Raw genomic sequence first — 288,358 nt, forward strand, 5'->3', positions numbered from 1 at the left:
GGAAAATACAAGCATTTAGTTGATAGAGAAAGCAACTATATCTAGTTTAAAATACGTATTTTGAAGTTTGTGGAGCATAGTCACGCAAATCTAAGAATACTTCCCTTTCCATCTGTATCTGACAGCTAGAGGTCTCACACACATGTAAGCAGGGTGAGCAGCTAGTCAACAAACCTCTAATAAAACCCTCTTTCCCTTCAGTTTTAACAAAAATAGAAAGGCCATTGAAATGCAGACTAAAGAAAAAACAAGACTATAAACTTCAAGTCTGACTCACTAAGGACTTTTTATGTCTTCCTTGGTGCTGCATTTCAACTGTTTACGTACTTTTGCTGCATTTCTGTGGGTTCTCTTCCTGTTCTCCCAAAATAATTTTGTATTGAGGAGGAGGCCGGAATGGAGGTCTTTGTTCTGAAGCTAAAAGACTAGATTCCTACATATTTACCTTCATTTTGCTACTGATTTGTACTGTACAATTAACATCTGCATAGCATTCTATTCTTTGTATTTCCCATAAATCATCACCGGATACAGGTTAATTCTGAGTAAAAGAACCTTAAATCTTATTTCATGTCATTACACCCACCAAAATTATATTTGTATGTGCATATAAATATACAGATTTATGTGTATTGTTCTAAAAGAAAAGTGTAATGATTCTAGAAACCACTAATTGTGCAACATGATGTCATTGAAAAATATAAGATACATTTTTCGAAGTTATATATACACACATACACATAGGCATGTGGGGGTGTGCTTACTGGATATGGAAAAGTGGAAAACATGAAGGTTTAGTTGAGAGTGACATTTGCCCACATGTTTTGGATGAGTAGTAAAGATATAGGCATGAGGAAATGTCTCAATATATATATTTTAACCCCCTTCCCACAATGGAGGTTAATCAGTTACCTATAAATTAGGTTGTTGAACTAGAGATTTCTTATTTCTATAAATTTTCAGATTCCATGAATGAGATTTTTTTTAAGCAATGCATATGCCCACCAAATTTTTCTTCTTATGGTGAAAGCCGGAATCACCATCTTTCTGATATTCCAAGCACATTCAGATTTTTTAAAACAGAAATTGGTACCTCATCCATCTATTTCATTTTTTTCTGATCACTTGACAGCTTTTTCTTCAGATTCTCTATGACTCATCCTCTCGAAGTTGTGTTTAGAGGTTTAGTAATGGAAGGGAATTACAGGGAATATTTCACAAAGAATTCGAAAATCTTGGTGATTACTGCTCTCTTTCAAGGGGCAGTACCAACATTTTCTTCCAGTTTTCTAATTTGCAACAAATCAGCTTACTTTAAAACATTTCTTGAGTTACAATTATTTCAGATATGTATATGCTGCATGAGGAGAATGACTTGCCCAATTATTTTAACAGTTTCCTCTAATATGTAATGCAGCCTGGCTACACAGTAGCGGTCAAGCAGAAGTGTTAGGAGGAAGTCTCCAGTATATGTTTTTTTTTTTTTCTGTAAAATGAAACATTAGCTACTAGATGTGCTACTTGAAATTATGATTCTCTATTCTATATATTATGCATATTCATATATGCATGGTTGGAGATAACAGAATCTATTCTAGTTAGTTTAAGTGGAAAGGGGAGTATTAAGAAACACTAGAAATGTAACAGAACTTTTGGACGGACTGAGGGAATAGATTCTAGGTTCAGCTTACAGTAATAATTCCAATTATCACACTGCAGAACTGCCACTGCTCACATTAGGGCCTCAGTGCTCTTATTGAAGTAAGGCTTTTCCTTTGCGGAGCCCAGAACCACGCTTGGTTCTATGACAGAAAACTGCCATGGCCAACGACAATCTCAGATACTCTCCATCTTTGCCACTCCACACCAAGCCCTCTCCTCGCATCTCTTGCTTCCATATTAAACCTCATACAAGTACATCTGAGTAGTGAACAATGCACTTTATATATATACATATATAAAAATAACGTACATAATATCTAAATATATACAAGTAAACAAATATAAGTAATAACATAAGAATACGGTTTAAAGTACTGGATCTAAAGTAATTTATTTTTACACTTCACAAATGAAAAATACCATCTATATATCTGCATTTCAGAGTATGAAAGCGTTATAATGGAATATTTGAGGACATAACCCAATTTTTTTTTAAAGATGTAATTATTTACGGTGGAGGAAGGGCAGAGGGAGAGAGAGAATCTCAGGCAGACTCCATGTTGAGCAGAAAACCTGACTCAGAGCTCAATCTTGCAACTCTGAGACCATGATCTGAGTTGAAATCAAGAGTTGGACGCTTAACTGACTGAGACACCCACACACCCCAGGATCTAACTTGATTTTAACGGCTTTCTTTCCTTTGGACCAAGCATGTGTGGTAAACATTTCGTATAAATAACAGCATGTGCTCAAGGTTCAGGCAAGCACATAATTGCTTAATGAAAACAATTAGTAGCATTAGAAAACACTTATCTTGATGTTTTCTTTCTCCATGCCCATGAATGGATCTATGTGAGAAACAGTCACATGCATTTACAGTTATTTTAATAATCCTTTCACAGTTTATGTCCCTCAAAATATTTTCTGGTGCTTAGTCATTCTTTATTCCAAGGAAAATCTTCTCTATATTAAATGTGTTTACTTCCATATCAATCTCTCCCCTTTTCATGTTCCCCAGGACTATAACCACTTTTTTTCTTTTGTTCTTTGTCGTTGCTTCTGCCTGATCGCTCCCTGTACTGCTCTCTGATTCTTGGTTTCACTCTATTTGTTTATGTCCTTTGAAATAACTTCTACAAGGGTTTTCCTGTGTAGCCCATATAAACACAACAGGTTGTCACCAATGGGTTGGTAAGGAGCAGTGACAGCTGAGAAAGTATTATCCAGACAATGCTAGGATGTTGGTTCCTACATGGCTACAATGGCATGTTTCCATGGGCTGGGATATTTGACTTGATGAGTCATTAAAAAAGTAAGTTTTTAAGCCTAAATTTTAGGCTATCATCTAATAACACTGAGCAGAAAAAAAGGAAGAAAACTATGATATTTAAAAACTTTTCCAGGGCAGGGAAATGATAAGACCTTTACTAAACTAAATACATACAGTCTCATACTCAGACACTTTAAAGGAAAGAGTAGAGCTGAAGGATGAAAGCATAGCCAAGTATTTAGGAGGTAGTAGAATGCAATACATAGTGTGACGCTTTTCAGCTAGGAAAATAATGTTCATGCTCTCTAAGGACAATTTCATGATTTTTTAAATCATTTATATTTCCTTATTTACAAGACTAGGTGCTTAGTGAACAAAATGGTGTTTCTTGATTGGTTGATCTTTGTTAGGATTGGTCTGGCTGTTTAGCTCATCTGGCAAAGAACATGGTATTACTATTAACTCCAGATGGTTTTCCCAAAAGTTTCATAAGCAAGAGAGAGCAAGAGGAAAAAAAGAGAGAGTGAGACAGAGAGACAAGGGCAGTGTGTGTTTTTGTGTGCGGCGGGCGGGGGGGGGAACACTTACACACGAATTTAGCTAGGTGTTTGAGTTTGCAAAGGCAAATATGGCATGGCTGTTTTTAAGGCTTTTGTTTTAGCAGGGAATCAATCCCATGGAAGGGAGTGATCTACTCTGACTGAAGGATCAAGGACTTCTTCACAGAAGCATTGTTTTCTGAACATGGTTTTGTTTTTTTTTTTTTGTTTTGTTTTTTTTTTTTTTTTTTTTTTTTTTTTTTTTTTTTTTTTTCCCTTACAATAGATTCTTTATTCAATATCAGTAACAAGGTGTTGCCTACTTCTGGTGCTTTTTTTTTTTTAATATAATTTTTTATTTTTTATAAATGTATATTTTTATCCCCAGGGGTACAGGTCTGTGAATCACCAGGTTTACACACTTCACAGCACTCACCAAAACACATACCCTCCCCAATGTCCATAATACCACCCCCTTCTCCCAAACCCCCTCCCCCCCCAGCAACCCTCAGTTTGTTTTGTGAGATTAAGAGTCATTTATGGTTTGTCTCCCCCCCAATCCCATCTTCTTTCATTTATTCTTCTCGTACCCACTTAAGCCCCCATGGTTTTAAAGCAATGTTTTCAAAGTTCAGTGCTTTTCAGTGGTTTCTGGAGGAACATTAGAAGAAGTCCTGTTGGCACTATTTAAACCACACTATTGTCCAGACATCTCTTGAGTGCTTCCGCACTTTCTTCCGGACCCTGGGTTATTCTAATGTGCAGTCTGAGTTGAAAATCACTGGTGCAGGGCTCATTACTTATGTCAGAAATACCTAGATTCTTGGGGTCATTTGGAAAAAGTACCCTAGGTGATACTTGTACACCTGGAAGCTTGAAGACTTTAAATTTTAAAACTGACAACCTTTTACTAGAATGATTGCAAGGGATGGAAGAAAAAAAAGGTCATCCTAGGGAAGAGTGGCAAACTATGCAAACCCACAGAGGTGTGAAGCAGGATGGAAGATGATGAGTCTGGAGGGTAGAAGAAGGGAGTGTAATATGGCAGCTAAGGAGCTTGACTTATGCCAGGCAGATGGGGAGAGCCACGGAAGGTCTTAAAGTCCAAGTGATATCCTCAGGGATGAATTTAAAAGGACCATTCTGGTGGGGGTGTATTGGAAGGTCTGAAGAAAGGAAAGCCAACATGGAAGCTATTGAAAAAGTCCAGGTAATGAACAGAAAGGATGAAAAAATGAAAGATCCTCCATCCTTTAAAAGAACAATGTGTAGAATTTGAAGATGTCCTGGGAAGAAGAAGAGTCTAGAAGGATTTCTGCGTTGGTTTGCCTATTTTTGCTTGAGTGGTAGCAGTGCCATCTGTGTTTTCTATTTGACATGGAATTAAAGGGAATGACACCCAATACATGTTTTCTAGGAATGTTAAATAAATATACATAAAAATGCAGAGAAAGGCACCATGGTGGCAGGTAAAAAATGGAAACACTATCTATCAATGAATGTACCTCCTTTAGGTGCTCACGAGAAATCTAGCTCCCTTCATGAATTTTAGAATTCATGATTGCATTCACTATCAACTAAATACAGTTTTGTAAATTCAGACAGAGTGTGGTAAGACTCAAAGGTAAAATCAATCATTCTTCTGACCATTTCAGGCTTTCCTAAGTTGACTTAGAACTTGTAGATACAGCTCTGATCTGGAACAGGACCTCCCATGACTCCACCTGTTCCATCAGCTTCTTTCTGGATTTTGAACTAGAGACAACCTTATTTTTGAGCATTTTTGTTTAGTTGGATTATATTCCATAATTTAATGACAGTATGTGAGAAATAACTAATAAGATTATTTTGATGAGTGCTGTGAATGTAAAATATGAGAATGCACATTATAATGTGCTTAATGAACTATAAAAATAAAAGGGTAGATTAATGTCTTGTGAAACTTCAGCAAGTTAATTACAATATAGTGAGAGGCAAAAGCAGATGTATTATACTTAGCTACTTAGCACTGTGTGGGAAGAAAATTCTACAGATCCTTGGTTCATAGGTGATCACTGGTGTGCAGTATCACAGAAAGAAACAAGGCACGATGTTCATTAAGGACAGAGTGGGAAATTAAAAAATGAAGCAATTATGGCAAATGCATGTATTATTTCCAAATTCTAATCATTTATTTAAATATTTTAATGGCTTGCAAGTTATATGTATGGTTTGAAATAAAGTTTCTTGGAAATGAATAAAGCCATTTTTTTAAAGAGATTTATAAGTAAAATGATAAAGTCATAGGAAATTGGAAAACTTCCATGGCTCCAACAAAGTAAATCGTGCATAAAGGTAAATCAATACATGAAAGAATTAGATCATTCATTACTTAATTAAATAAGACTCTTTTAAGGAAAATAAATCTTTTTTAATTTTAAGAAAAAATTATCTAATTATAAAATCTTTTCTTATTATAAGAAAAAATCATACTCATGGAAAGCTTTTCAGAAAATTGTGAAGAAAATAAATATCTCCTACCCAGAGATAACTGCTACTAATGTTTCCAGTTATGCATCCTTAGAAAATAGACTTCGAGGTTATCTGCCCTGAGCTGTTTGCATAACCTGTTCTTTTTCTCTTAATAATGTGTTGTGCACACTTTTTAATGTCAGCCATTTTAAATGGTCGTAAACCCCCTATCATTGGACATTATGTTCTTAACATTTTAAGAAATATAAACAAAACTACAATAAACACCCTTTTACATATACCCTCACACACTTATCTAATTACTTTCTTAGGATAACTATCTAACTTAATAACCCCAAGTTATATTACTAAATTGATGTCTAGAAAGGTATCAGTGTGCAATTCACACTCATATTGATACTAAAAATGTTAATGCTTAAGCCCTAACCAATTTCATACCTGAAAAATATCTGCCTAAACAATTTTTCCTATTTTTTTGGACACATATATTCTTTTATGCATATTCTTTTATGCATTTACCCTGATCTTTACTACATTTTCCATTGGTTTATTGTTCATTTTAAATTTATATGTAATTCAAACTATTAGTCTTTTCCTTAGAAAGTTGTTCCTACCTTAAAATTACAAAAATAACTTTCTAAATATTCTTTTTATTTTGTGATTATTTTCATCCTGTTAAATCATTAATTCATTTCAGATTTTTGACATTAATTCTTTTGAGGGTTTTGGTATGAGCCATTTTAAAAAAATGGCTTTTAATCAAAATCAAATTGTTCCAATGTCATTTATTCTTTATTTTATTTTTTAAAGATTTTATTTACTTATTTGAGAGAAACAGACTGAGTGAGTGAGTGAGAGAGAGAGCACAAGCCAGGGAGAGAGGCAGAGGGAGAAGCAGACTCCCCACAGAATAGGGAGCCCAATGTCCCTGGGATCATGACCTGAGCAGAAGGCAGATGCTTAATGGACTGAGACATCCAGGTGCCCCTCAATGCCATTTATTCTTTAATCCATCCTCCCCACTCTACCTGTGGCCCCATATGAAATACACCAATTTTATTATATGTTAAATCCTCATATATATGTTAATCTGTTTCTGGAATCTTTAGTGTATTCCATTTTTTTTTTTTCCAGGAACGATTTGATTATATTTTTATAATATGCTTCTAATGTCAAAGCAAATTTTTCTTACCTTTATTTTAAAATATTTTTCTGGTTACATTCACACATTTATTATTTTAATGAACTTTAAAGTAATTGGAAGTTTTTCCTCCAGTTCAATTGGGGTATTAATTAGTATTCATTATATTGATAAGTTAATTTTTAGAAAATTTATATCTGTATGACACAGAGGGTTACCATCCAAGAATATTGCGTGTGACTCTGTACTTTAAGGCAGTTTTTAACTCTTTAGTTGAGCTTTTCAAGTTTTCTTTACATAATTACTGCCTATTTCTTGTTAAGCTTATTCCCCCGATAGGCTTACTCCTGTTTTATGGTTTCTTTGTCTGTTTTTTCATATTTGCTATTGTAAATGACTCTCTTTTCCTAATATATTTATGTAATAATTTTGTATATTTATTTGGATTTAATTCTTCTACTGAATTCATATTGTTTCTGAAGATTTTCCTTGTATTTATATTACTCGCAAATTACACTATTTTCACCATATCCTTCCCATATTTATAGTCTATTATGGGATAGATCTTCTGAAGCAACATTCAAAATAGTAGCAAGAAGAGAAGTGGCGGGACTCAATCAGGAACATACTACTCTTAATCTCAGGGTTGTGACTTCAAGCCCCACACTGGCTGTAGCACTTACTTAAAAAAAAAAAAAAAAGAGTGATTGCATATAAACCTATTTGGTTTTAACTTATATAGGACTATCTGTTGTATTTTGTTGTTAGGCATAAAACTTGCCACAGGTATATATACACACAGAGACGAATTTTAATAAATACTTTATTTGTAGTCAGTTGAGATGATTATATGATTTTATTTTCTTTTATTAACCTTTAAAATGGTGAGATCCATACATATTCATTTGGCACAAATAGATAATTATGAAATTCCTGTTCATTCTGCAGAACAATTTTGTTTGTTTGTGGGTTGGTTGTTTATTGAAGTATGGTTGACACACAATGCTACATAAGTTTCAGGTGCACAACATAGTGATTCCATAACTCTCTGTTATGCTATCCTCACCCCAAGTATAGCTACCATTACTTTAGAAAAATTATAATTATTTTTTATGTAACCTACTGGTCTCCAAATTGTGGTGGTACATTCAGGTAATAGAGAAAAAATGTTAAAATTTCCTTTTCAATAATCTGTGTCTTTTAAAGCAACTGCATAGTATATTAGTAGAATATTATATCTATGCAAATTTTTAATAAACACATAATGGTTTCATACTACTCCAAGTTTTACCCTGCACTGGTCTCCTAAATAAGTGATATGATATGTTGGACTTTCATTTTTTTTCCCTGAACAAAGGAGAAATTATCTTCCTTTGTGAAGTTATGTTACTTTTTTTTTTTTTTTTAAGATAGGCTCAATACTCAGTGTGGAGCCCAATGTGGACTTGAACTCACAATCCTGAGATCAAGACCTGAGCTAACATGAAGAGTCTGATGCCCAACACACAGAGCCACCCAGGTGCCCCTGGTTATGCTACCTTCTGAAGTCAATCATCTCAAACTGTAATTGATTTTTAGTTAGAATTTTCTCTTTCCTTCTTTCTTCTTTTCTTTGAGAGAGATCACATGCACAAGTTGGGGGGACGCAGAAAGGGAGATGGAGAATCTTAAGCAGGCTCTTTGCCCAGCAAAGAGCCCGAGATAGGGTTTGATCTCCTGGCCCTGAGATCATGACCTAAGCAGAAATCAAGAGTCAGTTGCTTAACTGACGCCACCCAGATGCCCCAGAACTTCTTTTTTTTCAATCACATCGATGCTGTAGTATTTGGTTCATGAACGTCTGTTCATAAAATTCCACATGGCCTATTATGAATAAAAAATGCTCAATGTTGAGAGGGGGACAAGATGGCGGGGAAGTAGGAGGGGGCGCCTTTTCAACTTGTACCCCAAAGTGAGCTGATTACCTACCAAAGAACTCCAATCACCCATGAAATCAGCCTGAGATCAGAATTATACACGTCTGGATCTCTACAGGGAGAGAAGAGTCCTTTAACAAAGATATCAAAATACATCCAGGAAGAATCAAAACAACCTTCCTCACACACACTGAGAATTTATAACCACTCTCCCATCTTTTTCTTCCACAAGTGTTTCTGTGTTTTTGTGTTTGTCCTGATAGTATATAAATCTTACACTTGGGATTCTTTTTGACAAGGTTCTTCCTTTATTTGCATATATAGTTTTTTTTCTCTCTTGTCATATACTTTTATCAGTCTTTTTGTTTGTTTACTTCATATATCTTACCTTGGGGCCCATTTGGGCTGAAACTTCTCTTTCATCTTCCCTTTCTTTCCTGTCTCTCTCTCTATCTCTTTTTTTCTTTTTCTTTTTCCTTTTCTTTTCTTTTGTCTCTCATTTGGGTGGGGAATCCTGATTGCTCAGAAGTGTTCCAGGGTGCACCTTGACTGCACCACGGTTAATACATCCAGCTACATCTGTTCAGTCATCTCCCACCAAAATGACTAGGAGGAGGAATGCCCAACAGAAGAAAAATACAGAGGATGGATCTTCTGCAACAGAGCTAACGGATATCAACATAGACAATATGTCAGAAAGAGAATTCAGGCTAACAATTATCCAGGCAATAGCTAGGTTGGAGAAAGCCATGGATGACCAAACAGAATTGATTAGGGCTGAGCTGAAAGCGACCACACAGGATGTTCACAATGTTAGGGCGGAGCTTAAAGCTACCAGGGAGGAGGTTCACAATGCTCTCAATGAGTTCCAATCTAATCTAAGCCCTCTCAAAGCTAGGGTAACTGAGACAGAAGATAGAATTAGTGATCTAGAGATAGAGAGAAAGGATCAGATAGAGAGAAAGGATCCAGAGGAAGCCTGGAACAAACAGCTTAGAAACCACTAAAACAGAATCAGGGAAATAAATGATGCCATGAAATGTTCCAACATCAGAATTATTGGAATCCCTGAAGGGGAGGAGAAAGAAAGAAGTCTAGAAGATATAGTGGAACAAGTCCTTCATGAAAATTTTCCCAATCTCGCGAATGGAACTAGGGTTCATGTACTAGAGGCTGAACGGTCTCCACCCAAGATCATACATTCCAAAAAAAATCATGACACCTGATAGTCAAATTGAGGAATTATAATTGTAGGTATAATCTCTTGAAAGCCCCTAGGGCAAAGAGGCTTTTTACTTACAGAGGAAAGCCCATCAGAATAACATCAGACCTGTCCACAGAGACCTGGCAAGCCAGAAAAGGCTGGCAAGATATATTCAGGGCACTAAATGAGAAGAACATGCAGCCAAGAATACTTTATCCAGCAAGACTGGCATTCAAAATGGATGGAGAGATAAAGAGTTTCCAAGACCGGCAAGGCTTAAAAGACTATGCAGCCATCAAGCCGACACTGCAAGAAATATTAAGGGGGATTCTATAAAAGAGGAAAATCCCAAGAATAGCATTGAACAGAAATATAGAGACAATCTACAGAAAGAAAGACTTCAAAGGTAACTCGATGTCAATAAAAACATATCTATCAATAATCACTCTCAATGTGAATGGCCTAAATGCGCCCATAAAATGGCACAAGGTTGCAGATTGGATAAAATGACAGGACCCATCCATATGTTGTCTACAAGAGACCCATTTTGAACCTAAAGATACACCCAGACTGAAAGTGAAGGGATGGAGAAGCATTTTTCATGCCAATGGGCCTCAAAAGAAGGCTGGGGTAGCGATTCTCATATCAGACAAATTAGATTTTAAACTAAAGACTGTAGTTAGAGATACAGAAGGACACTACATAATCCTTAAAGGGACTATCCACCAAGATGATCTAACAATTGTAAATATCTATGCCCCCAATATGGGAGCAACCAATTACATAAGAGAACTGTTAATCAAGATAAAGAGTCATATTGATATGAATACACCAATCGTAGGAGATCTTAACACGCCTCTCTCAGAAACAGACAGATCATCGAAGCAGAAAATGAATAAAGAAACAAGAGCATTGAATGACACATTGGAACAGATGGACCTCATAGATATATACAGAACATTCCACCCTAAAACAACAGAATACTCATTCTTCTCAAGTGCACATGGAACCTTCTCAAGAATAGACCACATACTGGGTCACAAATCAGGACTCAACCAATACCAAAAGACTGAGATTATTCCCTGCATATTCTCAGATCACAATGCTTTGAAACTGGAGCTTAATCACAAGGAAAAGTTCAGAAGGAGCTCAAACACCTGGAAGCTAAAGGCCACCTTGCTTAAGAATGCTTGGATCAACCAGGAGATCAAAGAAGAACTGAAACAATTCATGGAAACCAATGAGAATGAAGACACTTTGGTCCAAAACCTATGGGATACAGCAAAGGCGGTCCTAAGGGGGGAATACATAGCCATCCAAGCCTCCCTCAAAAAAATTGAAAAATCCAGAACACAGCAGCTTTCTCTACACCTTAAAGAACTGGAGAATCAACAACAAATCAAGCCAACTCCACACATAAGAAGGGAAATCCTCAAGATTAGAGCTGAGATCAATGAGGTAGAAACCAAAGATACAGTAGAACGTATCAATGAAACTAGAAGTTGGTTTTTTGAAAGAATCAATAAGATCGATAAACCACTAGCCACACTAATCCAGAAGAAAAGAGAGAAAGCCCAAATTCATAAAATTATGAATGAAAAGGGAGAGATCACAACTAACACCAAGGAAGTAGAAACAATCATCAGAAGTTATTATCAACAGTTATATGCCAATAAGCTTAGCAAACTTGATGAAATGGATGCATTCCTGGAAAACTATAAACTCCCAAAATTGAACCAGGAAGAAATCAACAACCTGAATAGACCGATATCTAGTAACGAGATTGAAGCAGTGATTAAAAACCTCCCCCAAAACAAGAGCCCAGGACCTGATGGGTTCCCTGGGGAATTCTACCAAACTTTCAAAGAAGAAATAACACCTATTCTCCTGAAGCTGTTTCAAAAAATTGAAGCAGAAGGAAAACTTCCAGACTCTTTCTATGAAGCCATCATTACCTTGATCCCCAAACCAGGCAAAGACCCTACCAAAAAGGAGAATTTCAGACCAATATCACTGATGAATATGGATGCTAAGATTCTAAAATAAGATCCTAGCAAACAGGATCCAACAGCACATTAAAAAGATTATCCACCATGACCAGGTGGGATTCATCCCTGGGCTACAAAGATGGTTCAACATTCGCAAATCAATCAATGTGATAGAACAAATTAATATGAGAAGAGAGAAGAACCACATGGTCCTCTCAATTGATGCAGAAAAAGCATTTGACAAAATCCAGCATCTGTTTCTGATTAAAACACTTCAAAGTATAGGGATAGAGGGAACATTTCTGAACTTCATCAAATCTATCTATGAAAGACCCACAGCAAATATTATCCTCAATGGGAAATAAAAAGTATCCAAATTGGCAATGAAGAAGTCAAACTCTCTCTCTCTTCACAGATGACATGATTCTTTATATGGAAAACCCAAAAGACTCCACCCCCAAACTACTAGAACTCATACAGCAATTCAGCAACGTGGCAGGATAAAAAGTCAATGTGCAGAAATCAGTGGCTTTCTTATACACTAATAATGAAAATACAGAAAGGGAAATTAGGGAATCGATTCCATTTACTATAGCACCAAGAACCATAAGATACCTGGGAATAGCCCTAACCAAAGAGGTAAAGGATCTGTAATTGAGGAACTACAGAACACTCATGAAGGAAACTGAAGAAGACACAAAAAGATGGAAGACCATTCCATGCTCTTGGATCGGAAAAATAAACATTGTTAAAATGTCTATACTGCCTAGAGAAATCTGTACTTTTAATGCCATTCCAATCAAAATTCCACCAGTATTCTTCAAAGAGCTGGAGCAAATAATCCAGAAATTTTTAAGGAATCAGAAGAGACCCCAAATCGCTAAGGAAATGTTGAAAAACAAAAATAAAACGGGGGGCATCACGTTACCTGATTTCAAGCTTTATTACAAAGATGTGGTCACCAAGACAGCATGGTACTGGCATAAAAACAGACACATAGACCAGTGGAACAGAGTAGAGAGCCCAGATATTATTTGACTATGGTCAAATAATCTTTGACAAAACAGGAAAAAAAGTGGAAAAAAGGCAGTCTCTTCAATAAATGGTGCTGGGAAAACTGGACAGCTATATGTAGAAGACTGAAACTCGACCATTCTCTTACACCATACACAAAGATAAACTCAAAATGGATGAAAGACCTCAATGTGAGACAGGAATCCATCAGGATCCTAGAGGAGAACATAGGCAGTAATCTCTTCGATATCAGCCACAGCAACTTCTTTCAAGATATGTCTCCAATGGCAAAGGAAACAAAAGCAAAAATAAATTTTTGGGACTTCATCAAAATCAAAAGCTTCTGCACAGCAAAGGAAACAGTCAATAAAAAACCAAAAAGGCAATCCATGGAATGGGAGAAGATATTTGCAAATGACAGTACAGACATAAGGTTGATATCCAGGATCTATAATGAACTCCTCAAACTCAACACACACAAAACGGGCAGAAGATATGAACAGAGACTTCTCCAATGAAGATATACAAATGGCTATCAGACACATGAAAAAATCATGTCATCTGTGAAGAGAGAGAGAGTTTGACTTCTTCATTGCCAATTTGGATACTTTTTATTTCCCATTGAGGATAAACATCACTAGCCATCAGGGAGATTCAAATTAAAACCACATTGAGATATCACCTTACAAAAGTTAGAATGGCCAAAATTAACAAGACAGAAAACAACATGTGTTGGAGAAGATGTGGAGAAAGGGGAGCCCTCTTACACTGTTGGTGGGAATGCAGGTTGGTGCAGCCTCTTTGGAGAACAGTGTGGGGATTCCTCAAGAAATTAAAAATAGAACTTCCCTATGACCCTGCAATTGCACTCCTGGGTACTTACCCCAAAGATACAGATGTAGTGAAAAGAAGGGCCATCTGTACCCCAATGTTTATAGCAGCAATGGCCATGGTCTCCAAACTGTGGAAAGAACCAAGATGTCCTTCAACGGACAAATGTATAAGGAAGATGTGGTCCATATACACTATGGAGTATTATGCCTCCATCAGAAAGGATGAATACCCAACTTTTGTAGCAACATGGACGGGACTGGAAGAGATTATGCTGAGTGAAATAAGTCAAGCAGAGAGAGTCAATTATCATATGGTTTCACTTATTTGTGGAGCATAACAAATAGCATGGAGGACATGGGGAGTTAGAGAGGAGAAGGAGTTGGGGGAAATTGGAAGGGGAGGTGAATCATGAGAGACTATGGACTCTGAAAAACAGTCTGAGGGGTTTGAAGTGGCAGGGGGGTGGGAGGTTGGGGTACCAGGTGGTGGGTATTATAGAGGGCACTGATGGCATGGAGCACTGGGTGTGGGGAAAAATAATGAATACTGTTATGCTTAAAATAAATAAATTTAATTAAAAAAAGAAATTGGAAAATAAAAAAATGCTCAATGATTCCATTTGGTGTTTTATCATTGAATATTTTATAATATTTATACTGTACACATTGTCTTTAGTTTTCATATTTTCCTATTGCATTTTTACCCATCCATATTTGACATACTTTTATCTGTGCTCTATATAATGCTTAACAGAAGAACACTGAAGATGAATTAATATACTACCACTAATGTTTTAAATACTGTTTCAGAAGAGTAATTCAAGAATAGAGCCTATATGTCTGGAGAGGATAAGGCATAAACAGTAGTATATACAGATTTTATTATATGCAGAGTCTGTCTTTTCAAATTCTCTTAAGGTCCAGAGGCACATTTTATAAACGTGCATTCTGTTTTTTTGTAGTAAGTGTTCCAAAATGTCTTCTTGACTTTTCTTTCTTCTATTATATGGTTTTTCTTCCCTTGAGTGATGTTTTGCATTGGCTGTCAGTGTTTTGTTTTTTGCTTCTTATGGCTGTGGAGGAGCTCAGCATTAGGCTAGGATCCCTGTGAGTGGACCTTCCATGAACTCTTTCCCCATTAATCCAGTTGACAGACCTTTTGCTGGAAGGCTGGACACAGTGTATTGCTTCTGTTTAGTTGTTCAACTGTCCCATTTGCTGAAGGACATTGAGGCAGGGTGTGAGACAATTTGAGTCTACAGCAGCAATATGTCATGGGTTCTCTTATCACTTTCCCTTTGTCCTTGGGCATGGATACCTCTGCCAGCATGTTCCTGATCTCAGTAATTTCTAAACCTAGTGTGATCAGTAGCGATCACTCTCTGTAGAGATCAAATGTTAGTAAATATTTTTTAAAATAAAGCTACTCAAGGGCCACCTGGGTGGGTCAGTTGGTTAAGAGGCTGACTCTTGATTTCAGCCCAGGTCACGATCTCCCAGTCAAGATTCTCTCCCCATACCTTGCGCTTCCCCTCTCTCTCTCTCAAATAAATGAATATATATTTTTTTAAATAAAGCTACTGATAATCCTAGTGTTCAATTTTCATGTAGCTACCAATGCCAGGGATCTGTATTTAGCCTGTTATATCACACTTTCACTTGTATACATATAAGAAGAATGTAAATTGTTTAACATTATTGTGAAATAGCCCTCAGCCTCTGTGTGCAACTATTACCAATACTGCAACTATTTGTAAGTACCGCAAGAGCTAGGCATTAGAACAAGAAGAGCAAGAAAATAGTTGGTACTATTGGGAAACAAATCTTTATTGTACAAATTACATTATATTCATACTATCTGAAATGAAAGATTTTGTAAGTTAATTTCTTTGTCTCTTTTCCTTCCCCATTTGTTTTGGCTACAAAAATCCCCCTTCAACTCAATACTGTACCCATCCCTATTGCTCAACCTGCAGTTCACAAAGACTTACAGATGCACTCAGCAAGAGCTGTGAACAGGAGTTCTGGGGAGCCTGGGTGGCTGAGGTGGTGAACTCTTGATTTTGGCTCAAGTCGTGATTTCATTATCCTGAGACTGAGCCCCATGTAAGGCTCTGTGCTCAGCAAGGAGTCTGCTTAAGATTCTCTCTCTCCCTCTGCCTACCACCACCATGGTGTTCTTTCTCATATGTGTGTGTGTGTGTGTGTGTGTGTAAATTATTTCAGTCAGTTGCATTTATGTCAGTTGCAATTATGTCAGTTTAATTGCATGGTGCCCATACTGAGCACTGATCTCTTTGTGACAGAGGGGCCTATGTGTGTAGTAATAAATTTGCTTTTGCACGTTTCTGATAGGCAAGACATATGAGACTCTCTGAAGTGTCTGTGTAGGGCAGGGATTCCTCTTTCTGAATCTCTACTGCTCATTATTGAAGGGCAGTGCTAGGTATAGGCACCAGAGAGCCTCTCTGCTTTCCGCATGTGTCACTTCTGTCTCCTTGCCAGTCCCTGTTCTTAACCTAGCACCACTAAGAATTGTCTCACTTATTAGTCTCCAGAGATTAAAAACAAAACAACTACATATTGAAACTCTATGTCTATATCTGACACATATGCTTCAGAGGTTGTGTGTTGTGTGTGTGTGGTTATTGCCATCTTTGACTTTTATTAAAGATAGAATATACTCTATTTTTAGTTCTTTTCATTCATCCTGGTATGTTTTTGAGAGAAGAAAGAGAAAAACATGCAGTCTCTGCTGCCTGTCTTAAACATTCCTGTTTTCTTTTTAAATCTAGAAATATTTATGGCTGAGTTCATGGAATTCATTGTATTCAACATGAAGAGGCAGATTCAAGCACTTTAATTGGATTGTAAAGTCACATAATAAAATTTAATAACAACATATTTAGACCTTTCAGATAATGTAAACTATTTAGGACTCCTATGTCTGTTTGTATTTTGGATTATATTGGAATCAGCTAGAAAGATTAGCTGGAAATGAAAGTGCACACTTTTTGTCTGACAGCTGCAAAGTCTTGCTTAGACTCTGTTCAGATGTATTAATAGCACTATTCTGACTGAACACAATGATGCCATCAGATACAGTACATTTCTTTAGGCTGGAGAGCAATAGTATAACAAGTGACATTGGTTTCATTTTGATAATGTTAATTAGTTGCTTTCTATGATTATTCTCATCTGATCTGATCAGTTTTCACTTCCCCTTCTTTTGCTGATAAATCCACTCTTCCTTTGGACAAGGTTAGCAAGGTGGACCTCAACATAAAAAACTGTATAGATGAGAAAAAAAATGGGCTTTGAGTTTAGTATCAAAACCTGTTGATAGTTAAAGAAACCAAGAAATGAGGAAAAGTAACCTTAGGAAAAATAATACATTTATATTTCTATCCAGTAGAGTCTTTGTAGACCATGAAAACAGAAGTTCAAACAAGATTCTGAAGACTGTATCTGTATATTCATTCCATTCCAATACAGAAAATATTATAACTTGCTTAATTGAAAGCAGGTAATTGAGTTCACAGAATTTTTACTCTAAAATTGATCCTTGTTTCAGTATCCTTGTTTCTTGGTTAGATAGCTCTCTAAAATACTTATTGGCAGTGACTTCTACCTTAGTAAATGGCAAGTAAATATATTGTGGAGATTGAAGATTATGCAATATCTTTGGATCATCTGCACACTTAACAATTTGGTCTGAACTAGCATGTAGATAAATTAAAAATTTATCTAGAGGACTATAGAGGATTTTGAAAAAAAATCCTGCCAGTTATATGTCATTTTTATTTTACTTTATTTTATTTTATTTTGTTTTGTTTCATTTTATTTAATTTCATTTCATTTTTGGTAAGATTGTGGTGTAGACACCTTGAATATGCATTTGTCTACTGAGCGGTTTTGCTGAGAACTCTATCTTCTTTCATGTACTTAAGAAAATCCCTGACATTTCTTCTCTCTCTCCTCCTTACAACCAATTTTTCTCTCTTTACTAGGTCATTCCCAGTAATATGCAAACATGCTATTATTTCTCTCACCTAAAATATTTTCTTAAACTAAATTCTCTGCCAACTGCTTCTCCAATTCTCTGAACTTTTCCTACAAAACTCCTTCAAATAATGATACATACGTGCTGCCTTTAATTCCTCTGCTACTTCCCTACTAGCCCTCTCCAGCTATGCTTTTGTGCCAATCACATCACCCAGACTTTGCATTTCAGGGTCAGCCTCATATTGTTCAGTTTACAGTCTTGTTGTCTGCCCTCTTCTTACTAGACCTTCCATGGACATTTGCTTATTCCATTGATCATTTGCCTCTCCTTGGTATGCTTTCTTCTCTTGGCTTTTAGCTCACCACACTTTTTTGGTTTCCATTCTACCTCAGTGCTCTTCCTTTTCAATCTTCTTGTGCCCAGTTCTCCTCTTCTCTGTTCCTCTGATCCTGGAATTTTTTCCCTACCTACACTTATTCTCTTAATGACCTTGCCTAAATTCAGGACTTTAAACATTATCTTTAAGTCAAAAACTCCCAGATGTGTATCACCAGGCCAGACCATTCTCTTGAACTCCAGATGTGTATATCCAACCACCTTCTCAGTGTCTCCACTCAGAAGTATAACAACTCAAACTTACCATGTCCAAAGCTGGACTCCTGTTTTTTCTACAAAAACCTATTCTACTTAGAGTTTCAGGGGACTGCAACACCTTTGTTTTGTTTGCAAAACAAAGGTTGCTAGGGTGAACCCCAATTCAAGTTTGCTGGGGACTGAAGGAATTCTCAGGATGAAGGACTTTCACTGCAACAACTGGGAGAGTCCCGAGCAAGCCAGAATAAGCAAATCCTGTCAGTTGCTAAAACCAAGAACTTGAGGGTCATCCTTGATTCTTTTTCTCATATTGCACCTCTAATATATTAGAAAATCCTGTTGGTTATATCTATAAACTAATGAGTTTATACCATACCCATTGCTATTACCTGGTCAAGCCACCACCCCTCACTTGCATTACTGAAACAGTAATGCAACGTTCAATATCTAATCAAATATATTTATTTAACTTCGCCTTCCCCCTAAACCCATAGTTCCATCCCAGATACCTAATAGAAGGTTCCAAAGGTGAATGAGACATTGTTTTTAAATTTGAGGTACTTACCATCTATTTGCAGCTTTGAGCTATAATGTAATTATTATGGAGGTGATTAAATATTACAATGCATGGTAATAGCTACAAGCCTGTGACCATGAGAAAATCTGAGGTCTTTTTAAATATGGAAAACTAGTTATTTACTGTAGGGGTTACCTAGAGACTCTTTCAACTCTAAAATTATAATGCTTTATGTTTTTACAAATTATTAATGTGAAAGAACTACAAAATACAAATGGATGTGGTTAAATCAAGAAAAAAACCTGCACAAAACAACAGATATATTGTGGGACAAGCTGAGTGTGAAAACGTGTTGTAGCATATACCACAAACCAAGGGGGAAAAGAACATTCATGGCAAATATTTCCAAGGGAAGAAAGGAGACTACCCTCTGCTGAAACCTGAGTGGATGAATCTGAGAACAACAGAATGCATGGGGCCAAGTTCTCACAGCCTCTGAGATGAAGGTCAGTGCAAGAAAATTTGTGTGTGAGCCTGAAAAAGTCTAGGCCTTAAGAATTAGTAAAGTATTCAGTAACCCTGTCCCCAACCTCCTCTGACTTCCAGAAAGACGGAACCCACTCTGGGAGGACAGGGAAAAACACATACACCTGATGCCAGAAACTGAATTGAGCAGAAATGACTGAGATAAACAGAGGTGAAAGTATCAGATGGTGGTATGGGATAGAAAGGAGGACACAGTTACCAAAAGGTACTTTAACAGCAAGATATAACATCTAAACATGAAAGCACTGTCCATGTTGGTGAAACTTGAAACATATGGGCTATATATAGCTCTAAGGGCTAAAAATCTTCCTGAGCAGACAAATGTAGAGAGAGACCATATTTTCAGTCCTTTTGTTTACAACAGAAGAATAAACCCTTAAACCATATGTCTCAGTCCATTCAGGCTACCATAATAAGATACTATAGACTGTGTAGTCTATGAGCAACATAAATTTATTTCTTAAAGTTCTGGAAGCTGAAAGTACAATATTGGGGTGTTAGAATGGTCAGGTGAGGGTTCTGGTACTGGTAGCTGGTACTTTATTGCTGTGTCCTCATATAGTTGAAGATGCTAAGGGTCTTTCTGGAGTTTCTCTTATAAGGCACTAATCCCATTCATGAGTGCAGCACCTCCCCAAAGCCTCACATCCCAATACCATTATCTGTAGCAGTTAAGGTTTCAATATATTAATTTAAGGGGGACACAAACATTTAGACCAAAGCACCACAATATTAGGAAAGCTACACTACTGCCTACTTCCCTTCTAAGGAGCCTCTTTCTAATAGCCTAGGGAAATCTATCTCTCTGAAAAATGTGGGGGAAATAATACAATCTAACTACAATAAAAGTTATTGGAGTAGTGATGTGAGAACACATCAGGAAAAAACATGTCCTCTAAAGAGATGGGAACTCTAATATAATATTCCAAAGTAGCATAATGAAAATGCTAGAAATTTTGGAAGAATAGTACAATTAATAAGTTTTAAATCTCAGACATTATGTGGCTAGATGATAGGAAGATATGAAGGAAGAATTGGCAAATATCAAAAATAAATTGGAAAATAAAAAGGAAAATATTTAGAAATAAAACTAAAGTATGGCATGTCTGGATGACTCGGTTAAGTGATTGACTCTTAGTTTTGGCCCAGTTCATGATCTATAGTTGTGAGATCAAGCCTGACATTGGGCTCCCAGCTGGGTGTGAAGCCTGCTTAAGATTCTCTCTCCCTCTTCCTCTACCCCTTCCCCTGCTCACAGGCATATGTGCACTCACTCTCTCTCTCTCTCTAAAGAAAGAAAGACAGACAGAAAGAAAGAAAGAAGAAAGATAGAAAAGAAAGGAAAAAAATAAAGAAAGAAAGAAAGAAAGGAAAAAAGAAAGAAAGAAAGAAAATTAAAGTAGCAGAACACAGAAGTGAATAGACACCAAGAAAAATGCAGAATACCATAAAGGAAGTAAGATAGATAGCTAACAAATGAAAAAAAAAAAAAAAAAAAAACAAATAAAGAAAGATAATTGAAGGATTTGAAAAACTAACGGAGAAAACCGGAGAAGTTAAATAAATGTTTAATGGTTGTTTGTGAAGATGGATGCTAAAGTAATAGAATAGAAAAAAAAATATTTAAAACCATAGTTCAACAAAATTTTTTCAGAAAATAAAGAAGACTCTGTGTACATGGAACCAGGCAGTCAAAATGAAGACATAGCCTAGTAAAACCACTAGACTTTAAAAATAAGAAAAAATTACTTCTGGAAATCTAGACCCACCCACCCACTCCCTGGCCCCCACCAAAACACACACATAGCAAATAAAGGAAAGAAAATGAAAGTAACATAAAATCCCTCAACAACAACATTTTAAACTACAAAACAATAACATTGGTCAATACTCAAGGAAAAAAAAGTGACCTGAGGTTTTTATACCCAGCCAAACATCCTTTTGATATCTAGGCTAAGAAGATTTATGAACATGCAATACTTGAAAGAATATTATTCTGATAAAACTTTCCTGAGTATTCTATTACAGAAAGAATTTCAGAAAAACAATATCTGGGTAAGTTTCTTCAGAAGGTCTAGGACTTGGCAGTAAGCAGTTACAGACTAAAAGCTGGAGACAAAGGTAACAAAATGCAATGTGAATACTACAGGCCCTGTTGTCAGAAAAATAATGCAACCAAATAAAAATGCAAAGAGGAGGCAAAGAGTAAATAGAAAGTGGAATAAACTTTCTAATTGACTCACTCATTTTAGGAGTGGAAATATATTATTTCAGAGTGTTAAGAACTTTGGGACACCTGGGTGGCTCAGTTGGTTAAGCGGCTGCCTTCCGCTCAGGTCATGATCCTGGTGTCCCAGGATTGAGTCGCACATTGGGCTCCATGCTCAGAAGGAAGCCTGCTTCTCCCTCTGCCTCTGCCTGCCACTCTGTCTGCCTGTGCTCTGTCTCTCTCTCTCTCTCTGACAAATAAAAATAAATTTAAAAATCTAAAAAAAAAAAAATGAGTGTTAAGAACTTGAAGCTCAAGCATATTTTGTTCAAAAAACATCAACACAAAGATTATGCTAATAAGGAAAAGAGGAAAACAAGCTGACATCAATATGATAATAAAAACAGAAGAGTTTTGGGAAAAAGTTGTGGTTAGAAGTGTTACAGAATGGTATTTGGATAAAACTAATCATTAAAAAAAAAGTCCAAACCTTCTCAAAATAGCAAAGGAACTAACAAAGAAAAAGAGAGCAAATCAGTTAATATAATGGCAATGGCATACCTACATGTATACACAGTTATAAAACACAATACTCTATTATAGAATTGAGACCAAACACATTAGTTGTATCAATGTATGTTAGTGGATTTAACTTACATAATATAAGAAAAAGATTTTCAGATTGACGAAGAGGGCAAACAAAATTCAACTTTATGTTGTATGCAAAAGACATACCTAAAATAAAGTGAATTGAAAAGGCTAAAGATAAAAGCATGAGCAAAAATATGTCAAATAAAGCCAAGTAAGAAGAAAGCAGAGGCCATGATCTTGATCTAAAACAAGGTAGAATTCAGGCCAAGAAGAATTAATACAAAGTAGGACACTCTATAATGCTAAAGGCTTCCATTCACAGTGAAGATATTAATATCTATTCACCAAATATCAGTACAGCTTTCATAGACCAGAAATGATAGGACATGAAAGGAGAAACAGACACATATTAAAAATAGGAAACTTTAGCACACTTTGCTCAGATCTAAATGCATCAAGGGGACAAAATGTTAGCAAGGACATAGAAGACCTGAAAATCATAAGACAGTCTACAGATATATAATAAGCACTTCTTCCTCATAATATAGAATATGCCTTGTTTTCAAGTATACATAAACATCTACTAAATTTAGCTATATATTAGGTTACAAATAACTCCAAAAATACAGGAGCAAACATTATCAGAGTACGATGCAATTAATCTGCAATTACTAGTAATAATAATAGAGGCTCTTCCACCAGGAAATTTAAATAAGTTATATCAAAGGAAAAACAACCTTCAATTTCTGCATTGCTAGAAAAGAATAATGAAGAAAGCATAATGTATTAGAATCTAAAAAAAAAGAATGTCATAAAAGAGCTAGTACAGCATTTTGTGTTTGAGAAAGCCTTTCAGCTGTAAGGGATTAGAGAGAAACGTACTTACAAATCACAATGACCACAGTGTGGAAAATGGGTAGAAGGGGAATAGAATCTCAGAGACCAGGTAGCTGATGTTAGAATGGTAGCCATGGACATGGAGAAAACTAGGCAGATGTTATTTTTATATTTTTTGAAGGCATAATCTGGAGAACTTGGGAAAGTACTGAAATAAATTAATAGAGAAGGAGGAGCAAGTAAGAGTCATGGGTTTGTTGGACAGGAACTTAGTGGATGGAAGTGCCATTTAATGGGATAGAAGATTTTGGGTGTTGTGGGGATGGAAAATAATTTACAAAACATGTTACCAAACAGATAATTTATCATAAAAGAAATTAAAATATCAATAAAATATGATTAAGCTTAACTTTAAAATATGGTTAAGTTTAACTTTATTCTTTATCAAAGAAATATATATTAAAATAAAGATATAATTTTGAACCTATCAAATTGACCATTTATGTATTTATTTGTTTCTTTGTTTGAGAGAGAGAGAGAGAGCATGAACAGAGGGAGGGGAGAGAGAATCCTCAAGCAGACTCCCAGAAGAGCATGGAGACCAGTGCAGGGCTCAATCCCAGGACCCTAAAACCATGACCTAAGTTGAAATTAAGTGTTGGCTGCTTAACAGACTGAGTGACTCAGGTGCGCCTCAAATTGGCAGATTATTGATGACAGTGATGAGACAAACACTTTGATACCTGTTAATGTTTTAAAAACTTTTAACATTTCTGATTATTAATAAGGAAGTATATGACCTATGACCTATAATTCAATTTCTAAGAATGTATTCTGAAGAACTAATTTGTTATTTGGACCAATATCTATGTAAAGGAATGCCAATCACAGCCTTATATATAATAGCAAAAATTGGAGTCAATCATAATTTTCATGAAGTAAATTAACAAATGTTAAATTATTATACCAACATAAAATAAGCATGTCTATAGTCATTATTAATTACGGTTTTGAAAGAATACTTCAAAAGGCATATTGGTTCACATCAATGGAGACTTCTTTGAAGTTAGGAAGCTCTCTATATCAAGCCTCATTCTAAAAATACAGATGAAGTAAGTTCGCATTAAACAAGCAATGGAAATACATGAAGGTAAAATACCATACAAAATTACAAAAAAAAAATAATAATCAGGAGTAGGATAACATTCCTAAAGACAGTGAAAACATGCTATAATGATACACTTAAAAAGTTAAAATTATTACATACTATTTCAAAATAAGTTAAAATTAGTTAAGAAAATTACTCAAGGGGCACCTGGGTGGCTCAGTGGGTTAAGCCTCTGTCTTCGGCTCGGGTTATGATCTCGGGGTCCTGGGATCGAGCCCCACATCGGGCTCTCTGCTCGGCAGGGAGCCTGCTTCCTCCTCTCTCTCTCTCTACCTGCTTCTCTGCCTACTTGTGATCTCTGGCTGTCAAATAAATAAATAAAATCTTAAAAAAAAAAGAAAATTACTCAAGACATGAAAGAACAAAAATAGGAATTAGAGAACTCAGAAATTAAATAATGCTAAGTAAGATTAGAAGAGCTTTGTAGAGAGGTTAGAATTGTGGGTTCTCATGTGAAGACAGAGAGCTTAGGCTATGAATATTACAAAATACACACATACATACACACAGGAGAAAAGACAAGGAAAACATTCCAATATGTTCCCAGTGGTTATCCCTAAGTGGTAGAATTAAAGTGATTCAAACATTATCTTTCTTAACCATTTTTTATACTGTAAACACACATTCTCTTCATAAACTCCTTTTGTCGTGGGAAGGATCTCAGGTGCAGAAGATGGAAATAATGATGCTCCCTGATTCATGATATTACCATCCTTTGTCCACATGAGGACAAAGGCTCTATTTTTCCTTTCTTCCATCTCTATCTCTATTCCTCTTCCCTCCATAAGCAACCATTCTCTTTTATTTAATGCATACCACTTTTTTATATGTTTTCTTTTTTTTATTTTATGAGCAATCATTTTAGTTTCTATCAGTAGGGAACTCTTTGAAGTTAACAATCTATTTGCACTAAGGTTTATTCTAAAAAATACAGATAAAGTAAATACACATAAAAATATGCAACAGAAATATATCAAGATAAAATACCACATAAAGTTACAATAGAAGAATGAAAAGGAGTAGCATAACATTTTTAAAGGCAACAAAAGCATGCTATAATAGCATACTTAAAAAAATCAAAACTATTACATACTATTCAAAATAAGTTAAAAGAAATTTTAAGAAGACTCAAGACATGAAAGGACAACAGAAACATGAATTTGAAAACCTCAGAAATCAGTGTCAGAAATTAAGAAAAAATCTAAATATAAGGAAAAATTTTAGAAATGAAGACCAAGCTCTTAGAAACTCAAGTAAATAAAACAATATCATGCCTAAGGAAAATTACAAAGGTAAAGAGGTTGAAAATTTTTGAAATCAGAGGGAAATGAAGATTAAAATATTTTTTCTTAATTAATTATTTTTTTATTTATTTCTTTATAGTGTGACAGAATTCATTGTTTATACACCACACCCAGTGCTCCATGCAATCAGCGCCCTCTATAATACCCACCACCTGGTACCCCAACCTCCCACCCCCCTCCACTTCAAACCCCTCAGACTGTTTTTCAGAGTCCATAGTCTCTCATGATTCACCTCCCCTTCCAATTTCCCCCAACTCCTTCTCCTCTCTGACTCCCCATGTCCTCCATGCTGTTTGTTGTGTTCCACAAATAAGTGAAACCATATGATAATTGACTCTGCTTGACTTATTTCACTCAGCATAATCTCTTCCAGTCCCGTCCATGTTGCTACAAAAGTTGGGTATTCATCCTTTCTGATGGAGGCATAATACTCCATAGTGTATATGGACCACATCTTTCTTACCCATTCGTCCATTGAAGTGCATCTTGATCTTGGTTCTTTCCACAGTTTGGCGACTGTGGCCATTGCTGCTATAAACATTGGGGTACAGATGGCCCTTCTTTTCACTACATCTGTATCTTTGGGGTAAATACCCAGTAGTGTAATTGCAGGGTCATAGGGAAACTCTATTTTTAATTTCTTAAGAAATCTCCACACTGTTTTCCAAAGTGGCTGCAACAGCTTGCATTCCCACCAACAGTGTAAGAGGGTTCCCCTTTTGCCACATCCTCTCCAACACAGGTTGTTTCCTGTCTTGCTAGTTTTGGCCATTCTAACTTGTGTAAGGTGATATCGCAATGTCGTTTTAATTTGAATTTCCCTGATAGCTAGTGATGATGAACATTTTTTCATGTGTCTGATAGCCATTTGTGTGTCTTCATTGGAGAAGTGTCTGTTCATGTCTTCTGCCCATTTTTTGACATGTTATCTGTCTTGTGTGTGTTGAGTTTAAGGAGTTCTTTGTAGATCCTGGATATCAACCTTTTGTCTGTACTGTCATTTGTGAATATCTTCTCCCATTCTGTGGGTTTCCTTTTTGTTTTGTTGACTATTTCCTTTGCTGTGCAGAAGCTTTTGATCTTGATGAAGTCCCAAAAGTTAATTTTTGCTTTTGTTTCCTTTGCCCTTGGAGACATATCTTGAAAGAAGTTGCTGTGGATGATATCGAAGAGGTTACTTACTACCTATGTTCTCCTCTAGGATTTTAATGGATTCCTTTCTCACATTGAGGTCTTTTATCCATTTTGAGTTTATCTTTGTGTACAATGTAAGAGAATGGTCGAGTTTCATTCTTCTACATATAGCTGTCCAATTTTCCCAGCACCATTTATTGAAGAGACTGTCTTTTTTCCACTGTTTATTTTTACTGCTTTGTCAAAGATTATTTGACCATAGAGTTGAGGGTCCATATCTGGGCTCTCTACTCTGTTACACTGGTCTATGTGTTTGTTTTTATGCCAGTACCATGCTGTCTTGGTGATCACAGCTTTGTAGTAAAAGCTTTAAATCAGGTAATGTGATGCCCCCAGTTTTGTTTTTCTTTTTTCAACATTTCCTTAGCAATTCGGGATCTCTTCTGATTCCATACAAATTTTAGGATTATTTGCTCCAGCTCTTTGAAAAATACCAGTGGAGTTTTGATTGGAATGGCATTAAAAATATAGATTTCTCTAGGCAGTATAGACATTTTAACAATGTTTATTCTCCCGATCCAAGAGCATGGAATGGTCTTCCATCTTTTTGTGTCTTCTTCAATTTCTTTCATGAGTGTTCTGTAGTTCCTCGAGTACAGATCCTTTACCTCTTTGGTTAGGTTTATTCCTAGGTATCTTTTGGTTCTTGGTGCTATAGTAAATGGAATTGATTCTCTAATTTCCCTTTCTGTATTTTCGTTGTTAGTGCTTAAGAAAGCAACTGATTTCTGTACATTGATTTTGTATCCTGCCACATTACTGAATTGTTGTATGAGTTCTAGTAGTTTGGGGGTGGAGTCTTTTGGATTTTCCATGTAAAGTATCATGTCATCTGCGAAGAGAGAGAGTTTGACTTCTTCATTGCCAATTTGGATACCTTTTATTTCTCTTTGTTGTCTGATTGGAAGATTAAAATATTTTTTAAAGAATGACAGGTCATGAAGTTGGACAAAGTAGGTGCAACATGTGAATATAGGATTCCTGAAAAACAAAAGCAAAGCAAGGGAACAGACACAATATGAAAACCTATAACCGAATACACTGTTCTTAAAATAAACACATAGATTTGAAAACGCATGTTGAAAGAATATACTTTGTACCTGAGAATATTAATCCAGAAAGGTCAACATCAAAATAAGTTGTAAAATTCCTAGACTTCAAGAAAAATAAAATATACCACAGATATTTAAGCAAATGATTCTATTTATAAGTGAAATAAAATTATATTATCATCAGAACTTTTTGACAGCAACCCTCAAATACCAAAGAAAATTAGTATTATATTTCATGTATTCAAGGAAAGAAAATGTAAACCAAAGACTTTAATGTAGCAAAAATTATCTTCAAATATAGAGGCAAATGGTTATCAAAATGGGAGAACTCAGGGAGTATTAGTACACTGATCTTTCCTGAAACATCTATAAAACCAACCTTAGACAATCAAAATTACTAGTGAGATATTTACATGAAAACTGGGATCAGCACTAAATACATAGTTCTTTATAAAGGTAGAAGTTTAAAAGGATTAAAGAAGAGAGGTTGTAGTATATAGTCAATATGATCTGACAATAAAGTTATATTACTAACCTAAAAAAAGGGGGGAGAATGAGGAGAGTAGGTGCAAAATTTGTCTTAACAGTTCCATGGTCATATTTTGTGGTGGTAATCCGTATTGTTATTCTGAGACTGTTGTATGTCTCAGAATTGTTAGAATGTTAGAATGCTGTATATATAAAGTGGTACAAAGTAAATGAATATAGGATATTCTTATACCCAGTATCCTTGTGAACCAGAATTCCTAGTGTGGAAGACAGGAGGTTTTGATGTTAGATAAAAGAGCTGAAGTAAAAGCTCTCAGGTCCTGAATTAGCACTGGTACTCTCAAGTATCTTATTGTTCAAAAGATGTGCATGTAATGTAAACATCCTCCCTATCGCTCCCAAAAAAGCCTAGAAAAAATTCCTGATGACTTATCTAATAGCAATATGTACCTAGGCCCCAGATATTTCTCTTAAAAGAGTGAAACATTTTCTTTATCAGTGTTTGTTATTGTTGACAAGAATTGGAATAATATGAACCTCAACTTCCTTCCTTTTATTTCCCTTTTTCCTCCCTCCCCTTCCCTCTCCTCTCTATCCCCTTCCCTTTTTCCTTTCCTTCCCTCTTTCCTTTCCTTCCTAACATGAAGAAAGCTTGACAGAGTTTAAACAGCTTAGATTGTAAAGAGATAAATTACCTTTCCTTCTCTTTATGCTAGACAACTTTTGAAAAAATATGTCTTAAAAAATTAACAAATAGAAAAAAAGTCTTCAAAAAATTAACCATTACTTTTTTAGCATAAAATATGGACCACCAAAATTAGCATGCTAGAAATAATATAAATAATATTCATTTTAAGACACAAAACAGGGGTGCCTAGATGGCTCATTAGGTTCAGTGTCTGCCTTTGGCTGAGGTCATGATCCCAGGGTCTGGAATGGAGTCCTGTATGGGAGTCCCTGCTCAGTAGGGAATTTTCTTCTTCCTCTGCCCTTCCATATTCCCCCATTTGTGTTCCCTCTCTGGCTCACCCTCTCTCTTTCTCAAGTAAGTAAATAAAATCTTTAAAAAATAAAATGACACAGAATAGCATTTGAAGTAAATTATTTGGTAAAAGGAAAGCTTATAGATAATCAAAATAATATTAACACAATAAAAATGAGAAACATGGCTTTGGAAGAATTTTTTCTTTAAAAAGTTATTCAAAAATGTGTTTTAAATCTATGAAATTCTGGTTTTAGCACTCCAAAAAAAATATTATTGTCTTATTCTAAGAGCTTTCTATAAGAATGAAAATGTTTTTCTGGCTTTTCAAGTGACCCCTTCACATGTGTTCAATTTTTCATTTTATTCTTTATCTCACATAGTTTCTAATTCTCTTCCCATATTCTTTTACTTATTAACTGAATCCAGCTTTCAGGCTTTGCAGGTCTACTAATTATTGTCCACTGCATTTAAAGGCCACCATGGAATTGTCAGAATTACTGGAAATGTTTTTATCTTGTATCATGCTATATTCATTCCCTAGGGGTCTAGAAATTGTGAAATTTCTCTTTTTCAATATCAGTATGCATAGCTGAAGGAATTAACTCATTTCCTAAATATATATATATATAATATTTATATATTATTCATATATATAATATGTATTTTATATATAGATTATATATATATGAGGAATTTAACTGTTTATTTTATGAAATAAGTCTTCAGGGGAGATTATCGCCTCTTTTTAAAATATATGTAAATATTTAAAACTACTACTACTACTACTAGGGTTTCAAAGCTATCCTCTGGGTCTTATGGGCGTATATTAATAATTCCCTATCTCCACTCTTTCATCTTTAGGACTGTTATTACCTATTGCATTCCACTGAAAAAAATAAGTTATCCTGTGTTCTGAATCCAGATATTTATTGTGGTCCCCTCAGCAATATTTTCTGAGAACACCAGAGGAAAGCTTGAATGTTCCAAAGTCCTCCTGGCTGTCCCTTTTCCAGTCAGCCAGTCACTGCACTTTGGATCCCTCTTGTAACCACTATTAGATAACCCTTCATTTCTTTACAACTGCTTCTCTGAGTTGTAAACAGGTGAAACTTCTTACTTCTCTAAAAACATAACTAATAACAGAATATAACCATTTTCTGATACTGCACTGAAGTCTCGGTGATTCAAAAGAAAAAAAAAAGGAAACTATAATGTGGAGGGGGAAAAACAACCCTTCAAATTAGCGATTGGAACCACAACTCCCAGAGACTGAGATGGAATCCTTCCTGAAAAGATCCCATCTCTTTCCTTGACATTGAGTCATCTGTCAACAGTCAGACTACCACTCACTGAGCAAACAGACTCTGCCCCTAAATAACTTCCCTGCAGTTTTCTCTAACTTAGTGAGATTGTATCAGTCATGAAATGAATTCTGCTGTAACAATAACCCCCCAGATGACAGTGTGAGAGAACCTAGGAGGGAGTTGTCTAGGACTGGGATGCGAGATCAAGACCCTACGGCTTCTTGGCCATAAAGTGTGGTGCCTTCCCAATGTTTCCAAGTTGGATATTTGAATTCCAGTGAGCATTTTCCTATTCCATGCAGAGGAAATCCACTCATATGCTTGGATGAAGATTTCCTCTGATAAGACTACGCAAAATGTCTGGTTACATCTCATCGGTCAGATCTTAGATGGCCCTTTTACCTGCAGGACCATGTTCCTCCCTGAGTAAACTCAAAGTTCAGTTCCTGAAGAGGGGAATGAGGACTGTTCAGGGACAACAAGAAATCTCTGAAAAGAAGGAACAAAATCAAAATCTGTGTCCTCTTTAGCTCAAGCCTCTGGACTACCTCAGCATTATATATCCTGAAATGCAACGAGCCACTGAAGAGAGATTCCTGTATCGTTTTGCAGAATTTTATAGCTTCTTATAATCTCAAGCTTTTCATGCCATAGTAAGATTTTTAGCTTTTAATAGCTAAGTTTATTGAGAGTTTTGCCAAACGAAAGATTTGTATGTCCCAAAGATAAAGTCTTCTGCCCTCTTCCAAATTGAAGAAAGTAAAAATGTTGGCAGCTTTCAAAATAGCATGTGGCTGTGTATATATACACAGGTGAATATGTGTGTGTGGGGGGGTATGCATTTTAAGGGTATCTATTTTAACTTATTTTATGAAATAAGTCTTCAGGAGAGACTACTGGGAGAGACTACTGGGAGACCCCAGTAAATATCTGGACTTCAGAACACAGGATAACTTATGGGGGTATCGATTTGAAGATACGAAGATATGCAAATGTTACAACTACTATTCTTTCTGGCTGGTGACATCATTTGCAAATTTTAAGATTTTTGTGTTTCTTAAATTTTCTGGGAAGGATTTTCTAAATTATAATAAGAAACTTAATATTTGCAAATCTATATATTGATGCTTAATAAATAAATGCCAGTGAAATATTTCTGGCTCAGAAGAAAAAAATTAACACATTTAAAATGCAATATCATCTAATGTATAAGTAGCAACTGTACATTGTAGGTTCCTGATAAACAAACGATCATAACTGTAAGTAACAGCAGGGTAGAATTCCTAAATTGTATTTAAAAGTAAAGATTTAGCCTCTTCGGTATGCTCATTTAATAAACTTGCAGTTTAGGAGCTTCTTAATTAAGTCTCTCTTGGGTGTACTGGGCTGTGTATGCTGACAAAATATGGAATTCTCCTTTTCTATATTACATGTTGTTAATGCTAATATATATGCATTGCTGTGTCTTTGCAATTTATTTTCAATTTCTCTACATTTATATTTGTACTTACTTTTGTCTTCTGTGAAAGCGACCATTTCCTTTAGAAGATAAGGTAAAAAAATACATGTATATGTATATGCCTATGTATGCATATTTATGTGCAGTATAATATACACAGCTTTGTACATAAAATATATAAAATTTTAATATTTACAGTATATGAATGTTTATGTGTGTGTGTATACTTTAATTTTCAGTGTTTTCTTTCCATGTGTGTTTAAATCCCAATTGAACATGTTAGGCATGGAACAACCATTGACATTTTCATGACAAACACTACTTAATAAATGTCTGAGAATATAACTTTATGGAAACCTGGTGTATATAGTTATTTGCCTTCAGTCAAGTGTGACATTGGAAGCATTTAACAATCAGTGTGTCATGACCACTGACCAATCAAAATAGACACCCATTCAATCAGAACAAATTCCCAACACTTGCACATCCTTGCTAAATTTCAAACTTTCTCCCAAAATGTTCTGTTTATGGTACAAACCTGACATAGTTTCTGAGAAGTTGGAAATAGTTTTTAGCAGGAAAACACATATATTGTAGAGGTTTTTTCCCATTCCATTAGTGGACGAACCAAGGAAGAATGAATACCCTGCCGTTCTCTTGACATTCACTCACAGACTGCTCCTAGACATCAAAAACAGCTCTGTAAGGAATGAAGAAAGAGAAAGACCAGAAAATTCATAGTTTCCAAGGCTACACAGCTGGCACATGGCCACACAATAATTAGAAAATGTTTTTTTTTTTTCCTCTTATAGTTTTCTTCACTGACATTGAAGAACCTCAAAGAAGTAGATTATAGAATCATTCCTGGGGACAAATGGAGACCAGACTAGCAACTATGATCATGGTGAGCTCTGAGCTGTCGCCTAAGGGGCCCTCGATTTTTGCCATCTCTTAGTTTTCTTTTGTTCCTATTTTAAGCTTTTTAGAACTGTGGCCATCCTAGGAGAGAAATCAATGCTATGGATCTCCGAATCAATATTAATAGATATGTTAACTATAGACTTCAATTTTTTCCTTCACTTAAAATTAACACATGTTCTTAAAGATACTATAAAATACATCAGCATGTAAATAATAACTTTAATATGTTTGTAGGTTTCTTCCAATTTCAAAAAATGAGAAAAGCAGGCAAACTGGTTTAATCAAAGAAGAAAATTTATTGGAGCACCTAGCTGAAAAGTCTGAGGGAGTATTTGTCTTTACAAATAGCTTGATCTAAGGGCACAAAGCAATGTTTCTTTCCATCCTAAACTCTGCTCTCTGGAGTGTTTGTTCCATTATCAGTTAGTTTTGATCCTCAAATAGCAGTTATCTTTGGTTTAAATTCCCCTAGGATGGATCTCTTTCAATAATCTCATCAAAAATATCAATGCATTTTTTGGGGCACTGATAGGAACCTTGCCTAATCAGGAAAATACAATGCTCTCTGGTTAGTCAGGCCTGAGTCACAAGAGTGGCTGAGGACAGAGAAAAATCACAGTATTGTCAAATACAAAAGTATGAGTGAATGGGTAACAATGCAATACATTTTCTGAGCCACATAGACTAAGAGACTCTATCACCCATAGGCTCTTACTCAAAGAGCCAAATCAGCAAGAGGAAAAGTAAACTCAGGAGCCAGGAACATAGAAATGGATAAATTATTTTAGCAAGTTCAAGAAATTACTCATGGTAGAATAATGCTCCCCACCCCCCAACCAAAATCTCCATGTCCTAAAAGCGAACTTGTAAATTTGTTACCTTACATTTAAAAGGAACTTTATAGATGATTAAATTAAAGCTCTTGAGATGGGAAGATTACATGGAATTATCTAGGGGGGGGTGGGCAGTGTTTAATGTTATCCCAAGAGTCCTTGTAAGATGGAGGCAGAAGTTTAGAGAAGGGAAAAGATTCTATGTGGCAGATTTTGAGGATGGAGACAGGAGCCATGAACCAAGGGAAGTGGACAATCTCTAGAAGCTATAAAGACAAGAAAATAGATTGTCCTCTGAAGCCTCTAGAAGGAACACAGCCTTGCCTACACCTTGATTTTAGACTTCTGACATCAAGAATTATAAGTTTTGCCTTAAGGCACTAAGTTTATGGTAACTTATTACTGCAGTGATAGGAAACTGGCTAAATGTAAAAGCTAAGTTTGCTATAATTTGCAAATCAAAACAAAACATCTAGTTAAATAATTTTTTTTTGGCTATCTGAAATTCAAATTTAATTGGGCATTCTCTACTTTTCCTGGTCACAGTAATAAAACAACATTTTTGTGATGTTGGGTATTTTGTTTGCTTTATTTTTTATGTTCCTAAGAAAATAATGAAACAAGAATTTAAAAAACATTAATGAAAAAAATGAGAGGAGGCATTTGATAGGTAACTTTTTTCGAGTTTTTATTTTAATTCCAGTTAGTTAACATACAATGCAATATTAAATTCGGGTGTACAATATAGTGATTCAAAACTTCTGCATGTCACTGGTGCTCATCACAAGTGTGCTCCTTATTTCCCAACACCTGTTACCCCATCACCCTGCCCACCTCCCCTCTGATAACCAACAGTTTGTTCTCTATAGTTAAGAGTCTATTTGCTCGTTTGTCTCTTTCTCCCTCTCCCTTTTTTTACACTTTGCTTTTTTGTTTGTCTGTTTTTTCCTTAAGTTCCCATTTGAGTGAAATCATATGGTATTTGTCTTTCTCTGACTGATTTATTTCACTTAACAGAATACCCACCAGCTCCACACATGTCATTGCAAATGGCAAGATTCTGTTCTTTTTCATGGCTGAGTAATATTTCACTTTCTATATATACAACACCTCCTTTATCTATCAACTGATGCACACTTTGGCTCCTTCTATAAGGTATTTGATGGTACTTTAAGTAATGACATTAATATTGATAGAACTCTGCCACTGCTTCTGGTAAACTGTTGGTAGCTTTGGCAAAAGTAAATTTTTATGGACTCAAGTAACTTTGTGTAGAAGAGATCTTTCCAACTTACAAGAGAAAGACAGGGAAGTATTCCCGAAAATAATGCATATTCTGAACAGTGAAGTGTGTAAAGGATTTAGATGTATCAGGAAGCAAGATAGTAAGCCTTTCTTAGTCTTGGTTTCTTCATTTGTAGAACAGAGAGAAAAACAGTACTTTAATTCTTCATTCAAGTGGTCTGGGAATTAATGACATAATGTGTGTAACTCATGTGTTTGAACTAGTATTGAGCAAATAATAATCAGTAAGCAGATGTTTAGCTATCATCATAACATCTACTAGCAGACAATGACACAATTATGTATATATACACACAGTACCTTCGCTATTTGGGATACTGATAATTTCTTCTATATTATAACCAATTATGTTTAATCGATTCATATGTAGACACCAGGCAACTCTTCTCCAACCTGACTTTTTCACACATTTCCCTTTGGATTTCCTTGTAAGTTCATGGTATATTTTAAAGCCACTTTCTTTTTTAAAATTATTAACATATAATGTACTATTTGCATAATTAACTATTATTAGCTAATTAAATATTATAATTATTAACATATAATGTATTATTAACATATAATGTATTATTTGCCCCAATGATGGTCTGTGAGTCATCAGGCTTACACATTACACAGCACTCACCACAACACATACCCTCCCCACTGTCCATAACCCAACCACCCTATACCTACCCCCCTACCCCCCAGCAACCCTCAGTTTGTTTCATGAGATTAAGAGACTCTTAAAGCCACTCTCTATACATCTAAAATTCACTTTTATTTCATTTTCCATTTCGCCAGTGAAAATAAGTTACCTATGCCCAGGACTGACTACAGTGCAGTCAGGTATGTATCTGAATTCTAATTTTCTTTGAGAGATATATTTTCTAACTTATTGATTAATAAGAATAAAAAGGTCTGGCCCAACTAATGTCAATGATCAGTGGTCATGTGTAATGAGCATTAATTTTGCAAACATTTTATTATATTTCTGACATATATGTAAGTTGTGTGACAATTACTTTAAAGGTAAAGTAATTTTGTGATTTTGCCAATATATTGCCAAAGGAAAAGATTAGTCTTTAGTCTTTTTTTTTAAGCTGGAATGATTAAGCTGATTAAGTATTGACATCATAAACTTAGCTTTTAGTGTTTGTTTCTCATAAAATTTTCAATATTTGTTTTGAAGATAAATTTATAAATTTAGTACAAGCAATATGGTATGCACTTCAAATCATATAATGTAATTTTTTATAACCTGATAGGTTACTTTACTTTAACATGTTCCTTGAAGATTATTTATGTTCTGCCCACCTATACTGACATCCAGCTTAGTGGAAACAAATTTACTTGTACGGAATGATCACAGAAACACAGCTTCTCATAATTTATTGTTATTTTAATAGCACTGTTAACTCTATTATCAAATTTATTTAATCCTAGGAAATTTGTTAATTGTTGTATCACTCTAAATTATCAAAAGTGTAAATATCTGGAATGCATTCTTCCATCAATAAAATGTAGGGATCTTTATCTATCTGAGATTGATGTTAAAATAAAAAGGGAATTAAGAGTTGCTCCATCTCCTTCACTTTGTAGGTAAAGAAACTGAGCCTCAGGGAGATGAGGAAGTTTTAATCATTTGAGAGATGATTTTTGGTGAGTAAGACTTAAAAAGACAGAACTTTGATCGACAATATTTCCCTGTAGAATTGGCTTTTCAGTTCTTTGGATGATCAATTTTACTTAGCTATTTAACAAATTTTGATGCGTGAAAATGGCTAAGTGTTGCTATTACTGTAATTTCTGACCTCTCCCATGTATCATTCACCTTCCATTCCTCCGAGGCAGATGTAAAGACGAAGAAGTAGTCTATAAGATACACAGTAATGCTGTTGTTCATAGCTTCCTTTTTCCTTGAGTGTCTATGATACTTTCTTCCTTTTAAAAATAACACAAATGTTTATTTTTAATAATATTTTATTTTTATTTTTAAAATATTTTATCTTAAAAATATATTTTTATTTTATATATATTGTAAAATATATTTTAATAATATTTTATCTTTAGTTTTTATTTTATATCATGTTATTTCAAAAATAACACAAAAATTAGCACACAAATTTCAAAGGAAAAAAATACAACAACTGTATAGATTTTAATAGAGATTTTACAGTCAAAAAGAATATTTCTACAACTCTGGCTTTAACAACTTTTTTGTATTTAAAACAAGGGCAGATTATAGAATCAGAAAGCTGTGTTTAATAAGAGTGAATATGGGCCTTTGACACGTTAGTAGTGATAAACTAGCATCTAAGACCCACAGGAAACATGTACACAACCGAGAAATGTAAAATGTGTATGTACACAACACACATGTATACAAATATACACATATACACACACACAATGTAATGGTCCTATAGAGCCAAGCCAAGAAAGCTAGACTTACTTAATACTAATCCATGTTTTCTATCTTCATGGGAGCTTAGATTATTTTCTATTGAGCTTTCTTGTCCACTGCATTAAAAGAGAAAACCAGGGACTAATTTGCTAAGCTACAAAGCCTAGCCCTACTCAACCCATTTTAATCTGTAGATGTGCTGAATATGAAAGAAAGACATGAATGAAAATGTGAACATGCTCTTTGGGTCATAAAATTCCAAATAAAATGTGCATTATTTTCTTGAAATGAATACTCTTATGTGTATAGGTGTGTGAACATTTACATGCATTAAAATATCTATATAATAGACTTGAATAGACCTTAATGTTTGCATTTTAAAATGCATTTTTGATATGGTCTGACAGTAATTCTTTTCATCATAAACTGTTATTATATTTGAAATCATTATGTGTCTTGAGCACCTGGTTAATCTTTTGCTTAAATTCTGTATCAGCCAGGTGTCCTCTTATGGATCACATAAAGATTGGACCTCTTTAAGTATGAAATAATCCTGTTGCTTCTATCTGAGAGTGAATGAGCCCAGGATTAGATCAGATAAAACACACTCAAGCTAAAGTGCGCAAGGTGGATTATGCAAGAAAAGAGGATTTAGTGAAGAACGGATCCACAACTTTTTGTTAACACAGAGAATGGTGGCTTTTGTAAGCAACATTTGTGGAAATGCAACTGGAGCTTTAAAAGCTATGTCTTTTGTTGTACATTTCTCTGCATACATTTGCTTTGTAGTTGGGAGTGCTAACTTTGGAAGCCATGCTGGGCCAGGACTCATGCTCATTTTGCCTAATGAAAGGCTAAGGATGTACTTTTACTCATACATTCTTGTTTTGTCTACTTTGAAGTTTATTAAGCTCTCCTGAAAGAAGTGAAGTTCATTAGTTATTATCATGACCACAAATTACATATCTGTTCCCTGGGGAGTGATAAGCTTCAAATATAAGTTATACTTGCTATAATATTTTACTTAATTACTAACATATGCTTCTTATTCTTAATAGTAAAAAGGTAACACACCTATAAACTTCTATTAGGATATATTCTGGATTTAATGTTATATTTATTTAGTTATTAATGTTCTACTGTATCATCTCGAAGTTACAAGTTACACATCCAGCTGACAAGTATATGGGCAAGAGATGTTTTAAGATTTCTACTGTAAGACTTTGTACTAGAACTTCTAAATATCCTAACTCTATGCAGCTCTCTGGGCATTCTTCCTGTTTTCTGGCATGTTCCTTCAGCTCTGAAGTTTCAGTATGTGAGTCTTTTAAATGGGAAGGGAAATTGACATTTCATTGCATCTATTGGTTTGAGTCTGTGATAGAACAAAGCAGTGGTACCTCTAACTTAGGTATTAAATGACTATCAAGTCCATTCCACTCAATTATTTCTACTCTATTATAATTATAATTTCTCTGATCAACCAAATTATTCACTATTGAATGTTAATGAATATTCCTCATGCCTGCTTTTACCAATAACACAGCATCATGGGTTACACTTTTCTTTCCTTTTTTTCTTTTTTTTTTTTAAAGATTCTATTTATTTGGGAGAGAGAGACACAGAGCGCACACAAGAGAGAGAAAGCACGAGTGATCATTCTATTAATTTATTTACTTATATTTACTCTTAACATTAACCTTTTTATTACAGCTTTCCTGTCTCTTTAGGATTTGAGTTTAGGGAGCTTATTTGTACCACCTGATGAAAAGAAGCTGCTTTGTGGTTGTTTGATGGGCCCAGGGTTGGGTTGGGGGGAGGTGTCAAGGCTGTCACATGTGAAGTAGCTTGGACAATTGCTGCAGGAGAAAGTTCCTCAGATTTTTCCAGGAGTGTTGATATTTGTGAATGTGCAGCAAAATGCCTTAGGGCTGAGACAGTGATCAAGCCATAAAGAGCTTCATTGTCACACCTTTGGGAGTACACAACACTTTCTAGGTGTATTCACCCTCTTTAGAAACAATGTTTCTGCTCTTAGTTCACCAGAAATAATGGAACTGTTGTCAGCTTTTGTGAGGTAACTGTGAAAAACAAATTACTGTAGTGGGCCTAGCATGAGAACTTTCTCTGTTTCTTACTGATGGCTACTGCACGCTGGCATTGTGGTAGTGACAGAGAAATAAGGAATCTCATGGTCATTGATTAAACATGGATCACATACCATGTGTTCAAGGGCATTTATTCTGCTCCAGCCACTGGGCTACTTTCTGTGTACCTTGAACATAGCCATCCCTGTCCTATCTCGGGGCCTTGTATTTGGCTGTTCCTTCTCATGGTGTCCTAATGGGGGCTTCTTTTCCTAGGTGAGATTCCTAACTGCCTTAACTAAAATGAAACTGAAAATTACATTCTGGAAGTAATTCTATTTTGCATTTAACAATGGGGGTTAAGATTGTAAGTATGTTTTAATATCAAGGATAAACAAAGATTTAATTTCATGTTGACATTTTAGTAGCATTTCCTCAAAAAAGTGCATAACAGGACAAGACAACATCCTCTGCTTCATCTGAAATTTTTGTAGCACAATCACAGAGGATTATTTTTGCAAGGATACTGGAAGGATTCATTCATTTTCCCAAGAACCTTTCTTAACTTAGGCCATGCCACCATCATCTCTAACTTGTCCTACTCTGCTGGCCTAACTGAAATGTATCCCAGCTTCCACCTTTACCAGCCTTAAGCAGTTTTTTCCCACTTCAGCAAGAGCATTCGTAAAAGAGAAATCAAGTCATTCAGTTGCCTCCAACCTTTTAAGCACTACAATTCAGTGATTTCCTATTGCTCTTAAAAGAAAATCCATTTCCTTGTCATCGTATACAGATTCGCCATGACCCATCAGCTTATTTGCCCCTTTTCCTATAGCCCTGTCACAAACCCCACCAAAGTTATATTCTAACAACACTTTTCTGTCGTTTCTTCTCCCACGTGCCCCACGTTCTTCCATGCCTCCAGGGCTCTGCACAGGAAACCCTCTGGCCCTGACCTCTTGCATATCCCGCTCCTTTCATTCTTGGGCTCTCAGCTTAAATGTCACTGGCTCCGAGTGCCCTTTCTGACCATTCATCGCCAGGATTATTTTCTTCAGAGTACTTATTACAATGTGAAATCATTTGATTTATCTGATTTGGTTTTTGTCTCTCTGAAGGAAATGTAAGATCTCAGAGGTCAGGAACCCTACCTGACTTGTTCCCTTTTATATCTTCAGGTTCTACCATAGTCCTTGGCAGGTAGGTAGGTAGGTAGGTATGCAAGATATTTGTTAGTTGAGAGTAAGAGGGAGAAATATCTCTCTAAAAGGTCCCTTAAAAACGCCAACCTCAAAGGAGGAAGGGAAAAAATACTGGGATCGCCTGAGAACCGGACACTGCTAGGTGCTCTCTTCTCTCTGTTCTGATTTCCTATTGAACTACTCCTAGCCTCTCTCACCTTGTTTCGTCCTATATATAGCTGTCTGTTTAATCCAGTCTTGGCCCTTTCTTGCTCACAACCTCGGTTTCTCCCTACAAATAACACCCAGCCTGCCTGGTCAGGCATTGAGGATCTGCCTGATATGTTTTCTTCGGTTTATCTCCTTGACTTCTAATTTCCTAATAGGTCCCTTATTTTCCTTCCTTGTTGCGTCTGCCCATGTGTTTCCTCTTGATGGGAATTTTAGCCATCTCTTAAAATCTAACCCATCCTTCAGGGAAAGGTATGTTCCTAGCAAATGAAATAACCAGTGTGAAAAGGAAAAAAAAAATTATATAATTAGTAGCAACATGAGGTGGGGGACAAATGTCCTCTCTTTCACTAATTTTCTTTAACATAAATCGCTGCATGTTAGCTTCTAGCCATACATGCCTGTTGTGTAGCTGAAATGTGGTTAGTCTAAACTCAGATGCTATATGTGCAAAACACACCCTAGATTACAAAAATGTAGAATGAAAAGAGAATGTCTAAGATCTCATTTTGCAATATTGATTACATATTGGAATCACAATATTGTAGATATTGGATTAAAATATTTTTGTTGAGGTGGGGCCTGGGTGGCTCAGTCAGTTAAGCATCACCCTTGATTTCAGCTCAGGTCCATGAACTCAGGGTAGGAAATAAAGCCCAGCGTGGTTCCATGCAGGGTATGCTGACCTGCTTAACATTCTCTCTCTCCCTCCTCCTCTGCCCCCCCAAAATAAATAAATAAAATATTTTATTGAAAGTTAATGATTATATTACCTTATGCAATCTGTATACACGTTCTCACTGAACTTTGAAATATATGGCAGTTTAGCCACGGAGTTGAATAAGCTTTTTTGTATAGCTCTTATATATTACTTAATATTAACCAAAAATTTATAACTTGGGGTCTCAAAGAATAGACAATTGATCAAGCAGTCTGCAGAGAGTTTGGAAGTTTGGATGTAAAAAACTACAATTTTTTTTCACATATAATTCAGTAGTTTGAAAAAGAAAGCTAATTAAGATTATCCTAAAAATCCAAACATTTGCTTAATAATAATATTTATAGTATTAAAGGTTGTGAGGGTACTGAAAAGAATGTATTTATCAGTTTATCTCAGCTGTGTTTCTTTTTTTTTAAAGATTTTATTTATATATTTGACAGACAGAGATCACAAGTAGGCAGAGAGGCAAGCAGAGAGAGAGAGGGGGAAGCAGGCTCCCTGCCAGACAGAGAGCCCGGTGTGGGGCTCGATCCCATGACCCTGAGATCCTGGGATGACCCGAGCCTAAGGCAGAGGCTTAACCCACTGGGCCACACAAATGTCCAGTCAGCTGTGTTTCTTTATCAGGAGACAGCTCACCTGGTCTTCTTTCTATTGTTATAGATTTCACATACACTAAATCTGTGTTTTTTATTTTAACTGATAGGCACTAAGTTCCTAATTTTGAAAATTATAAATGTTTCAAGAGTTGGTCATTGAGGAGCAACATTCTTAAAAATCAAATAGGAGTATTCAGAATAATGCTATAGTTTTAAATATTGAAAATGCTCCAGTGAAATTATAAAATATAAATCTATATGTGTAGGACTAAGGGAATGTATTACAATGTCTTAAAAGAATGTGAAAACTGGAAATACAAAATGTGATATGTAATATCTGAAAAGTGGGTTTTATTCAAATAACCAGAGACCATTCTAATCCTCAGGATGTTGTCTGTCATAAGACGTGGTTAAATAGTGACATAAAACTATAAATATTTTTATACCAATTTTAAAAGCAAAATGGCCTCACTGGTAAAACAATCAGATTTCTCTGGAACAATCCCCAAATCATGCTTTTTAGCATGAAATTGAGTTTTTCTGCTCAAATAGAAAATGGTCAAAATTTACTCTTTCCTTCATAATAAAACCATTTGCAAGTCACACATTGCCAAGAAACATATAAAACCATCTGTAAAGTGACAAGTATTAGGCTCAGAAGAAAGCAAGGCAAGCTGAAGGCCAAATTCCTTATCCGAGATACTATTTGGCTTTGGACATCAAGAGCACACAATCAGGAAGAGAATTACTATATTGAGTGGGTGTGAAAAGATTTTGACTTAGATTTGGATGATACTGCCAGAGTAGGAACTCATTCTTAATACATGGATAGGGAATATATAAACTAGATAACTTATATTATTTTCTGAACACCTAAACTACAGAAGAAGAATACTTATTTTATGAGCCGTGATATAGATCGGAGAAGGTGCTTCAGGCTCGTTTCTGAGGGAGCACAAGTAAGACGTGCATCGAGAAAGGCATTGCTGAATGAATAAAGCAGTGCTGCCAATCCACACATTGCTTTGCCCACATACTGCTTTATTCACAGAGACCAGTTGGTGGTTAACAAAATGCCTCCTGGTTTTGATTTAGTGCTGAAGGAAATCGTGAAAATCGTGGTCCAATGATGCTAAACATTTGAGAAACCCTGTTAAATGTCAGGCTCTTATAGTGCCTCATTAAAATTATTGCTAGAACATTTCTAATTAGTTTCTGAAATCATTCTTGACTCACTCTAATCCATGGGTCGGCAAACTTTTTCTGGGAAGTCTTCAATTGTGAATGCTTTGAGCTTTGCAGGACATATGGTCTCTGTTGTAACTACTCAACTCTATCATTGTAACACAACATGTAAACAAATAAGCATGGCTGTGTTCCAACAACATTTTATTCACAAAAAGCAAGTAGTGAGCTGGGAATTGACTCGTGGACTATAATTTTTGGATTCCTGCTAACCCAACTGATACTTCCTCCAGGGAGATTAATGTAATGTGAAACTTTGATCATAGCATACCTTTAGTTAGATTTCAAGAGTTTCCTTATCTGTCTGTAAGTAAAGATTGGATTATTTAAAATGACATTCAAGATCCTTCTTTATTTGATTTATCTCTCTCTTTTGAATCTTATGTTACATTTTCTTGAACAATGTTCCTTGTATAAAAGCAGTGGAATTTCCAGATCTTTGGTAATTCTTTTTAACTTTTTAAAGAACTGCAAAACTCACTTTGGTTTTGAAAGATAATTTCACTGGGCAATGATGCTAGGTTAATAGTTTTGTTTGCTGTAGTACTGAACACCAATGCTAGAAACAAGAAAAGACTTAAATCAATAACCTTAGTTTCTACCTTACAAAATAGAAAAAGAAGAACAAATGAAACCCAAAGAAAGCACAGGAAAGAAAATAATACAGTTCCAAGAAGAAATCAATGAAATAGATAACAGAAAATCAACAGAGAAAATGAATGAAACCAGAAGCTTCTTCTCTGAGGAGATCAATTAAATTTATAAATTTCTAGTCACCTGATGAGAAAAAATAACAGGCAGAACACAAATAGACAGTATCAGGAATGAAAAAGAATACCATCATCAAAGATTCTAAAAGGTACTAATAGGACAAGGGGATATCATAAACAACTTTTGGCAAAAAAAAAAAAAAAAGACAATTCAGATTAAATGAATATATTCCTTGAAATTGATAACCTACCAAAGATCACAAAGAAAGTAGATAACCTGGTAGCTTTATCTCTACTAAAGAAACTAAAGAAATTTAATTTAGGGTTAACTATCTTTCCACAAAGACAACTCCAGGCCCAGAGGGCTTCCCTGGAAAAGTCTACCAAGTACTTAATAGAAGAAATAACATCAATTTTACATAAACTCTTCTAGAAAATTGAAGATCAGGGAATATTTCCTAACTCATTTTATGAAGCCAACATTACTCTCACACTAAAACTAGAAAAAGACATTATAAGAAAACTACATACCAGTATCCTCCATGAATATAGATTTTTTAAAAATCTCAACACAATTTTAGCAAATGACATCCAACAATGTATAAAAATGTGTACTACATCATTAGCAAATGGGGTTTGCCTATGGAATAAGGTTTAGCGTTCAAAATTCAATCAACATAGGTAACCATATTAACAGACAAGTAAGAAAAACCATACATCATCTCAGTAGGAGCAGAGAAGTATTTGACATAATCCAACATCACTTTTTGGTTAAAAAATAATGACCATCAGCAAACCAAAACCAGAAGGAAACTTCCTCAACCTGATTGTTGAGGATAACTACAAAACCTATAGTCAGTGTCATGCTTACTGGTAAAACGCTAATACTTTTTCCTTAAAATCAAGAGCAAGGCATGGATGTCCATTTTTACCCATTCTATTCACCAATTGTACTGGATGTTGAACTTCATGCAGTAAGTCAAGAAAAGAAAAGGCATCCAAAATTGAAAGGAAGAAACACAAGTCTTTATTCAGATATTACATGACTGTATATGTAAAAAATCTGATGGAATCTATAAAAGCTACTAAAGCAATGAGTGAGTTTAGAAAGGTGTAAAGTATAAAATCAATATAAAGTTACATTGTATTTCTACATGATAAAAAAAACAAAAAATAAGAATAAAATTGAAGGAATAATGCTATTTATAACAGAAATGAAAATATAACATACTCAGGGATGAACCTGACATAAGGCATGCAAGACTTAATGTTCACTGAAAATTACAAAATATCACTGTGGATAATTAAAGAAGACCTAAATAAGTAAAAAGACATACTGTGCTCATGTAGAATACTTGATAGTTATTATAATGCCGATTTTTAAAAAGATTTTATTTATTTGACAGAGATCACAAATAGGCAGAGAAGCACACAGAGAGAGAGGAGGAAGCAGGCTCCCCGCCGAGCAGAGAGCCGGATGTGGGGCTCGCTCCCAGGACCCTGGGATCATGACCTGAGCCAAAGGCAGAGGCTTTAACCCACTGAGCCACCCAGGCACCCCTATAATGTCAATTCTTTCCAAATCAATTTTTAGATTTAATGCAGTCTCAATAAAAAATCCATGTATGGCTATTTTGTAGAACTTGACAAACAATTCTAAAATTCACATGGAAATGAAGAGAACTTAGAATAGATAAAACGACTTTGAAAAAGAAGAGCAAAGTTGTAATACTAATTCAACCTGATTTCAAGATTTGTTTTAGAGCTACAAAAATCAAGTTTCTATATTAACAACAAGATAGATACATTAATATATGAAACAAAAGAGAGTCCAGAAACAGCCCCATACATATGTAGCCAATTGATTTATTTTGTAGCGCAATTGATTTTTCTTTACATACCTTTTTTTTTTTTATAAATTATGTTTATTAACATGTAATGTATTATTTGCCCCAGGGTTACAGGTTTGTGAATCTTCGGGCTTCATAGGTTTTTTTTTTTTTTTAAGTTCAATTATCCAACATGTAGCACATCTTTAGTTTTTGATGTAGTGTTCAATGATTCATTAGTTGTATATAACACCCAGTGCTCTTCACCTCACGTGCCCTCCTTAATACCCATCCCTCCACCCCCTTCCTTACTGCAACCCTCAGTTTGTTTCCCAGAGTTCAGAGTCTCTCATGGTTTGTCTCCCTCTCTGATTTCTTCCCATTCAGTTCTCCCTCCCTTCTCCTGTGGTCCTCTGTGCTATTCCTTATGTTCCACATATGAGTGAAACCATAGGATAATTGTCTTTCTCTGCTTGACTTATTTCACTGAGCATAATCCCCTCCAGTTCCATTCATGTCGATGCAAATGGTGGGTATTCATCCTTTCTGATGGCTGAGTAATATTCTATTGCATATATGAACCACATCTTCTTTATCCATTCATTCTGCCTTTTGATGCTGATGCAAATGCAATCCCAGGAAAACAGAATAGTGTTTTGAAATAATTAAGCTGAGAACTAGACTTCCAAAAAAAAAGAGACTTGAATTCATATTTGATAACATATGAATATTCAACTCAAAATTAATAATAGACCTTAATGTATAACTTAAAATTATAAAACTTCTAGAAGAAAACTATAAAAAACAAAGGATAAAAAAAATCTTATCTAAAACAACAAAATCATCATTCAAAAAGAAAATATTAAAAGATTGAATTTATCAAAATTAAGAACATCTGTTTTTCAAAATACACTGCTAGGAGGATAAAACAAGATAAGTCATACACTGAGAGAAAATATTTGTAAATCTTATGTTTAATATGGACTTGGATCTGGATATATAAAGAAATCTAAAACCCGAAAAGAAGAAAGCAAACAACCCAACTATAAAATGGTCAAAATATTTTAATAGGCACTACGCCAAGCAAGACATACAGATAGTCAATAACCATATGAATACAAGCTCAACATCATTATTCCTTAGGAAATTCATATTAAAACCATAATGATATAACATAATACACCTAGTAGGATGGCTAAAATTTTTACAAAGTAATCACATCAAATGTTTGTATGAATGTGGAGAAACTGGAAGTCTCTTTCATTGTTAACAGGAGTATAAAATGGTGTAACCACTTTGGAAAACATCTTGGCAGTTTCTTAGAAGTTAAATATATACCTACCATAAGACTCAGCCATTCCATTCCTGGACACTTACTCAAGGGAAATGGAAACATATTCATGAAGCAAAATCTTGTATATGAATATACATATCAGTTTTATCTGGAGTAACCCCAAACTGGAAACAACCCAAATACCCATTGACAGGTAAATGGGTAAACAAATTGTGGTTTACCCATGCAATGAAGTAATATTCAGCAATAGAAAGGAATGAACATTGGTACACACAACAACATGGTTGAATCTAGAGATAATTAAAAGGAACACATACTGTATGATTCCATTTAAATGAAATTCTAGAAAATGCAAGCTAATTGATAGTGTTCAGCATTGGTCTGTCTATGGTGGAAGTATGGAAGGGCAGCATTGGCCTGTCTATGGTGGAAGTATGGAAGGGCAGGTAGTGACAAGGGGAAATTTGGGGGATAATAGACAAATTCACTGTCTTGACTGTAGTGCCAGATTCGTGGGTGTATAACATGTAAAATCTATAAAAGGGTGCTTTTAAAATGTGTACAGATGGGATGCCTGACTGATTCAGTCAGTAGAGCACGCAACTCTTGATTTCAGATCATGGGAGTTCAAAATCCATGTTGGATGTAGAGCCTACTTAAAAACTAAACAAATAAAAAATAAATAAAAATGGGTGAATGCTATCTTTAAAAATAAACAAATAATAAAATATGCACAGTTTTCTATGTCTTTTATATATTTTATAAGTTACAAGAAAAGCAAAGGGAAACACCAGTCTTTACTCTCAATGTGCTTTTAATCAATCTTGAATCTTTTGGGGACACATTATGTATTATGCATTTGGGGATGGTTTTTGAGCAAAGATAGTCAAATTTAAATGGTTTTCCTTTTTTTTTTAAGGGCAAGTAAAAGTATTTGTCAGTTTGAAAGATAAAGATCCCTTTTCATTTACTGAGGTACACAGTCTGCCAAAGCTTCTTATGTGTTTGGTGTTCCTAATGAAAACACGGTTGGCCTTCTAAGAAGATAAATATGTACAAACACGATGTCTATGAAATAATGCCCCAAGGCAGATTCTGACCTTTCTCCATAGCTTTACCTCATAGCTTTCTGTATTGCTCATCTCCTGTGAATTTCACAGCAGGTATAATAATTAGCCAGTTGAGAATTTACTACAGAATCAAATACAACATCATAGTGTGTTTAAATCAAGGAATAGTTTGTTTTTCAATGTTATAAGTCTTTCAATTTTTATTAGAGTGTTGTGGCAATTATATGCCATCTAGAAAGTCCAAAGTTAATCCCCTTAAGGATTGTAAGTTACTTACTTTACTTATTTTTTCCATTCACACTTTCACTCGTTTATTTCCTTAATAAACTCACCGGAAAGGTTGCTCTTCCTGTGCTCTCATTTTCCCTGACTGGATTTCCTGAACCTTCTTTTCTTGCCCATTATATGCTCTTTGTCATATCCTCTCTTCAATTTTTCTCCAATTTTGACCCAATCCCATTTCCCACCCCCCCCACCAACCTTATAACTACATTTTGGAGATTTGGGGGGAAAACCTATTCACACAAAGGATAGTTGTTATAATACATATGTTGAGCAAATATAATTTGTGATATAATCAAAGTACAACTTTATCTTCCTATCTCACCAATGGTTTAAAAATTTTTCATTGAGACAAATATTTCTCTCCCTGGATAGAAACATGGGCAAATTCCATAATCTTAGGCTCTCTTTAAGATACAGTCTTAGTTCAGTAATTAGAAAATGTCCAATGGAAGATAATCAATACTTCAAATTTTCTTCCCTTTCTTTCCCTTTCCACAAGCTAGTTAGTGGTCGCCTGCAACATCATAAAAGGATCACAGTTCAATTTCCTCCCTTTTTTCCTACTTACCTTCTACTTCAGTTGGTAGCTGTGTGTTAAGCCATTTCAAGTTCAAAAAGAGAAGGAGGAAAGGTGAGAGACAGGTCTTTTCTTATTAGGCTGAGTAGCTTTCTACTTTCTGGATTTGACAGATGATAAAAGTCAGTCCTCAGTGGAATTTAAAGGTTCTTGGGTATTCCTATCAATTTCCCTCTTGTGAAATTCTTCTGTCTCCCAGTGGACACTACTCCATACTGAGTGGTTCATTGCAATTTATTCCTCAAGTTCTAGGATCCAAATTTGCCTTTAGCTTCCTGCTGCAATCCTTAGGTTCTTCTTTTGAGCAGAATCCAGACAATACTGTGTATTTTTCTCCTTAGCAGTCCATTGAAAGGAAGAAGAATTCTCATGCTTCTCTTGCATTCACAAAGCAAGTGCTCCATTGTAAATCTTCACATCCACATTTTTTCCTCAGGTCCACCATAGAATTTAATAGGCCATATTGTTTTTTTGAGTTAAAACTTCAATTTTGAACCCTCTGACACTAATTATGCTTAAAGTCTTATATACATTATGATCATTTGTACCTTGAAAGCAATCACTCCTTAAGACATTCAAAGTAACATCTGGCTGTAGAATTCCAGGTCTTATTAAATGAGAATAAACATTTTATACATGCACACACTATATGTTTATCTTCAGAGAGACCAACGTTCTTCCCAGAAGTCTAGAAATCATTCCACAAAGGCAGCTACAGTGAGCTTTAGCTGTAATGCTTATAGTACAAAAAAAAAATATATATATATATAGGAAGTGTTCATTGCTTTACAGGATTTAAAAATCTATGTCCTTCTCTTTCTCCAGTGCATAATTCCCTGTAAGAACAATGCTTCAGCAACAAGCAAAATGGTGTCAATCTTCTTCAGTGGAAAGCTAGAGTAGAAGTGTCTCAAGTAGAAGCACAGCTCCAATGCACAAGCAAAAGATGAACTCTGCCTAATGGGATTATAATAGAGTTGTATTTACCAATTTAGCTATGATTTGAACTACCTAAGTAGCCTGGGCCAAGATAGAAGCCATATTTTAGCCATCTGGTAGGTACTGATCATGACTCTGGCTGGGCAGAACCCCAGTGTCTAGTAAGAAGTAGAAAAGTCATGGAGGACTTGCTCTAGATAGGGTGTCATGGCCTACTCACTGTTTCACTGTTCTTCAACATCGGCCACATCAGAGAACAGAGGCAGTAACCCCCACATGTAAGATGGGATGCAGCAACCGGGAAGGAATCTTTAAAAAGCAGGTGGTTCCAGGTGAAGGCAGATAGCTGGGAGTGTGATGGAGAAACATGACAGGAAATGGAGGATTATAGAAGTTACTCAATGTTGAAATTTTCTATTTAAACCAAAGAATATAGAAAATACATGTTGAAAGCAGTACTTTTAATGTGTGCTTTGTCCACATTCCTTCTAACAGAGCGAAAGCTCTCCAAGTTTCCATTGCTACTTTGGACCAGGAGATGAGTTTAATAATTTCTTAACAAAAAATTCAAGAAAGATGATTTTATCGTATTCTTTGCACGAATTTATCTTTTTAAACTTCCTTTCCATTTCTACTAATTAAAATTTACTTTTATCAAATATTGTTGAAAATGAGAAGGAGTTTTGCCTTGTGCAAAGCTGACAAGATATTGGCTCAAATCTACATTTCTAAATTGTAATGGTAAAGCAGTAATTATATTCAAATTCATACAAAGATTCAACTGTTGAACCTAAATCCTCAATATATCACTAAAAACAAGTGGGTAGACATTGCAAAAAAAAAAAAAAATCATGTCTTCATAGAAGTAATATGCTTATTTTGCTCTAATTACCTAATGGTTAATGCTATTTTGCAGAAATTGACTCTATCTTTTGGGAAAATGAAGATGGAGGAGAGTTATCAAGAAATAAGATTTTATCTTGCAATACTACAGACCCCACTTACTTAGAAAGCACTGATGGAATATCTTGCCAAAGGTTTACTTTGTTTTCTTCTGTTCTGGCTAAAATCTGACTGTCTTGGGCAACTGGTTAAGGCATTGTCTTTCCTTTGCTCTTTTCTTCTGTTTTTGTTTGTTTGTTTGTTTAAGATTTTATTTATTTATCAGAGAGAGAGAGAGAGCACAAGCAGGCAGAGTGTCAGGCAGAAGCAGACTCCCTGCTGAGCAAGGAGCTCGATGCGGGACTTGATCCCAGAACCCTGAGACCATGACCTGAGCCGAAGCAGCAGCCCAACCAACTGATCCACCCAGGTGTCCCCGTTTTCTACTTGTTTTTGAACCTAGGATCAGATGTATGCCAAAAATGTTATTGAGACAGAGTTTGCTAAGTGTTTTGAGAAGCTTCAGGACAAAAGGTCTTATACTACAAATATTATTACTACTAATAAATCTCGCTGATATCAGCTTCAGGTTTGTGCTTCCCTTTTTCTTCTGTCCCCCACTTCCACCATCTACTTCCTCACAGTATTTCAAACAAAGAATGGCCCTTCATTTTAGGGGAGTAACAGAAGTGTTTTGAGCCAAAGCTGGTTTCCTACACCCCTGTAATGCTATCCTTTTCCTCCAAAATATGTAACTCAGATCCTTTGGTGTACGTAATGCATATTTGATGTGATAGGTGAAAATATGAAGCTGGGCTGATATATTTAATAATGCAGGGCAAAATTACTTTAACGATTCCAAGCTACTGATTCGTATGTTCTGTACAGCATTAGAACTTCACTGGCCATCCTCTGATATGAACATCATATTTCTCCCATCCAAGTACTAACCAGGCCCGACCCTGCTTAGCTTCCGAGATCAGACGAGACCGGGCGCGTTCAGGGTGGTATGGCCATAGACTGAACATCATATTTCTAAATGTATGGCAAATACGAATCTGTGTATTTCTTTTCAGGGTTAAAACTTTTCGAAACCTTTTTCTGTCATGCCAGTTTTCAATCAGGTCTGACAGTATGCAATGATTGTAAATATTTCCATAAAATGAATATAATATTTAAAATGCACTTTTTACAGGTTAACATCAAGCCACTGGGTATTGAATAACATATTTGAAATGATCTTAAGAATACATATACTTAGGCACCACATTTTAATTTAAACTCCTGTTATTACAGTAACTAGTCACAAAATGGCTCCCTATTTATGCAATATGTTAGCTGTAATGTTACTTAAATTGAACAGATGAGTGCCTTCTAATAATGTATGTTTACTTCATGAACTTGTGGGCAATTACATTGTAATTATGTCTTTGTAGGTGCTTTTTACTGACATATAGAGCGCCAGTGCATTTTAAATGTAATTGCAGTTCTCTGTACCATTTAGCAAAGCTGAAAATTGTTAAAGGTTTGTAAATTACCTACATTTAGACCATAGGCAACTAGGCAAATTAAGTGACACTGTCAGTAATGTTACAACATAAATTGGTACCAAGTATAAATTCAAGGTAGACTTTCTTTTCTAAATCAGAGTGTTGTTTATTGAGTGCCTTCTAAAAAAAAGAGATTAGTAAAAAAGAAGAAGAACAAGAAGAGGAAGCAGAAAGAAAGAAGGAAAGCATGGCGTACTCCTCATTGACAGGATAGATCAGCTTTTAATGCACATGAAAAACAATGACTGGCCTGCAATAACATTTCAAATTGTAAGCCTGTTTAAAATTAGGAACCTGGATTGGTTTCACAGTACTCTGAGAAAATGAGTACATGATCGCTCCAGAGAAGACAGCCCTGTGTAGTTTCTGTGTAACTATGCAGCAGAGTGGGGGAAAACCTGGCATTCAGAGTTTAACAGAATTCTGTCACTTTTTATTTTTATGGCCTTATTTAAGTGACTTAATTCTTGAGCCTCACCTTCTTAATCTAAAAAAAAAATGAGAAGTATAATAGCCAGCTTCAAAGGGCTACTGTGAAGATTGAGATTTAGGTCCTCAAAAAATGGAAGTTATCTTAGTCTTGTCTCCTCCTTACAGGTGATTTGGCTACTATTTAATTAAAAAAATAAATAAAACATTTTTTAAAAGTCTTGTTTAGATTTAGTGAAGGATAGACTTCTCAGGCTGTGTTGAATCAGCCACAGAACTGCAAAACTTACACAGATTTACTTCACCCCATGGGATTAAAGAAACGTAGCAACAATTGTGTGCTGAAAAATGTTCGCTTTTCCTTCTGAAGCAATGTCCCATAGAGGAGACCAGTCTCCAAAGACCAGAAACGCCAGTTAAGGAAATTAATTGTGAAAGTATTACTCTGTCACTTCATGCCTTCAGGCCAGTCGCTTATTGATGGCAAGGGTTTAGGTTCGGATAAAACCATTTCACCCATGCAAGCCCTCTCCATTAAGCGGGAAACGAGCATCTGAGCTTGACAGCTCTGAGGGCTCTGCTGTGCAGAAAACCATTCTTACAGGGTCATTTTATTTAAGTGTAAGATTAGGGAGTGAGTTGGTGCAGGGCCATGTTCTTAAAGTACAAATAATGAATTAATTATATGATAAAATTACATGCATTTTTAAAAGCCCCATATTCCTATGATATACAAATTATTAAAATTAACGTTTTAACTGGGAAGTCCTAGAGCTGCCTAGGAAGGTTCTGAACAAGCATTAGACAATAGATGTCTAATAGAGAGTTATTTCTCACTTACCAGGTAACCTCAAGGATGTCACTTGCCACTTGGAGTCACAATTTCCTCTTTAAAAAAGTAACACTAACGAAGAGCTGTCCTTCCTTCTCCCTGGCAGTTTTAAATCTATAAATGAGACAATGCATGAGTAAAGACTTTCTCATATATTTATATAGGATAATACTTTAGGGTGTACTGGTGTATTGATTTGTAGGCATTTGGTCTGGAAACTTAAAACGTTGCTCTTTAGTTCCCTTTCCCATATTCTCATCATTGCCTGTTTCTCTTCTTGTCTAGAGATGTATTTGAATGTGGGTGTTTATAAGAGGCAGGTCAAAGACAAAGCCACCACCACATTTATAAAAGCAAACAAGTGGCATGTGAGCCTTCCTGTCATGTACTATTGTCCCCAAAATTGAAGCCAAGAGAATTCTATCCATAGGTAGAAGTAAACCAACCTCCGCTGTCCACTCACAAAGCAAGTCGGGGCAGAAGTGTGCTGTGGAGAGAAGCAAATCTGATGCAAGGTTGGAAATGAAGGGGATTTCTCAAGAAGGAGAGGCGCTGTTTACAGTGGATTTGGGATTTCACAGGGCTCAGAAGAAGGGGGCTATCAGGTCCAGGAGCGCACAGTAACACAGTGCTGGGAAAATGCCAGCAGAATGTTGACTTTAGAGCTAGGAGGCTAAGCATGACGGGGATTAACAACTCCAGGAAACTAACTGGCCTCCAGACAAAGAGCCAGCGAGAAGACCTCAGGCATTGTCAGAGGTCCAGTATATGTTCTGATCTGAAGTCTTTGATCTAGCTCAGAATGGAAGACTGGCACAACGTGTTTCAGAATCTCTGGAAATGCTCATCCAGTTACTTGAGGGAGGGATTTGATTTCTCTGAGAATCAAATGGAAAATTTTCTTGGGGGTCTGATTTTAACAGAAAGCCACTGATGCTGGAGAAGAAACACATGTGGAAGGATAGAGGCAGGCTACGAAGAAGTGGCATCAAGAGCAGATAAGACAGGGAATTCAGAGAGCAGGCTTTCCAGCACACACATCACTCATTTTCTATTGCCCCCCGGGGCTGGTGTTAGTACACAAACTCCCAAGAAGAAAGTGATTTAGTTGTCTGTTAACTGCTGGATGTGAAGCATAGACAATGAAGAATACAGTGTTACTGATGAAAATAAAGTCCGTTTGAACAGTGGTTCGTCTTTATAAAGCACTTTTCAATATATCTTTTCCTCCAAATTTCTTGAAAAAGTGGGATAGGTTCAGCACGTATTTGGGCCCACATTTTACAGAAGGGAAATCAAGATTGAGAAAAGACAGATAACTTGAAAACAGGTTGGGGGAACGTTGGAAGAAGTCCCCTCTCCACAGGTCCATGTTTCCAAGCTGAGTAACCTGAACATTGAACACTGGAGACAATGAGAACAGAAGAAAAGATACAGAGAGGATTCTGAAGGCCTGACACCCAGAAATTAGAAAAAAAAAAAAATGGAACTTTTGAAGGAAACAGCTGTATTAAAGACTAGGAGGTAGGATTTCTCTCCTTTTCCTTTTCTTATTACAAATAATTATTTCTCCCCAGTAGAGAGCATGTCATAAGAGCATTATTTAGTAAGTAATATCCATTGAACCAGATAGAAACTAACTAACCTCAAAATAATAGTAATAACAGTAACTTTTATGAACACTGTTGACCGGGGCATTCTAAATTCTTTTTCTGCATTAACGTAGACATTTAACCCTCGGATGAACAAAGTGTCATTCCCACTTTATATATGAAGAAACCATGGTATACAGAGAGCTTAAGCTTCCCCCAAGGTGATAGAATTGGAATTCAGAAAAGACAGGACTCAAAAACCCAAATGGTCCAATTCTGGAGTCCCCTCTTAACTATAGTGTGACAAAAACCAGAGCAACACAAAAATGACAGCATATTTAACAGGAAAATTATAATTTTATCTCAGCAAACTTATAAGATGTTATCAATGGGCCTAAAGAATATTTAAGTGGTATTAAGGAGGGCACGTGTTACATGGAGCACTGCGTGTGGTGCATAAACAATGAATCTTGGAACACTGAAAAACAGAAAAGAAAAGAAAGAGAAGAAGAGAGGAGAGGAGAGGAAAGCAAAGGAAAGGGAGGGAAAGAAAAACACTCCATTCTCCGGAAGGGTTTTCTCAGTGGTTGGAAGGCTTCCTCTATCCCCAAGGCCAGCGCAAAGTTACGACAGCCTTTCGCTCAGAGCAGTGATGTGAGTGTGTGCTACAATGTTTGTCACAACTGATTCCTGTCTTGTTTTTTTTTTGTAAGGACGATGGTAAAAGTTACCCACGAGTTGAAAGGTGGAACTATCTTTGAATCCATGCCTTTCCATTCTTTCTCACTGGCGCAATATGATTCACCCTCTTAGCCCTTGGCTTCCAGATAACTACTGGGTAGTTATCTCCTGGCTGATCTCTTCAGGTCCAGGCTTCTCTCAGATTCATTCCAGGCTGTACCCAGGCTCTTCAAAGTCCCTTGCCCTGCATTTACTTTCAGTGGCTCCCTACCTTCTTTCACATCAAATCCATCCTTCCCCACGGAACTTGCCAGCCTCTCACCATTCTCTGTTACTATATTAACCAACCTACCACATTTCTGATTCAATTCCATAAAGCATGCCTTGTCCACTGTGATGGTTTTAGGCAAAGCCCCCTGTCATCTTCTTTTCCTGTGCAGGTCTATCCATCCTTCATGGCTGAGTTCCTGCCTTCCCTTGAGAGCAAAGCCTTCCATGGTGACCAAGTTCCCACTAGTTTCCCTCTCCTTTCACCTCCTATATGATGTACCTTTTGTAGTATGACATTAAATAGGTGCTTCATTATCATTCTATATCATATTTATTATTCTTTCAAGGTAAAAGTCTTATCTATCTAACTCAATAGTAGCCCCTTTGAGGGCAAAGAGGGATAGAGAGAGATAAAGAGATAGAGAAATAGAGAGGTAAAGAGATGATACATAGACCAATAGATAATTTTTTAACTCTTTTTTTTTTTTTTAAGCTCTCTCCCACTGGCATAGGTTAATTTCAGACCCTGTTTATTGCCAAACTTTCGGTTATCTGTAGGAACTGTATTTAGCTGCAGGTATCAGAGACCCAACTATGGGGACTTAAACACACAAGCATTTTTTTTTTTCATGTAAGGAAAAATCTAGAAAGACAGCACAAATGGCATTAGTTCAGTGGCTCAAGAGTATGCAAGCAGAGGTCTTTGGAATTCTTCCTGGTTTTTTCCTCTAGGGTAAAGATGGCTTCTGGATCTCTAGCCAACATTTCTGAGCTTCAGTCAGGAAGGGGGGGATGGGGAGAGGTCAAGAGAGTCACATTTTAAGAGCTTTCCTCAAACCCTACCTGACTTACATCTCACTGATCACCTCTTCCTTCATGAGAGGCCTCCATGGGTAAAGGGGCTCAATTATTAAAGAAAAAGAAAACACAATACTGAAGAGGTTATTATCAATGTTGTCCATATCCTATTTGACTGAAGATTCTCTTTCCACTTAATTGACAACATACATTAGCAGATTTATTCTCTTTATGAATTTTCTTTTCCTTTCAAAATCAGGTAGAAGAGCCTCCTGTGTATTACTAGATTACATGGAAAAACTCACCCTGGCTTTTAATGCCCTTTCACAACTTGGTTCAACCATCCTTGCTCTAAGTACTATAAGCACCTCGCTTCGATGTAGGTTTTTCTATTCATTGTGCCATTCTTTCCTACTTTGGAGCCTGACCTCAGGTACTGTGCTTTCTACCTGAACTGTTTTAATACTTGTCCATCTCATTTTCCCTGTGATTCTCTTTGGGAATCTAGGACTTCTTCTCCTAGATCCTGTGAGTGTGGCTAGCAGATAGCCCTTAGATTTGAGCTCCCTTTGGGGTTGAACAGAGCTGAACAGAGAAAATTTACCCAAAGCCACGCCCCTTCTCAGGGCAACCCACATCCAATTATCAAGTGAGGTTACAAAGGCCTGGCCTCCTAGCCCCAAACTGGGAGAGTTCTAAAAGGCTGTCCTACCAGCAGGGCTCCTCAGGTAGGCGGAGGCTTCCACACTGAGACTGTGTTACTTCTCTGCATCTGCCCACTTCTCTTTGTGCCCACTCTCTCCCTTCCCTTCCCTTCTCTTCGTCCTGATTCCACAAGCATCCCTTGGAAAGCCTTTGGCACATGAATCTCCTTCTCAAATTCTGCTTCCTAGGGAGCCTGACTTGCATCTGCAGCCCTTTTTGTACCCCTCTTAAGAACTGCTGTTCTCACCGTTTCCATATCTACCCGCCCCCAAGAAACTCCCTGTAAGGGCTGAGGAAAGTACCATCTTTCCCACAAAGAATTTTCTGCCACTTCAGTTTACATAATCTCTTCCTACCCTGAAGTCTTGTTGTCTCTGCTGTGATGACGTTGAGAAGGATGAGAAGGAAAAAGAGGAGGTATTGGAAGTATCAGCACTATATAACTTAGAGGTTATTTCATTCATAATTATTAACCTTTGCAGCTTTATCTTCAAAAATATGTGTAAGTTGATTAATATGGTATACAGTAGGCACAGAAAAACAGAAAAGCAGGGACTATGACCTTTTTTTTTCGCTGTAGTAAATAATATGCTATCCACATAGTAAGAAAGGTACTTACTGATTAAGAGTTAAAACTCAAAAACATTTGCTTGTTTCATTACAAATCTGAAACATTCTATATATATCAGGCTTCTCTATAGGAGGAGCAGTGGTCCTTGAAACTTCATAGAGAAGAGATCCTCCACGCTTGGCGAACTACTCAATCCCATTGCTAGCCTCCTTTCTCCTTAACCCATCTGTCCCTTCTTGCGACCTTTCCCCCCCAGTTCTTCCAAATGTCATATAAGCTCAGTTCTCTCTACTACACCATTCCTTCAAAGAATTGCTAGAGTGGCTTCTGGTTTTTGGTTTGTTTTTTTATTTTTATTTTTGTTTTCGTTTTTTGGACTGCCCCTAACCAAAAACACAGCAGGTAAACTGCCAGTGTCCACTATAATCACCTTAGTGATTGCTTTGTCATCCCTTGTCTACTTTCTTTAAGTCTGTTACTCTTCCATTGTTGGCGAACAGTTCCAATCAACAACCAAAGAAAGAAAGAAAGAAAGAAAAGAAAAAGAAGAAGGAAAAGAATTGGGAATCCAGAGTTCAGAACACATTTGTCACAAAATATTATTTTTAAAAGTGTGTTTATGAATGCTACAAAACAGAATACGAAAGATAAAAAAAATGTAAATGTTGAGATCTACTTCTTCATGTAGATTCAGAACAAAGAATAACCTACATTATGACTGCTCATAAAAAAAAGTGCTGTGCAGCAACATGGGTTTCCAACAAATTTGATAACCTGTTTCTGTCTCCCCCTTTCTCCATTAAATTGAACTCTCTGAATTATTCATGAGGGCTATTTTAATGGGATAATTTTTTCTTGCAAACGCTGACACTAATACTAAGGAATACCTCCAGGTATTCATCTTGGATAAATAAGGCTCCTGGTAACTAGTTTTCTTGATGCTTCACCTTATTCAAATGAACATATATGGAAGTAACTAATGTAGACCATTTTTTAAACACTTAATGTTTTCAATATGTTCCTCTCCATATATGTATAGCCAAACATATGTTTACTCAAGAATTAGCCAGGATGTTGAATTAAATGAAAGTAGAGCCTAAAGTTAAGGAATTCTCAGGTGAACTCAGGCAGGGCATTAAGAGGAAATTTAAAGTCCACATTTTCCAGCTGTGATGACAGCTCAGAATGACTTTGGGAATTGCCCATCCCTCCATAGTGCTTTGACCACATTCAGAACCAATCATTCACTTCAATGTACACATTAGAGGTTCTTAACTCAAGATAGGAGGATTTTTAGGGGGTTGGTGAATTCCATAAAATTGTTACCAAATATTCTGTGTGTGATTTTTTTTTCCCCTGAAGAGAAAGCTCGTAGCACTCATCACATTCTCAGAGGGTTTCTTTTCTACTCCACTGCCAACCACCTCTAATGGTTAAGAATTTTCATTTTACAAAGAAGTAAGACTTCAAAAGTCAGGATTCTTTCGATTTCTGTGTGACATGAAGGGTGCGGGGAGGGACTGGATAGTTATTTATCTTTCATTAAATTTAGTATTATGAAGATTCACATGCAACATTCCCAGGAATTGGAGAAAATTATACTTTGGGGGTTAATTATATTTCATTACTTAATACAATTTAATTTTTACCACTCTGACCATTTCTCTCCAGATGTCTTTATAAAACTGTCATGTCTGTCCATAAATATTACCCCAAATCATTTTGTGTTTTTGCCACTGATACACATGAATAAAAAAACTAAGTTAAATATTGGAATGATCTTCTCTAACCTAGTTTATCAGATGGATGGTGCTAAGATACAGGGTAGTCAGATTGCTTGAAGCTTTAACAGTACATTGAAATGATGCTGTCACTTAATAATGTTGAAGATACTAAAGCTTCTAGGGTAATAAAGGTGTTTTTATTTTAGTCACAATGTCAAATTTACCTTCAAAGAAATAAAACTGTAAAGAAAATACTTACTCTTTTCTCCGTAATGCAGCTTTCTAACATTTCTAACAGTTCTGTGATAAATCTAACAAGATTTTTAAGACACTGAGGTGACTGTCACTGCTGGAATGTGTCCTAGAGGCTTTTTCTGTCAGAGGAGATGACAGTGAGTTCTCCCATGCAGATTAAGCTGGTGTTTACAGATTTGCCCTGGGTGTGCATTTTTATCCCCCTGTGATCAAGTAACACAGCCTGACTAGTGCCAGACAGATCACTTCACTAAGAAAGTCTTGAACGTGCCCTCACTTTGCACAGGGCGCAGCCCTAATCGGATGCCCTTGGCAAGGATCCTTTTCCTGTTCTCTTCTACAATGAACAGTTACGTACAATTTACCTTGTTCCCTTCCTCTATGTGCAAAAGATTCAACAGTGAGTTCTGTGCTGAAACTCAGATTGTTAAATGTAAGAAAAAGAAAAAAAACATCAATATTAGGATTCAATTTTTGAAGACATGATAGAAGGCCTGTGTGACCATATGAGACATCTAAAAATATTTGAGTCATTTATGGTAACTTAAAAAATTTTGTTAATTTTCACACTGCAGAGTTTTCACAGACAAAACCAGTGAGATAAGAAACCTTATTCTGGGCAAAAGCTAATCGGGCTCCAGAAGCTGTGAGTGTAAAACCAGGAGCTGCCTGGGAGGGCACATCACTGAACTCCCTCAGCCTTCCCACCTCCTGTCATTTCAGCCTAAAGCCGGCATTTTTAATATCCATGGACGAAAACTAGCCATTGTCATCAGATACTGAAAATCAGCTCTCCACATTTTGATTTCTTACTTCATTTCAGTCAGAATAGTCCGTAAAGAAATTTGTTAGGTTTTGAAAGGGATCACTCTTTTTTTTTTTTTTTGTAAGTATAGTCTGGTATGCTGAACTAAAAACTTTACAAAGTAGCATTGCTGAAGAAGAAAATGTATTAGATTGAAGACCCACGTTCTTAGTTCTGCCTCTGGTAAGCTTTGAGATCTCGGAAAAGTCACTCCCTGTCTATGAATCTGACTTGCCGGACCAACAAGACCTTTCTGTCCTGATATCCACCCCACCTTAGCCAAATTGTAGAGTAACCAACAAAGAACAAAGTAAATAATTTACTTTTAACCAACTTTTAATTTACTATTAACCAACAATTATTTGTTGGTTATTTTTAACCAACAAATAATTTTAACCAACAAAGAACAAAGTAAATTGTAGAGTAACCAACAAAGAACAGTAGTAAATAATAATAATAATAATGTAGTTCTCTAGAACATTTAGCACACATCTCTCATTCCTAAGATGCCATCAGTCAATATTTGCTGACTTAATTATTAATTTTAAAAAGTAAGTGATTTTAGAATTGTCAGGTCCTTATCCAGACTTTGGAATAGAGGGAAGATTTCTCATTATAACCAAATACTAGTAGTTAACACTTCTTCTCACTCCATGGTGCTGGAAAAGCAAAATATTTTTTATCACCTACCTTTTCAAATGAAGTTTTTGGTTTGCCTTTTAAAACTAATTAATTTGGAGAATAATGAATGTCACATGCATGGGAACTATAAGTATATGGAATCTTTAGAGAATATTTCATAATATTTTCCTCTAATCATTACTAGAGGTGACTAAAAGAGCCATTAAGGATATTTTCAAGTTCTGACAAATTTGAGAAATTACTATCACTTCCAACTATTCAGAAAAAGAAATCTAAAAAACTATGGTGCAATCCTAACCTTTCTGAAAATATCTTGAGTACAGTGTCATCTCTGAAGGGCTGCTAGTTTAGCCATTTAACCAGTTTTGGGTTTAGACTTAACAACTTCCCCAAAACTTAACAACTTCCCAAAAAAACCTAGTCCAGGACACAAATGTAACAAATTAGGCTGAGGGAAAAGGCAATGATGATGACTGCATGCTGTCAGTGTAGCCTAGCTGACGCTGCACTTCCGTTTCTTCACACTGTCTTCCTTTCATAGGTAAGCAGGCTTCGGAGGCAGGGATCCGCTGGGTTCTGAAACCTGTATACTTTCTTCATTACACTCCACTCCTGAAAGCACGAAAGGCCAAAAGATTACAATATTTCTCTTCATATGTGTTATTTTTTAAAGCAACATTTATTTCCATCATTTTGTCCAAAATGTGTGTGATGTGTGTGTGTGTGTGTGTGTGTGTGTGTAAGAATTAGGTTATTTGTTTTATTGACCTGAACATCTCCAAAATAAGTGATTGGTTAATGTGTTCTCTAAATTTCTCCTTCCTTTTCTTTATTTTTCTTTATATTTGGGCACTATCTTGCATTGGGCTCCTCCAGATGCTATCTTCATTGCAAGGATTCAAGTGTAAGCAGCTTGTTTGGAAGGTGATTCCAGAAAACACCTGCAAGGTGGTGGGGAGGTAAGACAGGGAAGGGAAGGGACCAATAACACGCTCCTTCTGTGAGTCCTTGGCAAAGCCTGGTAGACAGAATGGAACACATCCCTGAGCTGTTCTACCAGAATGTAAGAAAGCTGGGATATTACCTACCAGCTTCCAAACTCTAGCACTGAAAGCTGCTCCCGGAAGCTCTTAAGCCCCAGGAATTCTTCCTGATTTGAATACAGCTGCGCATGCTCCTGCCACTGGGGACAGCCCCAGGGGAGAGCTGCAAGTGCAGAGGCAGTGAAGAGGTAGGAAAGAGCGCAGGAAAGGTGAGAGTCCAGGGGATCTGGGCGTAGCACCTAAAGGTGACTGCTATGGACAGATTCCATTCTGTGGTGAGAGGATTCCATTATCTAGTCTATGCTATTTCGACGGATTTAGTTTAACAATTAAAATGAACACCAAACACACTGCAGTCGGAGAACATCTGACCTTTTTTTGTGGAGAAAAATAAATGCCAGTAGGCAGACAGAGAATAATGGGTCTAGCCTGACCTAGATTGGGAGGAATTTAGAAGTCTGTCCCCTGGGAAGGAAGGTTTTACAGTGCTCAGAGTAGCTAGGATGAGCTGAGAAGGCTTTTCAGCCCTTCACTTTAAAGAGCAGTATAAAATGGACGGTAGACTTTAAAAAGTACCTGTGAGGCCAGAGTTAGCAAGACTGCAAAAAAAGCCGTGTTATTAGCTAATGAGAGTTTATAACAGTTAAGTACTGAGAATAGGATTCAACTCGTCCTTGGATTTTTATTTTGCATTCAACTCTTGCTCTGTTGGGGGTTTTAAGCTATACAGAAAGCAAAACATAAGTTTAGACATGTTAAGGTAGAGAGAATTATTATATCAAGAGAACAGGGGAAAAGTCCCTTGATCTTAAAATTAGTTTCTCAACACTCTGAATTCTATTAAAATTTCTTGGAGAAAACTATTAGAGAATTTCAAATAATGATTTTTTTTTTCCTCTGAGGGGAATTGTGCCTATTCTTCAAAAAAAAAAAAAAACAAAAAAACAAAAAAGCAAAAAACCAGTATCAGGTTTTTGAAGTAAACATACTATGTTTTACACCACCGTCAATCACATTTAGTTAAGATGTAAGCCTTAGAGATTTGAAACTTCAAAAACAGACCATGCACTAATGAGAAAGAAGTTGAGTGCCTGATCCTCAAACAGCAAGGTAACACAATTTTCTCTGAGTTTGAGTTTTTTGATTAGTTTTTCAGAATATAATAGTATACCAAAAAATACTTGGCATATCAATTTATTGCTCACTGAAGAGATTTTAGGTTCCTTAGGGATCTTTGGTAAAGAAAAAAGTCTTAGTGAAAGTTTTGGAATTACAAGGAAATGAGACCAAGAGGGAAATTTAGTTGGCTGGAATTTTCAGAGGTCTGTCCTGATTATTTTTATGAAATACTTAGGAAAGAGAGTGGTTTTAAAGAAGACATGCATAAATAGGTGTGTGTATGTGTGTGTTCTAATTAAAATATGAATCCTTTCAAATTGAAAAACAACTTGTAAAATGCAGAAAATAAGTTACAAATTACAAATATGTAATTACAAATATGTAATTTGTCTCCTGCCTACTTCTTCGTTATGATTTTGTGCTTCTCCTCTCATTCACAGTGTTCCAGCCATACTTGTCTCCATTCAGTTCTAGAAGGGTCCTTATGGACACACTTCTGCTGGCTACGATGTTGCTCCCACCATTTCTCCCATGACTGACTTCAGGATTAAGAATAAAAGTCCTGCTTCTAGGCGGCCATTCATAAATACTTTAAATAAAGTAGTTCCACTGTCTACCCCTCTTTGCTTCTTTTACAGCGCTTAACACCTTTTGTGATTAAGTATTCTTATATATTTGTTTTTCTAGAGTGGAAGCTCCACAGAGGCAAAAATACTGTGTTTCATTGACCAGCCTCTGTGAGATATGCTGCTTGAATGAGTTCTTTCATTCTTTTTCCCCCGGAAAGAATAATTGGAGGGAAAAAAAAAAGTCCCTTCAGAGGGGATTCTACTCCTTCTACTACCCTGGTCATGTAGTCACTTTCGGACTTAACTGGTTTTTATGCCTTTGGTCCCCTTTTGCTCCCTATAAAGGGAAGCATCACATGTCGTAAGTGGCGGTAAATCTGTTGCAATACTTTATATGTAATACAACAATTCTAAAACCATCTCAAACAACATGGACACTACATGACTTAAGGTATCAAGCCATACGGCAGTTACAGGTTGGTGACTAGAGTGGCTTCACATTGGGACACACACGGATTTTTACCGTCTGGCTCAACCTCACCTCACAACACTTAGTCGACTAGACCCCGAGTTGCCACCAACATATTTTATTCTTTTGCACATTCTGTTCCCTCCCACAGGAGCAGTAATAATTTTAGCTATTTGCCGAACATTTACCATGCCAGGCATTACACCAGTTGCTTTCCCTTCATTATTGCATTTAACTCAGTCTGATGAGGTGGACGTGTTTGATTTGTTTTTATTGATGAGTCAACTAGCAATCCAAAGTCACACAGCTGGAATGTGGAGAAACCCGGAGGCAAAACTTGGTTCATCTGACCCAGCACCTCTGCTTCATAAACTCAGTGGGTGACCCACTCCTACGAAAATCACCTTCAACATTTCACCAAGAGCTCCCTGTTCCTGTCTCTTCCCAAACTCAAATCTTCCAAAAGCGCACTTTGTACTAAGCTCTATTAGCACTCAGGTCACTACAACGCAAATTCATTTTGCATTGATCATCTCAGAGATGTTCTCTGTAAGGCAGGAATCACAATTTTTGTTTTTATTTTTTAGTCCTAAGAACCTCTTGAGGTGCTTGGTTTGCAATACATGAACAGTAAAGGTCTGTTAAATGAAGGAGGGAATTACTGTTCTGATTTCAATGCTCATCCAAAATAAGTCAAAAGGATCCCTTTAAGATGGACTATTGAATGTGGTGATGAATCCCGGGCAAAAATTACTGTCCCTGTGATGAACAACCGGCATCTGATTAAATAAACAATCACTATATTCCATTTGAAAACAACTTTTTTATTTTTCATTAAAAAAAGTCACAGCATGTGGCACTGCTCTTAAGTAAAAGTTAAATAAAATAGTTAGTTCAGCTGGTTAGAAAATGTGCTTCAAGTTTAAAACCACATATCATTGTTTATACAGATGATTATTTGGGACAGACTTCAATAGAATCATACTTTGCTAGCAAAGAAGGCGGCTTTGGCAAGAGCCCACGGTGATCGGCCAGGGTGACTCATATTTTCCAGCTGAGATCAATGGACCTTAATCCATTAACACAGACCTAAATATCACCCGATAGCAAGAGATGACAGTGGAGGTATGAGTAAGAAAGGTATGGAGTATTTAGATTTAAGAGATTTTTTTCATGTTATAATCCCTTTTCATACTCTATAGGAAAGCAGCATAATTTTAGATTTTCAATTAGTTTGCCCTGGGTATGAAATGAAAAATGTCTTTCTGAGTAACGTAAATTATTTTTGTTCACCTACTTGAAGCTGCTCTTTGCAGAATTTGATTTTTAAAAGTCCTTGGAACATCTTAGTAATAAGCCATTTTAAAATGTCAACAAATAGTCTCATTTTGGGGAGAATGATAATCATCCCAGTCAATCAGATGCCTGCTAGATATTTAAATTTTAAAAGGTAAACCAGTGAACTAGCCAAAAAAAATCCACAACCACCTATGTTACACTAAAAATAAACAGTTCAGATACCTGAGAAAAAGGTATTGTGGCAAAACATGACAGTGTCCTTTAGTTTGAAAATAAGATTCAGAATTTGCTCTTCCTCAGTTTCCCACAGTATTTTTAAGAATATACTTGCTAACAGAATTATTTTATCTATATATTTCAATTATTGTGTAACTTTTAATGAATTACATAGTATATTGCATTGGTGTAGATTGAGGAAGGAATCTAATTCTTACCTTTGGATCCATAACATGTAGTCTGTGGTCTCCTTTTCTTTCTTTCTTTTTTTTTTTTCCATCTTATTCTCTTTCTTTCCTTCCTTGTGTATCTTTTTCTTATATTTTGTTTACTTTTTGAATCTACTAATTTCTTCTTTTCCTTATTCTAGAACTATAAGCCTCTTGAAGGTAAAAACCATAGTTTATGTTTCTTTACGTCCCTGGGCTCAGGGTGTGAATCATGTTCCAAACAAATATTAATTAGATGAGTAAATGAATGATAATGAACAGAAGACTAACTGTCATAAGGATATCTTCATAGTGTACCTACCTGAAAAAAGCTGGATAAGCCTATTCAGACCATTTTTAGTCAAAGCAACACAGTAAAGTAGATTGCCGTATTATACTTTTAACTATTAGCAACTTTTATATGAAATGCTCTTCTTCGAGAAAGCACAGTGATGATATGGAGACAATGACACAACTTTGTTGAGGATGTTAAAGTGGACCCAAATAAATGCAGAGGTATACTCTTCCTGTATGGAAAGAGTCAATGTTGTAGAAGATGTCAGTTCTCTACAAATTAATCTCTAAATTTAAGGCATTTCTCCAAGTTTATAACAAGTTTAATTTTTAGATCTGGAAGAGCATATTTTAGAGTTGCAAGGGAAAACCTTATTGATAAGAATATTTTGAAAGAAAAAACAAACAAACAGAGTAATGGGAACACTTTACCTCTCGGCTAGCTTAACACGCCATACAGAACAGTTAAGCGGAATAATATAACATTGCCACAAAGTAGTCAAGTGTAGAAGCAGAAACTGACCAGTTAGGGTTAATCTCAATAGCCCACATTAACAATCTTGAGTTTCCACTGCTTACGAGTTTGCTTGACCATCAGTTTCCACTAAATCTTCTAAAATAATCTATTATGAGTATAGATTATTCTATTTCTCTTTGTACTTGTCAGTTATTGCTTGATATATTTGGAAGCTATTTGCATATGTCTTTGATCATTATTTTTTCTTTCTTTTTGGAATTGTTATTTCTCTTAAAGTTCTTTTCCTTAAATTCCAATTGGTTGAGATTAATATTGCTATACTACTTTGCAGTTAATGATTTACAAGGCATATCTTTTCCCATCACTTTAGTCCCAGTCTTCCTGTGTGGTTTTGCTTGAGTTTTCCTTGTAAGTGCAACTTAGTTAATTTTACTTTCTTTTTTCTTTACAAAATGATAATCTCTTCAGGACAGTTTTACCAATTCAACTTAAACGTGATTACTACACATATACAGTTATCCCTGCCCTTTTATTTTGTGTCTTCTTGTCCTTCCTTTTATACACATTAAAATATACATAAATATTAAATATATAAATATGTCAGATATCATATACTATATAATATATATTTCTCTTTACCGATTGGGAAACTATAGATTTTTATTTCTATTCTTTTAGGGATGACTTTTAGATTATTAGAGATGCATATGTGTCTCTCTTGAATAGTTTTCTATCCATCCAACCACAATGAGACTTTCAACATGCTTTACATTGTCATTTAACCTCTATTTCCATCACGTTATTGCTGTCTGCAGTTGCAATTTTGCCATCTTTTTTTTTTTTTAAGATTTTATTTATTTATTTGACAGAGAGAGAAAGAGATCACAAGCAGGAAGAGCGGCAGGCAGGGGCGGGGGCGGGGGCGGGGGGAGCAGGCTCCCTGCTGAGCAGAGAGCCCGATGTGGGGCTCAACCCCAGGACCTTGAGATCATGACCCGAGCCAAAGGCAGAGGCTTTAACCAACTGAGCCACCCAGTGCTCCTTTTGCCATCTTTTAATGAAACAAAAAGTGATTTAATGTTTGTCTCAACTGTTAATATTTAATAAGTTTCAGCCACATTTTGTCAGTGTCAGTGCACACTATCACTTCATATGTCTAACACTTTCTTCCCTGTTCACTTTTATTTTACCAGAATTCTACCCTTTAATAAACACTTGAGTGGTAGCCTTTATTTATTTTTATATGTTTGCAATATCATTTTTCTTTTACCCTTGAAGAAGAATTTGGCTAGGAATAAAATTCAATGTTGACAGATATATTCCCTCTCTGTGAGATAAAATTCTACTCACTTCTGGCATGAATTGATGCCAAATAGTGCTGGCAAAAAAACTGTTGTTGTTAGTCTAAATGTCATTTATTTGTAAGAAAAATATATTTTTTCCCTGCCAGTTTTTTAGGTGATCTGTTTATAATTGATGATCTGGGGTGTAATTAAGTATCTAGCTGTGGATTTACGTTTTTTCCCCTTTATTTTGCTTGTATTTGGAGAATAATTTCAGTTCTGGAAAGTTGTCACTAATTACCTCTCCAAACACCCCTTTTTCTGCCATTTCCTCCAGTCTGTTCTGGAATTCTTACTAGACCAATATTGGAGCATTCTGAACTAACCCACAATGTTTCTTAACTGATCTTCATACCTTTATATCCTTAACTCTCTATGATACCACATTCCAGTTTATTAATTTCCATTATGACCAGATCCAGTCTTCAGTTTATCCCACCTATTACATTATTTTTCATTTTAAAAATCATACTTTTATTTTCAAGAATTTAAACCTATTTTTTGTTTCATTTTTCTTTTTCACTGTTTTGTTTCATAAATTGTCATTCTTTTTGAAAGGAAGCATGTATACCTGCATTTCTTTGGAAATCCACAGCATAATTATTAAAAAAAATATTTTATTTATTTATTTGAGAGAGAAAGAGGGTGAGAGAGAGCATGAGCAGGGGGAAGGCAGAAGGAGAGGGAGAGAGAGAGAAGCAGACTCCCCACTGAGCAGGGAGCCCCAACACAGGGCTTGATCCCAGGACCCTGGGGTTATGACTTGAGCCGAAGGCAGTCGTTTAACCAACTTAGCTACCCAGAAGCCCCTCCACAGCATATTTATTTTAAAGTTTTTGTCAAACTGTTCTACATGGAGTGAATGAATGAATTTCCAATTGTTTATTCTTCGTTATTTTTAGCATTAGTTTTTTTTCATATTCTGAAATTTGCATTTGCAGATTAATTTTAATTTAGATGGACCCTTCTATTCGTTTCTTTCTGCCAGTTTTCCTCTTTGCCCACCTCTCCCTGTGCTTGCAGGTCTTACCCTTCCCTCTACCCAGCACACTGGACCGCCAACCGAGGACAGCAGGTTTTTAAAGGCAGTTCAGAGTGCACAGTGACATTAAAGGTTTGCAGATCCAGCCTCTGATTCAGCAGCAGTCTGCCTTAGCTCCAGACTGGAAGCTGTGCCTGCTCCCTTTGCAGCCTTCAGCCTGCAGTACTCCTCAAACCGGAACCCCATACAATCAGTCATTGGTAGCAGAAATTTTCCGCTTCCCAGCGTTAAGTCCTTGGCAACAAGCAGTGAGCCTGAGTCCAGCCCCTGCTTACGGGGGGCCCTTGTTTCCTCTGCCCTGGAGGGGCCATCCTCACCACCCTTTTCGCTTCTGGACTCTGAGCTCAGAAAGCCTACCTTCAGTCTGGGGTGCTAGATTACCCTATTGTATTTATCTCCCATTTCTGGTCTGAAAGAGTGTTTACCTTTATTTGGAATGAACAAGTTTCCTTCTCTCTTTTTAAAAAGTTCACTCACCAATGCTCTATTTTTGAAAAAATAAAACTTTTGACCTAGAATTTGTCACTCTTTCTTTAAAATAACCCTGTGAGGTAGATAGGCAGGGCTGGGAAAGTCTGAAATTATTAAAGGTGCTGTATTTTATTAATTTTTCAAGTAAGATATTACAGAAATCTGAGTAGTTTCCCATTATTTCAAAGCAAGTTTGACGAAGAATGAGGGCCAGAGCTCAGGTCTTTGTGTCCGCCTTTCAAACCGTGTTTTTTCTGCTGCATCTTTTCCATTTGTTTTGTTTTTGTTTTGCTCTCACTTTCTGCTATTTATAAAAATAAAATGAGGTAAGTGTTTATTTGAAAATAAATCTAATGTTTCTACTTTGAGAATGTATTGAATTACCACAGGCTTAAGACAGCTTGTACTCGCGTCTGATGGCTTAAACGGCTACAGATCCGTTTTCTTCAGTCTCAAGGTCAGCCCTTAGAAAAAGCTGAAGCTCGTCACCCCAGTACTTCAGTTCACTGGATCACCACAGGAAACAGCCTGAATGACTCCCTGACCCTTTTCCACAGCAGCCCTCAGAACGAGTATACGACAGGCTATACTCTTGCTCATTCATTCATTCGATGAATAATTAATGAAAGCCCATTATGTGACTCTCTCCAGTTTGCCAGGGAGGACCCAGGGCTCTCTGTCCAGTTTGGCATTTTTCTCAGACAAAAACGTCCCAGTTGGGATAGTAGAGGATACAGTTCCCCTAAATAGTGTCTGTACTGGTCCTGGTGCAGTGACTGCCTGAGGGACTCAAAAAGGCAAAACCTCCTGCCTCTCTCTCCCATCTCCAGCCACTTTTGTGCCACCATGAAAACTCCCCCACTATAAACGGAGAGGTCAAGTGGTTCTTAGCCAAACGATGGTTGGTTACTGCTTTTTCTACTCAAAGAGTGTAATGGGCACTCAGAGACTAATAAATTGTGTGTGTGAGCAGAAACTAACCCCTGCCATGAAGATCAAGAAATCAAGAGTGCCCAGTGATGGGACTGCTGTCGTGAGCCGTGTCAACCCTCCAGCAGTGTCTCCAAGCCCTTTCCCTGCTTCAGCACTTGGTCTCTCATCTCTCTTTACTGGGTCCATGAAAGGGGAAAACCCTCAAAACAAACACATTGATCATTTCTCTAGTGGGTTTGGGGACTCTGGAAGAGAGATTATTTCTCAAAGTGTAGAAAATTCGGCATTCCATATTTAAGATGCAACAAATACACCCATATGTCAAGCCTTTCAGAGTAAGATAAGTACCAGGGCTCTTAGATTTTTCCAAGGTCCCCAGAAGGGTTAAAAAGTAAAGAAATGCCAACATAGTTTGAAATATCGTGATCTCTAAAATACAAAAATTGCAGGGTGAGCATCTTCCCTCCAACTTTTGAGTGTTAGGTCTTGGATTCCATATGTTTATATTTCTTTGAATATTTTGTTAATATCAGGAGTCTAAATGTGAAACACTTTTGGCACTTGGGCTTTCTATGCACGCATGCACATGCACATACACATGCACACACACACACATGCACACACACACACACACACACACACACTATGCACAAGACCTCAGTTTTTAATGGCACATTTTAGGATAAAAGCAATGAAGTATTTTTTTTTTCATTCGCTCCTCTTTTTGGAGCAAGAAATTATTTTTAGCAATTATTTACCCAAACATTAAGGTTGATTTAGAGCACAAAAGTATCCATACATGAATATTCATATGTAAAAAAAGGTATGTTACTTTATATACAAAATTTCCCATTGACCATTGGATTTTGGTATTCAAATTTCTAACCAAAGGGGGAGAAATGTGGATATCACTTTGGCTAGGGAAGATAAGGAAATCCTAGGAAAATAAGAAGCTAGGCAAGGCTAGTTGCAAAAGTGCAAAACCTTCAGAAACCAAGGCTCCCTCAAATGGGTGCAGACATAGGCAGAATGTGTGAACTCCCCTGACCCTTCTTTAAAGGACAATGTCAGGTTCATTGCCATGGGGAGACCTTTCCAATTACAAGTGCATCCATACCATCTCTCCCACTTAATTTCTCAGGACAGTATTTGTGAAGAAGTATTGCCTGAAATAGTCTGCATGTGTGCCTGCTGATTTTGTAACCTTCAACAGATTAAAAGGCTTTGGAAACAACTCAGAATTGCCTCTGGTAATAGTCATGACTCCTAGCATCAGTTTATTTCCTCTTATACTTGTTTGTTGATGATCCGTGTCAAAAATTTGGCAGAAAATATTGACCATACAGACAACTGCAAGCTGCCTTTTTTTTTTTTTTTAACAAACTACTTGAGTTGATTCTAATGAAATGGGTGGAGAAGAAATAATCCAAGAAATGTTGCATCTGTATTTACCTCTTGAGGTATGAACTGGTAAACAAGTAAAACAGCTTATGATGACATGCTGTCTTTCAGAGGCCACCAGGCCCACACCTGATTCATATCAAGGATGTCCAGGGATTTAGGATCTAGGCTGTTCACAACTTTAAAAGCATATAAGCAAAATCCAGTTTGGCTTTTTTTATTTTAAATGAAGCTTTGAAATGGCTGCATTAGCCAACATTACAATCAAGATCGATAGAAGGCAACTATTTTAGGGTAGTATGAAAAGTTTCATTGAAAGATGGCATGGGATAGAAACTCACATGGGAAGATCCTCGGGAACCCTGAAAGATACCTTTCATGATGATTCCACCTGGAAGAGATCTGTTCTTACGCTTAACCATGATTGCGCATTGTGTCTACCACTTGACTTGCACATATATCAATCATTATCTTCTCAAACATATTACTCATACATCATATTACTAATTAGATCATGAGCCTGGAGGCTATAACACATGGTCCTGAATATGAAATTTTTCTATGTATGAGTTTAATGTTTGTTACTATTTTACTTGCAAAATAAGAGCAACTCAGACCCTAGAATACCAAAGAAGGTTAGATCTTGTTGAGACCTTAGATATTGTGCAATCAAGTGTCCTTCAAACTCTTTAAGTACCTGAACTTGAAGAAATATAGCTCAGGTGTGTAATGTACAAAAGAGATGTAAAAATGAACTGGAAGGGCAGTGCCTAGTAGACTGGATTTCAGTGCACCTTCCATTGCCTATGTCTTCCTCATTCTGACCATTTTTAAAGAACCTCTAGGACCCCATGAAGTAGTGTCTAAAATGCACTGCTTTCTTTAATTGAAAGATAAAAAGAATTATAAGTCTGGTTGTCTTCAAAATTTTGAGATCACATATTCTTAACAGTAAAAACATTTGGGCATATGTCCCAGTGTGTATTTATATACTATTATGGTATGCTTATAAAACATATACCCAAAATAAAAATGTATAAATAATTGACTTGAAAATATGAAAGTTACATTTTCCCCTTCCTACCGAAGTAGATCATCTTGTTAGCCTTTATTTCCCATATGAAGAACACAGCCTACATCTGTCAGGGTTGACATTCCCAAAACTGCAATAAAACAAGTATTCATGGGTGCCTGGGTGGCTCAGTCTGTTAAGCATCTGACTCTTGATTTCTGCTCAGGTCAGGATCTTAGCATACTTGGATCGAGTCCTCCATGGGGCTCTGTGCTCAGCCAGAGTCTGCTTGGGATTCTCTCTCTCCTTCTTCTTCTGCCCCTGCCTCCAATTCTGTGCACATGCTCCCTCTCTCATCGCTCTCTAAAATAAATAAATAAAATCTTGAAAAAAAAAAAAAACCAAGGATTCAAAATCTGGTCATCGACTTAGTGGTCCAGTGTTCTATTCACTCTTCAAATGTTCCTCCAGTTCAGAGTTTGTCACTCTAGAACTGTGTTACTGAGTAATGTAAAATTTTCCTTAAAACAACAAAGTCCTTATCTTTCTAGTTATTGTGCAACAACAAAAAAACTAATTTACAAGCCAAATATGATCCAAACTACACAATAAATAAACACTGGAGATGCTGGCATGAATTGATTATGATGGATTTCGGTGCTTTGATACAACAGAATTATCAATTATATCAACTAGGAAAGATTTCGTATGTATATAACAGCAAACAAGATTTGTAAAGGTTTAGAAAAATAAGAGTTCATTTTTCTCACATAATCTACAGATAGGCAATTACTGCATTGATTTGGGGTTTCGACAATGTCAAGGATGCTGCATCTGGAAATCTTGTTGGTTTTTCCTTTATGGTTATAAGATACCTACTGTGGTTTTATGGGTAACATTATATAACATGTTAAATAATTTATTTTTATTTTTTATTAGTTTTAATAACATTATTTCAACCACTGACTGATTTATGAACTTCCTTGTTTTAATAGTGCTAGCAATATACAAAACAAAAAAAAAATTGTCTTGACAAAAAGTTATTTTCTGTGTATTTACAACTTTACCTTTTCTGCTAAATAATTGATTTGAGCTGATGCACACGAGACAGGCCCCACTGACACTTTTACTATTTCAAATGATTGATCAAATTTATTATTAACTCAAGACCGAACAGCCTGAGAAATGGCACTGTTGAGATAGGAGTGTTGAAGACATACTCCTCCTTGTTCACAATATGCTATTGGGAATACTCTCAGCATAGAATTTTTTTAAAAGTATTTTTAGGGTCTGATGCTCTCTTTTGATGTCAGTAAGAAACTAAATAAATGTTCCAGAACCAGTGCATGGCTGTATATAGATAGGTTGGATAGACATTGGAAAGAAGGGAAGGATGAAGAACATGGGAGTTCTCGGGAGCAACACCTCTGTAGGTAGGAAGTAAGAGGGGGAAGGTCATGGAGATAATTAGGGACCAGATCATGTGAAACCCACAAGCAATTTAAAAGACTTTGAATTTTATTTTCAGTGGAGTAAGGAGACTTTGAAGGGTTTTAAACATGTCAATAACATGACCTAAGATACATTTGGAGAAGTTAAGTAAATTGTCTAAGTTCACACAGCTTATGAGTTGGTGAAGTTGTGATTCAAACTCAGGTCTGTTCTACTCCAAAGTCTGAACTTTTAACAATCCATGCTCTAGAGTATTGCTTTACTTTTTTTTTTAATTTTTTTATTTTTTATAAACATATATTTGTATCCTCAGGGGTACAGGTCTGATGTTATTATCCAAATCAAATTCTAAACTCAAAGCTTGGGTTTGTGTCCAAGTTGATTTTTGCTTAAAGAGTCTGTTACACCGGCAACAACATATTTTGACTCCCTGAAGTATATTATGAAATATGAAGATACAGAAAAGAAAGATAAAATGGAAAACAATCCTCTATTGGAAAAAAGATATCAAAAACTTCACTACATTGGAGACATTTAAGCAAAATGTCATTCAAGAGGAATTCAGACAGTGATTTATGTTAGTTGAATCTATACACTATGAATTAGAATGTGAATTTTTACATCAAAATAATTCTGATTTTTCTTTCAAAATTTTGTCTGAAATAAAAATTAAGCTGAACATGCTGCATACCTAATTTCTTTATGAATTTTTCATATATCTCTCTTCTAGATTGCTTCAAGGCATGTGATTAGTTAGGTTGAAATCCATGTGAAAGGCTCCTGTTGTATTTTCCTCCTGATTGGGAAAAAAACTCATGAGATAAATTATCCCATGTTCATTCTACAGTTTGTAGTCTTAAGAAGACTAGATAGTTCAAAGCAAGCCTCATTCTGTTCTGAGATTCTTCCATTATTTATTTATTTATTCTGAGGTCATATTATTGCATTCTTCTTCTTTTCCTCTATCTTCTGAGGGAGCTAAGATAAAATAGTTTTATGGAGGAAAGTAACTATCTTGAAAAAAGTTACACATTTATTTATTCAGTCAAATGATTTCTTGTATTGATGATCCCCAATTTTCAGTGCCTCTTTATTTTTTCTGTGACATAAAGGAAATACCACTTCCTAAGTGGATAAGATAGTACATCAAGGTTATATAAGCCATTGTTTTATGTTTCCTTTAAAAAGTGACAAATTTGATTAATAACTGCTGAATTTATACTTCCTCCTATCCTGACCTGCATTTGGCCAATACTTTATGTCAGTATTTGTATTTTGCCTTGAGAACCATGCCAGTCTAGGAAAGAACAAAGATATTTTATTGTCATAAGAGTTTTCATTTAGTGTATTGGGGACAATTCTTCATGCCAGTAAAGACAATTCTACAGTATTGCAATTTTGAACAACTTCAAAATATCTCATTGTATGAATGTTTAAATTCACTTAAATAAATCCCTATTGTTATACATTTAAGCTGTTTTCTATTTTTCATTATGATTTAAAAATGTTGTAAAGAACACAATTGTAACTAACTTCATTAACAAATATTCAACAATTTATTTTCTCACACACAGTTGAAGCAATCTTTTCCAAAGACAAACTACTTATATTTAAAACTCCTTAAAGCTTTGGAAGGACACCTTAGCTGTTTGAGAGAAAGAGCAAAACCCTGAAAAAAGAGAGAACTTTGGTGCTTTTTGTCCCTTCTTGCTTCAGTGACCACAGTCCCCCTTCTCTTGCCATTCTAGTTACGATGATGTCCTGTCTGTTCCTTGTATTCATCATGTCTCTTCCTACCACAGGATCTTTGCACCTATTACTTCTCTGATTGAACCTTGCTTTCTTCCCTCTTCTGGTTAACATGGGTTCATCATTCAGCTTTCAGCTTAAATGGCCCTACCAGAGAAAATCCATTGTTGATATCTTAACATTAAATACCCCTGTTAACACATTCATACCTCCCTTACATAGCACTTGCTACAGTTGCCACACGTTTGTATAATTTTTGATATATCTCCACCACTAAACTACCTTTTTGAGGGCAGGGACTTACTGAAATCCAGCAGCTTGCAAATTGACTGACACAAGTGTATGTGTTGTGTGAGTGTGTGTGTTTGTGCATATAAAATATTTATCAAATATATATTATGTTCCAGGTCCTACATTAACTGATATATCTACATGAATTTTCTTAAGCGTGTTCTTATAATACATTTTTAGAAGTGGAAGCTATTTAGTCAAAGGCTGTGCACATTTTTATAGTTTTAATACACGTCAATTTGTTTTCAGGAAATGTGCCCAGTTGAAATCCTAAGACCAGTGTGTCAGGGTGATAACACTTTTCCTTGAGTGCCCAAAGTACTTATAATTGTCATCTGCTATGATTTTCATTTTTTTCTAGTAAGAAAGAGTATTTATATTTATTAATCATTTGTTCCTACTCTGTGATTTCTTAGATTTAAACCCTTAAACAACATCTTACAAATAGAAACATATATTCCTGTTCCACAATTTTCTTGGAGATCTTTCTTGGAGATCTGCAATACTTTTTCAAATTTTGTGTTTTCATCTGGATAAAACTATAAAAAAAGAAATGATACAGGTATATCCTAGCCACCTGTAGAACCACCTTAAAATCAAGTCTTACCAAGTAATTTTAGTACAAGTGCTTGTACTATGATTAAAAAAAAAAAGGAACCACTTAACACAACTTTACTTATAAATAGTGAGAAGAGAACAAAAGCAGACTTAATAATGAAGTGATGTTTTCATACCAAATGAAGGCCAAATGATGCCATGCTGTGCTTTATGAATACTAATGCCATAGTTATTTCAAAAGAGAACATTTCTGGAAGAACTCAAAAAACTTGCATAAGTACTATAGCATATTCTAAGAAGACATTTAGTTTCTGCAAAACAACATCAACTTTTATATTTAATTATTATGTTTGGCTTGAATTTTAGGTTTTTATAGGTATTTCATTGTCATTTAATTTAAAAATTCAGCTTTGTTAACATAGTATAAATAAGATTTCTATACTGAGTTTTATATTTGCTCTTATTTGCCAATATAGAATTAATTTTAATTAACATCAGGAGTCTTTTTATAAAAATGTTTTACTTTCTTTTCTTAAGGATTTATGTATTTATTAGTGAGAGAGCACACACATGTACGTGCCTGTGTGCGGGGCAGGGGGAGGAGCAGAGGAGGAGGGAGAGTGAAACTTAAGCAGACTCCCTACTGAAGGGGGAGTCCCATGTGTGGCTTGATCTCAGGACTCCGATTTCAGACCTGAGCCGAAACCAAGGGTCAGACACTTAACCAACTGTACTACCCAGGTACCTCTAAAAATGTTTTCCTTTTTAAAAAATGGCTTTATATTATTCAACAGTGTGACACACCATCATAGACCAATATGTTTTCAGTTGAAATCTTCAACTCGCACTCACCTAAAGAACTGTGAAGAAGAAATAACTGCTGTGGTTAAGATGACCATAAAATGTATCTCTCAAACCACCAGCACACTACAGGTATAGTTACTTATGGAGATGTTAAATTACTCTGATGTACAGCTGGAACTACTGTAACATTGTGTGTCAACTACACCCAAATTAAAAAATTAACTACAACAAAAGAATCACTAGCACACTTTAGAGAGTGAAAGGAAATGCTGTTAAACGTCATGCCAGGACAATACGTGTAAAACTCATCAGTCCTGTGCAGACTGTGTTGTTTGGTTACTCTAACTATATATTTGGCTTTGTAGTAACCTTTTGTCATATGATAAACTAAGGCAGGGAGAAATGTGAACTTAGCTAGTCCAGACCTCCAGGCACAATCATTACAGAATTTTGGCCTTGAGATTTGGCTCACTGAATTAAAGGAAGAGAAGCAACAGGAGCATCTTCTGGAATAGTTATATCTAGAAATAACTAGAAAGCATGAAATGAATCATTATGTGTAAAACCGAGTAAGCTGAGAAAAGAACAGGCAAAACTTGGTGTGAATTTTTTAAATGAATTAGACTCCAAGCACAGTTTACCAATCCCATTCCTTTCCCTATAAACAGGAATTGCTCAGATAGAACACACAGCAGACTAACTCATCTTCAGTTTGACTTTAAAATGTCAACTGTAAGTGATGGTAACTTCTAAATTCTTATCTCCGGACTCAACTCTCCCCTGAACTCTGGGATTGCATATACAACTTCCTACCTGTGTAGAAGACATCTCAAAATTAGTATATACTATTGTAGTCTGCTCGAACTTCATTAACACAGTATCATAGACTGAGTGGTTAAACAACAGAAAGTTATCCTCACAGTTCTGTGGGATGGGAAGCCCAAGAGCACGGTGTTGGCCAATTCAGTTCCTAGTGAGATCATTCTGGGCTTGCTACCTTCTTGTTGTTGTCTCCATGTGGTGGCATGAGAGTGAGAGAGACAGAGAGACAGAAAAAGGACAGAGAGAACAAGAATATGTGAGAGTTGGGGCACGTGGGTGGTTCAGTGGGTTAAAGCCTCTGCCTTCGGCTCAGGTCATAATCTCAGGGTCCTGGGATTGAGCCCCGCATCAGGCTCTCTGCTCGGCAGGGAGCCTTCTTCCTCCTCTCTCTGCCTGCCTCTCTGCCTACTTGTGATCTGTCTCTGCCAAAGAAATAAATAAAATCTTTAAAAAAAATTTTTTAAAAAAAATAAAGAATATGTGAGAGCAAACAGTCTGCTACCTCTTCTTAGAAGTATGCCTAGTCCTACCACACACAAGGTCCACATCCTTATAACCTCATCTAATCCTAATTCTATCCAAAAGGCCCATTTCCAAATACCATCATGTTGGGGGTTAGAGCTTAAAATATGAATTTAAGGGGTACACAAACACTTTGTACATAGCATAAGCCGAACTTTTTAGATACCCTCCAACTTAAACAGGCTTCTCTCTGAGGCTTCCTCGTTTCAATAAATGACACTTCATTTACAGATTGTTCAGATCAAACACTTGGAGTCCTTCTCGATCCCTCATTTTCTTCCACACACACCAATCTAAAATTGATTTTAGTGCTTACTACAAAAAATGCTTGTTCTGGATTATAATGTCCTCTGAGATCTGGGGTCTGGATAACTCTCTGATGTTCTCACCATTTCTAGCCATACTTTCTAGTTGCATTACATTTTATACTATATATATACATTTTATACTACATTAGTAGCATTACATTTTATACTATAACCAAAATTTCCATAATTGTTTCACTGTATTTAAGTGGATTTAATAGTCATATACAAATATTTTTCTGTGTTTTCTCTAGTCATCTATTGATTGGCCAAATTCCATCATCCTGACAGTATCATTATGCTGTGAGCTCTTGCATATTTAGAAATGTAGGCTTTTGCCCTTATTCTTTTTTTTTTTTTTTTTTAAGGCTTCATTTATTTGACAGAGAGAGAGTAGGCTGAGAGGCATGCAGAGAGAGAGGAGGAAGCAGGCTCCCGGCTGAGCAGAGAGTCTGATTCGGGGCTCGATCCCAGGACCCAGGGACCATGACCCGAGTTGAAGGCAGAGGCTTTAACCTACTGAGCCACCCAGGCACCCCTTTTGCCTTTGTTCTTAAGCAATGACTTGGCTCTACTTCATCTCTATCCGTGATGTATATCCCTGGACTCAGAGATACTCTTTCAAGCCATCCCTCCCCAGATCTTGCTGGCCACGTACAGGGAAATGATCAGGCCTGTTTACTTTAGCAGAATTCTGAAATTTGCACTAGCTCTCTAGAGGTATGTTTTCTACTTGGCATTCTCCTTTACATAGATCCAAATTTCAAATTGCAATCATTATCATTAGGTTTTGTGGCTGTCTCCTAGCTCACTGGAGATGGGTTAATAATTATTTTGTTCTTTGCAATGTTTGGCTGCTTTTAGAGAGAAGGAGGAATAGAAGTGCCTTTACTTTTTCATCTTTAACTGGAAGTTTGATTCAAAAGTTTTATAAATCAAAATATAAATCAAGACATCAAGACACTCATAGTGTAGTAAGAAGAAACCATTCTTTAAAAAAGCAATGCCTGCTTTGTATGCTACAGGGTGTAGTAGGCAATAGCTTACCTATTTAATGTCTTCACCAGCTCTGATAAAAATTGTTTTTTAAGCAAAAATATACATGTAAGCAAAAGTTATGTTATATTACATTTAAAAGCAGATGAGTTTGTTTTTATTTGCTAGGAATTTTTAAATTGAAATCAAAATAATTAAATGCTACTAAATACTCATAATAATGACAAAATTCTTAAGTTTGGCATTACCAGGCTTATGAGGATATAGAACACAGGAAACTCTCATGTCACCAGAGGCATCAATGCTACTCCCAGTATAGACACTAAAAAGTATTATTTTTATGTATAGAAAAAAACTAGTAAAAGGATTTTCATTATAACATTACTGGTAATCATTAAATTTTGGCAAACAACTAAATATACCTTAACCAAAAAATGGATAAATTGTAGTAGTAAATTAAACATTAGTGTATTAGATGTCAATAAAATGAACGAACTAAAACCACATGTATTAACATGGATTAATCTCAAAAATATAAATGAGTTAAATAGCAAGCTGAGGAAGGATAGGTATAGTGGGCTTTCATTTGCATAAAGTTTAAAAATGACATAAAACAATACTCAGTCTCTTATCAGGTATAGTTGGATCAGGAAATTAGAAGCCACATACATTGTAAGTATCAAGAATTTTGATACAAAAGCTTAGAGGCATACAAAAGAATTGAAAGGGTCAGGAGAATATAATTAGGAAATTCCCTGGTGACAATCTCAGTTGTAACAACAGAGCTGAGCTGGTAGTTTTCAAGAGGTTATTTACAAAGCATTGAAAGTCTCAGGAACCAAGGGAAGGTCCTGACTATCCCAGCAGGCACACCAATTCTCAAGAAGCCATTACTTGACGTTGCAATTGCCGACAACACTAAAGAAGGTGAGCTTGCCGGAAAGCTGTTGTAATCTTGTTTGCAATCTACCCAGTGTCTGTCTGAAAGCACCTCCAGAAAATCCTATCCCCCTTTCTTTTCTACCTTCCAAATATCACCAGAGTGCCACTCACTGGTAAACTATAACCCAAAGCCATGGGGAAAAGGGAACTCTAAAATATCTCTCTTTGTTTCTCCTCTGCATTGCAGAGTCCTCTAAAGACCTTGGAAGACCTTGGAAGGGATAGCAATGATGCCATATTGACAATGGTTCAGCCAAATATTTGTCCTGGATATGAATGATTATAATAACTTTAAGCTTGGGGATGATAAGCACTATATGCAGGAGATTGATTACTTGGGATCAGAAGATAGTCAAACCAAAAGCCAGGCAAGGTTAAGCGGAGAAGCTACCAGTCTTAACAAAGAATCTGATAGCAATAGCAGTTTCTAATGAATAGAGTTGTTAACTGAACAACCAGTTATTTCAAGCACATGTGTAAACACTGTAAATTGACTGGTTCACTTATCACCTAAGCCTAATTGGATTTGTTTTATGCTCTGAGTTGAGCCAAGTAAAAAAAAGTTTTTGAATTGACCAGATTCTCTGATAAAGAAAGGTACACAATCCTCTGTAGTCTGAACGGCTTTGCAACAATGACTCTATCCATAAGGTTTAAGATGATTTAACTGGCTTAAGAGGAGAGGGAGAGTAAACATGTAACTGAAAGGTCCAGTGTGTGCCCAGTGGGAGAACCACGTGGGGAACTTGCAGGCAGATATGCAGACTTTAGATTGTGTTTGAACAGGAAAGCCTGACACCTTCCAACTTCAAACTGATCAAAAGACTGAACTGATTTCACTTTTTCAAGTTTCTCGCGTATATACATATGCTTTTCTCAACTGAGGGGAAAGTTAAAAACAAGGAAATTTAAGGATCAGTGTAGTGCTGTCAGGCTGTGTAAAAATCCTATGAAGTCTTCCTTTCAATCACAAAAGAATATTTTTTACCTTTTTCTATCCTAGGTCAATTTCGTCCAAATTTCTTCCTCCCAACCTGTTCTTGCTTGCCATAATTATCTCTGCTGTCTCACAGTGGTTTTATCTTGGCCTCTGACATTGAATACTTTCTTTCAAAAAGATAATATCTAGTTTCCTACAACTATAAAAACATTTAAAATCATTTTATATTTTAAACTTTTAAAACATGGATGTGTTTAACATGCTTAAAAAGACATAGGTGCTTAAAATGTTTATGTTATAAATATGTACTGTTATTTATAAGTATATATCTATAAGATATTTAAGTATAAGTTTATAAGTATCTTCCAAAGATACTTCCAAGAGTATCTTTGTATTTCTAAGATCTAACTCATTAACATCTAAGAGCTACAAGTGACTAAATTATAGCATAAAAATGTTCAGAAGTGAAAATATAGCAATGCTGTAACTGTTGCACTAATGCGAATGTCAAATAGATAGCAATGCAAAAAAGAAAAAAAAATCTGTTCAAAAGCTAGAAGTCAGCCATGTAAGGTGGATTAAAAACTGGAAATCTTTAATAGAAGGCAAGAGGAGCGAATCATCGAAAGGAGATCACAGCTACAGATGCCAACAGAAGAGCCAGGAATGAGAAAACAAAAAGTGAGGGAGGAATTCCTATGGCTGTCCAACAGCAAACATATGCCCATTTTTCCTTGATCAGTTGAAAACAGTCACAGAAATTATGGAACTAGACAGTTGCCATGTTTTTTTTATTTTGTTTTTTGTTTTGTTTTGTTTTGTTTTCAAAAGAGTTTGTGATTGTAGTTTGCAGCAAATGAGAAACAGACAGGGAAAAAGATCTAGCCGTGGATTTTTCCTCAGAGTTGACAGTCAACATCTGGGGAGATTAAGAGATGTAAACCAGCTTATCTAATTAAAACCTTCAATAACTTGCACAGTTTACTTAATAATAACTAAGCTGGGATTTAAGTTTAAAAAGTGTTCTCACGTTAAAACCCTTCTAAACAAAGTACTTGAACATGGGCACTTGACTAGAATATCATAATGAACAATTAAAGTGCAATGTGTGTGTTTATTTATTAAAAAGCATGTTCTCTCTCTATTCCATTGAAAACCAACAGAGAAAGATGCTGTAGGCCCAGTTGAACTAAACAGATTGACATGAGACACAATATATATTAATAGTATAAGCTTAAATCCACTTTAAAATTGGACGTGCTCAACCTCACAAAACTTCCCAGCTGCCTCAGTGTCCCCATATACTTCGAGTATTCCCCAGCAATGACACAAGGAGATGGGAAGTAAATATTATCTTAATTAACAATAGCCATGTTCTATCTAAGGCAATTCAGAATGATTTTTTTTTTAATTTTTATTTAATTCTATTTAGTTAACATACAATGCAATATTAGTTTCAGGTGTAGAATTCAATGATTGATCACTTACGTGCTCGTCATAGCACGTGCCCTCCTTAATACCCATCCCCCCTCTAACCCATTCCCCACCTCCACCCATCAACCAGAATAAATTTTATTTAAGAAAAGAATAAACTTTATATTGCTTTTTGATATTCAAACAGATCTATCTGTTTTGAAGATAGAACTCAAAAGGTAAGCTCAGGTCATACATTTAATGTGGCTCTTTTGAACTGTGGTTCAAGAGTCAGATGTTCCAGGGACACTTTTTCTCTTATCATCTGTAGTCTGCGATGTTATAATAAAGGAAACAAGGGCGCCCCAAAGTTAGATGGCTCCTGTGATTCATTCCTTAGTCTGCAGCCTCCTCAGTGCCCGTGGTGTCAGATAAGCTGCAAGAAGGCTGGTTAGGTTCAGCTCTGAAGTAGGAACACAACGGCCAGAACACGAGTGGTTATTCTGAAAACAGTCTGACCCAGAGAGCATGTCAATCTCTCAGACAATCTACCTAATTTTTCAGTCAGAGAGGGGTGTTACAGAGTTGTGGGAGCTTTAAAGTTCATCTGTGCTAACTGAACTTCCAAGTTATTTTTTTCCATTTAGCTCTTGTTTTAAAAGTTGTACTTCATGGGGTGCCTGGGTGGCTCAGTTGGTTAAGTGACTGCCTTCAGCTCAGGTCATGATCCCAGGGTCCTGGGATCGAGCCCTGCATTGGGCTCCCTGCTCAATGAGAAACCTGCTTCTCCCTCTCCTGCTCCCCTCACTCATTGTGTTTCTTTCTCTGTCAAATAGATAAATAAAATCTTTAAAAAGAAAGAAAGAAAGAAAGAAAGAAAGAAAGAAAGAAAGAAAGAAAGAAAGAAAGAAAAAAGAAGAGCACCTGTGTGGCTCAGTGGGTTAAAGCCTCTGCCTTCTACTCAGGTCATGATCCCAGGGTCCTGAGATCCAGCCCCACATTGAGCTCTCTCCTTGACAGGGAGCCTGCTTCCTTCTCTCTCTCTGCCTGCCTCTCTGTCTACCTGTGATTTCTGTCAAATAAATAAATAAAATCTTTTAAAAAAGAAAAGAAAAGAAAGTTGTACTTTATGTCCCACGATTTTTCTCACAGTAAGTTGAATAATGCTTACTCACTCATTCTTTTGTAAATACTTAATGTGTGAATTCTATATATGCAGCACTGTTTTAGGCATAAAGGTACAGCACTGAACACATTTAATTTTTAATAGTCCTCTCATGTAGCTTTTATTCTAGTTGGAGAAGAAAAACAGTAAACAAACAAATGGTCTACATAATTTCAGGTAGCAGTAAGTGATTTTGAATCAATAATGGAATAGAGAGTACTTGAGGGTTGGAGGGGAACATAGGTAAGATATTCTAAGTCTAGGCTTTTGAGAGGTGATAGTGTTTGAATTAAATTCTGAGGAAGAGAAAGAGGGCAGCTATGCAAGGATTTGGGGCAAGAGTATTGCATGCAGAGAGAATGGCAGGTGCAAAGGCCTCAGGGCAGGAATAAGATTATGGTCTGCAGGAAAAGCAAGAAGGCCAGTGTTTCTGGAGCACAGTAAGCTTGGAAAGTGTAGTGTAAGATAAAATTAAAGATGTAGGCTAATAACGTAGAACCGTAAGACTATGCTATAAGAAAATGGAAGTCATTGAAGGATTTTTAAACAGGGGAACAGCAGAATTTCCTGCTGGATGCTGACAAAGAACAATCTGGGCAAGCAAGACTAGAATCAGGGAGACGGGCTGGGGGTAGTTGAGGTGAGAGAAGATGGTAGTCAATCAGAAGTTGGGAGAGGGATGCAGGGAAGGGGACAGATTTGTGAGACATGTATTTTGAAGGTAGGATTTTATAACTAGTGTATAAGATGTGATGGTATGTTGTGGAAAAAGGATTACATCAAACTCAGAACTTACAGACTGAGAGCTGAATGAATTACTCACAGGGAACTAAAAAATCAAATATGATTGGGAATACAGTGTGAGAACTGACAATTCTGTTCGGATATGTTAGGTTTGATATTTTTATTAGAACCCATAACGGGTAAATATGAGTCTGGAGTTTGAGGGTAGAATCAAGGCCTGGGGTGCAGGGGTAGTCATCAGCAGATAGGTGTTCTTTAAAACTGTCGAACCAAATGAGATCACCTAGGATGGGGACATAGATAGAAAACAGAATAAGAACAAAGACTGAAGCTTGAACATGTTGACATTTAGAGGCTGAAAAGAATATAGGCCAGCAAAGGAGAGTAAGAAGCAGCAGCCAGTGATGCAAAATAAAAAATCAGGATGTTTGAATATTAACAAATTATGTGCCTCTTTTTTTGAAATACATACAGACTCTCACTTCTCAATATATCAGCTGTTTCCACCTTTGTCCAAACCTCCTCCATCTCTTGCCTGAATTGCCAGAATAGCTTCCTGCTTCTTCTACTCTTTCTTCTTAAGAAGCCAGATGATTCTATAAATACAAGCAGTGATGTCATCCACGACTCTGTTCAAAACCTTGCTTTGGGTCCCATCTCATATGAAGGTTAAAGTTAACCTATTTCCATGCTCCCAAGGCCTTTGGCAATTTGCACCATTATTGTTCTGATCCTGTCTCTTTCCCTTACCCACTCTGCTTGTGTCACACTGGCCCCATCACCATGCCCCAGGCACACACACCTGGCCCTCCCCTGCTTCAGCCCTGCTTCAGTGCTTTGCAACGGCTGCTCCTCTGCCAGCAATGCTCTTGCCCCATAAATTATCATATTTTCTTTTTTTTTTTTTTAGCTTTTATTTACTTATTTTTCAGAGAGAGAGAACACAAGCAGGATGAATGACAGGCAGAGTGAGAGGGAGAAATAGACTTCCCGCTGAGCCAGGAGCCTGAGGCAGGACTCAATCCCAGGACCCTGGGATCCTGGCTTAAGCTGAAGGCGGCACTTTACCGAATGAGCTACGCAGGCATCCCAAGTTATTATATTTTCTTACCTCCTTCGGGTTCTTTGCTTGAATATCACCCTCGTAGTGAGATCTTCCCTGAACATCCTGTTTAAAATGGCAACCCCTGAGGTGCATGGGTGGCTCAGTCATTTAAACATCTGCCTCAAGCTCAGGTCATGATCCCAGGGTCCTGGGATCAAGTCCTGTGTCAGGATCCCTGCTCAGTGGGAAGCCTGCTTCTTCCCCTCCCTCTCCCATCGCCCCTCCCCCCACTTTGCTGTGTGAGCTCTCTCTCTCTCTCAAATAAATAAAATCTTTAAAAAATAAAATTAAAATGGCAACCACCTTCCCAATTCTTCTTAACTGCCTTCCTTGCTTCATTTTTCCATAGCATGTAGCAATATCTCCTGCACCATAAATTTTATTCATTTATTTACATTATTGTTGCCTGAGTTCTCCATGTGGGCAGGATTTTTTTTTTTTTTTTTTAATTTGGACTTGCAACAATTCCTGGTCCACCAGTAGTCAATAAATAATGGCTAAATAGGACCCCACAGATTAAAGAATTGTGAAAAGGAAAGATTCAACTTTACTGAATATGCTGAGAGATTGGTTGAGTTGCTGTTATTTGGCAAGACAGAGGCCACTGATGATCTTGACTAAAGTCATTTCATGGAGTGGTGTAGATAGAAGGCCACTGGAACTTGTTAAAGAAAACCTAGAGATGAAGAAGACCATAGTCTGGATATATTTACAACTTCGAAATAATTTCTCTTTAAAAGACAACAGAGAATGACGTGGTAGCTAGGAGGTATGAGACAAGGATGTGTGTTTTCTAGTAGGAAGGTCTAGAAGAGAGAACCAGCTGATGACGCAAAGAGCAGCAGAGTTTAATTCTGGGATTGAAATATTTGAAAGACAAATTTCATTAAGTTCATCAGAGCTAACATTTCAATGTTTTCCTAATATTACCATAATGTATCTTTCTACTCCATAATTAAGGAATTAATTCTCAGAGTTCTCACAGCTCTGTTTTTATTTGTATCTTTAGAGAAAGCCTTTTTCTGAATATAACTTCAAAGAGACAAGTAACAGTCAAGTATCAGTGGCTAATTAAAACAAAATGTGGAAAGTGCTTTAATGTTTATAATTTGAATTATCTCATTCTATGTACTCTTATACCTGCAATCCTTACAAAAGCCTTTGATCAAAAATTGGCAAAATTCTGAAGGTCTTATGATTCTTTCATTTACCTATTTCTTTCTCAAAAAAGTAACTTTTAGAACTTAGCTGTTTCTACCAATTCTATTTACTAAAAGTTAGTTTCAATATCTTCACCTGGATTCCTTGGAAAGAAAGACATTGATTTAATTCTTATTGTTATGGAGCTTAAAATTGTATTGAGGAGACATCATATCTTATATATAAAATTTTACACACAAAATACTAGTAGAGATGCAAGTTGCAAGTTATTATAGCCTATGCTAAAAGAAAATACACTTAGGTGATGACAAGAGTGACATGAGGATAATCCTTGAACCTATTCAGCATTCGTATATCAACAATACCCAAATCCAGATCTATAGTCTGTAGGGCGACCAACTCAGTTTTCCCAGGACTTTCCTGACTTTATCATGGAAACCTCGCTGGGGGAAAAAGAAACATAATCCAGGCAAATAGGAAGACTGGCCATATTTACAGCCTGCTCTATAACCTAATTTAACTGGGCATCTTCACAACACAGGCCATAGATATCTTGCTCTCAAGAGCACCAAAAACACATTTATCCTTACTTCCTACAAAACTGATCTTTTTTTTTTTTTTAAAGATTTTATTTATTTAACAGAGAGAGATCACAAGTAGGCACAGAAAGAGAGATAGAGAGAGAGTAGAGAGAGAGAGAGGAGGAAGCAGGCTCCCTGCCAAGCAGAGAGCCCAATGCGGGACTTAATCCCAGAACTCTCATGACCTGAGCTGAAGGCAGAGGCTTAACCCACTGAGCCACCCAGCTGCCCCAAAACTGATCTTCTGCTTGTATTCCTTACCTTAGTAAATTCTACCATCATTTACCCTGAAGATCATGCTAGACACTAGGTCTCTATTCTTTTTTATTTTTTTTAACATATTCTTTTTTTTTAAATTTTAAACTCAATTCATTAACATATAATGTATTATTAGTTTCAGAAATAGAAGTCAGTGATTCATCAGTCCTATATAATATCTAGTGCTCACTATGTCACGTGCGCTCCTTAATGTCCATCACCCAGTTACCCCATCTCCACACCTCTCTCCCCTCCAGCAGCCCTCAGTGTGTTTCCTATGATTAAGAGTCTTTTATGGTTTGTCTCTCTCTATGATTCTGTCTTGTTTTATTTTTTCCTCTCTTCCCCATGACCCTACGTTTTGTTACTTAAATTCCACATATGAGTGAGATCATATGATAATTGTCTTTCTCTGATTGATTTATTTTGCTTAGCATAATACCCTCTAGTTCCAGCCACATCATTGCAAATGGAAAGGTTTCTTTTTTTTCAATAGCTGAGTAGTATCCCATTTTATATATATATACTGCATCTTCTTTATCCATGCATCTGTAGATGGACATCTAGGCTCTTTCCATAGTTTGGCTATTGTGGACATTGCTGCTATAAACATTTGGGTGCAGGTGCCCCTTCGGATCACTACATTTGTATCTTTGAGGTATATACCCAGTAGTGCAATTGCTGGGTCATAGAGTAGCTCTATTTTCAACTTTTTTGAGGAAACTCCGTACTGTTTTCCAGAGTGGCTGTACCAGCTCATATTCCCACCAACAGCACTGGAGGGTTCCCCTTTCTCCACATCCTTGCCAACCTCTGTTGTTTCCTGACTTCTTAATTTTAGCCTTTCTGACTGGTGTGAGGTGGTATCTCGTGTGTGTGTGTGTGTGTTAAGATTTTATTTATTATTTGACAGAGAGATCACAAGTAGGCAGAGACAGACAGAGAGAGAGAGGAGGAAGCAGGCTCCCTGCTGAGCAGAGAGCCCGATGTGGGGCTCGATTCCAGGACCCTGGGATCATGACCTGAGCTAAAAGCAGAGGCTTTAACCCACTGAGCCACCCAGACACCCTTCATTGTGGTTTTGATTTATATTTCTCTGATGCCAAATGTTGGTGAGCATTTTTTTCATGTGTTTGTTGGTCATTTGTATGTCTTCTTTGGAGAAATGCCTTTTCATGTTTTCTGCCCATTTCTTGATCGGATGATTTGTTCTTTGGGTATTGAGTTTGATAAGTTCTTCACAGATTTTGGATACTAGCCCTTTATCTGGTAAGACATTTGCAATATCTTCTTCCATTATGTAGGTTGTCTTTTGGTTTTGCCAACTCTTTCCTTTGCTGTGCAAAACTTTTACCTGATAAAGTCCCAGTAGTTCATTTTTGCCTTTGGTTCCCTTGCCTTTAGAGATGGGTCTTGTAAGAATTTGCTGTGGCTGAGGTCAAAAAGGTTGCTGTCTGTGTTCTTCTCTAGGATTTTGATGGATTCCTGTCTCATGTTTAGGTCTTTTATCCATTTTGAGTCTATTTTTGTGTATGGTGTAAGGAAATGATCCAGTTTCATTCTTCTGCATGTGGCTGTCTGATCTTCCCAGCACCATTTGTTAAAAAGACTGTCCTCTTTCCATTGGATATTCTTTGCTGCTTTGTTGTCAATTAGTTGACCATAGAGTTGAAGGTCCATTTCTGGGCTCTCCATTCTGTTCCATTGACCAGGCCTTTATTCTTAAATTTCTTTCTCTATCTCATGTCTTATGCGACGTTAATTTAATCTCTGTTAATTTCATCTCTTCAGGACATGGATCCTTGTTCCAAATTCCTTTTCAGTCTACCTTTAACCTCTCTACACACTGTTATTGAAACATCTAACTGGATTCCTCTTTTCATTCTTGTCCAATTTAATCTATTTCTACACTAACCTCAGAACAGTTATTTTGTAAATTACTAATTTCATCATTTTGCCCCTTTAATATATACTTTTTGCTGCTTCTTCTCTTCATTAACAGTATGAATTCCACACTCTTCAACATGTGGCATATTATCCTTCTTTGCGGGTTTGTTCACACAGTCATTTTGTCTCTGGAACATTGTAAGCCAGTCAAAAATCAAACAAATAAAAACTAACAAAAATAAATAAATTAGCTCTCAAACTATGAATAGACATGGAGGAATCTCAAATGCATATTACTAAACAAAAGAATCTGAAAAGATTCCCACTATCTGACATTCTGGAAAAGGAAAAACTGTGCAGACAGTATAAAGATCAGTGATTGCCAGTGGGTGAGAGAGGATGGATGAATATACAGAGCACAGAGTATTTTTAGGACAGTGAAACTTCTCTTTATGATACTATAATGTTGGAGACGTGTCGTGATAAATTGTCCAAACCCAAAGAATGTACAATGAATCCAAATGTAAACTACAGACTTCGTGGATAATGATGTGTCAGTGTGCGTTCATCAACTGTAACAAAAGTTCCACACTAATAGGTTATGCTGATAGTGGTGGAAGCCTATGCATGTGTGATCATAGGGGATATATGTGAAATCTCTGGATGTTTTGGTCAATTTTCCTGTGAACCTTAAACTGCTCTAAAAATAAAGTCCACTAAAATAATTTCTATTTCTACCAATACAAAAGGAATTCATCTAACTACAAAAGTAATATGTAAACAGAATAATATAAAATATAATATAAATATAATATTTAGATATAATATAAAATAATATAAAAATTTTCCAAAAATTAACAAAGACTGTTTTTAATACTTTTTGCTTACTACCATAAACCTAATCTCAGTCATTGTGACCTAATTCTTATGACTGGGCTTGTTGTTTTTTTCCTTCTGCAATCCAATGTAAAATATAAACACCCAATCATACCAAAATCCCCTTTGGACTGGTACCCAGATTCACTATTGCCAAGCCCACATCACGCTCATGAACTAGGAAGATTCCTCATATACTCTGAGAAGGACATCTTTCAGAAAAGTCTGTGCATTTTTAGTAACTCTAGAAAAGATTAATAATTTTCCCCCAGTACTTTTATCTGCTTATTTCTCATTTCAAGAATCTCGGTACAGCAACTGCTAGAATGAAGACTCTATTTCCCAGCCTCTATGCAGCTGCATTTGGCTTTTTGACTAGGTTTTGGCCAATGGGAGTTAAGAGGGTGTGTAGTGTTCAGCTTCTGAGAAGTGTTCTCTTTCCCTTTTCTCCCTACTGTATTGGACTGTTGAAAGACTACAGCAACTGACTTTACTTGAGGTTGGTGAAACAAGCCAATAAAGATTGATGCTTGACAGTTATATCAGCAACATGGCTGAATAAGACATTCTTCATCCGTGTCCACACCCCCACCCGAACAACAATTTGGCATTCAACCATGAACAAAAATGCTTTTGAGAGCTGTGGGATATAGCACCATATGCTACAAAACACAGAAGTCTCACCCACATGAGCACTGGGTGATATATATACACACCTGTCCTGGTTATAAATCCTGCAATGGCTCATAAACCCACTTCAGCACCTCTTGGACATGGTGCAGAAGTCCCAAGAGAACACTGTCTCAGAAAATCACCTGTAGCTGAAAAGACCTTATGGAAGCCCAGGTTTCCTGCAACTAAGTTCCAGTGCATCATTGAAGCAAAAACAATACAACTCCCAATGCATTGGAGAGGGTGAGAATAGCTTGATATTACCTGTACCACTGCTCCCCTATGGCAGCATAGCTCAAGGCCAAGAGAGATCTTCTTGGCCCATGATTTCTCCTGTGAGAGTAAGTGAGGACTGCCTAGTCCCTGGCTTTTCCACCTGTGCAGGACAATGCCAAAGAGGCTCATTTCAATATTTCTCTAAACCAGAGTACATAATAGGGTATTACATGACTGGAGGGCAGGAAGAGTTGGGGCAAGGAAAGAAGATAGGATTCTCAGAAGACATTAAAGGGATGTAGATTCTCCTAACTGCATCTTTATCAAGAAGCCCACTCACAAGCCACTGGGATGGCTTACCCACAAATCTCCTTAGCTGGACCAATGGACACCCCCAACACTGAGTACACTTTACCCACACACCGCCCACCCTGTTGCTGGGTCCCTGTGCGCTTTCCTGACAGTGAAGGTGATGGCAAGTTTAGGCATACAGCTGGTAAGCAGGCACAAAAAGCCTGCCCAAATTTGTGGGACAAGGAAGAATTAACATTGTTAAAATGTCCATATCACTGAAAGCCATCTATAGATCTAATATTATTCCTATCAAAATTTGAATGACATTTTTCACAGCATTAGAAAAAAATCTTAAATTTGTATAAAACTATAAAAGATTCCAAATAACCAAAGCAATTCTGAGAAAAATGAACAAAACTGGAAACATTGCCCTTCATGATTTCAAACTATATTACAGGGGTATAGTAATTAAAACAGTATGGTACTGGCATAAACCTAGACATATAGACCAATGGAAAAGAATTGAGATACCAAAAGTAAACTCTCTCATGTATGGTAAATTAATATTTGACAAGGGGACCAAGAATAGTCTCTTGGTCTATTTCCACAGGGAAAGGATAGTCTCTTCAATACATGGTGTTAGTGAGACTGGTTAATTGCATGCAGAAGAATGAAATTGAACTCCCATCTTATGCCACTCAAGAAAATGAAAAAGAAAAGAAAGAAAGAAAAGAGAAATGAAAGAAAAGAAAATGAAAAAAGAAAAGAGGTAAGTAATGATGACGATGTGGAGAAAAGAGAACTCTGTGCACTGTTGGTTGAAATGTAAATTTCCCACTATGGGAAAACAGTCTGAAGAGTTCTCAAAAAAAAGAAAAATAGAAATAAAAATACCATTTGAGTTAGCAATCCCATTTCTGGGTATGTCTCCAATGGAAATAAAACCGGGATCTCAATGAGATGTCCGCATGCTCATGTCTTAGGGCAGTATTCACAACAGCCAAAATATGGAAACAACGTAAGTGTTTATCTACAGATGAATAGATAAAGAAGATAGGGTATAAATATATGCAATGGAGAATTTATCAGCCAAGAGAAAGAAAAAAATCCTGCTATCTCTGACAAGAGAGATGAATTTTGAGGATGTTACGTTAAGTGAAATAAGTGAGACAGACAAGGACAAATACTATGTGATCTCACTTGAATGTGGAATCTGAAAAAGCCAAACTCATTAAAACAGAGAGTAAAATGATGGTTACCAGGGGCTTGGGTGGGAGAAAGGAGATGTTGGTTAAAGGGTAGTAACTTCTAGTTATAAGACAAATACATTCTGGAGATGCATGGTGATTATAATTAATAATATTGTGTTATATACTTGAAAATTGTTTAGAGTGTATATTTTACATGTTCTCACCACAAAATATAAAGGGTATTTATGTGAGGGGTTGGAGGTGTTAAATAATCATATTCTAGTCACAAGTTATGTATATCAAATCTTCATATTGTATCTCTTAAACTGACACAAAGTTACATGCCAATTCCATCTCAACGAAACTGGCAAAAAAAGACTGATGATTGGTTAACAAAATGTGGTATATACATGCTATGCAGTATTTTTCAGTCTTGAAAAGGAAGGAGATTTTGGCATGTGCTACAACACGGATGAACCTTGATAACATAGTACTGAATGAAATAAGCCCATCAAAAAGGGACAAATTTGTATGATTCCACTTACAGAGATACTAGGGTAGTCAAAATCATAGTGACAGTAGCTAGAATGGTGGCTATTAGGGGTTTAGGAGTGGGGTAATGGAGAACTATTATTTAAGCACTACAGAATCTCAGTTTTATAAGATGAAAAGAATTACATGGATGGATGGTAGCAAAACAATACAGAGTATGAATGTACTCTGATTGGTACCCTTAAAAATGGTTAAGATGGTCAATTTTATGCTATATGTATTTTACCACAGTTTATAAAAAAATATTTAGAAGGAAGGAAACAAACAAAAGCCCCCGATGATTAATTACCATACCAAGTATGACCTGCCTATGTTTATGTGACATTGAGATAAATTTCTCTAATGTTTGATGCACTATTTGCCCCCCCCCACAGGGTCACTATACTTTTTTACCATTCCCAACTGATTTAGAAATTCTGGCCATTCATCTTCCTGCTTAAAATTTATAAGTAACCATTAACTCCAGTACATTATTAAGTGTTTATGATGAGACAAAATGACTCTAAGTTCAATTTCTCAGGAGTAGCTTCTCTCCAGAATGATCTAGAAATGAGAATGCATAATATAATAAAAACTTCAAAAATTCTAATTATGACATAAAAGTAGAAATATGACTCTGTAGCTCCCAATTTCTGCTTTCAATCTTATTAGCATTGTGGGGAACTTGAAGGAAACCCCTGCTCATCAGAAGCTTCATTTTTTTCATATCCACAGCCCACTGAAATGAATTTTGTCTTCAAGAATACTATGGACATATTGCTTATAAAGACAAACTGTTGTTGTTCAAATCATAAAGTTGGAAGTTATCTCTATAAAAAATACGTTCACTATGGTTTGTTTTTTTTTTTTTCTGTAGACCATCTAAGATGTGGGAAAGAGAGTGTGGAGATGAATTTGGGGGATTGAGAACATATGTTTCAAATTTATCTTCCACAGTAGGAACAAAAGGTCTTTCAAGCCAGGGACCAAGATGGGTGGAGTCCTATTCACAGAGAAGACTCCTCTTTGGTATGTATGTCTGAGAACTGTGACTTTTCCTGTCACACGGAAGCATCCCAAGACAGATAGCTTTTACTTTCTAGTTCTATGAGAAGTGACACTTTTATTTTTGGCTGATGATGCTCAACATTTCAGAATATCCTGAACCTGCTCTGTTTCTGTGTTCTCTGTACACCTACACATTCTACATACACTTTCCACCACAAAAACTTAGAACTTAGACAGAATCATCCAGCCAACTACATTCCTTTCCTTCCTCTGCTTCCTGTCTCCCACCTGCTTTCTAAGTGGAAAGGGACAGGAAGAATAGATAACAAAAAGTGGCTTAGAGATGCCTTGAATTTTCCTACCTCCCCTCAAATTAAAGCAGTTTGAAGGTAAGGAACCTAAATTATGGTTTCGAAATTCACATGGCATACCTGTATAAAATTGGTACATTTTCAGTGAGATGTGATGTCAGGATCTGACTCTTGCTCAAGAATAACCAAGTCCATGTGAATCCAGCCAAGACCAAATGAAAAATTTTATTAATACTCTGGGTTAAAATGTTAAAATACTCATAAAAAAGTTTCACAAAGAACGAAACAATTGAAGTAGGACACATATCCCCATGAGTTTTATAAAGGATATTCAGTGTCTCCTAATAGCTTGAAACACTGTGCCAGTTCACAAAACTCTTAAAAACCAGAGAAATAATATTTTACTTTTGGAGATCCCATGACAAGGGCTTTACCAAGTCCTCTGTGGTAATCAGGGAAATTTGCATGACTGAAATAACAAATGTGCTGGGCCTAAATAGATGATGTTTTAGGCAAAGAGATAAATAAAAGATACTTTAGAATGAAGGTATTCATTTCATAAAGTCACAGAAATGTGAATGCACATGTGATGAATAGTGAAGTTGTATTTCCCATAATTTCCAACCCTTCCCCAGGTTAATTTCTTTCCTATCTGTATAAGTTAAAAATGGATTGGGCTGCAAATAAGACAACTCTTACTTACAGTCAATTAAACAAATAAATATGTCTTTTATAGCATAATGTCTGGAGATCAATGGTTTTTAGATTTTGTTCTGTCCTGCTTTACCATTTTTTTTGTATACTGATTTTCTTTTAAAAGATGGCTGTTATATGTTCAGACATTGTCTATATCCAAGTCAGAAGGAAGATAGATAATGCTTTGCCAGTCAGTGTAGGGGAAGACTAAGTTGTCCTCAACCCCCTTAGAGTCCCTGGCTGGGTCTGAAAATCAAACCAACAAAGACAGATCGATGGAAGAAATGGATACAAATTAATTTATATGAGTTTTATGTGATATGGGAGCCTTCATAAGGAAATGAAGATAGGAAAAAGCAATGAAACTTGGGTGTTTTTTTTATCCTAGCTTTGATAGAGTGTGGACAGTCCTGTATAAATATGATAAATCAAAGAGTTTGAATTAGGTGTGGTAACCAGGGAAAAACTTAGCAAGGCCCATTTGTTCAGATTCTCCTGGCATCCTTTTGTCTTCAGAGATGAGGATGTTTCTTTTCTACGGGTTTAGGGTGGGCACCTCTCTTCTGAGGGTTTTATGACCTAATTTAGGGGAGACAGGTGAGTGGAAAATCAGAGTGATCCTCCTGCTTCTGCCATTCTTTCAATCCCCTTCAGCAGCCAAATCTGTAGCAATGTATCAGAACACAATATATTTTCCCAAATTCCCCCAGCAGATTTTACTTACTTATCATTGGTCAGAGCTGGGACCCACAGAATCCCCACTGCATAGAAGGCTGTGAAATTAGAGAATGAAATGTTTATATTTGGCTTGAGACGATGACTATTCGTCTTCTAAGCTTGGCAAGTAGCTGTCCTTAACCACATGACAAAAAAAAAAAAAAAATTCTGTTAGTAAAGAGGAGGAAGTAATATCTGCCATATTAGCCCATATCTGCTTATTCTTGTCTCTATATCTATATCTGTGTTACTTCTCTAGGATTAGATATCTTTTTTTTTTTTTAAATCTCCCTTACTCTTCAAAGGCAGATGACAGTACCACCTTCTCTGCAAGACTTTCCTATAAAGTCTATTCCTAATGGACCAGTACTCTTTTCCAAGCACATCACATAAAGCTGCCATTAATTACATCCTGTCTTCAATAGCTTGCTAAATTCTATGTATATAAAATTTCTCTCCTCAATACAAATGCAAATATTTTTAAAGGAGATAGTAACTGCAACTTATACTTTTCCCTTCAATGCCCAGAACAGTACTGGGCACATACAACATATAATAATTAATAAAAATTGTTGGTCCATTTCAGTTTTGTTTCATGAATATTTAGATTCTTAGAATGGGTTAACTCATCCTTCCTTCGTAACAAAATTCACTGAAAAAAGGAGGTTTAATCAGCATGGTGGGTATTTATTGTCCACTCCACGTTCTTAAGCACAGGAAAAGTCTTTTTTCTCCCACTTGGGTTTGGATGGTACTTTCTCCCACTATCTGATTCCTAGAAGGATCACAGATCCAAAGCATGAATAGTCATCCATTGGACTCATGTACTGATCCAGCAATGGGCATTTGATCCAAGCCCAGCCAATACAGATCAGTTAAGATATTTTAAAACAAACTATTAAGAAAGAGAAGCATTCTCTTACTTTGGAATTGAAACCGGAGGGATAGAGGGATAGCGGCCAAAAAAAATTCCTCCATGGAAGAATTTCTGTCTTCAGAAGAAGGATTTGTTGTATTTTGTTTTGTTTTGTTTCCCCCCCCCCCCATCTTTCTGCATTAGCATTCTCAGCAGATAAGAATAAGTTCAACTCAGAGGAGCGCAGAGCCAGAGGAAGAAAAGAAAAAGAATTGCATCCTGACAATACCATTTGTATTCCGGGACCTAGTCAAACCTGAAGTCTGACTATTTCTTTTTGACAACAAATTCTCATTTGACAGTAAATCCCCTTTTTTGATTTAACACCACTTCTGTCTGGATTTCTATCACTTGCAAATGATCATGACATTTAGCTTGATGCTTTTCCTATTTCACTAGGAAGTCTCTCATTGGTTCTGACAACTCTACACAGTCTGCCAGGATGGAAACAGCACTGTTCTCAGAGTCAAAAAACTTACTATAATTTGGGGTCTGCCACTTTCAAGCCATGTGACCTTAGACAAATGTGTTGGACTGGGGGTTGTCAAGTTGGCACTTCCACTCTCATATGAGGATGGGAATTACATTTTCCACAACTCCCTCTCCTGCTTGGTTTTGGGTTAAGAGTTAACCTGGAAAGGAATTTGCATGATATTGGAAGGTAAAAGTGGAGAAGAAGACATTACCTTTAGAAGGCTGTGAGGGGTCAGACATGGTGGGGGACAGATAAAAAGGTTCTCAGTGGGCCCCACCTTGGCCTGGCTGTCCCCTTGCTCTGTGTTCAGCTTGTCTCTTTGCCTGCTGGCCCGACCAACCCACCACTACATACTTGGCTGTGAGATTACAGAAGCAACATATTCCTTAGAGGGACCAATTTCCACAGACATGTCCAGAGGAACACGTCTCAAATTTTCCTGTAAGCTCTCCCGGGCCAATGCTTCATTTGGACCTGGTAATTAACTGAACCTCTGAACTCTGCACCCCTCCCTCCTTTACAGACCTGTGCTCAAAGACTGCCCCCCACATTTGGAAAAGATCTGATTTCTATACTCAATCCCTGATTCCCAAAGTATTTTTAGTGGTTCTGTTTTCTTTACCTATCTAATAGGGCCAGTTACTCTTTTAAGCCTTGGTTGCTTTGCCCGTAAGAAATGGGTTGTCCTGCCTGACTCGCACAGCTGTAGTGAGAATCCAGTGGTAATGAGGCTGCTATGCAAACTGTAACTAGGTGGCATTATTACAGCCAGATTGTTGGGAGCAAGTGCCTTGGCTCCTGCCTGCAGGACTTCACTACCCTTCTCTCTGGGACAAACAAACCCTCAAAAGACAAGAGAAAGAAAGCAGTTTCTAATGTCAAGCAAGTGTTTGCCTTCGAAAAATAAATAAATAAATAGGCAGTTGCCGTTAAATTCTCTTTCAAGAGTGTGTCTATTTCTTGATCCTTTCAATTTTTTTCTTCTTCTTTTTATTCCTAGAAAGAATATTAAGGTTTCCTTATTAGTCACTGATTAACATTAAAATATACGTTTCCCCCTATTATTCCGACTAGATCCTACAACTCCACCTCCTTCCATTTCAAACCTTTTTATTCTATGCCTATTTCTTTGCATGGAAGATACAGAAAGAATGAATTGTTGAAAACTTCAGTGAAACAAACAGCTATTTAAAATATTTTTTGAGATTGATCTGCAGACTCAATCTTGCTCTTTTTATCTATACAAAGCCCTTCTATATAGCTACTTGAAGATTACGCATTATATATATTTGTTCATGCCACATGTATATTTAAGCCACTTCCCTTTTTTGTTTAAAAATATATATTTATTCAAATGTAAATAACATTGTATATATTTAAAATAGATATATTTTTAGATTTAAGATATGCATAAGAGCTACTCCCCAGTTTTATTTCTTAACGAGGCTCTTTGATTAGTTGAGGAACCTTAGACTAACAGCAATGTTACAGAGAAAGATATATTTTAACTTGAGCTTTTGCTCAGGATTGAGAACTGCTCTTCTGAGGCAAGCACCCCTTTTCCCTTGTAAGAAAGTATAAAATGGGCATTCTACAGTGAATGCGCCCTTCCTACGCAGTGATTTCCATCAATGTATAATTAAAAGTGGATTTCCTTTTCCTTTTTGGTTGGTGGGAGGGAGGGGCTGGTAAACCTGGTTAAAGAAGGGAGAACAAAGAGAACTTTCATGAGTTCCCCTGCAAACAGTCTATCAGTTACAATTCCTAGTGTTCCAATAGCTGCACCATTCTAAAGAAGTTCTGGAATAAAAAAAGTCAAGCAGGGGGTCCAAGGAAAATTCCACCGGCATGCCAACTAAGGGAAAGAAAGAAAAAGGCAGGGGGAAAAACCCTATCTTTTGTTGTAAAAAGAACTAATGAAGCTGCTGTTAGAACTGTCCACAGCGACACAACAAGGCTATCCACCCACACGCACTGTGAAGGTGTCAGTCATCCGCGGTAATGGGAAAAGGAAACGCTGTGAAGCAGAGGAGGTGGTGGCACACACGGCTTTTAGGGCTGGACTTGGGAACTCGCAGTGAGGGCACGCTTTGGCCTGCGTTAGCTCCCAGAAGTTAGTGCATAGACGCCTAAGGTTGTCTACGTAGGTCTTAAGGAAGAGATGGACTGGTGGGGGGTAAAATCCCATTGTCATTATAAATTGCTAATTAAATAATTATCAATTAGTTGGCAGACAGAACTCATTCCAGTGTATTCCTCAGAGAGCCGTCAATAAAGGAAAACAGTAATTTGGGGGTTTTTCCCTCTACGATATTCTTGCCCAGAGGTGCTGAAGGGAGATAACATAGGATATATTCTATGTTAGATGTTTCACCTAAGCTATTATGCATTATTGATCAAAGATAAGCACTGATTATAGCAGGCAAACATGTATTTCCATTATTCTAGTTACATGGTATTAATTTCACCATATTAACTAATCGAACAAGACATTATACTATTTATTTTCCAGTAAAGAAAAAAACCCCAACACTGAATTTTCTAAGCTATCACACAGAAAGTATTTTGTAAAACAAAATGTCGACCGATATTATTTCTTAAATCACAGACTGTGTCTCTGCATTTTTAACTGTGAAACTTTTATTTTAAAACTTCCTATCTATCTAATCTATCTGCTCTAGATGGATCTATCTAATCTATCTATATCCCTTGTTATGAATTTAGGACTTCAGGATAAGTATTGTACCATCCTCAAATTTTGCAAATGAAAAATCATGTTTGGTTTTCAGGGAATGAGATTTTTTTCCCTCTACCTTTGTAGAGAAATATGAAGCTCCGAGCCTCCCCACTTGTCTTCTCTGTTAACTGTGAAGTTGAGAAGATTTTGGAGTGTTTAAAAACCTTAGTAAAGTCAGTAGCATGTTGTGGAAATCAACTAATAAGTAAAATAAATTCATTTTTGTGGCCACTGAGAGACATTTTTCTTTGTACCAAGATATCTTCTACTGCAACTCTGCATAGAGGTCCCTTTTGTTATAAAAATAATAACATTTTAATATTTGACTTTAAAACCACTTATTTACTCATGACAGAGATCTTGATTACACAAACCCAGCTCTCATCATATTCAGTTAATTACCTCACAACAGATAAAAAGTGTCTCTTATCACCGCCTGATGCCCCTTCTGGACAATAGTTTACTTTTGGAGACTTGGAATCAATTGACATCTCAAAATCTTAAAAGAGCTTCATTATGGCAAGGTCCTTAATTTGATTTACTGTAAGAAATACTTAATGGTTAAAGGTCCTTACTGTGTTGTTTTATTGAATTCTTGTTCATGGTTCAGGATTGATCCACTTCAGCCTTTCAGCAGGGAGCAGTTTTCCAGGGAGGCCCAGCAGGACTCCAGATCAATAAGGTTAATAGATGTGGGCCACGCAGTTAGCGGTGAGATGGCTGGCATTTCTGATGCCCATGAACACAAGTTCTGATGTCACTTCTGCACTGGCAGCAATGCCGTTCTGATTACCTGGTGAATACAGTGCTCACATGTTAACAGGACAGTGAGTGGCCCATTAATATGAATTATCTTAGGGGGATAAATTAAAAAAAAAATTTTTAACTGTCCTTTAAATCACTGGTCTCCATGACTTCTGAAACATCAGCTACTCCCTTGATGTAGAAAACTGTAGTGTTTAGATCTTCCTTGTGCTTCAGTACCTCCAGCAACCAGATTACAACTCTATCCAACAAGAGGGCATTTTGTGTAGGGAAAAAAAAAAAAATGTTTCTCTTATGAAAGGAAACTCATGTGAAGAAGGGGTGTTTAGAGAACAAAATCTGAAAGAGGCAACTCGATGTAGAAAATTCCATGGCTATGCAATAGCCATGCTATATAAAATAGCATAAAATATAAACTAGTTAACCAAAGAATTGAGAATCGAGTTTTGTCTCTGCTGTTTTCTAGTAAGTGTTCTTTTTAAGAATTCAATAGAAAGTCAGCAACCCCTTCCAACGTCTATCAAAATGTATCATTTGTAGACATGCCACAGGGACTAAAGCAACTGACTCTTCGAGGAAATAGATTCGTCTCTTCCAGTGCTTCCCATAAATAAGTATGCCAATAAATAAGCAAATGTAACAGAGGCGTATTAGTGAGTAGTAATGTGGAAAATCTGTCTACCTGCCCTTTAGGAAAAAGTTTGACAGTGCATATTATTTCAAATAATGGATGCTGATTTTACCGTACAAATTAAGGAATCATCCTTGCCATCCTATAGTTCATTGAAGGGTCTGTTTCACTGTTTTCTACTTTTTCAAATCTTTCTTTCCTTCTCTCTCTTCCTTCCTCCCTTCCATCCCCTTCCTCCCTCCCTTCCTTCTTTCCTTTCTTCCTTTCTTTTAAAAACAACAAGCCAAACCCAATGGACAATCTAAAGTCTGTAATGCTCCAAGAATTTCCTTGACAAACTCTATGGTGTTCATATATCCATCCTGGATAGATCCAAATTTTGTTTCTTCGTTGGCTGATTTGCCATACTCCTAAAATAAAGATTTATTATTGGTTAATTTGGAAACATCAGATAATAGATATCATTCTGCTCAGACAAATTTTGCCAGTGTACGTTAGCCCAGTAATGCAGCAGATTGAATTACAGTATTCTTTTTATTGTCTCCCATACTCATTAAACCTGTTAAATAGTAAAACATATTAGGTTAACTTGAAAATGCTTCAAGTCTGAAGGAAACTAGATTTTCTTTAAATTGCACTGGGAGATTCTCTGTTAATTGAGTTGTAATCAGTTAGTATTGATCGTTAGCCCTTTCTTTTATGATGAGGATGTTAATGATGATGATGGTGATGATGATGCTGTAATGTGCTCTGTTAATCTGAAGAGCATTCGTTTTTATGCCAAATGTATATAGTTTTATGTTGTCATAATCAAGAAAAAGGCAGGAACGAACATTCTGGGTTTTTTAACTAATATAAAAGGAGGAATTTTCTTACTCTTGCATTTCCTTTTCCATTTTCACGTTTGAAATGCTAGCCAAGCCTGTCCTGAAATTGAAATTGTTTGCTGAGGATAAATACCATTCTTTTTTTTTTTTAAATGTTTATTATACTTATCTTCTAGGAGGAAAGCAATTCTTTTGCCAGTTGCACATTTTTAAAAATCATGGCTAATTTGAATAAATTAACATATTTTGTCATCAAAAATTAATTCTAAAAAAGAAACGATAACTAGGAAAGGGATTTAATTGTGTATTTTATAAGAAGAGAGAGAGGAAAAAAAAACTTTGTTATTCACAGGGCAGCTCAGTTAATTTGATGTGCTTTGATGTAAATTTGGGGGTTGCTTTAATTTCAAAACATATTTTTTCACTTAATAAGGGAGACAAAAGAAACTTTCAACCAGCATCTCCAGTTTGTTATCTCAGAATGTTTTGGCTTCTCAAATGTGAGAACACGATTGTTTTTATTTCCAGGAGGAGATAATAACACTGAAGCAATAAAAAAGAGTCAAGGCAGCTTGCACAGCACAGGAAGTTCACAGCCAGAGACTTAATTTCTCACACAATGTGCTGTGCAATGGGCCCATTAACATAGATGAATAGGCTCTTTAAGGGTTTTTTTTCCTTCTTCTTCTTCTTCCAGATATGCAGCTGCCGCTGAATGGTGATATGTTAATAAGGTACTCACTTGCCTATTCTTCAGGTACTCTGGCATTCTCTACCTAGGTAATCTCCATATAGGAAAAGCTATTAGGGGGTTGTATCTGCTACCACACCTTCAATTATATTAACACCTGCACTGATAATCCACGTAAGGTAAGCTAGTAGGGGGCCTATGGCCTTAGTCCAGCCCTTTTCTCCCTACAAAGTTACATCTGAGGAGGAGGGGGAAAGGAAGAAGCAGAAGGAAAAAAAAAAAAAGGAAAGTCACTTTTATTACACATCAGTGGGAACCTTCTGAAAAAGCTTTCATGCCTAGGAAATTGTTATTTCTTCAAACAGCTGACAGCCTGCAGAGGAAACTCTTAATGGAAACCCAGCTCCTGCATTGTTATGCATGGCCCTCATGTAGATTCAGGGGGGTGGATTAAGTTAGCTTCCAAAGGGTCTATTGTGTGTAGCATTAATTTGCAGAGCTCTTGATATTTGAGTTTGAAGGTTTATAACCTCAGTGTTTACTTAGATGAACTACATCCTAGGTTTGTTTATTTCCGTCTGCAGTCTCTTATTTCCTAGTAAATGTTACATTTATATTTGTTAACAGCAAGAATGTTGTTATAAATCTGAAGGAAATAATTACACATACTTACATTCATTCATTTTAAAGCTTTGATTCTGGTCCTCCAGGGTCACTCTTCACTGTTATGTCTATAAAAGATTAAACAGATAAATTCATTTTTCAAGAACGTTTATGTCACCCAGTTAAACAGCAGTGGGAAGACGATATAGTTTGGAGTGAATGCTTAATTATAATCTACCCTGAAGTGGTAACTTCCTAGGAAATTAACGTAACTATCTCCTATTTCTTTCATAGAGCAATATTCTGAATACATGGCCCCCCAATTCTGTACCTTGCACTTCCAGATGAACAAATCTGCTGTAGAATTCATTGTCATTTTCTTGTGGCTGTTTGAATGGTTATTTGTAAAGAGTTAGTTGCAATTTTGGAATTATAAAATTAAAAACAAATATTTCCAAGTTGAGACTTGCAAATAACTCTGTGTGATGTTCTTGATATAAGAACCCTTCAAAAGTCTCATCTTCTGAGATTAAATTGCAAACTTACATTCAGAAACTTGTTCAACACCACCCCCTAACCCTACTCCCTCCTTTTCCTCCCTGGTTTGTATAGGCAGTTGCTAACATGAATTTAAAATACAATATGAATGGCTGGGAAGAAAAAAAGGCATGCCCATTGGAACCTACTCTGGTCTTAATCTGGATTTAGGGGATCAATTGAATAGAAGTACATTATGCTTGAACAACTGATGTTTCTATTATTTTTAAACCTTTTTAATAGAAAACAACACCAATTGCATGTTGAATATTTTATTGCATATTTTCTGCTTTTGGTTAGATTTTTGATTTTTATAGATAATTTAAAATGTGTCTATTCATGGAAATACCCATGTTAGCATTTATATTTGAAAGGTCCTGTGATACAGTGGTAAGATACTCATTTTCTTAAATATCAGTGACCAGGAACCAGTACTGGCTCCAAGTACCTTGGGTTTGTCTTTGAACCTCTTCTGGATCTTACTTCTCCATCTGTAAAAATTAAAGTGGTGCTCTGATTTCTAAGGCCTCTAAACAATTAAGTCCTATGATTCCCATCAAAATATATTACTTCATTCTTACAGAGAGATCTCCTAATAAAGCTACCACACTTAGACAACCCCTTCTGCCAATAATTAGATTTTCCAATCTTTATATAATCCTAGGGTTGTATATTTATTACTATTCCTTGTAGCTGTCACTATTTTTTCAACTTCTATTCATTCTTCCTTTTTATTTCAAGGGAAAACTGCTGATCGGGCAACCGTTGTTAGAAAATCTCTGACAGACCCAGCCGAAAACATACTGGTTCACAGTAGTGAAAGCTGGAAGCAAACTTTTAAGATTTGATGACACTTAGCCTGGCAAGCAATGTGAAAGACGGGTCTTATTACCACTACATTGTTTGTTGTGTTTGTTTTCATCATGCCGTTCTCCAGGCTGTTTCTGTGTACCCTGAAAGGAATCCATCCAAAAATGGAATTTAATTGATCCAGCAAATATTTCTTGAGCCCCTCTCAGATGCTAGGCATGGTGTTACCTATTGAGGACACAGTTATATACAAGAAAGAAGTAGCTCCCGCCCTTGTGTGGATTAGTTTGGAAGTAGCACCATTAGACACGGAGACATGTAACAAGTACTATACTGAATGAATGAAGACAAACATTATGTGGGAATGAATGACTAAAGCATACCCTTAATGAATTAGTGTTTTGCCTAAGGCAGATAAGATATATAGGTTCAGTTCAATTCCTTTTAACAGTAACTTACGGAATCTCTTCTACTTGCCAGGCATGTTGGTTAGCCTTGGAAATTTTTATATAGGGAAGTTGATATTTATTTATTTATTTGATATTTATTTATTTATTTATTTGATACGTATTTATTTATTTGGTATTTATTTAGGGAAGTTGATATTGCAAGGTAGGAACCATTATATGGATTAGACTCTTAAATACTTGGCAGTAGGCTTTCATTTCAAGTGCTATAATATTGTATGTGGAAGAGCTGGCCTGGAATGTCACTCATTAGGTTAATAAAGCACTCTATGGCTCAGGACATAGTGCCAGAAGGAAGAAGGAAAGAGAAGTCAATTTTTAGTGACTGCATTGTGATGAAAAAAGTGAAAATGACCATGATGCTGTCAGCGATCTGTTATATTGGGCTTAGGAAATACCAAATTCTGTCCTGAATATTCTGTGTGTTACGTAATTCAGGTTTTTTTTTTCTGTATCTTTTTTTTTAATTAAATTAAATTAAATTAAATATTTTTTCAGTGTTCCAAGATTCATTGTTTATGCACCACACCCAGTGCTCCAAGCAATACATGCCCTCCATAATACCCACCACCAGACTCACCCACACCCCCAAACCCCTCTACTCTAAAACCCTCACTTTGTCTCTAAGAGTCCATTTTGTCTCCAGTGTCTCATGGTTTGTCTCCCCCCTTTGATTTCCACCAACTCACTTCTCCTCTCCATCTCCCAATGCCCTCCGTGTTTTTGTTTTTATAAGTAGGCTCCATGTCTAGTATGGAGGCAACTGCAGGGCTTGAACTCATGATCCTAAGGCCAAGACCTGAGCTGAGATCAAGAGTCAGATGTTTAACTGATGAAGCCATCCAGGTACCCCAGTTTTTCTGATAGCTTTTGGAGGTGGGCATTATTATCCCCATTTTACAGATAAAGAAACTGAGGTTCAAAAAGTGACTTGCCTATACTGCAAAGGTAGCAAAGATAGAACTGAAATTCAAAGTCAGATTTCCCTTACTACCCAGTCTTTCTTCTTACTCACTGCATTACCATTACCCTATCCTTGTGGTCAAAGCCCTCTAGCTATTTGGGGTCTGCTAGTTGCTAACTTTGTTCTTTCTGCAATTCTTTAGGAGACACTGGGTAAAAACATTAATTGCAGCTTAGTACAAGAACAGCTTTCACAACTGCAGTCCATCAAAGAGAATTCTGTTAAGCTCTTGCTCAAAGTCTAGAAATGTAACTTCTGGATCAATTTTAGAGGCTTCTAATGGAATATCAAATATAAGTGTCTGCTTATTAAAAGTAAATATGTGTGCATGTGTGTGTGTGTGTGTATGTCTGTGTGTGCGTGGATTATTGCAGAAATAAGATGAAGGAGGTGGTAATGATTAAACAATGGGTTTACGGAACTTGTAACTGACCTGTTTAGAGAATGACACCTGCATGTCATCATCATAGTAGAAAGTATGAGAGCTTCTAAATCTGAATGAACATAAAGGAACACATAATATTTTTATTCTCCAAAGGCAAATGTAATACAGGGAGGGAAGGATGAAGAAAAGCAGCTGCAAGCGGGCCAGGATTAAATGTCTGATCCACTACTTTGACAACTGTAAAAACATATTTGATCACTGATGTCATTACTGGAAAGCCTAATATCACTCTATGAGCTTGCCGACAACATGATCTCTTCATGCTTCTAGAATCACCATTCCCTGGTTATTTTACTAACAGGAACTTGCTATCACAATTTGTTTACATTTACAACCACGTTTTAGTAAATTGGTGTATGTACAAAGAAAATTTAGACCTAGTTTTAGTTAAAAATTTTGTTAAAGACAATAACTTGAGTTTAGAACTTCTTTCTTTAAATCAATTAAAGCAATTAAATTTTGCTAAATTTAGTTTTGTAAAACTAATGTTAATGCTATTAAAAAGAAGACATGAGGAGTAATTTCTATGTATTCATTTCAGGTAAAAGTACATGCAAATAATGAAGTGAATATATAATTATGAAGTTTCACCAGTGAGCATATTTTCCCCACAGAATTTCAAAGCATACTTTTGATGTTTTGCCTCAGTATGATTTAGTTGAAAGAGAAGGTGATTTGGTGCCTAATAGTTCTGGGAACAAATACTTGCTATCACAGTTACTGTGTTGCCGGAAGGCGGTACCTTTCATCAGGCCCAGTACCGGATTGGGGATGAGAATGCCTACATTTCAGGGTTCTAGCAAGAGTTCAAAGGAATATGTATGAAGCATACACACAGGGCTTGTGCTAAGTGTTGACTAAATTGGGGTCACATTTTAGTAATAACGAGGTGCCTGGGAAATGAAGACGCCAAGAGAAGAATGAAAAAGAAGGATATTAGTCAGAGCAAAGGCAATGCAACAGATGAAAAGATGATTTAAAATGGCCAGTAATGGTTGACAGAATAAAGATGTCAAAAGCCAAAATATTAAAAGCTAAAGACTCTCAATAGAAAAGTTCGTCCATATAGCATTAGTCTGACTTTTGGAATTGTGTTTTCACAAATAAGCACCATGTCCCAGAAGAGGAAGAAGAAAAAGGGGTGGGGGGAATATAAAGCTGTGGGGAAATTAAACAAAAACAAGAAAATTAGATTAAATGTGGAACTTTTGTCAAAGAGCAGCTGAACAATACAAAGAGAACAATATGATAAAACAAAAACCCTGGGAAGTCTTGAAAAGAAAACAAAAGAAAAACAAAGAAACATGGGAAAGGCAGGAAAACAGCACACACTGAGAATGCACAGTTGACATGTACATATGTTCCAGCCAACGAAACATGCGCAGCTCTGCTTTTAATTTTGACAGCCAAAGATATCTGCATTGAGCAGGTTTAGTCTAAGAAAAGGGCATCCACAATGTTAGAAAGCAATGCTTTTCCAATTCTCAAAACAGAAGTCTATGTTTAAGCGTGATATACGGGTCCATGTTTTGAGCGCCTATGGAATTCTAGGTTTGGGGCATAAAAAAATCACTTGTTTCATTATAAATTTACCCATTTGGATGCCAGAAATAAAAACTCTGGGTTGTTGTTTTTTTTTTCATCCACTCAATCAGAGAAGATACATTTTATTTTTTTCCAAATTGTAGTTCTATCAAAAGATAGAGATCTGATCTAGTTTAAAAATCTGTGTCATCTTGCTGAGTGGATGCAATGACAACAGCCACAAGAAGTTTCCAGCCAGACAAAAGGACACCTAAAAATTCTTTGGGGATCAATTCCTTCCCTTCCACAGCCAAGTAGCACACGTCTGTCTACTACAAATCTACCGGCAAATAGACTTGTTCCTGTTCACTTGTCCTTGCAATGAAGCATCTGCTAGCTGGTTTTTGTGTTTGTCTGTTTGACAGGTTGGGTTTTTCACTGTTGTTAGATTTTTGCACAAATGCTCCAATTCAAAACATCATCCTATCGCCTTTTTTTAGTCGCTAATTCCTCTTGTCCCTGTGGCTACATCTCTAGGATCTCATTAACAAACTAGTTCTGTGCGCCCTTAACACTGAGGGCCCTCGTCTGCAGCAGGAGGCAGCTCTCTGCTCAGCCTGCAGCGCCGAGTGACACAGCCCGGCGACATAGTCACCGAGCACTAACTTCTATTAAATGCAGGCAGACTGTGAGAACCCTATTGGAACTGCGTCAGGACATGAGAGAAGCAAAGGTAATTCTTCTGTTTCTACATCCATTTTTTTTTTTTTTTCAAGAATCAAGTATTTCCATCCGGAAGAGACAAGTGTGCAAAAGGGGACGGGGTCTGTTCAGTGTCAAAACTGATAAGCAGGGAAGTAAATTGATCAATCAGCTAGGAAATCAGTTGCAAACATGGAAAGAGAAGAGCCTCTGATAGTTGGGGTTTGTTTAAATGAAGGTCTCATGCCAGATGAATGCAGTGGTTTAGGATCTAGGGAGAAGGGGAGTGTGCTAGTGAGGGTTTTCTTCCTGAGAAGTAAACTGTGGGCTAATATCTGGTCATGAGAGTTTTTGTCTTTCTAAATTCTCTAAGCTGGAGAGGACTTTAGAGATCAGCCAGTTTGTCATGAATGATCACATCAAATACTTTTCTTTTTTCAAAGGGATAGCTGCAAAGTTTTGGACAAGGCCTCTGCAGGCAACTGGAAGCAGAGTGTGTACCCAGGTGGTGGGTCTCGTCTGTGGCAATATATTTTTCTGTCTGTCCAATTGAATATGGTTGTAAAGGGAATAAAACCCATGTAATCTCCAGCAGTGACAATTTAATCAGTTGTAGAAGGGGAAGAAGCAGAGTCCCCTCATTTTCATATTTGCATATTTGATTTTTGCGTTGGGGAATAGAGGTTAATGTTTCTCTATTACTTCCCATGCAATTTTAATATTTAACTCTTCTATGCGGAAATTTTTGCCGTGATAGAAAATAGTGAGTCAGATGGGTCTAAGAGGAAAGTTCCATGTCAGCAATAAAGGGCTCGATGCAGCATGCTTTTGTCACATTTTTCCCCTACACAGAAGCTATATGCCAAACGTGGCTTGCATGCTCCCAGTCTCGGCACGTGATGCATACGCTATTACCATTCAGACATCCACCCTGAAAATGAAGGCAACTGTTTGGAGAACAATACAAAATGATGAGGACTCTATCATAATATGCTCCCCCTTTGGGTTAATATTTCCTAAACTCTTAATACTTGCATCTCTTTCTGAGGAAGTAGGGTTTCTAAAATACCTGATATACAGAGGGGTCATTTTTATGAGGTTAGAGAGGAGCAATAAAATATAGTTAAATTAATAAAATTTCATTGTTTTATACAATTAACAGAATATTATCATCCATGATAACAGATTATGGGACAGATTTTAAGAGAAATCAGATGCAAGTAATTTGAAATCATCATCAATTACCCTTGTGTGACTCCCATGAGTATATTAAAAATCTATTCAAAATGGCGTTGGATTTGAATTACTAGAACATGGAAAGCTGTTTTTTTATGCATCGATGCATGTTAGCATCCATTTTTGTGTAAGCCCCAAAAGCATGTTGAGTAATTTACAAGAAGGGGGGGGATAGTATTCTACTTGCTTAACGATTTAGAATTTCTTTATAAAAAGTGGACTCTGAAGCCAACATTTCACTAGAGAGAGAAGGAATAATGATATGGGTTCTATATAATTTTATAAAAAGAGAAAAAAGCACGAAGCAAAAGTTTTGAAATGTTATAGGCATTAAAGTTAATCTAGAGATTTATTCACATATATGTGCACATGTATGTGTGTATATATCCATACATGTACATGTATTTGATTATCAACAATTGGGCCATAGTTACAGGTGTGTTGATAATGGTTGGTAATTGAATCGTTGATAATCAAATTCTGTGAGAGGGAACTAAATTTGGAATTCTGAAAAGATAAGCCTTACCATTTTATTAAAAAGTAGAAGTAGATTCTCTAATTTACAAACATGAAAAGTGCACCAGTGGGGTATACAGATATGTAGAATCATGAGATGACAGGTACGAGATGCTCTGGGGGTGTGCACAGCTTCACATTAAATTCAAACACAGAATATGTCAAGTTTTAAATATGTTCTTCTTTATCTAAATCTGCATTCTGATGATCACCCTTTCAAAGAGGTTGCAAATATATAAATATGTGATCCAATGATTACATATTCAAATTAACCCGGTTTCTTTGAATATGGTCTAATGATTGAATGATCCCCCAAACACTGCAACTCCTTTGGGAAATATGCTCTTGCCTCAGCACATATTCTCGAGGCCTGGAGAGTACTAGGTCTGCCAAGGAGTGCCTTGAAGCATGGAAACCCTGCTCTACCTAAACATGAGTCCTAGGCTTTAATCACAATGGCTAGGTTCACACTAAAGCAATTAACCATATGATTGCTTTCACAGGAGCCCAACCTCATCAGTATCTTTCCTTCGGGCAATGTGACAAGGCTGGATATAAGTCAATGACTCAAGTGGATTTGATTGCGTAAGAGGTACAAGTCTCTGAATACACTGTTCCCAAATGCAGAGTAGAAATATTCATCTCATTCTACTTTTTGAAGTTGCCATTTCATAATCAACACTTTAAATGGTTACGGTAAAATAATTGTTCTATTAAAGGATTAAGAGTTGACGAGTATAATCAGAAAGGTTAAGACCAAGTAATAATAATCTCTTTTATAGTTTGTTGTTCCGGGGTGTGTGTGTGTGTGTGTGTGTGTGTTTGGTTTTGGTTTGGGTTTTGGTTTTGGTTTGGTTTATTTGTTTTGTTCTTTTTTTGGCTGGGGGTTGAGAGTGAGCCATGATAACTCGCAAAACCTTAAATAATAAACTTGATTTTGAAAGTCTGAAAGAGATAAAGATGCCTAAGGATTGTAGTTTGTAATTGAACAGGTAGCTTTAGATAAGGTTAGAAATGTGTGTGTGTGCCTATGTATGTGTACATGCACATACAGAAACATATATGTGTATGTACTTGTGTATTTTTTAGGCTTATTTAATCTTGTGACTTCACTAGTCATTTCTGAATTTGATGATACATCAAATGTGAATTTGAAACTTTCTAGTACCCTTTTCTTGGTATCCTAGTGGGAAATTTCTGCTAGCATAACAGGATTTTTGTTTCCTATCTCTTAAAATGATTTCTTCAAAAGTGAGCTACTAGAGGATTTTCAAGTTTTCCTAGCTTAAAAGCCAAGTATGAATACAAGATCTGAACAACAGTTTTCCAGAGGGTTTGTCATTCATTTCTCCATGTTTGTAGATCATCCTAAATATTCCTCAAATGCAATTAAAATGCATCACACAACAAGGATTCCCTGTATTCTATTCTGAAATGCCAAGGTACTTATTTCTGTGAAAAATGTGTTGAAATCATGAGATCAATTCCCCCAAAGATTTTCTCAATTTGGAATCCAACAGATGATTTTATCACCTTCAGTGAAAGAGAGTCTGTCTATGGAATTTTTAGGCCTGATGATGTTGGGAGCCTCTTAAGTTAAAGCACTTATACAAGTAAAATGGAGATTTTTTTTCTTTAAAGCATAAGGATGACTTGTCTTGAATCAGAGAAGACTTTATAAAAGTTGCTAAATCTGACTTTTAAGCACCATAATGCATTGTTTTCTCATGTCTACCTATTTAGATGAATGATCAGTTTATCCAGTGACTCACCAAAGTGTGTCCCAACCAAAGTCCACAATTATTTTGGCTCCTCGCATTCAAAGTGGAATGTTCTGAGAATCTGGATGATCTCTCGCTGAGTGTCTGGGCCACAAGGTAAAACACCTGAGGATCTGAGGGGAAAATGCTGAGGGGACCCAATTCTCTCACTGTCCCTGGGAGAACGAACCCCATGGGATCAGAATATAACTGTCCTTGTAATCCCAGAGCCCATCCATCTATTTCTTTCCCCCTTTCTCTATTCTAAAAAAAAAAAAAAAAAAAAAAAAAGTAAACATATGTAAATAAATCTAAGGAAAATAGTCATGAAAAACTTTTGGCAATATGGAGTATAATTGCAGCCTGTGGGAAGACTGATTAAAAGATAAATGTGCCCGCACCCTCCTCCCACTTGCTGCCGGTTGCATGCTTCCAAAAAGGCTGAATCTCCCCAGCCCAGTGCATACGCCTCACTCTCCTCCTCCAGCTATTCTTGGCTATGGATTCCCCTGTGCTCTTTGTGCACTTTAAGTTTAATTTTGCATTTAAAAACTCAATTGGCTCATCTGTTAAGCATTAAGCAGCTCCCTTTTGAGCCACAGGGGGAGCCCTGGGAAAACCCACAGCTGCTGGAACATGGAAAATGGGTTTAAAAAAACAAAACCATTTTGAAACTTTAAAGCATTTTAGCAGCCGTGGATTTCCCAATCCTTACCCCCCAAATGGTTCATCTGTTTAACTTTTATCTGGTATTGGAAAACACAAACCAGAGCATTAAATAGCCCTCAGATGACTTTTTGTTTAATACAGAATGAAAGTAAAAGCTAAGCAAGCCATGTGCGAGGATCTTCTGGAGAGCTATGGCCTCGAATACCTGTAAGGATATTCTCCCTCTGGATTTTGAAATCCAGCCCTGCCCACTAGAACCACAACCTTTCTTCCCCTCCCTTATACAGCCCGGCCCTCCTTCAAAGAAAGTGGTGGAAGGGAGAGCCAGCTAATCCAAATCTCAACTGGAAAAGTTAATAGGCTGGGGATATTAATGAAAAGCTCAAGCAAGATTTTATGTTTCATAATGATTTATCATTGACTAAAAATTCATGTTTAATTACAGTTGGATGAGCTCTAGATAAACCTAGATTCTTCTTTTTTTCATCTCTCTCGTATTCTCCTAATTTACCCGAAGTCTCCCAATGGTAGGGCCCTAAGTCCCACAGTTAGATACCAGTTCCTTCGAATGATGGACCCTCTTAGCAAAATGAAAATATTTTTTGGAAGAGTGACAACTGCAAGCTTGTTATTTATTAATAATACCTAACAGAAGAACACTCACTTCTCATAAAGAATCTGCTTATTTTGTTTTTTAACCTACAGGAACTATGATATTCCAAATCAGATGAATAAATGAGGTTCAGAATATAATGCCTCCCAAGTCATTCCTTTGAATGGTCGACGTCAGATTCAGGAGTAAAATTATATAATTACTGATTCCTAGTCCAATTTTGGTCTTGGGATTTCTTCTTTGAGATATCGTTGTTGTTTGGGGTGGGGATGGAGTGGTTAGCTTATGAGGAACACGCTCACGGAACATTTTTTCATTGTGTACTTTTAAATTAATATTGTGTTTTTCAAAGTCCTCAATTTCAAATTTCTTTCATATTATTTTCTTCTCCCTCCTTCTCTCTCTCTGTCCAGTATGTCCATGAATATTTTTTTATGTATTAATAGGGCACTGTTAAGGAGTTGAATATATTCTATAAATCATCCAAACTTTATGATGCTCTGTGACAGGATTCTAAGTAAATTTGAAAGGCTGTATATTTAAAAAAAAAAAAAAGTAAAATAAACTTGTGGTGGAAAAGTAGTTACATAAAATATTAAGCCAGGCACATATACTGACAAATTCTGAAATTAAGAAGAAAGAATTTATAGCCTCTTCAATTTAAGAAGACCAGAAAAGATGTCCATTTTTCCTATCATCAAACTCAAATATTAAAGTTTCAAACTGAGGAGACTAATGACATTTGTATATGTTTTGGAGATGGGGACTACTTCTTTTTCGTATTAAATTTAAGTTTTTACCAGGGGGAATAAGTCTTTATTGAACACCTATTATGTGCCAGGCACAATGCTAAGTGATTAATGTGATTTTGTGTTCAGAGATAATGCCAGTGACCTATTTTCATATTATTTAATTAAAACTGTCCAACTTCTCCTTTTTGGTCCATATTCCTTGAGCTTCAGCTGCTGTTCCAGATTCAGAGAAGGGACATTCAAAAGTCATACACATATGAAAGAATTGGAGTACTGTGTCTATTGGAGCTAAAAACTATAGTTTACAACCAGTTTGTACCATGAAATATAGAGCAAACAAGGACTATTCTCTGTAAGCAAATGAAGTCCTTCTTAATGTAGCTTAATGGCTTCTACCTGAAACCAAAAAGAGTATGAATTGTGGCTCATCTTAATGGGAAGGTAGAGCTAAACTCTTAACAGTGTTATCTAGACTTCCTTGTTCTCTTCAGCTTTCATTTTAGCTTTTCTCTAAATTCTGGCCACATTCTCTCTTCAGTTCCAAAAGCTTCCTTTGTATCATAAAGGTAGGGAGTGGAGTGAGGTTTTGGCATGTTTAAAGATTTTTTTTTATTTATTTGACAGACAGAGATCACAGGTAGGCAGAGAGGCAGGCAGAAAGAGGCGGAAGCAGGCTCTCTCTTGAGCAGAGAGCCCTATGAGGGGCTCACTCCCAGGACCTGGGATCATGACCTGGGCCAAAGGCAAAGGCTTTAACCCACTGAACCACCCAGGTGCCCCTAAGTTTTGGCATGTTTAGTAGCTCCAGAGGGAAGATGATCTTCGTCCTGACATTCCTGTAAATAATCCTGGTGAAGGTTCTAAATGGCCTGGCTCAGGCAAGTGTGCCTGACTTCTGGCCCAGAGGCTGTGGTACTCTTCTTGTCGGGCCAGGGTCACCTGCATACTGCTATGAGTTGTGACTGACCTTTGTAAGAGTCAGTTGGTCAGAGTGAAAAGGCAATGGAAGCATGGAGAGGTTAAGTAATTTGCTCAAGGTGACACACCTAACATCTAGAATTCAAACTCAAGGGATTTTATTCCAGAATCTGTGACAATGCACTTGATATTGATATTGTTACAAAATATTTCTTTTGGTATAGCATGATCCTGGTATCTCTTTTTTCCATGTATTTTTTATGTGATTTTGGTCGGATGTTATTGTGATCACACAACATGTTTGAAGCTGCACCAACCACCTTGGACTTTTTAAGGGAAACTTTTTAGAAGTGTGGAAATCATTACTGTGCTGATCTGGTTGAATTCGCTATCCTGGAAACTACTACTTTATGTTTCTTGTCATAAGAAATACTACAATCCTCATTGTTCCACTACTTTGGTTAGATATCCTGTTATTTGTAGCTATAAATATTCTAACTGGCTCAAGACTCTCTTCCTCTGTAATACTTTCTTGAGCCCCTTTATTGTTTTCCTTATCTTTCTACAGACTATATATCTTCAAATCCCGAAGAATGGTATAGTAGAAGAGTCTACGATTTTTCAGATTGAGGAGAGGACAATGGGAGAAGAAAGGAAGGACTTGGGAGAGGGTGAGAAGGATAGATCTGCAGGGATGATATGAGATTAGTAATTTCCTGTGGGATTTTGATGCCCCCTAGGAGAATATTTCAAGAAGACGGTGGGCCCTTCTCAGTTGACTGCTGTTAAAAGGAACACTGAAGGTGCCTGGGTGGCTCAGTGGGTTAAAACTTCTGCCTTCGGCTCAGGTCATGATCCCAGGGTCCTGGGATCAAGCCCCACATCAGGCGCTTTGCTCAGCAGGGAGCTTGCTTCCTCCTCTCTCTCTCTCTGCCTGCCTCTCTGCCTACTTGTGATCTCTGTTTGTCAAATAAATAAATAAAATCTTAAAAAAAAAAAGAACCCTGAAAAGTGGCCTTTGGATTTGATGACTTTAGTAAGAGCTATTTGGTAGTATGATGCTGGTAGAAGCAGACTGGAATGGGTTTTAGAGGGAGAGGAAGGCGAGGAAATGGAGTGAGAATAGACCATCCACTGGAGAAGTTTGTGGAGGAGAGAAGAGGGGGAGGCAGATGCTGTGGGTTCTGTGGAGATGGGGCAAGAGTGGGTGTTGTTTTGAAATGGATGAGACTGGGCTGTGTTTAAAGGTTGATTATATAGGAGAGAAAAAATGTATTTTCCCACATGAAGGAACAGAGAACAGAATCAGAATCACAGGTGGAAGGATTGGCCTTAGACTATTTGAAGACTATTCTGGATTAAAACAGGAAAGGATAAGAGCAGGGAGTTAAATGGTATACTTGTTGCTTCCCAGATTTAGGAACATTAAGACTGTCACAGTTCATTTTGGTTACTTTGTGTTACTGTTATATTTTTTCCTTATACCTCTTCTTACATATTTGAGATTCCTTTGAAAATCCTCATTAGAATTAAAAAGAAATAACTGTCATTCTAATGTTTTTATATGACATGGAAAATAATAGTTCAACTAACTATTTGTTGTAATAATAAAGACCAGAAGCAAAACCAAAGGCCAGGATCCTGGAGTCTTTCATGATGACCCTTGTTCTACTATGAACTTTAAAATCTGTTTTACATCAGACACTTCAGGAAATAAAATAGGAGAACATGGGAAAGGAATATATTCTGCTAAGGTTGCCTAGGTCCAGTGGGATTGGTGATGTTTCCAAAGAGAAACAAACAGCAGTTGATGAGGATTTTCAGTAAAAATCCTTTGATGTCAGATAATTTTTAGAAAGAGAGAAAAAGATGCAGATTTTAACAAGTACTTATAAAACAAAATCCAGGTTAACCAAAGTTATATCTAAGAAGGAATATTTCAGGGAAGTGAGTATAGGTAAAGCCATAGAGCATAAAAAAAGTATTCATAAAGTCTTTTGTTAGAATTCATTATAAGCAATTTCTTCAGTCATGAATTTTTTAATTAAGCATCCTTTAAAAAAAAGTGTGGTAACTTGGAAGGAATAAGTTTTAATATGACAAGTTATTCAGAGCCTACTTGGAGGTGGATATTCTGTATTTTACTAAATTTTGAAATAAATGTTGTCCTTTTGTCCGTAAAACTATAGCTTTCCTAGTTTCTGTCTCCTCTTCCACTCCTATCATTTCTTTTAAAACCATTCATGGTGTGACGTTATCTACCTTTTTCTGACAAGGTTAGAAGTGCTGTTAATTCCAGTGAATGTGGTATGGTAACAATTAGACTAATGCGTAAATAACTGTACAACTGCAACACCAAGCTTATACAACCTGTCTTCATGAGCCAACATTGGACACATACTAGACAGAACTATTCCCTCATGAGATGCTACACTGGATGTAAGGGTCATAGTCGGGAGGTCAAGAGATGTGCTGAAAGTGACTTACTCCAAATAATAAATAGTCATTCAGTTTCCACAACCCTACTCTTTCCTTTTTAACTTGAGGAGATGGAGCTTGTGAAAAGGTGCACACATGCACACTGATTGTTACCCACCTGGTAAACACTGCTGCATTACTCAAGATTCATTTAGAGACTTATGCATTCTGTGGGGTCTTTCTGACTCTCCTTTCCCCCAGGAGAAGTTATTTCTCCTTTCTTTACACTCCCAATCTGGGGAAAGGGGAAAAACAGAATGAATCTAAAATACTCCATTTGTTATTAATTAGTTAAATTATTTATTATACTTGGGTATAATTCTAAAATATATTTATAATCTGACTCTTGGGCAGGATAAGCCTGATTTCTTTGCATTGCATTGTTATCACAATCAATGTTGTATTTGGAAAGAATTAATAAAAACAACAATCAAAAACTGAGTAGAATCTGACTGGATATTTTAAACTTGTGAATAAGACACAATTAAAGTCAACATAAAATAGACCTAGGCATTTTTTTAAAACTCAAAAATCATTTTGACTTTCTTAAAGTATACATCAGTTTTGTTTTCCTGAGTTATTTGAAATCTTTTACTAAGGGTAAAATAGGGAGAGAAAAGCAACAATATCTTAACAGTATTTTATTTTATTTCTTTAAATGGATTCAAATCTTTAAAAATTCTGATGCTGACCTGATTTTGAAAAATAATCATCTTTCACGTTAGAAAAATTTAAATTGCCAGTTTAAGCTTGTTAAAAATATTTTTATTGCATTCTTAGTAATTTCCCATGGAACGTTTCTAAAGGCTCAGCAAAACATTTACAATTTTATAAAACCCTTTAAATTAATTTACAACTTAGCTATGAGCTTCTTTTTGGGAGACTCAAAACAGTAGGTGACCTTATATCCATAATGTGTATGCTTAAATGTTTTATTACGATGAAATGAATTAGGATGGAATTACTTAACTGCAGACACCAGCATTTCATTTAACTGCAATCTGTTTGGCCCTTTACTTAAGCCAGTTTAATTCCATTTTATACAATCATAAGCTCACTTCTGTGTGTTCTGTTTTGTTTTATTTTCGACTGTGCCATAGCTTCAAGAACTGAATAGGAGAAAATGCTGATCAGATTTAGTAATTCTCATGGCATTTTATCCCATTGGATGTCTAAGATCAATGTTGCCTCATAGTCCTGCCCAGTTTCCACTCCATGGGCACCCAATCTCATGTCTTCTTAATCCACCTTTTTTTTTTTTTTTTTTTAAATCTCAACTGTTGTTATGACAAACAACTGTGTGCAGGTGTAACCTGACAGCACATGGCAACAGCCACACATGTCTTCTACTTTCTGTCCCAGAGCATTTTACCCTTATTTTAGTTCTATTTGTTTTCTAATAAATGCTTTCAATCATGTTCACATGATGAGCCACGTAGTATTCTCATTGTTTCTACGTTTCTACGTAGAATTTACTTTTAGCTTTCATTTCCCAAGTTAACCTGGGGTTACTTAGAGAAGTCTTCTGATGTCTAAATAAATATTTGCCTTTATTTTTGCAGTTTGTTGCCTGAAATGTACCCAGAGTGATTTCTGATTTGGGGTCCTCACTGAGATTTCCCTTGTGTGAAAGATTACATGGTCTTTTCAAATGACATTTCCATGGATACTGAACAACTTCTGTGTAACACAATGTTATATTGGAACTCTGTCTACCTCAGGTCTGGCTGACATCACAAACACTAAGAAGCAAGTATTCTTAGACTTTAGCATCACAATTCATACACTCACATTTCTACCATGAGGGGCTTATTCCAGTTATGTAACTCCTGCAAAGAAGGGCCTGGAATCAGCTTTGCAATTCTTATCTACCTAGAGTCCCGCTCACGTCAACTGCAGACCCAGACTTCAGCCAGAGATAGGTTAATAAAGAGAGGTGGGTGAGCAGCTTTTTCTGGAGAAAATTGTTGGTAGATGTTGAGTATCACCCACCCCTGGAAGTGGAAGATGAGAAATGCTTAAAATTTACATAAAGTCTAGTGTGGAAGAGACTTTCCTGAGACCACCCAGACAGCTTGGTATGTGTTTATCAGACACATTCCTGAGAAATTTCAAGAATGCAAATTGTGTGAAGCTCCTTGTGTCATCAGAGTAGAAAGCTAAAATGGATGGTAAGAAAACTCCCACTGACAGAGGGCCAAAAATGTGCATATCTCCTGGTTAAGGCTGCATGTGCGTGGAGTGCCCTGAAGCTGACACTGAGCTGTAACATTCATTCCACTGAGTGTTATAAATGTGAAAACTGATCAAAGGCAAGCTTTCCAAACTATTTACATTTTCTATGGGATTATTAACCTAAAAATATATTAATATAAAATTATTCAATTAATTCAAATTAAGTCTTCCTATTAATGCCTATAGCACATTCATATTACTTTGAGTAGTACTTTGGTAAAAGTCCCTCTCTCCCTTGGGTGGTAGTCTTCTCTCCCCAACAGCAGTCTAAGCCATCACTGTGGATTGAGTCCCACACAATGACCCTTGTTAGTCAGAATGAGATCTGCATCTGTCTGGCCAGATTACTCTAGTGCTGGGAGAACTGAGGAACAAGTGGGGCCTGCGGTGAGAGAAAAGTGCCTTTGAACTACAAAATGCCACATTCCCATCTGTAGCAAGGAACTCCTTTTCTCTAATTGGTTCCCCTAGGAGTATGGTTCTTGTTCAGACCCTTGGCTCTGATTGGTTATATGTAAACTCATCCTAATGTGTTAGTCCTTGATGCTATTAGCACAGGTATATTCTTTCTGCTACCCACACCCATACTACCATAACTTTTTATAGATATACCAATTAAACAATCTTCATTCACTGCTGCAGACAAGATACTGTGGTTGTGGTTAGACTTTAGCATCACAATTCATACACTCACATTCTTTAAATCCAACTAGGTGTGTATCCTAGGAAAAAATCAGCTGAGGTAATCTTAGGAATAGTTTGAGGTAACTGATATGGGGTTGGGTTCAATGATCTCTGTGGAAAGAGGCCAAAAACGTAGCAGGACCCAAGATTGGATCATCAGTCACACTCAAGAGGGTTTGCCCTTAATTGCATCAAGGGGCCCACTGATTGGTATCCCCAGAAGAACCTGCACAACATCCTTGAAAGAAATACTGAGATTCGATGTCTTCCATAGCCAGAGTCAACACCAATCAAGAAAGACTTTTTCTGTTCCTTCATTTTATTCCCTTCCCTCTTTCCACGTTGGAGGAGCCCAGTGAGTAAGAGGGAAAAGGAACAGAATCTCAAGCTAGGACAATACTACAGAAGTCAACCGTACTTCCTGCTTTCCCACTGCAGGCTTCACATCAAGACTGGAGACAGTTGGAGAAGAGGAAGAAGCGCTAACATTAAATAACGCCCTGAGTTTCGTCTACTGCATAGGACTGGACATCTAGTTATTGAATTAAGTGTGCATTATGATTCAAAGGGTCTGAAGGACCTTTTAGTTTCTGAGAGTGATCAGAAAAATGATAGATTTCATGCCAGGAAAAAGGAAGACTAGCCCAACAGAGTGGTGGCTTGGGATGGAATTAGTTTCTTCTTAATTGTATCCTGAGTCTCACTTCCTCAGTGGTTGCCTTATACATTTACAGGTCAATTTCCTTGTCATGCTATTCAAATAATTCCAACAGAGATTGGCAAACTACAGTCATAGGCCAAATCTCTATCATCTGTAGTTGTGAAGGGTAGAAGAATGTGCCATCCCAGAATAAGGCTGTAGGAGTTCAGGACATGCCATCCCAAAATATGCACTTTGGTATTTTGGTTATTTTGAACTGTGTGCATTTAAAATATACTACAGGCAGATAGAGATTTTCACTGTACTCCCCTTATTTGCTTAAAGATAAATCTTCCAAAAGGAACTTGATTGTTGTGGATTCGCTCCCCAGGACTTTCACTGACTAGATAAGGTTTACTCTTATCCCAGGAGAGAAGACTATAAGTTGACACCTAGCCCAGACAGTCTTTGTCACAGATTTATCATACCTCCCAACTATTCTCCATTAAAAATCACTTAACTCTTCCCCAAGAGGACCACATCCTGTTTCCTATTGAGAAGACATTTAATCCTGAATTTTAAGCTACCTCTGTGAAAATTACTCACTTTTCCTGGGTATCTCTGATGTACACATGAGAAGTTAATAAACATCTATTAGTTTTCCTCTTGTTAATCAAACTTTTTTATAGGGGTCTTGGCCAAGAACTCACAGGGGTAGAGGGAAAATTAGTTTTCCTCATCTACAGTTGAAAATAAAGTTTTATTAGAACACAGTCTAAAAAAAAAAAAAAAAAGAACACAGCCTTGCCCATTCAATTTTTGTATTATTTTTGTCCGCTTTCACATTACAACAGCAAAGTCGAGTTGTGTGACAAAGACCCCCTAACCTCAGGTCCAAAGTGTTTCCTACGTGGCCCTTTTCTGAAAATGTTTGCCACCACTGATTTATATCTTTCTCAATTTTAGTCACCAAATCACTTGACTTCTCCCACTATGTGAAATTGTTAATTTCCTTTGGTTTTTGTAACAGTTTATACTTTAAAAATTTCCAAAGCCTTGTGGAGGTTTCATGACCAATGTATTTTTTATGGGCCTCTGGCTTTATCATGTTCAATATACCACCTTTTCCTTTTTAATGAATGTCACCTGAGATTCTCTTTTGTCCAATCTCAGTAATTGGGTAACTGCTATCTTTGAGTTAATATTTGCCTAGTACTTCATTATTATGAATTGATTTTTAGTTTATTGCATTACTTCATAGATAGCTTTCTTTCTTTTTGAAAAAAAACAAAAAACAAAAAACAAAATTATCTTTTTTTAATACTTTGACTTGGAGAATTTAAAGCATTTGTGTGTGTGTGTATGAATTCTAATGCCTGAATTTTTCCTTACCATATTGTTGTGTATCACCCATACTCTTCTGCTTTGTTGTGGTGTTTTTCTTAATTTCTTTTAACTCGATCCATGAAACATATTTGTTCCTTTTTCTTTCTTTCATTTGTGGGTTGATGTTGTAAATCCTACTTCTCTGTGATTAGTGTATATTCCTAAAATCTTAATGTATATATGTAAAGTCATTTTTCTGCTATTATTTAGATTTAGCCATATTAACTTATTCCCTCCCACAGAATGGGAACCTTGCCTACCTTTCTTCATCCTCCTCTATTTGTCACGACTAAATGCTGTGATAATTTGGAATAGTATGAGCAATATTATGAAGATGTTATTTTTAAATGGTATCCTCAGTTATTTAGATTCATTAATTCATGTTATGAAATTATTTTTCTCTATCCATCTTTTCCTAACATTTTCCCTTTTGAAAGTCATTACTTTTTTTTTTTTTTAAGATTTTATTTGTTTATTTGAGAGAAAGCACAAGTTGGGGGGAGACACAGAGGGACGGAAGAGAGAGAATCTCAAGCAGACTCTGTACTGAGCACAAAGCCCAACATGGGACTCCATCCCAGGATCCCAAGATCATGACCTTATCAGAGTCAGATACTTAACTGATTGAGCCACACAGGTGCCTTGAGTGTTCATGATAATAAGCTCTGTGAAGCTTACTGTATGTATGAAGAATGTGTATTTCATTATGAAGAATGTATATTTTGCATGTATGAAGAATATGTGTTTTGATCTTTCACTTGAATATTTCCCTATCTTAACCATGTTCCTTTAAACCTATTAAGTCCTCTCTGTACCTATAGCCCATTAAAATTTCATCAGTGAAAAATTTAGTGTGCTGACTGGTTTCTCCCAAGATCTTGAATGTGACAGGTTTTATATCTTGAAAAATCAAAGAGAGTATATAATACAAACCATCTCTTATCATCATCTTAGGAAATTGTCTGAACACAAAAAATGTTCCCAAACTATAGATATATATTACAAATATATGTCATGCCCACACATATGCTTTACACACAGGAGGAAAAAGTGCTTGTACAGAAGTCCACCCCTTATCTGTGGTTTCACATTCCAAGGTTTCTGTTACCCATGGTCAGGAGAGGTCCAGAAATGGCTTATATTTTTCTGGAATATCATCAAAATATCAATAGTAGCCTAACACTATTACCCACTGCCTATGCCATTCACCTCACTTCATCTCATCAGGTAGGCATTTTATCATCTAACATCATCATAAGAAATGTGAGTACAGGAACAATAAGATATTTTGAGAGATAGCAAAACACCACATTCATATAATTTTTATTATAGTATATTGTTATAAATATTCTTTTATTATTAGTTATTGTTGTTAATCTCTTACTGTGCTTAATTCATAAACTATCATTGGTAAGTGTAGGGAAAAAAAATCTATATGGGGTTCAGCATTATCTAAGACCCAGTGGGGGTCTTAGAACATATCCCTCACCATTTAGGGGGGACTAATGTAGTCCTTATGCTAGTTGACAAAACCTCTTACCCAGGTAATAAATTAACCATGAAGAGAAAGTTACCTAGATGAAGAAAAGTATAAAATTTCATAAATAAATAAACAAAAAAACTTTACTGATGAGCAAGGAACCTGACCATAACAAAACGTAAACCACTCCTAGACAGCATCAGTTAGGATGTGTTTGGTTGCAAATTATTATTAGTATCACCTATGATCTTGTTAGAAATGCATATTCTCAGGGTGTACCCCAGAACTACTGAATTAGAATCTTGAGAAGTGGGGTCCAGGAATCTATATTATAGACCTTCCAGGTGATTCTTAATCCACACTGAAGTTTAAGAAGCACAAGCGAAGGTGATTTATTGGTTTACAAACTGGAGGTGTAGTTAAGTTCTGTGGCTCAAGTTTCATTCTCATTCTGCCTCCCTTTGGGGATTGCCAGGCACTGCCAACAATGTTAGGGTTTTAGATTTCCTTACCCACTTGAAGAAGAAAGAATGACTAGGTTACATATGGGGGCTCCTTTATAGAAATAAGGAAATTTCTTTCTCAAAAGCCCATTAAGTACTTTCTCCCTGTGCTTCATTGCCCAGGTTGGGCATAAATATGGGCCTGTCCATATATATGGACATACTGTCCATAAATATGGGCCAGGAGATAGGATTATGCTGATCAATGGGTGGAACATGTCCTTATCTGAGAGACACAGAGGGATTCAGTATTTCTCCAACCTGATGGGATGTATGGGCCATGTGAGAATGCTTGAATTCAAATTAGAGATCATGCCATGAGAAGGAATAATAAATGATGGGAAACCAACCTTAGCATCAACTCAATATCATTAAAATGTCAATATTTCAAAAGATTATATAAAATTAATTTTAAGTCTATCAGAATCCTTACTAAAAAAGATTGAATCTATTCTAAAACTTAATAGAAAATTGCCCAACATTTTTATTTATTTATTTTTTTAAGATTTATTTTATTTATTTGACACAGAGAGAGAGAGAGATCACAAGTAGGCAGAGCAGCAGGCAGAGAGAGAGGGGGAAGCAGGCTCCTGCTGAGCAGAGAGCCCAATGTGGGACTTGATCCCAGGACCCTGAGATCATGACCTGAGCCAAAGGCAGAGGCTTAACCCACTAAGCCACCCAGGAACCCTGCCCAACATTTTTAAAAGTACATGGCTAATGAGGAAGGACCTACCCAACCAGATTTAAAATATAATGCAAAACTTCAAAAATCTATTCAGGTTGTCAATTTCTTCTGATTCAGTTTTGGAAGTTTATAGGTTTCCACAAATGCATCCATTTCATCTAGGTTGCTTAACTTACTGGCACATAACTATTGATAATTCTTTCTGATGATTGTTTCTATTTCCTTGGTCTTAGTTGAAATCTCTCCCTTTTCATTCATAATTTCATTAATTTGGGTCCTCTCTCTTTCCTTTTGGATTAGTTTGGCCAATGGTTTATCAATCTTATTGATTCTTTCAAAAAACCAGTTTTGTTGATGTGTTCTACTGTATCTCTAGTTTCTATCTCATTTATCTCTGCTCTAATCTTGATGATTTCCCTTCTTGTGTGTGGGGTTGGCTTAATTTTTTGTTGATTCTCCAGTTCTTTAAGGTGTAAAGTGAGCTGGTGTATTCTGGATTTTTCAGTTTTGTTGAGAGAGGCTTAAAAGGCTGTGTATTTCCCCCTTAGGAACGCCTTTGCCATATCCCATAGGTTTTGGACCAAAGAGTCTTCATCATCATTGGTTTCCATGAATTGTTCAAGTTCTTCTTTGATTTTCTAGCTGATCCAAACATTCTTTTTTTTTTTTTTAAGATTTTATTTTTATTTATTTGACAGACAGAGATCACAAGTAGGCAGAGAGGCAGGGAGAGAGGCAGGCAGAGAGAGAGGAGGAAGCAAGCTCCCCGCTGAGCAGAGAGCCTAATGCGGGGCTCAATCCCAGGACCCTGGGATCATGACCTGAGCCAAAGGCAGAGGCTTTAGCCCACTGAGCCACCCAGGAACCCCATGATCCAAACATTCTTAAGCAAGGTGGTTTTTAGCTTCCAAGTATTTGAATTTCTTCCAAACTTTTTCTTGTGGTTGAGTTCCAGTTTCAAAACATTGTTGTCCGAGAATATGCAGGGAATAATCTCAATCTTTTGGTATCAGTTGGGCCCTGATTTGTGACCTAGTATGTGGTCTATTCTGGAGAAAGTTCCATGTGCACTCGAGAAGAATGAGTATTCTGTTGTTTTTGGGTGGAATGTTCTGTATTTATCTATGAACTCCATCTGGTCCAATGTGTCATTTAATGCTCTTGTTTTTTTACTGATTTTCTGCTTGGATGATCTATTACTAAGAGTGGTGTGTTAAGATCCCCTACTATTAATATTCATATCAATATGACTCTTTATCTTGATTAACAGTTGTCTTATGTAGTTGGCTGCTCCCATATTAGGGGCATAAATATTTACAACTGTTAGAACTTTTTGGTGGATAGACCCTTTAAGAATGATATAGTGTCCTTCTTTATCTCTAACTACAGTCTTTACTTTAAAATCCTAATTTATCTGATATGAGAATTGCTATCCCAGCTTTCTTTTGAGGCCCATTGGCATGAAAGATGCTTCTCCATCCCTTCACTTTCAGTCTAGATGTATCCTTAAGTTCAAAATGGGTCTCTTGTAGACAACATATGGATGGTTCTGTTGTTTTATCCCATCTGCAACCCTGTGCCATTAAATGGGAGCATTTAGGCCACTTATGTTGAAAGTGATTATTGAAAGGATCAGAAGAATAAACATTGTTAAAATGCCTATACTGCCTAGAGCAATTTGTACTTTCAATGACATCCCAATCAAAATTCTACCGGCATTTTTCAAAGAGCTAGAACAAACAATCCTAAACTTTGTATGGAACCAGAAGAGACCCCATATTGTTAAGGAAATTTTGAAAAAGAAAAACAAAACTGGGGGCATCATGTTGCCTGATTTCAAGCTTTACTACAAAGCTGTGAATGCCAAGACAGCATGGTACTGGCACAAAAACAGACACATAGACCAGGGGAACAGAGTAGAGAGCCCAGATATGGACCCTCAACTCTATGGTCAAATCTTCAAAAAAGCAGGAAAAAATATCCAGTGGAAAAAAGACAGTCTCTTCAATAAATGGTGCTGGGAAAATTGAACAGCTACATGTAGAAGAATGAAACTTGACCATTCTCTTACACTCTACACAAAGATAAACTCGAAATGGATAAAAGACCTCAATGTGAGGCAGGAAGTTATCAAAATCCTAGAGGAGAACATAGGCAGTAATCTCTTCAACATCAGACACAGCAACTTCTTTCAAGATATGTCTCCAAAGGCAAAGGAAACAAAAGCGAAAATGAACTTTTGGAACTTCATCAAGATCAAAAGCTTCTGCACAGCAAAGGAAATAGTCAGCAAAACAACGAGGCGACCCACAGAATGGGAGAAGATATTTGCAAATGACACTACAAAGTGCTGATATCCAAGATCTATAAAGAACTCCTCAAACTCAACACACACAAAACAAAGAATCATGTCAAAAAATGGGCAGAAGACATGAACAGACACTTCTCCAAAGAAGACATGCAAATGGCTAACAGACACATGAAAAAATGTTCATCATCATTAGCCATCAGGGAGATTCAAATCAAAACCACATTGAGACACTACTTTACATCAGTTAGAATGGCCAAAATCAACAAGACAGTAAACAACATGTATTGGAGAGGATTTGGAGACAGGGGAACCCTCTTACACTGTTGGGAATGCAAGTTGGTGCAGCCACTTTCGAAAACAGTTTGGATTTCCTTAAGAAATTTCCTTAAGAAATTCAAAATAGAGCTTCCATATGACCCTGCAATTGCACTACCAGGTATTTACCCCAAAGATACTGATGTAGTGAAAAGAAAGGCCATCTGTATCCTAATGTTCATAGCAGCAATGGCTACAGTCTCCAAACTGTGGAAAGAACCAAGATGCCCTTCAACTGACAAATGGATAAAGAAGATATGGTCCATATATACGATGGAGTATTATGACTCCATCAGAAAGGATGAATACCCAACTTTTGTGTCAACATGGATGGGAGTAGAAGAGATTATGCTGAGTGACATAAGTCAAGCAGAGAAAGTCAAGTATCATATGGTTTCACTTACTTGTGGAGCATAAGGAATAACACGGAGGACACTGGGAGATGGCATGGAAAAGTGAGTTGTGGGAAATTGGAAGGGGAGAAAAACCATGAAAGACTGTGGACTCTGAGAAAAAAACTGAGGGTTTTGGAGGGGAGATGGGTTGGGGGTTGGGTGAGCCTGGTGATGGGTATTATGGAGGGCATGTATTGGATGGAGAACTGGGTGTGGTGCATAAACAATGAATGCTGGAACACTGAAAAAAAAATCAAACCAAATGAAAAAAAATGACTTAAATCAGAGAAAGACAATTATTATATGATCTCTCTGATATGAGGAATTTGAGAGGCAGGGCAGGGGGTTTTGGGGGGGTAGGGAAGGAAAAAATGAAACAGGATGGGATCGGGAGGGAGACAAACCATAAGAGACTCTTAATCTCATGAAACAAACTGAGGGTTGGTGGGTGATGGGAGGGTAGGGATAGGGTGGCTGGGTTATGGACATTGGAGAGGCTATGGTGAGTGCTGTGAAATGTATAAGCCTGATAATTCACAGACCTGTACCCTGGGGAAAATAATTCATTATATGTTAATAAAAAATAATAATAATAAAAATATGACTAAAAAAACCTTCAAAAAACAAAATTGTATACCTAGAAAACTTGTTGAAATGAAAATAGACAATAGATTAATGAAACTGAGTAAAGATCCAAAATGCATAAATGGGAAGAACTTAATATATAATAAAGATGGTATTTCATTCTTATCATTTGATAAATACGTTCAACATAATTAGCCACCCATCTGTATAAAAATATATTATTTTGTTATACCATTTACAAAAATAAATTCTGGGTGGGTTAAAGATATAAATGTAAAAGATGTTCCATATTCACAAAATAATTGGGAAACTATTTGTATAACCATGTGGTTGTAAGAACCTCAGAAGCAATAAAGGAAACTTTATAGGAGAAGATTAAGAGATTTGATTACAAAGAAATGTAAACTTTCTACATGGAAAAATATACCACGAGAAAAGTCTAACAACAGATGAGACTGAGAATAAATATTTGTAATACATACAGAAGTAACAAGTAAATTGATAAGTACATAAAAACCATAATATTTGTCAGTAATATAAACCATCAAGTCACAGAGGAGGGAATGTCAAGGGAAGAGAGATATTGATATATGAAAAGATGATTAATTTCACCAGCAGTCAGGAAAATGGGAAGAAATGGCAGTGACTGGGTACTTTGTTCAGTCCATGCATTTGGCAAAAAGTATGTGTGTGTGTTTAATATATAGTGCCCAGCATGATGAGAAGGTGGGGAAATGGGAATTCTTATACATGCTGGCAGAAGGATGAAATACTATGAGTCCTTGGCAACAGAATTGATAGTAACTATTAAAATTAAATATATATTTACATATACTTATTATATTACATGCATATTTATATATACACATATACCCCCCCAAAAAACACATACATATATATCCTTTAACCAAGTAATCTCAGTTTAGGGAATGTATCAGATAGAAATAAAACCACAAATATATAAGGAAATATGTACAAAAATGTTTACTGTAGCATTTTGTAAGTGGCAAAAATAAATCAGCAAACTATATTGTCAATTAATAGGAGACAGGTTGAATAAATTAAGGTACACTCATGCTGGGAAATGCTACACAACCATAAAAAAGGAATGAGCTTATTCATTATTCAGTCCACAAACATTTAACATCTACCTATAGTGTTCATGTCCTGTTGTAAGCACTGACATTAAAGCAAGTTCTACATGAAAGTGTACCTTTCATGTCTCATGTACTAGGGAGGAAGAGAAATAAACGAGAAAATAAAAAAGTAAGGTAATTTTAGAGAGTGATTGTATACTAAGGTTAAAGTAAAACAGGATGCCATGATAGGAAATGATAGATAGGGAGATCAGCTAAGACCTGAACAAACTGCGAAAACCCCATGAAGATAATGGAAAATAATATTTTAGGCCGAATGAACATCTGAACATCTTTCTTGTAACACTATCAATGGATCCAGAGGGATGGTCAGATAATACTAAAAGAGAAAAATGACAGGAAAATATGGCATAGTGTGATATGTTAAAGAAATTAGGAAATTTACTCTCTAGGTTGGTATTTATATGTTTTTTTAAGTGAGCATAGGAAAAACAAAAGAATAAATCATGTTAACATTAGCTAACACAGGTGATAACATTGGAGTGGAGAGGTGTGGATATAGTTTACTTTTTCTTAGTAGATGTCTGCTTTGGGTTCATAGCAGCAACTAGATTTTGATTTTATAGTTTTGAGGAAAAACTATAATCTAGGTATTCAAATTATTTTTAAAAAATTTAGCAGGTAGGTAATTTCTACTTGGAGATTCATTCCTTTAGTAATGAAAAATCTTCTTGTATCTTTTATTATTTCCTCCCCATTGCTCTCTCTAACGGTTCCTTATGGAACACCTGTAAATTGGTCATGCAGCCTGGCTACCCTGAATTGCAATTAATTATTTCCAATTAATACTCAAGACTCCACTAGGGCTAATGCCTGCATACTGTCGTGTTGAATATAGGTTTTCAAAGCTTGAGCCACTTCCACCCCCATAGCTGTTTTATGTAGATATTTTTGGCTATTGTTTCTTTGGCTTTCTCTCTTCTGAATTTTCCCTCGAAATTTCTTCTAAGTACTCCCTCCTTCTCCTGATGTTACATTTATCCCAATCAAGTTCTATGCCTCATTAGTTACATCCCATAATGTTAGAAGTGCTTTCAAGCAAAGTTTTTCAGTGCCTTACCCCTGAAGCCACCACTATCTTGTAACTGCTTTCAAAGAACCAAAATGTCTTGGTCAGTTCAGACAGCTATAACGGAATATCTTAGACCCATGGCCTATAAATGACAAATATTTCTTTCTCACAGTTCTGGAGAGCAGGAAGTCCAAGATCAAGGTACTGGCAAAGTCGGCATCAGGTGGGACCCCGCTCTCTGGTTCATAGATGGCTGTCTTCATGCTACATCCTCACATGACAGGAGGATCTAGGGAGCTCACTGGGGTCTCTTCTATCGGGTACTAACCCCATTCCTGAGTGCTCTACCCTCATGACCTAATTACAGCCCAAAGGCCCACCTCTTAATACCAACACTGGGGGTTAGGATTTCAGCATATGAGTTTGGAGGGAACGTTAACGTTCGATCCATATCACTGAATAAATTTTGTGCTGGGGAAAGGTAGATGTTCAGTTTATCATCTTTATCCAACCTCCTGTTCCTTCTGCCACCTTAGAATTTACATGTCAGCCTTGCACAATAATTAAGGCTAAATGGGAGTACTTGCAAAACGACGTGGTTTTGGAACACAAATAATTCCTAACATTTCATGCATTCAGAGTATTTATACTAGTTCTCAGAGTTTCCTTCTATTGCAGTTTTTATTATCCTGCCTACAGTTTTCCTCTTAAAGGCATTGGTTTTGAACACGGGCAACCATGATTACTGAGGGCACAGCTCCTGTAGCTAGAATCTTGGGTCTTTCATTCCTACTTCAACCAGATCTACTTAGTTGTTATCCATTCAATATTGTGTGTATCTGTTTAAGATCCTGTCAAAAAAAGAGATGATGATTTTAAAAAGAGTTAGAAAAGCACCTTAAGAAGGAAAACAAAAGCATTCATAATTCCTGGGTTATCTTTGGCTCACTCCCAGTGTTCTTGATCTTTCCTCATTTCTATTTCTCCTATGATCTGCCTTCCAGATGCTTACAACTCCATGTGGTCCTCAGATTCTAAAACCCATTCAGACTCCGCTTTGCAGTAGGTATGTCCCTAGCAATCCAAGATTACCTTTGTCTGCTCCCCCAACTAAAAATGGAAATTCCACTAGAGCATCAGATTTTATCAAAATGTTACTGAATTATCTGATTAAAAATTCACATACAGATATTAAAAGTGTATAGGAAATCCCCGGGAAGCAGGTTGCCTTCTAAAATTGGATATTATCTTATCTCTTGTTGGCAGGCATGTCTGTGTCTACACAATCCATTCTTCTCCTCCCCTTGTCCAGTGACCTGACATATTCTTCCGATTGAAAAAGTAGGATGTATAACACTGCAAACTCTTTTTATGGGTCAAACTTAGTGATACTCCGATTAGTGAAGTTCTTGATGAAGTTTCTAGAGGTCTGTAACAAAATGAGAAAAATAAGGCCAGTATAGCACATTTTCATAAAGCCGAATTGATTCAGTTTATAGAACTGTAATTATTCTGTGAGGTGGGTTCTGTCTTAATAAAATAATTATTGTAGTAAAAAATACAGTTGATCCTTGATCAACATGGGTTTGAACTGCATAGTTCCATTTATATGCGGATTTTTTCAAGAAACAGTATGGTACTCTAAATGTATTTTTCTTATAATTTCTTACTAACATTTTCTTTTTTCCAGTTTACTTTATTGTAAGAACACAATGTACAACACATATAACATACGAAGATGTGTTATCGACTGTATTACTGGTAAGGCTTTTTTTGGTCAATAGCAATTAGCAGTTAAGTTTTGGGAGAGTCAAAAGTTACAGCAGATTTTTGGCTGTGGCGAGTCAGTGCCTCTAACTCCTATGCCAAAATAGTGTAGGCTATATTCTTATTCTGACTGAATGACAAAACAGAATTTCCTGTTGTACAAATCCCAATTAAAAAAATAAATCCATAAAATACCAAAGCCTTTCAACACAATATATGCTAAGCTTTTAGGGGGAAAGACTTTGTCTTATTTTGCATCATATCCCTTCTGCAGAGCTTAGAGTCATACTATTGAGCCTACTATTTGAAGAATTGAGTTATGAGGTAAATAGAGTAAGCCAAAACTTTTCATGCTATCCTTAGAGGTTATGCTGATCTGTATTTGCAAAAACCCTATTAAAGCTACATGTGATAAATTCTACTTCATATAAACCTCATGCTATGGTGTAGGTCTATGAGTACTCTATTTTTTCCCCATTTAGAATCACAAGGGAGTTTATTCACATGGTCCCAGAGAATCGGCAAGATGATCTAAGATTTCTGCCTCCCCATTTCCCCAGATTTTCATTTCCAAAAAAAAGTCCCTCATAGCATATTTAAAACTTTCTACCATCTTTCTAAAACAGGTTCCCAGCCATCAAAATTGTATGTCCTTTTACTCTAGCTGACTAGTTTCTTATCTATCTTTATATGTAAATTGTGCTAAATTTAACTAAGAAGACAAGGGGGTCTAATTTAAAATTCCTATGGCTCATTAGTCACATCCCATAGTGTTGGAAGTGTTTTAGGCAATGTTTTTCAGTCCTGGAAAAGTTGTAAATGTACAAGATAACATGTCTTGTTAGCAATGATTCTTTTCCCCTTGAGAAACTTAGCAAATGACCTGAAGAAATATATGTCATGTATATCTCACTCATTATTTTATTAGACTTTTGTATTTTCTCAAGTTTAATAATAATATCCACATAATTTAACTTTTGCCAATTGAGATTTCTTGGCTTTTCCTTCTAAAGGAAAATTTCGTTCCTTCGGTTAGAACTCTGACCCCATAGAATACACATTTTTCCCTTTTGAGATCATTTAAGTACTTGTTTTCTCTCCATTTCAGTTAGTTCTATCTTGCAACAATAGAACAAAAATTCTCACGTAGAGAACCCCTTTAATCTTGTTCTTCCTCTTTTCACCCTGTGCTCAGTCTGGTTGTCTGCTCCTCCTAGTGAATACAAGACTTCTCCCAGTTCCCCATGTTCCATCCCATGCAAGCACATGACAGTGATTATCCTTAATGTAGACTGTCATTTTAGGGGATGTGAACAGAACAAGACCGTGGATATTAAAATAGTGGCACGTCTGTCTCACTTACTTATACCAATGCATTAATAAATAGCTAAAATATTTAGCAAAGGTCATTATCAGTGAACAAACTGTTGGATGTTCAAACATGTCTTTTTTGTCAGTTGCAGTTAAATAAAAATGCATGTATGAAAATTTTGTGTAGTTGGCCTTTGATCATTAATGACAAAAGGGCAGGACTACAGCATAGATGGCCATGGAAAGCATGATGCCTCAGTACCCTTAAAACACAGGCAAAAGACTTGAGAGTTGAGACCATGAGCTCAGTTGTCCTTCAGTGTCAAAGGACCTCCTACTATCTGGACCCAAACTCCACATCAGGCTCCCTATCACTCTCATGCCATTGCACATGCTATCCTTGAAATTACTGATAAATCTCTAAGGCCCTGTTATACTTTAACTTTTCTTTCCCTACATCAAAATGGTATGGCTTAGATCTACTCCCAAATAGAAATATCTATGCTGTCATTAACATTTATATCTGGCAGTGTAGCTTCATGGCTTCATGTGTCTTTCATTCTATCTAATATTCATTCATTTATTCATTTATTTAAAGATTTTATTTATTTATTTGACGGACAGAGATCACAAGTAGGCAGAGAGGTAGGCAGATGGCGGGGGAAACAGTTTCCCTGCTGAGCAGAGAGCCTGATGTGGGGCTCAATCCCAGGATCCTGGGATCGTGACCTGAGCAGAAGGCAGAGGCTTTAACCCACTCAGCCACCCAGGGGCCCATCATTCTATCTAATATTTATTACCTGCCCATCGAACATGTTTATCACTACTTTTTATGTATACTTGACAAATTTTCTATCTTTAAATTCTGAGGTCTTACTGATGGCTTTTTAGAAATACCTGTGCTCATACCATCAAAAAGGTTTACTCCTCTGTACATGTTATGATGATAAGTATGATAATCCTTCAAAGTTATGAAAACCTCATACATTATATAGATAGTAAAGACAGCAAGTAAGTTCAGTCATAAGAATATCATGGAGCTAGTTTTCTTAACTAAATAATTTTTTCAGTTATATTGCTTTAGCAGTAGATGGTTGACGGTTTCCAATTTACAAAAATTATTTTTTTTCTTGAGTGAGAAATGTTAGAAGATAATTTTCTAACAAAAAGATGAAATCATGATTATCATATGATATAAAAGGCACATGTGTCAAAGATTTTAACTCTTTTTTTTTTTTTAAAGATTTTATTTATTTATTTGACAGGGAGAAATCACAAGTAGATGGAGAGGCAAGCAGAGAGAGAGAGAGGGAAGCAGGCTCTCTGCTGAGCAGAGAGCCTGATGCGGGACTCGATCCCAGGACTCTGAGATCATGACCTGAGCCGAAGGTAGCGGCTTAACCCACTGAGCCACCCAGGCGCCCAAAGATTTTAACTCTTGATCGATGAGGGAGCAAAACTGATTTAAAGAAAACTCAAGTGCCACAGGCTCATTTCAAGATAACAAATACTAAAATGAATTTACAAATGGATGTAAAGTTAGGAAAATTAGGGCTTAGTCAGTTAAGCATTTGGCTTCTGCTCAGGTCATAATTCCTGAGGTCCTGGGATGGAGTCCCACATCGGGTTCTTTGCTCAGTGCAGAGCCTGCTTCTCCCTCTGCCCCTCTCCCTGCTTGTGCCTGCTCTCTCTCTCTCTCTGACAAATAAATAAATAAAATCTTTTTAAAAATTAAGAAAATTTGTCAGTATGCACAGGTCAGTATGCATGGGTCAAATGAATTCCATCAGACACATTTGTATCTTTAGAGACAGAAATTATTTGCCATATTATTATTTTTTTAGAAACTAATGTTTATCTCAACAAAGTTGTGAAATATTCTGGTCAAAGAAAAAATAAATTGTACCTTCCTATTGGATCAGTTAATCTCTGGAAGCTATGATGTTCCACTGAAAAGATACCCAGTGATTTCTTTTATCTATTTCAGTGGAAAAAATATCTAGTGATCTCTTTTATCCATAATTTTCCCCTCCTTTGTGATCTTAATAAACTCAAAGAAAGATTATTCTTGATCACAAAATAAAGATGGCTTGGCATGATTACTTGCATATATGCAGTAAAAGTCTTAATTTACTATGTATGCCTTCTCAAGATTATGTTGCAAAATCCAGACCCACGCAGTATTGAACAATCACAGAATTAACTTCTTTCTGCAAATTGTCATAAGGACTCTCAGACTGGATTTTAATTTTAAAGGCTTCTATTATGAGAATGGCTTCCACATGAGAGTAGGAAACCAAGCCAAAAAACCTTCTTTATTCCAGACTTCACCTGCAGTATCTATACATTTCAATGATTTTTCTTCTCTGCAAGTCCCCAAAATATCCTTAGGTGTTTTGGCATGCCAAGAAGTGAACTTTCTTTCCATCTCTAACACTGGAACTCTATAAGCAATCTCACCGAGGTATCAGTATTAATCTTTCTAGGTAATCTTTATAGGTAAAGTCAATCATGGCTCCTTAAAAGTGGATTGTCACACCTGATTAAATTATTTTCAACTCTAACACCCTATACAAGGACATACTTGCATAATTAATTTTCTTGGTATAAATAAGGACAGATTCTTACTGAGCGTAGGTAAATAATTGAATTAACATGAACAGTTAGAAGACTTAGGACCTTCTGGAGAGGGTCAATGGAAAATATTTTTGTAAGTTTTATTTTGGTTTACAAAAGCTGTCTATCAAGTTGTTATCCTTCACTGGATTTGGAGTTATGAGTCTCATGAAGTTGTTTAATTCGTGACTTAGCCCAGTCTGTAAGTTGTCTAAGCGATGCCATCAGAAGCTCTTATGCTGTGAAGTGTGTAAACCTGGTGATTCACAGACCTGTACCCCTGGGGATAAAAATATATGTTTATAAAAAATAAAAAATTATATTAAAAAAAATGATAAAAAAAAAAAAAGCTCTTATGCAAAGGTCTATTCTTTGAATTTAATAGTGTGAAGTCCCTGATATAGTGCTTTTCTGGTGACCTGACACAGTCTTTGTTGAGGACAAAAACATTGGTAGTTTATAGTAGAGACAATCATCAGAGTAAAACAAAGACTGTAGAAGACAGAGACTTAATTGCTATTGTTAATCTATTACTGAAATTTTCAAGTGTGAAAGAATTAATGAGAGTTCGTAATAAGAATCTGTAAGAAAAAAAAATGTGGATTGTTTTTGTGGCATGCAAAACATGATAATAAACTAATCATAGGGGTGCCTGGGTGGCTCAGTGGGTTAAAGCCTCTGCCTTCAGTTCAGGTCATGATCCCAGGGTCCTGGGATGGAGCCCCACATCGGGCTCTCTGCTCAGTGGGGAGCCTGCTTCCTCCTCTTTCTGCCTGCCTCTCTGCCTACTTGTGAGGTCTGTCTGTTAAATAAATAAAATCTTAAAAAAAAAAAACTAATCACAAAAATGATTGTAGATAAACTATCTCTAGAGGTAACTGATTGAGCCCATTTTCAAAAAGTCAATGTTACACTTAATTTATAAAACAAATTAGGATAACTCTGGGACATTGTATACACAAAGAATATACTGGGACTCTGAGGTAAAGGGATTCATGAGTAAGGAGGAAGTCTTAGACATCTATGTTTTCATAAAACTATGAATAAGTCTGATATATATCTTTACTTAAGAGCCACTGACCTTGCAGATACTAGATCCAAACTAAAGAAGTATTTTGTGACCAAGTTAACAATTTAAATAATTAAAAAATCATGGCCAATGACACTATATTGCTGTCTAATATCTTCAGGCAAATCACCAGAACTATGACAAATACAGGGAAAATCAACTGAACTATTTCATGAGAGTTTTGATTAGTATTTCCCTGATCATAAAAGGTCATCAGTGACAGTAACAGTTTTGAGCCTCACTATTCATGGATTCTGTATTTATGAATTTTTCTGCTTGCCAAAATTTATTGTAATCTCAGAATTAACTCTTAAAGATGGGCAAGTCCTAGTTGAGGTCAAACAAGGAGATACTCTGCCTTATTTTTTAGCTTTCATATTGTAAATGTACAATTTAATGCTACCTTTTTCATATTTTTTCATATTTTTCTGCTGTTTTATTGGTGATTTCACAGTCTAAAATGAACCTCTTATGGCAAAAAGGGAACGATAATAGTAACATGTTATAACTCATTAAATAAAATTAGATTTCATGAGTCCCTGAGAATAATGGCTACAGAAATAAATAAATAGAAAGAGAACAGAATATTGTTCCTTACAGTCAAGGCCTGGCTAATAAATATAAAAGGAACAATGGAATTAGGAATTATTTCACCACTGTCACTGTAAGCACCTATTAAGAAAAGAAAACTGTACAGTAAATCAAGGGTGGGGCAGGGAGGTTAGGATGAAGGTCACAATATTTACATAATCTTGACAATCTCCCTGTGAGTTCTTTATTACAGTTGATCCTCATTATTCATGGATTCTGAATTTGTTGATTCATCTACATGCCCTTTAAGGCCTCAAGCAACTGGGAAGTGATTCACTTGGGGAAATTATTTTGGGTCATCCTCTAACTTTAACATCTGTCCTTTTTTTTTTCCCCCAGTTTTAGAGACACCTTAATCTCTAAAGTTTGGGTTTCCATTTCTACCCAGAAATAGATTTTAGTACCTTGTTATGACCTTCTGTCCCTGATATATCACAGCCTTCATTCTACCCCACCCCGTGATTCTCTCTAACAGACTTTCTGGGATTATGGGTGTGACCGAACACATAGGCAGACCCATGAGCTGGACCAGGCATGGTGGCCCAGTCCACTTTAGCCCGTTAGTGGCAGGCCACATGGTGTAGATGTTTTGTCTGTCTGTGATCACTGTTGAAAGATTTCCACCTTTCTTTAGTAGATGACATATATACCCTTATTTAAAGTTTTTAATCTTTGTCAACTTTTCCTGAGCCACCTTGTTTTATTTAGTACTGATCTTCTCAGCCTCACCAGTAGTGACATTTTCAACAATTCCTCATTGTTGGGAGGGACCCTGTGCATTGTAGGATGGTTAGCAGCAGGCCTGACCTCTACTCAGGAGGTGTCAGTAGTACCCTCCAAGTAGTGACAATGAAAAATGTTTCCACACATTACTAAAGGTGTCCCCAGTTGAGAATCACTGGTTAAATTCTTTGTTTTGAATCTTTATTGCCACTTACTAGCTACATAATCTTGACTACAATACCAAACTCCAATATCCTCAGTTGTAAAATGAGCAGACTATCTGATACAAATAACTGTTTTTTAAAGTACTGTATTTTATTATTTATTTGAGAGAATGCATGTGGGGGTATTGGGGGGATAGAGGGTGAAAGAGAGATTCTCAAGCAGACTCTGTGCTGAGCACAAAGCCTGATGAGTGGTTTGATCTCATTACCCGGAAATCATGATCTGAGCTGAAATCAAGAGTCTGAGACTTAACTGACTGATCCACCCAGGGGTCCCTTGATACATGTATATATATGTGTAGGAGATATATGTGGAGATATATATATATATAAGGAGATATGAGTTAATGTATTTCAAGCCTTTGGTATAACAACTTGTGCATGACAGGTACTCAAATAAATGAAAGCTATTATTATTTATTATTGATTATAGAGAGTTAAAGGAATAAGTAATGGTCAAAATGAACATTTGTATGCTATCTTGAAACACAATGTTATCCCATAGATCAATGTTTAGAATAACAAAATTTAAAAAGTGCTTATTTTTGTAGAAGACCTATTTAAACCATTTTGTTTATTTAATTACCCTGAAGCCCATGAGGTTATAAAAAGAATTTTCCCAACATTTTTTGAGGTCTTTAGTCTAATATCTAGGATGCTTTAAATTCATGCACAGATTTGTCATTAAAATACTCTCATGAGGCTCTTGATGAATTAGAAGACGTTGCCTATTTCATCATAGTTAAACTTCCCTAATAGAAGATGGAAGTTCTCTAAGGCTGATGCAGTGTCCTATTTATTTTCTATACAGCCTTTCAATGAACTCTATTTTCTCAGTATACCTCTTTCTGGGAGAATCTTGCTGAATTGGCACTGAATATTGGAGAGCATTCGTTTATTATGTGGGCTATCTTAGGTAGCTAAAGAAAATATATCAGTATATCTCAACAAAGGTAAAAGCAAAAAAAATTCAAATAAAGGATGCTGAAAGATCTTCTCATTCTAAAACAACACGGTTTCCAGAAGGTCTCTGTTTAAATTAAAATTTATTTCCATTAATGTTTATTAATATATTATCCTAGTGAGGAGTACACAGGGCAGTTTGGTGATAATGGGGCATAAGGGGGATATAAATGCATTTAGAGCATGATATATAGTCTAAGAAGGGCTTATTTTAGTAATTCAAGCTAATAGATCCAATTGGAAACTCTCATTTCCAGTTCTATGTGTCTTATATGTCTCCTGATGATGGTGAAAAGTTGGAGTCATACTCATCCCTGGAGCACCAGGGTCCAGGCTGGGCAGTGGGCATAATCTCTGGAACTTCAAGCTATAGACAGGTGCTGGGGAAGGAGCAACGCTTATAGAAGTAGTCTCTTGTGAGAGTTTTTAATGAATAGAAAGATAAATACAATAAAGAGAGATTTCTAAAGTTGAAGAAACCAAAGAAAGACCAGCCAAGTAGAGATACCAAAAGCTTCAGAATCCAAGAAAGCTGGTGTAGAGGAGGATGGGAGCTATGAGCTGAAGCAATTCTCTTGAGTTGAGCTATTTCGTTCGCTGTTTTTCTTACGTTTGCTTATTTGTTTAAGGCAAAGCTACACTTCCTATTGGAGATAAGGGTTGAGAGCCTACTTCTTTAACATTCAATACATGTTCACTGAAAAAGATCACTACCTGTCATGCAATTTGTTAGGTGGCAGAGACACAATGGCAGCACTATTCAGAACTGGTTCTTGCTCTCATAAAGTTCTCCAGTGAGTAAAAGGTATAAGTCATTATATGAATATGTAGTTACATACAAATTAGCTGCTAATCATGAAAAGAAATGTATTCTATTTCAGTAGAGAATAGGGAAACCGGATCCATCGTGGTGGTAAAGATGGTATTGAGGTAAAAATCAGGGGAAGTTTTCCCAAGGAAGTGGTTTTTTGTTTGTCTGTTTGTTTTTGTTCTTGCTGAGATTCCATAAATGTGTGGGCAAGCAGCAGTATTCCAGACAAAGGGAATTCATGAGCACAAAGGCTGGATAGAGGAGTACAGCAGGACTCAGTAAGTGGAAGATGGTCAGGAAGGCTAGATCATGGAGACTAAGGGGAGGGGAGTACCTGGAGACCATGCAGGAGGGTACTGGCCATCAAAGCGATCTGGATCCATATCCTAAGCTTATTAGATAATCATTGGAATTATTTAAGAGAGAGTGAATGATCAGTTGTGTAATTTACAAGCATCCGTTTGACAACACTGTGGTGACTCAGGGAAGATTCTTGGTAGGCTATCATCGTGTTTTGGCTATACAATGATGGTGACTTGGATTAAAGTGAAAGCACTTGTAGCAGGATCCGTGGATGAATTGGGGAGATACTCAAGAGGTGTTACTGTCATGCTTCTATACTGGATAGAGTTGGGTGTGAGAGGACGAGAGGTGTTGACTTGTGCATGGGGTGCTGCCCTGGGAATTGAACAGATAATGATGCCCTTGTAAGTCTGATGGAGAAGATCACAGCACCATTTGATGTGTTGAAATACCAAGAGGAGGTGTCTAGGAGGCAGGTGTGGCTTTAAGATACTAATCTGTGAGTCTTCTCTCCATGGATGTCAGCTGAAACCGTAGGCTGGAATGAGATTTCTTAGAAAATATAGTGAGGAGAAAAGAGGCCTAAGCATAAGCTTGAAGAATCCCCATATTTAATAACTTAGCAGAAGGAGATACACTGGGAAGATACACAGAAAAGAGAAAGACAAGCAGAGTGTGGCTCGACCAAAGACAAGAGAGAGGTGTTTCTGATAAAGAGAATATTAACAGAATAAAATCATGCTAAAAAGTTAGGTGAAGACAAGGATTTATTTGGGTATTATGGCTGTGATTAACCTTAGGGAACTCTTAGTGAGAGATGTTTTGGTGAAGGTAAAGGCCAGCTTTCTAACAGTGTTGGAGTCAGAGGGGTCAGAAACAATGTCAGACACAAGTCTAGTTGCAGAATGTTAAGGTAATACTAGTAGTGGGATATAGGTCATAGGGAAATTGTTAAAAATTAAGCTGGCAGATGTTGAGCACATTTAAACCTGATCAGAGAAGATATGTGTGAGAGAAATCACTAGAATAAAAAGACGTTATAATTGAGAATGGAGAGTTGCTTACTATTATCTTGGAAAATCATTTGGATGCAGAAGTAGACTACTGAGACACTAGTTGCTTGGGCCTCTTTATTTGTGGTATATGCTATCTTTTTGGTCAGCTTTTTGAGAATTTTTACTTTATTTCTTTTCTCATTTTAAATTAATAGACATTAATTCCTAACTTTTTATTTAGAATTTTGTATGACTTTTCTTAAAGAGGTCCTCTCCCAATTTTGTATTGGCCAGCATGTAGCCTGGTTCCACCCCATTTTGCAACTCAATTTTGGTCAACTTTATTATGTTTTCTAACAAAATGCACTAAAGTAAAGTAGAACTTTACAGTCTAAAGGGGTTTCCTCTGCTGTGGTTTCTAGAATTCATTTTCCTCATTCTAATGCTCTGTTATTCTTGCTTGGGTTACCTTCCCTTTAAGTAGAACTAAGTACAGTATTTTACAAGCATCCTCCAGAGAACAATTTTCCTGGAGGTTTTCTTTAACATACAATGACAATTCTGTGAGCTCAGCTAGAGCTTTGAAAGTTAAAGAGTTGAGGCCCCAGTTCACTAGTTTCGGAAGCAAGGCATCCATTCACTGTCATGATTTGCTAGCACCTAAGCAGCAGGAGGGATGGAAAGAGAAAGCAGACTGGATGGGTTCATCAGGCAGGGAGAAGAACCTGTAAGTTCGATCCAAAATGTTGGCTGATATTGTCAAAGTGAAAATGGAAGGAGAGAGATCTGCTGCGTCATGTACCCTCACAATCTGACTTATAAATTTAGATAGTCTTAGACTGAGGCATGAGCTCAGTGGTCTGGGAAGTCATGTCCTTTAGTCCTTTATCCTAGAGAAAACATATGCTTCTGAACATGTCAGGAACAGCAGAGGAATATTGCTACAGTAACCAGGTGACTTTCAGGATTGCAACAGTTTTTTTTGTGCAAGGCAGCAGCCAGGAATGGCCCAGGAAAGCTACATCTACTGACCTTTCTAAAACTACCCTTTATCCATGCTTTGTCCATCTCGGGCCTTACCTAATCTTTACCATGTCCAGTGAAGAAGAAAGAAGAAATGAGGAGAATATTTTCATAGGAACTTCACTTTGGAATGTTACAGTACTTGAAAACTATCTAAGGCTCCGTGTAAAAATGTATTTGGATTTTACGTGATTTTTGAAATCACTTAAAGACAAAATATATATTTTATGACAAAAATATATTTTATGATGTGTGTTTCAAATGGATAAGGCTCTATAGCTATCTAGTAATCGATAGATAAATCACTCTATCTATCGATCATCTGTCACCTCTATCATGATCAAGATGGCTGTCAGTATAAGCACTTGGGTGAGTTGCTTCTTGACCTTCACTTTTCTGTCTCTACCCCTCTAGGTTACACTCCCTTTCTGTGCTGCCAGAGGACTCTGACTTCTCTTTGTGCTTCCAGTGTCTACAGTATCTGTCCCACAGGAAGTGCTCACTAACATCCACCAAATAAATGGGTACGTTTTGAACTCTTATTTTTATATGTAAGGAACAATACTGTATGAAATGGCCCCATTCTATTTTTCCCAGCTTTATTGAAGTACAATTGACAAAATTATACTTATCTAAAGTATACACCATGATGATTTGATACATCATGAAATGATTGCCACAGTCAGGTTAATTAACACATCCATTGCCTCACATAGTTACTTGTGTGTGGTGAGAATGGTTGAGATCAACTCTCTTGGCACATTTCAAGTATACAATACATATTATTAACTACAGCTGTGGTACCCATTGGGTCCCCAGAGCTATACATATTATGGCAAAAGGCTTATACTCTTTGACCTTCATCTCCTCATTCTGCCCCACTTCCCGACCTCTGGCAACTACCATCCTATTCTCATTTTCTGTTAGTTAAAATTTTTTGTTTATTTGTTTTTAGATTCTGCAAATAAGTAAGATCATATAGTACTTGTATTTATCTGTTTGGCTCATTGCCTTTACCTTAGTTTTCTTCACATTCAATCATGTTTTCACAAATGGTAGGATTTCCTCCTTTCTCATGACTGAATGATATTATATATATTTGTATATACAGGACATCATTTTTATCCTTTCAACTGTTGATGAACACTTTGCTTGTTTCTGTGTCTTGAGTATTGTGAATAATGCTGCAGTGATGATGGGGGTGCAAAGATCTTTTTGAAATAGTGGTTTCATTTCCTTTGGTTATATACCCAGAAATGGTATAGCTGGATTACATGCTTGTTCTATTTTTAATTTTTTGAGTGACCTCCATACTGTTTACCAACAGGGCTATACCAATTTACATTCCCACCAACAGTGTAGAGGGGTTCCTTTTTTCTCCACATCCTTACCAATTCTCGTTATCTTTTGTCTTTTTAATGGTAGTCTTTCTATCAAGTGTGAGTTGATATCTTATTGTGGTTTTGATTTCCATTTCCCTGATGATTAGAGCTGTTGAGCATCTTTTCATTACTTGTTGACCATTTGGATGTCTTGTTTGGAAAGATGTCTTTTTAGTTCCTTTATCCATTTTTAAATCAGATACTTACTGCTATTGTATTATATGAGTTCATCATATATTTTGGATATTAACCCTTTTATTAAATATGTGGTTTGCAAATCTTTCCTCATGTTCCATAGGTTACATTTTCTATTACATATTTTTTATTTATCATTAAACAATGCTTTTAAATGATTTAATCCTAAAATTATTGACTATATATTTTTTCTTTTGAAAGGAAATGAACTCTTTTTTCTCCCTGTAAGATATACCTATACCATGGAATCTTAAAACCCTCTGCAAGCATGAACATAGATGCTCTCAATTTTAAAGTTTAGCATAATTTATTTCTTTAGTTAAATACCTGTTGTGACAAATAGCAGATATATTTAATAAGGAATCTTTTGAGTCTTTAACACAAATCAACTTAAAAAAAAAAAGAGGGCTTTATAATTTTTTGTAATTAAAATTCTAGGAGTAAACCAGTCTCCAGCACACTTGGATCCAGGGTCGCCTGACCTCCTTTCTCTTCCCTTTCTCCCTCTTGCTCCTGTCATCCCATCCATTGATTCTGCTGCCCTTTGTACGTTAGTTTTACTTCTCATGACGGTTGTTTCCATCAGGGATATAATAACATGCAGTATTATTCGGAATTATAATATTGCAATCATGTATTATGATATATTTAATATAATTACAAATAATATATGATATTAATTATATAATAATATATATTATAATATGTTAATATTGATATTAATCATTAATATGCTAATATTATATACTAATAGCATAGCATAGTTATAACATAATGTTAATATATATTATATAATTAATGTTTAGAAATGTAATTAAGATTATTATATATTTATTATATGAAATTTCCTACATAAGTCAACATTGTATTATGAGCATAATTTAATTAACATAACCTTATGAGAATTTCTTCATGCCATTAAATTTCTGTGAAAAAATTTTAGTTAGATCTATTTAATAAACTAGCTTACAAATGCAATACTTTTACAAAAATCTTCCTTTATTATTAGAGAAACATAATTTTAAAATTTAAATATGTTAACTCCTTTTTGGTTTATGCTTGATATAGGCAGGTTTTGTCTTTTTTTTTTTTTTAATGAGTAAATTTAAGAAGAATGTAGAGGCTGAAGAATAATAATATCCTATTCTTTGTATATGAAAATGGCAGTCCTGACCTGCCATTAGTCGGGGCACTTATGCCCATGATAGATTTTTCCGGATCCATCTGCTTTTCCTTCCAGGCACCCCAGGCTTCTCAGGACGAAAGGCATAATCGGCGGTCTCAGAACAGAGCAACGCTAATGAGGATGACCCTGACCTCATGAGAATAGTGTTCTGACCCCCTGACCCAAACAGAAATAGAAAATCTCGAGTAGTACATTTAAGAGTAACTTTGGGATTAGTTCTATGAGTATAAAGATAAATGAGAAAATAAATTCTACTCACAAGGAGAGACACTTGGATAATTGTATGATATTTGAGACATAAAACTTAAACAGAAAACTATTACCCTTGTAAATTGAATTACATTATCATTCCTTTTAACTAACATCAGAATTACCTCTCCTTTAATATTTTCCTTAGTTAATAAGAACCAAATCTTATTATAATAATTAAGATTACTAAAAAGTCTTTAAGCTTTTTTCTTTTTAAGAGAGACATTTATTATTCATTTATTAGATCTATTTGAAACATTTGGTGAAAGTGAGTTAGTTTTAGAAATTTCAATTGAAATATATTGAATATTGAGATATATATAGGTTGTAATTTAATACTGCCAAATATTTCTTTCCCACTAAATATTATGAAGACTCTTTAATCGATAATTAAACACCTACCATGCATCTTATCTCTATTAATAATAATCATTCTGAATTATTCTCTTGAATCTGTTTTACTAAAATCCTTGCATATAAATTCATTAATATTTTAATTACCTGATGGTAAATTTATATCAGAAACTTAAAATACAAATTTTAAGATACAAATTATATGAAAAGAAACAGAATGAAATTATTGTTTATCTTTTTTTGCTTTGGTAAGAGATAGGGTTAATTTTCATATAAATTATAGTCATTTAGAGGCAATATGTTTATTAGTGATTGAAGTAAGAAACACGACTGTGAAATGGTCTGAGAAAAGCAAAATCCTTATTTTTCTCTTTTAAAAAAGTAAAACAATTGCCCCCATGAGGACTGGTTGTACCATTTCACTATTTGTCCAATTTTTTTTTTTTTTTATGGTAGCTTCAACTCTGAATTACCTAACAATGTATGAAAGCAAGGCAATTCTTAACCGTAGGCATCAATTTTCACATAGGACATAAAACCAGAGTCCTGGTATTTTCTGGAAGAATGGAGTCACTAGCTCTAGTGTCCTAGCCAAATTTCAATTTGGGTAATTGCATTCTGCTTCCTTCAAAGTTTCCTGGTTGGTTCCGTTAGATAAGGAACTCCACTCCATGCCTGAACAGTTACAGAATGTGGCAGTGCTCTGGGAAATGGTTACTGGGTTTGCTCCTTAGATAGGTGAATGACAACACTGCAACACACACACACACACACACACACACACACACACACATGCAGATGTGTTTACACACTGACAAGTACTAATACATGAGTGGTGTAGTGAAAACTCATGTGAAAGGCATGCTTTTGCACTCATCCACATTTTCATAGGCCAGATTCCATTGTATCACCAAAAACATAGAATTAGGTAAGGTCTCCATCAGTACACACACAAAAATTCCAGTTATTGAACAAGGCAATGATGATTTAATTTTTAGGAGTCCATTATATTACAACTAAAGCATACAACATAAAAAATAAAACAGTAACTTACTAGAGAAGAAATTATATGTTGGAGGTCCCATCTTATGGCTGTAAGGATAGCCCAACTGATAAAAATGTTACTGTGCCTTCCTTTAAGAAGGCTTCAACGCATGTGTAGCAATTTTTTTTAAGGAGATTTCCAGTAACCTATAACTACCCCAAGTTACTATTCACAATAAGAAGAGCAGAATTTTAGAAGTCTCCCTAAAGAGAGTAATAGCAGGATTTAGTTCCTAGTGGATTACATCCCACATTATGAAACTACTGCACATTTGGCACAATTATGCACCACTGGCAGCCTTTTCTCAAAGGAAGCCTCATGTTAAATGAACACTTAGAATCATTTTGGAACTCATGCATCTTGCAGCTAACACTGTGCTAAGTTAAGCATCTAACACCATGCCCATCTGGTAGAGAGAGAATATCAGGGCTGCAATATCATCAGTCCTTTCCCCTTAAAAGCTTTGATTTCATTAAAGGTGGCCTCTCGAAGTGCTTTAGAAAATGAGCTACTCTGCGAAATGTGCTGAATAGGACAGAGGGGCATTGAGTACATAAATTACTGTCTTACCCATTGTCGTTTTTAAGGTTTCACAGGATCATGCAGGTTGGCTGTTTTTCTGCTTTGTTTTCCTGTGAAGCCTGCCTAGCAGATATTCAGTGGGAATCGAAGGGTTGAGGAATAAGCATTTGCAGTGAGATGTTCTGGCCATTACTCTCTGGTGTGTGATTGGGATTGGAGTCTTCAGAAGAGAATTTGGAGACCTCAGAAACAAAATACAGGCTTCCATTCCCTTCCAGAACTAAGCATTTGGAAAACTGAGTTTCAAAGGATAAATATGAGTTTGTTTCCTACTGTCTCTACTCTCACTACAAAATGGTGTTTTAAGAACTCTGACACAAATGTTTTACAAAAGTACATATTACACAACCACAAACCACATATTCTAGCCCCAGCCACCTTGCAATCATACCTGTTTGGAGCACAGTACAAAACATAAACCAAGCAGGTAACATGTCTGCGAAGACAACCAATTCAAATTGACTTGTACTTACCACAAAGCCTCCAGAGCTACTGCTCAGAGATTATTTATTTAATTTATTTTATTGAAATGATTTATTTTTGTTTAATTCACAGTTCCCTGAACTTAGTCATCCAGATTCAAAGTCAAAATTAAGAATAGTGCTGCCATAACCTAGTCTATGAATATTAGTGGAAAGTGATAGCATTCAAAACTTTAAAAGCTACAGCAGCTTTTCATTTGCATGGTTTATTTTGCCTAGAGTAGATTCCAGGGGGATAAAGTAAAATAATCTTGGCCATCATACTTTCCTTTTTTTCTTATGTCCATGTGCTAATTTCCAAAATACAAAGTTGGAATGGTCAAACAGGTCTATGTAAGTTGTACTCCACGTTTCTCTTCATATCTCTATTTGGCTTTGGCTTGTTAGTCCATCTCTTGGTTTATTTAACCATTCAATAAGAATAGTAATCATTGTTCATAGAAACAGATCATGGAAAAAGTTGATGTTTCAACAGATTTTAAACATAATTATATAAGAATTTTTTATTTCTATTGAATAAAATAAAGCTAATGATCTTAATTGAGCAAGGCTGTATTTAAAATATTAGGAGACTGTATTTTAGAAATATTTCATTTGAATTAAAGTAGATTTTTAAATGCTGATAATTTCATGTTGAATTTTCATTCTTTCTGGGGATGAGCTTACCCAGATTGCACAACCCTCAAGAGTTCTAACTAGCTTATATTATACTCCTCAAAATATGTCAGTTTCATTTATTTCCTATTCCTTAGTAGACCCTGGAAGAATGCAAAGTAAAATAAAACAAAACTAAACAACAACAAAAAAATGGACACTACACTTGTTTGTTTTTATCTTATATTCATGTATTAATTTTCAAAATATACACTTATAAACAGATTTTAATATATATTGTATCTATACTTTATTTATGTTGTATTTGTCATTTTTATTTCAAATCTTTTTTTGTGTTTGGACTATTGATTCTATTTTTTGGCCCCATGAATTCTTCATTTCACCTTTTTCCAAATGAAAAAACATATTTATATTATTATATTTTCAAAATATAAGTGAATGCTCACTGTATACATTTTAAATATTAAGAAGCTGATAAATCAATAAATAAAAACATTCCTTTTAATCCTCTTTACCCTTATTAAATAGTCATCACTCAAGAGACTGTCAACACACAACTCCTGGACTTCAGAGTTCTGTGAACTGGTCTGGGTCTCTTCTTTCACATCTTTTGAATAAGAGTGCTTCCACTTGCTACCTTATGCTTGTCCCAACATTGTACGTTGGGTGTTTTGGGAGCTGATAACCTATCTCCTTAGTTCACAGTTTTTTGTGTTTTTTTGTTTTTTGTTTTTTAAGGTTTTATTTATTTATTTGACAGAGACAGCGAGAGAGGGAACACAAGCAGGGGCAGTGGGAGAGGGAGAAACAGGCTTCCCACAGAGCAGGGAGCCCAATGCAGGACTCGATCCCAGCACCCTGGGATCATGACCAGAGGCAAAGGCATATGCCTAATGACTAAGCCACCTATTCTCTTCAGGTTGTATAAATCTTTTGTGTTTTACAGTTTGTTTTTTTAATTGAGACCTATTCTCAAGGAGCTTATACTTATTAAATATAAGGAGCCTCCTGTGCAAGTGCGCATAACTTACATTTGAACCTGAACCTGAAACCATGATGGGATGAGATCTGGGGGACCTTAGAAAGGAAGTAAATTATTTTACATGTGGGATGAGTGTGGCTTTTGTAACCAGAGGGAGAACTGTGTCAGGCTATATTTTATAAAATCGGACACTATAATATTTCTGGCCCTACAAGTTTTTCCAGACCTTGTCATCCCTCAGTGAAGAATTACACTCGATTTCCCATACCTTTGAAGCTAGATGAAACTTTGTGGCGATTCTGATTTAATAAAATGTGGTGGAAATGATGCTACATGACTTTTGATTCTATCTCATAAAGTAATATGGCTTCCACCTGGCTCTCTGCCTTTTGGGACACTCACCCTTTGAACTCAAACACAATATCCCAGACCACATCAAAACATCATATATAGGTGTTCGGCCTGGTAGCCTCAACCAAAATCCCAATTGACAGACAGCAACAGCTGCCAGACATGTAAGTGAATACGCCTTAAGCTGATTCCAGTTCCCAGCAACCAGGCCATTTCTGCAGATGCAAAACAGGAAAGAAGTATGCCACACTAAGTACTGCATAAATTATAGAAAACTTTTGAGCAAAATAAATTTGTTTAAGTCATTGATTTGGGGTGTGGGCGGTGTTGGTTTTTCCATACAGATGAAGATAGCCAGAATAGATCACAAACTATTTTAGATAACTGATTAGAAATGTATGAAAATAAATCTGAGCTAATCTGGCATGCCTTCATCTAGAAGACTCAGAATTATTTATGTTTTGCCTAAGCCTTACTAACCTAGTTTTGGGGGTATTAGACTACTGTCTTAAGACCTTTTGTCAGTGTCGTAGGACCAGAGAAGACCAGACCTGGGCTTATGTGTGGATGTACTTAGGGATAAAGTTTCCCACTCTCGGGCACCTGGGTGGCTCAGTGGGTTAAGCCGCTGCCTTCGGCTCAGGTCATGATCCCAGGGTCCTGGGATCGAGTCCCACATTGGGCTCTCTGCTCAGCGGGGAGCCTGCTTCCCTCTCTCTCTCTCTGCCTGCCTCTCTGTCTACTTGTGATCTCTCTCTGTAAAAGAAATAAATAAAGTCTTTAAAAAAAAAAGTTTCCCACTCTGTACATATATGTACAGAAGGACATGTATATTCTCACTTTTATTACAATATAAAGAGACCAGTGCTGGGGCAGGAAATCAAAACTCAAGGAATGACTGAATGAGTGAGCAAGTGAGTTTGTAAAGGGAAAACTTTCTTCTTCCCTTTAGTGTAAGGGCTACTCTTGCCGAAATCTAAATACAAAGATGCCTGGAGCCCTACTGTGGTGATAGTTTTGGGAGGGAACTGCCCCCACTCATGGTAAAGCTGAGTTTTGTCTTCTAGCAATGGGGGTGAGTTGCCTCTGGCTTATTGAAGTCAGGGCCATTCCAGGGAGAGCACATGGACTGGTGTAGTATTGCTTTCTGTTTTGAATTTCCCTTCCAGTGTTTCTAAAACATTCAACAAAGTGTCATGAGAAATTATTTCCTGATCTTTGCTCTCCTGAGCTTGTACAAACAAGGAAAAAGACCTGTTCTATGCTTGCAGGAAGTAGATAAACAGATACTAGTGTTTGATACCAGAGGAAAGACAGCAATACTAGTCTCTAGTGAAAAGTGGTACATAGTAAAGCAGCCATCTGGTGAAGTTCATCAGAAGCAAAAGAAGCATTTTGGTTGCATGATGCAGAGATTGGAACTAACTAATTGCAAAGTTCCATAATCAAGTCTGATTAGGCAGCACTCCAGGAAATTCTTGTAGAAAGCTAATTTATGTCAATAAAGCTGCTGAGAAGACTTTTGATACTATTGTGGATTTTAACAGTTAAATACACCACATATTAGATGTTTGACCATCTGTAAAAACATCTCTTTCTCTCCGTGTCTCTGTTTTCTGCTAAGAATAGTGATGTCTAGCTCATGGAATTAATGAGGTAGTTAAATGAACTACTGTAGATGTACTACAATTGAGGACTGCTCTAACCAATCATTAAAATAAATCCCACAATTAACTTAAAGTAAATGTAACAAAATCATGAAGCACTCAGAAGAAAATAAGGGATCTTTTTTCTAATCTTGGGTTTGGGAAGGATTGTCTAAACATAACACTAGCAAGAGAAAAAATTAATTCAATTTACACCAAATTAAAAATAAAACTTGACATTAAAAATTAAAAGGGAAAATGAAAATAGGAAACATATCAACAAAGAGGATAAGAGCTGAAGATCGATAATTTACTTAAAATTAACATAAGTATTCCAGAAAGCATAATAGTATGTTCAAACTCACTGGTAAAGAAATGAATTTCAAAATGCTCCCACGGAGATTATTCTATTGTCAAATCTCAGCTGAATAGAGTAGGATGATAGTGCAGCTTTCTTATGTTGATGGAAGGTGGGATAAATTGGAGAAAACATTCCAGACTCTAGAATTGTTCTAGAATCTAGAGAATAATTTGACAACATGTAAGAAAAACTGCAAAATGGTACTGTGGTTGATCCCACATTCCACTTATAAGAAGATATTCTGAGGAAATAGAAACACATAAAAAGATCTACATATGATTCTTTTACAATGCTTAAATAAATAATACATAATACATATAACTATAGTATCATAGTTCAAATATTCTGAGTATAATAGTGACATTACTGATACTGTATGACACTGGCATTACAAACTCTCAGAGTGATAAGACAGATTGATAGTAACACGCTCTTGAGAGAAAGAATAAGTGACAAAAAGAAGAAAATATAAAACGATTCCAAAAGATGCATGAGGAAAATATTGGAATAAAATGTAGCAAAATAAATATGATGAATTTTTAGATAATTTTTGTTTTCTCCTTTCATTTTTCTATGTTACAATTTCTTTTCAAAGAGTTTACATTACTTCAAATTGGGAGAAGTATTTGAATATTAGAGTTCATGAAAATGTTGTAATAAAACACAGAAAATAAAATTTTAGAATTTTCTAAACACTTTGCTTTACAGATTAAATTGCTATTAAAGTGTATTAAAACTTGTTCTGCTAGAATGACTGTAGGTCTTGTATGTTCTAAGTATCCCTAGTAAAATTACAATTGAAAAGTTTCAACTCCTGAATAAGGGGGGGAATGAGAAACCTGGGCTTCCAGTTATGGAGTAAATTACGGGGATGAAAGGTACAGATTAGGGAACAGAGTTGATGATTTAGTAACAGCTTTGTTTGGTGGCTACACTTGTTGTTAGTATGGCATAATATATAGAGTTCTCCAGTCACTATGTTGTACACCCAAAACTAATGTAACATTGTGTATCAACTTTTCTTCGGTTAAATAAAAAAAAGATATTCAGTTGATAAATTCCCATTGGTAATAGAACTGACTTTTAGTATCAAAGTACATCTGAAAACTGCCGAACTAAAATGTTACCTGATAGAAGAGTCAGAATTAAGGACATTAATTTTGTTTCAGTTGCTTAGACAACCATTTCCTTTCACTATATGCTCAGATGGTAACTCATTTAGAACCTGTGTCTTGAGATATCTGGACTCCCCAACCTCCCCCACCTTCCATAGCAGGGGATTAGACAGAGTAAAAGTGACTAAAATGGCAATATATATGATATGCAAATTTAACTCTAGCTTAAAAAATTATAACCTGGCAGAATTGAAATTTACCAACAATTCAATATTAAATACCAGTAATTTGAGGGGTTGACATCAGCAAGATGGCAGACTAAGAGAACCCAATGCTCATTGTTCCAACAAAAACAACAATGAGTACACAACTACATGCCAAAGAAAATAACTCTGGGAGAGCTCTGGAGTACAGCAGGAGAGCTGGAGGAACACTATGGAGCACTTCTGGGTATAAATCCTAAGGAAACAAAACTTTAGGATCTTGAAAAGATTTCTGTACTTCCATGTTCATTTCAGCATTATTCACAATAGCCAAGATATGAAACAACCTAAATGTCTGACAATGAATGAAGAAAGAAAGAAAATGTGGTATACACACACACACACACACATACACACACACACAGGAATATTATTCACTCTGAAAAAAGAAGGAAATCCTGTCATTTGTAACGATGTGAATGAATGTGGAGAACAATAATATAATGTTAATATATTATACTAGATATTAATGTACATAATATAATAATAAGTATGATAAGCCCAATTTAGAAAGGTAAATACTGCATGATCTGAGTTATACATAGAATCTAAAATAGGTGACTCCTGTAAGGAGAGAGAAGAATGGGAGTGTCCAGGAGCTGGGAGGGAGGGATAAATGCAGAAATGTTGATCAAGAGGTACAAAGTTGCAGTTATGCAAAATAAGTAAGTACTGGAGATCTAATGTACAACAAGATGACTGAAGGTAACAATACTTTATCTTATACTTGGAATTTGCTAATAAAGTAAATTTTAAGTATTTCTAGCAAACCAAAAATGGGGTAACTATCTGAAGTGATGGATATGTTAATCAGCTTGAGTGTGGTGATTACTTCACAATAGATACATATATCAAATCATCAAATTATATGTCTTAAATATTTATTAATTGTCAAGGAAAAATATTAAAATAGCAATATATTGAATTTTACATATATAAAATAGAATGTTTAACATTTACATATATGTACATATTTATGCTTGTGGAAGATCAACTTCCAAAAATACATTTTAAATGAAATTATTTAAAGTATGTATATTTTAAATGTCCAAAATGTTCTTTTAAGTACACATTTGGTTTAAAATGTTCCAAATTTTTTTTACATCTCATGGTTGTCAAATAAAAACTTGAATTAAAAATTTGAAGGTTGAGAGTAAATTTAATCCTCAGATCAATTTCCTAGTTGTTCAAAGTGTTTTGATGCCGATCCAGCTGTGTTTGAGGGACAAAGCAAGCCACTACTCCTCCATCTTAATTTCCTCAATGGATTTTCCCTCTTGGTTGGGGATGAACTAAAAAAAATTAAAGGTGAACATGTTAAAACCATAATGTGGTCTTGAGCACCTCAAAGTACATTTCTTTTCTTTTCTTTTTTTTTTTTTAGAGTTATTTGTTTTAGAGAGAGAGAGAGTTGGGGGAAGGGGCAGAGGGAGTGGAAAAGGAGAGACTCTCAAGCAGACAATGTGAGGCTCCATCCCATGATCCTGAGATCATGACCTTAACTGAAACCAAGAGTAAGATGCTTAATTGACTGATCCACGTAAGTGTCCCTAAAGTGCATTTTCTAATTGCAGATATATTCTTATTTATGCATCCAAGATACACATGTCTGCACACAAGAATATAATTTTTAATTCCTCACTTATGAGAATTTTTGTGAGCTAGCCAAGGTATTATAGAAAATACACATAAACACATTTGTAAGTGAATACTGCAACTTTGATGTTTTAGATGTAATAAAATATTGTTCTTGTAGATTACATTAACTAGAATTTTTATCCAGATGAGGTCTTAACATCACTGGCATCTTTAGAAGCCTAAAAGCCAATAACTTGTCCCCTACCCAAGTTTATCAGAAAAGGAAAGCTAAGGCCAATTATAGACCTTTATTATTTATATAGCTAATATTGGAGGATGTAGTTTATATCGGCAGTCAAGTGAAATATCAACTATCATTTTCAGTATTAAGCGTATTTACCCATCTAAAGATAGGATTAGTCTCAGGGTGACCTTGCCTGTGTAAAATTCCTGCCTTGGAAGACCAGAGCTAAATTTATGCTCACCCTGGGCAACTTCCTCAATGTGCTTGACACTGGTATATTTAAGGGCTTTTATCTATTTTACTATAACTACTGCTACTAATGAGTAATTAAAAATTCTAGATAAGCAAATTAATGTGCTTGCAGATATTTTGTCTACTTGATGAAAGATTTTAGTAGTATGTGCTTCAAATTAACAGAATATTAATAAATGATCCATATACATTGATTATGGATAATCAGAAACAAATCTGATCTCTAAGTGCACTTCATTTTGACAGTTTATATATGGAGAATAAGAGTATTTCAACAGAGGCTGGAAAATACGTGCAGGGTATTTACAAAGGAGAGTCCGTGATTGTGAGGTGTTACATTTCTGGTATGGGCAATCCACTTTCTCTGTGTGTTGATTTTACTACCATAGTGATCGAAAACACTGCTACAGAGAAGGAAGGAGAAAAACTGAAACATGTGTTTAAAAAAGCAATTTTTGTGGTTAAAGAAAATAGTAGGTGAAAAGGTGATGAAAATAGAAGTATGATTGAAACTAGAGAAAATGTCAAGAGAGATTTACAAGGTTTTTTTTTATACAGTTTTGAGGGATTCTAGATCTTGTATCTATTGCATAGTATATATTGACCTCTTAGATCCCATGACCTCTGCTTGCTAAGAGAATTTCTTTTTCATCCTCCCCATTTACTGGACCTTGAGTTCATCCACATTGATTTAACACACCATCATCTAAAGAATGTGATAAGTTGGTGTTTCTATCTGTCAAGGGACCAAGGAGATGAAAACGAGGCTTCACCAAAAGGTGTAATTTTAGGTTGTTTGATACCCCTGCATTTTTCTTAATTATTTCTGACATTTTATCTATTTCACCATGAGCTTCCTTGGAGGTTACAGATTAAAAAAAATGTTCTTCATGACCCAGAAGAAGAAATACATCTTCTCTTAATAAATCCCACCTGAAATCATATAGGGGAAGGAAAGAAGGAGTAACAGTTCACATTTATCACTTGTGCTCTTTCATTTGCTAAACTCTTTTTGGAACCTGAAAGACAGTTTCTTTTCAGCATGAAGGGGATTCCAGATAAAATGTGAGTCTTGGAGAAAAAAGCAAATATTTTTGGACAAACTATATAAGGAGCTGTCCAGGGAAATTGAAATGTGAATACTGCAGGCTCTGCCTGTCCTTATCTTAAGATCTCTGAGGATACCACAGCATTTTAAAATCATTGTTTCTCTAGCATTTGGCATTTAGCACATAGTGGGAATTCAGTGAGTAGACTTGAAATATTTTGAGTTTTATATGGCATTTTATTTTTAGTTAAGATAGTATGAATCCTTCAGGAAAATAATATGTTAAACCAGAACAACAAGCATAAATCAAAGACAACCAGAGAGGTGTCTCTATTGCACACCACAACTAGGACCTAGAAAGTTAGTGTTTATGGTATATGATAGAGGATGTTGTTGAATCCACGGTTTAAAACTTCGAAGCACACTTGGGGCGCCTGGGTGGCTCAATGGGTTAAGCCTCTGCCTTCGGATCTCAGGATTCTGGGATCGAGCCCCACATCGGGCCCTCTGCTCAGCGGGGAGCCTGCTTCCCTTCCTCTCTCTCTGCCTACTTGTGATTTCTGTGTGTCAAATAAATAAATAAAATCTTAAAAGACAAAACAAAACAAAACTTCGAAGCACACCAGAAATAGTGAGTCAAAGGCAAAAAATGCACTCCTTGTAAATGGTCTATTTTTCTTGGCTTAAGAAGTTAGGGAAGATGGCAGAACTTCAAAGATGCACAGTGAGTTTTGCTTCCTGGTTATTTGTAACTTTGTGTTGTTCCCTTTATGTTGAATCTAGGCAAGCTCTGTATAATAGAATGCAGTGGAAATGACTGCAACTTTTTAAAATCTTAAAAAAGTTTTAACTTTTTATTTAAATTCCAAATGACTGTAACTTTTAAGGTCAAGTCCTAAGAAGCCTAGTGACTTCCTGCTTTGCTTTCTCAGAAACAGCACCCTTGGGGAAGCCAGGCACCATGCAAGTAACCTGCCAATCCTGAGCCCACCATGCTGTGAGTGAGTCTAATAGCCACATGGAAAAGTCTCTGGAGAGATAGAGATGCCAGCCTGCTTCACAGCATTTTAGCCTTCTCAGCTAAAGGAGATGAAAACGAGGAGACTTGTAGATGAAGTAAACCAAATAGGTAGTTATGCTTAAACTTTGAATCCATTGTGAAATGTGTTGGGAATTGGAATGGGGGAAAGGAATATTAAAGGAATATCTTAAAGGAAGTTCAATTGCTATGAATCAGAATACACTCATAGTATATTCTTCAGATAGAAAAATCTAAAGAGGTACACTAGATCAGTAAGCTTCCAGAGGCAGAGATATTCATAAATTTAGGTATAAGTCAAGAAGCTTCTATAATTCTATTATTTTCTATTTCCACAAGGCATTTTCAGATTTCAATTTATTCTATTTTCAATAAGCTCTTCTTGTACAGGTTTCTGTTAAGAGTAGGTATATGTTACTGAAGGCATATATATTTTTTCTGATATATGTTCAGAAATGCAGATCAACTGACATATAAAGCTTCTCCTGCTCTGACAGATTACAGGAAACCAGGAGACCAAAATGATATTATATGTATGATCAAATATTTTACTAATTACTTCTTTATTTATAGGTCAAGACTAAACATGATGACAAGTAGTCTTCGCAACAGATATGATATTAAACAAGAATCAAAAGAAAGAAAATAATTTATTGGAGAATACATTTTTCAGACTGTTTTTATTAATTGGTTCATTCAAACATGTATTTATTCAACTTTAATCAAGTGCCCATTATCTGTTAAGGAAGGTACAAAGTGTAGAAGATATAACTAGAAAGAAGACAGGGAAAGTCCTCTGTCCCCAAGGAGACTACAATTAAGTTCTAAAGTTGGTGAGTAAGGGCAAGTAAACAGACAAATGGGAAGCCAACATAAATCTTCAAGATGTCAAATACTGAGGCATGCTAGAAATTCTAGGTAATCCTCACATACCTGTTGATAATAGAATCCTGGAAAAAAATATTCCATATCATTTGAGTTGTGAAGGCAATTCATTATTAAAAATAGACACTGATGTGCATGTATGAGTGCTTAGATTTTTCTCTTTCTCTTTGTGTGTGTCTGTATTTAGGCCAGTAGTCATATTGTATTTGTTCATTTTCTTGTTCTTTGACTATGCCGGCAATTTGGTAAGGGGCAGTAATATTGGTAATGAAAGTATTAAGACTTCATTCTGCATATTTTCTTTGGATTTATTTTCTGACTTTTTAAACTTTCTCTTCAGATATGTTTAATAATTAACCTTCCATTGAGTTCCTAATATCGTTTACTGTGTTTTTTAGTTCCAAAATGTCTGTTTGGTTATTTGTAGTTTTTATCTCCTGACAACATTTTAAATTTTCTTGTGTATCTTCTCAAACATATAACTATAGATATGCTGTTGTATGCATCGCATTACTCCGCTATCTTAACACACTCTGATTGTATTTCAACTGACTCTTGTTTCTACTGGTTCTCATTCATTTGTTTCCTTTTAATGTACAGTTAATTTTGATTAAGGGTGAATTATTCATATGAAACGTCATTGTAATATCTGAGGTTTCTAGATAGAATTCACACCTGTTCCTGGTGAGTGGCCAGGACATTTGCAATCCAAGCTAATCTAATTGTACTCTGGGTTTTGATATTTTAAAGCTAGGTTTGGGTACTTGCTAGGGATAGTCTACTTCCAGTTTCCCCTTCATTCTGAGATAATAGCCTTTCAGGGCCTGTCTTCAGAGAGTGCTCATGAGGATATTTACCAAAACATACTCTTTAGGCAGACACTGGCATCCAGAAGTGATCCTCCTGGTTTAGAGGCTGATGGAAGTTTTGTTCTGTTTGGCTCAATGGAAGCTTCTAGTATGAAAGTGATAACCTTCCCAATACAGTGCCATTAGTCTGGGGATCCTTCCACTGACTTGTGGCCTTATGAGTCCTCGCTGCCTTTTTAGTTTTCTGATGTACTGAAGCATGTTTGAAAAAATGTTTTATCTGGTTTTTCTGGTTGTTTTCCGTGGGAGGGTTGGCTCAAGTTGCTTATTCTGACAAGATTTAGAAGATTTCTTATTTCTTTGCATTCTCTAAAAATTTGAAGGAAAAATAAAAAATAATCCTTATTCAGAAAGTTCGTATGTTCTTTTTCATGAGGAGATTAAGCTATTCCTTTGCACAAAGAAATTTTTAGTTGTTTTTACTTAATTGTTCACAGGCTTTATGCCCAATCCTCCGGACACAGATCAAGATTGGCAGAACTTTCATGTTCAATACTCAGCTCTTTCTTACATGTGAATTATTAGTTAAGAACAGAGTAAGATCATTTGCAAAACTCTTCATTAATAGATTTTACTTTAAAATGAAAGTTCAGGGGGTTTTGTTGTTGTTGTTGTTGTTGTTGTTGTTTATTAATACATAATAGAAACTAACTCTGGTTGGCAAAGTCTTGGGTGGTTCTGAGGATCTCAAAAAGGGTACCTCATGGATAGATTCCTCAGAGGAACAATGATCCAAACATTTTTATACATTGGTTCTCTCTCATCAAAACCTTTGTTTTGCCTTGGAGTCCTATCAACAAGAAAAAGTACTGCAATGTTTTTTATGTAACCATTTACTGAGTAACTTCTTTCTTTTCTTAGTGCTATTACTGTTGCCTCACTTATGGCCTGGCTGTAACAACATTGCAGGGTCAATATCATACTTTTCATATTACACAGAATTTAAATAAGTTGTTTCCCTGGAGTCAGAAGACTATGAGTAATATTGAACTTTTTTTGGAGGGAAAAAATGGGTTTAAAAAGAGTTTAAATCATGTTCCTAAGGTCATAGGATCAGTACATGGCAGACCGGTATTTCCACTTGGACTTAAATCCTTCCCAACACATTATCTCTTTACATTTGGGGACAGCTTGTTTTCATGAAATTCAAAAGGAAAAGTTATGATAAAAAATAGGATCTCTCTGTTGACCTTAAAAGATTAAAAGAATGATATAAAATTGAAAGCAATCTTGCTGCCTTGTTCATTTTGTCACCTCATCTTCAGAACTGTGATCTGTATTGGGTTGTATCTACCTTACAGGAATGACAATAGCTTTTTAAAAATGGACACAAAGAAAATAGTATAAAAATATCTGTATACCAGAGTACAACTATTAATTCATATTACAGGACATCAAGAGAATGAGATTTACTACTGATGAGGCATAATGTTAACCATTCATTAGTTAAAGCAAGTCATTAAAGCTCATTAATAAAGACATACTTTTTTCAAACGTGTACAGATCTCTTTAGGGAAGCTTCTAGATTAAAAATAAATTTTATTATTTTAGCTGAGAGCAGGCCTTTCTAAAGTCATAGAAATTATATCACTAATTAGTAGTGTTAGTTACCAGTAATGCTAGAAATCCCTTAAGGACAAGCTAATGTTTTTTAGCCAAGCTTCTAAGAATTTGAATATCCTTGACTGGTTACTTTCTTTGTGCTTAGCTCCTGAACATTCTTCAAAGTCACCAAATCTCATAGGTAAGTATTCTTTTTACTTCATACGGCTTTTTTCCTCTATGATGATGTAAATTTGGTAACCAGTAATTGAGCCAATAATTTCACAATTTATGTGTCACTTATTTGGCAGCTCATTTATGAACTGATGCTTGAAATTCTCTACCTAATCAAGATCACGAGCATAGTAAGTGGTCTTTTTAAAACGTTCTCCATGAAATGCTGCATACAGTAATTTTCTAAACAGTTCCAAAGTCAGATGTTCTTATTTGTCATATAGTATCATAAATGATAATTAAACCTTACCATTTTTATTCATATTTTAAAGAGTCTCATCATAATAAACTATTATGTATATAAAAATTATTATTTTAACATTATAGCACAACGAGACTCTCTATTGGATAGTTTTGCACATTAAATCTATTTTCAAAAATCTGCAAGTACAAATTATACAATGTCAGCATACAATTAGATGTAAGTGCTTTTTCCACTAATAAAAATTTTAAAAATGCTTAGACTGTTAAGAATGTAAAGCTAAACTATTAACTGTAGAGTTATTTGATAATAATATGTTGATTTGCAAATTACTAATAAGGCTTTTGTGAAATAAAATAATTACTGGGACTGGGGGCTAAGTGTTCTGAAAAGATGACATGGTTCTAGAATGTTCTCCTGGCAGCCTTGGTGCATTTTGTGAGTCAGGTAAGGGATGGAAGGCAGTACAGGCTGTGGATCACAGAGAAGGAGGGAAGCAAACATATGCCACAATCTTCAATGCCAGTCAGGAAGGAATACAACCTGCACGTATAGGGTAAAGGTCAGGGACTTCACCTGCTGAAGAAGCCCTAGAAGTCTCAGTTTCTAAATGTCATCTAAACACTTATATTTGATTATTATGTTATAAAGTATGTTACTTCTAATAAATTATTGTATCTTTAGCATGTCTTGCTAGGAGTGTTCGTTTTCTGTATTTAGAAGATTGTGATTTTGCTGTCTGGCAATATTACATGAGCTAATTATGTGGAAATTACATTTTAGTGTTTCATTTCCTGAGATAGTTATTATATTGTGTTACTACACTTAGGTTATTTCTTCATCCTCACAGCTACTCCTCAAGGAATGGATTATTATTCTCCTTATAAAGGCTCGTATATAGGGAAGGGCAGCTCCCTGGGACAATGTGTTAGTAGTAAAGACATTTTCTAGACCCAGATTTGTTTTGACTAAAATCTTTTTTGCTGTTCATCATGATGCAAAAAATACTTTATTTCCCCAAAGCTAAGAATACTTTCAAACAATGGGCTTTTTTCTACACTTAAAGATTGTATAACCAGTCATCACTATAAAGTGAATATACCCTCAGTTTTGTTTGTTTTCCTCCAGAGGTGATTATTTGCTCCCTCTATTTCATTTTTAATCTCTTATTTATGATGCATTTGCAAAATGTCTGAGGTGGTGAGCAGTTGCACGTGAGTGTAGTTGAATGTCTTACAAGAGATCAAATCTTTAAGTTTAATCTCAGTAACATTCTGTTCTGATCTTAGTGCTGCTATTTTGCACCCAAAATTATTACACATATTTTTGACTATCATCATGAGATGGTTGAGTATGGACAGCCCTGGGAAGAAAAAAAGGCTGCCACATTTCTTTTTTTCAGTATTTTTTATGGTGCTTCATGCTTCTCTTTCTCCTCCCAGTCTAATTCATCCATGCCACATTTTCCCCCCAGCTTCGTTATCATTTTTTAATGTGTTAAATATGAAGTAGTCATACTTCAAAAATATGTTTTGTTTAAGATTCCCAAGTCTGAAACTATAACACCAAAATATCAAGGGATAGATTTTAGATGACTTTCTTGGTGACCCCCTTAAACACATCATATAAATGGTTGTCTAATCGACTAAACTACAAATATTTCAAGCAAAAGAGTTTAAGTGTATTTGTTTTTGTATAAATCAGTGTGTGTGTGTGTGTGTGTGTGTGTGTGTGTGTGTATGTGTTTGCTCATATGCACATGTACACACAGAAAACTACTTCCATGCATTACTGTGTTTACAAATATGCTTGCAGGTGCTTATATATGTCTCAAATAAAAATATTAACTGTCTTGTCTATTACAAGACAAGTTCTAATTTGAAACAAATTAGGAAGACTTTGAGAAAACATTTAGGTATTTTACCCTTTCATGACACAAAGCAAATAGTAGGTTAAGGCAGATACATATCAAATTTATAGGAAAATATCAGAAGTTGAATAACCATAGATCTTTCAGCCAGTTGCACACTAATTTAAGATTAAGAATTAAAAAAGCAAACCCAGGTTTTACTCAGGCATCATTGTCACGCTATTATACCCAGTGTTAGTCTCACCAACTAAATTAAAGATAATTAAATTTTTTAGTGTAGCAATCTGTTAATAGCACTCATGAGTAAAAAATTACACAAACTGACAAAAGTTAATGCTTTCTTTTGTTATTTCAAAGTTATTCACCAACAGGAGGTTTAAAAAAAAAACAACATGCAAATGGGAAAACTATACCAACTAACTAGTATATTTAAATGAAATCTATTTACCTTTTATCCAGTTTGAATAGATGCTTTTTAATTATTGCTAATTGTTTAAGATGCCTTTGCATGCCCCAGAAGATTTAGTCTGAATAAATTTAATTCCTTTAAAATCCCCTTCACTTACAGGCAAATACAGTAAGAAGCCCCATAGGTATGGCAGTAACATAATCATAAAGGCAGAAGCATTTAAATGAGCAGAGCAAGGAAGTCTTCCCCCAAAGAGGCAGAAAAGCTATATGGCTGGAGATGCAAGAACCAAACATGAAACACACAGCTGAAACATTTAAGATGACTGTGAAACAGGTCTATGTTCGCTCGTGAAAGAATGCACTAGGGCAGACTAAAGCATATGAATGGTTCTTTCACAGGTCACAGCGTCCATTCAGCCCATGGACATTGTTATGACCCGACAGAAATAGATGGGCCTAATTAATATTCTGAACATACCTGGGAGAACATTCTTAAGGAAATCATCCTCTGGTGGTTTGGAAATTTTTAAAAAAGAAAGAAAGAAAACTTAACAGTAAGCATTAAAAATTGGATCTAGATAACAGTCAATTGCTCTCAAAGTTTAATGCCGCCTACAAATAGGAGCCTTGTTTGTGTACATTTCTCAGTGGAAATGGCTGTGCCTTGTGAAATAAAGTTGAAGAGTCGGTTTGAATTTGTTAGTAATTATATTCTTGCCATTTTAATCAAACGATGTAAAAATCAGCTGTGGAAAACTTGTCATAGTGGACTTGCAAATCCACATCACAAAGGAATAGTTTAGCAATTCATAAAGTTGGTATTTTTTCATGTAAAATGCATTGAGTAAGAATGAAATATCAGGAAAAAAAAACTATTTTAATGAAAAAGTGTGTACTTATTCACTGGGGAAACAACCACCTGCAAAGAATATTTAAAGTATTTCAAAATGTTTTCTAAATAATTAATTTAAATATTATTTTTCATATATGATTAAATCTAAATTTATCATATACACCTATGATATAATAAGCTATAAGCTTTTCATTATGTAAATTGTGAGCATTTTACATTTTGAATATCATTTATGCAAAATTAACTGTAATTGTACTTTTAAAATTTGCTGCTGCAAAGAGGACTCTAAAACCATAATTAGTTTAGAAATATCATAACGATACGGTAGAGCACAAATTTTATGAGCTACTCCTGCATTTTCTGAGTATATATAAAACATATATAATATGTATATTTATATATAAGTGCATAGACACATACATAGCACACACATACATATATCTATATACAAATTTTAAAGAAAGAACAGAGAATCACGTTATAAAATATTTGATAAAACAAGTTTGGAGAATTGAGTAAAGTACCTATCCTATTCAAACATGCATTTAACAAAGTAATTCACTCTAAAATGAGAGTCAAGTGTTTAGTGCCCAAACCTAATACAGTACATATAAAACAAAATCCCTATTGAAATGAATGGAGCCATTCATTTCCGCGACACAAAAAGCTGTACTTTCCTTGTCTTGCTACTTTAAAGCCCCTTGATAGCATTTTTCCTTTTTATGGTGCTTTAGGTATAGATGTTTGTCTGCTTAAAAAATCATGAAAAAACCACAAGTAGCAAACACCTAAATATGTAGCAGATGTATAAGTGCTCCTTGGGATAAATGGATTATGGACAATTAACTGTCATCACATCCCTGTCTCCGTTTCCGCTGGCTCCTATAGTATACACCTGTGGCTTATTAGGAATATAACCAAAGTGGTAGCACAAATTCCATGTTCAAAGGTAACCTAGGAAATCAGCTTCCTTACCTTCTTGAGTGTTTCTTATGAATAGAACAATAAGCAATGTGGAAACAAAAAAACTCAAACAAACCAACTGTAAAAAAAAATGGATTATGAAGAAAATCAAAGAAATCTGAACACTGATGTGATTTGATGACATTAAAAATTACATTTTTTAGTTGTGAAAATCACATTGTGGTTTTGGGGAGGTTTTTTGAAGTATTTGTAGGTAAGATGATGTGTTGTCTAAAACTCCTTCAAAATCATTGGAATAATGAACAGAAACTGGCTGATATGTGATTTTAAACTATGTTCAAGAATTCTTTGATACTCCTCCTTTCAAGATGTGGAGCTTGATTCCTCTCTCCTCCAGTGTTCGTTGTATACAGTGACCTACTTCTAACAAATAGAATAATGCAGAGTAGCAGTGTGTGATTTCCAAAACTAAATCGTACAAGTCATTATGGCTTCCTCTTTGTAGTTCCTCTTGTATCTCTTGGGGCGTGGGGAAATCAGTGGCCATGTCACAAGAACATTCCAGCAGTCCTACATGGTGAGGAAATGAGTCTTCTTACCAAAAATCCCTGAGGCCCCCTGCCAATAGTCATGTGAGATGATCACCCTGGAAGTGGAACCTCTGGTCCTTGTCATACTTTAAGTGACCACAGCCCAAGACAACATCTTGACTGCAGCTTCTAGAGTGACTCTCCGAATGACCCAGCTAAGTTGTTCCTAAATTTCTGATTCAGAGAATAAGATAAGACATGTTTATTGTTCTAAGCTACTAGAATGCTCTTGTTTTGTGGGTTTTTTTTTCTTTTCTGGCAACAGTAGATAATTAAAACAGTGTCTACAAAACTAAATTATCAGTTGAGGTTTTGATGCTGGATAATGAAAACGTGAGACATTATCATAGTATTTTATCCACGTCATGTATATTTCAAGAAGTATATAACTTTTAAAATTGATTTTAATTTTTCTTTACGTTGCAAGGATGTAATTTAAATGAAAACTATTGATATTTTAGTTAATATTAGAAATTTGTGGTTTTTTTTTAAAAAGAATCCTTTAAGCCTCTTTGCTGATTTTTTTCTCCAATATTTAAATGCATTTAGATTATCCTCACCCATTTTCAGCAACTTTCAAAAAAATAAATCTTAATGGAAAAGGTAACAACAAAAAGATCTAGGGTATAAAGTAGAGACAGCCTCAAGTAGAAACTTGGAGAAATAATTTAGGTATCCCCCACAACATAGTATTTATCACCCTTCCACAAATAAGCATACTCTGTGAGTAAAACATTATGCTTTCTTGACAAGCACAGCTTCCAGGTGAGACCCCTTGAGCCCTGCCTATAGCAAAATGAGACTATAAATATGAAAAGATATTATCTTTAAAGATTGCTATGATATGATTACCCAAAATCTATCTAAAATGAATATAATCAGCAAATAACACATTTAATAGCCTGAACTAAGTACGAAATGAAATTGAAATACAGTTAAACTTAAGGAAAATAAAGTTGTTATCTTTTGTTATACAGTGACTTCTAAAGGGGTTAATTTCTGAAGTTTTGAGTTTTGGCTTTTAAATATGTAAGTTCCACATGCCATATTAAGTAGAAGGCATATGTATGTAATTAAGCATTTATGAAGGAAAATAAAGCATATCAGACACATAGCATATTTGATACATTTTTTATGTGCCAGGTTTTTTTATTAATTATTTTTATTAACATATAATGTATTATTTGCCCCAGGGGTACAGGTCTGAAAATCGGCAGGCTTACACACTTCACAGCACTGACCATATCACTTTTACCCTCCCCAGGGTCCATAACCCAACCACCCTCTCCACAACCCCCCTCCCCCCCAGCAGCCCTCAGTTTATTTTGTGAGATTTAGAGTCTCTTATGGTTTGTCTCCCTCCTGATCTTATCTTGTTTCATTTTTTCCTTCCCTATACCCCAAACCACCCACTCTGCCTCTTAAATTTTATCATATTGATTTCTCATGTTTTTCCCATGAGCTATCTTTTTTTCACATTGATAGAGGAGGAAACAAACATGAAAGGCCAATTTTCTTGCTAGGACTACGCAAGTAAAATTAGTGGTTCGTAATTTCAGATTTGAACTTCTCTGAATCAAAATCCCAAATCACATGGAACACAATTACGTGCTCAGCAAGGTGTTGGTTCTGTGTGAACAGAAAAGAGGAAAACGTAGCCTCAGCCCTCAGTGCACATTTACATTTTTAGAAAACAAAACATTAAATGGAAACTAGTAAAGCATGGAGATATTAGTGGTATACTGCATGGGACTGCGATAAATGAAATGGAAAGCTGCAAGAATTAGGGATATGTGGTCAGCAGCAGCTGAACAAATTTTTATGGAGGAATTGAGATTTTAGGTAGGCTTTGGGGGGAAAAAGTATAATTTGGACTGAAGGAAGCATATGGATATTATTGGTAAACTTAATCCCCAGTGGTAGACACATTTCAGTTGGAGGAAGTGCATATGAGAGTCCTGAATGATGACCCTTACAAGGAAGCCAGCTGCACAATCCTGGGTAGCCCGCTGTTTCCCTCAGATCCCTTTTCTTGCTTCTTGCTGGAATGCAGATGTACCAATGGAGCCGCCAAAAACAAAAACAAAACAAAACAAAACAAAAAAAAACAGTGTCCTCATCACTTCATTAAGCTGCTCAACCAGCACCAGCTGCTGCTCATCTGAGGGTTGTTACATAACAAAAACAAAACTGCCCTTGTTTAAGCCTCTATAGCTGGGTTTTCTATTTCCTTACTAACATTCCTAATAGATATGGCATAATCTACAGTATTCCAGGCAAGAGACATACCACTGAAAATGCACTCATCTGGGGCATAAAAAAGTTTAAATTTCCATAACTGACAGTGTTTGACTGTAACTTAGCCTGATTCAAGGCGTTGATCTTCGACTAATAAATTTTGGTGTGCTACTGAATTGGGGTCACTGTTTCTTTTAAGGTGCCATCCTCAAATCTTCTCAAGAAGTATCTGTGATTGTCCACCAAAAAATAGGGTAAAATGAAGATTTGAGATTGTGTGGAGAGAAGGCATGAGTAATCTTTATTGGAACGTTAATGGAGCTCTTAAACGAAATAAAGCTCTGAAATGAAATAAAGGTCTGGGTGAGCAATTGTAGAGGTTAAAGGGAAGTTAGTAAACTAGTATTTATTATTTTCAAGACTTAAGTTCTGTAATCAACTGTGGAGATTTGGTTTAAATTGGTTTGTGTGATTTTATTTCTGATACATTTGGAAGGAATTGATGACAATATTAAAATAGTTTTATATAAGATACAAAGGGAAAGTATTATCTAGGCTTTCCAGTTTAAGAGATTGTTAAAGTTGATACCTCTGATGGAAATGAAACTTTTTGAAAAGAGTGCTGGTGTTGGAGGAAGAAATAACCTCCCTGTTGGATGTATTGCAGTTGAGCACCCCTGATGCAAACTTGGGTAAGCTGCGAACCATCTCAGAGACAAAGGCTGTGAGTTATGAATGGAGTTCCACAGTTAGAAGTAATCAGGATAAATATATATATATAAAAGCTAAGCAATCAAGGTAATTAACGAAACTGATACGTTAAAACTGTATGTTATCAAAAACAGAAATTTGAGTTCCCATAAGAGGAAAACAACAGTGCATAAATAGCAACAGAGAGGAGCAGTGAGAAAGGAGAAGGGTCCAGGGAGCCAAGGAGACTTGTTTGGGACAGAGGAAAGCAACACAGTCAAGTGTAGTGTTGGGATCCACGACAGATCCTTGTGTAAGAAGGCGATGGGAACCTGTAGGGGAATGGTTCTGATAGAGCCAGGGGTGAGGAAGTGCCTACATTCCAGGCACGGGTTAAGAAATGAGACAGAGAATAGAGAATATTTAGCAAAAGAGTGAAAACTTCTAGTTCCAGCCAATAAAGAGTCAATTCCAAAGGGCACATGTGAGGGACTGACGTGAAGTTTTAGGGGTGGGGAGAGGTTTATTCTTATTATGGTAGTTGTTGGAGGATGCAGATTTTGGAAGCATAAACTCCTTTTGATTTAACAATTTGAAATAATATCTTTAAATATATAAATGATATCTTTAAATACTTTTTGTTTTGCTGTATTACAGTAATTGCTCTTGAACTTTTAAAAAATTGTGTGAACACTTTTGAGTCGTACAAAGATTATAAAAAATTATCTTCCCCACTTTATACTAATTGACCTGAATGTGTTAAAGATGCAGAAAATTGCAAGTGTTCAACTCAATGAAAAAGTTTCTTTCTACTTTTAAAAATCAAACAAAAGTTTGTACCACCTGTTTAGACAGAAAAACACTTTTTGTTCATAGAATAACTTTAAGTGTATTTTTACGCTATGGTTTTATGTCTAAATTTGTAAAATATAATAATTATTCTTTCCTATCTACATTCTAATCATTATTGTATGGGATCAGAGAGCTGCAAACTCACCCATTATTAGCATGACTTTGTACAAAATTATAGGATTATACAATAATTATTTGATTTTAAATTACATCACGCCTTTAATCTAGGAGCTAAGTGGGAAAGTCATGAACAAACATCTGCATTAGTTATTAAAATAAAAACAAACAATAAAATGACTAAGGGAAAAAGTCCTATGTCTTATGCTTTTCATGATCTTTTACTTAAAATTCACATGATTAATTCTTCTTAGGAGACTCTGTTAAGAAAACAGATGAAAGAAAAAAGTAGAATCATTAAAATAGTGATATGTCATGTGCACTTTAGATCTGAGTTTCCTGAGATAAAATGAAAGGGGAGACAATCTCTTTTTGTCATATGAGAGTTCTATAAACTATTGTGTTCCTCCTTTCTCCTTGATTCTCAGGAAACTCAAGTTGAAATTTTGTTGGGAAAGCCTAGAATACATTAGTTCTTCTGGCATAATCACATTTCTCTTCTGTCTTTACTACTTGGTTCTCCATTCTTTCTTATGCTTTATTGATTTACCATTCTATGATACCTGCTTTGATGTCATCTGTTTCTTATATCCTTTTTGGAATTTGTTAGAACATAAGTATTAATATTACAAATATTAAATAATAAATTTGATCACTATGAAATCCTACTAAAGAGCAATACATAAGTGCATTTTATGGAAAGTAGTAATATAAATTTAAAAAGAATTAACTAGCCTTAAGTTAAAAGTGTAGATTTAAACACCATGAATGTTGATATCAGCTTCATTAATGGAACTCACTCACATTACCAGTAAAATAATCTATAGGAAAAAAGGGAATGATAGAATAAAATACTAACTAGAAATACTCTAAATTGTATAAGCCGTGAAATAAAATTCAGTAATATCAATTAAGGGTAGTAGAAATTGCCTCGATTTGGATGAGCAGAAATTCACTACTTACCTTGAGACTGTAGTGTTCTTAGCTAAAAAAAGAATAAATTTGACTTAGTAAGGCTCCTTCCTACTTTATAACTTCTTTCCTGGAATGTTTTTTAAAGTTTATCTCTCTATTTTCTACTTATTTATTTATTTATTTATTTTTTATAAACATGTATTTTTATCCCCAGGGGTACAGGTCTGTGAATCGCCAGGTTTACACACTTCACAGCACTCACCAAAGCACATACCCTTCCCAATGTCCATAATCCCACACCCCCTTCTCCCAGCCCCCCTCCCCCCAGCAACCCTCAGTTTGTTTTGTAAGATTAAGAGTCACTTATGGTTTGTCTCCCTCCCAATCCCATCTTGTTTCATTGATTCTTCTCCTACCCACTTAAGCCCCCAAGTTGCATCACCACTTCCTCATATCAGGGAGATCATATGATAGTTGTCTTTCTCTGCTTGACTTATTTCGCTAAGCATGATACGCTCTAGGTCCATCCATGTTGTCGCAAATGGCAAGATTTCATTTCTTTTGATGGCTGCATAGTATTCCATTGTGTATATATACCACATCTTCTTGATCCATTCATCTGTTGATGGACATCTAGGTTCTTTCCATAGTTTGGCTATTGTGGACATTGCTGCTATAAACATTTGGGTGCACATGCCCCTTTGGACCACTACGTTTGTATCTTTAGGGTAAATACCCAGTAGTGAAATTGCTGGGTCATAGGGACGTTCTATTTTCAACATTTTGAGGAACCTCCATGCTGTTTTCCAGAGTGGCTGCACCAGCTTGCATTCCCACCAACAGTGTAGGAGGGTTCCCCTTTCTCCGCATCCTCGCCAGCATCTGTCATTTCCTGACATGTTGATTTTAGCCATTCTGACTGGTGTGAGGTGATATCGCATTGTGGTTTTGATTTGTATTTCCCTGATGCCGAATGATATGGAGCACTTTTTCATGTGTCTGTTGGCCATCTGAATGTCTTCTTTGCAGAAATGTCTGTTCATGTCCTCTGTCCATTTCTTGATTGGATTATTTGTTCTTTGGGTGTTGAGTTTGCTAAGTTCTTTATAGATTCTGGACACTAGTCCTTTATCTGATATGTCGTTTGCAAATATCTTCTCCCATTCTGTCAGTGGTCTTTTGATTTTGTTAACTGTTTCCTTTGCTGTGCAAAAGCTTTTGATCTTGATGAAATCCCAATAGTTCATTTTTGCCCTTGCTTCCCTTGCCTTTGGCGATGTTCCTAGGAAGAGGTTGCTGCCTGTGTCCTCCTCAAGGATTTTGATGGATTCCTTTCGCACATTGAGGTCCTTCATCCATTTTGAGTCTATTTTCGTGTGTGGTGTAAGGAAATGGTCCAATTTCATTTTTCTGCATGTGGCTGTCCAATTTTCCCAACACCATTTATTGAAGAGGCTGTCTTTTATCCATTGGACATTCTTTCCTGCTTTGTCGAAGATTAGTTGACCATAGAGTTGAGGGTCTATTTCTGGGCTCTCTATTCTGTTCCATTGATCTATGTGTCTGTTTTTGTGCCAGTACCATGCTGTCTTGATGATGACAGATTTGTAATAGAGCTTGAAGTCCGGAATTGTGATGCCACCAACTTTGGCTTTCTTTCGAGGTCTTTTCCGGTTCCATATAAATTTTAGAATTATTTGTTCCATTTCTTTGAAAAAGATGGATGGTACGTTGATAGGAATTGCATTAAATGTGTAGATTGCTTTAGGTAGCATAGACATTTTCACAATATTTATTCTTCCAATCCAGGAGCATGGAACATTTTTCCATTTCTTTGTGTCTTCCTCAATTTCTTTCATGAGTACTTTAGGTTTTCTGAGTATAGATTCTGTGCCTCTTTGGTTAGGTTTATTCCTAGGTATCTTATGGTTTGGGGTGCAATTTTAAATGGGATTGACTCCTTAATTTCTCTTTCTTCTGTCTTGTTGTTGGTGTAGAGAAATGCAACTGATTTCTGTGCATTGATTTTATATCCTGACACTTTACTGAATTCCTGTATAAGTTCTAGCAGTTTTGGAGTGGAGTCTTTTGGGTTTTCCACATATAGTATCATATCATCTGCGAAGAGTGATAATTTGACTTCTTCTTTGCCGATTTGGATGCCTTTAATTTCCTTTTGTTGTCTGATTGCTGAGGCTAGGACCTCTAGTACTATGTTGAATAGCAGTGGTGATAATGGACATCCCTGCCGTGTTCCTGACCTTAGCGGAAAAGCTTTCAGTTTTTCTCCATTGAGAATGATATCTGCAGTGGGTTTTTCATAGATGGCTTTGATAATATTGAGGTATGTGCCCTCTATCCATACACTTTGAAGAGTTTTGATCAGGAAGGGATGCTGTACTTTGTCAAATGCTTTTTCAGCATCTATTGAGAGTATCATATGGTTCTTGTTCTTTCTTTTATTGATGTGTTGTATCACATTGACTGATTTGGTTCAACATCCAACCTTGCAGCCCTGGAATAAATCCCACTTGGTCGTGGTGAATAATCCTTTTAATGTACTGTTGAATCCTATTGGCTAGTATTTTGGTGAGAATTTTAGCATCTGTGTTCATCAAGGATATTGGTATATAGCTTTCTTTTTTGATGGGATCCTTGTCTGGTTTTGGGATCAAGGTGATGCTGGCCTCATAAAATGAGTTTGGAAGTTTTCCTTCCATTTATATTTTTTGGAACAGTTTCAGGAGAATAGGAATTAGTTCTTCTTTAAATGTTTTGTAGAATTCCCCCGGGAAGCTGTCTGGCCCTGGGCTTTTGTTTGTTTGGAGATTGTTAATGACTGTTTCAATCTCCTTACTGGTTATGGGTCTGTTCAGGCTTTCTATTTCTTCCTGGTTCAGTTGTGGTAGTTTATATGTTTCTAGGAATGCATCCATTTCTTCCAGATTGTCAAATTTGTTGGCATAGAGTTGCTCATAGTATGTTCTTATAATAGTTTGTATTTCTTTGGTGTTAGTTGTGATTTCTCCTCTTCATTCATGATTTTATTTATTTGGGTCCTTTCTCTTTTCTTTTTGATAAGTCTGGCCAAGGGTTTATCAATTTTTTATTAATTCTTTCAAAGAACCAGCTCCTAGTTTCGTTGATTTGCTCTATTGTCTTTTTGGTTTCTATTTCATTGATTCCTGCTCTGATCTTAATGATTTCTCTTCTCCTGCTGGGCTTAGGGTTTCTTTCTTGTTCTTTCTCCAGCTCCTTTAGGTGTAGGATTAGGTTGTGTACCTGAGACCTTTCTTGTTTCTTGAGGAAGGCTTGTACCACTATATATTTTCCTCTCAGGACCTCCTTTGTTGTGTCCCACAGATTTTGAACCATTGTATTTTCATTATCATTTGTTTCCATGATTTTTTTCAATTCTTCTTTAATTTCCCGGTTGACCCATTCATTCTTCAGAAGGATGCTGATTAGTCTCCATGTATTTGGGTTCTTTCCAAACTTCCTCTTGTGGTTGATTTCTAGCTTCAGAGCATTGTGGTCAGAAAATATGCAGGGAATGATCCCAATCTTTTGATACGGGTTGAGTCCTGATTTAGGACCGAGGATATGATCTATTCTGGAGAATGTTCCATGTGCACTAGAGAAGAATGTGTATTTTGTTGCTTTGGGATGAAATGTTCTGAATATATCTGTGATGTCCATCTGGTCCAGTGTGTCGTTTAAGGCCTTTATTTCCTTGCTGATCTTTTGCTTGGATGATCTATCCATTTCAGTGAGGGGAGTGTTAACGTCCCCTGCTATTATTGTATTATTGTTGATGTGTTTCTTTGATTTTGTTATTAATTGGTTTATATAGTTGGCTGCTCCCACGTTGGGGGCATAGATATTTAAAATTGTTAGATCTTCTTGTTGGACAGACCCTTTGAGTATGATATAGTGTCCTTCCTCATCTCTTATTATAGTCTTTGGCTTAAAATCTAATTGATCTGATATAAGGATTGCCACTCCTGATTTCTTCTGATGTCCATTAGCATGGTAAATTCTTTTCCACCCCCTCACTTTAAATCTGGAGGTGTCTTCGGGCTTAAAATGAGTTTCTTGGAGGCAACATATAGATGGGTTTTGTTTTTTTATCCATTCTGATACCCTGTGTCTTTTGCCAGGGGCATTTAGCCCATTAACATTCAGGGTAACTATTGAGAGATATGAATTTAGTGCCATTGTATTGCCTGTAAGGTGACTGTTACTGTATATTGTCTCTGTTCCTTACTGATCTACCACTTGTAGGCTCTTTGCTTAGAGGACCCCTTTCAATATTTCCTGTAGAGCCGGTTTGGTGTTTGCAAATTCTTTCAGTTTTTGTTTGTCCTGGAAGCTTTTAATCTCTCCTTCTATTTTCAATGATAGCCTAGCTGGATATAGTATTCTTGGCTGCATGTTTTTCTCGTTTAGAGCTCTGAAAATATCATGCCAGTTCTTTCTGGCCTGCCAGGTCTCTGTGGATAAGTCAGCTGCCAATCTAATATTTTTACCACTGTATGTTACAGATCTCTTTTCCCGGGCTGCTTTCAGGATTTTCTCTTTGTCACTAAGACTTGTAAATTTTACTATAAGGTGACGGGGTGTGGGCCTATTCTTATTGATTTTGAGGGGTGTTCTCTGAACCTCCTGAATTTTGATGCTCGTTCCCTTTGCCATATTGGGGAAATTCTCCCCAATAATTCTCTCCAGTATACTTTCTGCTCCCCTCTCTCTTTCTTCTTCTGGAATCCCAATTATTCTAATGTTGTTTTGTCTTATGGTGTCACTTATCTCTTGAATTCTCCCCTCGTGGTCCAGTAGCTGTTTGTCCCTCTTTTGCTCAGCTTCTTTATTCTCTGTCATTTGATCTTCTCTATCACTAATTCTTTCTTCTGCCTCATTTATCCTAGCAGTGAGAGCCTCCATTTTTGATTGCACCTCATTAATAGCTTTTTTGATTTCAACTTGGTTAGATTTTAGTTCTTTTATTTCTCCAGAAAGGGCTTTTATATCTCCCGAGAGGATTTCTCTAATATCTTCCATGCCTTTTTCGAGCCTGGCTAGAACCTTGAGAATTGTCATTCTGAACTCTAGATCTGACATATTACCAATGTCTGTATTGATTAGGTCCCTAGCCTTCGGTACTGCCTCTTGTTCTTTTTTTTTTTTTTTTTTTTGTGGTGAATTTTTCTGCCTTGTCATTTTGTCCAGATAAGAGTATATGAAAGAGCAAGTAAAATAGTAAAAGAGTGGTAACAACCCCAGGAAAATATGGTTTAACCAATCAGAAGAGATCCCAAATCGTGATGGGGGAGAAAGGGGATAAAAAGAGGTTCAAAAGGAAAGAAAGGAAAAAAAAAAGAAAAGAATTTAAAAAAGGAAAACGAATAAAGAAAAATATAAAAAGGAAAAAATATATATTAGATAAACTAGTTAAAAAACGTTAAAAAAGAAAAGGGTAAAAGTTTAAAAAAATATTAGCAGAAGAAGAGAAAAAAATGAAAAAGAAAAAAATTAAATTAACTGCAAGACTAAAAAAATCACAGGAAAAAAAAAAAAGAAAAAAAATCATAGGGAGAAAGCCATGAGTTCCGTTCTTTGCTTTCTCCTCCTCTGGAATTCTGCTGCTCTCCTTGGTATTGAAACCGCACTCCTTGGTAGGTGAACTTGGCCTTGGCTGGATTTCTTGTTGATCTTCTGGGGGAGGGGCCTGGTGTAGTGATTCTCAAGTGTCTTTGCCCCAGGGAATTGCACCGCCCTTACCAGGGGCCGGGCTGAGTAATCCGCTCGGCTTTGCTTTCAGGAGCTTTTGTTCCCTGAGCTTTCCGTAGAGTTCCGGAGGACGGGAATACAAATGGCAGCCTCCTGGTCTCTGCCCGGAGGAGCCGAGAGCCCGGGCGCACCACTCCTCAGTACGCCCTCAGAGAACAGCGCCCAGTTACTCCCGTCTGCCTGACCTCTGGTTGCGCTCCAATTCACGATTCAAGGTAACCCTGAGCTGCGAGCTTATTGTCGGCTCTGTCTCTGCAGCTGGCTTTCCCGTTCCAATACGCGCAAGCTCTGTGACACTCAGATACCCCCGATCCTTCTGTGACCCTGAGGGACCTGAGGCCACGCTGACCCCACGTGGGCTTCGCCCCGATTTAGCCTCTGGAGCAATGTCCCTCAGCGGAACAGACTTTTAAAAGTCCTGATTTTGTGCTCCGTTGCTCCGCCGCTTGCTGGGAGCTGGCCCCTCCCCACAGGGTCTATCTTCCTGTCACTTTGGATTCACTTCTCCACCGGTCCTACCTTTCAGAAAGTGGTTGTTTTTCTGTTTCCAGAATTGTTGTTCTTCTTCTCTTCAATCTTCCGATGGATTTGCATGTGTTTGCAATCTTTAGATAAGCTATCTAGCTGATCTCCGGCTAGCTGAAGTAGTCTCAGCCTGCTACTTCTCCGCCATCTTGACCAGTCTCTTTTCTCTCTATTTTTTAAAAAAGATTTATTTATTTGTTTTAGAGAGAGAGAACAGAGTGAGTGGCAGAGAGAGAGAGGGAAATAGAGAATCCCAGGCAGACTCCCTGTTGAGCACGGATCCGGACAAGGGAGTTGATCCCACCACCCAGTGATCATGACCTGAGCCAAATTCAAGAGTTGGACACTTAACCAACTGAACCACCCATACACTCATTAATGTTTCTATATTTTAAGTGCACTATTTATTTTGTTGTTTTACTGCGTATAATGATGGGTTTGAGGAGGCTAAAAATTGCATAGAAATGACACAGGAAGAAAAGAACATAGATATCTCTGGTGTTCTGGCATTTCTTTTGAAATAAAATGCTTACTACACTTTAGTAAGCTTAAATTAGAAATATTTAACTTCAGAAAGTTTGTGAAATTGTAAACAGTGAGCAGTACTTAAAATCAGTTACACTTTGCCATAAAAGACAGAGTCTGGGAGTAATTTAACAGAACTTACGATTTTGGCATCTTACAAAGTTGTATTTGGTTTGCTGAGTTTTGTGGATAACGTGTCACATGACCGCGTTCTTTCAGGATTTCAACACTTCTATTCCAGTGGGACTCAGGAAAACAGAGTTTGATGGAAATGCAAAATATATATTTTAACATCATTCTTCCCTTTTTCTCTGAAGTTCCAAAAAGTTTTGATTCTAATTTGATTTGTGTTTATGGTGATTTGGGAGGGAGTTTCCTGGATTGCAAATCTCCATTTCAGATTGACAACTGGAAGGCTTTCAACAACCACAGACCAAAAACAGCAATGTAGTATTAGAATTTAAAAGAAAATTAAGGAATCTGCATTAGTAAAATTTCCATTTTACTTTACCAGCTGGCTTGGTGTCTTGTTTATGTCCTTTTTCAAGTATTTTAGTGTCCTCTTTTTCCTTGTATTTTGTAAGTTTTGTATTTATTTAGAATCATTTTATCTATCTCTGGCAAAGTTGTAGAATCCAAAAGAACAATATCATTTTGGCTGACTCACTAAAGAGAGGTGGTAAAATCCACAGTTTTTATATTTCCCTGACACCATAAGACCATAAGGCCTTTACAATGTATGTTACAATATCTGTTTCATTAACATTTTTTACTATCTTCTAACCTATTGATATTTTTGTAAAGAAGTTGATGACTACTTCCATAGAATAAGAAAGTCCCTACTTCAAACACTAACATAGATGTTAGACCATTTATCGAAGTAACTATAGCTGCAAAATTGATAGTCTCCAAATATTAAATTAATTTATATAGTAACTGTCCAAAACTCCTCCTGAGTTTATTTATTTATTTATTTTGAAAAATATAGAATGTTACTACCAACATCCCAAAGGTGGTGTTAATATAGAGTGTCAACAAAACCAAAAGTTAGTTCTTTGAAAACATCAAAAAAAATTACAATCCTTTACCTAGACTTAAAAAAAAATAGAAAAGAGAGGCAACTAATTAAAATCAGAAATGCAACTGAAGATTTTAGTACTAATCTTACAGAAATGGTATTAGGAGAATAATGAAAAATTATACCCCAACAAATTTAATAATCTAGGTGAGTGGATAAATTCCTGGAAACATGCAAATTACTGAACTGACCCAAGATGAAATAGAAAATCTCAACAGACATAAAGCAGGTACAGAGATTGATGCAGTAATCAAAAACCTCCCAACAAAGAAAAGTTCAAGACCAGATCAGGTGACTTCACTGGTGAATTCTACCAAACATTTAAATAATTAACATCAGTTCTCCTCAAATTCTTCTAAAGAAGAAGAAGAAGAAAAAAGAGGAAGATGAAGGAGAGAATAGTTCCTAATACATTCAATGAGGATAGCATTAGCCTGATGCAAAAGACAAAGACACCACCAGAGAAGAAAACCACAGAGCAACATCTTTTATGAATATTGATGCAAAAATCCTCAACAGAATACTTGCAAACCAAATCCAACAGCAAATTAAAAGGATTATACACTGTGACCAAGTGGGATTTATCCTTTGAATGGCTCAACATAAGAAAATAAATTAATTTAGTAGACCATATACTTAGAACAAAAGAAAACAAAACCCACATAAATATCCCAATTGCAGCAGAAAATATTTGAAAAATTTTAATACTCTCTCGTAATTTAAAAAATCATGTACAAGGAATTTCCTAATGTAAAACATTGATGAAAAACTTATAGTATATATATATATATATATATATATATATATATTTCCCCCCCCCAGTGGTGAAAGACTGAAAGCTTACTCCTAAGATCAAGGATGCCCACTTTTGCCACTGCTATTCAACATTGTAATGGAAGACCTAGCCAGAGCACATAGGCAAGAAAAAGAAATAAGGCATCCAAATTGGAAAAGAGAAACTAAAGCTCTCTCTATTTTTAGATGACATGATTCTATACATGAAATATCCCAAGAATCACAAAAGTACTATTAGAACTAATCAAAGTTGCAGGGCTCAAGGTCAATATGTAAAATCAGGCATGTTTTTATATACTATCAATGAATAATCTAAAATCAAGAAAACAACTCCACTTACAAAATAATCAAAAATAATAAAATATGTAGGGGATGCTTGGGTAGCTCAGTTAGTTAAGCAGCTGCTTTTAGCTCAAGCCATGATCTCAGGGTCCTGGCATGGAGCTAAGTGTCACTGCATTCTCTGCTCAGTGGGGATCATGCTTCTCCCTCTCCCTCTGTCTGTTGCTACCCCTGCTTGTGCTCTCTTTGTCAAATAAGTAAATAAAATCTTTTAAAAAATAAAAGTAAAATAAAAGTATTTAGGAAATCTTTCACCAAGAAGTGAAAGATTTGTACACTGAAAATTATAAAAAAGGAAAAGACTGAAATTAAGGAGGACCTAATTAAGTAGGAAGACATCACAGGTTGATAGATTAAAATTGTTAAAACGGCAATACTTGTCAAAATATTCTACTGGATTCAATGCAATCTCAATAAAAACTGTAGTTGCCTTTTATGTAGAAGTGGAAAAACCTATCCTTAAAACCATATCAAATCTGAAGGGGCTGTAAATCACTAAAAACAACATTGAGAAAGAAAAACAAAGTTGAAGAAAATAAATTTTTATTTTTAATCTTATTACAAGGCTACAATAATTGAAGAGGGTAATACTGGAATAAGGACAAACATATAAATAAATGGAATAGAATTGAGGGTCCAGAAATAAACCCAACATCTATGGTCAATAAATTTTGACAAAATGTCAAGAACATTCTATTTGGAAAGTGAGATCCTTTCAGAAAATAGTGCTAGAACAACTGGATAAGCACCTGGCAAAGAATGATTTTGGACTTCTTCCTCAATCTGTATATAAAATTATAAAGCTATTAGACTAAAACATTGGGGTTATACTATCATGACCTCAGGTTTGACAATAGATTCTTAGGTTGGACACCAAAAATACAAACAAAAGAAAAAAAATAGAGAAATTGACTTCATGAAAATTAAAAACTTTTGGGCATCAAATGACATTACCAAGAAAATTAAAAAATAACTCAAAGAATGGGAGAAAATATTTGCAAATCCCATATCTGATAAAGATTTAATTTCTAGAACACATAAAAAAATACAACACAAAAACAAAAAGACAACTCAATCAAAAAAGGGCAATGGATTTAACTAGACATTTTTCCAAAGATGGGGCCAAAAACACATGAAAATATATTCAACTTCATTAGTCTTTAATAAAATGCAAATCAAAGCTACAATGAGAAACCACTTCACACTTTCTAGGATGGATATAGGTCATATGAGCTACACTATCAAAAGAGACACGGTAAAATGCTACAAAGTCTAAAAGCTCTATCACAAAGCTCAGACAACTGAGGTCTTTCTCCTGAGCATCAAATACCTGCCATGTGCAAGGTTGGCAATAATATGGACATGGGCAGAGCACCCAGTGGAACACAGTTATCAGAGCCTGTGGGTAAAAGTGTATCGAGTTCTGTGGGGAGGGTGTGTCCAGAGACAGGGTGTCATTTTCTTCCTGAGAAGCAGTTATACCAGCCATCTGCAATCTAGACTCATTGCTGGAGAATCAATCTGTGTTACAAAGCCTCCCTTCCTATTTTCAAGATCACAATTTCTTTAAATTCTTTTATACTGTTTAATAGAACAAGTTAGAAATTCCTACTTTCTTCCACTCTTTCCCATACAGAACTTTCATTCTCTACTCTGAACAAGTCATGATTGGTCTTGATCTCTTACTTGTTGGAAAGAGTCCTTATGACTAACAATCTTCACATCCTGGCACATGCTATGATGACTAGGACTTAGTAAGTACCCAATACATATTAATAGATTGTTATTAATATTAGATTGTTAATTTGAGTACATCTTATTTTTCTTTTCAAAATCTGTTTCCCAAAGATAGCCAGTCAACAAATTACTGACTGCAAATATTTAATAAGGTATTCAGCTGATGCTTTAAGGATTTCAAAGATGGACTTCCACTTTAGGGGATTGTTTAAAAAATCTAAAAATACAGCTAAATTATTAGATAAATTTTAATTTTGTCAAAAAGAAAAGATAACTGCCATGAAATGCTTTAAACCACAAACTGGGTCAATAACAAAAAAACATTAGAAGAGACTATTATAGCATATAAGCAAGTAAAATTCAAATGTGAAGGGGTTCTATTATAACTGTTTTGTAATGTGACTTAAATGTGTAGCTAATAGTTGCTATTGAAAATGCTAGAGAAAGACTAGAGTTCACTTCAAAAAGAAAACCTGAGCCTTAAAGGACTGGTGTGATGAGATAAAAATACAGAATGGGAAAACATTCTAGGTGAGGGAATGAACAAAAATTCTAAACAGATAAACTATGTATAGTCAGAATATATATATATATATATATATATATATATGTATATATATATTTATATATATACACATACACACATACATATTTTATATATAGATATATATATATCTATATATAAAATGTATGGTTGGAAAATAAGATATAATAGAGCAAATAAAGGATTTCTCAAAAGTCTGTATCTTAGAAACATCCCCTTTTCTAATTATTATGGCCAAAATTAGTATCTTAAGAGGATTTGCTGATGAAGAATCTCTTCCAGGGAACCATCCTTGCTGGCAAATGAGCTGAGGGACCAACAGGACTAGCTAATTTGGGCCAATGGGAAAATGACAGAATTGGCAAATTCCTTAATTCCCTTCCTTGCAGGACAAAACTCAAGGGGTTAGATGAAAAATACAGAGTGTCTTCCTGATGAAAATCCTTAACCAGTGAATTTGTCAGAAAGTTGGGGATGAGTGATGGCTCCAATGATGGTTACTCCTTCCCCAGTGACCCAAAGAATCACCAGTCCTAAGCTCCTTGTCTGGATTGGGGTGCAGTAAGGAGAAAAGGTGTCCTGAGGGGAAGGCATAAAATATCTAAATAACCAGGCCAAGCAGGGAAGCAGGTGTTAGGGGCTGAATTGTGTCCCCTGAACCCCACAAATTAATACATTGAAGTCTTTACCCCCAGTATCTCAGTCCCCAAAATGTGATTATATTTGGAGAGTTGGTCTTGAAAGAGGTAAATTAAGTTAAAATGAGGTCATTAGGGAAGGCTTTAATCCAATTTGACTGATGCCTTTATAAGAAAAGGAGATTAAAAAAAAAAAAAAAAAAGACACACACAAGAAAGACCATGTGAACACACAAGGAGAAGGCAGCTATCTACAAACCAAAAAGAGAGACCTGGAAGACATCAACGCCATTGACACTCTGATCTTGGACTTCTAGCTTCCAGAACTGTAAGAAAATAAATTTCTGTAGTGTGAGCCACCCAGCCTGTGGTACCTTGCTATGGTACCACAGCAAGACCCCAAAAAAGGGCCTTGATATAGAGTCTGATCACACCCACTAGAAGAACTAGAAGTAGGTTGATTCAAGACACCAATAAAGTCAAGAGCTTCCAAAAAATTTCATTTACATCTCTACATTTATTTACTCAAGGCTTGTATAGCAGAGTGTCAAACCTTCTCTGAGAGCAAAGTGGGACAGACACCAACCTCTAAGAAGTGTCTGTCACACAGAGGACATGGTAAATGGAAGATACATACAATTGAAGGTAGAAATTGGAAGTGAGCTAAATTGCTCTACATAAGGAAGGAATGACCTGTGAGAAGCCTGAAGACAAGTTTTCAGGTAAGTCAGAAGTCTGGGAAGCCTAGGCCAAAAAGAGGAGGGTGAGAAAGAGGAAACAAGAGGTGAGAGGAAGAGAAAGCTGGAGAGGCAATCTGTGGCGAGCCTTCAGCTGAACCTACCTCCCTACTCCAGATTTCCTAAGAAATTGCTCTACAGGCCTTGATGAGTGGATTTGTCTTTGAGACTAAGGAAAAATGTTGCACCAGTTGGCAAATTTGAGCTGGCAAAAACAAAGACTGGGGAATGATTCAAAATGTGACCTCCACAGTGAGGATTACCAGGGAAAGAAAAAGGGATTATAAGGCACAGGTGTTGAACAGGTGGAATTGAGCAAAATTGTGGATCTGGACAAATATGTGGATTTCTTCTATAGTGCGGATCCAGGTGAGAGTCAGACATGGACATTGGGTGTTGGCATGGAAACCTGAGCTGCTTTCTCAGAGAATTCCATTTGTTTTGTGATCATGATCCTCAGGAGAGCCTTAGCTGTCACACCTTAGCTATCAGCATGGGAAGGCCCCAAGGATGCCACTTCCAGAACAAATGTCACAGAACTCATTGGCCAGTATCATGAAAAACAACACTTTCATTGATAGAATTCAGAACTTTTTTCCTCTCTTACCCTCCCTTTCCTATCTTAAATAACTAAATAAACTAAAAAAGAAAGAAAACTTTGCATAGCACTGGGGAGGAAGCAATATTGCTAATAGCCCATCCAGGACTGTAGCAGGTGCTACTCTCCACCATAGACCCCAGCACAGCCTCGGCTGCCGGCAGCTATAGGGCTTTGGAGGTGGTGCCCAGAAAAGGCCAATGCCCAACAGAATAATGGTGGCATGCAGACATCAACAGTGCCTGCTTGTATTGCAGAAATGCCCATGCCCTTCAGAGCAGCAGTGACCCCAACAGAAGAAAAAATTGATAGGGCAAAGATGATGGAGCAGAGCTACTTTGAGAATGGCACTGTGGTTGCAGTCACAGCATCTGGCTTCTGGTGGTGCCCAAAGGAACAGGAAGCTTACCCTGCCTGCAGGCTTGAGGAATAAGAGCAGCGGAAAGGAAGAACTATACATGCAAGCAGGGTGCCAATGGTTCCCAGTGGAAGTGACTTGTTTAGGGCAAGACTGAAACACCCTCTGGGGACTCCCGGAAATACTTGGGTGGGGTAAGTGCTTTGCAAGGGGCTGGGGTCCTGTGTAATTCATGTGAGGGCAGGAGGCAGTGAGATTCTAGTTATTAATGTTAATGTGATCTCATTTGCTTCCATAGGCTAGTGTGGCCTGAGGAAATTTTGGTTCTGTTGTGTGTAATGGGGAGTTTCTGACTTTTAAAAGAAAAATAGTGGTATAATGAAAGTAATGTTTTTAGAAAGATTAAATTCCAATTTATGAGGAAAGAGAAATGACTTTACAGTAGGAAAACATTAGTTACATTGCTTTAAAAATTGAGGGAAAAAAATCATTGTAGGTTTTAAACAAAGCTATCCCATTTAACATGCTAATTTACATACATACCTCCAAGAAAAAGAAAAATACCCAAAACTTTGGAATAACTCACAGAGTCTACAAAGCTACTGCTAATTAAGGTTCTTAGAAGCTCTTTAGCTTGAAACAAAGGTAGCATGGTTTGACTTCTAGTTTGTGTTAACACCTTTGAATAAATTGCTGACATCTTGCCCTCAAGTATTGGTTCATGCTCCTTGATCTGGTTTCTGAATCTTGTAATTTATACACAACATACAAAGCTTCTCTACAAGCTGTATAAGTGGAGAGAAATGACTCTCGTTTGGATAGAATGGGCCAAACAAGACAATTGATGACTAAATCATTTAGCCAGGCCCAAACACTTCTGTTTCACCATCTTAGATCAGTTACTGATGCTCTTTCTGTCTCATCTTTTCTACATGTGAAATAAAAACGTCTAGATGATCATTAGTCCTTCCCTCCTTAAAATTATATAATTCTAGAAAAAATTGCCATACAATTTTTTGAGAATCACTTCTTTTTCCCATATTGACTAAATGCTCACGTACTTTTCTCTCAGGCCAGATTGAAAAGATTCAGAATTTCTCTTTAATCTAAGCAAAATTGCTCTATCTTTCAAAAAAGGCAGATGACAGCTTTTGCTCTTAGAAAAGGGAGCAGAATGGAAGCAAGTAGTAACTCCAGCCTAAATGAAAGCTTCATTAGGAAAAATGAACTAATCAGCGTCCTCTGAGGAAAATTCATCTGTTCAGAAGGGCATAGCCTCTGCCGCTACAGATCCTTAACATAATTTATATTATTATTAAGATTGCTACATAAATATATATACATATATATTTATATTTATATATTTGGAACACAGCTAATGGACCATATTTTACTACTTAGTATCATTTCTATCAGGAATTACTAGCTATTGTGATATTACATTTGAATATGGATGAGATAACATATTCAAGCAAATATTATGTGCACTGTGGTGCCAGGAATATGAAATAAACTCATGAAACAGAACCTTCTGCAGAGTTCCACATTCTGTGGTGAGTCAATCAGTAGGACACAATAGCAGGGTTGAAAGATCAGTTCAAGTCTCACCCAATAGCAGTTTTTTTGCATTAAAAAAAATCAGAAAGGCGTCCATTAATCCAAGTTAAGACATAGCTGAAGAAAAATTCGGTATACAGAAGTAGGAAATAAAAATATTTATGAATTATTATTTGGTTTGTCAAATCCTTGAAATCAAACCTTAAACAGCACAGGATTTCACAGAATCTCAGAGAGTATGCTTAAGAAAGAGGAAGGAAGGAAGGAAGGAAGGAAAAGGCAGGAACAATTGTGAAAAATGTGGCTATCAAAAGACATTATACAGGGTACCTGTATCAGACTTTTGATTTCTGCTCAGCCCTGCACCAGGCTCTGTGCTGAGTGCGGAGTCTGCTTGAGATTCTCTCTCCCTGTCGTCTGCCCAGCCCCTTCCCCACATGCCCTCTCTTTCTCTCTCTCTCAACTAAATACATAAATCTTCTTTAAAAATTAACATCATACAGTAGTAGTATACAAGTAAATTTGTTCTGTTTCACGCGTAATTTATTTTGATTATTAACAGTTTTATATAGATACATACTGATGTAAAATAAAATGCAAGTGTTTAATATATACAATATGATATTTTGACATGTGTATATACTCACAAATCAATCACCGGAACAAGACAGTGAATATTCCCATCACACTCAAAAGCTTCCTTGTGGCCCTTTGTAATCCCTCCACCTGCCCTCCTTCCCACCCCCACAGGCAGGCCACAAGCAATGAGCTTCCTATCACAATAGATTAGTTTGCATTTTCTAGGCCTTATAGTTGTGTAAATAGTATTCCTTTGTGTGGCCACACTATAATTTGTTTATGCATTCACCTATTTATGGACTTTGGGTTATATCCAATTTGGGGCTATTAGAAATAAAGATGTTACCATTTGTGTACAAATCCCTTTTTTAAGGTATACAAACTTTATCTTGGATAAATATCTAAGAGTTGAATATGGCTTATAGAGTAGGTGGCTGTTAGCATTTTAAGAAATTAATTTTTCCAAAATGGATGTAACATTTAAAATTTCTACCAGCTGAAAATGAGAGCTCCCAATGCTACATGTACTTGTCAATACTTGGTACATTAGTCTTTTTACACATTCTAAGCAGTGTGCAATGGTATTTTTTTATTATTATGTTCAGTTAGCCATTGTATAGTACATAATTAGTCCTTGATGCAGTGTTCAAATAATTTAATCATGGTTTAAATAGATGATAAACTTTATTGAATGCAGGAAATAATTTTCTAAGTAATTTCCTAGAAAATTACAGGAGAAATGGAAGCAAAAAAAGAAACAATATTTATTGAAGTCCACTATGGCTTTGACTGTTTATCAACCTTTGCAACTAGTGATTACAAATCCTTTTAAAATGAAACATTTTAACAGAGAACAGTATGAGAAAAATTATAGGAAACCACACCTTAGGACCAAAGAGCCACATGAGTAAATGCAGATATAGGTAAAGACAACAAATTTCTGATAGGTGGAGAGACAAAAATCAAAATCTTAGGTTAGTTTTTTTTTTCCTTAAAATTAAGAAGTATTACAGACAATTAAAAGCAAGCAGAAGAGGCCAGTGTTAAAAAAAAAAAAAATCTTTTGAAACAACATTAAGCTGTTACTAAAGAAAAAAATAATAAAGTAGTTGGCACAGATCAGACAAATATTCAATGAAAAGAGGAGGGATTAATTTCCTCCGCCTTCATTACTTTCTCTTTCTTTATTGAAGATGATCTTTTGTCCTCTGGGTAATTAAAGAAAGATCAATGGCAACATGGAAGGCAATAGACCAGATGCAAAGACTGTAACCAAATTAAAAGCAAAAAATAAAAAACAAAAAACAGCAGTCAAAAGAATCACTTTTAAAAAGTCTTCACAAAGTATTAATGAAGCAAACATTTAGAGTTAATTATATCGGCAATAGTGGAATCAAAAACATGTAGTCACACCAAGTTTGTGTGGAAAGTAGAACTTATGATACACACACACACACACACACACGCACACAAAGGAGAAAAGAAGCAAAACACATAGAGGAGAAAATATGGATGATTTAATATAACTAAAAAGTGTTCTCTTAATCATGTCATTTATTTTATTATACCATTTTAGAGTAATCTAGTTTATTCCTAATAACTCTTTAATGATAATAAAATTATTTCTTTTTTTATATTGCAAAACATATTTTTGTTGAACAAACAGCTTATCTGTAAAACAGATAAGCTACAACAGCTATATATTTATCAGGCTTGGCTAGGTTGTGCCACGGTAAAAAAAAAAAAAATTCCCAAATTCCAGGAGTTTAAAATAAATAAACAGAAAGGTCTTATTTTTCCTCACTTATGCAATATTGCCTGTTGTGAGTTGTTACATAAGGCTTCTTAAGCTGCCATAACAAAATCTCATGGTCTGGGTCGTGTAAATAACAGAAATTTGTTTTCTCACAAGTCTGGAGATTCTTCTGAGGCCCTCTTACTAGCTTGTAGACAGCTACCATCTCACTGTGCCTTCACCACCATAGTTCATATATGGAATTGATATTTAATCAGCATTTGTGTGAGCAAGGGAAGAGAGAGAAAGTCTGGTTCTCTTCCTCTTCTTATAAGGACACTATTTCTATCAAATAAGGGCCCCACCCTTATGATCTCACTTAATTTTAACTACCTCCCTGGAGGCGCTGTCTCTAAATATAGTCACATTGTGGGTTAGGGCTCCAACATAAGAATTTGGGGGTGGGGGACAAAATTTAGCCCATAACAGTTGTCTTGAAAGTCACATGACAATGCCTAACTTCAATAGGGAGGGAGAGAGGCAGTCCCATCATGTTCCTAGAAAGGAGAAAACTGGAATGCTGAAAAAATATCACAAATGAATATTAAACTGTGCATAATTTTCTATTGTATCATTATTTTTATAAGTAATATATTGATAATACTAAGATAAAGATCATTATGTGAAATTTTCCAAAATATATTCTTCTAGTATGAGTTCTTCAAGAAAAATTCTTAGAAGTGGTAAAGATGTATTAAACAGGTTGGAACATTGGGACACCTGGGTGGCTCAGTCAGTTAAGATGCTGCCTTAGGCTCAGGTTATGATCCCAGGGTCCTGGGATTGAGTCCCACATGGAGCTCCTTGCTCTGCGGGGAGTCTGCTTCTCTCACTGTCTCTGCCTGCCACTCTGCCTGCTTGTGCTTTCTCTTTCTCTAACAAATAATTAATTAATTAAAAAACAAAAACAAAAACAAAAAACAGGTTGGAACGTTTTGAGCATTTTTTTGTGTTCTGGTAAATTTTCTTCCTGAAAAATATTATATATCATCCCAATTCCTTAAATCCTTGCAAATAATAGAGATTATTATTAAAGAATAAAAAATGGAGGACAAGGAGAAAAAAGAATTAAAACTTTTTCCAGGCATACTGTCCCAAAACACCATTTCATTGGTTTAATTTGACTTAATTTTTTTAACAACAAGGCATATTATTCTTTTTTGTATTACTATATTTTTCTCGCATATATTTTTGATGACATGGGAAATGTAGTCACTATTTTGGTTATTTTCTTTTTTCTCAGAGATGCTTTTGCCATTCAGTTACAGACATTCTACCCATCTTAAGTTATTCATTACGTTGAGGAAGAACTCTAACTTCTAATATGTATAAAAGACTGTACATGCATGCTGGTCGAAGAGTTCATATATGGAATTGATATTTAATCAGCACTTTATCCTGACAAAGTTCTAAAGATCAAAGTTAAAAAGTAGATGCAAAATTGTCTTTCTCTGAGCCTGTTTTTAACATCAATCAAAAACTCATGTAACACCATCTGAAAGAGCATATCTGTCATATGAGAAAGAATGCAAACTTTTTCCAAAAATAATATTAGAATCTGACAGATGAATAAACGTCTCTGATCTTCACCATTGCTTCTTTATCTCTTTATCTCATCAGAGGTCTTAGAGGCAAAAAGCCCCCAAGAAGGTACAAGTCCATGAACCAAGCAAGTGCTGAACTTCCTCCTGGCTCTCCTGTGCTCCCAACATCTTCAGCTGGATGTGAGCTCTTGCCTCAAGCTATTTACACCATGATCAGGCTAGTAATTAGCAAAATGTTTAATATAATATAGAAGCAATTAGGAGGTGATAACATGCAATTAAGATGTGTTTTCAGATTAAAGATTTTATAGTGCTCTTTTTCTTGAAAAGATAAAGTGCCTATCTCAAAATGTCAAACTGCAGTGATTTAATCTGAATTATTTTCAATTAATATGCATGTATTCTTGCGATGTGTTCACCGTTGTTATTGACATTGATAAATTAAGCTCATCCCAGCTGAATTTATCCTTGAGTCGCTCTATATTTCCTGAATTTCAGCTCTTCGTTCGTATTTTTTTCTTTGCCTACAAGCTGTGCGTGATCTAGCTCTAAGTCCCTTGATTCATCCCTGGGATTACAGTGATGTGTCAGTCTGGAGGAACAATAATCTGAAAGGGCATTGTTATAAATAGAGTGTTAGAATATAATTGTTTGTCATGTCATTTCTCCTCTTTAAATTCCCTTGAGTCCTGTTGAAGTAATTTAGACAGCTAAGATGACAAGAGTCTTGAGACTGTACTTATAGAGTTGTCCAACACATCTTTAGCCTATTCTGCCTTTTGAGACCATCTTGCCTGCAAAGTAGGAAATGCAAACATCAAATGAGTTTTGACTACAGTGTGGATTTAATTTGAGAGTTTACATAGGCCACTCTCTGTACAATACAAGCATTATGTCTCCTAATTCTTCTGTACTTGTTGGGACAATGGCTATTAAATGCCATTTAAAATTAATTAGAAATTGTCATGAGTGAGCACAGCAGCTATTGAAGATAACTTAGAGGAATTAAATATTTAATGTGTAGGAGGGTTTTTTTGTTCTTTTGTTTTTTGTTCTGTAAAGACAATGTACAGATAAATGGCTTGGGAGTAAGAGATTTAATTTTTTGGCTAAAAGAACTGACCACAGCTATTATTTTCTACCAACTTTTCCATTTGTAAATTAAGAATTATATTAATGATTATAGCAGTAATCTATATGCCTTATAATATAAAATTGATTAATCAGAAACAAATATAATATTTCTTTCTAAACAAAATGTAGAGAAATGCCTCAAATTTGAGAATTATTTTATTAAGAAGCACTTCAATCTACATTTGGTTTAGCACTTAAAGTTTTACAAATTATGAAAAGTGTGATTTAAGAAGCAATAGTTCATAGAGTAATGAGTATGCCTTATACCAGGGTGGATTTACAAATGTATTTATTGGCCCTAGTAAACAAACACTTGTTTTAGATTTGACTAATTTGTTTTTACATGTTCAAGTTCACTAAAATGAAGAAAATCAATATTTGATTAATTTTATTAAAAGTAACAAAACTTGTTTATATTTATAAAGAAAAAATTTAACATTTATTTACTTGGTAGGCTCTGTGAGTTTGACGTTATCAATGATTGTGGTCCATAGTCTTTAAAGAAGGATGCATCCACCTGGAGAACCTAGACCATCTCTTTAGATGTGAAAACAAAAGATTTAAACTTTAAGTTATATTTACATTTCATCTATAAATAAGACATATATTAAACTTTACTAATATCTAATATGCCAATGACATCCTGTCCTCACACCATCCCACGTTAAGAGCCCACACAGAGACCATATGCAAGTACAATGTGTCCTAGAGCAAGAGAGGGATTCATAGCATGGAAGTATTAACAGAGGAATCAAGGCTTTTGTTTGCTTTTGTTGTATTCCACACAGTGCATAGTTAAGTGGATTTGTGGACTTCATTATTTAGTTTTAATTAGCCAGCCCTCAAAACTGACAGTGACTTTATAAGATTCCTGCAAAGAAAATGCTGCTGAACATACTCATCCTGCAAGTGTGAGTGAATTTCAACAAAAACCTTTGTATAATTGGAGATAGGATTGAAAAATTAACATTCTAATTTAGGAAGAGAGACCAATAATGCACTTCCTGCATTTGGGACTACTTGTCTTTGAGAAGTCTCTCTTTCAGTGGTGACAATCCTTAAACAGGTATCAAAATAAATTGAACTTAAAACTTGTGCTTTAATGAGTAATAATAATTGGGATTCCTTCTATCAAATACTATTTCAGTGATAGAGATAAGATGTGTAACATTAATAAATAAAGTAAATATTTTCAAGTTTTGTTTATCTAGATGAATTTCATTTTAACTTTGAGCTTACTGTATGTATTCACAGAATAAATATCATATACAGCAATAAAATAGATTAGCTCAAAGATAAGGATTCATATTAAAACTAAATAATCATTTGGCAAGCATTTGGCCAGTCAAGCAAAGTAATGCTTGATAAAAAGTTTAGAGACCATTGCTATAGACAGTGAGTCCTTTGCCCATTCAATATACTGAAGGTTATAAAGTGCGTTTAAGCATATATGTAAGCTAAATACACACATGTATGTAACTATATACTTCTGAACCTATATATGAGACTGTGTAAAATTGTGCTTTCATTAAGTACACTTTTATTAAATATCAAGATACTGTACTAAGTGCAGGATAGAAAATATGTGAAGAGTTTTGCCTTCAAAGGAGTCACAGTGTGAAATGCTTATATGTTTGCTGCAAAATTACTTGAAGGAAGTGTGTGATGGAGAGGTCATAGGTAATGAAAATCACATAGAGAAAAATACCTAATAATTATCCTATGGTAGGACATAAACATTTTTCTGTATAAATTATAATAATAAATCATTTTGTATACCTAGAAAATACCCTTATTATCATAAAAATATATGTATGTACAAAAACAATAGTTTAACTCTATGCAATTGATATCTTTGCAGATCCAAAATTATTGTTGGTGATTTATGGACATTAAATAATCACAGAATAAAATTTCTTTATTTTAGATAGACTCCATTTCTTTCTAAAACTGTAAATGCCAAGAACAATGCCTTGTTCGTGGTGGGGGCACAATGAATATTTGTTAATAAACTCCAGTATTAACACAGCTCTTCTCACACATCATTATCACCCAGCCACGCCAACCACCTTCTTCCCTCTCTCAACCTCTTCTTTAGAGTATCTATTCCTTGCTGGCCACAGTTGGTGAACAGCTGATAAGCTGCCCAGTTTAATTCTTCCCTGAAATGAGAAACTGGCAATCCAGAGCAGACAGGCACAAAGCATCAACTCAAGCTTGCTGACATTTCTGGGGACCCAGACCCAGGCTGAGGTTGTGATGCTCTTGGTTTTTGTAACTGTTGCTTTGTGAATTCTGATAAATAATATCTTGGGTAAGCCAACTTACCTAGATATTAGGCCCATGCTTTGCTTCAGACTAAATGAGACTAGACATCCAAAGACAGAGAATAGCCATTCAGGCTCTAGTTATTTGATTTTTAACCTTCAAAGAATGATGTTCTAGTGTAAGCACATTTCTCCATGGATGATCAAATTAGACATTACTGCAAAATTTGATTGAGCTGGTTTTCTATTTTCAGAAAATTTCTTGTATGGTTTTTACTGCCCAAGGGGAATGTGAATAAATACTGTATCTGATGTATATGTCTACTTTTTCCATTTTTTCTCATTCTGCAATGTACCTAGAGGTAGCCTTTAGAAAGACATACCAATCAATAAATTGTGTTGGCAAAATGGTAAAGAATATTGATCCATTTAAATGAAAACACCTAAATAGACTTACTTATATAAAAAGTTCCAGTATTTAAAAAAATTTAATATTAAAATTTTGTGGACTTGGAAAACAATTTCTTGAATTCAATCAGATCAATAAAGCATTGCTAAAAATTCCAATATTTATTTATTAATTTTTTTCAGAATTGGCAAAACATATTCTTTTAAGTTTCTTTATATCAATAAATAAGAATGTTTTATCTACATGTCAAAACATGAATGCTTTATCTACAAATGATTTCATGTATTTAAAAGGTTTATATTTAATATAAATGCCTCAACAGAATAAAATTTCCCCCATTAATTATTATAAAATAAGAAAGCATGTTCAGAGCCTAATATTTAAGAAACACCCTACACAGCTCATTTTATTTTTTGTATTTCATTTTAAACAATCTAACCATGTGATGGCATAGGAAAATTGCCATTACTTTTATCAGAGAAACAGCACCCATCAAATGCTAAAGCCACAGTTTCTAATATTTGTATAATTTGAAGATAATTTCTCAGCTACTGCCATATGTGAACCTGATCATAAAATAGTACCCATCCCTTAGTTAGTATTCTGAATGTTATCAAAATTATAAGTAAGCTACTGGCATTTAGGATAGACTAACAGTTTAAATTTTATGTTTGTTTATTTTTAGCCAGTCAGTAAAGAGTTAAGTTGCTTTCTACACTAGTCAGTGTTTGTAGCTCTCTGTGCTTAAACAAAACAGCTAGACAATAATACTGATCTTTCCAAAATAAAGTTATTCATATATATATTATATATATATATATATATATTATATATATATTCATAATGTTTGGGAACACGCACCTCTTTAAAACCATGAAATGTTTCAGTTCATCAGTAACTAAGCTAAGAATCTGCAATGAAGCCTTTTAAAATCCTCCTGATCAAATTTAATTCTACTGGGTGATATAAAGGACCCATTTACATTTCCAAACCTTTAAGGAAAATTGAAAGAAGAGTTTTAACAACTGTGCAGTTTGGTTACAATTGTTTGCTAATAAAAGACTGATTTTATTTCAGAGCAAGTAAAAATTACCGATAGCAGCAATGCCCCAACTAACACACAGACTTCATTATGTTCTACCTAGACGTATGCATGTGTTTATAAAATGTGGGCTCTCTGCTTTACAATACGTAGAATAACTAACTAATTTTGAAAATCCAATCTTAAAACCTAATTCAAGGGGAAAACCTCTCAACCTGACAAAAGGAATTATTGCCGGAGATTAAACTGCTTGATGTTCTTCATTGTTCTAGTTGAGTCAGGAGGGAATATTAATTGAGATGTGCCATGGATTCCGGTGTGTGTTCCATAGTGTTTCACAGGTTTCCTGGTGGTCCTTCCAACAGGAATAGCATAAATGAGTGGAATAAGACGGATCATTCTGAACCACAGTAGTTAAGCCATTGTTCTGTTTGGCACAAAAGGTAATGGTTGGTTGATTTGCTTTATTTCTGTGCTGTTCTGATTTTTCCCCCATACACCCTAATCTCTACCACTTCCTCTGTGAGTCATCAGCAGCTGTACCCAGTGAGACCACGGGAACTGGCTCCTGGAAAAGAGCTCTAATGGAGCTATTACTCAAGTTCAATTCTCTTTAAGTCGGGTAAGAACTGTGAGTTACAAGGAGATAGGAAAAAAGAATTATTTTGCATTTTTTTTTTTTTTTTTTGCTTTGAAGAGCCTCCAAATCATACTGACCTAGTTATATTTCTGTGAAGATACATGATAGATATATTTATCCCAGTAGTTCTTAGGAACAAATAAAAAAAAAGTAAGAATATTTTACATTATTACCCACAGAAATTTAATGATTTTTGCTGGAGATTTTTATTTATTGGTTTTGTTTTGTAGTAGTTTATTTTCTTTTGCAAATTCCAAAAGCAGAATTTAGTACTTTTCTTCCCACATGGAATCCATCCAACAGTTTTTGCTTGTCTACATCTGATACAGTTACTATTATAACCTCCGTTAAACATAAACATCCTTGTTTTCTCACCACACAAGGGAATCATGAATCAGATTCACAAAGAACAGCTTGATTTGTAGTTGTTTTTTCTCCATTCTCTTTGAAAAAATGTAGCATGGCATCAGGCTTTGATATGAGAGAGTTCCCACAGACTGCAGGCAAAATCTCTCTGGCTGTTTACCTAAATCAGAAATTAGGCCAGAGAGTTTACTAAAGAGGAAGTAGTTGGGTGCACCTGTAACTGTGGCCATGGTGTTGAGCTATTAATATTTAGCCAGACTCTGAATACGAAAGCCCAGATCTTAGGCTTTATTGTTCTTTAACTTCTTGCGTGGAATCTCAGATTCCTTCAAGTAAAACAAGATATTTTTGAAATGCTAAGAATTATTAAAGAAAGCTTATGATTTAATACATTTTTCCTAGAAGTGATATAAAGGAAATTTGCAGGAAATACAACAACCACAGATGATAGTGTACTTCACTGACTGGAAGCATGAGGAAATAAGATGAGATCTTTGAAGGCAATTGTATAAGTAGAGAGTATGCATTGCTGGAGAACCTCTCCCCACCATGAACTCTCAAGCCATACAGACTTACCTTCTTTCATTAATTCTCACTTAAGGCACCCAGTATCTTTTTGCTGCCAGTCTCCATAATACTACGTGTTGACCAGAAGGCTCCATCTATTGTACCCAACCCACCATTCATCTCTCAAAGGTCATGATTCCTTAAACTCTTTTAGTCATTCTTCCCCTACCTTACATACTTCAATGCTAAAATCGTTGAAAAAGATTTAATAATTTGCCCTACTTAGAATTTTTTTCAGCCAACAAAAGACTCAGGAGTTTTTAAAAGGGCAGTATAAATTCTCTCATACATCTGCATTTAAAATCTATTTTCCCTGAAGAGGATTAAGCCTAAATTACTTTGTCGGTAAGAAAATTACTTTTTTAGCCTTAGTTATATCAGGAATTGGGAAGTTTTAAATATCGTATATGTTAGTATTAATCCATTCAAAAAGTGTATTTTTAGTACCACAGAAATGCCTGCCAAAACGTAATGTTTCTTTTCCAGAGAATTTTAATTATCTCTATTTAAATTTAAAGAAAATCTTTGGGGAGTTGAGAAATATTAAGGGATTTAAAGACTCAATGTTTATAAATCCTACATCAGTCTTCAGCAATAGGTAGCTTTAAAAGTAACCATTGGAGGTCTTGAAAATAACTGGTTTTTTAATATGTGTGTTTTAAATTTTATGACATTGTCAGATATTTTAAGAGTCATGATTACATACTAGAAAACATCACCATACCTATTCAACTGGTTAACCTTTCTCAAAATGAGTAATGTGGTACACAAGCGAAGTTTTAAAAGATCAAAGGTAAATTAATTTTTGGTTGGAAAAAAGTAATTAAGATTTACTCGTGTGTTTTGGAAAAATTCACTACGTTTTATAGCATTACACTGCAAATTAATCCCTGATTAATACTCGTTTGTTTTCATGCTTGATCTCTGATACTAGGAACACAATACTTTTCCCCATATGTTTTAGCTTTTATTCATACAGAATGTATTAGTTTTACATAATAAGGCATCTGACAATTTTCCAATTTTTAGATGCATAAGAAGTTGGAATTACCCTGAAAGCCTGCCAGTTATACCCAGTTTTATCACACTTATTTGTTCTAATTGGAAATGACTTTCTTCTTTAAATTTTTTAACTATTTAAAATTGTTAGTTTTCTTCAGCTGTCATTAAAATTTACATTAACATTGGAAATACTTTAGAAATGTATAGTGGCTTTAATGATGTTTATTGTATGTGAAACATTAAACAGATCTCAATAAGAAATTCCAAAAAATCATGTGTATTTTGTGACCAGATGAATACCCATATTGATTATTAATTTCTCCTTTTTCATTACTTCCTCATTTCTCCACAAAGGTTTGTTAAGCATCTTTTATATATAAGGCATTGTTCTAGGTAGTTTTTACTTAAATCCTAAGTACCCCTCAGATTTATAAAAATGTATTAATGATAGTAATCACATTGATATTTGCTGTTTAATTCTTTTTTCAATGCCCATTTACCTCCTGATCAAGCTTGCAAATATTTCATTTCATGGAACTTTTGTACTCCAAGAAAACAGAAAAGTTTCTGGTATCTTCTCCAAGCTTTCCTGCCTCAAAACTTTTAACCATACAGTTTTCATAAATGAAAATGTCTCATCTCTTTACCCATTTCTTTATATCCTTGCAACAGAGAGTGTAGGAGTAGGAGGTCTCACCATTTCTTGTCATTCATAAACAAAACCGTAATAAACTAAAAGTAGAAAATAGAAGGGGTCCTAAAAGTCATCTCTTCCTCCAATGCTGTTTTGAATCTATCTCAACAAAGTGAGAATGAAGACCGGTGAGTGATTCTTTGGAATTCATGCTCTTCAGCATCCATTCCACAAAGAACCAGGTATTGGCTCAAGGCAAGTGGTTTGGTAATGGGTTCAGTGATGATCCTGGGGGAATTGTAGAAAATTGGAGCTACAAATTTGGAAGATGGAAGGAAAAGTGCTAGGAAACTTTCAGGTTACCATCAGTGGGACATTCTCACCAGCACTATCCATAAAGGTCTACTTAATTTGGTATTTGTTGCAATTTTTGGATCCTCAGGCAGATTGTATAAAACACGAGCCAAAAGAATATTTGGTCAATAAGGGATATGGTGACTGAATAAATGTCAAAGACAATAACAACACAAGAATAAACTTCTGGGAAATGGGATAGCTTTCCAAATATACGGAGACCTATTGGTAGAAAAGAATCATTCCAAATTGTGGTAAAGTTCAATTGCATCACTATATACTTAGTATAAGAATAAGAATATTGATATATGGAAGTATTACCGATGAGACTACAGGTTTCAACTTATACCCATCCATAAAAATATAAATGTACATGAAGTCATATCCTAAAACCAGAAAAATGAGAGAAGGCTTCTTATAGGAAGAGAAATAAAGAAGTGGTTCAAAGCATGAATGCTAAAGTCAGGCAGGTCTCTGTTTAAATCCTAGGTCTACCTTTCTTACCTTGGGCAAATTATGTCACTTCTCTAAGCTTCTGTTGTCTCATCTGAGTAATGAGAATAAGATTAGTTCCTGCTACATAAACTGGTAGTGACTATTCAGTGATTAGCTGTGAATTAATTTTATTGTGTTTTTGGCTTTTTATGTCTCTTCTATAAAGTGTGTAGTCATGAAGCTGATTCATTAATATGAAGCTGTATACAAATAATTTAAAATTCGTTTTGGAAGTGTAACTGGAAAATGAAAATCCCCAAAACACAAATGAAATGAGATAGAATCATTTGCTTAGATCTTTTTACTTCCTCTAAAGTATATTTATCCTGCATCTATTGATAATAATATTGGAGTAAATTTTAAATAAGGGCTAGCATGCAAATATAATGCATCATATATTCCATTAAATAATTATTTACTGAGTACTGCATTAGTTTCCCAGGGTTGCCATAAAAAGTACTATAAACTGAGAGTCTTATTACTCTATATCACATTTTCTAAGCAGTGATAATGGTGTGCACAGGCCTCCAATTATAGAATTAGACATGGTCCTAAGTTGGCATACTGTCAAATTGGACATCGACCTGATGCAAACAAACATTAAGAGGATGTGAATAATAATAGAGAATAAAGCTCAATGAATATTTTCATTATTCTGTTTATAGTATTGCTTGTATTATAAATGTTGAAATTCTGAGAGAGTTAAAGAGGAAAAAATGGAAATTCCTATGTAGACCTATGGAGGAAATTAACACACACTTTTTAGAACATTTCAACCAATTTAGAGGAAAAATTAATTTCTCCCCAATAACCTTCCAGTTCCACTCTTTTTTCCTGTTATTATGTGATTTTATGTGTATTGTTTAAAAGAAAAAAAGAGTATCATTATTGTATATAATTTACAACATGCTTTTTTCACTAACAGTTCTATTACATGCTGAAAATTATATGTTAAATCTCTTGTATTTTATTCTATTAAATCTGTCAGATGCTGGGTTTTTTTTTTATATTTTAAGGCTATGTTATTAGGTGCATACATATTTATGATTGTTAAAACTTCTCAGTAGATTAAAACTTTTATCATATAAAATGTCTATAGCTAGTTCTACTAATACTTTTTGCCAAACCTATTATTCCTGATATAAGAAAACTAAATTAACTTTCTCTTTAATGTTTCATTGTGTACATTTTTTTACCATCCTATTCTTTTAAGATTTCTGTTTTCACTATTTAAGGGTGTTTATTGTAAGCAGTATGTAAATGAGTTTTTGTTTTTATTGTATCTCACTTTTTAATTTTTTAAAATGGAGTATTACCTATTTAATGTAATAATATTTTAACATTACTTCTACCCTTTTAGCAATTGTTTTGTATTTGTCCCACCTAATTTTATTGAAGCTTATGATTTTTTAAAATTAAACTCTTTATTTTGAGGTAGTTGTAAATTCACATGCATTCCAGAAAGTAATACAGAGAGATCACATGTATCTTACCCAGTTTGCTTCAATGGCAATATCTTGCAAAACTCTAGTACAATATCACAACATGGATATTGACATTGATACAGTCAAGACAGAAAACATTTTTTCACTGCAAGGATCCCTCATATTGTCCTTTTATAGTCACATCAGCTTCCTTCATACTCCCACCCCTTCCTTACACCTGACAACCATGATATGTTCTCCATTTCCATAATTTTGTCATATCAAAATGTTACATAAAAGGAATCATACAATCTAATCATGTAATCATTAGAGACTGACTTTGCTCTGGCCATTCATCCAAACTGTTGTGTATGTATATCAGCAGTTTATTCCTTTTATTACTGAGTAATATTCCATGATACAAATATACTGCACTTTGTTTAACCATTCAGCCATTGAAGGATATCTGTGCTACTTCCACATTAAAGCTATGAACAATATATTCAAGTGTTTATGTAAATATAAGTTTTTTTTTTTTACGTCTCTGGGATAAGTATCCAGAAGTGTAATTTCTGGGTCATAGTGTAGTATATATTTAGTTTTTTGGGTTTTTTTAAGAAAATGCTAAGTTGTACCACTTTACATTCTCTCCAGCAACCCGGTGATCAAGTTTCTCAGCATCCTTACCAGCATTTGGTGCCATATATATATATATATATATAGTTTTATATATTATATATTTATATAGTATTTTATGTTTTATATATATAATATATTATTTTATATATTATATATATTTTTCTATATATATATATAGAGAGAGAGAGAAAATTTTAGCTGTTTTGGTAGGTGTATAGTGATATACACTGTATATCACTTGGTGTATAGTGATATAGTGATATCTCATTGTGGTTTTAATTTGTATTTGTCTTATGCCTAATATTGATCATCTTTTCATGTGCTTTTTTTGCCATCAGTATATTTTCTTTAGGGAAATATGCCTTCATGTATTTTCCCCATTTTTAATTGGATTGCTTCTTTTTTTACAGTTGAACTTTGAGGGTTCTTTATGTATTGGTGATACAGTCTTTTTCTGGATATAAGGTCTGGAAACATTTTAACCAATTCTGGTACTTGACTTTTTTTATTCTCTTCAGAGACTTCTACAGAGCAAAGTTTTTAATTTTGATAATGTCCAATTTATAATTTGCTTTTCTTTTATGGATCATGCTCTTGGTGTTGTCTAAGAATTCTCTGCTTAACTTTAGATCCCAAATATTTTTTCCTATATTTTTCTGGAAGTTTCATGCTTTACCTTTTATATTTAAATCTTTAACTCATTCTGAGTTAATTTTTGTATCAGGTATGATGCTTGGTTAGATTGTTTTGACTCTGGGTGGCTAGTTGCTTCAGAATGAATTGTTGAAATGTTCTACTTCCTCCACTGAATTGTTTTACACTTTTGTTTAAAAATAATTTGGGCAATTTGTGTGAGTCTATTTCTGAATTCTCTATTCTGTTCCACTGATCAATGTGTCTATCCCTCCACCAATATCACACTTTCAATATTTTAAAATTGGGTAGAATAGTTCCTCCCATTATATATCTTTTCAGAATTATTTTAGCTATTCTACTTCTTTGCCTTTCTATGAAATTTTTACAATAATTGTGTATACTTACAAAATACCTTGCAGGAATTTTAATAGAACCTGTGTTAAACCTTTGTATCTGGGGAAAACTAATATCTTAGTACATTGAGTATCCCATTGCAATTCCATATGTGTAAACACATTATGTCTCTTTGTTTAGATTTTTAAAATTCATTTATCAGCATTGTGTAATTTTCAGTATAAAGGTTCTGTACATGTTCTTTATAGATTAATACCTAACTAGTTAACTTATTTTTGAGTTATTATATATAGTATTACATTTCTAATTGACCTCTATGTATTGATTGCTATGGTATAGCAATGCATGTAATTTTTGCATGTTTATTTTGTTACCTGAGAACTTGCTGAATTCACATACAGGTTAAGGGTTTTTTTGGTAGACTCCTTAGAATTTTCTACATAATCATATCATCTACAAATAGGGGCCATTTTATTTCTTCCTTTATCATCTGTATATGTTATCTCTTCTTGCTTTTTCACACTAGCTAGAACTCTACAACTGTGTTGAATAAGAGTGGTGAGAGTGGCCATGTTTGCCTAATCCCTGAACACTGGGGGGAAGTTTTCAGTCTTTCACCATTAGGGGCTTTGTTTTGTTTTGTTTTCTTTTCTTTTCTTTTCGTAGATGTTCTTTATCAAGTTGAAGTTTCCCTTTATTTTTGTTTTTCTGAGAGTTTAGTCATGAATGGGTTTTGAATTTTATCAAGTTCTTTTTCAGTATCAACTGGCATGATCATGTGAAATTTCTTCTTTATTCCTTTTAAAATGATAGGTTACACTAATTTTTTAAATATGTTGAGTCAGCCTGCATCCCTGGAATAATCCCCACTTGGTCATGGTGCATAATTTTTATATATACTGTTGAATCCTATTTGCTAATATTCTGTTAAGGATTTTATTGTGTCTCCATTTATGAGAAATATTGGTCTTTAGTTTACTTTTTTGTACTGATTTGATATTAAAGCAGTATTTGTTTCATAAAATTAATTGAGAAGTGTTCCCTCCTCTTCTGTCTCTGGAAGAGATTCTGTAGAATCAGTTCTTCAACATTTGATAGATCTCCTGTGGAACAACCTGGCTCTGGAGATTTCTTTTTTTGGAAAATTTTTAAATTTATGAGTTCAATTTTCTTAAAAGTCATAATGATATTCACATTATCTATTTCATTCTGAGTGTATCATGATAGTCTGTATTTTCTGAGGAAGTGGCCCATTTAGCCTAGAGTATCCAATTTATGTGTTTTGCATTCTTTATTATTCTTTTGATGTCTGCCTAGTCTATACAGTTTTCCCTTATTCCATACCTGATATTAGTAACTTCTGCTTTTCCTTTTTTCTTTTTCAGTCTTGCTGGAAGTCTGCCATGTTATTGAGCTTTTCATAAAATAGTTCTTTGCTCGTTGATATTCTTTGTTATCTCTCTGGTTTTGTTTTGTTTTTTATTTCATTGATTCTTTATTTCTGTTTGCTTCCTTTGAGTACATTTTGTTCTTTTTGAAGGTTCTTGAGGTGGAAAATTAGATTATTAAAATGAACGCTTTCCTCTTTTACAAATGTATACATTCAGTGCTATAATTTTTCTCTTAGCATTGCTTTAGCTGTGTCCCACAAACTTTGATTAGTTTTATTTTCATTTTCATTCAGTTCAATGTATTTTTTACATTTTTCTTGAGATTTTTTTTTCTTTAATCCATGGATTATTTAGAATTGTGTTTAGTTTCCAAAAGTTTAGGATTTTTTCTATCTTTGTATTGTTTTTTGTTTAATTCCATTATGGTCAGAGATTGCACCCTGTATGATTTCAATTCCTTTAAACTTTTTGAAGGTAGTTTTACTGCCTAATGTAAGGCCTATCTTGGTACACTTCTTGTGAGAACTTGGAAAGAATCTGGCTCATCTATTCTTGGACAAAGTGTTATAAATGTAAGATGTTGAACCCTTTATCTTTGTTAATTTTCTACCAAGTTAGTCTATCAATTGTTGAGAAAGATGGGTATTTCTGTTTGCCTGTTAAAGATTTATTTATTTATTTATTTGTTTGTTTATTTAAGTGAGAGAGTGGGGGAGAGGCGTAGAGGGAGAGGGAGAGAGAAACCGAAGCAGACTCTGTGCTTAGCTCAGAGCTCCATGCATGGCTTGATCTCATGATGCTAAGATCATGACCTGAGCTGAAAGTCTGATGTTTAACCAACTGCACCACTCAGGAGACACCTATATTTGTCTATTTCTCCTTTTGGTTCTATGGTTTTGCTTCAAATACTTTGCTGCTGTGTTTTTTAGTGCAAACACATTTATGTTCACTATTTATTGTTGATAAATTAACACTTTTATCATTATATAATGTCACTTTCTGTCTCTGATAATTTTCTTTGCTCTAAAGTCTACCTTATATGATATGTGTATAGGTATTATTGTTTTCCTTTGAGTAATATTTGCATGATATATCTTTTCCTATCTTTTAATTTTCAACTCTTTACCTTTAACCCACTGTCTGTAGTGAGTTTCTTGTAGACAACACATAGTTGGGTCATGTATGTAATCCAGTTGCCAATCTTCTTATTTTAATTGCATATTTTCTCCATTTACATTTAATGTAAGTATTTAAACTTTACAGTTTGAATCAGACATTTTATTTTGTTTGTTTTGCTATTTATTATGCTTTTGTTCTCTGAGTTTTTTCTGATTTGTGGTTTTCTCTCCATCAATTTTGAAAAATATTCAGCTATTATTACTTCAAATATTTTTCTGTTCTTTCTTTCCTTCCTTCCTCTCTCTCTCTCTCTCTTTTTTTCTTCTTGTGGTATTCCTATAAAATGTATGTTACATCTTCTGTAATTGCAGTACAATTTTGCATAGTCTGTTTTGTTTTTCTTTTTTCTCTTTTTAGTTTAGTTTTAGAAATCTCTATCAACATTTCTTTAGATTCACTGATTCTTACCTTGCTTATGTCCAATCCTTGGTGAGCCCATCAAAACATTCTTCATTTCTCTTCTAGTTTTTTTTGAATTTAGGAAGTTCTTTCTTATTCTTTCTTGGAGTTTTCATCTCTCTATCTACATATCCCATCTGTTCTTGCATATAATCGGCCATTGCATATAATTGGCTATTATATGGAATAGTTGATATCCTTCTTTTCTGCTAGAGCCCTTAGCATGTGAACCATAGTTGCTTTAAATTCCCAGACTGATAATTACAACATCTCTGTCATATCTGAGTCTATTTCTGATACTTTTTCTGTCTCTTCAAACTGTGATTGCTCTTTTAGAGTATGCATTGTCAATTTTTGCTGAAAGCTAAACATGATGTATTGCATAAAATGAACTGTATTAAATAGGTCATTAGCATAAAATTTCATGTCTACCTGGATAGGAATTGGGCTGTGTTTAGGGTTTAATATAGCCATAGGTGTTAGGGACAAAAATTCTGTGGGTCATTTTGTTTTTCTCTCCCCTCTTTTCTTTGGTTTTCTTAGACATATTTCTTTTTTTTTTTAATATAATTTTTTATTTTTTATAAACATATATTTTTATCCCCAGGGGTACAGGTCTGTGAATCACCAGGTTTACACACTTCACAGCACTCACCAAAGCACATACCCTCCCCAATGTCCATAATACCACCCCCTTCTCCCAAACCCCCTCCCCCCAGCAACCCTCAGTTTGTTTTGTGAGATTAAGAGTCACTTATGGTTTGTCTCCCTCCCAATCCCATCTTCTTTCATTTATTCTTCTCGTACGCACTTAAGCCCCCATGTTGCAACACCACTTCCTCATATCAGGGAGATCATATGATAGTTGTCTTTCTCCGCCTGACTTATTTCGCTAAGCATGATACGATCTAGTTCCATCCATGTTGTCGCAAATGGCAAGATTTCATTTCTTTTGATGGCTGCATAGTATTCCATTGTGTATATATACCACATCTTCTTGATCCATTCATCTGTTGATGGACATCTAGGTTCTTTCCATAGTTTGGCTATTGTGGACATTGCTGCTATAAACATTCGAGTACACGTGCCCCTTTGGATCACTATGTTTGTATCTTTAGGGTAAATACCCAATAGTGCAGTTGCTGGGTCATAGGGAAGTTCTATTTTCAACATTTTGAGGAACCTCCATGCTGTTTTCCCGAGAGGTTGCACCAGCTTGCATTCCCACCAACAGTGTAGGAGGGTTCCCCTTTCTCCGCATCCTCGCCAGCATCTGTCATTTCCTGACTTGTTGATTTTAGCCATTCTGACTGGTGTGAGGTGATATCGCATTGTGGTTTTGATTTGTATTTCCCTGATGCCGAGTGATATGGAGCACTTTTTCATGTGTCTGTTGGCCATCTGGATGTCTTCTTTGCAGAAATGTCTGTTCATGTCCTCTGCCCATTTCTTGATTGGATTATTTGTTCTTTGGGTGTTGAGTTTGATAAGTTCTTTATAGATTCTGGACACTAGTCCTTTATCTGATATGTCGTTTGCAAATATCTTCTCCCATTCTGTCAGTTGTCTTTTGATTTTGTTAACTGTTTCCTTTGCTGTGCAAAAGCTTTTGATCTTGATGAAATCCCAATAGTTCATTTTTGCCCTAATAAAATTGATAAACCCCTGGCCCGACTTATCAAAAAGAAAAGAGAAAGGACCCAAATAAATAAAATCATGAATGAAAGAGGAGAGATCACAACTAACACCAAAAAAATACAAACTATTATAAGAACATACTATGAGCAACTCTATGCCAACAAATTTGACAATCTGGAAGAAATGGATGCATTCCTAGAAACATATAAACTACCACAACTGAACCAGGAAGAAATAGAAAGCCTGAACAGACCCATAACCAGTAAGGAGATTGAAACAGTCATTAAAAATCTCCAAACAAACAAAAGCCCAGGGCCAGACGGCTTCCCAGGGGAATTCTACCAAACATTTAAAGAAGAACTAATTCCTATTCTCCTAAAACTGTTCCAAAAAATAGAAATGGAAGGAAAACTTCCAAACTCATTTTATGAGGCCAGCATCACCTTGGTCCCAAAACCAGACAAGGATCCCACCAAAAAAGAGAGCTATAGACCAATATCCTTGATGAACACAGATGCGAAAATACTCAACAAAATACTAGCCAATAGGATTCAACAGTACATTAAAAAGATTATTCACCACGACCAAGTGGGATTTATTCCAGGGCTGCAAGGTTGGTTCAACATCCGCAAATCAGTCAATGTGATACAACACATCAATAAAAGTAAGAACAAGAACCATATGATACTCTCAATAGATGCTGAAAAAGCATTTGACAAAGTACAGCATCCCTTCCTGATCAAAACTCTTCAAAGTGTATGGATAGAGGGCACATACCTCAATATCATCAAAGCCATCTATGAAAAACCCACCGCAAATATCATTCTCAATGGAGAAAAACTGAAAGCTTTTCCGCTAAGGTCAGGAACACGGCAGGGATGTCCATTATCACCACTGCTATTCAACATAGTACTAGAGGTCCTAGCCTCAGCAATCAGACAACAAAAGGAAATTAAAGGCATCCAAATCGGCAAAGAAGAAGTCAAATTATCACTCTTCGCAGATGATATGATACTATATGTGGAAAACCCAAAAGACTCCACTCCAAAACTGCTAGAACTTATACAGGAATTCAGTAAAGTGTCAGGATATAAAATCAATGCACAGAAATCAGTTGCATTTCTCTACACCAACAGCAAGACAGAAGAAAGGGAAATTAAGGAGTCAATCCCATTTACAATTGCACCCAAAACTATAAGATACCTAGGAATAAACCTAACCAAAGAGACACAGAATCTATACTCAGAAAACTATAAAGTACTCATGAAAGAAATTGAGGAAGACACAAAGAAATGGAAAAATGTTCCATGTTCCTGGATTGGAAGAATAAACATTGTGAAAATGTCTATGCTATCTAAAGCAATCTACACATTTAATGCAATTCCTATCAAAGTACCATCCATCTTTTTCAAAGAAATGGAACAAATAATTCTAAAATTTATATGGAACCAGAAAAGACCTCGAATAGCTAAAGGGATATTGAAAAAGAAAGCCAACGTTGGTGGCATCACAATCCCAGACTTCAAGCTCTATTACAAAGCTGTCACCATCAAGACAGCATGGTACTGGCACAAAAACAGACCCATAGATCAAGGAACAGAATAGAGAGCCCAGAAATAGACTCTCAACTCTATGGTCAACTAATCTTCGACAAAGCAGGAAAGAATGTCCAATGGAAAAAAGACAGCCTCTTCAATAAATGGTGCTGGGAAAATTGGACAGCCACATGCAGAAAAATGAAATTGGACCATTTCCTTACACCACACACAAAAATAGACTCAAAATGGATGAAGGACCTCAATGTGCGAAAGGAATCCATCAAAATCCTTGAGGAGAACACAGGCAGCTGTGGAGAGCCATCCAGCAGATGCAAGGAGTCACGTAGACGGGAGTGCCTGAAGATTGAGGAACTGAGAATGATTGGTTTAGGAGGATGTGGGTGCGCTCGAGGCTGACGCACACAGCACCAGGAGCCAAGAGATAAACGCATGATCACCGCTAGAGAACAATAGAGTCATGTATGGTTACATAAGGGTCCACAAGGACATTGCGTGCATGGCGTTATGATTGGCCAAATAGGGGGGCGAGAACGGGTGAACTTCGTGTATAAATACTGCTGTAAGTGCTTGGTGCGGGGCGGCCGCCATTATTAAAAAAAGAAGCTTGCCACTCACCTCGTCTGCGGGTCGTTCTTGCGGGCCGAGAGCGACAGGCAGCAACCTCTTCGACCTCAGCCGCAGCAACATCTTCCTAGGAACAACGCAAAAGGCAAGGGAAGCAAGGGCAAAAATGAACTATTGGGATTTCATCAAGATCAAAAGCTTAGACATATTTCTAAACATGTTTCCAATGACTTACACTACCTTGTGGCTAACCATTTCATTACCTTAGAGTTATATGACCAATAGGAGTTGTGTTTTTTGTTTTTTTTTTCTCAAATGTAGTTCACTTACCAATGTTTTTCCTTATAGTTAATGCTTTTTGTATCTTGTTTAATTATTCCTACTCTCACTCAGTTCATGATGGGATACTACTTTTGATGGGATACTCTTTTGAGTACTTCACTGTTTTTTCCACTTATATTTAGCTCCATGATCTGCCCAGAATTATTTTCTATATATGGTGTGAGATAGTAATCAAATTTTATATTAATTTTATGTGGATAAACTATCTCTGTAGTTTATGTTCCAAAACAGGACATTATGAGAATGAATATGGACACAATAAATAATTACATCAGTTCCAGATCATCCCCATACCAATATTGAAAGTATCTTCTTTCCTATTGCTTAGCAGCACCACATTTGTCATAAATCAAGTGTTCATGTATGCATGATTCACCATATTTGTCATAAGTCAAGTGTTCATGTATGTGTAAGGATATATTTGTCTATCCTTATATTAATACAATCCTGTATACTATATTACATCTTTATAATAAGACTTGATATGTTGTAAAGCAAGCTCTTTAATCTTCTTCAAGGGTGTCCTGGCTATTCCTGACTCTTTGCAAATTTTACAATTAGTTTATTAACTTCCACACACACACAAAAAAATCCTTTTATAACACTATGAGATGCATTGATTTTATAGATACATTTACAAAAAATTGATAACTGTAAAATGGTGAGCCTTCTGATTCATGAGGGTAGTATATCTCTTCATTTGTTTAGATTTTCTTTAATATCACTTAATAATGTTTTATAATCCTTTGCAAGTTTTTTGTATCTTTGTTAAATTTATTTTTAAGGATTTATATCACTGAAAATCTTTTTAAAACTATTTTCTATTTGTTTTTAATATATGGAAATTGATTTATATATATTTGTTTCTAGAAATATTGCTAAGTCTCTTATTAATTTAAATTATTTATGTGAAAATTATTTTGGATTTTTTAAATGAAAGCAATATTTAATCTGAAAGTTATTTCTAGTCCTTTAATTTTTTTCTTCTTGATATTCTGCAGTAGATAGGTATTCTGTAATTTCAAAGCAAAGGTAGTATTTCCACTGCCATACAAATAAATAAATAAAATTTGAGAGTTTTTGCCCAAGATTACTAAGTCATGAATGTATTTTTCCAGTGTTTTCTATTATACTACATTAGTCTCATCAGCTATGAATGCATTATCAAAAGATTAGAAAGACATGAAAATGAGAATTTAACATACTAAATTGTAACATCCTGCTACTTTCACCACCATAACTAACACCAATCTTATAGTAGAAGTTGGAGATAAATTAATATCATCTTCAATAATTATGTTTTGCTTTATTTTTCCCATCCTGAACTTTCTGAACATAACTAGATTCAGCAAAATTGGAAGCTCAAAAGAACCAACACTATAAGACATTCCATTTGAATTATTTTGGCATTAGAATTTATCTTAGTACAAATATTCTGGGTTTTTTTAAACTAGTTTTAGCAGTTCAAAATTATCACTTCTACTGAATCAAATTTTACTTGTATTTTTTTCTGAGAGAATGTCATGATGTGGAGAAGAGATAGATATTAATCCATGAAATTAGAAATCATGTAGTTCACAGGTTCACTGTTGGTTGGTCTGTTACTAGGGGCTCAGGCATATGTGAATATTGTCTGGTTTTGGGGTGTTTGAAACTTTGTTCATAAGTGATGGTTTAGAAACAAGAGTATGTTTTAGGGTCTGCAGTTGGGTCCACAAACAGTGGGCCTGTTACTAGATGTGTGAATGGTGTGGCTCTGTCAAGTCCCTAGAAGGACTCCTGTGGGGTTAGTGTGTGGGTCCCTGGATAGGCAGAACTGGTCTTGAGGTGGCTGAGAGGGGCTGGAATTGAGTCCCAGGACTGCTTCAGGATTAGCAGTCAAGACAAAAGTCTACTGACCTGGCTTTAGAGGCACAAAGGGGCATGTCTCTTGCCAGATTCCTAGCTAAGCAAGACTGCCCCTGATCATAGCAAGGAGGTCCTGAAGCTAAGTTATAAAACTGTTCCAGGATCTACAGTCAGACCAATTTGTAAGCTTAACTCTGAGTGCACAGCTGGGGTTTTTTTCCTGCTGGGTCTCTTGGGGAGCAAAACTACACAGCTGAGAGGGGCTGGAGTTGAGTCACTGGCCATCAGCTGTCAGATGCTATCTATCAGTTGGTTACCTATTACTCAGAGGCACTGTTGTAGGCCTCCTAGTGGGTGTCCAGCCTGGCAGGACTGCATATGGACTATGGCTGGAAGGACTGGAGTCCAGTTACAAGGGCCATTTCAGAACCAAAAGTCGGACTGAGTTTGGTGGCTTTGCTTTCAGATCAGAGCTGAGTGGGCCCAGAGCTGGGTCACAGAGTCACTTCATGATCCATACCGTAGGCCAAAAGCTATGGGTCTGCTGCTAAAGGCATGAACACACTTGACTCTTCTTTGGTCCCTCCAGCTAAAAGCAGGATCAAAGTCAAATCAGGCTGTAGGGATGGAACTGTTTTTCCAGTTTAAAACTGGGACAACAGTCATCAAGTCAGCCGCTTGGGCACTGGCCTGCTTTCTCAAAAAAGTCCTCCTTGGTCTTGGACTCCACTAGGTTTCACAATCTCCTACCCAGATCCCAAAGCTCTCACAAAGGCTTTTTTAAGACTTTTCTTTTTTCTTGTATGTGGCTAACAAATTATCATTGTATAGGGCGATATGAATGAGGGACATCCTATTCCATTATCTTGCTGACATCAATCCCTCTGGAGAAATTTTAATACATTTTAGCAAACAAAAGAGGCCAACCTGAAAAGCTATATGACTTTCCAAAAATGGAAAAACTATGGAAAGAGTAAAAAATATCAGAGGTTAAAAATTGCCAGGGGTTAGGGGAGAGGGAGAGATGAATAGGAGAAACTACCCTGCATGATACCACAGTACTGGATGCATTTCATTCCAAATTTCTCCAAACCTATAGAATATATGACATAAGGAGTTAACCTTGATGCAAACTACAGACTCTAGATGATAATGATGTGTCGGTATAGGTTCATCAAGCATAATCAATGTAGGCTTTTCATCTAATGGGGGATTATAGTTGGAAAAGCTATGCATTTGTGCAAGCAGGGGGTAATAAGGAAAGTCTGTGCCTTCATTTTTGTTGCAAACCTAAAACTTCCTTAAAAAATAAAGTCTATTAAAAATAACCTGGTCAGGGCCCCTGGGTGGCTCAGTGGGTTAAAGCCTCTGCCTTCAGCTCAGGTCATGATCTCAGGGTCCTGGGACCGAGCCCCTCAATGGGCTCCCTGCTCACTGGGGAGCCTGCTTCCCTTCCTCTCTCTCTGCCTACTTATGATCTATGTCAAATAAATAAACAAAATCTTAAAAAAAAACTAGTCATAAAGTTTATATAAAATGTTTCTCATACATTTATCAAGATGCTCATATATTGAAAAAAATTATAGATTTCTTAATATTGAATCTTCCTTGCATTTCTTTTTTAGAAAGCCCAACTAGATGAAGTTGAAATAATGATATTATAATATATTCATTAATGAATCCAAATTATTTCTATAGCTCTTGGACATTTTATTAAACAAAGATTAACTTTGTTTTCTGGGCAGAGAATCAAACTATTGATTAATAAAAGGTTTTATTTTTTTATGTTTATTTGAATGTAAATTGTCCACTCTAGTGTTTTTGAACTATTCTCTTTATAATTTATTATTTTGGCTTTGAAAACAAATGGTGAGGACTTAATTTGTGAAAGAACCTCTTAGAGAGTTTAAATATATAAAAACTTGTGGTCTTGAATGTTTGAAAGAATTTAGCAGTGAAATTCGGTGTCTGGTGCCTTATGGAAGGTTTTTTAATTTGTTTTTTTTTTTTCCTTTTTTTCTTTTTTGTCAATTCCATCTATTAAGGTTTTTTAAAAATCTCATTAAAGATTTAGGGTATCTATATTTTGCTACAAATATGATGCATCTGCTTAACTCCAGTGCTCACATTTACTTAAGATGTACATGGTATTTTACCAGAGGAATGCTGACTGTACTGGAATGAATAGGTGCCTCTTCCCTGGATCACAGAAAGGAGGTCCAGCCCCATATGCTACTTTTCCTGGAGTAGTGGGGGGGGGCAGGGGATGGGGAGGTGGTCTCAGTACTGTGTCAAAAGCTGAAATCAACAAAAAAGACAGTAACATAGCACCAAATACAAAGGTTCAGTAGGATACCAACCTGGCCCTATAACCAAAATGAGGAACAGTGATAAAAGGAAGCATTGCAGGCCTTTTTAGATTTTTTTTAAAAGAAGCTGATTGATGGCAAGAAAACTTGCATTGTAACTGACATATTTCTTATTTTGAACTATTTTGCCTTTCATTTACTCTCACACTCCATAATCTTAACTGGGGCACTGAATAAGTGTTTGCCTTCACTGGCCTTGCTGCAGGCAATCATATTTCAGAAGCTATAATTTGACAAGCAGTACTTCTGAGTAAGCTTCATTATGACTCTTATTTTATTGTGTAATAAAGTGTTGACTTAATTGTGTTTGCAATTCTTATAAGGCCAGTATTAACAATAAAAGTAAACAATAAAAATAAAACAAATTACCTTTTGTTTCTATTTCCCTCTTCTCTTTGTTGAAGCACATTTTTTGATTACTGATGAAAGAAACCTACAAACTTGGGTCAGAAAGCTCTTCAAACCTGCCATATGGAAATATTGAGTCCTTGAGTGGTCATCAGATGGCTCCTATAACAGGGTCTTCCCCAGCTCTGGAAAATTTGAACATGACTGGGTGTTGAATGGAAAGAAACTCTGTGAACAAGTCCAAAGAGCTAAGGACATTGTGCTTGAGGATCCCTCCCATCCTTAGGGAATCACCTCAGCTTCCGTGACTTCTCTGGATTACCTCAACACCCCAAACTCATCTTCAACAATTGAATACAGCTAATGAATCAGAGGAACCCATATCTGGATGCCACCCATACACAGCTGAAGAGCAGTAAGGGTGATTATCATCTCAAGTTAGTTGACATTTGCCTGAACACACACCAGAGTTTATTAACTCCTATACTACTCTGTTTACTTCCTTCAACTTTAACCCATTCTGTAATAAAATGAACTGCTAGTATGGCTTCTGACAGATGGCAAACATAGCCTAGGAAGTAGAAGGCCAGAATGCGATTTTGAATAATGGAAACTTATCCCGTGGTCAAAAGTTTCAGGAAGTAACGGGGACAAATGAGGGTTCTTATTTTCCTAACTAGGAAATGACTAATTATAAGGATAAACATGTCCTTATAATAAACAAAGATTCTTACCAAACTGATAAATCAAGGAACTAAAACTGTATCCTCCTCATGCCATTAGGACATATCTGTTTTATTTTATTTTAGTTAACATGTTGATATGATAATTGTAGCTAGATGATAACAGGCCAGGCGGGAAAATCATTTTAGGGAAGTGGTTATTTTCTTAAGTAGCAAAATATTTCTGGAATCTTTGCTGGCTATATCCAGAGCAAATTTAACAAATATCATGTTTATTAAAAGTCCCTTTGGTTTATCCCAGATTACTTTTCAAGATCTAGTACTTTCCTCCCCTTATTATTTCCTCTTCACCATGTTTTCCCTCATTTTAAATTCTCCGTTGAGACTGCTTACCAAGTCGATTATCCCCAAACTCTCACTTTATAAGTTAAAAAAATAGTATATTCAATAACCCTAGAACAAATATAATTCATAAAAATAATAATTTGCAGTGCCAGCACTTTGGAAGGATTTTTTTTTCCTCCTCTGTGAATGTGTCTAATGAGAGAATGTGTATCAGGAGGGGAATATACCATTTGGGTTCCCAGATTGCTTGCCCTATTTAGCATTATTATTTTTTTTAAGTTGCAATTAGTATTAGCCTTAAGAAATGAATGAAAATTGGTGATGAATGAAAAAGTTAATAGATGTTGGTATTGTAATTAGCAAGGGTCTGATCTTGCAAGAGCGGTTTTACAACTGTAGTCTTTGGAGGACATGCAAGTCTCCAGCCTGTCTGCCTGGAGCTTTGTACCACATGTGAGGGAAGGGTTTCAGTGGAGAGAGAATGAATTGCCCTTCTCTGCCACCCATGATGATGAGGATGTAAGCAAATGATATGGAGTTAGAGCCTCACTCAGCCTCATAGACATAGTCCATCTTTTCCCCAGACAAGTGAGAACAGAATACAATAGAAGTTTAAATGGGCTGTGGAAGGAGACATAATGCAATTGAGAAGATGTTTTTATTTCAATACAAAACATGGGGCTGTGAGACTGAAGAAAAGAAGCATCTAAATATGTTCTAGAAAAGAGTGATCCTCTTACTTGGAAAAGCAGCAACCTGAATTTTTCTTTGTGCAATTTCTCTCTCATTTGCCCAGGGGGCATCTTTATCCTTGGAGTCAATCTTTTGCCTGAGTGGCAAAGAAAACAAACTAAGTTTAGAATAAAAAGTACTAGAACAGAAGTCTAAAGAAAAAGACAAAGGACTGGGGATGAATAATGCAATTTTTTGTTCTGAGATAAGTTTGACCATAAAACTTACAATTGAAAAATGTATTTAAAACTAATAATACTCAGCTTTGGTAATGGTATCAAAAAATGACATTTCACATATATTGCTTGTGGGCATGTAAATCATTATAATGTTCATGGAGGGCCATTTGGCAGGCTACAAATGTAAAATATTAAACGCAAGAATGCTATTTGACACTAATTATAGTGTAATTATAATTATGATCTACAATTTGGAAAGCCATAACTATAATAATATATATAAAACATAGAGATATTCTTCTCAATACTGCCCAGAATTAAAAAAAAAAAAAGAAATAAAATAACCAAATAACCAGTAACAAGGGATAGGCTAAAAAATTATGATTCATCAATACCATGAGATACTATGCAGTATTTTCAATAAAGGAGTTTAAATGCAGAGGAAATTATGAAAAGTAAAAATTGAATTATAGAGGAAGAAAGCTTTTATAATTAAGTCAAAAGTACTTTTCACTCATTACAGTTAAAAAGTTTTACCTATAGAAGTAGAAATGACCAACATGTGTAAAGAAACTGCAATCTGACAAAGACTAATTGTAACATATATGACATGCAGAAATATTGATTTATTTAATATATAAAGAGCTCTTGTAAATCAATATGAAAACAATAATCACCCAATAGTAAAATGAGAAATGTTCATCAACAGTCAATTTTCATATAAAAAAAATGCAAGTTGACAGTATGGATGCACAACCTTATGATTTTAAAATTTTAGTTAAATAGCAAAGAAGTACTATTGCTTCAATTTTCATATTGGTGGAGATTTTTTAAAAATGGTATGTTCAGTGTGGTGAGGGCGAAAGAACATAAGTGGCTTCACTCTATTTTTATGAATATGGAAAATGGTAACAAACTTGGGGATTAATATGATAATAGCTCTAAAAAATTTAAATGTGCCTATATTTTTACCCAACAATTGCATTTCTGGGCATTTATCTTACAGAAATACTAGCACATATCTTATATTTATATGCAGGATATCCATGGCAACATTGTTGGAAAAGCTAAAGATAAAAAATAAGCTAATGGTATACTTAAGCAAATTATAGTACCTTCTTTTAATGTGATATCATGTGGCCATTAAAGGGTAGAGTAGACTTACACTGTTGATGTTTGACCCTTTGAGAGTCTGTAAATAAATGCATTATTAATGGAAAAAATGTCCAGATTTTGCTTATAGTATGTTTCCATTTGTGTAAATACCTGGAAAGATAAGAGAAAAAAGCCCGAGATGGGAAACTGACTTGGCTCATGATAGGGATTGAAATAAATAAATAGATTAATGCATTGACCTAAAAATTATTGAGTAAGCTTCAATACTCACCACTCATCCTTGTATTGCATAGGTTTGCAATTTTTTTTTTACCATAAGCATGAGAGTGTTTTTCAACATAATTTTAGATTAGAATTAAAAATGAGTTTAAATATACCTAACATATTTATTTAATGTAAAAAAAGGTCTAAGTATAATTTTATATATTACATCTTTTATTATATACTTTATTTTTCATATATAATATTAAATTATATGTTATATATTATATTGTATGCAGAGTTAAGTACAGGAAAATTGAAACAGATATAATAAACATTAATGATTAGCATCTCTGGTGGAGTTATGAGTAAATTATTTTTTGTGGGTTTTTCTTTATAGTCTAATTATTTTCATAATCAAATAAACACTTGTAGAAAGATTATTGGTAGATGTTCACATGACTGTTTTGACATTTTAAGTATGCTAATTCAAATCTTTAATTCACAAAAGTTTTCTTGAAGTATATATACCTAAATATTTATTCTGTTCTACTGTTTTGGATTATTTTTAATATTTATTTATGTGAATGTTAATCCCTTCAGCTTCTCTTCTATAACAATTGCTTTTTCTAAGACTTTTTAGCCCCTCTAAAATTTCTATTTAATTTTAGTTACTTTTAAAATTCTTCTCTGTGTTTTGAGGCATTTTACTTAGTTCTCATTTTCCTTTGTTTTTTTCTATTTAAAAAAATTCTTTTATATTCTTTAACATCATTTTCCTCATCATCTTTTTGGACTTCAGGCAGATCATGTTTTATTTTATTTTATTATTTTTCCATTTTCTTCCTGAATTTTTGTATTTCCACTTTGAGGTCTTCCTCTAAAGAAACAAGAATTTCATTAATTTTTAAAAAATGGGTAATTATTGTTTATATATTTTTTAAAGATTTTATTTATTTATTTTACAGAGAGAGATCACAAGTAGACTGAGAGGCAGGCAGAGAGAGAGAGAGAAGCAGGCTCCCTCCTGAGCAGAGAGCCTGATGCCGGACTCAATCCCAGGATCCTGAGATCATGACCTGAGCCGAAGGCAGTGGCTTAACCCACTGAGCCACCCAGGCAACCATATTGTTTATATTTTTAAATAAGCTGATCAGCAACATTTTTCTGGTGAGTATATTTCATCTATTGGAAAGTTACACTACTTCTTTTCTTTTGTAATGATGGTGACTTCTTTAATCCAAGCTCTGCTTGTCTTTTTTTAAGTCCACTGTTAAATTAGTAGGGTTTTTCTGGATCAGCTATTTACAAGAGTTTCCTTTGGGAGAGACATATCTCATTAGTAACCCAGATGGTTGATTTTCATAATGTAAGTCTAAGTTCTTCTCTGTTGCACCACATTCTGTGTCTCTGAGATGCTTCACAGAACTCCACTTTCTCTGTTTTTATAAACCAAATCCAGTCTAGATAGAGCTCAGCAGTTCACCTCTGCTCCTGCTCTTGCTGTTTTAAAAAAGATACAGATACTTCAACTTTAGGTTATGCCCCTCATCTTCAGAAAGTATTTGCTACTACTTCTGAAATATGTAGTGACAGCCTTCTCACAGTCTTCTCTGCTACTTTTTCTCTCTGCCTTCTCTGCCTCCTTCCATGAGGCTCTTTCATCCCATTTTCAGACATCTCAAAACTGACTTGGCTCATGATAGGGATTGAAATAAATAAATAGATTAATGCATTGACCTAAAAATTATTGAGTAAGCTTCAATACTCACCACTCATCCTTGTATTGCATAGGTTTGCAATTTCTCTAAGGCAGTTGGATCACAGTCCAAATAAAAATAATTTCAGGAAGAATATATGGATATTTGTTTAAATCCTGCCTATTTAGGAATGTGTATTATGAATGGGTTTTATCCCCTCAAAATATAAAGGCAATCTTTGTTGAATTCTTGCATTTAAAATGCAAGAGAAAGATGTCTTAAAAAAAGAAAGAAAGAGAGAAAGAAAAAAAGGTCTTAAACTCAAGTTTTCTTTATTTATAAGCAGCCTAATGTATTCTCTGGTCATATTGTTTTTAAAGATGGACTGATTAAAGTAATTGTATTTAATATGGTTCTAGTTCTGCTATATCTATAGAACTTTATCAAAATTTCTTTCCCAGACTCTAGGACTTTTGCTGATTTTTACTGAGTTTATTGATTGTATTGGTGGTGATGTGGTCAGGGATCAGTAAATGTTTATACACCTAACAACTAGAAATGTATTCAGATGAGGATGCTAAACCTCAAAATATTTATGTAACTTCTATTTTAGGGTATTCTTTTACATGGTAAATAGTTGACACCTGTAAATGATTTATTTCTTTTTCCAAACCACCGTACATTTTCCAACTTTAGTAAGAAAACAGAAAAGTTGGTGAAGAACCCAGGAAATCAAATTTTATTCCAAAGAAATTTATGAACAAAAATGTTCAGGGAATTTCATGTTTGACCAATAATCTTACTTTGAAATTAATTCCAAAAGAGGATTCTCAAATTTTCTTAATTGCTGGAATCATTATTGAAGTAAACATGCACTATCTCAAGATTAGTCTCTTTATAAATAGCAGTTATGAGGGTTTTTATGTTCAAATATGCACCTAAAAATCAATCCCATACTTGACAGTCACATCTCAGGTAAAATTACACAGAAACAAATTATTTAATACTTATTGAATCGTATTCTTCTTCTAGTTCATACTCTATTCACTGTTTCAGTGAAATAAATAGACCTTTAGTTGCCTGACTTAATTCAGCTTCCAAAGTGCTTGGCTTCATCCCAGAAAGTAGTTTACACAGTGACACTTTACAAGTGTTAAATAGATATGAAGAGGTACTTGTATACTCACAAGAGCATACATCTGCTAATAACTGGAATTGCCCTCAGAGCCTGCAGCTCTTTATTGACCGTTTTTAATAGTGCAAATTTTCATCTTTTTAGGATAGTGCTGGTTTTTATGTAGTCAACCAAAAATTGTCTGATAGCATTGTATGATTTCCAAAATTCACAAAAAATCTTCTAGTAAACTAAAAATAATCTTATACTAAATTGCAACTTTATGCTTCATTGAAAATGTAAATTAAGAAACCATAGACATTTAAGACTATAGAGCAAATAATTCTTTGTGTTTAAATGCATTTCTAGAACATGATACAATATTTTAAATTGAAGCCCAGTAATAAATATTTACTCACATCTTATCTTGTAATGAATTTTAATGTCTATGCCCAAATAAACTATAATCAGTCATAGTTAATATATAATTTAATTGAAAACAATTATGAAAGTACATATTCATATTTAAATTTAAGATTTTACCCTTTTTTATTCACTAGTAAGCTTACATGGTAAACTATCTCTATTTACTCCTACTACTAAGATCTTGATTCTTCATTTACTACCTTTCCACCTTGAGTCTACCTATTACTACCTTTTAGATTTCAATCTATTTCTCTCTATCTTCCCTCTTCTATTACTACATTACTACCTTGATTACTACCTTTTAGATTTTAATGCATTTCTCTCTAATGGGTCTTGTCTTCCCAAGTTCAAGAATGTAGACTTATCCTTTATCCTGAAATAGCCTTTCACTTGACTCAACTTTGAACAGTTATTGCTTTTATCTCCTTTGGACTTATAGACAGATGGGAAAGAGACAAAACATTCTGAGTTTTGTATGTTCTAATACATATTTCAGTCATTATTCTAAAATTAGTTAAATCACTTAAAACAGGGGTGATGAGGTGCTGAAAATGGAAGACATTTTCTAATGTGTTTTGAATATTGAACAAATCATCCTTTCCATGTACAGAGAATGAAGTTGGTAAGGAGAATAAATGGTTGGAGACACTTAGAAACAGAAACTATGGGACTTAGTGATGGACTGGATATAGGATGATTCAAGTTTCTGGCTTAGGAAATTGTATAGATGGTGGATCTATTTTCTGCAATTGAGAATTTAAGTTTTTGAAGGTAGGATTCTATAAAATGCCATGAGTTAGAAGTATTTTGGAAGCACTTTGGTGGAGTACTTGAGTAAGTAGCTGGGTATAGGCCTGAAGCTCAAAAGTAAAGTATTGGATAGAGATAAATCATTTGGGTATAATTGATCAATTAAACTATAGACAAAAATAAGGTTGTATGGGAAGAGATTATAAAGTAATATGAGAATAGGGCCTAAGACCAAAAGAATAATTACACAGTGGATGGTCTATATAGGAGGATGTCTGCAACAGAGCATTACAAGCAGCCAGGGTTAGAACAATAGAAATGTTAGTATAAATCAAACCAAGGGAAGATGATTTTCTAAGAAGAAAAGTTGTCAACAGCACCATATCTGGCTTAGAGTTCAGACTTAGAGTTAAAACTTTCCATTGAATTTTGGAACATGGGTGTCCATGTGGACTCAGTCACAGCTATTTGGCAAAGCAAACATCCAATCTTCCTTTAACCCTTTAGATGGGCTTAGACTACTACACAAAAATTATACTCATGTTGATCAACAATGACCTACTGATCAAAATCAATTTCCGATCTTTAGTCTTATTGCTCCTGAACTCTGCTAATGATGTTAACTACTATTCTTCCCTGGTGGTTATTTCTTTTTTAGGTCTTATTTCTTACTCTTCCTCCCTTGGTTCTTTTTCTGGGTCCAACCGTGTGCTCTTCTGTTTGGTTGTTCTAGTCTCTTTTCCAGTTTTGTTTTGTATTTGCAAGGTTACACTGAAAACCATACATATTGCTTAGACCAATACTGTCACTTCAGGAAGGACAAATACTAGTGGCAACCAGTCTGACACTGATAATGTTCTTCTGAAAGTTTTCATTTTAGCCACAGGAAATATAGTTTTCATTTTTTTCTTATTAGTTAATAATTTGTGGATATAAGTGTAAGTTGTTCCAACAAAAGTCTTAACAACACAAGAGTCCAACTTCAAGAAGGTCCAAAATATTCTGATCAACCAAGATAATCTATAATTAGAACCTGTGATTTAGGGAAAGTATTTCTTCAGATTTGGAGTTATGACAACCACAAAGCTTGAAAACAGATGTAATTTCATATTTGGAAGGAATGTGAACAGAAAGAGTGATATTGAACTCTTAGTCTATGACCAATGACAGACATTGTGCTAGCTTTTCTATGTGTTTGTCATTTAGTCCTCAAAAACCTCTCTTTTAGGTAAATTTTATTATCCTTTTTTGTTTCAATTCAGGAAATTGAGAATGGTTAATCTCTTTTACTCGGGATATAAAACTAATAGATGATTGAGACAGGATTCAAACTTAGAGCACTAAAATTTCTAATTACATGCTATTCTCCCCCAAATACCCAGTAGTGTTTTTTGAAGTTTTGCAATATCCCAAAGACAAGAAAGTACAGAGGGTCACATCTAGAGCCCAATACTTTATTCAAGAATTGAATTAAAAAATAATTGTCATAGATCACAATTTTAAATAATTTAATTTTGTTATATTTGGTAACCTTCTGGTATCTGTGTATACTTGGAAATGGAAATGCGTGGTTTCCTTTTGTGGACACAGATAACCGGGGTGTTCACTGAGTTTCAAATACAATAAAAGTCATGCATCAAACTTTGGCTCTGAAATCACAATACAAATTATTCCATAAATAATTTTCTCCAACTATCAAATTCTAAGCATTAGTTTTAAACTTTTCAGTGTCATTAATGATAGACTCTTGAAAGACCAACCCTCCATTTGCCTGATTATAGTAGCTTATTCATGTGAAGTGACTAATAAAATGGTCTTTTAATACACAGCACATAAAAGACAATCTTGTGATGTCAAGTTTCCTTAGTTCAGGATGCTTTTGTTAGATCATGATTCTGTACAGAGTGAAATCATTATTATTATTATACAAATCACTATTCCTGAAAATCAGGCATTATCAATAACATGACAAATTCAGTTTATCCCTTAGAGGGGTAAAAATGGAAAAAAAAATATCCTAAACAGGTGTGATTATGTTTGGATTTATTAGATCACAATATTTGGTAGATATTATTTGAATATCTATGCCAAGTTTTTAAAATTGTCATTATAAATGCTAATTTTACTTTAAAAATAAAATGAACAGACTGGTATAATTGCACTTCTTTCGAAAAGACAATAGGTGAAATTCAGGACTTTTTGCTTTTTCTAAGAGGAGTATTGTTATTGCTTCAAACATTTGGTGATTCTTGCACCAATGTATACTTAGGTTTTCCATAATTCCCATATTTAATAGAAAATAAGTGTTTCCTAAAACTTACTAAATACTGAATTTAAAAGTTTATCTATTTGTTTTAAAATTTGAAATAATGACTAAATAATGAATTCATAAGTGATGCTTTAATGGATGAAATCTATATTACATTCCTGATACTAATGACATTTTTAATAGCAATAAGTTGTTTCATTGTGTCTGTCTACAGGATTTTGGATAATTCATCGTTTTTTGGTCATAGGCATAAGAGATCACTTAACATATCTAATACATACAGTTTCCTCAATGACAATAATTATGTCTTTAAAGCAGATTATAAATTAGCACAAGTGTTTAAAATATACTTAGTTTCCATTTTTGCCTTTTTAAACCGAAACTAAATCTTTCAGGTTAAGAATGATATTACATTTAGGGTCAATTACAATTTATGACTTCATTCCACTTCTTTGTTTTTCTTTTCTGTTCCCCAGTTACTTAAGGAATGTGAATCTCAGTAAGTTACATTTATTTTGAAATAAAAATATAGTTCAAAACAAGTTTCACTGCCAGTGGAAATTTTCTAACGGTGTCTGTATTTTTTTAGGAAGCTGTGATTTATTTACACATTCCCTCTCTGTAAACCACTCTGTTCTATCATAATAAAATCTACAAATAAAGGATCAGCTCTATGGGGCAATGTTGATATAATACTAAGAGTAAAAACATAGTACTTGTTTGTCAAAAGAGTGTCCAAAGATTATTTCATCAAAGTAAAAATATAACACTTAAAAGCAATTTCCATTATACACTTGAAACTTTGAAAATGTTCATGAAGAGTAAAATAATATACATTTTCTGGCATATCTAGTTAAACGTCACTATAGATGAGAAAAACTAATTTATTTTAAGTGACAATGACCTTGAAAAGTAACTTAGCTTTTTACCATTATTACTATTTTCTTTTTGAGTTCATTTCTTAAACCATTCAGGTTATTTTGCCATTTATCTAGGTATTTAAATTTTATTTTCTGAATTTGGAGAGAAAAATCAGAGACTCAATTTCATTCTCTAATTTAAACCAGATACACATAATAATATATGTGTGTGTGTATGTATTTAAAACTTGAGTAATATAATAGGCTAATTGTCTTTATTCTGAATGAGAAAATGAGCTAACTCCTATTCTTTTTAATCTGATAAATATCAAAAGTATTTTTATAGAGCTGCTAGTTTGTAATCAGCTCAACTAACAAATATTCTCCTTTTTTATGTTGCATAAAACAACTAAACATAACTCTTGCTGATTAAATTTATATCATATTTAATGTGGTATTTGCACAAAATCTTTAGAAAATCAAAGAGTGATGAGTAAAGAAGGCAGAGAAAAATACAAAAATCTTTACAAATAAAATCAAAGCAGAATGTGAAAAGGTGAGAGCTCTTTTATAACACTTGAGATGTGCAAAGTTTTAAATAGTCTGGTTAAGATATTAACAAAGGGAAGCTGAGAATCAAAGTAACATGGAAAATCACCTAGCACAAGGATCTGAAATATGGTAGTTCCTCCGTATTTGTTGAATGACTTTGAAAAAAAATCACATTAGTAATGAAGGAGAAATATCTGCATGTATTTTGAATATAGAGTAACTTCGTATAGTTTTAATATGTTTGTATTTTGAGAGTTTCCATGAAGGAGCTTCCTTTCATTTAATTTATTTAAATTTGCTTTAATTGATTTTTCAGAGAATTCCTCATGGTGGCAATGATTCCCCAGGGTGCCAATTCTGAATCATGTTATGCTTAGTTTTTAAAAAATCAACTGGCTCAGGCAAATGAACTTATCTAAGGAGAAAAATATTGAAATATTTTCTTTAGTCTGACTAAATGCTATAAGATTTGCTATTGCTAATTTAATATTAGTTATATAAGATAGTACATATAAGTTATATTAATCACATATTTTATAAATAAGAATTGCTAATTAAATATCAAAATTTAAACTTAAAAAAGTTTTAGTATAATGTTTGTAACATTTATGTCTCATATATTCATTGACAGTGGAGTTGAAATTATTAATGAAGGCAAAAATTGAGTCGATTGATACTGAAATACGTTCTGAGTGATCACACTGGTGGAGACTTAAATGTTTTCCAGACTGAGTTGTGTCTAACAGTCAGCTTTGTTTATTTGTTTTTGTTTATTTGTTTTGGTATTTTCATCTACTTTCCCTACTTGACTCGGACAAAAGCAATAATTCATTGTGTTGTGGCAAAGAAATGTGTATAAATAAGTAATAACAAATAAATATAAAATGCCTTATAGCTTTATAAATATATAGATATGGATATATGTAACTTGCAAAGTGCTTTGTTCAAAAGGAAATCTGTGTAGGCATTTTTGCCAGTCTTACCTAATTTAATCTTCAAATACTGTTGTACTACTAGAAGCAGTTCCTCTTGGCTCACAAGAGATGATGATTACATTTTCAGAACTATTGAGAGACATAACTCTTATTATAAAAAAAATTACAAGACTTATCATAAAATAAATTATTCTAAAATGATAATATTACAAAAAACCTGAAAAAATAAAAAGGGTAATATTCAAAATGCATTATTCTTAATTATTATATAATAATTCACTAATAACTCTGCTTTTGATGTTGCTAACAATTATTGAATCTATATGGGGAAATAATATCATATGATGTGCAACTTTACATCTCTTTCCAACCCTGTGTTGGAAGCTTGAAATTGGCCATGATGGAAGGATTTACACCATACGAAATCAACAAATGCAAATTAGACATTTATAAGCATTTACTGGTCTAGAACAGATTTGGTGCCTCTATCAAATATATAGACTGTCATAGAAGTGGAAATTTAAACTCAGAGAATTAGAATGAGTTGATCTCAACTCATTAGAATTAGTTGATCAAATGCCACTCCTCTTGTGTTAGAATCAACATAACCTACCTGACTCTAAACCTACGTGTGTATATATCTACTTATATTTTGCTGATGCTATGTTGTCTGGCAAATACTAATAACATTATAAAGACCCAACTTCATTGAACTCTTCCAGGGTGCCAGTTTCTCTGGTAAGTATTTGAAATACCTTACCTTAATTGTCACGGAATTGTTATAACTTATTTGATAGATGAATGAAGGGTGACTTTGGGAATGTATTTGTCTTTTCTAGAGTCAAGATTTGAACTTTGACCTCTCTAATTCTGAAGCTACATCTCTACTCATACTGCTTATCCAAAAAGCCTTTAAAGGTTGATTTAAAACAAAACAAAATGGGTGGAGAAAGAATATACACATGAACTTTCCTAATATTATGGACTTGAGTGTACTTTTATCTTTACTTTACTTCTTACTTATTTTTAAATATTATAAAGTTGCTGCGAAATTCATCTACTAATTTCATTTCTTTGTGATGTTGATTTAAAAAGGAAAAGAAAAAAAGGTTTTCCCTCACCTTCCATTCCTTAAGGGCAAAGACTTCTCTTTAGGATTTTTCATCTTAAATATGCCTATGAAGAAGCAGCCAAATTATAATATAATTTTAGGCATTAAAGAGAGACTTGTATATGATTTTAGGAAGCATTTTCAAGGGCACAATATTATTTAAATATAAAATATTAGTGTTTTTTACTCACTTTTCTAAGCTATTTAAAGTGGTTTCATTAAATACCAAGCTTAAATAATAAAGACTAAAATGTGAAATGATCGATAAAGTTATTAAAGATTGTTATTAAAGAAACAGAGGCCATAAGAAAATACCAAGGTTTAGGTAAAAGAGAGACACAGAGTTATAAGAGTGATAAATGCAATGATGAAAGAACAAAATAACTTCAAGTAAATTATTCTTTGCAGGAGAAAAAAAATGAGAGAGTATTAAAGGAAATAGAAGCTCAGTCTGATAATAGCAAACTAGTGAAGTTGGTGTCTTTATAGTTTCCAAAAAGGCTATACCATCCAGTGAAGATGTTGCTATTTTGAATTAACGTATTCTTTTAAAATCACATATACATTCATTTACAAAAGAGTCCTATTCAAATATTTTCTGAAAATATATATTTACTGTTTTGTTGTGATCACATTCCTCAGCTATTTTATTCTCTTCTTATATGGAATTATGTCAGTAGAAAAATTTTCACTTAAAGGTAATTTCTTTAAAGGTAATTTAAATAATACCTGAATTAACCATTTTTAACCTAGAGGAGGTAGCCTGTTGAAAGCAACAGGATTATTATCTGATGGGAGATCTATTTTTCTTATTAAATATCACTTTATATCACTAATTCCACATAATTTTTAGAGTTGAAATTCAAATAATGGAATTTTGATTTTTCCACACTTCAAGGCATTATTTTCTTAATGTGTCAGGAAATATTTTTAAAAATCTATGTTGTTTTTTCCCCTCGGAACTGATAAGAAAAATGTTATAAATGAACTGTGAAATCTCTATGTCTATTTCACCTTAACCAATGCCTTACTAAAAAGTGATATGTGAATAATATAAAAAGGCCCCAAACATTCAGAAACTTAGGTAGTGGTACCAAAAGAGAAACAAGTCATTCTTTTAAAGCATGTATAAAATTTTGCAACAAAATGAACAATACTGATACTTGAAGCTCAAGAAAAGATAGGTCAATAAAATCCATTTTTTTAATAGATTGAAAAATCTGTTATTCAGATGCTACAATGAGAATGGACAACTTATCCAAGTTTTATATACTAAAATCTTTATTTGTTTGCTTGCTTGAGTTTTAGATTGTACAAATGTAAGCACAGTGATAAAGGGACTCCATCATTTCAACTTAAAGTATCTTAAAAGAATGGCTTTCATATGGAACTGAAATTCTATTTTTTTTAACCATTCAAATTTCTTGGTTTATATAATGTACATATCAGTGTAGAACATCATTAAGTTTAAAAATACTACAAAAACTACATTCATAAGTAGAAATATTTCTTTGATTGGAAAATTGATTTTAGTAACATTTCAAAATTATAATTTTATTTTGAATTTTCCCCTAAAAACATTTTAAAATTGTCACCATTATGATTAAATCACAATTAAGGCTATCATCTTCTTAATAGATTTATTATTTATCTTTTAATGTACAAGTCAAAAATTTTTTTGTAGAGTTAGAAGACCTAAGTACTATTGAAAATAATAAGCTGTGATGCAGATTCAAAGAATGCTTTATTGGAATTTTATAATTATGCTATTATTTCTTCTTACTTTGTTGCTTTAAAATATTTGATGGTGGTAAATTATTAGTATAATTTAAAATATGAAAAAGAAAAGGTTTTAATTTAAAAAATTAGAAGATGATCTCATCAGGAATTTTGATTACTTTACCACACATTACTCAATCTTTAATGTATGAAAGGATACTACCAATAATTAATAAGAAAATATGACAAGAGTCATCTTTCTATAACATACATTATTAGGCCAACTCTCCTTATACTTTCTTAAACATAGGATTTTTTTCCCATATGGTGCAGTTATTACTATTAATGAAATGCGATTTATTCCTAACTTTAAAATGGTTGTATGGGAGTATGCATTTCAATTTTAATTAGTAGCTGAATGAAATTAAAAATGGATAAATATTGTATAATTTTAAATTTACAAGTGGGAATGAAAACACTTGAAACTTTAGTCAGTAGAGGAAATGAGCAGAAGAGATAGAATTGTTTATAATTTTATCAATCCAATATCTTTGTTAAGCTATTTCTGGACATAAAGTGCTTTATTTGGCTTAAATATTCCTGAGAAGATAATGCTAGACTGACTTACTCATATTATTTACATATCTTCTTGAAGATGACTACTACTGATGAAGAAATAGTAGATTCTGTAAGGTGGAAAGTGAATTTTACAATGCAGAAATTACCTACCAGAGTCACTTACTTTATGATAAATTTAGATATTGTATGATTGCTCTAAACAAGAATAAAAAGCATGATTTGAGAATTTGGATGCAGGATGGGAGAGGAGAGGGAAAAGAATATTCTCAACTGTCATTTGGTTCAAATGAACAACATATCAAGTGAGTGTATTATTCATCAAAGATACTGTCTTTTACTTATGGACTGTTCCATAATGGATTTGCACTTGTTGTTTAACTATTTCCTGAATGCAAAAGAGTAGTTAAAAACCCAGGATGATACAAAGCCTTGATGAATTAACTTAGTCCCAATCTGATGAACTCTTTTGCTACTCACTTGTCAAAAGTGAAAAGATTGTAGTACTTAGAAAATACAACTGCCTGCATTCTTAACTGGGCACAGTAAATCGTAAGTAAAATTGCATATTTTATTGAACATTAATTATACTGTGAAAATCTTGTCAATTCTGTTATTTTTTTCTTAGTCAAAATAGATGCTTTCAAAGTATTAGTCATGTTCAAAAATTGAAAACCTTATATGAATTTCCTGTAGGACTGCAAGAGCCCTCAGAGGTTACCTAGACCTATCCCTATATTTTCCTGGACAGGAAATTGAGGCCATACAAATTAAATAATCCATCTAAATTGCATAGCTACTTAAAGGCATTTAGAGGATTTTCAGCCCAAGAAATTTAGGGAACAAAATGATATGGTGTAGCACCCATTTCCTTTTACTTTCTCATCAGAATTACTCTGAATCTGTAAAGCTACAAAACATCTAGAGTAACAAGAGATGTTCTTCTGGGGACAAAGTAGTAAAGATTAATGCATGTAACTCTGTATGTGCATGTGTGCGTGCGTGTTTATCTTTGTGAATTACTGGACTTCTCCAATCTATTTTCTCAGTCTCCTTGTTTATAGCCTCAAGTATAAGTGACAAATATTCCTTTTCACCGGTCTGTTTTGAAGCTCAGCATACTTTTTCTTAGGGATTTGTTTTTGATTCTTCCAGATAACTCTTTATCTGAGATGATATAAGAAATAAGAGGTTAAAAAATAGAGAGAAGACATACATCCAGCACATTCTGTAACAGAGCACCAGAAAACTATACTTCAGCTGTTCCAAAGGCTGCGTTTCAAGGAACAGAAAATTATCTCCGAACAAGGCAAAACTTCATTGTATATTGTGATTCCCCTGTTGTAACCATCACTGATGCCAACACATGTTCTGCATAACTAGAGAAACACACATTGAACTCAAAATGCCCCGAGAGTATTGTCCTTCATAACACCCTGGTGTCTCGTGTGTAGCTGAATGAATAAGAAATGACCGAGCTATTAAGATACTAAACAAAAGTCATCTAGGCCCATAATATTGATGTAACAGCATCTCAGCACTGTATTTGCTTCCATTAGTTTGTCTAAAATAAATCTTTCTATCTTAAAAAAAAAAAAAATCACACTGAGCTTGATGGTAATGTGCTCCAGGAATTTTTAAAAAAGTGAATCCTGCTGTAGCTCTTTTTGGGAGTTGCACACAGATGTGTGATTGTGCAGCTCCCAGGGTTTTTGCTTTTTAACAAGGTCTAATTCTCGAAGTCGCCCTTTATAAGTTTATCTTCCTCATCACACACTGCCAAATATACAATGAAAATGGAATCGGCCCAGTAGTTGAAGTACATAGTATTTATGGCTCTATGTCTCTTTCTAGCATAACTAAAATCAGATTTTCACATTGATTTGAGAGAGCATGAATTAAGGAAACTCAAAGTTTGCCATATATATATATGTGCAATATATATGTATATACCCTTCCCCCACAGAGCCAAGAGGGAGTTTATCATGGTCCCATTGTCCTTTCAGATGTGATCTCCAGTCTATTTGTAGTGCTTGTGCATACACACATGTCATATGTGGAGTTGTGCTCATGGGGATATTAGAAAACGGGCCATGGTACTCTGTTCTCAATGATATTTTATAAATATCCCAATTGTCAAGACCCAGTAAATTGCAAATAAAGAAGCTCCCATTGTCCAATATTTCTAACAGCTCAGCTAAGTTTTAACATAGTGGCCCTCTCTGCCGTGCCCATTTCCTATAAAATAGTATTTGAGATGAATTAACGTGACCAGACTCTGAAAGCCCCCAGATAGCTGCACCAATTTCCAGAGTGCAGGCAGATGTGATGTGAGCACCCCATTACGTGCATGTAATTTTATATACTTGTCCATCACCTTTTATACTGAAAGAAGCATCCTATTTTTAAAATTACTTAATTATTACTTAGGTTCCACGTTCACTTTTAAAAATCTTTCTATAAAGGGGAAATATTTTTTTCCCTCAAATTAACACAGATATAAAACAGAAAGACGAAGGCGCATAAAGGCCACGGACGCATTTTGCGGGGGATAGGTTCTGGTTGAATGAGATCTGGGATGTGTGCCAAATTAATAGAAAAAAATCCTGTTCTTCCTCTCCAATAGCCACAATGTTCATTATTAAGAAAAGCATATGAACCACAGGATTTGATTTTAATAACACCAATGTCTTCATTAATCTGTACATTCCATTTAGCCTCATTATTGGGCAAATGCTGAATTAATGCATAACATATTATTGTCGGATGTCCCTTGCAAAACATTTCTTCTCCCTTCTTTTATCATTCATTCAGGACCCTCAGGTGTGCATGTCATGTGTTTAAATAGGCCTGTAGCCCTCAACAGCTCTTTTCTTACCTCAGTCTAAGAGGAGACTTTCTGCTTGGGGTGCCTACAAAGGGGTGTGGGAAATAGAGCTGCGGATTCTCGTTCAAACCCGTCATTATTATTTTTTTTTTTCTGTCATTTTAATGCTGTCACGTCAAGAAGGCCTCTCTGTCACCTGCAACTGAGATGATGTTTCCTCGATGGTCTCCGGGCCTCCTTCTAAATCAAGAGTGGTGATAGCCAACACTGCTTTGTATCTGCGGAACAAATAGTGGCCTTTGTCCAGCACAAGTCCCTAAACAAACTTAATCTCTCTAACACGGTGACAGATGACATTTAGATGTCCTTGTTACCCTTAAAATGAGTTTTATTGACAATCAGAGAACAAAAAGAAGGCCCAGAGAAAGCCCAATGTTTTATAGGCTTGCTAACAACATCTTAGTGCGGAGGGTGAGGAGAAAGCCTGAAGTTGCCCCCATTTTCCCCTGCTTTGCTATATCACCATGACAACAGATATAGAAATCACTTAGTGACTCCTAGAAAGAAAACACAGTGACACAGTACCCCTTGTATGGCGAATCAAACTAAAGCCTTCATTCAAATAGCTATTCAGCTTGGGCATTCATGTAGAGGATAGGGTGGGTTTTACACAGGTAACTACAAGGGAAAGGCCAGCGGACCTTCCAGCCGCAGCATATGGCCGCGTCTCTGTCTAATTAACGCATCCTCAATAGAATTGATCCATTTTAAATTTGTTTTCTTTTACTTGAAACATCACTAATGTAAAGGGCAACATTAATCAACATCGTGGAACTTAAAAGGGCATTAAAGAGTGATCTTTTTCCCTATGCAACAAGAATCTTTTCAAGTACTTGTGTCAACCGCCCCGGATTCGGGGCTCCTTCCGAGTTCGCAATCCGAAGGCAAATCTAGAGAGGCCTCTACTGGCGAGTCTCTGTCAGCGCACCTGTCCGTGTGGCGCTGTCTCAGAAAAAAGCACGCGAGAGAATGACTCCCAGCTCTTACGGGCGAGCTGCACCCAAGATGGACCACTGATGAACATACCGTACAAAACATTGAATAATGGCATTCACACTTTTGAAGTTGGTCATGTCTAACTGCCTTTTTTTCAGGTAATAAAAGGATCACAAAGCTCTGATGAATGAGCTGCTTGGACACTTTGAGATATTTTAAGATTGTTCAGCAAGGATATACCAGGTAATCTCTCTTTCATTCCCTCTCTCTCTCTCTCTCTTTACTTTGTACATCAGACTCTCATGCAAGTGTGAGAGTTAAAGAGCCATTCTAACATGCATTTCTATTTCTTGACATTGTCTGTGTGGAAGGGGTGGTGGATGGGACACATTGTTGACACCCATACTCATTATATTTCTCTCAGTTAGCAAAAAAAAGAAAATAAAATAAAAACAAAAAACCCAAAACACACACACACACACCAAAACAAAAACTAAACTAAATCTTTAGATAAAACTAAAGTATCCAAAAATTGTTTTTGGCTTAATTGCAAAGCAGAAGTTCCCTGCCAAGATTTCCTACTTACAGTGAAGAGATATGGGCCAAACATAATCTCCCCAAGTGAGACCAAACATGAAAGTATCATTGCAGCATATTTTTATCAAATTAAGCCCAAATAGGCTCACAGCTCTTTATAGAGGTGGAAAAAAAATTTTTAGGGAAAAAAGAGAAGATTTAATTTTTCCACCAGAAGTTTAAAATTATTTAATATTTCCTAGGGTAAGGATAGGTATGATCTATTTCTGCAGGGGGAAACTCAGGGCTTTTTTCCTCTTTGAAAAAATGACCTGACTCTACAAGTGTTATTTAACTTTGAAAGGTTTTAAAAGACAAAACTCTAACTCTTTTCTTGTTTTCAAACATTTATAGTTTTATATTCAGTGTTATTTTAAATAGGAGCATACCAAGATTCTATTCAAATTGCCTTTCAGAAACCCCATGAGTTATTTCTTATTGCAATGACTGATCTCTAGAACCTTGGAATTTCTCCCAGCATAATTTTCCTTAGCGTCATTTCATATTTCAAATCATTTCATGTTTATTTGAGATAAAATTTTAGTCAAACAATTTTGCATAGGGTAGGTTGGTTAGCATGTCAGTAAATTACCTTCTGGATTATACAGGTAATGCGTGGTCTTCTTTCAAGTAAATTTTGTTAGATGCCTTTGGGATCGCTACCTTGTAGTCCCAATAGTGACACCTTCTGGTAGAAAGAGAACCAAAAATAGTTTTAGTTTCTTTTTGCTTATTGTTTTAGAGAATGTTACCAGGGACTCTGTTGGTATAAATATAGATAATTTACAATTATCTTTTCAGGTCTTTTAAATATAGAATAATACATTCCCAAAATCTTATAAGTGACAGAGAAAGCCCGACTTCTATTTAGTTGTGAAACTGAAAAAAGTTACTAACAGAGGAATGCTGTCTAAATTACTGCCAAATAGTGTATAGATATAGAATTACAATCTTTTGGGTTCTTATGTAACATAGTAAATGAGAAAACAAAATTTAGCAATCGTCTTTCTGGGAAGTGCCCCATTTCACAGAACAGGAAGCTGATGGTCGAAATGCTTAACAGAAATATTTAACATTTCTCTAAGGTTTCCTTAAATATTTATTAAATGTTTTACATGTAAGAGAGAGAAAAATTGATCCATGAACAAAAAGATCAGATCCTAATTGTCAATAATCTTTGCTAATTTAACTAGAATTGCTTTTCCAAAATATAGATTTATCACAAATCAGAAGAAAACGTTGGGATCATGTTGGAATGTGATCATTTCTCAACTGAAGAGAAGCACATGGTTTGCAGAACATTGTATAAATAATGCTTAATCTGCATTGGAGAGGATTCAGTATTAAAAACAAACTTTGCCAAAACAGATCCATAGCTACCAAGGAGTGGTCTTCATTCTCTGTGAGGCTTTGGTGATGCTCCTCTCTAAATTGTATCTGTTCTTAATCTATAATATTATCACAGCAATCAGAGAATTTTCAGTTCCCCATACAGCATGTGGAGACTTTTGTAAGAAACTGCTTTCGATAATTACCCGGAGACCCATGTAACACCTGTGTAAGTCTTTTTTTGACTGGGTAGCCGTTCATTCGCTAAACTGTAAAACTATAGTATCAGTAATTCTAGAGTTTCACAGTCACATGAGATAAGAATGGCAGAATGTAAAGAAATCAGTTTCAACCCAGGATTAACTTAAGTGAGCATTTCCATGCAAAATGTGCCTGATGTTTGGTTCAGAGAACTTGGGATCTTTATTGATATTTCAGATTACAAAGAAAATATGGCTATCGGTCCCCCCAGATATTGTTTTTCCTTGGGGACTGTGGTCAGCCATATGGTAAACCAGCGAATCGTTTAATCCATGATACACATTTATGACTACTTTTGTGATATCACTGCGAGGAAACATGAAAATGTCTCACAAATTATGTGGCAGACAGTTATATTGGTGTCTTTGAAACCATCTTTGGCTCTGCTGTGTGCCTTTGTTTGCACAACTTGAGCACATGCTTCAAAATGTCATCCAGATTACAAGCATGCAGGGAATGAAGTATTACTTCTGTATCAATATCAGGAGCATGCTACTTTATTTCATTAAATAGCTCATCCGCCAATTGCACTTGGTAAATTTGTGAAATTCCTGCTTTGTATTTCTTGCAAGACTTATTTTATAATGTTATTTGTGATCTGAGAAAAAAAAGTCTTCAAAAATTGTTTATGATGATGAATATGGGGAAACAAAGGAATTTTAGACTCATAAATTCCAGCATAAAAATTGCTAAGCGCAACATTTACACAAAATCCTTCGGCCAACCCCCTGGCAATTAAGTTGGGATACGCTGTGCTCGGAGTGAAAATAAGGACAGAAATTAAAACCAAACACCCACAAAGATTGAAAAAGTTTGGTTGGGGTGTGGGTTTTCCTGAGTACCTGAGATTGCATTTTAGCTGATCATTAGACGCAACTGTAAAGAAAGGCCCTGTTTTGCCTTGGGAGAGTTCATCCAGAGATTGCACAAGGGATTTGCACAGAATAAAGCTTCACAAAACCCAAGGGCTGTCAGAGGGAAATGGTATCCAGGAGGACAGGGCAGGCCAAGCATCCCTTCAACAGCAAAGCCACACAAGAGAGCCAGAGGCAGCACAGAGCCTGCCAACGCAACTGCCTACCACGTCTGCCAAGGAGCCAGAAGCCGCTTGTGGGAAAATATCACTTACCCTTAGCATCTGGGTCCTGTGATTGTTATCCAAAGAGACAGAGTGGTAAGATATAGTGGGATAAACAGCATCCCATTAAACACACACACACACACACACACACACACACATACACACACGACATTCCTCTCTGTGTACAGAGGGAGATAAGCCACGCATGGCCTTGAATTAGAAAGACTTTCTGTAGTTGGAATTCTTTTAAACAAGATTGAATCTTAGTTATATATTCATACTTCATAATGAGGCGAGCTTTAGTAATTGCTATTCACCAATAGCTTTGGTTTGTAAAAACCAAGAATGAGTTGAATTTGTGGCTCTTTGCAGATGAGTCTAATCCACTATGAAATGGTTATTCCCTTGGAGTTGCTGGTTGTAGCTGCCAGATAGGATTATTAAAAATTAAATCTAACGACAGAGAAACTAAAATGAAGTTTGATGTTAAACTTTTTTCCCCTCTTTTTTGGGTATTCTATCACTATTTTTAAGAGGCCAGGTTCCAAACATAAGCTCCTAAAGTAATTGGTGAATTCTTATTTAATATATGCTATATTATAAGCATATAATACATAACTATAATTTGTATGTCATATAATATATATTTTACATATATGTTTAAGCTTGATAAAATGTCTTCTAAAGTACACACTTTCAAATTACATCTGAATGAGTGTTTTTAAGGTTTCCAAATGTGACAATGTGATCATATAGATTCACTTGGTATTGAAATATGGAACAGGGAAGGGAGGGAGTCTAGAGAATTTAAAGATTGGAGACACCTTGTGGTTAGCACAAAGGCCTTTGCTTTTTAGCAATATAAGCACTGTTTGAAGATTATTATAATGGCAGAAAGTAAGTAATGGCTTTTTTTTTTTTTTGAGTAGTCAGTAAAAGCATAAAAAGAGTATTTTTCATTTGAAAGATTTGGCTCTGATATCAAGAACAGAAAAGAGTGCTGTTTTAAGAGCCAGTGGCAATACAATATGCCCAAAGACAAACTTTTTATATTTAAATTCATTACAAGTCAGTTCTATTACCCAGGCTAATGCAGAGCATTCGGAATTACAATCTCACTTATTTAACAGCAGATTTATTATTAAAACTTTTTGATTTTCCATGAATGAAATTGAAATTTCAATTGTGTTTGGCTGACTAAAATACATACACACACACACACACACACACACACACACATATATGCATCTCAAGGCCTTAAAATGCAGTTGCTTTTTTATGCATGTTACACAAGATAATGCGTATAGGTCAGTTTATGCTATAATATACATAATGACATAAAATAACTACCTATAAACATATTCCACATGAGCACAAACTTTATTTTATGGACACTTAATTGTTTATTTGTATAAATAGCAAAGTAATTTAAGAATGTCTACCATCTAATGATAAGATGAGGACAATGTTCAAGAGAGGTGAAATTTTGTAGAAGTACAAATCCATGCACAAAAGTAAACAATTGATGTGTTTTTACTTTTGTTGTTTTTCATTATCACATACACACAAAAGAAAATTGATTCTGACTGGTAGTTTTTTTGGTTAATAGAGTATTTCTTTTCTGGTACCAGAAATTCTCAAAATTGTTCAAATTTAGTTTCATATTTCTAACATTTCCATACAAATTAGAAAGGTATGGTGAAAAAAATTTCTTTTATGTTGCATATCTGTGTAGTTGTGGAAGAGCCTGTGAATTCAAAATAATGTTCAGTTATGGAAAGAGGAAGGTGAAGGAATAAGTTTCAATCATTTTACTTCACTTAAAAATTTTAAATTTTCAAAGGAAACATGAAATACTCCATCTTTGTCAGTACATAAAATAACTTACGAACAGATACAAAAGACTGGTAAGAATTTATAAAAACTTTTTTGTTGGCCATGTGTTGTTACATTTTCCATAAAGGAAATAAATATCCCCAGAAAGATGTACATGAAATCAGACCTACTTTTTGAGGATATTTAAATCGTTACAACTTCACAGCTATAATATTAAAAGCAAGTATTTAATTTTGATTTTACTGTTAAATATTTGTCACTTTTGTTATATCTTTTCCTCACAATTTTTGTTTCTTTCCATTTGTCTTTTTTTTCCATTTCATTTCTCATTGCTAAGGTCTGCACTGAACAGTTTCAATTTTCATTCTTTTGATTATGTTTATATTATGCCTTTAATATTTAATAGTTTTTTTTTTCTTTTAAGTTTAGGTGGTTTTTCAACCCACTATTTTAATTAGGTCTTCTTTAATATCACATAATATTTCCTAGGAAGTAGTAGTATATACAAAAGCATCCCCCAAATCCTTGTAGTGTATTAACAGTAGTAAATTGCAACTTGCTATAATTGCATGTGGCAGAATCACTTAACCCTTGATGATCTTAACGTTTTGAATTGTGAAAGGAAGATCACACTCATTTACTAAAGCCAGCACAGTTTGCACACTTAACTAAATACATAGCCATGTTTCCCAGGGAATTTTTTTTCCCCTGGAATATACTGTCTGAAGCTGCAGAGGACAAGTTAGCCTCACATTCCCTGTATTCATCCTATATTCTTTACAACTGTCCAAATTGTATTAGAATTTGCTTATAATGATGTTATATGATGTCCTTGTTGTGATACCTGCGTTTGTAGAGAACTTAATATTGATTTACTGTGTCTTTTGCCCATCTTTGAGCAGCCTGGATAGCAATTACAGCTGTTGGTGGTATCTATTTTGTCTTTTCATAATTGTCATTTCTTGTTCTACTTAAGATTAAAATATGAAAATTGTACCACGTGCACATCAACAGTGCATTAGCCAAGTTACCAGCAATATCTGTGAAGAACCATCATTTTAACCGTGGTTCTTTACATTGCCTCTTCATTTTATTTATGAAAATTGCATGCTACAATATCAACTTGAACAAGAAATGCATTCGAAGGTGAGCCTCCCTGACATCAAGTCCTCATCTGGACCATTACTATCTTCCTGAGAAATCACTAGGGCTTTCCCAATACCTGCCTGCCTCTGCCAAACGCTTTCTCCCCCTCAGACTGGGATTTCTGACAAGCAGGGGCTGCTTTGTTATTTTTCAACTCTAACTGTAAAGAGCCCTCACAGTTTTTGAGCTCTCTCTACTAGTCTCATTTCAATTCACATTTCATAAAGAATATGGTATTTTCTACAAGGAAAGACATTTTTTTTAATAACAGAGCAGACTTAAGATGAGTTCCTCATAATCACAAATAGGCCTACCAGGTATAGATTTCCTCAAAATAAATAAATAAATAAATAAATAAATAAATAAAAAGCAAAAACCTGCCTAAGAGCTGTTCCAAAATTCAAAAATGTCTCATTTGAAGACCAAATACACTTATGTGGGGAAGGGTGGGGGATATCATTGCCTGGGATCCTCTCAGGAAATTTATCAAACAGAGGCTGTAAAAAATAATTTTTAAATGATGGAGAGAGGAAACCTTTTTACAACAAATTTGGGATTTTTTTTTTCTGGTCAATTTATATAAAAACCCACAGTTGAAATAACTGAAGCACTTTGATTCTGTCTTGACTCAACAAACCTTGAACTACTTGAGAAGGATTCTTTGTGCTGTACAATGAAAATATAAATATCACAGTTCAAGATGAAACTGAATAAATATTTGGGTACTACCCTTACACACACACCACACACATACACACACACTCTCCCTCATACACACACACACACTCACACACTTTCCTATCAGCAGACTAAATTCAGCTAGTTCCTGAAAGGCATTCATTTTAAGAGTCACTATTGTTTTATTTTATTACATCTGTATGGAGACGTTTTAGAAATGACTATGTGCAAGGAAATAATAAATGCATCTGCAATCTCTAGCAGAGGCCCCTCCTCATGAGACGGTGGCGGGTGTTTGTGGGTGTTGTTATTGCCGTTGTTGCAATCTAGCTAATAAAGGCTTTCTCTTACACAAGAGAATTTTGACAGGGTTGACTCCAGACAGCTTTCCAGCTGAGGTCTGGGGCCTTGCTGAACCTTCAAAATTTTCCCATTTGAGCTGCATCAAAGTGAAGGAAATTCAAGGATCACTAACGTCTCAGATGGTAGCACTTGCCCTAACAACGAAGGTTCAGGAATTCTTTGGAGCAGGCTGAGGTCATTTTTCTCCCCTTTTCTCCTAATGCTTTTCTCTATTAATCAGAGCTCAGAGCTCAGATTGGTCTTCAACTTCCTCCCAATCCTTGCTAAGCCTGTCATTTCTAGCTATTATTTACTTTAATGGACTTTGGCTGATCCCTTATGAAGCTTTGGATCTGAGAATAATAAGGCTGGAGAGTAACGGCCATAGACATGGGTGTGGGTTTGCCTGCAGATTAACCGTGGCAGATGGGCTTTATTGCGGTTTCCTGTGTACTGAGTGTTGATTGAGAGGGTATAATGAGAGAGGTGGTGTCTACACAATGGTCACAGCCACTTCATTGCACTTTGCGTCTAAACAACCCCATTTTTCTAAATCTTTGGGTTGTGAAATTTTAGGAAGTCAGAGCACAAGAACAAGTACAAAAACAACTGTAAATAACCATGAATGTTAATCCAACACTAATTGGTCCCTTCTTTCAATATGAGTCCATTTTGCTCAGTTTTTAAAATTCTGGGTAAATTAAATGGTTAAACAAAATGTTCCTGCATTAGGTGGTTTGGGGTGAAATAGCGAGCAATGTGTATATTCTGTGTGTTTTCCGTTTGCTTGGGGTCTTTTGTTTGTATTTTGTTAAATATGCTCTGTTCGATTATTACCACAGACACTAAAAGCTTAAGTTATAATTATTTTCAGTTGCTTTGGGAATTATCATGTTGGCAACATTTTTCTGAATTAAATCAGAGTATATTTAAAAAAAAAAATAACATCAGGGTAATTGTTTCATCCCTGGCATAAGGAAGCAAAGATTTTTTTTTTTTAACCTTTCTCTATTTACTGCATTTGATTTAAATGTCTGCTCTGCTGCAACTCACCATGCAATTAAAACATGTTTTTTATAGGTGTTAGCTAAAGGTCTTTTACACATTCCTCATTTTTAAGATTTTACTTAATTCCTCCCTTTCACCAATGGATTAAATCACAACTATTGATTCCTTTCTTCCTTTGGGGCTTTCCCCATCTGTCTTAACGCTTTCATCCTACACCCCTCGGTCTCAGAGGGGTGTTCTGAAAATGAACCGCCAAAACCTGGAGAAGACTCTAGGTCAAGTTTGTGTACAAGAGTTTAAATTTTTAGTGACAGTCCTCTCTCACGGCCGCCTGAAAGTTTCCACACAGTGCTGCACAAGCGGGCACCACCAATTATCCTTCTCCTTTGAAAACCATTATCAAGTTTTTCAAAACTTCTTTCATTTCACTGTTGTCATTCAGTGAAAAGGAAACTAACCACCATGTCAAGACAACTCCGCTGCCTAGCAACGCAGGGCCACATTTTAATTCTGACTTGCTTCTGGTCTTGACTAATAGAAAGTGACTATGTTAAGCCAGTCACAAGAGTTGTTTGTCACTTCTGAAATGCAAACAAAACTATATTGTTTTCCAAAGTATTGGGTGTGATTGATGTAAAGATTTACAGTAACATCATTCATTTTCCCTTGTGTTTTAGCAGGATTGATGTCATATCTTTTCATGCTTTATTAAATGCTTTAAAAGAGCTAAAAAAAAAAAATGACGCTTTTTGTCCTTTAAAGAGTCTAAAGAGTGTTTTTTTTTTCCAGTGAAATAGACTCCAACAACTTGTGAAATTTAATGAATCTATTCAACTAGTGTCAGCCACGTCCATAAATAATTTAATAAGAAACCATCATCCATGAAGAGGAATGCAAGTCGAACAATCAGAGAGGAATAGACCAGACCAAGGTCAACATTCTGGGGGGGGGGGAGAAAAGTGAGGCTTTTAAATTGTGAGTCTCAGAGTTTGATTTATCACATTTTCCCACAGCCCTGTGTTCTGGGCCTTTTGGTATGAAAAGCTGCAGGTTGCTGACGGTGTGATTTTAATTGTAACTCTTTCCAGGCATATGTGTTGAGAGGTCTATAATAAAAGCATGGCATATTTAAAGTCACCAAATTCCTATAAAATGGTTATTCGAATTGAGAGCTTGTAGTTGTACTGACTGAAACTGCCCAGAAGTCGATTAATAAAGTAGAAAGCTATTGCTATTATATTTTAAACACTGCCTCTAATCATTGGTATTTCTACTATTTTATGTAAATAAATAGTTGAACGTCATCTATTAGACACTTTAAAATATGCCAGTTGGTGTGATTCAAATATATATAATCTAGAAAATGATAATATTCTTCCTCAAAATAAGATCTGAGTAGAAAAGGGAAATACAATTTTCTTGTCATTTCTTAATACTCTAAGCAGTAATATAACAATATTAATCATTAAACAAAATGTTTATTGAAAAATTATAGTTTAGAAAGATCAGAATCACACATGATAAAATGAGGGGTCAACATCATGGAAAGGCTAGAAAATTCTCTTCCTTTTCAGTTCTCAAATCACTACCTTTTCCATAAAACCTGACTCATATTTGGAAGTGGAATCTAGTTGTTAAGTGGGTCAAAAACATACAGTTTAAAAATTTTTAAATCATTGCAGAAGTATGCTCTGAGATGAATGAAACATGTTGTGCATAAAGAATAAAATTTGAGATTAAAGAAAAAAGTTTTCTTGAAATTAAGTGAAAATCTTAAAGAGTTTTTTATGAACTTTTAAAGGTTTAATTCATTAGCAATATTTTGTCCAATAGACCTTGAATATGAACTCAAAGAACATGAGCTCCCATTGAAGCAGAAGTGGCTTAGGTTCCATCTAAGAAGAATATATGAAATTATTACATTATGGTAGCACTGTGATGTGCTCAGATATGCCTTGCCATGGGCATCTGATATGAGATTGTGTCCCATTTTTGCACTCTTCGGTTGAGAGCATTACCTACCCTTCAGGAGCCTTAGTTTCTTCATCTATAAATAAAGATGATAACGTATTTTTTGCAGGGCCAACAGCATGATGAGAGAGCATCTGGTTCATTGAGGGGCTCAAGATAAGTAGTAATAAGAGCAGTAATAGAATGTGTCACTTAAAAGTCCAAATTAGTCTGCAGTGGCTTAAATTCCACTTATTAGCTGTACAACCTTGGGCAAATGGCTTACATTTTCTGATCCTCAATAACCTCATCTATAAAATGCAGTTAGTAATAGTACCTATATCTTAAGGTAATATGGACATTAAATAAAATATTGTGTTTTGAGTGCTTTGAACTTGGCCATAATGGTGTTCGATAAACAAATGTTAGCTGTTCTATCTAAATGTTATCTGTACATATCTATTATGTAACTAAGTCTGTATTAATGGTCTCTTTCCTCAGATATTAAAATGATACTAATAATTTGGCTCCTCACATGTTTTTGTGATAAATTAAAGTGAAATGCTTTGTTTATAGATTCATAAAGAGACACTCAAGCTAACAAAGTCCATTCTGTAACAGAAAGACAAAATACGTTTTTTAGAAATTGATCATTCTGTCTGCATTTTTAATCAAATACTTTCATGAAAGATAATTGAGCATTCTTTAATATATCTTGGCAAACTTCAGAGGATTCTCGTTTCAAATCAAGGGTGCCTTGCCAACTAAGTTTAAACATTTCATACAGCCCATCACCATGTGGTACCAGTAATAGCAGGAAACAAATGTCAGCACAAGTCTGATATTTTGAAGCCCGTCTTGGTTCTCTCAGCGCTTCCAGCAGGGGGACAGATTTATGGACCAACTGCAACACGTGGGCACATTTTGTTTGTTCTACAAAGAATCTGCTTATTATTCGATTGCTTCACCACATCCTAAGCTTAGATTTTGCATTAAAATCCAGATTTCTAGGTTCTCTCAAAAAAGCAAGACTGTGAGGATGGACTGGTTTTACTGGAGTAGAGTGCTGGCTGAGTGCTTGTGGCTCCTTTGGATGAGATATCAACTGTGCATTTCACCCTGCCAACCCTTGCTCCCTCTTAAAGTATATTCATCCAGATTCACCTATTTTAAGCTAGGTGCCTGGTTCCCAAGGCATTTTAGATTTTTTAGCAGAAGAACTCAAATTAGAAATCGTGCAAAATTCACTGGCTGAATCCAACATTACCTATAGCACTCAGGGCCCACTGCAGTTTGTAATTTCATTACTTTTCCCCCTGGTATCTTCGTAACACATTTGGCTTAATTACTCTTGAGAAGTGTTAGAGATGACTTCTTTACAGACTTGAAAATAAAATACCTTTTTTCTTCCAGTGCGTGCAGTTTTTCTCCTGACCGGATGGAGAAGAAACTAAGTCCCCGGTTAGGAATTGTGCACAGGCTGTGAGGAGCACAGAGCCCTGAGGTCTGTCTTGTGGAATTGTGACAGCCTGCCTAGGACAGTACCCGTGGCCACAACATAGGTGGTGGTTCTTCTGTTTTTCCTATCCCAGCACACCAGATACTTTATGCCAAATATCTGAGGTGACACCATGTGAATTTGACTCTTAGAAAATCGAACTGATAGCTTCTCTGATGGTGATGAGGCTGGGCACATGAAATCTTGCCAAGAGTTCCTACTTATTTCCACAATCACATGTATTTCCTTTATAGTTTAAAAAAAATATTTTAGGCTGAGTTATAATTATAGTGAAAAAATAAGTAATATAACATTTAAATAATACTTTTAACTTTCCACATTCATTTTTAAATATCTATTTGGTGATATTATTGATCCCAACTTTTAAAAGGAGGAAATATACACTATGAGAAACTAAGTACTTTCCAGTTCCAGTTATTTCTTCATGTTACATCATCAAATCTCATTTGCAGCATGGTGGGTTTAACTAGTCATTAGCTAACTAACTAACCAACTAACTACATAAATAAAGGAACAGTAGAAAGGTAGAAATTTCTCTTTCTATGTTTAAACCTGAATCCTTTACTGCCATCAGTAAAGAATACATTTTTGGTTGGTTTGTCCAAATTTAGGAATGAGTTGCTGAAGATATGTGAGTGTGTTTGGTATAGTGAAGTAGAATTTGGGGTACTGCTAATGGCTTTGGATGGAATAGATTATTTCCTTATCTTGTACTTGGGATTGTGGCCTCTTCCTTGTTTGTGAAGGGCTCTAATCATCGAAGCAAATTCTCTTGCCCATAGTACAAAATATGTTAACTAGCTCATTACCTCTTTAAATGTAGACATTTGGTCATATGCAAACTTTGAGTTACCAACATTTTAAAATGCCTACAAGCAGTTAGGAAAAACAATCTCAGTTAAAAATAGTGTTTCAACCATCATTTGTTTGCTATGCCTTATTTATAGGTATTCTTATTTAACTCCATACAACACTTTTTATTTACCAAGAAGTTTAAAATAAGTATCTGCATGAGGAAATTTCCCTGTGGGAAAATACACTAAATTTTCATATGATGTCTAGCTGCACATTTTTTTAATGCTTTGTTCATTTCCTGTCACAAGATATTAACCTCAAAGAAACATTTGGTATCACTGAAATAAAAGATTTTTTAATATTATTTTCAAACCACAGAAATTGTTTTTTGATACATGTGCCAGTTGAATTCCACTGCTAGAATATAATATGACACATAGCAACCCTGAAAAATAATCTTGATATGAGAAAAAGATTTAAGAAAAAGTTTTAATATCCAGTCATGAGTTTGGATCTTTAAACTTATATCTAGTTCTAGGTATATAATTTCGATTCCCAAATTTAATAAAGACAGTTCTTTCGATGAAACATTATGGGTCTGGCTAATTTCTCAATTAGAAAGAAAAACAATGAAACACGTGAAAAGTACTTGTAAATGGGATTATTCTTCCAGGTGGAGGCTTTTGTGCACAAATAAAGAGTTATATGGGTTCCCAGACTCTCGATTGGAAAGGGTTTAGAAATCTTATAGTGTAATTTCACAATGGGGAGATAGCTCTCTGCAGCATCCCTCCACCTCAGTGTGTTGCTTTCTGGAACCTTCCAGTAATGAGAAGCTCCTTTCTTTTTGAGGAATCTTGTTTCATTTGGATTGTTCCAGTTCTATTTTAGGGTAAGCCAAAGTTCCCTTTCTCTGACTTCCTAGGTCTCTCTTCAAAACTATCTCACAAGGCAGATGGAGCAAAAAGGTTTTCAGCACCATTGATCATAGTCATGATTGTAAGTAGCTAATGTGGTGTTTCACACACAATGTATGTTCAATAGTTACAAGCAAGCATTGATACATGAATTAGATTCTTCTATATATGGGACTTATTTGTCTTAAGGTAATGACAATTATGTCATCTGCCCACCCCACTCCCACTCAAGAAAGGGAAGACAGCAATCACAGAGTATATCAAGTCCACATTCAACCACTTCTCTTTGCTTCAAAATCTAACCCCACTCCCTCATTACCCCACAAAGTCAGGCCCAGCCTAGTTTTCTTTTGGGTGAGCCCAGACCTAGGTTTGTTCCCACTCACAGTGATGAAAGGAGAAATAAAGCATGTTCCAATCTCTCCTCTCATCCCTTAAAGTGACATTGAGATCACAGGAGTTGTCAGAGCCCTGGGCAGTCCTGGTCAGGACTTACTAAAGTGGCCATGCTCCTGTTTTGTGTTGCTTTTCCCTTTGTTTCATCAGGGTGTCCTCAGGTCATTATTTATTTTAATGAATATTTCTAGAATGTCTATTAGATGTTGGCCATTCCAGTACATACAGGAAATGCAAGAATGAATATGATATAAACCCCACCCTGAAGTTGTTCATAGTCTATTGAACAAGACAGACATGAGGACAAATCTTCCCAATTAAAAGAGCCCCAAAGAGACACCAGCATATTGGGCTGTATATAGCAGCAAATAACTATAGGAGGTGGGGTTAAATGAGGGAATGGTTCACAGGCTGGCTGAAGACTTAGTAGAGCAACGTGAGTACAGTTCCAGGCTAGAAGAAGGAGCTGCATTTTCAAAAGTCTGCTGGTATTTAAGGATAGCATGCTGGAGGAATAGCAAGCCATCTTCATGTCTAAAGCACAGAGCCTGATTGAAAAACAAGGCAGGGATGATGGAAATCAGATTAGAGTCAAAAGATAGTTTAGGGTTATTAACACAATGTGATTGCTTCCATTAGCAACAAGATATTTTATCCAGACTGTAAATGCACTTTAGGAAAAATAAAATGAATTAATCACAAAGTCCTGTTGAATTTGCTTCTTTCCATGAATTTACTTTTGCCCAAGCAAGTTTTTATTTACATGTGAAGGAGGGACAATGCCAGAAGACTAACTCATTCGTAAAAACACATTTTTGTACAGATTTTAGTTGAATAAATAAACTTTGAGGTGTTTTTTTAATATTAACAAAATTTTTAAAACTTTTTATTATCAGTAGGAAGTTGGTAAAATGAATTCTGGATTATTCATACAATAGCATACTATGGATTCAGTAAAATGAGGTTGTAGAATATTGGATTATATATAATTGATAGTTATTATATAGATTGTTGGGAGAATAAAAGCAGATTTCAAAATACACAGTAAATTCCTAATTCTTTTAAAATACACATCTCTCTCTATATATAGAAACATATATTGGGGAGCCTGGATGGCTCAGTGGGTTAAAACCTCTGCCTTCAGTTCAGGTCATGATCCAGAATCCTGGGATGGAGCCCCTATCGGGTTCTCTGCTTGGCAGGGAACCTACTCCCCCCCCCCACCCCCTGCCTGTCTCTCTGCCTACATGTGATCTCTGTCTGTCAAATAAATAAATAAAGCCTTTAAAAAATGCTGAAATATGTATAAAAATATTAGCAGCGGTCATTTCAAGGTGGTAGGATTAGGAGTGATCTGAACTTTCTTCTCTTTGACAAACCTGTTTAATTTTTTTCTACAATAAATATGTACTGTTTATGTAAGAAATAATAATGGTTAACACTCAATGGGGGGGAAGCCCAAACTCTTTAGTTGTAACAAGCACCCCTTTCAAACACTCATTCTCAGATCAGCCTTCATATACAGATGAAGCAGTAGAATAATGCCAAGATGTTTCAAGTAGTCCGTAGATCCAATAGTCACTATGGTTGTCTCCGTGAGGGTACGACTGAGTGTGACTCAGTCCATAGAATATCTGAGCCATTCTGTTCTGAAAGCATTTCTCTAATTGGATGAATCTCTCCTACAAAACAAAAGTTGACTGAAATTCATTATAACAGTTCTGCCACTTACAACATACAGTCTTAGGTGTAACTCTCTTCCTCTAAATTTGCTTTGAAAAGTATGTAAATGCGTAAATATATACTTCTGCATTTATCATCATGACAATTGTTTCAGTTGCACAGAACATGCCTCTATCATCTATGCTTTTACCTGGAAGAATGGGGCAAATGTTTTTCTGCCTTACTTTACCTGACTTGTTTACCTTACCTTTGTCTAAGCTAAAAAATTTTACAATTTCCACTTAGCAAATAACCCAAATAAATGGCCAGAAATGTAACTACTTCATTATATAAATGCAAAATTGTGCTTTACATTGGCTTTGAAATGCTACTAATCAAAAGAGTTCCCATTTTCAATAGGTTTAAAAACAAAAACTACTTCATATCAACTTTGATCTACTTCATCTGTATGATTCTTTATCTTTTACTTGTGTCTTGAAAACAGCATCAACACTCAGTGATAGCCAGGAGGATTACAATGTTATTTCACTTTTGAGTAAGGAATTCATTTTTGGACATTTATCCAAAGACAGCCATAAATCATCATTGTATTCCTTTGTAAGCAAAAAGTAGAAGCAATACACAGTTTGTACACCAGCAGTTTCATCTTCTCTTCATCTTGTGGCAGATTAATACCAGCTTAGCCCAAATATCCAAAGTTATGCTGTTGGCAATGTAGCCATCTGTTTTTAATGAATATCTGGGGTCCATTTTTCAGTTAAGCTTCTCTTATTGTGTGTGTATGTTGCTTTTTCACAGCTATCTGCATAATTGCTTAAAGATTTTACTACAAAATTAATATCCTTGCTGTGAACAAGGGAACAGGGCAAAAACCAGGATGACAGAGCCTGAGATGAGGTGAAAAGCAAATCCAATTTTTCCTTGCACCATAGAAACCTCGTCAGGACTAGCTTTATCTGGTAATCCACATTTAAACTTTAACCTGTAGGGGGGCTCTTTGTGTTAGATAATGTAGGCATAAAAGGAGGCTGAATCACTAATCAGATTAATCATATTTTGTAAGACTCAAAAGCTTCATTAAAAGGACCTGGTATCCAAGTTACACATTTTTGTTGTTGTTGTTGGCAGAGGGGGCATTTGTCATAAAAAAAAAATAAAAAAAAAAGAATGACATGGAAATGCTCTAATATCTATAATTTTTGATGAACCTATAGCAGACAAAACCAAAGAACAATGGGATACCCTAATTTGTAAAATTGCAACTTCACAAAATCAGCACATGTATTATCTCATTTTCTTCCCTCTTAAATATGAGAAGGCAGTATTGGATAAAGGTTGTGGTTGCTACTATAGATTTTCTATTATTTTGAGCAGTAGTCTTCTTTTAATATATTTGTACTCTCTGCATCTAGGAACGACTTACTACATATACATGATGTTGTAAGTGTAATTTATATAATATGTACAAAGGCTACCATTGATTTTTTTTCAAAGTCACTTTACAAAGCATTCTAAAGTTGATTATTCAATTAAAGAGAAGAATATTTGGTGGAAATGAGACCCTTTACTAGAGTAAAGTGAACCAGGGAAGATCTTTTATAAAATGTGATGTAAGGAAATAGGTCACAAACTTCTTTTGTTTTGGGGGGAAAAAAGAAAGGAAGAAAAATATGTCACTGAACTAAATCTTTGCAAGCAAAGCAAACCTTTCAAAAAAAGAAGCAAATGAATTCTGTGGTTGACAGTCTGTAGCATGACTAGGTAATTGTGGAAAAATGCAATTGCATGTGTAACTTTATGCACACCAAAATCTCCTCTTTGAAAACTCAGCCCTTATATTTTAAATCAACAAATAGTTTTCAGCATATGGTCGGTTACACAAACGCTTCCTAACAAAACTGCTCCAATAATAATCTTGGTGAAAGAGCATGCCAAGTAATAGCTATCGAAAATTGTTTCGTGCTACCTTGTTAAGGATACCATCTAATTTTGAAGTCTAATTGGGAGTACAAAAACTACATTGGTTTATTTTTCTCAGCACAACATATATCATTCTCAGGAAAGATCAATTTATCGGATTATGTATTCACATCTGTGGAACTCTACATCTTAAAATCAACTCTACAAAATTGCTAATCAAAATGCACAAGTCTTTATAACCAAGTCATTTCAGATGAGGAAACTCAACCGAATGAAATGACAGTATGTTAGCAGCAACGCCAAACAAGAAACAAAAGCAACATAAACAATTTTCAGTGTGTGATGAGACAACAGCACTATTTACATTATTGAATACTTTAAATTGTGTTACACAAGATCGAAGTCTTCCAACAAACTTGTAGTTTGAATGTCAGAAATAATAGCTCCTGAACAAGCCATGGCTAAGTCAGATGCATGATCTCTTGGCAGTAAACTTGGGATAACTACCAACACTGGAATGTCCAAATTGAGAATTTCTGCACTTATAAATATATGCATCTATTATTTATTATGATGATAATAAATAAAAGTATATTTCTAACCTATCCCCGGTTTTTCAACAGTGCCTCTCGGCATGAAATATAAATACCACTTTTAGACACGGAGACATAAGTTCTTTGTGGAAGTGGAATTTGCATGGTCTGTTTTACTTTCATCCAAACAGAGTGAAATGTTTAAAATAGCCACCCTTAAGAACACCGGTTTATAAGTTTCACTGCAGATTTTTTTAAATAGCTTTTACCCATGATTTTGAATTATAGAGACCTTTACTACCACATTAATTCCCACAAAGTAGACTATTTCATCATATAAACACTTGTTCTACACGAGTGTTTTGACCATCTCCCAAAACAAACAAAAGCCATACGCACACACCAAAAAAAAGTAAAGAAGGTAACAATAAATCCTCATTCTTTTAAAGAGCTAACTTCAGAGATCTTTAGCAGTTTTAACCTCTGATGTGCTGAAGCCAGTGCGGGTCAATGGATGTGGTGCTGGTGACCTATTTGTCACAGTATTGGACTCTAGTTCTTCTAGAGCATCAGACCAGATCCATAGTTTGTGTAAGTCATGTTAGGGTCCTGATCATCACTGTGCAATCTATAAAGTGAGAGAAATGCCCTTAGCTCTCTGTAAGGCTACTTTATGGTTTGAATATTTAGTGATGCTAAATATGTAGGTGACATTTGAAGGAAAGGCCTTCTCCTTTATACAAATATAATTATTTAGAAGTTTCTAGAGTAATGCAGATAAAAGCATAATTGGCATAGCCTCAGTTTCACTCTGTTGAATTGTGTGGTCATCTCTACCACACAAAGAAAATCAAGACGTTCATAGATCTGGTGGATGCAGATATTATAGACAGTAGTCAGAATCATTTGCTTCCCATAAGCCTCAGGCCATTCTCAAGTTGGCTATTTCGCCTAAACCAGATATTTGTTTAATTGATTTTTTTTTTTTTCTCTCTGCCCTGAATGAGTAGTGACAATCATTATCTTGTCTCACCATATCAACTCCATCATAGAAATAGGAGTCAGGAGATTCAACTCTTGGATGATTATAGCTCTTGGGCCTCTCCAATATAAAAAACATTTAGCAGGATTCAAAGAATGAACAGAAATACAGATCATGCTTTATTTTCAGATCTTTCTTGATGCAGTTCTTTTTTTTTTTTAAGATTTTATATATTTATTTGACAGAAAGAGATCACAAGTAGGCAGAGAGGCAGGCAGAGAGAGAGAGGAGGAAGCAGGCTCCCTGCTGAGTTGAGAGCCCAATGTGGGGCTTGATCCCAGGACCCTGGGATCATGACCTGAGCCAAAGGCAGAGGCTTAACCCATTGAGCCACCCAGGTGCCCCTCTTGATGCAATTCTTAAGGCCATCTTTCAGGTAAGATAATTTTTTTTTCTCCTAAAGAAGGTAAAATGTTTACAATGCTTTAAATAATTTTTTTTTAAAAAAACACAAAGTAAAACAACAAAAAACCTTACATAGTTGCTTCTAAGGGAAAAAATTCCCTTTTGGAATCAAGAGCAGCTGTGGAGACATCTGTGGGCTGAACAGAGTCTTAAAACAACAATTGCACATACATCTGTGGAGATAAAATAAGTGATGGATAAAATGTGAATTAAGAGCTCACATTCTGTAGATACTATTATAAATGTATAAGCATAAATGAGACTCATAAAGCATCTTTTTAACTTCACCGTCAACTATGGTGAATTAAGATTCAACCATAAAAGAGCAAAATAGGGGCTCGATTAAGAAAGGTCAGCTAGAGGGGCACAAAACTGCTCAGTGCTTTTTTTTTGTTTTGTGTGTGGTTTTTTTTTTTTCAGGGTAGACCTAAGAGCACATTCACCTTCTTGCAGTGAATATCTTCATTTGACCATCTGTACTGAGAGACATTTCAGTAGGGTCCAGTGTAATATCGCTGGTCACTATGCATTCAAGCCTCAATATCGCAGAATATTTTTTCAAGCTTCACAATGTAGTTTTGTTAAACTGGAAGGGGACTTCAAATAATAACCTACCGTAAGACACTGAAAAATTTTTTTTTTAAAAACTACTTTAGATGTCATCGATTTCTATCTTAAATTTTAAATAACGTTTTCAAGTCCAGATCAGCAAAGAAATTTAGTCCAATTCACATAGATAGTGACAGAACTTGGACAAGGACCTAAGCTGTGTGGCTTTCAACTTAAAGTTCTTTACATGACACTGCTAGTTAGTTATCTTGGAAATATTGTGTGAGTTTTGAAAAATGACATTGTGTCTTTAAACATAATATGAATGACAACTAAATTAGAAATATCTTGAGATCAGTATATATATATATATATATGAGTAGTCATTCAAACCTTAATATTCTGATAATTTTTAAGGCTATTTAAATTGTTCCAGATTACAGGAAAAGGTGGAAATATTCCTGAAACTTAGTAGTAATTTTAGGTTCCTTTTGCCAAAAACTAAACAAGATATCACACAAACACAAAGAACATAAGCCAGTCACACTTATGCTTGAGGTTACAAAATCCTTCAATAAACTGTTAGCAAATCAAATTGAGCAATAAATAAATAACATAACCAAAAAAGTTTTATTCCAAGTCATTGGAACAAGAATTCCAAGATTCGAAAGAAAAAAGTGACATGGTCTTTGTAGATGAAGGTGATAAAGTTTAATCTTTATATCTTTTCAGAATTAGTGGAAAACCAAAACCCAAAAATATTTGATTCACAGAATAAAAGCTATCATAAGGCAACAGACAACATAACTTTTAGTTGTGAAATTCTGAAGTCACTTTTATTATTCAACACTTACAAACATTTACTTAATTGCTATAAAATATCACCACAATATAGGTATAATTATTTCAAGAGAAGGTAATATAAACAGAACTACTTGTACCTCATATGGTTTGTACTTGGAAAGTCCAAGATAATCACTGAATCAACTGAAATATTATGGGCAATAATATAAGTAAAAGAGTCACAGAAGTAATCAAGAATCAATAGTTCAGTGGCAATTGGATTTAGAACCTGTCAGCAACAGGAAAAAATATAACAAAGAAAATTATGATACATAGAGAGAAAAATAACTGCAGTACTAACCTAAATATAGAAAATTGAAAGCTTTACTAAAATAGTAAATGAAGACTTTTTAAAAAAAGATAGTAAGTGAAGACTCAAACATATGCAAGGTCTTATTATAGTCCTGGATTAAAGGGTTTAATAACATAAAGAAATTCATTTTCCCAGAGTTAATCTACAAGTGTGTATAAGTTATTCAATAAGCCAAAGGGATTTTTCTTCAGAATTTTGAAGAATGGTTCTCAGTTAACTTGGAGCACAATAGCAGAAAATATGAGAATTGCAAAAACATTATTAAAAGAATAATGAGAGAGCTGCCTGTAAAAATTTTAACTTACATTCTAAAGATATACTACTTAAAACAGTATCACATTGACATAAACTGGATGTAACAAAGTGTAAAAGTCAGATACATGCCCAAGGACATGTATTAAATACCTAATAAAGGAAGTATCTTAAGTCAGTTAGAAAAGTAATAAAATTTTTAATAAATGGTATTGATATAGCTTATTACATTTTATATAAGTCAATTCCTGATAAATTGAAAATATAAAGTTAAAAATGAGCTCATAAAAGCACTATGGTAAAATATAGGTCAAGACGTAAACTTGGGTTGGGCATCAATCCAAATACTCAGACTTTCTTAGTATGCCACCAAAAATAGAACTATAAAAGCAGAATTTAATAGATTTGACTCCTTTTCACTACTATACTGCTATCTCCCTAACTAAGATCTTTCCTATGGGTGTTCATTTTCTTTTTTTCTCTTTTTTCTTTTCTTATTAACATATAATGTGTTATTTGTTTCATGGGTGCAGGTCTGTGAATAATCAGTCTTACAAAATTCATAGCACTCATCATTGCACATACCTTCCCCAATGTTCATCACCCAGCCACCTGATCTCTTTTAACCACCGCTCCCCCAGCAACCCTCAGTTTGTTTCCTGAGATTAAGAGTCTCTTACGGTTTGTCTTCCTCCCTGGTCCCATCTTGTTTCATTTTCCTGTTCTTAAACCCTGGAAGCAGACATATTCGGAAAAGGGCACTCACTACTTGATAATTTGAGAGAAACACAATAAGAAGGTGGGAGAAATGTTCAGAAAAGGGAGTAGTAGTGTTCCAGTGAAAATATTCTTAATTTGTTGTGGCTGTACAATGTAAAGGCAATGTAAAATGATAATTAACTAGTATAATAATTATAATGATTATTATTTTAAATAATCATCAATATCATTATATTATTTCCCTTTACACATGTGTTCCACTCATATCAGTAATTAGAATTTGGACTCAGTACTTTCATTCAGCTGTATTACAAGTAGAATTGAGTTTTTAAAGTGATCTGCAAACCTAACTACTGTGCTAAATACATGGAATTATAGGAAAATACATTTTATTTTCCAAGTGACTGACTTTTAAATAGACCTTTGAAATGCAAACTATTAATAAAGCATTGGAAACTAACATTTTTCCTTTATATAGATATTATATATACATACAGATACATGTTACTATGTTAATTTTTGAAGGTTCTTTTTATTTTAGCATTGTCATTTCATATAAAACAATAGAAAATAAGTCTTAGCAAGAGGTTTACAACTGAATTTTGAACAGAAAATCTGTATACATTATCATTTACAAAAATTTTACATGGTAAATTAACTGATCATTAAAAAAAATTCTTTATAAATCTCTCTGCTCCTTTAATTCATTGGCTATTATAGCTAAAAGACCTACCTATCACTGTTTCTAAGTACCGAATTAAGACTGTATAACTTACATAAAATCCATTCACTTAACAGCTCAGTATCTTTGACTCCTCAGTGCTTTGTTTGAAGGGAAAAAAACCCTAATCTTGACATATTGACAATGCCAAAAATTAGGTTTCCACAAAGATATTAAAGAGAATATCTTTGAATCAGAATCAGATAGCAATCAAGAAAGGTGATATTAGTTTGGTCCCATGAACATACAGTTAAACCCAAACCAACCATCTGAAAAATGGCAATTTAATGTTTACAATACTTGTGAAAAACCAGTTAAAGTACTTGTCTGGTTAAATGGTGGCTGGTATGGATCACCCAATTAAGTTTACTGCAAGATTACTTCAAGTTCCATTTTGTGTGTGTGTGTGTAGTTATATACATATGTACACATAAATGCATATATATGTGTATATATATATTCAGTCATTTATATACACACAGAGTATATACTATCATCACATCATTATATAATGTAATAATATATATATAAAACAATAAATAATTTTACATAATATAAATGAAGTTTGATGAGCTGAATTTTGAAATTGTCTGGAACTGGTGAGTTTTTTTTTCCTTCCAATTTTTCCTCCCTTCAGCCAGAATGTTGATAACTGGGATCCTAAGCCTACCCCATCATTGTATTTTGGGAGCAAAGAACTTGTTCCTTGAGTTTCACAGGTTCACACAGATGGAAAAGAATTGTTTCTCAAATGGGCTATACATACACAAAGTCTCATCCACACGAATCCTTGAGGTTAGATAGAAGGTAGAATGCCAGATGCATAGTAATATCCCCCCCACAAAGTATTCATGTCTTAACCCCCAAGACCTGTGAATATATTAGATTATATGGCAAAGGGAACTGATGTTGCAAATGAAATTAAGTTTCTATAATCAGCTGACCTTGGAAGATGGCTCAATATAATTATAAGCTCCCTATGCATGAAATAGGGAAACAAGAAAGAGAGAACCGGTGATTCGAAACTATGAATAGAATTGGCCCAATATTGTTGGCTTTGATGATGGAGAAAGAAGTCCAGAAACAAAAAATTATGGGTGGTCTTGAGAAACTGAAGAAGCAAGGAAGAAATTCTCCCCTACACCCCTTAGGAAAAAGCACAGGCCTGCAAAATATGATTTGATTTGACTTCAGTGAGAAGTGGGGCTTCTGCAGTCAGAAGATGGGGTTTCTGACCTCCAGAACCACAAAACAATGCATTCATGTTGTTTTAATCCATGAAGTTTGTGATAATTTGTTACAAACACAATAGGAAACCAATAGAGATTTAAGAATATTTTAGAAATTTAATATCTCTTAGACACAGTGCTGACCTTAGGAGATGACCTTCAGAGAAGGGACCACACTGTTTCATTATCCAATAGAAGTTCTTTTTTTTTTTTAAGATTTTATTTATTCATTTGTCAGAGAGAGAGCACAGGCAGACAGAGTAGCAGGCAGAGGCAGAGGGAGAAGCAGACTCCCTGCCAAGCAAGGAGCCCATTGTGGGACTCCATCCCAGGATGCTGGGATCACGACCTGAGTGGAAGGCTGCCACTTAACCAACTGAGGCACCCAGGCATCCCCATCCAATAGAAATTCTTATCTACTCTTTTCTAACGCTAAATGGAAGTCTTTGGGTATAATTATTTTTAATATCTGGATGTCGTGGATTTTCAGAGTTTGCACATTTAAAACAAAGTATAAGTTTACTGTATGATATAGCCATACAATTTCCATTTACTTAGTTTTGGCTTTCCCAAGTACAAGGATTTTGATTTACATCCTTCATTAATTCAACAAATATTGATTGAGCACTCAGTCTATGCCAGGCACTATTCTGGGATTTGAGAAGAAAGTATTGAGTAAGAAAAATGAGTTCCTTGATTTCATGGACCTCATATTCAAATGGGGGGAAAAAGGTAATAATCCAATAAATGAGTAAGCAAGAAAATTACTGAATGATGATGAGTGTTAAAATATGACATGATTGCAGTGTGGAATGGGTGGCTAAGAAAGACCTCTGAGGGGCACCTGGATGGCTCAGTGGGTTAAAGCCTCTGCCTTCCTCATGATCCCAGGGTCCTGGGATCGAGCCCCACATTGGGCTCTTTGCTCAGCAGGGAGCCTGCTCCCCCCACCACCCCCCCCCCGCTTGCCTCTTTGCCTACTTGTGATCTCTCTCTGTCAAATAAATAAATACAATCTTTAAAAAAAAAGAAAAAAAGACAGACCTCTGAAAAGTGACGTTCAAGCTAATATCTAAATGACAAGGAACCAAGGATGAGAAAATCTGGGTGAAATCATTACAGAAACAAAAAATGGCTAGTGAAAAGGCCTTAAGTTAGTGTTCCAAAAGCCAAGAGAAAAAAAGGGAGCAACACAGTATCAACTGTGTTGTATATACCCGGGCATTCCAGAAAGATAAGAGAAAAGGAACTACTGAAATTGACAATGGGAAGCCATTAGAAGGTCTTAGCAGAGTAGGCTGAGGGGAGACGTTAAAGTAAGAGGTGGAGACATCAACTATGGACAGTTTTTTTTTCAATACTTTTTGCTATAAAATGGACAGAGAAATCAGATAGTAATTGCAGGGTGATAATGAAGGCATACAAGGTTTTTGGTTTTTGTTTTAAAAGAGATGTTAGAGCATCTTGTTTACTGATGAAATGATCTGTGAAGGGAGACAATGACATGGAAAGAAGTGGGGATAGTCAGATCAAATTCCCTGAGTAGGCAAGAGAGTATGGTCTAGAAGCTACATAGAGAACTTGGATTTTGATCCAAGTGGATCATCGAGAGTAATAAGAGAGAAGGTCAAGGGAAGGCTCAGATGTTAATATGTCAGCTGGAATCCTTTAGTAGGAAGATGAGCAAGTTCATCTCTCATTGCTTCTATTTCCTCAAGCCTATAAGACATATTTGTTGCATGACAACAGAGATGGTATACAAAATTAGAGACAAGGAGAAGATAACTTGAAAAGTTTGATGAGTTTTGGTGGACTCAGCAGGTCTAAGCATATACATCTAATACACTTGAATGGTTATCTTTACTCAAACCTCATGAGGACAAAAGGATTTGTCAAGAAAAAAACAAGTCCTTCCTGCAAAAAGAATGAACTATAATATACCATTCTTAGCTTCTCTCTCTCTTTCTCTCTCTCTCTCTTTGTGTATATACACATTTACCGTATGAACCCATACAAAATATATTCAGTGAATATTAATGCACTTTGACAATGTGAGGGAGGTTATCAGCCACATTAACAAGAGTCTTTCTTAATTGGGGCCCAAACTTAAAATAGAACTTTAGCCTGGGTAGCAGCATAACCCTTCCTGTGCAAATCATTAACACCCATCAATTATCGATTCAGATACTGAGTTTGAATCACTTCACACGACACAACGGAAAGCAGAATAAGTAAATTACCCCACACTGTGGCCAATAATCAACACCAAACTTTTGCGTCCTCCATTAGAAAATGGGCTGCCTTTTTATCCTCATGTTTCCCAAGGGACATCTTCAGAGAAACCAAAATACATATGAAAAAGAAAAGCTTTTTGAATAATCCCTGTGTCCTCTCCTTGCCGATATGAGAACAGTGACTGAAGCGTCAGTGTTCAGGCTCAATGAGAAACCATAGACATATTCAGCATCTCTCCTGTCCTCAGTTACACTCCAAGCATGGATATCTCAGCCTTTCTGCTTCTCCAGATCCATGGCTCAAAATTTATATCTCTCTTGGCCTGAAAGAAACTACAACATGCCCAAAACACTCCGTTTGTTAATGGAGCTATAGTAATGATCTTCTCAGAATTGTGCAAGCTGTCCCGCCTCAAAGTTAATAGCTGAAAATATAAAGAGAAACTAATCAGATATTGAGTCCAGAGTGGTATTCTGAGTAGGGATAAAACTTTTGTTCAATAAGCACTGGCATAATCCAAAGCCCAGCTGAGGTTGGTGCAAAAAGACACACATTTCATGTCCTGTACTGAATTTCTAGCACAAGATAAAGAGTAAGAGATGGCGAGTAGGATTAGAGCCTGCAATCTAATATATTGCATCAAAGTAGGCATTAAAGACAGAATGGCAGAACTTTGGTCTGTCACTTAATCAACGGACTTCAGATTTCTTTCTCAGTCTATGTTTCTAATGGCCCCTCTTGGGAAGAGCTTGGAGAGATGTCCTGTGCCAGACCAGGCATGAGGAGAGAGGGCCAGAAACGAATTAGATTAATGCTTTAAGTAATAACCCATCAGCCACTTCAGCCTGTCTCAAAATAGTGTGAAAAGAGGGTGGAAAGTTTGATCGCACTAAGAAAGGATGATGACAAACTAAAGCAATGTGTCACTCCGAACAAGATCAGGGAAAGAATAAGGACTGCAAATGTCAGAATAGTGGCTTATACTTAACTGAAATGTTATAACTGCAAAACAAGGAGTCACTGTAGGGATGACATTTTTCTATAAAATAGTTGTTAATAGTTGATTCTGTAGCACAAAACTGTAAAATCTATTGGGTGAGCCTTCGGCTTTTTAAGCTCATAGAAGCAGTATGGCTGCAATACCTCACTGAAGAAAATGCAAACCTTGTGGAGAAAGGGATGCTTCCTTTGAAGTGAAGATTATTAGTGACACTATCAGTAGCTTAATTAAGAAGATTGTTGCTGACAGTGTTAATAAATTGGCACAATTTCAATTCAGAATGACAGTGCTCAAGGGAAGATCTCCCTCTCTCATTCTCTCTTTCTTTCTCTCTCTCTCTCTCCCCCCACTCCTTTCTCTTCTTTCTTCTTTGTCTATAAGATATGACATCGCATACATAGGGACATGCTTGATGTCACTCATGTGGGGAGCAAACACAGAAATTCAAAATCTCAAAAGCAATCTTAGAGACTTTGTTCAGAAACAGAACAGATTGAAATGACCTCTAGCAACAGATTGTGTCAGAGGAAAAGGAAAAGAGGCCATTCCTATAAGACAGCAAAACAATACGAAGTGACAGAACCTAATGCCTTAACAGTTTATGTATGTCACCGACAAATCGCAATAGTGGAGGTATTTGTATAGGCCAAATAAACCAGCTGTAAATCAAATTAAACCAATCAAATTAATTTCAACCACCAAAGGTGCAGGGTAAAGAAAAATGTTTTAAAATGAAGACTCAATCAGACCACAAATTTAAAATAACCTATTACTATCATCCATTATTCTGCCACAATATATGGCTTTTCTGTAAAACTTTTGTGCAGGTTCTATGAAAGCATTTCCTGTGATCCTGGCAAATAAAACTGTGTCTTCTTGAGACAACATTGTCTTTCATTGTCCCCTTTTGAAGTCTGTACGTGCGGTCACACGTTATGATCATATCATTAAAGTATTGTATCATCCATGGCACAATCCTTGAGATTCTATTTACTTGCATTTTTAGTTGACATAAAATGCCATTTTCACTTGCATAAGAGTAGTGCTAAAATTGCATTCATCACTACTGAAAGCTGACTAATCTGGCTTGAAATTGACTACAGAATCAAAAATCTCAGAACTGAATAGAAACTCAAAATCTATTTCATCCAAAGACATTACAGAAAAGAACTTTGTGGCTCATAGAGAGGCAAAGGGTTGCCCATAGCCACAGGTGTTTAACATACAGCGGAAGAGCTCCCACTCAGTTCTCTGTGTTTTCCAGTGATGCAAGTCAAAGACTTTTCATGAGAACAGAATATTGGTTTCAAGTAGCCACTTTAATCATTTTATTATAGTTGAAATAGTCCCTTATTAAACACACATACACTTTCCTATCTCCATTTTGAAGACTTGAACTTATAAGATTATACAATGGCGAATGAATGAAATATGGTAGTCTTAAATTCTAGACAGAAAAATCACAGGTTCTCTTTTTCCTTTCTCCTTCCTTCCTTTCTTCCTTTCTCACTTTGTTCCTTTCTTTTTTTTGCCTTTGCCTCCTCTTCCTCCTCTCTATCTTCTTGTTCTTATTCTTGTTCTTCTTTTGATATTACGGTGAAAGTGTTGATCCGTTCTTTGACACTCTTCTCTTTTAGATTGAGGTCTAATTTCTCAGTGGGCTAGACTTGATTACTCTCTTCCAGTGATTAAATGTGGGAGAGGTAACCATATATAACTTCTGATACCATGTCATGAGAGGCATTGCAATGTCCCCCTTGCTCTAATTTTTTGGGTCAGTTGTTTTGGAGAGGCCAGAGGCCACAGCGGAAGGATGCTCAAGTAGCCCACAAGGAGCCCTTGAGGGGGAGGTGCAGAGGCTGTCTGCCTATAGCCATGGGAGTGAGCTGTCTGGAAATGGGGGACGGTGACTGTGAGCGCAACCCCAGATGCCCTCCAGACTATGACTTCATGACAAATTCTGAGCCAGAGCCACCCAGCTAAGCTACTCATGATAGCGGGACCTGCAGAAACAACGAGATAATAATCGTTCTCCCTTGAAGTCTCTACATTAGAGATACCTTTTTATTTAACAGTAGATGAGTAATGAAGCCAGGAACGCTACCTTTATCATGTCAAATTTTAGGTCACCCTTCTTAAGATTAACTAGCAGGCTTTCTTTTTTAAAAAATGTTATGAATTTTCCCTACAAAAATAGATAATTCAAATTAACCAGATATGAATAATGAACACTTAAAATTGAAGAATGCCAGATAATAATTCCTTACATTTTAGTGTAGATCTTTGAAGACGTTTGTTAAGCATTGGAGTTTTAAAAAGGCAGCAGGTATATTCATAATGAAAGTGTAAGAACATAAAATGTGAAAGCGGACTGCCTGAGTTCCAACCCAGACCCTTCCACTAACCAGCTGTATCACCTTGAATAAGCTACTTCTCTTTGCCTTAGATTTTGCATCTTTAAAATAGGGATAATAAGAGCATATCTGTCACTTAGGCTTGTGTGGAGGTTTAGATGAATGGAATTAAGAGATGTAAAAGCATTAGAAGTGCAGTTGAACCATGGAAATCATTCTGCACATTTGTGCTGTCATTACTATGATGTCATCCTCTGCAAGGAAACCTTTCCTGTTCTGTTGGTGTTGTCCCAGCTGTCTTGGGCATAGTTGGTCACTCTCTCCTGAATCATCTCCTTCATTGCTCTTTGTTCCCATACAGTCTTGGATTTCTTCCTCTGTAACCAGTGTTTCTTATCAGTTATTTTTGCCTGTTTGTTCTCCTCTGACTCTAGGATCTAGAACACCCCAATATCTGTCTTTGGATCTTTCTTTTTTTCTCCAGACTCTGCCCAAGGGATCTCTTTTGGTCTGATGGTCTGATTCACCCAGGCCATCCCCAGTCTTCTCTCACCTCATCATGGGATAGTCTTTTCCCCCCTTCACTGCCTCCCAGTCACAGTAACCTCCGCTCTTCTCTTCAAGCAGGGTAAGCCCCTTGTGCCTCCAAGTGCCTACAGGCACCATTCCCAATGCCTTCCTCCAGCCCTCTGTGTGGTTTGTCGCATTCTTTATCATAGAAAAGGACCTCCTGACCACCTCTACTTTTTTTTTTTCCTTTGCGAAAACCTTCAGGTCACCTGAGGCCAGTGAAAAATTATTTATTTATTTTTCTTTGTCTGTCTTTCCCCAAGTGCCTTTTCCTTGCAAAATGCCTAATGTAACACCAAGGGGATCGTGGAAGTGAGGTCACCTGAGTGGCAGCCGGGGACTTCAATATAAGCTGGAGGGCAGGGTATGGGTGAGACAGGTGATAGCGGAAGGGACAGGCTGCTCAGGCAGAGGTCAAAGGTTTTGTTTTTCTGCAGGACCACATTAAGCTAAGGAGCAGGGGCTAGAATCCTGGGTGGGAAAAGTGTGAGTGGGGACTAGGGGGTAACCCTGGGTTTTATCCCCATTCCCGGAGGAGAAATAGCAATCAGGTGTGAGGATCTGCTCTTGTAGGCTCCAAGCGACAGAACAGGCCAGATGTGCTGCATCAGGGAAATTTCTCTCCCAGCTGGTCCTTTTATACAATATAATTACTGTATGTTGTGTTATATTGGTTATGTTATATGTTGTGTTACTCATTCATTTGTACCACACACAAATACTTCTGAGTACCTGCTGTGTGGCTGACAATGTTCTAGGTACTGATATCAGTGAAGAAAACAGCCATGATCTGAGCCCTTGTAGAGTCTACATTCTAGTTTTAATAAACAGTAAACAAAAGACTCAATGCATACATTATATATTACATTAAAATTGGTAAGTGCCGTGGCTTAAAGAAAGCGGAGGGAGAGGAATAACAAGGTATGGAATTGGTTGGAGGTCAGGGACAGGACAGAGTTGCAGTATGCAATATGGTATCAGGGTAGGCCCCTTGGGTATGGTGAGATTTACGCTAATTCTTGAAGGCAGTGAGAAATCTATCATACGTTATTTGGGAGAAGACTATTCCAGACAGAGGGACTGTGATGTCGGGCCTGATATTCATGCCTGATTGTCCAGAAAGTGCAGGATAGTTGAGGAAAACAAAGAAAAGGAAGAGGCAAAGCCAGAGGGAAGAAGGGTAGGGAGAGGCACCCAAGGGGGAGCAGTAGGTCATTTTAAAAAAAAAGATACATTTTCATTCTCTTCTTTTTCCCTTTTTTGTTATGCAAGTCTATTTACTGATAAAATTTAACCATTTGACCAGCCTGTTTCTAGGCTCCGTTCATTAATTCTGTCTGATAGTCAGTAAGACAATATTAATCTATACATCCAGTATTGTTTGTTTTAATCTTGTAAAAGTTTCCTTAGTTTAGAACTGAATTTCTTTCTGTTATATTTGTCCAGATTTATTTATTAGGAATTCCAACTATCTGTATCTTGCTATCCAAATTCTATTTTAAATCATTGTGTTCCCTGTCAGTGTTTTTGTCTTTTTTCCTTCTTCTTTTGTGTTCTAGAAAAGTTCTTCAATTTACCTTCCAAATCAAGATTTCTTCTGTGAAATACCAGTTCTGCTTTTTCCTGCTTTGAATACAGATCTCATATTGTGATAATACAGTATTACTCACTTTTCTTTCTTTCTTTGCCACAGCCGGAAGTCTTCGTATCAATTGGCTATATTAAAAACTCCTTTCATCTCTTGTCCTCCCCCTGCAAAGACATATTTTGATTAAGAAAGCAGCATACCTTTCTAAAACTACTTCTGTTTCCCATAATATTATCTTAATAAACATTTCCATTTTGGCTTCTAAAGTGATGGTCTATTTTAATTTAATGTTACATAATCACTTCCGTGCACACATTTATTTCTCTTTGTATGTCCTTGAAAAAGGAACATTCTACCCAAGCTTGATATTTAAGAAAACTCCCCTTGAATGGATTTACCTTGTAATGCTTTAATTACAATATTATGTTATTAATTACAATATTATATAATAAAAATATAAATGTTAGTTAGCTTTCCTATCTTAACTGCCAGGGTTGACAAACTTGAGTGTCCATCACCAGGTCTGGGATCTGCAATTGAATGGGCAAGGAGGCTCAGCTAGCCCAACAAGGAGACTTCACATCTGCCCTTCCTGCTCTGGATTTGACAACGTCCTGCTCTGGATTGGTTGTGGTACTGATGAAGTTCTAGAACCTAGGTGAGGTTTGGTGGGCTGAGGTCCGGAGCCGACGACCAAGAAAGAATTCTTGAGACATCTTTGGTGCAAAATGGTGGTTTATTAAAGCACAGGGACAGGACCCGTGGGCAGGAAGAGCTGCTGCCCCGGGTTGTGAGGGATGGCAGGTTATGTACCCTGCTGTTGGGGGAAGGTGAGGGGAAGGGAGGTTTCAGTGGAGTTTTCATATGCTAAAGAGGGCCTACAAGGTGCCAGGATGTTCCAGGCCTGCCGGAGGCCTTGCCCTTGCTGCTGGATCAGTGTTGTCTTTAGACCGGCCATTAACATTAAGATAGTTGGGAGACTTTTTGGTGGGGTGTCACAATCCTGCTATCAATCGTCTTTGTTAGTGAGATTTAGGACATTTGTAAGCCAAGGGAGACTCCTGTCTAGCAGGATTGTGAGCTCTGCAAGTTAACTATTTGCTTATTGTTCATGGCAAGTCAGGGCTGCCTGAGGGATGCTACACTTATGGAGGGGAAAGGGTGCAAGGCGCCAGCTTTTGCTTTGTCCTCAGCCAGCCTCCTGCTCCCTCATCAGTACCACCAATCATGTATCTCTCGTGGTTTTCTTTTTGGTCCAGCCTGTGCTCCAGGGACATGGATACGTTCTACTGACCCTATCTGGAGAAAGCCCCCCTTGGGATTTGTTGAATGCTCCCTGAATTTCTCACCTGCGTGATTGGTAGCACGTGGCTCCCCTTCCCCAGCAGTGGACCTGCAAAGGTCAAAAGCCCCACCAGAAGGGTATGTATGGGCTCTCTGTTGACATCAGCCCTCCAAATTTGGGCTGTTTTCTCAGAGTGCACCTTGCTGCTTTCGCAGAAGGGGACATTGCTATTAATCTTTGAAGTTCTCTGTTCCTCTGGTCTCACACGGGGACCCCCTTACCCTGTAATGATTAAGTGAAGTTAGAAAAGAGGCTTTGCTTCCAAATGTGTGCATACAAAGCAGATGAGGGGACAGTTCTCCACCTGCTTTTCTCATCCTCAGGGCTCAAAACCTCCTGTCAGAAACAGTACAGAAGGCTTCTTTGAATTTTTGCCTTTTCCCAAGCAATTGAGTCATGAGCAGAAAAATCATTTATCCCTTTCATTTATTAGGCATCAGACATCTAGAAAATTACCAAACACAGACTAGCGATATGTATGAAAAACTGCTATCCTTTCATTGGGAAATGAGTAACAACTCAACATTTACATTCAATTCAGTCTGCCTCTGAATCATTAAATCTGATTCAAGTTCAAAAGAAATGGTGTCAATCACATATTCTGTGGCTATTTTCGCTCCCACATGTTGCCTTGAGGTGAAAGACAAGTGAGGAAAATTTAAGCTGAAGCTACGCTGAGATTTCAGGTAGCCCCTTGGTAATTTGGTCTCCAAATTTTCAGTGTTTACTCTTTAAGAGAAACAAAACGCAGTGAGAAATTCATCCTGAAAAGGTAATTGCCATTAATAGTAAGAGGAAATTCATACCATATGTTAAATTTAACTTAAATCAACTTAGGGGAATTGGAAATCTAATGAAGCTAATACATTGAGGACCTAGATTAATACAAAACTCCAATGACTCTGTAATTGCAAAGTCTATTTTCAAACAATAATATATTAATTACATTTTGCATTTGTCTGAGCTCCAACTATTTGACAATTGGTAGAGCTGCAAGAACAAGCAAACCATTTTGTGCACCCTGACTACATTATATTTTTGTTCTTAATGATAGTTGCTGTCAGCAGTTACAGCTTTGTGACTTGTTTTATTTTAACTCTGTAGATTCATGTAGTTGGTACAGAATGATTGTATAATCAATGTCGATTACAGTACTGATGCTTGTGCGTCATTAGTGTCATACCCTTTTTTTTGTCACTGCATTTAACTGTAGCACTGTAAGACAAACACGCCTCTTCTCCTCTTCTTATTATACTGCATGCCATTAAAAGTGAAAAGAAATGCTATATTTATCTTGATATATATTAAAAAATAATGAAGAGGATAATTATCAAGGCTGCATTGCAATTTCACGGCATGGCTGTCAGTTATAAACTGCTTGATCCGCACTCTTTTAGTTCCTAATGTCAGAAAAAAAAAAATCTTGTGATTGAAATACAGTCATTTAATTAATTTCTCTCTAGTATTTCTTTCAGTGCTACACTTGTGATTTGAGCTTAGGGATGGGAAGTTCAAGTTCGGAAAAATAGAAGACTGGCCTAGCTGGCTGGTCAATTTTTGTTTTATTTGGATATTTAATCTCTTAGCACTGAAGGGCAGAAGCAAATAAATGCCACTGATTTTAAAATGTCCAACTTAGAGTTATGTGTCAACCAACGGCAAGATGGACAGACTGGTTTTGTATATGCTGGTTCTGGGCTATGAAAGGTCTTCCATGTAATGATAGTCCCTCGATACCACATGATCAATAAGCAATAAGCAATCAAGGAGCCACGAGAATGCTACTTTACCATTTTTCAGATGGAATTTTTTACTACCAGGGCTCTTATAACACATGAGACCCAGAAAGCCACATATGGGAGAGTTGGTTTTCAGAAATCTGAATCACAAAAGAACATGCTACTAGATTTATGAAACGCCCAGATAATAGTTTAAAATAATCACCAAACCTAAAGTCTTCTGACTTTTATCATCATGAAGAGTCCATACAATTAGAGTTTCCTAACTTTTGATGCAACAGAAATTTTGCATTATGGTTATGAAATCTTGATCAGATTTGGTCTGATCCAACTGGTAAGAATACACATGTAAATCATTTGGCAGAAAGAAGTATAATCAAAAACTCATATAAAAAATCTAGAAAATAATTTAAGGTAGTTCAAAATTTTTTTTAATTTATTTTTTATTTATTTTCAGCATAACAGTATTTTTATATTTTTATATTTCATTATTTTTGTACCACACCCAGCGCTCCATGCAATCTGTGCCCTCCATAATACCCACCACCTGGTATCCTAACCTCCCCCCTACCCCTGCCACTTCAAACCCCTCAGGTTGTTTTTCAGAGTCCATAGACTCTCATGGTTCACCTCCCCTTCCAATAGGAGAAGGGAGTTGGGGGAAATTGGAAGGTACTTCAAATTTGAAGGCATAATGCTGATAACCAGTACTTTGTAGAATATCATTTTCCCCTTTCCTCTACATTGTTTGGCTATAACCAGCTAAGCTAGTTAAGTCCAGTTTGCCTTCTACTTGTGGATCCTACAATCTGTAGAAACTACAGATTATCATTAACAGGATCTTCAAGCACTCTCAGAACAAAGTTCCTCACTGAAGTTTGTATCTTATCTTTTGATTAACTTAAGCTTTAGAGGGGAAGGGTCTTGAGAGCAGACTCCCTGTTCCAGTTATCTTTTTATCTCCATTGACGAATACAACACGTTTTGTAAGTAGTTAACAAATAACAATTTCTTATACAAAATAAGGGAAGAATAATGAGATTAGCTTTTCATTAATAATTTCTCTTTGTTTTTTAGCAAAGAGTGCTATATTACAGTGTGTTTAGCTATCTATTCAGATATCTCTGTTGCTATAATTTCCCAAATAACTTGGCATCACAGCCATTTTAGAATAATCACAAGAACTTTAAAGTGTACCTCCTTTCTAGGTGTGTCATGTCCTCATTATCATCTGTTTTAAATCTTAACTAATTCAGCTTGTAAAAAGAAAAATCACTTCAGAGCTTTCCAAATCTCAGCTAAACTGGAAAACTGGCTAAACAATCCTTCAGCAATGCTTTAGAGGCGGGTTAGTTTAAATGTGATATTTTTGTCCATCGTTGTTGGGTCGTATCATTCTTTTGGAGCTTCATTTGCTATTGAATGCCTTCTGAAAGGAAAGGAAATATTTGGGATATATATGATCTTAGTAGTACAGCTGCCCAGCATGGCCAAGGAGGATGCTTTATTTTTTAACAGTCAATGGAAAACAAATTGAGCCTACAGAGAAAGTTGATAACCAGAGGTTTCAAGTATTTTACTATTTGTTTTCCTGCTTTAAATATAATGGCACATTAGGTTACTGATGGGCAAATTCAGGGTAATAAGAAGAGCCCACAAATAGGAGGGGGACAAGAGAAAGAAAGAAACAGAGAACAGCTTTTATTTCTTTATATCTTCTTTAATAGGAAAAATAAGGAAACAGCTGTATGATTTGACATTCCTGGTGAGCCGATTAATGGAACTATGGGAAACTATAAGTGGAATCAAGAGGCGCCTGGGTGGCTCAGTGGGTTAAGCCGTTGCCTTCAGCTCAGGTCATGATCTCAGGGTCCTGGAATCAAGTCCCGCATTGGGCTCTTTGCTCAGCAGGGAGCCTGCTTCTCTCTCTCTCTCTCTCTCTCTCTCTGCCTTCCTCTCTGTCTACTTGTAATCTCTCTCTCTGTCAAATAAATAAATAAAATCTTAAAAAAAAAAAAGTGGAATCAAGAATTCTCATGAAAAAGTTGCTGCTGCAGAGCGCATCTGGCATTGAATGTGATATTGGCTCTGTTTTTTCAAAAATTCTTAGTTTAAGAAAGAAGGAATTTCACCTCAAACTCTATATCCTATCTTTAAATATGAGCAACTGACCATTAACATTTTCTTGCTGTTAAGATTAGATATCACATCTGTGCTATTTGGAGATGAAGAGTTCAATAATTAATCAACCATTTTCACTGAGTGGTCTTTTTCAGTGTTTCAAAATGTAAAACAATTTATGTTCCTGTGAATGTGGAATATTTATTATGTTACTCAAACAATTGGCTGAACTTTTGGAAGAAAGCAAAGAAAATGCTTTACTCAGTTCCTTTCACCAAAATATATAATCGCTGTATCAAATCTTTATAGTAAAAGAGATAATTCCATAAGTAGAAAAAGAAAGCATGGTTGAGTATTCTGATACCCTTGGAATATAAATTCTATTTCTAATGATGTTTCTCAAATCAGGAAATATAAAGAGCTGTCAAGTTTGACCACATAAAATTCAAAACATCTGAATAAAAACAAAAATTTAGTATTTAAAGGTAACTGACAAACAGAAAAGTAGGAAAATTATTTTTAAATAATATAGGCAAAAGTTCATAAGTATAACAATAAAGCATGAAGCCCTTTCTAAAAACAAATATGATAGAGTTCATAGCAATAGAACAATTATCAAGGTTTAAATATAATCAGTGTACATAAAGAAAAAGAAAAAGAAAAGCATATGACAAGATCTTCAAGCTTACTAATAGCAAAATATGTGAAAACTCAAACAACATTGAAATATCATTTACTTTCTCTTATATAGAAAAAGAGCAAAGTGTTTCTTAATACCTAAATGAGAGTAATAGGCATTCTCATACCCGTTGATGGATTTGTTAATTTGTACAATCCCTACAAGGCAGTGTGTCAATGTGTATCACGGGGTAAATCGTGCATCTGCTTTGACTGAGAAATCTTACTTCTAGAAATGCACCCAAGAGTTAATCAAACAAGCATCAACCCCTATGTTCACAAGGATATTCAGCAGAGCATCATCTATAATCTAGAAACTGGAAATAGTATACATATACCATATATCATAAGTATGCATTTATTTTTACGAATTTGTTTATAAATATCCAGATTACCCAGTATAAAATGTTTTGAGGAAGTCTGTCAAAATATTGTCATTAGTGTAAGTGTCATGATTCAAGGTGATTGTTTCCTTTTTTATTTATAATTTTGTATTTTAAAATTTGGTTTAGCTTTGTTTTTGTTTTATATGATTCTGCACTTGAAAAGTGCTAGTTATCAGATTAGCTTAAATCCACTAAAAAATTTTCTGTCTGTATTTAGGTGTCCAAGAAATGGTTTTTATAAAGCACTTTTTAATTGGCACACTTTTGTGAAACCTTTGAATTGGTAGCACTATGGAAATAAAATCTTAGTCCTATACTTTATCCAAAAGTTCATTACTAGCTTTAATTTAGAGTATGACACATAATTTTGTCCAATAACTGTTGTCACTCATTAAAATCATTATAAACAGATACTACAGCAGTTTTTATCTCCTAGGTATCTTAGTGGAATAATAAAAAAAAGATATTTTAGTTAACACTAAAAATAAAATGTAGTCATTTGAATCCCATATCTAGAGCTAGTGACGGTATAACTTAAGACCAGTCATCTAAATCTATTGAAAATCGATAATTTCAACAGTGTTTCCTTTTAAGGAGACATACAGAGTAAAACAATATAGGATGTAAGAATACAGGATGCATTATTCCTCACGCCCAAATTCCATGAAACCTTACTAGAAACTCAGTTGTACATGTTTTTATTCAAATCTCATTTTTGTGCACCAGGTTCAAGAACAGAAATTGTTCTAAACTTTCAAGAAGATGTTCTTTTACATTATGAGCAGTTTATAGAAAGTTTTAAAACATTCAGATACTTATCTGAAAATTCATTTTCTTTATTCTGAAATCTTACTTTTAAAGCTACTTTTCTGTGAAAGTGGAGGAAAGCCTATACATCCCTACTCCAAGCATGTAGAAAAATGGATCTTTTCATGATACGATTGTAAGGCACGTCTAATTTTCCTCTAAAGTGAGATCAGACTAGGGGGTGGGATGATCACATACCTAACATTTAACTTTCCAGAGGACACAACCATCGTGGTAATTATATTGACATAGGAATGTGCAATGTATACAGAGGATGTATTGACCAGACTAGTTACCTTGGTTTGCCTTACTTCAAACCATCTGCTCTTTCCTTTTCATTGTAGCCCATGGATTTGGGACAGAATATTTTCAAAGGTTAGTTATCTCAGGTTTCAACTCTAGGAGTTTCTTGACCTCCCAATCTTTTCCTATCTAGTGAAAAACCTCTTGCTACTCCTCAGGTTCTCTACCTTTACAACTGGGGAAATACCACCAGCATGGCTCACTGGGGTGCGGTGACAGTTATTTTTTCTTAATTACTCAAAATGTGCAATGTGCTAATTACTTGATTCACAAGGAAAAAAAATCATTAAATAAAAATCACATTTGACTGGTTTTAGCATATTAGGGCATATATTTTTATTTAAATGCAGAGAGCATCTGAATGTTAAATAAGCCACAAAGTATGTTCATGGTGAAACTAATTAACACTACAACCATGAACACAATTCCCTCATGGGTTAATTTCTCAATGAAACTCAAAGATACTTTTTGACCTACTATAATGCTCCTTCTGCCAAGGTTAAGAGAAAGATATCACCATAATTGGAGCATATGAGTCTGTATTAACCTGATTTAGGTTGGGGAATCAAAGATTTGCACAAGGAAGGAATTCATAATAATTAGGGTGTAAAACATGCAAGCATAGGGGCTTAAACACAGCATGAATTAATTATTCAGTGTTGTTCAGTCCATTTGGACTTATAAATTACAAAAGGTCATAGAGAGAAGATTGTAACCCTTATTCCCTTTCCAGTCTAACAGCCCAAGACTTCTTAAACCTCTTCCTTGCAGGGTATGGACAAGCATATTTAAAATGATGAAATAGTAATATACAAAAATTAAAGATAGGTAGGTACATTAAACAAATGTGAGGTATGTGAGGACAAATATAAATCGTGGACACTTTGTTAAGTAATCCCAGGAATCAAGAACGTTTAAATTTCACATATCACTCAATTCCATTTTTTGTAATCTGCATTATAATAAATTAATGCTGATTTACATAACTATTTCACTGATAAAGTTGATATTATCCTTCTTTGGCAACACAGGTTTTAGTAAATGTAGTAATTTTTTTTTATGATTTTCACATATAAGTCTTAGTAGGAAGACCCATGATCTAACAAAGACAAAAACAAAACAAACCTGAAGACTGTGGCAGGATGAACAACGGCTCTGGAAAATGTCCATGTCCTAAACCTGGAAACTGTGAAGTGTGAACATGTTACCTTGTATGGAAAAGGAACTTTTCTGATATGATTAAATTAAGGATCTCAAAACGGGGAGATTATCATGGATTATTTAGGTGGTCCAATGTAGTCACAAGAGTTGTTACAAGAAAGAGGAGGGTCAGAATCAGAGACAAGGCCATGCAACGAAAACAGAGGTAGAAAAGGTGATGTGGGGGCGCCTGGGTGGCTCAGTGGGTTAAAGCCTCTGCCTTCGGCTCAGGTCATGATCCCAGGGTCCTGGGATCGAGCCCCGCATCGGGCTGTCCGCTCCGTGGAGAGCCTGCTTCCTCCTCTCTCTCTTTCTACCGGCCTCTCTGCCTACTTGTGATCTCTGTCTGTCAAATAAATAAATAAAATCTTTAAAAAAAAAAAAAAAAAAAAAAAAAAGAAAAGGTGATGTGATGTGGGACAAGGATCCAAGGAATGTGAACATCCTCTAGAAACTAGAAATGGCAAGGAACTGATTGTTCCCGAGTCTCTAGAAGGAATGCAGCCCTGCCAACACCCTAAGTTTTAGCCCAATGAGACTGATTTTGGCTTCTGACCTACAGAAGTATATCATGAGAAATTTGTGTTGATTTCAACCACCGTATTTACTGGTAATTTCATGCTACAGCAATAGAAAACTAATACAAAGACTATAAAAAACCAACAAAACACAGTGAACATGACTGTATTAATGTGTAATGAATATCATTTCCCAAAATAATGTGAATATCAGAGCTAGAAGATTCCTTATAATTTTAGAGTCTGTGTCTTTGTTTTTAGGGAAACAGCTAAACTAAACACATCCTTTTTTGTCTTGAAAATTTAGAGGTGGTTTGCTCCGTGTAGGGACCAAAAGCAGGTAGCTCCAAGATGGGCCACTTTGGTATACTGATTATTTTAAACAAAAGTTACTTGAGAGACAGCCTATGCAAAGGATGCTCAGACTCTCTTCTGTCCTCCTGAAAGCAGGAAATGAATCTCCCATGAGAATGGTACCCTCCCTGTGTGGGGAAGTAAAGAGACATCCTTATCACCAGAGATTGCCAATTTGGAGCCTAGAAGCCTATATAAACAACCTGTGTTACTTTTTACTAATTTACTACCCCAGCTCAAATTCTGTTTAGAACTCTGTACTAATTGAAGTTCCCAAAGTTCCATCTATTCCTCAGAGATTTATTGTTTGTCTCTTTGTCTAAAACATAAAAAATCTGCCTGCCTTGATCACGTCTTTGGTTCTCAATTTCAACATTGGACCTCTGTGCACATGTAAGCAAACTTTCTTTTTTTCCTTTCTTGTTAATCTGTTATGTAAATTTAATTTTAGTGCAGCTAGAAGACCTCAAGGGCAGAAATAATTTTTCCTTCCCTTCACCTTTAACCTTGGTTCTATGATAGGTCCCAGTTCTATCCAATTTGTTCAGCTTTTTCTTAGAATAAGAACAGAAAGGAGTACTTCCAAGCTCTTTACATGTTGAAGTTGAGACAAGAAGTCCTTTCCCTGACTTTTTAAACTTTAAGACATCGATTTATAATTTTAAATGAGGGTAGTAAAAACTGTTCCTACCAAGACAGTCATGTCGCTGAGTAAAGACTATTAAATAGAGTGACAATGAAAGTCAAATGCAGATGTGGGAATTAATGTTAAGGAAAGAAGCAATGGCATATGCAAAGACTGTGAGGCTAGTGTGGCCAGAGCAGAGTGAATGGGCGACCCTGAGGCGTGATAGAAGATTGACCCAGAGAGGTAATGAGAAGAATAGAGGTCCTTTAGGTAATTGTAAAGATTTGGCTAATATTCTATGAGAAATGGAATCTTTGGAAGGTTTTTAACCAAGTGATGGTGTGATCTGATGAGTTTTAATAGTATTGTTCTGTCCTGTAGAGATTAGGTTAGAAGAGATCAAGTGAGAAGGGGAGAGACAAGTTGGGATATAACTGCCATGATCATTCGGTGGGTTATGATTTAGACCACGTGGAAGTGGTTGTCATAGTGAGAACTGCTCACATTCTGGACGTAAGATTAAGGCCAGTAAGGTTTGCTGGACTGGACTCCGAGTGTGACAGAAAGCTTTGAGTAAGGTAGGACTCCATATATATTTTCCTTGAGCAACTTGAGCAACTGAAAAACTTGATTTACTCTGATGACAAGATAGCTTTATAAATGATATATCTGATGACATCTCACCTAAGATTACAAGTCTTTGATCACCTGTCGATTTTGTTCAGTCCAGCCTTTTCAGCATGGCCCTCAAGCATTCTCCTACCCACCAAGCTTTGGCATTTGTTGTTTGGGTAATGCTCTAGGCCCAAGCCTATTCCTCCTTGACACTATTGTATCATTCATGCTGAAATGTTTGAGATTCTACTGAAATGTCACACTGTCTCAGGTCTCAGCATACTTATCCTCTCATTTCCTTTATTTAAAATCCCTTTTTCCCCATTCCTTTCAGATGGCTTATTCCTGCTGATACTTAAAAATTCAGCTCAAATATTACATCCTCTACCAACCATAAAACAGACTATTAACTATAGAGGAAAAACTGAGGGTTGCTAGAGGAGGGGGTGGTTGGGCTAAAGGGGTGACAGATATTAAGGAGGGCACTTGTTGCACTTGTTGTGACAGGCACTGTGATGTATGGACGTGATGAATCACTAAATTCTGCATCTGAAACTAATATTACACTATATGTTAACTAACTGGAATTTTTTTTAAAAACCTGAAACAAAGAAATAAAATTAACCCCCCTAGAAAATTTCCTCAAACCATTCCCTCTGTGTTTACTGATTGCAAGTCTGGCGAAGCTGCCTGTGGCACTGATGCTCCTGTGATTCTGTGCTTATTTTGTTGTACTGTACGTGTCTGGCTACAAGTGGCCCCCAATATGACTGTCTTTGAGGGTTGGGGTGAACAGATATAATATCTATCTCTCTGTGATCGTAGTCTATGAGCTCAGTATGCATTCATGGTCTGAGAACTGATACTCTTTCACTTTTTGGAATTCTTAATTTTGCTTTGTTTTACATTTTGGAGTCTAGAGAGCTCAACAAGTTTTGGAAAGTGCCTGCCGCATGTAAAGAAAAATCCTTCAATTATTCCACGGGAAAAAACAAAGGTCAATAACTAACCATTCACACTGGCAGCACATGTGTTTAATGATACAGAATCACTGTCAGTTTGAAGAGAAAGAAAAACTCACATGTGTGCAGTTTTTATAAAAGCTAAAATCTTAGAAACATCATTAGTGGGTAAAAATCTAGAGGCACATGTTCTACCACATTTTTAGTTGTTTTTTTCCTTAAATGTTAATGGGGCATTTTATTTTGGACAATTTAATTCACTGGTATTTCTCTTGTGCTCAAAGTTGAAGATAAATAGCCATAACCAATCCAGTTTTTCCCTTAGAATTTTACATCCTAATGTTTTTCTTGGAAGCAAATAATCTTGTGAGACAGTGGGGGATTGTATAGAAAGACCAAGTCCACTATGTATTCACTGAAAAATAACGTGGGTCAAGGACTTGAAGAGAGAACTGCTATTGACTTCTTTGACAATATTCATTAATGAGAAAACAATAAGATAAATTTGTCTATAGTTGGTTGAGTGACTGCCTTCAGCTTAGGTCATGATCCTGGAGTCCTGGGATTGAGTCCCACATCTGTCTCCCTGCTCAGGAGGGGGGGTCTCCTTGTTCCTCTGAGCATCCCCCCCTTATGTGTACTCTCTCTTATTCTCTCTCTTGCTCAAATAAATAAATAAAATCTTAAAAAACACATTCACAATCTAGGACAGACCAGATGCAAATTATGTTTAATTTTCAAAATTAAAAAGTCCAGAAAACATCTAGCTTGACTAGCAGTATAGGTCAAGACTCAGGTGTTGGAAAAAAATTAAAATCCAAAGGAAAATCCCACTGATTACCTTTAAATAATAAAAATTAAAAAAGAAAAATAGAGCAATTTTTAAAGAAACTATACATTAATGAAAAAACATATACATATTGTATAACAAATGTTAAGGCCAAACATGTTGCATCAATTTATATCAATAGCTACTCTGTTCTTTCATGAACAAGGTAATTTTTTTTTCTTTATAGTTAGAAGACTGCAGAAGAGAATCAATATTTTGGAATGCAATGTACTATGTTCAAAATTAACTTGAACTTCAGGGGTTCCGATTTTGCAGGGTCAGGGATGGAGTTTCCTTTGAGAGGAGAAAATTTATCTTTCTCTTCTTATAATAAAAACTAAGAAAAGGGAAGGGGGACTTTTTGAAATGGTATATCTTCAAAACCGGAACATTTTGATGTTACATTTACAATTCAGGATATAATTTTTTATTTTCCGATATTTCCTTTTGAGGAAATGGAGATGGATTTGGAAGATAATCTACAATGATGTACTCAAGAAGTCCATCTTTCAAGCCTTTCTTTTCCTTTAGTGTCTTGGTACCAGTAGACCTTCAGACAACTCTAGAGCTAGGGAAGGCTTTTGGGTGATTGGCTGGCTAGAAAGACATAGGTGAGACTTTGCTTGTTCAGCACATTCCTTGACTATTCTGCTGATTTTGTGTACCAAGGCAGACACCTTGCATTCAGCGTAACTCTGGTGCTGTGATTTGGATAATTTGGGTAATCCCAAAGCGTAAAGATATATTCCTTTTGCACCTCCCAGAAATTAATAACAGAGCATGTTAAATTTTTTTGACAAATGGAGAACTTGCACAAAGTTAAATACACACAATATCTAAGAGACAAGTTAGGTATTAAGTGCTCTATACTATACTAGTTAGAATCTAGTATATTAGCTTGTTTAGAAGATCTATAAAATGCATATATATTTAGTTTATTTTGAATTACACAAAGCAAGCAATAGTTCATTCTTCGTGTAATGTTTAATCAATATAGATTAAGGGCTCCTTTTGATTAACACCCTAAATGCAGCCCTAGAGCAGAAATAGGCATTGTTATCACTTCTATACACATGTAAGAATACTATCAAATATATACTCTGTGCATTTTGTATGGTTGACATCACTCAGTATACATTAGTATTCAACTTGCTTTTTTTCTCCTTCTACAGAGTTGAAAAAATCTTTCCATTTTTCAGGCAATACAAACACAGGTTATGCTTTTTCAGTCAACTGTTTAGTCGTGTTGTGTGCAATGGATTACCTGTAAGTAACTTAAACATTCCTTTGTTGATAGTTATTTAGAAATTTGGGTAAATTTTCAAATTTTCTCCTTTGTTTTTTTCCCTCTTCTCCTCTTTTTTGTTGTTCTATTACCACCATGTATCTCCATGATAGAGCTGGAAAAAAAATTCTAGATTGAAGGATATACACATTTACACTTCCATAGATACTCCTAATTACCCTCTCATAATCTACATTGAATTATAGCTCCATCAGCAACATGTAAGAATGCTAATTCCTCCCCACCCCTAACAACCTTCAGTGTTATTAAGCGCCCAATGGATAAAATATGTACTTCATGTTCTCTACATTTATTCCATCCTCATGAATAGTAAAGCTGAGTATCTTTTCGTATGTTTATTGGCCGTTTGTACTTCCTTGACACTGTATAAATATTAAATAAATGAATGATTAAATTACTGAATGAAGCAATACATTCTCTAGGGTGCTAGAGAAATGAAAGTTAATCACTGCCATCCAGGAAAATGAAAATGTTTCTCTGGCATTATGATTACAATCTTATTATGCCAAACATGGAAATTAAATAGCTCCACTTTATTTTTTGTTTTGTTTTGTTTTTTTTTAATATAATTTTTTATTTTAATAAAAAAAGTGGATATAAAAATATATGTTTATAAAAAATAAAAAATTATATCCACTTTATTTTTTATTATGCACAGAGAGGTCATATATGATTCCTGGTTAACAACTGGACTACACTGAATATGAGTTTACGAGTCCACTAGGCATCAAAACTCACCCTGGTTACATTTATTTTCCTTTTCTGTGTGTGGTGTTCTAGATTTAGCACCTGCCCTTTAGTGTGTTGTACCTCTGCTTATTATAACTAGCTAGAAATTTGGTTTATGGATGGGGTGTGTGTGTGTGTGTGTGTGTGTGTGTGTGTGTGTATGTCTGCATGTTAAGTTTATTTTTAATCAGAAAGAATTATGCAAAAGTTCACATTTGGTCCTTTACCCCCTTCAGCCCCCAATTTCTCCATTTCTTTTTTTTCTCTTGAGCACTGTTTCCTCTTTTTCTCGTTTCTTCGCATCACGATGACATGTGTTAGGTATCTTCATTTACACCGAGGACTTAAAGTATTACCTCTCCCGGTAGTACTTTATTCTAACTGTTATTGAAGTCTAAGCCAAATGACAGAAATTCCGAGTGACAGAATTGCTGAAATCAGCTAATTAGAGGGGAAGGTAGTGTACTTCTCATCAGCAGGGACAGTCCGAAGCGAATGTCTGAAACATTACATAGTCTCTTATCCAGTATTAGATTAATTGAATTTGGCCATTTAATTGCCACCGGCATAGCTAACAGACTATGTGTGAGGGACTCTTTATGTGTGAAGTTTTAGTTTAATCCTCATGATATCCCTATGCTCTTTTTTTTTAAGATATTAGGGAACTGAGGCTTAAGTGTGTATGCATAAAGGAAAATATGAATGAAATGCACACTTCGTAGGTAGCATAGAGCTAATTTTCAAAGCTAACCGTTGTGGGTGGTTCTGTACAGTATTAGGACACTGCAGATGGTCAGGAGATCAAGGAAACTCTGTAAACACCTCCAAACATTAAAAGTGCCCCAACTTTGAGAAGACTTCTATAAACAACGGACATATAAAGGCCTTTTCTAAATTATGCAAGCTCTTTCATTTTAGCACATTTATTGAGTTCCTTCAGCATTGCATTAAAAAGGAACAAATGCATAATATAAAAACCAACAACACACTAAATTGGGAGGATCTTGATCTTGAAGGATCCAGCAGAGAAAAGGAAAGTGCCACAAAGCATGTGGCATATTTGATGTCAAATTTCTTCATATAAGGACACTGCTATAAAATGTAAATATCTTCAAAGGATTAACCCTTCTCCATCATGAAAATATGCACATTTTCAAAGGGGGTGAAACATTTTCTAATCTGAACATCTTTAAAGGGGGGAAATCAATAAATGGCATGAAAAACTTCAAAGCAGGACCTCCTGTCAATGACAGAAGTTCCTCAGCAATGCGGAGGCTTTGAAGGAGGACTCCCAGTGCTGGGAAAGCTTTGAAGTGACTGAAAACAGACATTTATAATTACGGAAAGGTGCAGTGTCCAGCAGGGATAGTACAAAGACACGTCTGAGGTAGGTGCAGACGGAGATCAGGAGGTGGCAAGGACACTGACCTTGCACCTCCCAGCCTAAAAGCCTTTCGGGTCAACTCAATAATCATATGTAAAACAGCAAGTGTGGAGTGAGAACAGTGGCGAGAGGCGAAAAACCAAATTATTTTAGATCTCACATTTCAAAAAAGAGAAAACCCTTCAGCACCCCCAAAGCAGATCTTAATACATACCGCCTGTGCTAGGTTCTTGGGTAGCTGTCTGATCTATTAAGCTGTTATCAACACTCAGCTTTCTGCAAACAAGTGTTCCAGAAGTGTGAAAAAGTCTCAGAATTGGCTTCTTTAGGTCCCTTGGTCCCTAAATTTATGATAGTGAGATCTTTTTTAATGTAGCTGTTATATAAGTCAGAAGATGTTCTACAGGAAGAAAAATGATTAAAACCTATAACTCAGCTATTGTTTAATTTGAGCCCAAACTCTTCTGAGCTAGTGATTAGGTATCTAATTTTCAAAATTCAGCTGAAGACCTGTTTGAATGCAGTGATAGGTAGGACGAACACTAAACTGAGAATCAAAGGCAGTCCAGGCAAACTCACAGGAGGTCAATTTTGATGTTCTATACTCTAAACTAGGTTTCTTTTTTGCCTTATTTTGTCTGACATCTGTGAGGCCAAGTGAGCTAATGACATTCTCTTGCTTTTTGATGCCATTCGTTATGAAGTCAGTTTTCCCCAAACAGTTCTTTCATCATCAAATATATATGGAGCATAAAATTTCCTAGGCTCTGTCCTAAGTATTTGGATACAATGCTGTGCACAGATGCTCCCTGTCTTTGTGGAGACTGCGAATGAAGGGCACAGACAATGACCAATATAATCAAACAGGACAAATGTACATTACACTGTGCTCCAGTCCTTAAGGAAAAGGTATGTAAAATATCTGGCATGTTCTAGGCTTCCCAGAGGAACTGAGAGTTGGGCTGAGATCCAAAGATGAGGAGTCATTAACCAGGAGAAAATGGGGGTGAATGGTGCAAGAGGGAAGGATGTCAGGTGGAAGAAGAAGAAAGTACAAAAGCCATGTGGTGGGAGGATGAGATGAATGACAATTTTATGCACAAGGAATGGGCCAGTAGGAGGAGCCAGATAATGCCGACCTTATAAACGACTTTGGTCTTAATCCTAAAATCAATCAGAAGCCTTTGAAGAATTTCAAAGATGTGTTTGATAGAATCAGATTTACATATTGACTACATTATTTTTGCTTGAGTGTGAAGAATAAATTGAGGTGGGAAAAGGGGCAAGAGTGTCTGAGAGAAAACTAGTTAGGAACCCAGTGGAGTGACTGAAGCAAAGTGTGATGATAGCTTTGAACTATAGAGTGGTGACAGCAATGGTAATGGAGGCAAGTATGACGGTCTGAGAAACATTTTAGGTGACAATTTGATAACATTTGTGTTGGAAGAAATAGGTAAGAAAGAGGGAAGGTCAAGGATGATGTTCGTATTTCTGCAGGCTTGGTGGAGCCATACACTAAAAAAGGAACTCTTGAAAGGGGACTAGATTTGGAGATAGAATAATTAGTCCAGTTTGGTTATGTTTAAGTTGACACACAGATACTTTTGAGTCGTACAAGTGGATATGTCAAGTAGCCATTTCTGTATATGAATCTGGAAGTGAGATCTTGCCTAGAGGCAAAAATGTTTGCATCACTTATTTCTGATAGCAATTAAGGATGAATACAACTGCTTAGGAAGAAGTGATGGAAATGCCAAGATGATTACAAAAGATTCTTAAGGAAGAACTCCAACATTAAAGACTCAGTAGTTTTCTTTCTTTTTATTTTTTTAAAAGATTTTATTTATTTGTTTATTTAACAGAGAGAGATAGAGAGATCCGAGAGCCTGATGTGGGGCTCGATCTCAGGACCCTGAGATCATGACCTGAGCTGAAGACAGAGGCGTAACCCACTGAGCCACCCAGGAGCCCTAAGACTTATTTATTTTAGAGAGAAAGTACACTTGAGAGTGCACAAGGGCAGAAGGAGGGGAGACAAGCAGACTTCCTGTGACTCAGGCACTCCATCCCTTGACGCTGAGGTCACAACCTGAATGGAAATCAAAAATCAGACTCTTAATAAGCTGAGCCACCCAGGCATCCCAACTCAGTAGTTTTCTTGGATAAATTGTGATTATTTTCCTTTCCAGACTCCCATTGGCTTCATACTTTAAAAAGCAATCTGATATTTTATCAATGATAGAACATGATATTTCAATCTATGTTTTATTCCTTTAAGATGAAAAATACATCAGCATTTTTATTTCATCAACTTTTATAAATATATTTTCATATCTTCTAGAATTTTACCTACCCAATTAAATTTTCCACTGAAGTTAAAGTAGAAAAAGTCAAATATTGCTTTCAGCTGTTAATTATCACAAAGAATTATCACAGCTTTCCACTTGTCAGTTGCCTTCTTATAGTCTAGACTTTTCCAGTTAATTCTCCTCTTTCGTCAGAGATATTTTTCTAACATTTGAATTTGATCATGTCACTTCCTTGCACAAAATTCTCTAATGTTTCCTCATTTTATATCCAAGGATAAAATCTAGAACTTTTGCCCCTCTCCATGTTCCCTGCCTTACATATTTATTGTGTTTTCTCCCTGACTCCTTTTCCAATCTCATCTCCTTCCATTACTCCTTTTTCAGTATGACTCTCCAGCAATATTCAACTATTCGCATGGCCAGAACATAGCATATGCTAGAATACTTCTATGACTTTTCATGTGCTGGTTAATGGTTTAATACTCATTAATTCAATAAATACTGAACAAGTAACTGTAATGTAGCAGACACTTTTTTGGGAATTTGAGATTCATGAGGAAAGATCTTAAAGTTTACACTCTAGTGGGAAGAGGGGAAAGTAGAAACGTTTGAAAAGTAGACATAAAAAATCAATTTTATATTTGTATTGAGTATGTACTATGAGTCAGACAATTCTAATACTTGGGGCATATCAATGAAATAAATAGACGAAATGGCCCCAAATTCTTGCCTTGAAACTACCTTTTAGAGAGTGAGACAGACATTAAGCAAAAAATAGTAAGTAATATATTAATTATTAATATTAATATATTAGATAATGTATTAGATTAATTGATATATATTAATTAATGTATTAATATATTAGAGAATGATGTGTACTACAGGAGAAAAGTAGCATCGTAAGTGGTAGAAGTTGTTGGATGTGAACTATAGTTTTATATATGATTATTGAGGTGACATTTGAACCAAGACTTGAAGAAGTTGAGGGAGCTGGCCAGGGAGGCATCTGGAGGAAGAGTGTTCTATACAGAAGTTCATGTTGTACCTGATGTTCTCTGAAGAAAACTCCTGATGTGTTTGAGAAACATTAAGTTGTCCAATGTGACCAGAATAAAGTGAACAAAGGATAGAGTAGTAGGAAATATGATGAAGATGTTAAGAAGCAAGCTCTGTAAGCCATTGGAAGAGCTTTAGGCTTTACTCAGAATAGGTGAAGAATCATAAGATTTTGATCAGAGAAATTATCTGACATATTTTAAAAGGATTATTCTAGTTGTCATGTTGAAAAGGGAGTACGGGGAGAGGGACAAGGGTAGAAACAGCGAGAAAACCAGTTAGGAGTCTCCTGTAATAACATCGGTGAGAGATTAAGATAGTTCAGATGGGGATGTAAATGTCAAGGTGATGAGAAACAGTGGGATTTCGAGGTATATTTTTAAAGGCTAAAGAACTGAAAAGTGGGATATGGTAAAAGGAGGATGTAACAACGACCCCAAGGTTTTTGCCTTTGCTACCGAATGGGGAAAGCTGTAGGAAGAGGTTTTGGGAAGAAAGGCCAGGTGTTCAGTTATAGACATACTGACTGAATTTAAGATGCCCATCAGATGCCCAAGTATAGACATCAAGTACATGATGTAAGTCCACAATTGGAGACAGAATTCTGGACTGGGGATATAAATTCTGGACATTGTTGAAAAAGATAATATTTAAAGTCATAATCCTGGGAACTTAGAGGTATGGGCATTCCAGAGGGGACACTGGCAAGCAAGACTGAGAACGACTAACCAGGGAGGTATAAAGAAAACCTGGAGAATGTTATACTGGAAGTAGTCAGTCAAAAAGGAGGACACCATCAACGAGCCACATCCTTCATCTGAAAAGCACTTACCCGTCTCAACTCAAGTTCAGCCTATGAAACACCTACTACTCCTCTCCCATCAAGTTATGGAAATTCCTCTTCTGACTGCTTTGTGCTTCCATCTCTGTAACAGGAGCTTCTCAGAGGATTATCTGCCCACTATCTGCACTTTGCTTTCTTCATATCTACCACTGGATTCTGCTCTACTTCAGCATTTTCCTTGTGAGTGATTCTGGTTTTCTCTCTCTCCCCCTCCTGCTTCTACTTTAGACAAAGGCTGTTGTATCCATCCTAGCCTAAAGAAAAAGTCTTATAACCTCTTTCTTTCATGG

Source organism: Mustela putorius, unplaced genomic scaffold (assembly GCF_011764305.1).
Source record: "Mustela putorius furo isolate JIRA1106 unplaced genomic scaffold, ASM1176430v1.1 tig00003834_pilon_pilon_pilon, whole genome shotgun sequence".
NCBI lineage: Eukaryota > Metazoa > Chordata > Mammalia > Carnivora > Mustelidae > Mustela > Mustela putorius.